General features: G+C 45.3%; 2 protein-coding genes across 3 annotated transcripts in view; one reads left to right on the top strand and one right to left on the bottom strand.

The window, feature by feature from the left end:
* The window catches only part of COL3A1 (collagen type III alpha 1 chain), a 116464-nt gene extending 96666 nt beyond the window's left edge, over positions 1 to 19798 (top strand). For both annotated transcript variants that reach the window (XM_088466946.1, XM_088466945.1), the window contains 14 exons: positions 1608 to 1661; positions 4402 to 4563; positions 4806 to 4913; positions 6382 to 6489; positions 8799 to 8852; positions 8947 to 9054; positions 10601 to 10654; positions 10829 to 10936; positions 11930 to 11983; positions 12082 to 12189; positions 14045 to 14330; positions 16573 to 16760; positions 18061 to 18303; positions 18882 to 19798. In XM_088466946.1, the coding sequence (XP_088323072.1) occupies positions 1608 to 1661; positions 4402 to 4563; positions 4806 to 4913; positions 6382 to 6489; positions 8799 to 8852; positions 8947 to 9054; positions 10601 to 10654; positions 10829 to 10936; positions 11930 to 11983; positions 12082 to 12189; positions 14045 to 14330; positions 16573 to 16760; positions 18061 to 18303; positions 18882 to 19028 (1782 nt within the window). In that variant the 3' untranslated portion in view covers positions 19029 to 19798. The remainder of the gene's footprint in view (positions 1 to 1607; positions 1662 to 4401; positions 4564 to 4805; positions 4914 to 6381; positions 6490 to 8798; positions 8853 to 8946; positions 9055 to 10600; positions 10655 to 10828; positions 10937 to 11929; positions 11984 to 12081; positions 12190 to 14044; positions 14331 to 16572; positions 16761 to 18060; positions 18304 to 18881) is intronic.
* Positions 19799 to 52696: 32898 nt separating this feature from the next.
* COL5A2 (collagen type V alpha 2 chain) lies at positions 52697 to 263251 on the bottom strand. The gene is made up of 54 exons (XM_088466944.1): positions 262998 to 263251; positions 144929 to 145147; positions 143607 to 143620; positions 142773 to 142805; positions 141329 to 141361; positions 138545 to 138598; positions 134509 to 134607; positions 128801 to 128881; positions 124066 to 124110; positions 123130 to 123183; positions 121862 to 121915; positions 115215 to 115268; positions 114439 to 114492; positions 113665 to 113718; positions 113220 to 113264; positions 111262 to 111315; positions 110886 to 110930; positions 110665 to 110718; positions 101887 to 101985; positions 101564 to 101608; positions 101372 to 101470; positions 99488 to 99541; positions 99249 to 99356; positions 97667 to 97720; positions 96941 to 97039; positions 94333 to 94386; positions 91083 to 91181; positions 90944 to 90997; positions 90796 to 90849; positions 90654 to 90707; positions 88710 to 88763; positions 86546 to 86590; positions 84832 to 84930; positions 81473 to 81580; positions 81320 to 81373; positions 80214 to 80267; positions 80084 to 80137; positions 77984 to 78037; positions 74766 to 74873; positions 71303 to 71356; positions 71154 to 71207; positions 69302 to 69463; positions 68739 to 68846; positions 65999 to 66106; positions 65351 to 65404; positions 63231 to 63338; positions 62760 to 62813; positions 62563 to 62670; positions 62182 to 62235; positions 61598 to 61705; positions 61204 to 61492; positions 56302 to 56492; positions 55666 to 55905; positions 52697 to 54860 (listed from the first exon to the last, which is right to left on the bottom strand). The coding sequence occupies exons 1-54, from the start codon at positions 263083 to 263085 to the stop codon at positions 54714 to 54716; spliced, it is 4476 nt and encodes a 1491-aa protein (XP_088323070.1). The 5' UTR covers positions 263086 to 263251; the 3' UTR covers positions 52697 to 54713.
* Positions 263252 to 288358: the final 25107 nt, after the last annotated feature.

Raw genomic sequence — 288358 nt, 5'->3', positions numbered from 1 at the left:
GATATGTGTATAGAAAAAACAGTTGCATTTCCTAGGACTGCGCATGCAGGGGGTCAGTGCATCAAGAGCCTCTTTACTTACAGTAAATGAGGTGGACATTGCAATATCCTTTAGATTAAGTTTATTAGCGCTGCAGACCGAAGACCCCGTTTTTCTCAATAATGACTGCTACCTAGCCACATGTACCAAATGCTAAAAAGCTACGCTTTGCGCAGTTTCACCCGATTTCAGATGGCGGTAACTGCTCTGTGCTTATGGAGGCGTTGTCGCAGGAGAGGGATCTTGAAATCCCCCTCCTGCAGCCTCCATGTTGTAGCAAGCACTGTCTCTGCACTATCACTTTGATACATAGTAGTTATATATAAGTATAATGACACTAATGCACCTGTTTATATGGTCTGATAAACGTCACAGCACTACTGTATGCACATAGACTGCAAAATGAGTCAGACTGAGGCAGGGTTGCCTACCCTCCCGATTTGGGCGGGAGCCTCCCGATAATCGGGTGCAGCTCCCGCCCCCCCAGAAAGGCAGGCAAGCCTCCCGGCGGCCGCCCATCCCCCCGACATCCCCCGCAATTTACTCCTAACCCCCGCTGCGAGGGCAGCCAGTGACGCGATTCGCGTCATTTTGGCCCCGCCCCCTGCCTCACAATGCCTGTATTATCGGCATTGTGTAGCGGGGCGGGGCCAAAATGACGCGATCGCGTGACCCGCCCCTGTGACACCTACAAACGTCAGGCACCCGTCCGGACACGCCCCCTTTTTCGGACACGCCCCCCGCTGCCCTGCCGATCTGGCTGCTCCCTCCCGGAAGGAGCAGCCAGAAAGTCGGCAACTATGGACTGAGGTGCAGTAAGACAGCAGGTATTTGGGGGGAATATGAAGGTAATTAATTTGGTTTTATTGTAGAAGATTAGGGTCTATTTACTAAGCAGTGTTAGGAGACAGAGTGAAAAGTGATAAGGTGCCAGCCAATCAGCTCCCAACTGTCATTTTTCAAACACAGCCTGTGAGCTGATTGGCTGGCACCTTATCAAATAAGTAAATAGACCCCTAAGGGGCATATGTATCAAAGCTTGATGTGAGATAAAATTGTGAGATATCTATATCACCAACCAATCAGCTTCTAACTTCTAATTTTGCAGGCTGTGTTTAAGAAATGATAGTTAGAAGCTGATCGGTTGGTGATATATATTTCACAATTTTATCTCACGTCAAGCTTTGATACATATGCCCTTATGCCTGCTCTTTTTCAATGATGATTAAAGGGACAAGAATGTTCTTTTACAGTGTTCACTACCGTATAAACATTTCTTAGTCTGTATAAAGCAATGAGAGAGCTTCTGTTTCAGTTACGGCTGCCGCCAGCAGAACGGTTACATGTCCTTGGACGCACACTGTATATGCGCGGCACAATTACATATAAATTAGAACGAGGACGCCAATCCTGCCAGAAACTGTAAACTATTGTGCGTATATTTAATCAGTGCATTCTGATGAAAGACCCAACTGCTCTGTAGGGAAACAAGTTGAGAGGGTTCTCCATAAAGGAGATATATATTGCTTAACCTGCGGTGTGTACTAATACACTGTAATGTTTCCTAGGGTGGAGCTGGATTTCCTGGAGGTCGTGGTTTACCCGGTCCCCCAGGATCCAATGTAAGTACTCCTATACACACGACCTTGCTTTGTTAAATGTTTGTGATTTAACTGTTTTTTCACCATAATAATAAAGGTGCTAATGATTTAATTGGTTAAAATGCATTCTGTTCCCATGCTAAGACGTACTGTGTTTCTAATACTGGGGTAAATGCAGGATTATACAAGGGGTTTTCCAAATGTTTAATTTTACAGTAAGTGTGGTCAGCCCAGGAATAGGGCATAATTGGTACATAACATGCTACAGTCTGCCTTGTGCATAGCGCAGTGTATGTAATTCACATATGCCTATTTATGATGGGTGCAGGATGTGCAATGCACATGGGCCCCTGTACAGGGCGTATGTAGGTCTCCCTCTGTGATATCACTCGCAGTTCCCCTAAGCCGCAGCCTGATTTCCAGAAAATGCAGACTACGGAGCTGCTAGGGACAATCTGAGTAACCTCGGGGTTCTTCATATGGGTGATGGTCTCGCACCCGATCCGATGCAGCTCTCGGATCTGAAATGCGGTCAGGAGGCGTGTATTTACACCAGACGCCTTCTGCTGCGGTAGCATATTAGTTGTACGGTATAGCACAGCGGCTTCCCATGCAATACTGTGCCGCTCTGAGGGATGGGAACGCCTCCGTCTGGCAGCCACGCCCCCGGCACGCCCACCAAAGGGGGCGTACTGTCACTCAACTTCGACAGCACGCCCCCTTTGGTGCGAGACCCATAACGACGGCTACCCCGTCGTTATTCGGGTCTCGCGCATGCGCACGACGGAGCTCCCTCCGTTGTGCGCATGCACACTAGGGCACCATCGACCCGCTTGCGAGCGCTCAGCGCTCGCAAGCGGGTCTGAATCAGGCCCTGAATCAGCCCTAAATCTGGGTACACACTAGACCATTTTTTTAAACGATTTGTCGTTTTCTGACAGATCGGAACAAATCATTCAACTCTTCCAGTATGAGCGTTTCCGCAGCATCGTCCGTCGCATCTTCAGATATGCCGTACATGCTGTTCAATCTGAGGATCTGACTGACGATCCCATGCATTTGGATGCGGCGTGGGTGGGAATGACATATGGCGCAGTCGTTCACCAGATCGTGTGGTGTGTGCGGACACAGGTTGTCTAGTGTGTACCCAGCTTTAGTCCCCAGGGAGACATGCTAACATGGCAAACATGCAAACTGCATTCTTTCCAGATCTCCTAGTTGGTGCAGAGATGTATTCATTTGCTGACACATTTTAAAAGATCCCTGCCACTGGAAACCCCCCCGTGCGTTTGCATGTGAAATATTAGTGCTAAATTAGTTAACATTACCAAAACACAGAAAAGTCACTCTCACTTGGGGGGCGATGTACTAACGGCAAAAGGCAATCCAAACTTACCAAAAACATAGATTATAAGTGAAAAATAAGGTTAAAATACTTGCATCCAATGACAGGCATTTACAGTAAGGGGGCAGCACTGTGATCTTATGTGGCATCATAATGCTAAATCATTGGTGTGTAACTGCAGGGACATAGGGCCTGATTCAGAGCTGAACGCTCTGACCAGAGCGCTCGCTCTGAATCAGGGCCCTCCTACCTGTTTTAGGAGCGTCCTCATGGACGCTCGCATAGCTGTGGGTTACCACCCACAGCTTATGCGAGCGTCCATGATGATGGTCGCGATGGTCAAGACCATCGCGACCATCGGGCTTGCGACGGAGACCCTGCGGTAGGGTCTCGCTGCCGCAAGCCCTGGAGTGATTTTGGCTCTATCAGAGCCAAAATCACTCCCACTGACATCACTAGTGATGTCAGTGGGGCCGGACCCGGACGGTAGGCGTTCCCATGGGAAAGCCTCCGTCTGGCAGCCACGCCCCCGGCACGCCCACCAAAGGGGGCGTGCTGTCAATCAACATCGACAGCACGCCCTCTTTGGTGCGAGACCCGTAGCGACGGAGAGCCCGACGCTCTCCGGGTCTCGCGCATGTGCACGACGGAGCTCCCTCCGTCGTGCGCATGCGCAGTGGGGCAACATCGACCCGTTTGCGAGCGTCCTTTGCTCGCGAACGGGTCTGAATGACCCCCATACTGTAGAAGAGTAATAAGGGCGGGATGTATCGAGCAATGCATTTTCAATGCGATACATCCCGTCACTTAACGCATGCTTAGCTGCGTTTATTAAAACTGTATGAGTGAAGCCGTCAGCCAGCGCATGCGCGAGCCGCGGGGGACAGTGTGAGGGACCCTATCAGGTACATGCTCCTAAAAATGTCACTTTCCAGAGCTTGAAATACATAAGGGGAATCAGGGGCGTTTCTAGAGAGGAGGGGGCCCGTGTGCAGTCTCCGACACGGGCCCCCTCCTCTCTGTCCGGCGGCCGGCAGCGCACTGAGCTGTGCGTGGACAGCGCTGCGGTTATAGACTCTGGGCACTAGAGTGCGCCCAGAGTCTACAGAGTATGCGCAGGCAAGCGGGAAAATGCCTGCGGGGCCATTATCCCTGTACTGCGCATTTTCAAATGACGGGAAAATGGCCGCGGTGGCCATTTTCCAGATGTTCCTACAGCGCCGGACCCCCACGCCGACGTGAGACTCTGGAGAGGTAAGTAATACTATGGGTGCAGGGTGTGCGGAACAGGGCCCTCTGCACCCATTATAGATAAGCCCCTGAGGGGAATGCAGTCAAACCTCCGAAAATGGCAATATCTTGGTCCTGGGTATGAAACAATGTAATCAATATCACTTTGTGTTTTCTAAATGACAGGGAAATGCAGGTCCTGCAGGACCCCCCGGTGGCCCAGGAAAAGTTGGTCCTCCCGGCCCATCTGGTAGTGCTGGTGCTCCTGGTAATGCTGGTTCTGCAGGTCCAAAGGGTGAACCAGGTCTGCAAGGACCAAGCGGTCTACCTGGGACTCGAGGAGAATCGGTTAGTAATCCTAGAATAATGCTATATGTTGTGAGATAATATATTGTTTGCACTGTAAAGTCTGTGGTTGCAGAAATATATAAATAGCGCCTGGTCCACCAACAATTGATTGAGTTATAAATCATTAAAGTACAAAGTAAATTGAGACGTCATCATACATTTGTTTGCCTGTTTATGATAATACATCTACAGAAGGATCCCAATTTAAATTTGTTATATGCTTTTTTACATTTATGTTACAGGGTGCTCCAGGTCCTTCTGGCCTTGGTGGAGTTCCTGGCACTCGTGGTATTGTAGGCCTACCGGGTACTCCAGGCCCTGCAGGAGCTCGGGGCCCTCCAGGCGTAGCGGTAAGGCATCTTAAGCCTCCTATAATCATCTAACGCTTATAAAATAGTCATTGGTATGACATAACGTAAGTTCCCTTTTGTTTGGCTGTTTAATTAGTTTTCATTTAGCATTTTGTTTATAAACTATAAATCTCTATTCTCTAACATATGATGATATACTGTATGTGCGATATATTTGAATTTGTGCTCAGGACATTCCACCCATTAAGTCTAGAGTATAACCGTAAACTCACTAAGGGCTGATGCCGGTATGTTTAACCCTTTTAATTCAACACTTGAATATAACCTCTTACTTACCTAATAAATAAAACAGACCGCAACAGTAGTTGGATTCAAATTGGATCAAATTTATTTGATATAATTATTAATGATGTTACTGAAGGCTAGTAAGGTGGACGGACAACAAGAACGGGCAACATAAAACTTTCAAACATCCATGCATTCCAAAATCAGCCATTGGTGTACAACTCCAGTGGCAAACGCAGGATTTCTAAAGGGGGGTTTCCAAATGCTTGATTTTAGAATGAGTGTGGCCAGTCCATGAAGAGGGCAGAATTAGTACTTAACCAGCTTTAATATACGTCATACAATGTGTATTGTGTGTCATAAATCCAGCATACACAGGACCAGCGATCACAATAAGCCATTAGATGCGGCAGTAGGGCCATCCTTCCTGAGCTGAATGTTTTTATATTAGATATGGGCACCATTCCAGACCATTGGAGCAAGTCCGGGAGCCTGGAGGAGCAGAAGAAGAACCTATCACTTCCCTGGACATATATGTACATATTGGGCTCTAGAGCGGTGCATCCCTAACAGTGCATGTTTTCCAGATCTCCTAGTTGGTACACAGGTTATTTTTTACTGGCTGATACATGTTAAAAGATCCACAGGTGGTGCTCATTTTTTCATTTGTGATACTGAGAAGAACATTCAACACTAGTAAAACTATTATTTTACTATTTCTATTGTGGTCATGTGTGTTCTGGAGAGGGGGGTTTCCAGGCAGACGGAAACTCCCCCTGCGTTTGCCTATGAACTCCCCAAATCAGACACACCCGGGCAGGTTGTGCCAAATGCCCTGATGGGGCATAATCAATATAACTACACTGGTAAAAGAGAGCGCACCCACTAAAGGAATTAACTATCAACTCAACTCAACCGTTCTTATTGCCACCGCATAGAGATAAAAAACACCCAGCGAAAATGAGGTGAGGGAGGGAGACCAAAAATGGATTCCGGACGCTCATAACAGTCACATAAACACGCCTACCTAACTGTGATAGGTCGTTACCCCCCCATTCCCATATATCAGCTAGCTAATACAAATCTCTTAAGGTGTCCATACACCAACAGCCTCGTGATTTAATCTTGCTCAGACATAATCGTTCCTATGCATCAATTATGAGACTGTAGCTAAATGTTTTGTGCACAGATTGCAACAATTTATGTTGTTCCTGTTTTTAAGGGTAATAATGGTGAAAAGGGAGGACCTGGGCCTTCTGGCGAGCGCGGCAATGCAGGTCCACCGGGTCGCGATGGGACTAATGGAGCCGCTGGAGAGAATGGGCGAGATGTAAGTAAAGTAAAGATATGTCCGCTTGCTTCTTTGCCGCTTGTGCAACAAATTGTTCCACGTATGGCGTGTCACATGCCCGCACGCGGGTATACGTGCTGCATTCACACCCACGACCCATAGGATTGCATGGTGAGACGCACACGCAGCCGCTGCAAATCGCAAGACGCACGTTTGCAGAGCGAGCGGCAAGGACACATCTGTCATATGAAGCAACCGTCTCACCTCTTACGGCGTAATGGTTATTATTTTATTTTAAATTATTATTGTTATTATTATTAATATCATTAGTTTGTATTGTGCCAGCAAATTCCGTAGTGCTTTATATTTGGGAATCGTAGGGTGAAAATCCGGTTGGGGGAGGATAGTAAGGAGGGAATTGCAGTAATCACTGTGGGAGCTGGTTGTATGGATGAAAGTTTTTTGTTGTTTTTTTTTTTTGCAATATTTTGTGTGAAATAATAGGTTCATTTTAAGTTGACGCATTTGCGAAGTCTCCACCTAATCTTAAATAATTGTGCTTAAATTGTATAGAAATTATTCATTGCTGCTTAGTTAATATAACCAAAAATAAAGAAAAAGAAAAAGTAAATAAAATTACGTGCCTTTCTCAATTTATCTCACTCACAATAACACCAACAAAGTTTAAATGAGTAACACTCTACATGCAAAATCCTCAGTGAAAATGGTATACTGTAGGAAATAAAGGTTTCACCCCCTGTGCTGAGAAGCTCATGATATTAATCTGAACTTGGCGGTAAGATCCTAGCCAAAAGCAAACCGCTCATCTCTACTCCTAATACAGGGTGACAATTGGAGCGGGTTTACTCATGAATATATATTTCTGTTGGACTATCTTAACTACTTGAGAGTTAGGCATTAGGGGAAGGGTTAGCTGCTGAGGGGAGGGTTAGGCTGTGAGGAGGGGCGGTTTAGGGTTAGCTGATGAGGGGAGGATTAGAGTTAGGCTGTGAGGAGGGGCGGTTTAGGGTTAGCTGATGAGGGGATGGTTAATGTTAGGCTGTGAGGAGGGGCAGTTTAGGGTCCGCTGCTGTGGGGAGGGTTAGGGTTAGGCTGTGAGGAGGGGCGGTTTAGCTGATGAGGGGAGGATTAGAGTTAGGCTGTGAGGAGGGGCGGTTTAGGGTTAGCTGATGAGGGAGGGTTAGGCTGAGAGGAGGGGCGGTTTAGGGTTAGCTGATGAGAGAGGGTTAGGCTGTGAGGAGGGGCGGTTTAGGGTTAGCTGATGAGGGAGGGTTAGGCTGCGAGGAGGGGCGGTTTAGGGTTCGCTGCTGGGGGGAGGGTTAGAGTTAGGCTGAGAGGAGGGGCAGTTTAGGGTTAGCTGAAGAGGGAGGGTTAGGCTGCGAGGAGGGGCGGTTTAGGGTTAGCTGATGAAGGGAGGGTTAGTGTTAGGCTGTGAGGAGGGGCAGTTTACAGTTAGCTGATGAGGGAGGGTTAGGCTGCGAGGAGGGGTGGTTTAGGGTTAGTTGATGAGGGAGGGTTAGGCAGCGAGGAGGGGCGGTTTAGGATTAGCTGATGAGGGAGGGTTAGGCTGAGAGGAGGGGCGGTTTAGGGTTCGCTGCTGGGGGGAGGGTTAGAGTTAGGCTGAGAGGAGGGGCAGTTTAGGGTCCGCTGCTGAGGGGAGGATTAGAGTTAGGCTGTGAGGAGGGGCGGTTTAGTGTTAGCTGATGAGGGAGGGTTAGGCTGCGAGGAGGGGCGGTTTAGGGTTCGCTGCTGGGGGGAGGGTTAGGGATTGGCTGCGAGGGGGGGGCGGTTTAAGGTTATGCTGATGGGGGAGGGTTAGGGTTAGTCTACGAGGGGGGGAGCAGTTTAGGGTTAGCTCCTGGTGAGAGGGTTAAGGTTGGGCTGCGGGGGGAGGGTTAGGATACTTATATCTGTCGGGATTCTGACTGTCGGGATGCCGCTGTCTGTATTCTGACCGCCGACATCCCGACCACCAGGATCCTGTACCCAACCTGAAGAGGGTGCCCTTAAATTTCCACAGAGTCTCACAGTTTTAAATAGGAAATTATTAAACAAGGGCTAAGTTTTCGCAATTTATTGGTATACGGTCACACAGTGTTTATTTTTTTCTGGAAAATTTAAAAACATTCACCCTGCAAAGCCTATAAAGAAACCAGGGGAGAACATATAAACTCTGCAGATAGGGTCCTGGTGGTCAGTATCAAACACATTCATGTCCCCAGTGCTGTGAGGCAGCAAAGCTAACAAGAAATCTAAATAAACTAAAATATTTGTCCGTTATCATCATGGACCTTTTAAGATTAACTGAAATCCATCCTTTAATTCAGGGAAATCCTGGCAGTGACGGTCAGCCTGGACGTGACGGATCTTCCGGAGCTAAGGTAAGAATCCAGCTCTGTAACAACAAAAACCTTTATTACCGTATTCATTATTTGTGCTTGGTATATTTATGAGTAACTTTGGCTTTTAATACAGGGTGATCGCGGAGAAAATGGCAGTCCTGGCAATCCTGGTCATCAAGGGCACCCTGGTGCTCCGGGCCCAGCTGGTGCTGCTGGCAAATCAGGGGATAGAGGAGAGAATGTAAGTTGTAGCTATACGCGACAATGCTGACCGTGAATAAACCTGTACCGTCATGGTGACAGTAATCTCAGTACGTAACAAATGTTTCCATCTAATAATTTGAGCGCCATTCCCCGTAGTGTGAGTTTCAGATAGGCAGCGTACCTTAATGGTAAAAATAACAGCGATATGCGAAAATGTGCTCAAAGACCTTCTCTCGTAATTGGAACATTGACCGATTCTACTCGCTCAGGGGGAATTGTATCAAGCTTTGGAGAAGATAAATTGGAGAAGTTGCCCAAAGCAACCGATCAGCTTCTATCATTTACAGTGAGAAGCTGACTGATTGGTTGGGTTTGGTCAACTGCTCCATCTTATCTCTCTCCAAAGGCTTACAACAACAGGAAATGGTTAATAATCCTCTGTATGCAAGAAAACAAACATGCAGCCTCCCTTAACACTAAAAGAAGAGTAACATCCAACTCCAATAAACGTAGATACCAAAAAAATTGCGTTAAAGGTTGGCGCTTGATTGTAACAAATAATGAGATCCAATAAACCTAAAATTACCCACTATATGGATGGGAAAATAACAATTGGTTTATTGCATAGAATTAGAAACACATACAAGGGATAATAATGAAAACAACAAAAAATGGTTAAAATTATCAAGAGTGGAGTTCCATAGGTCAACTTCCTCACCAGAATCCGGTGCTGCGGTGGGCTGGTGCTAAAAGTTAGCATGAGATCCCGGGCTCAAAGTTTGGGCACCACCGCAGATCGCTTTATCCAAGTCCAAGGTAAGTTGGGTAGATTGGACTCCCTCCGATTCACATGTAGACCTTATTGCTACGCAATTTAGGTTTATTGGATCTCATTATTTGTTACAATCAAGCGCCAACCTTTAACACAATTTGTTGGTATCTCTCCAAGGCTTGATACCTCTCCCCTTCAGTATCACAAATTACAATCTGTGGGATGTTACAGTGTCAATCTTGTAGCTCTGATCTATCAGATGCAGGGAAATGTCCGGTATGGAACGGAAACCTTTGTGTCTTCATCGGTTAGCTGTGGTTCCATTCTGATAAGTTGTGGCGATCTCATGGCATGGCTCATTCCATGTGTTCTAACACTGCTCCCGATGGAACTTTCTTCATGGCTCATGGCTTATTTTGGGCCTGATTTAAAGTTGCCGAGAAGACCATTTGTGCCATTTACAGTAATAATTTTTTACACAATCAGGCACTTTGTAGCCGTGAACATACGTGGACCTGGTCTTTAAAAGGCACTTTCACATGGCATCTGCACGCAGTAGGACGTAGCATTCATTAGAAGATGTCCCCGTGATTATTTAAAAAATTCAGTCCAATGAGCTGCAGCTACGCAATGATTTTACGCATTACATGATATGAAACTGCCTTTTCATCAGGGTTCTTAAGGACTGAAATGATACAGTAAATAATTGTACGTTACATCAAGACAGGTAGCCAAAAATGTTATGACTTAATTTAATCGCCTGCTAAGTGTTTATTAATTTTATATTATCCTATATATTATGTCTATGTAGGGTCCTTCTGGTCCTGCTGGTCCTGCCGGTCCTGCTGGTGCTCGTGGTGCTCCTGTAAGTTTTTTTTTAAGCATTTCTTTAATAAAATAAATATACTATAGCATCTGTGTCTGTATAACATTACATATAACATTAAATATAACATTACATATAAAATTTACTGTAAAAAGGGATAAGATATTATTTCTATTACTTTACTTGTACATTTTTAAAAAAAAAAATTCTTAGGGTGTCCAAGGCACACGTGGTGACAAGGGTGAAGCCGGTGAACGTGGTACCAATGGAATTAAGGGTCATCGTGGTTTCCCTGGCAACCCTGGCCTGCCAGGTCCTTCTGTAAGTGTACTGTATACAAAATAAAACCATTGTGTTTTTTTTTAACCATGACTACCTTGATAGAAGGAGTAACTTTAATTACGATAAAAGAAAAGCCTAACATAAGTGAACATAAAATAAATATAAAATTGCACAGTTTTATACTGGAAATACACTAATTACTGTACGTGTTTGCTAAGTTATATATATAATTAAATGTTATCCTGCTGTTACAAGTTTAAGAAGCCCATTATTTTTGAGCACAGTCTAAATGCACATTAGGAAAACTTGCAGGACCTTTAAGACTCCAGCAGAGTCACCTGATGAAACTGTAGTCCTTCCATAAGATCCAGAATAAATGAGATCAGGTGTATATGCCATGTCCCCTATGTGATCCCAGGATGACCCATGCAATCCTCAAAGAGATCTGGTACCTTTATGGTATGTGGGCTTGAAGCAAAGTATCCAGTATTCAAAATCCCTCCGTCCTAACGCGTTTCAGCGCTATCAGCGCCTTTATTGAAGGTTAAATGTAAGCTATGAAGACTAACTTTAATTACACCCACTTCTAAAGTTGTCTCACCCCAGAAAAAATACCCAGTATCACGTTCTCAGCCGAGTTTATCTAATGTATAGTCGTTCCAACATATGATGATCTAACACAATATAAGAAAAAATTTAAAAAAGATGATGACAATAAAAGACTATAGACTATTACATGTACTGTATTATAGTACGTGTTTATTACATTATGACCATCTCTCAATAGGTTTTAAATGACACTCAGTTTCCCTCCATTGTATGATTTTTTTTGTAATAGAGAATTTGTCAAAAAGTTCCTTGAAAGCCGAAAATATATAACTTAATTAAAAAGATATAACTTGATATTTTACTACAGCATTTAATTCAGCTATCGCTATAGAAGAGATGTTGTATTTTTTTTTAATAAACCCATTTTTGTATGTGATTAGATTGACTGGGCTGCATTAATTGAAACATTGCACTTCATCTTAGGGCTCTAGTGGAGAGCAAGGTTCTTCTGGGCTCCCTGGTCCTCAAGGTCCTAGGGTGAGTATACTATTGTACTAAGCAAAGTGTTTGTTGCAAATGTTTTCTTATGCCTGATTAAGAGTAAGGGGTGAGCAATTAATATATTACTATATTAGGGTCCACCAGGCAGCAATGGTTCACCAGGTAAAGATGGCACTAGCGGATACCCAGGACCACTTGGCCCTCCAGGACCCCGTGGCACCAGAGGAGAAAATGGCCCAGAGGTAAGAATAACATTTTTAGTATGACTAATAGTTTTGTGGTTTCGTTTGTGAAAATGGCATGAATTCGGTCTTAATTGTAGGTATATTAATGATGGATGACGGGTGTGCAGTGCACATGGGTCCAGGAGCCCCCGCACAGCACACCCTAAATACAAAATAACTGTACAAATTCAATTCAGATAAGTACAAACGTCTTCCCCTTTAAAAAATCAAATACGACTATTCTTAAGTGCCGCTGTGTGACTGCAAATATCAATTACTGTAAAGCAAATAGATGAATATGACTTCATATAATAGAGGAGGGATTGAGACACAATCGTCTCCATCGTCAGTTTGTATTTTATCCAGGGGTCAAGCGCCCTACAGAGATCCACTTTCTGACAGACAGATACGCATCTATGTCAAGGTCTAGCTCAGCCACATTTACCTGAACACGGCCTTACTGTATTCTGCCTGCCCATTCCCGTCCCCTTTTTCAGTTCTCTAACCGTAGTAAGTCATAAGCATTAAATGCGATCGAGGCTTTAGACGGGCACAGTTCTTTTTGTGACAAAATTCTTATTTTACAAAAGAAAACAACAATAATAACTCTGCATGAGCCCCAATAGCTGCGTACACATGACAATTAAGTTTCTATAGAATTTTTCATATATTGTTATACTAATTAAATTTAAGTACAAAATGACTAGATGTAGAAATGATATATTTACCTGTTTATGGGAATCGGTATGTATTGCCGGCAGACTAAATACCGACGTTGGAAGCTTGAACCGTCAGGATCCCGACTGGGGCTGGATAGTAACCCTCCCTTCTCCCCCTCCTAACCCTAACCCTCCTTTAGTGGTGCCTAACCCTAACCTCCCCACGGTGGTGCCTAACCCTAACCTCCCCCAGTGATGCCTAAGCCTAACCTCCCCTTCCCGCACCCTAAACCTAACCCACCCAGGGGGTGCCTAACTCTAACCTCCCCCCCAAGTGGCGCCTAACACTAACTCCCCCTTCCTCTACCCTAACCCTACCCCCCTTCCCCTAGCCTAACCTTAGCCTTCCCCTGAACCCTCTCCTAACCCTAGCCTTCCCCTGTCCCCCTCCCACCCCTAACCCTCCTTTAGTGGTGCCTAACCCTAACCTACCCCTGGTGGTGCCTAACCTTAACCTGCCCGGTGATTACTCACCCTAACCCCCCCTTCCTGCACCCTAAACCTAACCCTTCTGGGGTGGTGCCAGGGGCGTATCTATATAATGGGTGCAGGGTGTGCGGGGCACACAGGTCCCTAGGTCCAGGGGGGCCCCGGACTGCACACCCTGCACCCATAGCATACTTACCTCTCCGGAGTCCCACGTCGGAGCGGGGGTCCGGCGCTCTAAAAGCGACTGGAAAATAGCTGCCGTGGCCATTTACCCATCATTTGCGCATGCGCAGTACAGGGAAAATGGCTGCCATGGCCATTTTCCCGGGACCTGTGCATACTCTATAGGCTCTGGGCGCACTCTAGTGCCCAGAGTCTATAACGCCAACGCTGGCCGCGCACAGCTCAGTGTGCTGCCGGATGCCGGACGGAGAGGAGGGGGCCCGTGTCGGAGACTGCACACAATCCCCTTCCTCTCTAGAAACGACCCCGGGGTGGTGCCTAACCCTATCCTCCCCCCAGCTTCGGTATTTAGACGCCTATCTTTAGTACAGAGTCAGGCTTCCAGCATCGGGATTCCGACATCCGCCATTCTGGACGCCGGTAAATAAACTGCATCCCTGTTTATGTTTCATTTCCGATCGTATTAGAAACTAGTTACAAATGCAAATCTATCTAGTTGCTTAATGATATTATTACTAATTGGGCCTTTTTACATACTGTAGGGAGCAAATGGGCAGCCCGGACCTCCAGGACAACCTGGTCCCCCTGGCCCACCCGGTCCTTGTTGTGGTGACGGGGGGTCACAATATGGGGGCACTGGTGACAAAGGACAGCATGATTCATATTTCCGTGATGAAGCAGCTGAGAAAACTACTACTTCTGAGATCATGTCTTCACTGAAATCAATCAATAGCCAAATAGAGAACATAATCAGCCCGGACGGCACGAGAAAGAACCCAGCGCGTAACTGCCGTGACCTCCAGTTTTGTCGCCCAGAGTTAAAGAGTGGTAAGTACAGCGTCACCAAAGAGACAACGGCGCCTCATTATTTGTCATCTGGTTTTAGTTTTATAATTCACCGGTAATGATCACATGGTCCTTGAGGTTTTAGGACTAACATTATGCTTTGACTGTATTGCCATGGTAATTCTGTATCATTCTTCCTAAGGCGTTAGGGGACATTTCTCATATAGATGGCTACTGGCTCACTACATGGGAGATGTATCAGGCCTTGGGGAGGAGATGTATCAGGCCTTGGGGAGGAGATGTATCAGGTCTTGGGGAGGAGATGTATCAGGCCTCTGAGAGAGAGGCAGTGGAGAAGTTGCCCAAAGGGGTGTAGTAGGTAATACCGCCAGCCACATGGCCTAATACTAACCCCCCTCTAAGTGCCTAAACCTAACCCCCCCATCCCCGCAGCCTAAACCTAAGTCTTCCTGGGGGGGTGCCTAACCCTAACCTCCCCTCGGGGGTGCCTAATTCTAACCCCCCTTCCCCTACTTCCCCTAGCCTAACCCCAAACCTCCCGGGGGGGTGCCTAACCCTAACATTCCCCTCGGGGGTCCCTGACCCTAACCCCCCTTCCCCTACTTCCCCTAGCCTAACCCTAACCTTCCCGGGGGGGTGCCTAACCCTAAGTCCCCCCCCTGGGAGCCCTGACACCTAACCCTCCCCCTCCCCACGTGGCTGTCCGCACCCGGCGCCCTGCTTATCTTTGTACGGTATGCCAGGCGTCGTTCTCCCAGCGTAGGTCTAATGACAGGCGCTGGTCTTCAACGCCTGTCATTAGTACTTTGCTGGGATTAGACAGGAAGGCGGCGGTCGCCATTTAAACCGTCGGCTTCCTGACTACATTCCGCCCAAAGCAACCAATCGGCTTCTAACTGCCATTTTTAAATACTATGCTAGATAAAATAGGCTGATTAATTGCTTTGGCAACTTCTCCACTTTATCTCTCTCCAAGGTTTGATACATCTCCCCCATTATGTGTTACATGCCCATTTGTTAACTTGAGCCTTTCAATAATAAATGTACTCTCTTGTGTATAACGGTCAGTCAGTGGACATTGGGTCCTTATCTAGTAAACAAATAAATGCAGGTAAGAATCATTTAATTCATGTAATACAGGGTCTGATTCAGAGCCGGACGCTATTTGCGGACGGTCGTTCTGAAAAAGGGGCTGGCTATTTAAATGAAGTGCTCGCTCTTTGCGGTCTGTTGACGCCTCTAAGTCTGAACGAGCGAACAAAACCTGCGGCCGCTATTTTGAGAAAAACGCCCCCTGGCCGCTCGCATCATACGTCATCTCCGGTATTTATTAGATTAATCGAATACATCGAAGGGCATATGAACTGCTCGCTATTCTTGTGGTAGCATTTTCTTACCGCGATCATGCGAGCAGTTCTGGCTAAAAGACAACCAAGTGACGTGGTCGATGATGCTGCTTTGTTAATTATGCACTCCCATTAAACGCCCGTTTTGACCGTTTGGCACGCCTGCGTTCGGATTTCCACTCCCCCGTTTTCAAGCACCTTCCCCTGTTACCACCCACAAACGCCTCATCCTGTCACTCAAATTAGCAGGCATTCGCTATTTTGCGAGCACGTGAATTTCGACCGCACTGACTGGTTCACGCATGCGTATTACAACCCGTATGCATGCGCAGTTGTGCGAACATCGCTCGGAACGAACGAGCGGCCGCTAACAAGCGGCTCTGAATCAGGCCCACAGTACATTAAAGGCTCACGCTAACTGCCTTGAGCTAAGGTATAAACTGACATAGAGGGCCTAATGTAAGTTAGTGGGATTTGGGAAAACTTGATTTTCTTGGCAATTTTGCTACAGGATTTAAAGTGACAAATTTCCATTAAAAAAAAAAAAAAAGCTGCTTTAAATCCTGCTGCAAAATCGACGGAATATCTTCGCTTTGCCAAATCGCACCCTATTGCAATTGGCCCCGAGTTTGGGCATCAAATGTCCTGAACTGCGGACAGAAGACTTGGTGCCATGCCGGTGGGGAGGTGAGCTCTACCAAACTGGAGAGATTAGTTGTTACTACTAGCTGCACCAATGAGTAGAACACATACTGAAGCACTCAGTGTTTGCTTTCATTGCTTAAACTCTGCTACAAAATGAGAAGACCTGATTGGTTGCCCATTGCACCTATCTGTTATAGGAGTCACAGCATCTTTCGCTAGTTCTTAAAATATACAATTATGAAGTTTTTTTGCTTGTATGTTTTTGTGTGTAGGAGAATATTGGATCGATCCAAACCAAGGTTGCAAAATGGATGCCATTAAAGTGTTTTGTAACATGGAGACCGGAGAAACTTGTATAAGTGCCAACCCCAGTACAGTCCCACCAAGGAAGTGGCATACCAGCTCTGGAAGTGACAAGAAACATGTTTGGTTTGGCGACTCTATGAATGGTGGTTTCCAGGTAAGACGTTTCCCTATCAGCCTTTGCTAACCAAGACACTTTTATGACCTCTAACATGTTTAAAGGGCATTTTTAAAAATACAGTCAACATATTACATTCTAGTAACCTATCTTGATACAGTGTAAACCAAATGCTGACTGACTGCAGGGCCATACTGTATATAAAGGGAATGCAAAATATTGATGCAATATTACCAGCTACACTTTTATTTAACATTCCAGTATTTACTTAAGTTTATCCTTAGATATTAGTTTATAATATACTTGTGTTAATTAGTCAGGAAGCCGACAGCCGAAATCCCGACCGCCGGCTTCCCAACTGTCTACTCCCGGCAAGGTACAAATGACAGACGTCGACATCACGACGCCTGTCATTAGACCTACGGCGGGAGCCCAACACCCGGCTTATCAATCGAAGGTAAGCCGGGCGTGGACAGACGCGGGGGGAGGGTTAGGTTAGGGACTTAGGGTTAGGCACCCCCCCTGGAGGTTAGGGTTAGGCTAGGGGAAGAGGGGTTATGGTTAGGCACCCCCAGGGGGAGGTTAGGGTTAGGCACCCCCCCCCCCCGGGAGACTTAGGGTTAGGCTGCGGGAAAGGGGGGGTTAGGTTTAGGCACTTAGAGGGGGGTTAGGGTTAGACACTTGGGGGGAGGGTTAGGGTTAGGCACCCCTGCGGGAGGGTTAGGGTTAGGGGATAAAAATAGGTTAGTTAAAACTTCCCTTTCTAGCTTCGGTATCTTCAGCCCTGCCAGGCTTCTGCTGTCAGGATTACAACCATGCGGCTGGCGGGAAATCGTTCTGATCCCATCTAGTAATATTGGAAGGGATGAGGTCAAATTCCCGACTGCAGGGATTCCGGCGGTCGGGATGCTGACGCCAGAATTCCGACACTTATCAGAATCCTGGTGCCGGCATCCTGACCACCAGAATCCCCAAGGTAAGTACTGAGGTTAGGGGGAGGGTTAGAGTTAGGTTTAGGGGTTAGAGTAAGGCACTAGTGGGAGGGTAAGGGTTACGCACTAAGGTGGGAGGGTTAGGTTTAGGCACTAGTGAGAGAGGTTAGGTTCAGGCACCGGGGAGGGAGAGTTAGGGGTAGGGTTATGGGTTAGGATAGGTATACTTACCTGGATGTGTCGGCATTCTAACCTGGTCAGGATGCTACGGTCAGCATCCCATACCCTTCCCATTAAACAGCATTTCCTATAATCAAAAATGCTTTTCAACAGTCATGCAGGCAAACATCAAAGTGAACTCTTGCAGTTAATGTGCTGAGATAACATGTACCATGTCTAATTTCCAGTTCAGTTACGGAGATCCAGAACTCCCAGAAGATATTTCTGATGTTCAGATGGCGTTCCTCAGAATCCTGTCCAGCCGGGGCTATCAGAACATCACCTACCACTGCAAGAACAGTGTTGCGTACATGGACGGAGAGAATGGAAACGTGAAGAAGGCTGTAAAATTTATGAGCTCCACCGAAAGTGAGCTCAAGGCGGAAGGAAATAGCAAATTTACGTACACTGTATTGGAAGATGGATGCTCGGTAAGTGTGTCCTAAAACCTCACGATTTTTTATTTTGTTCATAAATAATGTATGAAATATGTCTATTTAGTGTAGCGGCTAGCCCATTCTCATGAAGGGCCTCTCCAGCCTGAAATCATTTCCAGCTGATTTCCCCCGATTACGCTGAACAAATTTTTAACAGTCCAGCCATTGTAGCAATATACAGAGCTCAGCTCCAAGCTCATAACAACATGGAGTCAGTGTGATAGGCTTGCAGACAAGACCCTCACCTCTACATCACAACTGTGGCTTCTTGGGCACTTTAAATTACGATGCACAGTTGAAATAATTATAGACCGTTATGAACACTTTTTGATATTTTTTTTGTTTTTGTGCTTGTATTAAGATCTTACAGGCATTTGTGAGGTGACATGAATGATCTATGCCTCTCCTACGATCAACTTTAGGGGTGCCTCTAGTTTGAATGTTTTAGATATTCGGCAAAGCATTAAAAGGAAAAAGAACATTTTCATTGTTTAGCTTCATATAACAAATGTCGTTCAAGTTTTTTTTTATTTCTTTTTTAATTGATTTTTTTCATATTGCCCTGTTTACAGAAACACACAGGCGAATGGGGCCGAACAGTATTTGAGTATAGAACACGCAAGACGATGAGGTTACCTATTGTGGATATCGCACCTATGGATGTCGGTGGACCGGACCAAGAATTTGGTGTTGAAGTGGGACCTGTATGCTTTTTGTAAATGTAGGATATTGCTTCATTTTAAACCACAGCAAATGATCTTCACTCCGTATCCTGCCCCTATGGTAATTTTGTCAGCAAAATAAACTGTGTTCCAGTAATTTATTTTCCAAACAATGTGGAAAAAAAAAAAAGGGATAATTGGATGGAGAGGGGTGTATTTTATTTTTGCAATAACACAAAACTAAATGCTTTTGCTCTATTTTTTGTACAAATTGTTTTTTTTTTTTTGTATTTTCAAAACATCCGAATGGTGCTATATGAAAAAGGTAAACAAATCAGCATTGAAACCCCTTTGTAACGTATCTCCCACATTTTTTGGCCAATGTCCAAAGCACTAATCATTCTGTCCGTTAAACTCCACCCATCGTTCTAACCAAGATGAAGTTCCCACATACAGAAAGAACTTCCATGTCTAAACTACTTCATCATGGCGGAATATGGGGAGAGTTTGATGAGACAGTAGATGAAGGCGCGTCATCTATATACAGCTAATATTTGGCTTCCAAAGTAAAAAATTGCCGATCACGATTTGTATTTTGTATAGAATGTATTTTCAAAAAATTGTTCAATCAAAGACATTTACGGTTGCTAGGGGCTTTCTATAATTTCCTGTCATTGCTGGCCAAGACCACTAATTTAGAAGAGAAGATTAACGATCGGACATCATGGTGCTAAATGCTAATGTGTTTCCATTCTAATACTGTGTGCCAAAGTAGTACTGATGAGTATGAATGAAAGGGAATAAATAAAAAATTGTTTCACAACAAAAGAAAAATGTTTGTCTTTTATACGCAGCTGTGGCTTCCATTCGCCTTGATGGCGCGTGCCGTTACTAGCCATTATCAGATATAGAAGCAGTAACTAAAATACACTTGACAGGCATTATCCATCTTTCTAAACTTTTTGATATGGTTGTTGAGTAGATGGACAAGTAATGAAAATAAAAATGTGCGGAATTCATTAGTTCTTGAATAAAGTATTTTATTTTCTTACGGTAAGAAAGTTTTTGTAGAAAAATTTTAGTGTGATTAAATTTTACACATATGTCACATATACATTACAAAAAAACTTACCTTGCAGCAGATCTAATCGGGACAGGACTTAGCACAGTGGTTCCCAAACTTTTTTGAATCACGGCGCCCTAGAGTATCAGCATTGTTTTCACGACACCCCTCAGTTTGTTATTCAGATATTCAGAAAAAAATTTAGTGAAGTAGTAAAGTGAAGTAAACTGTGCTTACCTGTCATCCCTAGGCTCAGTTATGTGATGGGGACAGGTTTGTGCTTTCTGTTTGCCCACATATTTACATTACATTGACCATAAATAATTTGATTTGGTGCTGGACCACCAACCTGAGGCACCCCTGCAAGTGTCCCGAGGCAACCCAGGGTGTCTCAGCGCACAGTTTGGGAACCACTGACCTAGCAGGCTGGCCTCATGTTTTTAAGCCCCGCCCCCTCACAGCAAATTGCTGCGATTCACGTGTCAATCGGGAGGGGGCGGGGCCAAATTACAAAATTCTAATGAAATTGTGTCATATTGGCTCCACCTCCTCCATATTGACCTGCGAATCACGCAAAATTTGCCGTGAGGGGATGGGCTTAAGAACATGGTGTCTGCACTCCAGTCTGTCAGGGGGGTTTCTGGGTAATCAGAAACCCCCCCTGCATGCGCTACTGCAGAGGTAGTGCACTGCCGATCTCAGATGTAGTGGAGCGATTTTTTCTTTGCTACAGCGCAGGTGTCTAAGTCGTACCCCTCATGCGTTTTGATTGTGTCCATGCATAGTTACAGTTCTAATTTCAGGTGAAAGCAGGGAGAAGTTTAGTGAAATTGTAGTGGGTGTTCCCTGGCGGGGACAGGGAGGTGCCTTAGTGCTCACAGTGAGATGGTCCGTCTTATGGGCGTGTTATGGGAGCGTAGCGGGAATGTGAAAGTGGCTGCATACACAGACGCTCAACCATTCACATAGAAAGCCATACAGGGATGGAGAAACTGGACCTGCCATAGGAGTGGTGCAAGTTTCTATGGTGTGACGATGGTGGCATCTAGGGACACACCAATCATTATTACTGCATGTACGGGCGTTGACAACGGGCATCTCAGTCCTTGCACATTTGGACGCATGAACATACACAAGGGAAGGACATTGTAGCGCCAGTTGCATAAAGTTGCAGATGAGGTGAAGGCCGGTAGTGTACTGTTCATTGAACGTATTGATGACAATTTACAGGTTTCAGTTTTGCTAAGAATACTATACTTTACTTTTCTCAATTGATAACAGCGCATCTGCTGGAGCATTGCACAGTTCTCCTGCTCTTTCTGTAAAGAGCACTTATCACATGTGTAGAATGTTTTTTAACTTCCAACCACAAGGGCAGGGACGTCATTAGAGAGAGGGGACCTGTGTGCATCCTCCGTGAGGGGCCCCCTCCTCTCACCCCGGCGGCCGGCAGCCGACTGACGCTGCTGGCCAGCCACCGCAGATTCAATAGACTCTGGGAACTAGAGTGTGCCCAGAGTCTACTGCGCATGAGCAGATGGCAAGGGAAATGGTTTCCGGCGTTTTGAGCAGCGCTGGGAGACCCAATGGGGGACCTTGGAGAGGTAAGTTTTAGGTAATATGGGTGCAGGGTGTGCACCCATTATAGATACTCCCCTGCACAAGGGGTAACTTTGTGTTCTCTGCGCCTTACAGCTAATAGATTTTGCATAGTGTATTGTGTGGGCCACAGAGGTCATAATTGCCTTATCTTAACCAGTCAGTTATTAGTATTACTCGTAACTTGGCTCTTCCTTTTCTGTGAAACAGAAAAAGCAAAGAGAACTAAATGCGTCGGGTTTTCATGTTCATCACAAATCACATATAAGGCATTATAAGAACCATATGTTGTTTACCCCTCATGTAGTTGACTCTTCTGGGTAGGATGTCTGGTAGTTCACCAATGACCAGTATTTCCGCTGTTGATTATAGTCACTTGAGAATCCACTGATGCGTTTCGTTGTGTCAGTAAGATTTTTTTACGTTCTCCCACAGGACTTTCACAAGTTTATTATCAAATTCATATATGCAGGAGCTAGCATTTAGTTGTTGATTTTTATCTGTGTGCTTTATTGTCATATTGTAGTCTTCCTTTACATATTTGAGTTGCCTCTGGAACCCTCCTTAACCACTACCTCTCCAGTTCCATATTTTGGCACTCAACACTAACCTAAATATTCAGACTGATACCTGACAATTCTTTTATAGTAAGAACATTTTAGTTTTTCCTCTAAAAGGTGCAAACAGGCACTTTAACTTCAATGCTTCTTCATCATAGTTTTACCCCTCTGTTAGTATCAGCTGCATGTAAAAATGAATGTAGGGGCAACGCCAATGTGTGCCAAATATCTGTGACATAAGGAGAACTAGGGGGTTCCCAACTTAACCCAAAGGGAACAGAATTGAAAACAGGAGAGTATCTCCGGAGCTGAGAAAGCACTTTATAGTTTATAGATAAGTTATACAACTATCATTATTAATTAAATTATACAGTATACAATTATCTTAAATACTGTACTATATACATAATTTAATTATAGAATTCAAATATACTGTATATTACAATTATACAATAATTAACCCTATACAATCAACCCTGTTTGTAAAAGTAAAAATCTCCTGTTACCTACCCAAAACTCCAATTACTAAACCTTGAAGTGAAACTTGACTTTACTACCAATGTCTATTTAAGTACGGCTAGTTGTTAGGGAGAAGCATTTGTTTCATGGTAAGCAGTTTTGGGAGCATTCAGAGAGGACAACGGGGTGGGCCTGGATTTACAGTAAGTCCATTTGTGCCACATAAAAGTGTACTTACTACTTGCACCCATATTTTGATTTCATTGGGGGCCTATTCATCAACCAATAAATGGCCCGGTAACCATGCGGAAATGCTAGTTTCCGCATTTTTAAGTTACCGGGCCATTCATCATGAGGGCTCCGATAGGACCCCCCGGTAATCAACAAACTCCGAAAACTGAAAGTTTTCAGAGTTTGCTGCCTAGAACATGCACCATCTTGCATATCCAATAAGTTAATGGCAGTCAGGAGCTGGTTGGTTGGTACTTTATCTCACTCCACATTATCTCTCTTCAAGGATTACTAAATCTCCCCTTCAGAATGATTTTGAAGGCTGCATTTTTTTAGATGGATATAGTCCCAGACATCTTTACATTGGACACTAAATTCAAAGTACTATAAGTTGCATACAGTATATCGTACGAAAAACTGTCGCCATGACAATATGAGTGTACAGCTGCATTTTTGCAATTTTACCTTTAACTCTATATCTCCAGATTTTGCCTAAAAACCAGTCCAAGCATGGATAGAGGAACAAGGCATTTTAATGACTGCTTAGACATTGTATAAAATATCTAGGATTTACACAGAAAAGACAGATTTTAAATATAATCACTCTTTCCTGGAGTAGGACATTCCCCAATTGAGGGTTTATGGGGCATATTCAATTGGGTGCGTGAATTGCAAAAATCCAGCACCTGCATGGTTTATACTGTAGGTTTGGTATTTTTGCAATTCAATTAGGTTCAATTAGGTTTTATCTTTTTTGACTGTCAGGAGGTTTTTTTTCACGCAACCCCAGAGCAAGTGTGATTTTTAGGAAAAATCACTGGGACTTGCTCTGGGACCCTGGAGATGGCACCCCTCCCCCCCTTGGACTAATTAAGCAATTGGAAGTTTCCAATTACTCACCTGCTGCATCCAGCGTTGTGAGCCGGCTCTTCTGCAGCAGGGTGAGTACAGTATGTCAGTGTGTGTGGTGAGTGAGACTGTGTGTGACCCCCTGTGTATGTGTGGCCCCCGGAATGGGCGCTGCGAGAACTACATCTTCCAGCAGTCCTTACCCCTCCCACCAGCCCCTAGAGCCTTCCAGGAGCCCCCGGGACTCCCAGCAGCCCCCTCTCCAGTAAGAAGATAGAGGGGAAGCCACCAGGAGCCCCACAGACCACCAGAGACCCCCGGGCAGGTAAGTAAAAAATACCTTCTTTTTTTTTTTCTTTTACGCGGCGCGGGGTTTTCAGAGCTGAAAACTCTGCGACCAATATTTTTTTTAACTGGATACCGTGGGTATCAGAAGTGCGCATACCCGCGGTATTCCAAAATTGGGCCCGAGGGCCGTGAGATTTTTTACCTCGCTAAACCTCGCACACAATTGAATATGAACTTCAAGGAAGGGGGTTGGAGCTGAGCAATTGATCAATGAAGATCAACTCTGAAAGCACTCCTATGAGAAGGGTCATGAGCTGCGACAGCGATCTCAGGGCCTGATTCACCAAGGATCGCAACTGCGATTACGCACGGCCAATTGTTGCTTTCTGCCAATGCGTATGCATCGCATTGCGCATTTGCCGATCGGGATTGCGATCGCAGTGACTGCATAGACCCATTGCAGAGTGATTGACAGGATTGTCTGTATTAGGAGGGTGTGACTGTTTTTTTTAATTAAAGCTTAATTTATTGAATGAAGTGATGTCCCTCATGAGGAGTGTTTCTATGCTATTAAACACTATGCTAGAGGTGAATGAACCAGAACAAGATGACATGTATAAGCAGTTCTCTACTAATCTCCCTGGACTGGAGGATGACGAGCCTTCTCTTTCTCAACTCTTCCTATGAGATGTGGAAGAAGATCTTGGGAATATGGATCATTAATGTCAGCCAGGATTAGCACCGTCATGCACTGTGGCACGCAACCTAATGTGCCACATGTCTTCACCAGAGAATCCGGCAAAGGAGTTTGAGCTCTGCTGCAATGCAACCTGCAGTTTATGACTATCTGCCCCAGCTCCAGATATGATTGGAAGGGATGTGCAGGAGGCACCTAGAAATCGAGGTACAATTATGGCAGTTAAATCTGAGTCATCAGGAACTGTCCAAGGAGTGGGTACTTAGGGCCTGATTCATTAAGGATCGCTATTGCGATCGCAGGTGCGATTACGCACGCAGCCCCGCTGCGAAAATATGCTAATGTTTACAATCGCTATGCCATCGCAGCCCATCATAAGGACACCCACTTACTCCTATCCGTAAAACCTTGCAAGACTGCGGAAATTACCATTACCAATTACTGAGTACCATCAGAGCCTCACACACACTTGCACAAGGTCAGACCTTACTCGGAAATTGGTAACCTTCCGGTACGCAGTGAGAGCTCAAGCTGCGTATTTCATTGCAGTGGCTAATTTATGCACGCCCCTGTAACTGCGTTGAACTTGAAATGCACTGACACGCCTGCTTTTTGTGTCAACACCCCCAAATGCTCACTTCCTGTCAATCATTCTGCGATGGGTCAGCGTGGTCCCTGCGATCGCTATGCGTGTGTGCCGTACGCAACAATCGGCCCTCTGTGTGCAGAATCGCAGTTGCAATCCTTGCTGAATCAGGCCCTTAATCACTCAAACGGACAACTGGAGCTGGATCAATAAGGTTTCTTTATTACTGTAGCACACCGATGGTATGTACTAACACAGCGAGGCACAACTCCTCAACTGACAAAAAGTAACTGCACCTACCTTCTAGTTATAAAAGTCTTCAGTCTGTTTATGTGATAGATACTTAGCCATCTGCCTCAACTGTCCATGGCTACCACATAATTAACTTTACCCAAACATTCAATTACTGTATGTGGCATCCCCCAGGAGGATTGTAGCTAGTGCTTGCATGCAGGGACTAGAACAATCGTTTTTAGGCCAATAGTCAGCTCTTACACGTGAGCCCGACAATCGCCATGCCGTCTTTGCCAGTCTTGAACCCCTAGCATGTTATCACAAGCCAATCGCACCACCTGCTGCAGTCTTTCTCAACAAATACTCCAGCATGGAAACTTCAGCTTCCTAAAATGTCTCCTCCCAGCATTTCTCAACAAAGTAAGTGGTCCCAATCCCTCCATCTGTGGAAGGAAGAAATTCTGGTGAAGTCCTGCAGCACTTTGCAAACAACAGCTGTTGCAGTGACTTTTCCCAATCTTCCAAGTCACTGTATGTCTGCAGCAATCTCTTTTTTTTAGTTCCATTAAATCGCTCTAGCAGTCCGTGGTATGATGGTATGCTATGGTGTGGTATAAACTGGACTTACCCTACCTCCCCCTGAAACTGGGTGCTTTGGTCAGATACAACGGTCTCTGGAAATAGTACATGGCTAAAAATTACCATGAGTGCCTGTGTGACATTTTTGGCTTCTGTGGATACCAGTGCAACAGCCTCTGCATACCTAGTCTTGTAGTCCATCAGAGTATGAACCTCTTCCCACTACTGCTTGGATTTATTCAGTGGAGCAAATGTCGACCCTTTGGAAAGGCTTTATTGATTCCTAATAGACGCTAGTCGCTATTTAGTGCTGCAAATTCGCTTAAGAAAGAATTGCTTTCCAGTCCAATCGTGTGGTTCCAAAGCACAAAAAGTTACTTATGTAATGAAAAAGTAACATGGTGAAAGATTTAACAATTAGAGTAAAAAGCAATCAATAATAGTACAAGCCGATACATACTCATGCGCACTGGTCCCAGTATACAGTCATCAATCCAGAAGTCTGTGATCATCAAAGAGGATGTCTGTACACTGGAGTCGGGTCACTACTTATATACCTTACAGAGTTCTACATTGACAAAGGAACTAGTTTACAAGTTTCCATTGGTTCTTGCTTCTGGATTATCTGGTCATTGGTTGATTCATACGGTGTCATCAGGGGCATGTCTCAGTTCTCCAACGGTCTCTTTGTGTAGTTTCCCGCCGAACAACTGGTTAATACTAGCTACAACACTGCATATAGATACTAACATTCAATGCAATAACTCCCTATCATTCATTACTAAAGTACACAAGATGCGACTCCTTTGCCGATAGGAACGGGAGTCTGCAAATAAACAGGGATTTAGTATGATACCAAGCATTACATGTCCACTAAGCTCTAAACCTTAGATCTCATTTAAGTACATATTACATCATAATTATTAGTCAATAATACCTTTAAGAACACTGGTTAGTAACTATTGTGAATGGGAACCATCTTGCACATATGCATCCGCATATGTGCGTGTGTGTGTTGAAATAACAACTATATACAAATGAGCATCCATGTGTGAGTGTTGTGTGTACGCATATGAGCATCCATGTATGTAAGTATATATACATTTATATGTGTGTGCGTTATGTGCATCAGTGTATGTGTGTGTTGGTCATATGCAGTTTAGTGCATCAGATTGTGCGACGCAAAGGAGCGTCGTGGAAATGCATCATCAGACCATCGACGACCAGATTGCCAGACAATAATTGTGTGCGATCATAACCAATTATTTGACTTCGACAGCTTATTGATGACAGATGTTGGCTGAAGGGGAACACGATCAGGAGGACACCCAAGACGTTGACACATCCCGTAGAATGTTAGGAAATGTTTGACTTCCTGGTTGATTCTTATACAAAAAAATGTTTGCGGCAGCTGGGCATGAGTCTTGCATACTTAAGTTCTAAGTGCTACTGCGCTGTTGTGTGCTAACTATAACAATTTGGTACTGCAGTATACCATCAAGGGGCCACTAACTGACTTCTGGTGAGCTATGTCTTAGATATGTCCATCCCTATCAGTCTTGAACTCACGCAAACCAATCCTCAGTGGAATGGTCCTTGGTCCTTTCAACAGCACTTCTCATCCTGCTAATGATGGGTCCATCTGTTGGTTTTTTCCCTAAAGACTGCTCTGCCTGCTTTTCCTATGTCTAAGTCAGTATTGGGCAGTTCTGTCAACTGTCACTTCCTGGACACAATTCACAGGTCATGAAAGCTGTTTCCTGCTGAGCTCCTGGGATGATGACCAAGGGCTAGAGGATTCAGAGGTCAGCCGAAGGTGGTTTCTGTGGGACCCTACCCCCACAAAATAACTGGCTAGTCCCTGGCTTAAGATATTCACCAGTAGCATAGGGGTGGGCAACTCCTCTAGCACCCCTACTTCAACTTCCCCCTCCCTGCATCTCCAATCTTGATGATCCACTGTTCAGCAAAAACTTGGGTTTAACACACCAATGCTATGTACAAGACCCTTCTCCTCAACTGACAACATAAATGACCACATGTACAGTACAACCTAGACATTTAAATGTGTCGACCCAGACAGAACTTTGGGTGGGCAGCTAACTGTGGATACTCTCGTGTTTACAATACAGCACAATTATTTACAAACTACTAGCAACACCTGGTTAATTTAAACCAATAATACCACACTAAGGGGTCTATTTACTAAGCAGTATTCCAAAATTGGGCCCGAGGGCCGTGATATTTTTTACCTCGCTAAACCTCGCGCACAATTGAATATGCCGCTATAAGTAGTACAGCTTTAGTGAACTTCAAGGAAGGAGGTTGAAGCTGAGCAATGGATCAATGAAGATCAACTCTGAAAGCACTCCTATGAGAAGGGTCATGAGCTGCGACAGCGATCTCAGGGCCTGATTCACCAAGGATCACAATTGCGATTATGCACGGCCGATTGTTGCTTTCTGCCAATGCGTATCCTTCTTTTGCGCATTTGCCGATCGGGACTGCGATCGCAGTGACTACATAGACCCATCGCAGAGTGATTGACAGGATTGTCTGTATTAGGAGGGTGTGACTGTTTTTTTTAATTAAAGCTTAATTTATTGAATGAAATGATGTCACTCATGAGGAGTGTTTCTATGCTATTAAACACTATGCTAGAGGTGAATGAACCAGAACAAGATGACATGTATAAGCAGTTCTCTACTAATCTCCCTGGACTGGAGGATGACGAGCCTTCTCTTTCTCAACTCTTCCTATGAGATGTGGAAGAAGATCTTGGGAATATGGATCATTAATGTCAGCCAGGATTAGCACCGGCATGCACTGTGGCACGCAACCTAATGTGCCACATGTCTTCACCAGAAAATCCGGCAAAGGAGTTTGAGCTCTGCTGCAATGCAACCTGCAGTTTGTTACTGTCAGCCCCGGCTCCAGATATGACTGGAAGGGATGTGCAGGAGGAACCTAGAAATCGAGGTATAATTCTGGCAGTTAAATCTGAGTCATCAGGAACTATCCAAGGAGTGGGTACTTAGGGCCTGATTCATTACGGATCGCTATTGCGATAGCAGCTGCGATTAGGCACGCAGACCCGCTGCGAAAATATGCTAATGTTTACAATCGCCCAGACAGAACTTTGGGTGGGCAGCTAACTGTGGATACTCTCTTGTTTACACTACAGCACAATTATTTACAAACTACTAGCAACACCTGGTTAATTTAAACTAGGGGTGAGCGGGTTCGGATTTCTGAAATCCGAACCCCCCGAGCCCCCCCGATCCGAGGCCAATCCGTGTCAGGCTCGACTTTTCCCGCCTGACTCGGATCTGAAATCGAGGCAAAACATCATCATCCCGCCTTCCGGGTTTTGCGGGTTTTGGACCCTATATAAGGTACCCGCGTCGGCGCCATTTTCTCACTCGGCTGTGGACAGTGAAGAGGGAGGGTGAGAGTTAGGGCTGGCTGGGCTGTGTAGTGTAGTGTAGCGCAGTGTAGTGTTGTGCTGTGCTGTGTTGCGCTGTGCTGCTGTTGTCCATAGGGGCTGTGTCCACTACTTCAAAGTCCATAGGGGCTGGCTGGACTGTGTTGTGCAGTCAGTTGTCCATAGGGGCTGTGTCCACTCCAAAGTCCTGTGCAGTGTCCCAGTCCTAAAGGGGTGCTGTAGTGTTGTCCAGGGGGTGCTCTGTCCATCAGGGATGCTCCCCCCAAGTGCTAAAAAAAAAATATTTTTTCTGTGTTTGTGAATTGTGTGCACTGTGGCTGCACGTGCATCAACAAAGGAGCAGCGCCAAGCGTGCGCCTGTGTCCCGTAAGTAAAAGGCCGGCTGGCTTGTCCATTAAAGGGTGCTGTAACCCCCAAAGGGCACTCCAAACAAAATAAAAAAATATATTTTTTTGTGTTTGTGAATTGTGTGCGCAGTAGCCGCACGTGCATCAACAAAGTAGTGCCAAGCGTGCGCCTGTGTCCCATAAATAAAGGGCCAGCTGGATTGACCGCTAAAGGGTGCTGTAACCCCCAAAGGGCACTCCAAACAAAATTAAAAAATATATTTTTTTGTGTTTGTGAATTGTGTGCGCAGTAGCCGCACGTGCATCAACAAAGTAGTGCCAAGCGTGCGCCTGTGTCCCATAAATAAAGGGCCGGCTGGATTGACCGTTAAAGGGTGCTGTAACCCCCTATGGGCACTCCAAACAAAATAAAAAAATATTTTATGTGTTTGTGAATTGTGTGGGCTGTAGCTGCACGTGCATCAACAAAGGAGCAGCGCCAAGCGTGCACCTGTGTCCCATAAGTAAAGGACCGGCTGGCTCATTTCTTAAAGGGTGGTGTAACCCACAAAGCGCACTAGTCTCCAACAAAAATAAAAAAATATTTTCTGGGTTTGTGTGCGCCTTAGCCGCACGTATATATCAATATAACATAAATGGAGGACCAAACTTTCTCCGATAAAAATAAAAAAGGGAAAGATCAAGAACCACTTCCTCCTAGTGCTGAAGCTGCTGCCACTAGTCATGACATAGACGATAACATGCCATCAACGTCGTCTGCCAAGGCCGATGCCCAATGTCATAGTAGAGGGCACATACAATCCCAAATGACAAAGTTCAGGAAAATGACCTTGAAAAAAACATTTAAATCATCTGAAGAGAAACGTAAACTTGCCAATATGCCATTTACAATACGGAGTGGCAAGGAATGGCTAAGGTCTTTCCCTATGTTCATGACTAGTGGTGCAGCTTCACATGACGATGGAAGCCCTCCTCCCACTAAAAAAATCAAACGAGTTAAGCTGGCAAAAGCACAGCGAAGAACTGTGCGTTCTAAGAAGATATCACAAATCCCCAAGGAGAATCCAAGTGTGGTGGTGGTTGCGATGCCTGACCTTCCCAGCACTGGACGGGAAGAGGTAGCTCTTTCCACCATTTGCACGCCCCCTGCAAGTGCTGAAAGGAGCACCCACAGTGCACTTGCTGATATGCAAATTGAAGATGTCACTGTTGAAGTACAACAGGATGAGGATACTGGTGTAGCTGGCGCTGAGGAGGAAGTTGGCGAGGAGGATTCTGATGATGATGTGGTTTGTTTAAATCAGGCTCCGGGGGAGACAGTTGTTGTCCGTGAGATGAAAAAGCCCATCACGGTCATGCCTGGGCAGAAGACCAAACATTCCACCTCTTTGGTCTGGCAATATTTCTATCCAAATCCGGACAACAACTGTCTTGCCATATGTACCATATGTAAAGGTGAAATAAGTAGGGGTAGGGACGTTAACCACCTAGGAACATCCTCCCTTATACGGCACCTGCAGCGCGTTCATAAAAAGTTACTGTCAAGTTCAGAAACTTTGGCTAAGACCGTAAGCAGTCCAGGGACACCTAAATCCTGTTGTCCTGTTGTATCCAAGTGCCTACAAACCACACCGTCAACTCCCTCCTCGTCAATTTCCTCCTTAGTCAGGATCGGAAGTAGTCATGCAGGCCATGTCACTGGCATGACTGACTCTCCTATCCGGGATTCCTCCGGAGGATCCTGCATTGCTACGCCTCCTCCTGCCACTGCTGCTGTTGCTGCTGCTGGGAGTCGTTCATCATCCCAGAGAGGAAGTAGGAACACCACTACTTTTACTAAACAATTGACCCTCCAACAGTCCTTAGCGAGGAGGATGAAGTACGACAGCAGTCATCCTGAAGCAAAATGTATAACTGAGGCCTTGACTGCTATGTTGGTGTTAGACGTGCGTCAGGTATCCGCCATTAGTGCAGTGGGATTTAGACAATTGATGGAGGTAGTGTGTCCCCAGTTCCAAATCCCGTCTAGATTCCACTTCACTAGGCTGGCGATACCGAGACTGTACAGAAACATCAGAAAAAGTGTCCTCAGTGTCCTGAAAAATGCCGTTGTACCCAACGTCCACTTAACCACAGACATGTGGACAAGTGGACCAGGGCAGACTAAGGACTATATGACTGTGACAGCCCACTGGGTAGATGTATCACCTTACGCAGCAACAGCAGCAGCGTCACCAGTAGCAGCATCTCAGAAACGCCAGCTCGTTCCAAGGCAGGCTACGCTGTGTATCACCGGTTTCAGTAAGAGGCACACCGCTGACAACCTCTTAGAGAAACTGAGGGAAATCATCGCCCAGTGGCTTACCCCACTTAGACTCTCCTGGGGATTTGTGATATCTGACAACGCCACCAATATTGTGTGGGCATTACATCTGGGCAAATTCCAGCACGTCCCATGTTTTGCTCACACAATAAACTTGGTGGTGCAGAATTTTCTGAAAAGCGACAGGGGCGTGCAGGAGACGCTTTGGGTGGCCCGAAAATTTTCTGCCCACTTTCGCCATTCAGCGACTGCGTGCCGAAGACTGAAGCGCCAGCAAACACTCTTGAACCTGCCCCGCCATCACCTGAAGCAAGAGGTTGTGACGCAGTGGAACTCAACCCTCTATATGCTTCAGAGGATGGAGGAGCAACAAAAGGCCATTCAAGCCTATACATCCACCTATGACATAGGCAATGGAGGGGGTATGCACATGACTCAAGCACAGTGGAGAATGATTTCTGTGTTGTGCAAGGTTCTCCAGCCCTTCGAACTTGCCACACGTGAAGTCAGTTCAGACACTGCCAGCTTGAGTCAGGTCATTCCCTTCATCAGGCTTTTGCAGAAGCAGCTGGAGAAAGTGAAGGAGGAGCTAAGATGGAGCGATTCCGCTCGGCATGTGGGACTTGTGGATGAAGCCCTTCATTCGATTTGCCAGGATTCCAGGGTGGTCAATCTGTTGAAATCAGACCACTACATTTTGGCCACTGTGCTCGATCCTAGGTTTAAAGCCTATGTGGTGTCTCTCTTTCCGGCCGACACAAGCCTGCAGTGGTGCAAAGACCTGCTGGTGAAAACACTGTCAGCTGAAGCGGAACGTGACACGTCAACAGCTCCTTCTTCATTTTCTCCCACAACTGGGGCTGCCAGGAAAAAACTTAGGTATCCTAAGCAACCCGCTGGCGGTGATGCAGGGCAGACAGGACCAAGTTTGGACATCTGGTCCGGACTGAAGGACCTGGCAACAATTTCTGACATGTCTACTGTCACTGCATATGATACTGTCACCATTGACAGAATGGTGGAGGATTACATCGGTGACAGCATCCAAGTAGGCATGTCAGACAGTCCGTACCTGTACTGGCAGGAAAAAGAGGCAATTTGGAGGCCCCTGTACAAACTGGCTCTATTTTACCTGAGTTGCCCCCCCCTCCAGTGTGTACTCCGAAAGAGTGTTTAGTGCAGCCGGGAACCTTGTCAGCGAAAGGCGTAGGAGGTTGCTTCCACAAAATGTGGAGAAGATGATGTTCATAAAAATGAAATATCAACTCTCCAGGAGACCAGCCTCCAGAACGTACAGAGGGACCTGTGGTGGTGGATTCCAGCGGGGACGAGTTAATACTCTGTGAGGATGAGGATGTACACAACACTGAAGAGGGTGAGGAATCGGTGGATGAGGAGGATGAGGATGACATCTTGCCTCCGTAGAGCCAGTTTGTGCAGGGACAGATTAATTGCCAGCTTGTTTTGTGGGGGCCCAAACGAACCAATCATTTCAGCCACAGTTGTGTGGCAGACCCTGGCGCTGAAATGTTTGGTTTGTTAAAGTGTGCATGTCCTGTTTATACAACATAAGGGTGGGTGGGAGGGCCCAAGGACAATTCCATCTTGCACCTCTTTTTTTTCTTTGCATTATGTACAGTTTGGGGCCTAGTTTTTCAAACTGCCATCCTGTCTGCCACTGCAGTGTCACTCCTAGATCGGTCACGTGTTTGTGCCGCCCACTCGTGTCGCTTAGCGTAGTCATCCAGCTACCTCGGTGCAACCTTTTGGACATAAAAACACTATTGTGAGGTGTGAGGTGTTCAGAATAGACTGGAAATTATTGGAAATTAAGGTTATTGAGTTTAATAATAGCATAGGAGCAGAAAAACCCACAAATTCTGTGATTTTAGCTGTTTTTATGCTTTTTTTAAAAAAAATACAGATCCAAAATACAAAACCCAGAACCCAAAACACAGAAGGGTGGTTTTGGCAAAACCAATCCAGATCCAAAACACGAAGAAAGATCCAGATCCAAAACCAAAACACAAAACACGAAAAGTGGCCGGTGCACACCCCTAATTTAAACCAATAATACCACACTAAGGGCCTGATTCAGACCCGGTCGCTAAGCTGCGCTCGCTTGCTCTGAACGATGGTCGCACAACTGCGCATGCGTATTCTTCCGCTCGTAGTACACAGCCTGGCCGCTACTTTGAGTGACAGATAGTGACGTTTGTGGGTGGTAACAGGGGAAAGTGCTTGTGAACGGGGGAGTGGATTTGCTAACGCAGGCGTGCCTGACCGTCAGAACGGAGTTTAATGGGTGTGCATAATTAGCAAAGTAGCGTCATTGAACATGTCACTTGGTTGGTTTTTCCCTAAACTGCTCGCAGTGCTTGCGGGAGGGTAGGGTCTATCTCAAGCGCTGCGAGCAGCTCCGATGGCTCCCGATGTTCCTGATTAATTCTACATTTCCCGGAGATGACGTGTGTAGAGAGTGGCAAGAGGGCGTCTTTAAACACTTGCAAGTGCAATATGCTGTCGCTCGCTTAAACATAGAGGCGTCCTTACACCGCAAAGAGCGAGGGCATGATTTGCATAGATGGCCCCTTTTTGACAGCGAGCGGACGCAAATAGCGAATGGGTCTGAATCAGGCCCTAAATCTTTGTTGTCATGTTATTGTTACTAAATAACTCAACTATACAACAGGTCACCTCTGGTCTCTTTACACAAGGTCAGGGGCACAAGCAAGAATCAGAAAAGCCGGAGAGCATCTCACAGGAGCATCCACACAGAATAACAAAGGGAATGCTGTAGAGAATGAACCCGAATACTCTGACACAGGGTGATTCTGAGTCGGACGGTGTACTGTTTGCAGGGTGCACACAGGGCACTTTAATTGTGCGCTCTCACTATTATTCATGTGTCTGTGCACCTGCACGCCATGCTAATGCCCTTTACCTGCCTGCGGTATGCTTATCCCATCCACTTTGTATAACAGAGAGATTGTCTGCCAGCGCTTATATCGTCATTAGTATCTGATACTGCACCATGCCATGCTAGGTGCACTTTGTATGTCTGACCTGGGCAGACTGAGCGCTGCTTCTGCTGATGTCAGTGATTTATATATGCCGCATTGCAAACACCCATGGAGTGCCCATAACACTCCTGGGAAATTCCTATGTTTATAGGGTTGATGGTGTGCCCTTAAGCTAATCCTGCTTACATGCCCACTTTACAGAACTGACATTCATACAGTGGCGTAACTAAGGGGGTTCGAGCAGGGCGTGTGCCCTGGGCTCCATAGTACCGGCTGCGCAGAGGGCGCTGCCGGCCACGGTACCGGTCCGTCCTAGTTAGCCAGTGTAGTGCTGACCGCAGTGAGTGCGGTCAGCATTTCACATTATACACAGGATCGGCGCTAGGCTTCCCTACGCCCAGCGCCTGTCCTGTGCTGCACAACCGAGCCCCTTCCCTCTCCCTGAGCACTTACCCAATAGCACCAGGCAGAGGGTGGTGGTGGGCTCAGGCTGGTGCATTTACACACACATCGCCACCAGCGTGGCGGCATTGCGTGTGTGAAACTGCAGCCAATGAGAGTCAGACAGACTCTCATTGACTGCTGCGCCCACTGCAAGAGCCGGGCTGGAGCTCACTCATGAGCTCCACCTTCCGGCTCCTGCAGTGGGTAATGGGAGAGACGTCATGACGTCTCTCCCATAATGCAGAGCTCACCAGCCCGGGAGGACTGACATGCGGCGGGAGCGTGGATTCAGGTAAGTGTATTTTTTTTCTTACTTGTATTCATCTGCACTAATCGGAGGGGGGGGGACTACTACTACTAGGGGCACTGCATCTGGAGGGGGGATCTCTACTGGGGGCACTACTGGGGGGGGGACTACTACTTGGGGCACTGTATCGGGAGGGGGGACCTCTACTGGGGGCACTACTGGGGGGGACTACTACTGGGGGCACTGTATCGGGAGGGGGGACCTCTACTGGGGGCACTACTGGGGGGGCGGACTACTACTGGGGGCACTGCATCGGGAGGGGGGATCTCTAATGGGGACTACTACTGGGGGGACTACTAATGGGGTGACTATATAAGGGGCTTACTACTAGGGGCACTGCACTGGGGGGACCACTACTGGGGGGCACTACATTGGGAGGACCTGGACCACTACAGGGGGCACTGTATAAGGGGCACTGGATAGGTGGGATCACTACTGGGGGCCTGCATAAGGGGGACCACTACATAGGGGGGACTACTACTGGGGGAACTATATAAAAGGTACCACTACTGGTGTTGACACACCCCATTTTTAAGTGACAATTCCCCTTTTGACCATGCCCATTTTTTGGTGCACGCACATAGGGTGGGGGGGGCTCCATTTTTAAATTTGTCCTGGACTTCAAATACCCTAGTTACGCCACTGCATTCACAGACAGTATGCTTTTAGAAGGCGCAGTTGGTGCCTGCGCAGGTTGTTCATTCAGTACTTATGTGCATGTGCACAAGGTGAAAATTGCCGCTGTCCATGGTCCCTGCATGCACCCTCCGACTCAGAATCATCCCCCCCCCCAACACACACACAATGCTGTGCACAGCACTGGTTTATATTGAGCAGGAATTTTGAAAGGGGCGAAAAAATTATGTCAGTGTGATGTCAGTGGTCACCTGACTGCAGATTATGGGGCCTGTGAGCCTGCCATTAAGGAGATGGGGGGCCACCAAGTTTGAGATCCGTCCAGCTGTCAGCAGGCCAATACCCACTACTTTTTGGGGTGCTTTATGTGCAGACTCAAAGCACCACAGCACTAATTGGACACTTGCTATCGATGGTTGTACTGAATCATACTGTGATGTCGCCATTATCGGTCATAAGCGAGGACCTGATATACAGCACCTTACGAATAACATTGTATTGTATACTTTTTTAACTGGTGACGTATTGATTTCTTTGGACTCTCCATGCAGGCACCACGGCAATTCGTTTTAAGACAAGAGCAACCCGGATGTTCCTTAAAACTAATTGCTGCCAGTACTCACAAATAACGGGCTATTACATTTGCCCTGCGGAGTGAGAGGCTGGTGAATGGGAAATAGCAGCAGTTGTCTGGGTTGGGCATTGGGCATTCTAGCGTGTGTAAGAGCAGCAGCAGGACCTGATTAGCAAAAAGTGCCCATGATCTGGGCGTTCCCTTGGGATGTTTTATTTTCCTTTTTTTTTATTTTGTAACAAACTAGCACATTTTCCTTCATACTGTACGTAAATCATGATCTGATGTTTTGCTTTCAGATTGTCAAACACTGGGCCTGATTCACACCCGCTCGCGAGCGCTGTGCGCTCGCATGCGGGTCGATGCGCAGACCCGGATAGCGATGGGCACTCCGTCGCTCCGGGTCTAGTACCAAAGGGGGCGTGCTGTCGATGTTGAGTGACAGCACGCCCCCTTTGGTGGGCGGACCAGGGGTGTTTCTGCCCAAACGGAGGCGTTCCCATGTGAACTCCTCCGTTTGGGGGCGGCCCCACTGACATCACGAGTGATGCCAGTGGGAGAGATTTCGGCTCTGTTAGAGCCGAAATCTCTCTGGGGCTTGCGGCCACGAGACCCTACCACAAGGGTCTCGTCGCAAGCCCGATGGTCGCGATGTTCTTGACCATCGCGACCATCTTCCTGGCCGCTCGCTATAGCTGTGGGTGGTCACCCACAGCTATGCGAGCGGCCAGGAGGCCGTTAAAAAAAAAAGCGTCCGGCTCTGAATCAGGGCCACTGTTTGGATTGGGGGCATCCTTTCTTCCCACCTGACCAGTTGCGAGGGATGCGTGTGGTACCTCATACCCTCGGAGTACCACTTATGCTAAAATAACTGTGTATATTTCAAATGTTTAGGTATGACTACATATGTACCGAATTGTATATTTCTCTGTATTTAAATTGGTCCAGCTACTGTTATGGTTGTAATTGATATTTAATGCTATTGGCTGTACTTCTCTCTTAAAGAGGATGATGGTGTCACCCTGCTAGACCAGACTGATTAAAAGTCCTGGGGCACAGGACAACATACCTCCCAACATGACCCTCTCCAGGAGGGACACAATGCTCTGGTCCTGGACTTCCCTGGTAAGAGGCGGGGCTGCAGTTCAAAATTCAAATAGGGGAGTCACACCAACTGTCATTTCACACACTGCCAACATCACTGGCTGGGACTCACTGGCAGTTGGTGTGACTCCCCTATTTGAATATTGTACTGTACTGCAGCCCCACCCCTGGAGCTGCCACCAATCATAAATTACCAGGGAAGTCCAGGACCAGAGCATTGTGTCCCTCCTGGAGAGGGTCATGTTGGGAGGTATAGGACAAGGACTCTCCCACTGGACTTTAGAGGGGAGCCCAGCATGCCCTTGAGTGACCTGTAAACTGCCTTTCAGTAGCCTTGCAGAAGTGTAATAAGGAGCAGGCACTGAGACAGTTGGAGGAGTCAGGAGAGGTAACAGTCAGTGAGCGGATCTGCGCTGCAGAGGTTACCTGGGTGTGTTCCTCCCAGCTGTCAGTGAGGGAGACAGTAGCGCGGTGACACCGGGCCGGTAGCCGCTGTGTAAGGGAGGCCATATATGATTGACAGCAGCTGGAGTTGGACCCGGCACTCTGAGGAAAGGAGAGAGCGCTGTGGTTACCTTGCGGACAGGCACCTGCTTCAGGACACCCAGATCAAGCGGCAGAGTGAGGTTGAAGACCCCTGGCGTACAGCATAGTGTCCATCAGCATTGATACAACATTTATCTGGAAACCAGAAAGACAAGTTCCTGAGTGCAGCACCTCCACAGTAAGTGCTGGACCTTATTACTGACTTACATGCAGTATATATTCAGGCAGACTCGCCGACATTTAGCTCCCTCCTTCCGGGAGGGAGCTGTCAGGCTTACACTGCTGGGGGTGTGACGCGGTGAAAGGGGGCGGGGCCCGGGACGGTGACGCGTCGTTGGGGGCGGAGTATGGAGGCGTGACAGCGTGATTGCATCATCGTGGCTCCACCCCCTCTTCACAATGTCGTTATTAACTGCATTGTGCAACCAGGGGCGGAGCCACGACGACGAGATTCAGCGCAAATCGCGTCACCGGCCCCCCGCTGCCGGGGATTATACTTACAACCAAGGAGGGGTGCGGACACGTCGCCGGGGGCCGGGAGACTTGCCTGCCTTTCCGGGGGGCCAGGAGCAGCACCCGATTTTTGGGAGGATCCCGGCCAAGTCGGGAGGGTAGGCAAGTATGTATTTAGGTAAAAGGGAGATTGAGTTAGAAATATATTTAGAGTGTACATTATACTGTGGTTCTCTGTTATATCGGTGCTTTATTCTTGTTTTTGAAAATTTGATGTGTAAAACTATATTTAGGGGTCTAGTTACTAAGCAGTGTTAGGAGTAGGGGTGTGCACCGGCCACTTTTCGTGTTTTGTGTTTTGGTTTTGGATCTGGATCTTTCTTCGTGTTTTGGATCTGGATTGGTTTTGCCAAAACCACCCTTCCGTGTTTTGGGTTCTGGGTTTTGTGTTTTGGATCTGTATTTTTTTGAAAAAAAGCATAAAAACAGCTAAAATCACAGAATTTGTAGGTTTTTCTGCTCCTATGCTATTATTAACCTCAATAACCTTAATTTCCACTCATTTCCAGTCTATTCTGAACACCTCACACCTCACAATAGTGTTTTTATGTCCAAAAGGTTGCACCGAGGTAGCTGGATGACTATGCTAAGCGACACGAGTGGGCGGCACAAACACGTGACCCATCTAGGAGTGACACTGCAGTGGCAGACAGGATGGCAGTTAGAAAAACTAGGCCCCAAACTGTACATAATGCAAAGAAAAAAAGAGGTGCAAGATGGAATTGTCCTTGGGCCCTCCCACCCACCCTTATGTTGTATAAACAGGACATGCACACTTTAACAAATCAATCATTTCAGCGCCAGGGTCTGCCACACAACTGTGGCTGAAATGATTGGTTCGTTTGGGCCCCCACAAAACAAGCTGGCAATTAATGTGTCCCTGCACAAACTGGCTCTACGGAGGCAAGATGTCATCCTCATCCTCCTCATCCACCGATTCCTCACCCTCTTCAGTGTGTACATCCTCATCCTCACAAAGTATTAACTCGTCCCCACTTGAATCCACCACCACAGGTCCCTCTGTACGTTCTGGAGGCTGGTCTCCCTGGAAGAGCTGATAATTCATTTTGATGAACATCATCTTCTCCACATTCTGTGGAAGCAACCTCCTACGCCTTTCGCTGACAAGGTTCCCGGCTGCACTAAACACTCTTTCGGAGTACACACTGGAGGGGGGGCAACTCAGGTAAAATAGAGCCAGTTTGTACAGGGGCCTCCAAATTGCCTCTTTTTCCTGCCAGTACAGGTATGGACTGTCTGACATGCCTACTTGGATGCTGTCACCGATGTAATCCTCCACCATTCTGTCAATGGTGACAGTATCATATGCAGTGACAGTAGACATGTCAGAAATTGTTGCCAGGTCCTTCAGTCCGGACCAGATGTCCAAACTTGGTCCTGCCTGCCCTGCATCACCGCCAGCGGGTTGCTTAGGATACCTAAGTTTTTTCCTGGCAGCCCCAGTTGCGGGAGAAAATGAAGAAGGAGCCGTTGACGTGTCACGTTCCGCTTCAGCTGACAGTGTGTTCACCAGCAGGTCTTTGCACCTCTGCAGGCTTGTGTCGGCCGGAAAGAGAGACACCACATAGGCTTTAAACCTAGGATCGAGCACGGTGGCCAAAATGTAGTGGTCTGATTTCAACAGATTGACCACCCTGGAATCCTGGCAAAGCGAATGAAGGGCTTCATCCACAAGTCCCACATGCCGAGCGGAATCGCTCCGTCTTAGCTCCTCCTTCACTTTCTCCAGCTGCTTCTGCAAAAGCCTGATGAGGGGAATGACCTGACTCAAGCTGGCAGTGTCTGAACTGACTTCACGTGTGGCAAGTTCGAAGGGCTGAAGAACCTTGCACAACACGGAAATCATTCTCCACTGCGCTTGAGTCAGGTACATACCCCCTCCTTTGCCTATGTCATAGGTGGATGTATAGGCTTGTATGGCCTTTTGCTGCTCCTCCATCCTCTGAAGCATATAGAGGGTTGAGTTCCACCGCGTCACAACCTCTTGCTTCAGGTGATGGCGGGGCAGGTTCAAGAGTGTTTGCTGGCGCTCCAGTCTTCGGCACGCAGTCGCTGAATGGCGAAAGTGGCCAGAAATTTTTCGGGCCACCCAAAGCGTCTCCTGCACGCCCCTGTCGCTTTTCAGAAAATTCTGCACCACCAAGTTTATTGTGTGAGCAAAACATGGGACGTGCTGGAATTTGCCCAGATGTAATGCCCGCACAATATTGGTGGCGTTGTCAGATATCACAAATCCCCAGGAGAGTCTAAGTGGGGTAAGCCACTGGGCGATGATTTCCCTCAGTTTCTCTAAGAGGTTGTCGGCGGTGTGCCTCTTACTGAAACCGGTGATACACAGCGTAGCCTGCCTTGTAACGAGCTGGCGTTTCTGAGATGCTGCTACTGGTGACGCTGCTGCTGTTGCTGCGTAAGGTGATACATCTACCCAGTGGGCTGTCACAGTCATATAGTCCTTAGTCTGCCCTGTTCCACTTGTCCACATGTCCGTGGTTAAGTGGACATTGTGTACAACGGCATTTTTCAGGACACTGAGGACACTTTTTCTGACGTTTCTGTACAGTCTCGGTATCGCCTGCCTAGTGAAGTGGAATCTAGACGGGATTTGGAACCGGGGACACACTACCTCCATCAATTGTCTAAATCCCACTGCACTAATGGCGGATACCGGACGCACGTCTAACACCAACATAGCAGTCAAGGCCTCAGTTATACGTTTTGCTTCAGGATGACTGCTGTCGTACTTCATCCTCCTCGCTAAGGACTGTTGGAGGGTCAATTGTTTAGTAAAAGTAGTGGTGTTCCTACTTCCTCTCTGGGATGATGAACGACTCCCAGCAGCAGCAACAGCAGCAGCAGCGGCAGCAGTAGGCGTAGCAATGCAGGATCCTCCAGAGGAATCCCGGATAGGAGAGTCAGTCATGCCAGTGACATGGCCTGCAGGACTACTTCCGATCCTGACTAAGGAGGAAATTGACGAGGAGGGAGTTGACGGTGTGGTTTGCAGGCGCTTGGATACAACAGGACAACGGGATTTAGGTGTCCCTGGACTGCTTACGGTCTTAGCCAAAGTTTCTGAACTTGACAGTAACTTTTTATGAACGCGCTGCAGGTGCCGTATAAGGGAGGATGTTCCTAGGTGGTTGACGTCCCTACCCCTACTTATTTCACCTTTACATATGGTACATATGGCAAGACAGTTGTTGTCCGGATTTGGATAGAAATATTGCCAGACCAAAGAGGTGGAATGTTTGGTCTTCTGCCCAGGCATGACCGTGATGGGCTTTTTCATCCCACGGACAACAACTGTCTCCCCCGGAGCCTGATTTAAACAAACCACATCACCATCAGAATCCTCCTCGCCAACTTCCTCCTCAGCGCCAGCTACACCAGTATCCTCATCCTGTTGTACTTCAACAGTGACATCTTCAATTTGCATATCAGCAAGTGGACTGTGGGTGCTCCTTTCAGCACTTGCAGGGGGCGTGCAAATGGTGGAAAGAGCCACCTCTTCCCGTCCAGTGCTGGGAAGGTCAGGCATCGCAACCACCACCACACTTGGACTCTCCTTGGGGATTTGTGATATCTTCTTAGAAAGCACAGTTCTTCGCTGTGCTTTTGCCAGCTTAACTCTTTTGATTTTTTTAGTGGGAGGAGGGCTTCCATCGTCATGTGAAGCTGAACCACTAGTCATGAACATACTAGGGATCGACCTTAGCCGTTCCTTGCCACTCCGTGTCGTAAATGGCATATTGGCAAGTTTACGTTTCTCTTCAGCTGATTTAAATGTCTTTTTCAAGGTCATTTTCCTGAACTTTGCCATTTGGGATTGTATGTGCCCTCTACTATGACATTGGGCATCGGCCTTGGCAGACGACGTTGATGGCATGTTATCGTCTATGTCATGACTAGTGGCAGCAGCTTCAGCACTAGGAGGAAGTGGTTCTTGATCTTTCTCTATTTTATTTTTATCGGAGAAAGTTTGGTCCTCCATTTATGTTATATCGATTTGATATATACGTGCGGCTAAACCCAGAAAATAATTTTTTTTTTGGTTTGGACTGGAGTGTACTTTGGGGGTTACAGCACCCTTTAACGGTCAAGCCAGCCGGCCCTTTACTTATGACACAGGCGCACGCTTGGCACTACTTTGTTGATGCACGTGCGGCTACTGCGCACACAATTCACAAACACAGAAAATAATTTTTTTTTAGGTTTGGACTGGAGTGTACTTTCGGGGGTTACAGCACCCTTAACGGTCAAGCCAGCCGGCCCTTTACTTATGACACAGGCGCACGCTTGGCACTACTTTGTTGATGCACGTGCGGCTACTGCGCACACAATTCACAAACACAGAAAATAATTTTTTTTTAGGTTTGGACTGGAGTGTACTTTCGGGGGTTACAGCACCCTTAACGGTCAAGCCAGCCGGCCCTTTACTTATGACACAGGCGCACGCTTGGCACTACTTTGTTGATGCACGTGCGGCTACTGCGCACACAATTCACAAACACAGAAAATAATTTTTTTTTGGTTTGGACTGGAGTGTACTTTCGGGGGTTACAGCACCCTTTAACGGTCAAGCCAGCCGGCCCTTTACTTATGACACAGGCGCACGCTTGGCACTACTTTGTTGATGCACGTGCGGCTACTGCGCACACAATTCACAAACACAGAAAATAATTTTTTTTTGGTTTGGACTGGAGTGTACTTTCGGGGGTTACAGCACCCTTTAACGGTCAAGCCAGCCGGCCCTTTACTTATGACACAGGCGCACGCTTGGCACTACTTTGTTGATGCACGTGCGGCTACTGCGCACACAATTCACAAACACAGAAAATAATTTTTTTTTAGGTTTGGACTGGAGTGTACTTTCGGGGGTTACAGCACCCTTAACGGTCAAGCCAGCCGGCCCTTTACTTATGACACAGGCGCACGCTTGGCACTACTTTGTTGATGCACGTGCGGCTACTGCGCACACAATTCACAAACACAGAAAATAATTTTTTTTTAGGTTTGGACTGGAGTGTACTTTCGGGGGTTACAGCACCCTTAACGGTCAAGCCAGCCGGCCCTTTACTTATGACACAGGCGCACGCTTGGCACTACTTTGTTGATGCACGTGCGGCTACTGCGCACACAATTCACAAACACAGAAAATAATTTTTTTTTAGGTTTGGACTGGAGTGTACTTTCGGGGGTTACAGCACCCTTAACGGTCAAGCCAGCCGGCCCTTTACTTATGACACAGGCGCACGCTTGGCACTACTTTGTTGATGCACGTGCGGCTACTGCGCACACAATTCACAAACACAGAAAATAATTTTTTTTTAGGTTTGGACTGGAGTGTACTTTCGGGGGTTACAGCACCCTTAACGGTCAAGCCAGCCGGCCCTTTACTTATGACACAGGCGCACGCTTGGCACTACTTTGTTGATGCACGTGCGGCTACTGCGCACACAATTCACAAACACAGAAAATAATTTTTTTTTTGGTTTGGACTGGAGTGTACTTTCGGGGGTTACAGCACCCTTAACGGTCAAGCCAGCCGGCCCTTTACTTATGACACAGGCGCACGCTTGGCACTACTTTGTTGATGCACGTGCGGCTACTGCGCACACAATTCACAAACACAGAAAATAATTTTTTTTTAGGTTTGGACTGGAGTGTACTTTCGGGGGTTACAGCACCCTTAACGGTCAAGCCAGCCGGCCCTTTACTTATGACACAGGCGCACGCTTGGCACTACTTTGTTGATGCACGTGCGGCTACTGCGCACACAATTCACAAACACAGAAAATAATTTTTTTTTGGTTTGGACTGGAGTGTACTTTCGGGGGTTACAGCACCCTTTAACGGTCAAGCCAGCCGGCCCTTTACTTATGACACAGGCGCACGCTTGGCACTACTTTGTTGATGCACGTGCGGCTACTGCGCACACAATTCACAAACACAGAAAATAATTTTTTTTTGGTTTGGACTGGAGTGTACTTTCGGGGGTTACAGCACCCTTTAACGGTCAAGCCAGCCGGCCCTTTACTTATGACACAGGCGCACGCTTGGCACTACTTTGTTGATGCACGTGCGGCTACTGCGCACACAATTCACAAACACAGAAAATAATTTTTTTTTAGGTTTGGACTGGAGTGTACTTTCGGGGGTTACAGCACCCTTAACGGTCAAGCCAGCCGGCCCTTTACTTATGACACAGGCGCACGCTTGGCACTACTTTGTTGATGCACGTGCGGCTACTGCGCACACAATTCACAAACACAGAAAATAATTTTTTTTTAGGTTTGGACTGGAGTGTACTTTCGGGGGTTACAGCACCCTTAACGGTCAAGCCAGCCGGCCCTTTACTTATGACACAGGCGCACGCTTGGCACTACTTTGTTGATGCACGTGCGGCTACTGCGCACACAATTCACAAACACAGAAAATAATTTTTTTTTGGTTTGGACTGGAGTGTACTTTCGGGGGTTACAGCACCCTTTAACGGTCAAGCCAGCCGGCCCTTTACTTATGACACAGGCGCACGCTTGGCACTACTTTGTTGATGCACGTGCGGCTACTGCGCACACAATTCACAAACACAGAAAATATATTATTTTTTTAACACTTGGGGGGAGCACCCCTGATGGACAGAGCACCCCCTGGACAACACTACAGCACCCCTTTAGGACTGGGACACTGCACAGGACTTTGGAGTGGACACAGCCCCTATGGAGAACTGACTGCACAACACAGTCCAGCCAGCCCCTATGGACTTTGAAGTAGTGGACACAGCCCCTATTAACAACAGCAGCACAGCACAACACAGCCAGCCCCTATGGACTTTGAAGTAGTGGACAACAGCAGCACTACACTACACTACACTACACAGCACTAACTCCCACCCTCCCTCTTCACTGTCCACAGCCGAGTGAGAAAATGGCGCCGACGCGGGTACCTTATATAGGATCCAAAACCCGCGAGACTCGGAAGGCGGGATGATGACGTTTTGTCTCGATTTCAGATCCGAGTCAGGCGGGAAAAGTCGAGCCTGACTCGGATCGGACTCGGATCGGGGGGGCTCGGGGGGGTTCGGATTTCAGAAATCCGAACCCGCTCACCCCTAGTTAGGAGACAGAGTGAAAAGGGATAAGGTACCAGCCAATCAGTTCCTAACTGCCATCTCACAGGCTGTGTTTGAAATATGACAGTTGGGAGCTGATTGGTTGGCACCTTATCACTTTTCACTCTGGCCCTGATTCAGAGCCGCTCACTCTGAATCAGGGCCGGTCTTTTTTTTTTTTTAGAACGGCCTCCTGGCCGCTAGCATAGCTGTGGGTGACCACCCACAGCTATAGCGAGCGGCCAGGAAGATGGTCGCAATGGTCAAGACCATCGCAACTATCAGGCTTGCGACGAGACCCTTGTGTACGAGACCCGGAGCGACGGTTTGCCCGTCGCTATCCGGGTCTCGTACATGCTCACGACGGAGCCGGCTCCGTCGTGCGCATGCGCTCTGGACCACCATCGACCCGGTTGCGAGCGCTCAGCGCTTGCGACCGGGTCTGAATCAGGTCCTCTGTCTCCTAACACTGCTTAGTAAATAGACCCCTTAATGTGTACAGTTTGGCATTGTTCCTCATAAATATGCATGTTTATTGAAATAAAAAATCAATATCCACAGACTCCCTAAGTTTGCTGTTTGTCTAGATGCAAGGAACATTCAGTGTTCCAATGTAATAAAATATACATTTTATTGGATATGTGATCACTTGGTAATGAAAACTGGTAACATTACAGATTGTTATGACATTGTCGGATCTGCATTAGTCTGTAATAAAGAGTAACTGTAACTTAAAGTTGTAGCTTCCTAAGTCTGCTCCAATCTCCTTACCTCTCTGATCAACCAAGAAGAAAGCCTGTTCAAGCCTGGTAAGAATAGACAATATAACTTCTCAGTTTTACCATGTCGGGTATCACATGGGCCCAGGTGTAAAAATATTCTTTGCACTGCCAATAGTTCTGCGCCTGCACCTGACATTATTTGTAGTACTGACATTGTCCAGGTCTATAGACCGATAGACTACACCTTGGACCTGATTCAGACCCGCTCGCTAGGATGCGTTCGCTTGTAGCTGGCCGATTTTCGCATTCTACGCATGCATACGCATCGCAGTGCGTGAACCAGTGCGAGAGATCGGGAAACGTTTGCTCGTTACACATAGACAGCCCAGCAGAGTGAGTGACAGGACAAGCCGTTTGTGGGTGGTGACAGGGGCGGGCCACTAGAAACGGGGTAGTTGAGATGCGAACGCATGCAGAGGAGTGCATAATTAAGAGGAAGCGTCATAGTACACGTCACCTGTTGTATTTCACATTGAAGTGCTCGCAGTGCTTGCGGTAGGGTATAGTCAACCTCAAGCACTGCCTTCGCTTCCGATGGTACCCGATGTAACGATGGTTACATACACTTCCTGGAGATGACTTGCGCAAGTGGGCGTCTTAAGACAGGCTGGTGGGCGTCTACATACACAAAGCGATCGCACGCCAAGATATAGTGGGCGTGCTTATGCCTTGCCGTGTGATCGCCTGCCATGCCGTCACTTAGCTGAATTTGCATATGATGGGGGCGAGCGTACACATCTCCCCCATTCACCAATTTATTTCCTACAAATCACTTGGGAAAGGTCCTCTTTGTTCCATGAAAGCATCACACACACTTGGCCAACAGTAATGAAAAAATCACTCCCGTTCACTCTCACAGGAACGAATGGGACCACTCTGATTGGTCAGAGCACAGCAGCTTCTACACCTCAGACCAATCAGAGCTTTCTCATTCATTCCCAATGCATTTCCCACAAGTGACTCAAATTCACACTATTCTCTGTTTTAGCATAATGTGATGCGACTTGCAGTGCGCCAGGGAAAAGTGTAAAGAAATAATCAAAAATACTCAGCAATAAAAATTCCATTACTACTAAAAGCAGTGCTCCACACACCTTTCCCCGATCACCTAATTCCTGTTGGCACCCAGCACATCCAACAGCCAAATAATCGACCGTGAAATGACTGTCAATTGTGAATATATGCAATGCGCATATATGGCACTGCAAATACAGTATATACATATTCAGGGCTGCGAGAGGGGGGGAGCAATTACTGTACTAATTGTTGGAGAGGCCCGGGTACTCCACCGTCCTCCCCTCCCTCTTACCTGTCAGCAGCAGCCTCAGTGTCTGCAGTCTGTGTGGGGCGGAGCGATCACACTGAGGGCCTGATTCAGAGCCGCTCGTAAGCGGCCGCTCGCTCGCTCCGAGCGATGTTCGCACATCTGCGCATGCGTATGGGTTGTAATACGCATGCGCGAACCAGTCAGTGCGGCCGGAATTCGTGTGCTCGCAAAATAGCGAATGCCTGCTAATTTTAGTGACAGGATGAGGCGTTTGTGGGTGGTAACAGGAGAAGGTGCTTGAAAACGGGGAGTGGTGACCCGAACGCAGGCGTGCTTAAAGGTCAAAACGGGCGTTTTAAGGGTGTGCATAATTAACAAAGAAGCGTCATTGACCACGTCACTTGGTTGTCTTTTAGCCTGAACTGCTCGCATGATTGCGGTAGGAAAATGCTATCACAAGTATAGCGAGCAGTTCAGACGCCGTTCGATGTACTCGATTAATCTAATAAATAGAGATGACGTATGGTGCGAGCGGCCAGGGGGCGTTTTTTTCAAAATAGCGACCGCATGTTTTGTTCGCTCGTTCAGACATAGAGGCGTCAACAGACCGCAAAGAGCGAGCGCTTAATTTAAATATCCGGCCCCTTTATCAGAACGACCGTCCGCAAATAGCGTCCGGCTCTGAATCAGACCCTGAACCCGAATTTGCCCCTGTTCAGAGCAAGCAAAGCACTTTCTTTCATAGATTTACCTCTAAGCAGGACATTGGCCTAATAGCGGGACTGAAAAGTACAGTGGTCCGGTCTAACTCTCTACGGCCTTGTACATATTTTGCAGCTTTCGTGGTGGGGGGGGTTACGTTGTTATGTGCGCAAAGTGTTTTTACATTATCTTCCATCCAACTCACACTGTGCTGGAGACAGCAGCATCATACAGTGCAATACTAAGCATAAATATGAAGGTATTACTGAGGATAGCAGTCAGTATGCAGGTGCAGTATTCAGGCGTCTTAAGACAGGCTGGTGGGCGTCTGCACACACAAATTGATTGCACGCCAAGACATAGTGGGCGTGCTTATGGCTTGAGGTGCGATCGCCTGCCTTGTGTGTGTTCCCGAATTTGCATATGCTGGGAGCGAGCGTACACTTCTAGCGACCGGGTCTGAATCAGACACTTAGACTTTGTCTTCTGCATGTCTTGAGTTTCACTGAATTAAATATTTTGAAATTCCTCATCTCATCTCATTCTCCACTGGTTGCTGCCCCATCGGTGATCAGCAGCTTCTGCTGGTGGGTGGACTCCTGGGGCCTGCTGCTGAACTGCTGCTGATTCTTTCCCTGTCTCTTTGGTGCTGCCACATTGCATAGGCCTTCTGACCACCGTGGCAATCTTGGGTGCTGGTCTCTGCTCCTGCAGCAGCTACTGGGATTGCTGTTTCTCCTGCCTAACATCATGACACTGGTCCTGCTAGCTTATTCTAGACCTATTGGAAGATATAAGGTTCTCTACTTAATTGTACTAAATTGTCCCTGGTGCTTCTCTTACAGTCCTGGTCTCCTGTTCTACCATCTGGAGTTTTATTTTATTACTTATGCTTACCTCCTGCTCCTCTGCTGTCTTTACCTCTGGATCCTACAGATTACTTGCTGTATCCTCCAAGGTTCTCTTTATTTGTTGTGTAGGTTGATAGTCATGGTTATGCCTGAATAAAACAGTTTACTCACTCTACCCGAGAGTCTGCTTCTGCTGGCTGTGATGGAGTGCCCAGGAGTTTCATGTACTTCGCGGTTCCCTCCTGCTGAGCCTGCACCTTATACGAGCACCATGGAACAACTCCTTCAAGTCATTACCAATTCGGAAAAAAGACTGACAGACCAGGTGGTGTTGATAACATATTGACCTGTCTGCAGCCTGGTTTGGATTGCGGACTTCGGGATGGGGTGACCTTTCTTGACTGACTTAAATGCAATACAGTTTTTCAGTTTGTTATTTGTCTAATTTTTATATTCGGTTGGGATAATTTTGCTATTACCTTTGGGAGTCTCTTCAATTCCCCTTTAATCCTGAGCTGGGCCATGACCTTAGGATACATGGGTATAGTTGCCCTCATTTTCTTGTGTTGGGTGGTAAGGTAGTATGGTGTAGTTAGAGGGCGGATTTGTTTGGGGATCCAGGTATCTCATAGTTGGAGGTATAGTATACGGGTGAGGGGGAGCTGGGGGGAAGTTGTCTATTTTTATGTGTTGCTCTCCATGTTCTAGAGGTTCTGGCTAGTGAGTACTGTTAGTTTTAAACTGTTTTTATACTTGTTTGCTACGTGCCTGCCTTATGTAGGCAGGTTGGCATAGGAGAAACGTGGTCTGGTGTTGAGTGCTGGGGTATCTCTTATTTACTGTAGGCTGTGTATATTTTCTTTGGAGCATTGTGATTGTCCTCCTTGCAGATCTGAGTTCAAATTTGTTATACTGACACCATCTATTCTCCGGGTTTGTGTTGCATGGGCCTGTAAGGCGCCTTCGGGTACTAGCTTGACTACTTTTATGCTGTATGGGGCTTTATGTATTGTGATAGCTCTTACTTGCCTGTCTCTGTTTCTTTGCATAGTAGTTACCCCAGTCTCTTCTCACCTTAACTTTCCTTCTGTTGTGGTACCTGTCAGTTATGTTGGATATTGAGTCCCTGATTACAACTGAGCCACTCATTTTCGTGTTATGTTTTACAGAATATGCTGGGATTTTGTTGGGTTTATCACATTTACTGTCCTCTTTTTATTCTACTATCTTCATATGTGCTGGTGAGATATATATAAATCTACACTATGTAGACAAAAGTGATTGGACACTAACAGTAAATAGATCAATGAGATTTTATTGACTTCAGTACTTTGTAGGTCCACCATGTGCAATGATTACTGCAGACGCCCCTCTTGCCAATCACGTTCCTGAACAACAGCAGTCGGTATGTTTTACCATTCCACCTTATATACAGTGACCAACTGTGACACTGAAGAAGGTTGAGTTGGCCTAGAATGCACCCGTAGCTCCAATTTGTCCCAGAGGTTCTCAATGGGGTTAAGATCGAAGCTGGCCAATCCATCCAGGTTACCGAATTTTCTGAGTAACAGTCCACTGCTGCCCTAGAAACATGAAAGGTGGTATTGTCATCCTGATAAAAACATTTGTTGTTTCCATAGAACTGCAACAATCCAGGGAGCACATAGTTATCAAGAACGGTATACATTCAGGAAGCCGGCGGACGGAATGCCGACTGCCGGCTTCCAGACACTGTTATGCCGACTAGGGACGAATGACAGGCGTCTAAATCTAGACACCTGTCATTTGACCAATGTTGGGAGACCGGTGCCTGGCATCCCGATCGAGAGGATGCCGGGCGCCGCAGCGGACAGCCGCAGGGGGGGGGAGGGTTAGGTTTAGGGCTCCCGGGGGGACTTAGGGTTAGGCACCCCCCAGGGGACTTAGGTTTAGGCGGCGGGGAAGGGGGGGTTAGGTTTTAGGCACTTAGAGGGGGGATTAGGGTTAGGCACTGGGGGGGAAGGTTAGGGTTAGGCACCCTAAAGGAGGGTTAGGGTTAGGGGTAGATTAGGTTAGTCAATTCTTACCTAGGGACAATCGAAATTTCTTCCTCTGTCGGCCAGGTGCTGTCGGGATTTGAACTGCCGGCAAGGGGTCCAGCGATAATTCATACAATTTCCATCAAGAACAACTCTATACTTCTCAGAGTTAATGTGACCATGGTATTATAACTAGTGGACCCATGCTAAACCAGCTGACACTGGGGGTGTCCAATCACTTTTTTCTACATCGTGTATACAGTGTCCCTTACACATGTTTAATACCATACCTATGCTACTCTGCTGAGCTTGGTATTTCATTTTTAGAATAGTAATTCATGTCAAGTTAAAGATGCATCCACATATGGGGACACAGGCTCCCCTTCCCCCAGCATAGTCCGCCCCAGCTGATACATGACTTCACGATGTTACTTATAGGCTTCATGCGCTGTGCCACCGATTCATAAATTATACCCATTGAATGAATCAAAAAATCTGAAAAACATTCAATGCCTCCTTGTTTACATACTTTACCCACATCTGAGCCAATAAAGTTGACACGAAACTATCACTGCAGTTTAATAAATTGTGGAATTTATATAGATTAATGAATTCCACATTCAGCAACAAACGAGAAGCAGGTAATTAATTAAAAGCTTTGCAAAGATACATAGTGAGCACTAAGTAAGTCACTCTGGTTTCCATTTCACCGTTTCACATTGCCAGTAGCATGTTGATGTTACTGTCCATTGTATCCTATCCGGAAGCAACAATGAAAGACAGAATTTCAATATTTGTTATAATTTTTCTCGGTGTCGGCATTAAAAGCGCACTAAACTTTACTCTTAAGAAATAATTATATTTACGGGGAGCTGTCAACTTTTATTTATTCATGATTTTACAAAAGGAAGTTTTAGCACCATCAAACACGTATAAGGACTCTCCTCATTCTCTGAAAAACAATGAAAGCATAGCACCTTTTCATAGCTAACAAGAAATAGAAGTATTGTATATGCATATCAGCATCTAGAGATGAGGTAGCTTATGCTAAGAAATGTTAGAGCCTTCTGTACCTGACATCTTGTGGGTAAAAGATGAAAACATTGTTAATATAATCTGTACATAACAATTTGTTTGCCTGTAGCAATGTACCTCTTCAATACTTAAAAGTTATCTCTGTGAGAAATGCTACCGGTATAAAGTAGGAGAGACAGGTGGAAGGTGTTTCTCATAGTGGCCAATTAGATACTAGCTATCACTTATCTAGTACACTCTGTAAAATGATAGCTAAAAGTCGATTGGTTGTATGGCCAACTTCCCCACCTGTACTCTTTAGAAGGTTTGATAAATTTGCCCCTTAGTAGAGATTTAAAACAACAGATACGTTGTAGTTAGATCTTGTTAATAAATATTTCCTTTGTTCACTCTTTGCAGTAAAGCAAAGATCACACTCCAATATCATTTCCTTATGTGAACCACACAACAAACAGACCATCAGCTGACAATGAAGACAAATGACAAATCCACCAAGCTTTGTTACAATGTACTGTTTTGTATGAACATGTTTTAACTGAAATAACAGTTTACCCTGGAATCAACTGCTTTTGTTAGAGCATCTCATTAGATCCATGGTGCAAATTTTTTAATTTTTTTATTTCAATTTGCACAACCACTAATGACGAAACTGTAATAACAAAAATAGTTTACCTGTACATAATGTTGCTTTTCAGTTGACTGTGTTAGTCCAATTAACTGTGGTCAACAAACCATATATCTAATAAAGCCACTTTGGGAACATTCTACATGGGAATTAAATAGTTTCTAAATGAGGAATTGTAGCATGTTTGATAATGTTGGCTTGTAAACTGGTTTGTTGCCAGCTAAATGTTTCTACTGGGGCTCAAATGTACACAATATTTTGGCGGTTTTAACAAGTGATGTATTTCACTTTTAGCTATCCATATCCCATTTGCTCATCAGAAAGTGGTTCAACCTTTAACTAAACCCCATTACTGACATTCCAATTTCAAATAATTCCTTAATGTTAAAAAAAACACATAGTAATAAGCTTATGTTACAATGTAAAACCACAAGTCAACATGGCAGAAATAAAAAAGCTTGATGAATTGATCCCAAAAACATGATAAAGGCAGTGGTTCATCAAAGAGAAAAACATGAGCAGAGGGTGTCATATCTAGCTATAAAACAAATTAAATCTGCAAATGAGCTTATACCCATAAAACCATTGGGCACAATGAAAGACATGTTATTCTTCTCCACGCATTTCGCATTAAGAAACTGAAAAACTCTGTCATGATGGGTGAATTTACTGCAGATAAGAAAAAACAAATAAAAAAAATATCGGTCCACTTATGGTATTTATATTTCTGGTCTTAAAATTGCTAAAAAATTAAAAATTTTATGTAAAATAAATACTTTCGCAGAAGGCCAGGTACTTGATGTTACAAAATAGAAAATAATGGAAAACTGTATGTACAGTGCTGGTGCATTGCCAGCTATAGTTTTCAAGAGTCCCAGGATAACCTCAGTCAGTTTAAGTTCCTAGGTTGCTACGTTGATGGTTTACAAAAAGCAAACTGGCCCAATGTCTACTCCAAACTCTTGGTTTGCACTACCAATGTCCACAGGGGCAATATCAATAATGGGTAAGCGTTTCACATTCTGGGTCCTGTATTCAAAGACCGTCTTCCCTACATTTCCGCTGCGTTTCTGGAAATGTAAAAAAAAAACCCACAAAACTTTGTTAGTTCATCATTTGCTCTATTAATACATAAAAAAGGACACATATATTTAAGCCACTTCTACCATTATTATTTTAAATTGTGGATTCTCTTTATTTTTAAATGTGTACACTAAATTTCATTGACTGTCAGCGACCCTCTAATGCCAAGGACATTTAGGAGGCCTTTCAAACAATAGTAGAGTATAAAACATAGTTCTGTTTAAAGCTGACCAAACAAGAGACAATTTGGTCATTCTTCATTGTGTCCAAACACAATGGCTGGAATGATGCCTGGCTTGGGCAGATATGTAGAGGGTTGAACTTCACGAGCCCAATCGTTATGCAGTCAGGGTGATTGAGGGACGTGGGGCTCAAGCCGCATGATTGTCTGATGGCCACAACCACATGAAAATTGCCACTGGCTGGAGTCATGGTGATATACATGGAACTAGCCAAACAAACCCACATTATTTATGACACCTATTTCTAGCACAAAGCTTTTAGGTTTGCTCAGACCACTCCATATCCCAGATCCCTTGAAAGCTTTTTAACAGGTGGTAGTACAATAGACACTCCAGACTTGAAATGAAGGCTATCCCAAGATAACTATGCAATGACTATGAAACCCATTGACCATTTGCCTGTTATGTACTGTATATTATGTATTATTTTTGCAGTATGTGTTATAAAAAAATAAATAATGAAAGGGGGGTCCATACAAATGGACTGTCTGGCCAAACCAGTTCCCATGATTTATAAAGAAGGGTGACTTGGACTTTTCTGTGCACTTACCGAACAACTGTCTTCCAAAACCGTGTATCTGAATCGGCTGTTCCCTTCTGCCCTAATATCAAGATCGTTAGCGCCTTTGAGGATAACGGCTTTCTTTAGATTTTGAGTTTTCTCATCCAGGTACCCCACCGCGTTTTTACAATAGTAGGTAATATTCTGTGAAGCCTCTTTCGAGAGAAGACGCAGGAAGGTCATCTGAGTGACAGCGGTGTTTGGCGAGTCGCTTTCTCCGTAGACAAACTACAAAGAAACAACAAAACAGATTAAAGAAAAGTGAAGCTCTATAGTGATTTAGGTCATAGGAGTTTATCCGTAAAGCTAATAAAATGCATTTTTTTTTTTGTTTCAAGCGCTTAGTAGCAAAAGAACAGTGCACTTATAACAGGTGAATATTGCCTTGTAACCATGAAGAGTGACTTGTAAACCTGCTGTGCCTTCACACTGTTTATTTATCAGGGAGAGAAAAGTACGAAAGTCGTTATCCTTGGCACAGCCTTTAAGCTGCGCCATCCATCTCTCGCCATATGGTTTAAAAAGGCTAAAAGTGGAAGTGTTACTACAATAAAAAACCTGAGACCATTTGAACGTATTTCTGATAAACTGGACAATATTTTATGACTTTACAAAATGACGTACCTGAGACCCTTTGTTCATGTCAACGCCGTACCATATGGGTTTGAAATTATCTCCACCTTTACCAGACCACCAAGTTTTAATAGGTATCTTAGAGGGATTTGCAGATATACAGCTCTCTCCAGTCTCCATATTACAGTAAACCTTTATGGCATCCTCTGAACAGCCTTGGTTGGGATCTATCCAATACTCTCCTGCGAATACATACAGTGGTATAAAAGGCAGCGAGGTGAATTTGTTAAAACAGCTTATGTTTTAATTACAACATTTTTATTAACCGACACTACCGATCAAAAGTTTTAGCACACCCCATAATTTCTCAGTGCGTGGGGATTATTTACTAAACTGCGGCTTATAAAATCCGCCTTCGCTTCCTGGTGTGTTTAAGACCAAAATTGTGAATTAAAATGCATTTGATACCAAAACATACCATGTTTTGCTATTTCCCCTTTTAAATTTTGGGCTCAAACATTATTATTATTATTATTATTGTTTATTTATATGGCACCACAAGTGTTCCGCAGTGCCTTACACAGTACATAAACAAAAAATGACAAGTGACTTACTGTACAGTACATTACAATACAATGCAGGACAAGGATATGGATAATATACATTGCTACATTGGTGACCATAACACCCAAATAAGCAGTACAGCATAAGCACCCAAGTGCTAGGTGCCCTAGTGGGGAGTAAGAAGTAGATGAAAATAAAGTAAGGAGAAGCACAAGAGGGTGGAGGGCCCTGCTCACAAGAGCTAACATTCTAAAGGGGAGGGGCAAACAAACAGGCGTGACACAGATGGGGTAGACAGAGAGGAAGGAGCATGAAGGCTTTGATGAAGTAGTGGGTCTTGAGAGCCCATTTGAAGATTAGTAGCAAGGTGGAGAGTCAGATGTGGAGTGAGAGAGAGTTGCAAAGGTGGGGAGCAGCACGGGAAAAATCTTGGAGGTGGGAGTGGGAAGAAGTAATCAGTTGGCATGAGAGGCGGCGTGTATTTGTTGAATGAAGAGGGCAGACAGGAGAGTGAAGGGAGATGAGGTCAGAGATGTAAATTGGAGAGGATTGGGTCAGGGCATTGTAAGCGAGTGTGAAAACCTTGAATTGGGTTCTGAAGGGGAAGGGGAGCCAGTGGAGGGCTTGTAGGAGAGGGGAGGCAGATGTAGAGCACTCGGAAAGAAAGATGAGCCGAGCGGCAGCATTGAAGACAGACTGGAGAGGAGAGAGATGGGATTTAGGGAGGCCAAATAGGAGGAGGTTACAGTAATCCAATCTGAAGATGACCAGTGAGTGTATTAGGGTCTTAGTAGCATCCTGGGTGAAAAAGGGTCTGTTCCTGGAAAATATTTTTGAGATGGAAATGACAGGACTGTGAGAGGTGCTGAATGTGTGGTTTGTAGGAGAAGGAGGAGTCCAGGGTAACTCCAAGACAGCGCACTATGGGGCTAGAGGAGATAGTTATTCCATCAATTGATAAAAAAGTAGTGGGAAGTGAGGTTATGTTGGGGGGTGGGAAAATTATCAGCTCAGTCATAGACATCCAGGAAGAGACAGCAGAGACAGTTGCAGATACGAGTGAGGAAAGAGGGGGCTGAGAAGAGTAAATAATCCCCTGTGACACCAATTGTCAAACATGGAGCATGATGGTCTGGGGGCTCTTTTACAGGATCCCAAGTAGGAGACTTGCACAGAGTGACTGGAACTATGAACCAAAAGGGAAACCTCTGCATTTTGTAGCACCATGCAATACCCTCTGGTCTGCACCTAATTGGTCAAGGGTTAATTCTACAAGACAATGACCCAAAACAACCTCCAGGCTACATCAGAGCTACCTTCTATAAAGAGAACAAGACTGTAGCCTTCAATTCATGGAATGGCCGCAGTCTCCAGACTTACAACCAATCCAGTTGGTTTGGGATGAAATTGACAGAAGGGTGAAAGCGAAGCATCCTTCACATGCACACCCACACACACATCCCTACAGAGGGCGCTGAATTTGCATCATCGTGGGCTGCCGCCTGCTTTACAATGCCCGTAAGTTTGAAATTGTGAAGTGTGGACAGGGCCACGAATATGCTATCACACGGTCATGCCCCCGCTCTGCCCAAAATCCTTCATCAAGTCTCCGCCACGCACCCTTTGTGCCACGTTATTTACCCCCCTTGTGCCGACTTGGCTGCCCCCTTCTGGTGGGGGTTGCCCCCTTCTGGTGGGGGTGGGCAGAATGTTGGCAAGCATGCAACACTGTTTAGGAACAATATTAATTTCCCTAGTAGAGAGAATGTGTTCGGCAGTTATATCTTTCAAAGGGGCAAATTTAAGGTGTCAAAAATATAGATTAAATTTTGTTAAACAAAATGATTCTATGATTTCTTTCTCATCTCCTGTTGTTTATTTGTTCTATGCTTTAATTTCAGAGCACAATGAGAAATTAAACTGCATAAATTCAATAAAAACTGGAAAAATAGGAGGTGTTATAAAACTTTTGACTGGTAGGGTATTATCAACATATTTACGGCATATTCAATAACTTTATTAACTATGAGCTATTTTTGTGTTTCTTGAGGTTAATGCTTATCACTACTATTTATCAGCTATTAACAGCTTTCTTTTATTGGCTGGTGTAATCGTGAAAGGTCATAATGGTGTTTTTCATAAACGTTGGGTTTTTGTTCTTGCTGATTAGAAGCCTTGTGGTGGTTTCTTGGCTGGTCAGCTGCAGCCCCTAAAAGGCGAAACATTTTTATTAAAGTTATTTATTCTAGCTTTTATTTAGATCAAGATTGGTTGTTATGTTGCAGGGGTGTATCTAGGGATCCAAGTGCCCCTGGCAATGTAATGGACTGATCCCCCCCATGCAGTGCCCCCAGTAGTAATCCCCCAGAAGTAAATCCCCCATCCTATGCAGCATTGCCCCCAGTAGTAGTCCCCCCTATATTGCCACCAGTAGTAGTCCCCCCATACAGTGGCCCCAGTAGAGGCCACCCCCCATAACTTTACCCCAGTAGTGGCCTCCCCTGTACAGTGCCCCCAGTCGCGGGCACCCCCCCATAAAGTGCCCCCCCCCTCTGCAGTGCCAGTCTTACGCACACACAGAAAAAAAAATACAACTTACCTGCTCCTGCACGGGAGAAACGTCATGACGTCTCTCCCATCACATGCTGTGGGGGGAGCCGGAAGATGGAGCTCATTAGTGAGCTCCAGCCGGCTCCCTCCTCGGACGACGCAGCAGCAAATGAGAGTCTGTCTGACTCTCATTGGCAGTTGTGTGTTTGTAAGCTGTGTAGGGCAGACCGCTCTCACTGCGGTCTGCCCTACACTTGTGGGGCCGGGGGACTTGTCCACCCCTTGGCTGCTGGTGGCACTGCTGGACGGCACGCTCCCCTTTGGTCGGCACCCCTGGCGATTGCCATCCTGGCCAATGGGTAGATACGCCCCTGTTATGTTGTTTGCTCTCTTGTTTGACATAAAAAATTTTTTTTCAAAAACTTGTCATTATTGCATCAATTCTCTATAGTATTGGATTTATTAACCGGAAAGTTCCTGCAACCTATATATGTGATACTGTAAGAACTCTTCTCACCATTAAATATACTGCACAGTACAGATAAGTGACATTTTCAAAACTGTTCAGCAGAATGTTAACCTAATTCCGTGGAATTTTGCTGGTCTCTCTGGCGGAAAATAGATATAGGTATTCCAGACAAAAAAATCCGAGCTTCAAAAGCAGAATGAACCTACGTCATATTAATAACATGGAAAAGGCCACAAAGTATTTTATCTTTAACACCAATTGTTTATTAGACTTCATCATGGGGAAACTCTGAAATCTAATTAACCACTCGTGTTAAAGACAAAAATGCGTTGGAATCTTTTTTGTGTTACTAATACTAAGACCATCAATATCGTTAGAGTTTTTGACCTGCACTTGGATACAATTGGCAACATTTGATAGATAGGGCTGAATAAGTTAAATAGCAGTCTCTATGAGACTTTGTTGGTTCTTTTCTTTAACCAGAGTAATTTTGTTTTATGGTCACTGATAAGTAAATTTTGTATTTGATACTGAATATGTTGGAGATCAAAGATCAACCAAACATTAGTTACTGACAAAAAATGTATTATCTATAAGGATAATACCATAACAGTATGGAGAACACTGAAAACCCGTCAAGGTCTGCGCAAGTACAAGTGACTGAGGGCTTAATTCAGAGGCGGCCGTGCGGTCGCCACCTCGATGTTTGTCCAGTGCGCATGCGCACGAGGAAGCCGGCTACCTCGTGCACATGCGTGAGACCCGCTACGAACGACAGCGCCGGTCGTAGCGGGTCTCTTTCCAAAGGGGGCGAGCTGTCGATGTTGATTGACAGCTCGCCCCGTTTGGAAGGCGGGCCGGGGGGGTGGCAGCCCAAACGGAGGCGTTCCCATGGGAACGCCTACCGTTTGGGGGAGGCCCCACTGACATCACTAGTGATGTCAGTGGAGAGCTTCTGGCTCAGACAGAGCCAGAAGCTCTCCGGGGCTTACGACAAGTGAGACCCTACCCTAGGGTCTCGTCTTAAGCCCCGATGGTCGCGATGGTCTATGACCATCGCGACCATCACCCGAGCGGTCGTTAGAGCTGTGGGTGTTAACCCACAGCCTAACGACCGAAACAGAGGCGGCCGGTCAGGATGCAAGCGGCCGCCCAGTTTCTGAGCGACCGCTTGCATCCTCCGACCGCCTCTGAATGAGGGCCTGAATTCTCTAAATTGAGTGATATACGAAAGTTGTAGCTGCTGCAAACTTGGATATTTTGGCCTATAAGTGGAGTAACTCGAATTGTGTCAGATCTATGTGGTTCTTACATGTGCTTATTGTTACAGATTACCAGCGATGGTTCACTATACTGCTCTTCTTACTCACCACTCTTCTTTGTAGGGTGACACAGTTTTAGATCATCGCATGTTCGTGCTGGGTTCTTTTTGGAGCCATCGGGTCTACGCATTGTTTCAATTTGGCTGCTTAATGATTTTAAGGTAGCCTGGACCCCTGGGTCGTTCTTTTTTCCATCACCAGCAGCTTCATCTTCTGTGAACTCTGGAAGTGTGTCCGGCATAGTATCGTCGTAGCCACCTAATAAATCATCTATGGCAGCTGTGAGTAGTCCTGGGGGACCGGGTGGGCCTGGTGGGCCAGAATCACCGGGAGGGCCCTGAACAAAATGGAAACAAATGTTGTCAGCTTTCGATTTAGCTTGACATGGTCTGAGCCTATTTAACTTATATAGCATTGTGTATTTAATGAATGCGATCACTACCTCTGGTCCAGCTTCTCCAACAGTTCCTCGAACACCAGGGGGTCCAATTGGTCCAGACGGTCCTATATTACCATCTTTTCCTGGTGGTCCAACTGGACCAGGTGGGCCCTATATAAATAAAAGAAGTAAAGGTTGTAATTACTGTATTTTCAAATGTTTTATTTGCAGTAATTAATTTGGCGTAAGTCATTGCAAAGATGTATTAGTCTATTAATAAAGTTGTGTTCTAATTCCAAAAACATTCTCTAAACTTCTGGGGTAGAAACATGAATTTTTGGACCATATGTTTATACTAATGTGTATAAATATTCTGTTCCATTTTTCATTCTTATGTAAAATACGTAAAACATTTTTCATAGGTGGGGCCACATAGAAATTTGTTTAGCATATGTTTAAATGAAGCAGAGGAGTCACAAAAAGCCTTGAAAGGCTGGAATATGGGCTAAAAGTTATCTTGTAAATTATATACATTATAATGCCAAAAACGATATTCCTGGGATTTCTAGAACATGTTGTGGGGCTCTTACTCGGATGAAAGCAAGAAAAGTGACAATTACAAAGAAGATGAGATAAAAAGGTCTTACTCTGGGGCCGAAAGGTCCGGGAAGTCCAGTGGCACCCTGTTCACCGATTGGACCCTATAGTAAAATTGTGGACAACAGAATCACCAGAAAATATTTTGATTCCAAATGCTGAGATTACAGAAATAAATGGACATGGGTAAAAATTATTTATTTAGACTATAAAACTATATGGATAGAGTCAACTAAAAAAAAAACACTGTAAAATTAAAATTAATGTAGTGATATCCACGTTATTATACTACTCATACTGTGAAATAAGGCTACTAGAAATCAATGAAGAATTCCGTGACCACATAGAAGCACAAGGCCATAGCTAGATGAAGAACTCCTAGTTGACTTCTATTTCCTCATATTTATTTTTTTAAACCACCTAATACTTACAGGAGGACCTGGGAGACCTTGTAAACCAGTGAAACCTCTGTGTCCCTTTTGTCCTCTGTCTCCGCGTTCACCACTGTCTCCTTTATCACCACGAGGACCTTGTGGACCCTATTCAATGACATCACAATTAAAACCTTGCTTTATGCAGGATACATTTACTAATATATTTCATGCAAAAAGTTGAGAATGAGCATTACTTGAAAGCCTCGTTTCCCAGCTCTTCCTGAAGGACCCATAGGACCACGGGAACCCTAAAATAATAAGTAAAGATATTAAGTGAACCATTTATATTATTACCTATAAAATAATCTGCTAAAATCTGTCTCGTCTTCGACAAGCATGCGTCACCTGTTCAATGGCTCCCTCTTCTACTGGACATGAAGTTGTGGATATATTTCTTTTATTATATGATTACCAAAATATCTACAGTTCTTTTAAAAAAGTAAAAAGCTCATAGAAAAATATTAATATTTTTATGTTATATACAGTATACATATACATATAAAATACTACGCATACAAAACGTGGATATTTGATGAGATTACAAAGTAACAACCTCACTAAACATAGACACCTAACCACTTCCATAATTGTACGATGAAAACAATCTAAACCAATGTCTTTATTCTTCTTTAAATCGATAATAGGAGTAATATAAAATGACTTACTGGTTCACCTCTTGGTCCAGCTTCTCCTGGAGCACCTATAGGCCCTGGGGTTCCTGGAGAACCTTGAGCCCCAGCAAGACCCTCAGGTCCGGGATCTCCACGATCTCCCTGGAATATTGTGCACGAAAATCATGAATTCAAAATCCCACAAAAACACCTCTGACATTGCTATTGAGTAAATAGAAACATAGACACATAGAAACATAGAATTTGACGGCAGATAAGATCCACTTGGCCCATCTAGTCTGCCCCATTTTTAAACATATTATTACATCAACCCTTATTGATCCTTACTTCTTCTGAAGGATATCCTTATGTCTATCCCATGCGTGTTTAATTTGCTCTACTGTCTTAGCCTCTACCACCTCTGATGGAGGCTATTCCACTTGTCCACTATCCTTTCTGTGAAGCAATTTTTCCTCGAATTTCCCCTGAACCTACCACCCTCCAGTTTTAGAACATGTCCTCTTGTTCTAATACTTCTTTTTCTTTGAAGAATGTCTCCTTCCTTTACCTTGTTAAAACCCTTAATATATTTGAATGTTTCGATCATGTCCCCCCTTTCCCTTCTCTGCTCCAAACTATACATATTAAGATCTTTTAGTCTTTCCTGGTACATTATCTGGTGTAGACCTTGCACCATTTTAGTTGCCCGATGATTACGCTGTAGACTACAAAACCTCTATAGCATTTAAAACTCAGGTAATGGGATCAAGTCTAATACTTTCTATCTTCTGAATAAGCTGTTTAGATAAAGATTCTTTTTTTATTCTTTTTCTTTTTCCGAATACACGTTTTTCCTGGGAGAACACCCACTTATATCATTAAACAGTATAATAATGATGTAATGAGTGTTACCCCATTGGTATTTATTAAGATATTTTAATGTGTAGAAAACAACCTCTTTTTTGCAAACGCACAGTGTTATGTCATTTGGAGCTTTTGTAGTGAGCGTATGTATCCTCACAGTATTTGATGTTTTATGGCAATTATAGTCTTAGGAAACGGATAGATTAACAATTAAAAATACATTTATAGATGCTCTAATTTGGCTCTGTACTAAATTTGACATTTTGGGGCTAATCCTTCTGAGTTAGGAGCAAAGCAAATTAACCAAGTAACTTTGCACCTGAACAAACCATGTAGCAATGCAAGGGGGGCAGATACATTTATTATGTTTGCATGTGGAGTAAACACTGGCTGCTTTTGCATGTAGCCCACAAATGCTGGGCAGCTTTATTTTTACACTGCCATTTAGATTTCAGTATGGACATATATAAATCTCTGCACATTTTACATTTTCCCCCCCTGATGTGCAGCATGATTTTACCATCATTTCAGAAGCAGCCCCTTTATGTGTAAAGGCCCCCATACACCTACCGCCGGATCCTGCGATGGGATCGGAAACGCCGATCCGCCAGTCGGAAATGCTGACCGACGGCCAACGATATACTCCTATCCATCGGAGGATCGGTGATATTATACATGTTAAATTTCACAGATTTGCAAATCACAATCATATTTTGATCGTGATCAGCAAATCTGTAAAATCCAACATGTTGGATTTCACCGATCCTGAGATGCCGGGTTGCAGGATCGCAACATCAGAGTGATCCGTCGGTAGTGTATGGGCCTCTTAACTGTAGTGTATGGGCCTCTTAACTGTGATTTGGCACACGTCAATTAGCTCGTTAACTCAATGTTCCGATTTTATTTGTCTATCTATAGAACAAAGTCTTACAATGCCTCCATTACTTACATACAGTATACACTCAGCTCTAAACTCAATTTGTACAAATTGTATTTAAAATTCATAATTCAATGTTACTCTTTAGCACAGCAGACATGTCGGGAAATAGGATGATTTAGATGAACTTGATTAGATTGATAGCGATAAACCAAATTAGTGAGGAAACCTAAACGACATTAGATCTATTAGATTTTCAACGGGGGTACCAAATAATCTGGACGTACAACATCGGAAGCTGGTAATTATGGGACGTATAGTCATTGTGAACACTTCACAGTAGAGTACTTGTGGAGTCAATGCATAAAGGTAGCCTCCAATTATCGCAACTTAGAATTAAAATATTTACGGCGCAAATAAAATATATACATACACGTTTTCCTAGAGCCCCATCGCGCCCAGGAGATCCATCATTACCAGGAGTTCCCTAGAGTAAAAAACAAGTTGTAATTAGCACATTAGTCACAAGAATATACCTAATACTAAGATCCATACTAATGACTCTTAGTCTATGATATAAGAACCAATGGCCTGCTGACCATAAGCATAGCGACTTAATTTGGCAGCTATTTATTGCGCCTAGATGTTACACCACCCAAATATCAGTGTTCATGCCTACTCTCCATTACCCAGGATTGTAAACAGATTCATGCAGCTTAATATATGTCAACCTATTCATACATAATTCTCATGTATTTATATATCACAGATTTGGTTAAACCCACATTTATTAAGCACGTTAATGTGAAAAATAATAAGTAGAAATAATTATAAATATATCAAAACATAGCAAAGTACAGAAAAACACATTTCCCAGTGCAACAGTAAAGTGAATGAAAGGGACAATTAAATACAAATTAGTTGGGTCGTTTAAAGGTAACAGAGAGCTTTAAATGTGGAAGGTAATCTTACTAATAATAAAGGAGACAATTCCTACGTAACCATTGTTACTCATCATCCATGCCAGGAAGATACCAGCCCAGCGGTAATGAACATAACACAACACAAAGAGTGACTGTACCTCAGCCCCAGGCTCTCCAACGGGCCCATTAGCACCAGGAAGACCGATTGGACCTGATGGACCTTTATCTCCAGTAGAGCCTGTAGGTCCTATTTTTCCTGGGGATCCCTAAGGAGCAAAACCATCAACATTAGCAGACACTGACAATATGATCTGGAGGCTAAAATATATTTATATTTATTAGTTTCACCTGATTTGCTATCCTGTTAGTTAGCAGTAACTCCATGAAGTATTTGCCCTGGGGTATTTTCGTGCACATCAGGATTTTTTTACCTTTTCTGCCAATTAAAGTCTTTGCCAATTTCCGCCAGCCCTTGGGTATTGTATCATAATCTCGTGTTAGCCACACTTGGCACCGTCATCACCTCCCTGCCTCTGAGCATAACTCACACTACTCCATTTACGGACTTTAATATGTAATCACATTTGTACCAGTCTCTTCCTCATCTTAGGATAACACTAATCAAGTCTCATTCTTGGCAAACATCACATCGGACGTTTTAACGCCATGAGAAATTGGGGATGAGTTTCACAGCTCACTTATCTCGCCTCATCTATTATTCGTGTGTAAAACTGGGTACACACTTGTACAATCTGTATTCAGTCCGACCCCTGGCCTACCAGTTGGTCAGACATACTGTAGTGTACGCCGGCCTCTGCTTTCATCCAATCCTGGTCGTCTGGTCGGGTCTAAAGGTTTTTAAACTTGCTTCAAAATCAGGAGACCCGACCGCCGATCAGCCGAACAATACAGGTGTGTACGCTGCTGTGACTTCTTTGTCCAATTCTCCTCCTGATTCCTCCCTAAAGCAGCACCATCTTTGTGGGTGGGCTGAAAGCACCATACAGATCTGTATGATCTCTGCAGACTTTGTCATGTATTAAATAGAATATAAGGTTAATAGAAAAAAAATTAGTGGGGCCCCTTTAAAATCAGTAACCAGCCTCGAACCTCTGAGCCTGGGCTGATACTGGAAACTAGGGGGAAAAAATGGCCTGGGATTCCCCTATTTTGCAAAAACCAGCACCAGGCTGAATCAGCGAAGGGGATAATGCAAAAGCAGGGAGATACATAGCATGGAATCCCTTAGAAAGTCAGAACACCCACCGCCCCAATAAAAAAAAAAAAGATGGGGTCCCCACACCAGAGGGACACCAAGCCCTGTGCTGAAAATATAGGGCTCTTCCCCTGGTGGCGGTAGGTGCAGGGTAATGGTAACAAAAGAGTTATTAATACTGTTCTTTACAGGCAGCCTTACAAGCCCCAGCATGCCTGCTCTATCACGATAACGCTTGTAGAACCGCAAGTGCCAGCATGTCCGGACATTAAAGGCCTGTTGGCACTTGTAGTCTGCCTGTAAAATAAAATATTAAAATAGAGACAGGACACAGACACGGACTGTTTTAGTACTTCATTGAAAAAACACCCCCCAGACAGCCCTTGTTTTCCAATTTAATAATCAGAAAATCCTTGGATTAGGTCCTCTTCAGCCCATGTAGGCATCCACAGGTTCTTGGCTAACAAAAAAACAGACCCAGTGCTGCAATGCTCTTGCCCTCTAGAGGGCTGGAAAAAAATGACAGGTCACCTATGTAAATGAATGGGGAAGCGCTGATTGGCTCAGAGCGTGGAAGCTGCCACACGCTCGCTCCTAGTTACGTCCCTGCTTTAGATAAACTGAGAAAGGGAGAGAGATGACTCTCAGTAGTGGTCTGGAGATTAAATCAGTACAGTGAGCCGGCTGGGTGTCGCTATATGGTGGGTAAGACGGTAGTGGCCGCAGTAACCATAGGTCGTGAGGTCAAAAAGACTGACTTTGTAACAAGAGCCTCGGGGCACATACTGCATGATGGTGGCTTCTTTAGCATGTAATTAGCACATGAACGTCTCCATTCGCACTATAAGCCACATATAATACTCAAGAAAAGAAACCAGAGGGGGGTTTTGTCACTTCCAGGGCTCGGCAATGAGGCGTTTAGCTGCCGCCAGGACATGTGTGGCCTACCATTTTCATCTGTGTTTTTAGTGGTCTTAAGTATAAAGATAGGGAAAATTCCACTATTGCAGTCTGCAGAAATACTCTATTTCCAGGTGAATGAGCACAAGCAGAGATCTTTAGTGGCATTGCTGGTGCCATCCTGTGTTTTGCACACATGTAGACATAGAAAGTAACGGTAAGTGTTTTCCTAATACCTACCCTAACCCCGACCCTGACCCTAACCCTAACCCTCCCTCCCCGGTGCCTAACCCTAACCTCCCCCTCTTTTGCCTAAGCCTAACCTCCCCCTCCCCGGTGCCTAAACCTACCCTCCCCCCTAGTGTCTAAACCTAACCTCCCCCTCCCCGTACCCTAATCCTAACACTCCCTCCCCGGTACATAACTCTAACCCTCCCCCCAGTGCATAACACTAACTCCGCACCTAAAACTATCCTCCCCCTAACACCCTGGTACTTACCTTCGGGATGCCGACGGTCGGGATACTGGTGCTGGGATCCCGACCTGTCGGGAATTTAGCGCCGGTATTTAGACCGTCGGCATCCCGCACACCGGGATGCCGACTACATCCCGTTTTGGATAGCCAATAAGATAAATCCCAACCATTCTGAACTAGTGCTAATTGGGCGAAGAGAATCGAGTCAAAACCGAACTGCTCATCTTTAATACATAGATTCTTTTTTTGTAAATGATACAACCCATGCTTTCTACATTTTATTCATATCTCATATTAAGACACTTACAGCTGGGCCTGGGAGTCCTGGCATGCCTCTCTCGCCCCTCTGACCGGGCATGCCAACGTTGCCTCTTTGACCAGTTGTTCCAGATGGGCCAGGCGGGCCATCGGGACCCTGTACAATATTAATATAAAATATGTTTGTTTACATTCACCATTCACAGAAACTCACCACAATGATTAATACGCTGCAAGTGTTTCATATTGTGTGATGTTGTGTTGGTGTCACAAAACTGTACTGTAGCTTAAAAAAAACAAAACATAAAAAGAAACACCTGTCGGCTTTATCACATATAATGACCGCATTACAATCAGGTCAGCTGTAATAATCACAAAATCATTGGATCAGGTCCTGCTGTAAATAAATTCCACACTTATCATTTTGCGCTAACTTATAGATATAGCTATTAAAGGTAAAATGTTTTTGTTTGTTTTGTCATCCTTTGTGTAATTAATGTTAAGAAACCTTTGGATCAGCTCAGGGTAAACATTAGTAAATAAGTAGCCCCCTATACTCTGACATCATGTTAAGGTGGCATAAAGGGTTTTGAAAAACATTCCCCATCTCACCGGCTGCCCATCGTCTCCAGCATCGCCTTTGTCACCCGGGCTTCCAGTGGGACCAGCAGCTCCTCGGTCTCCGATTCTACCATGTGCACCGGGCTCACCACGAAGACCTGGCGGACCGTCCTTGCCTGGTTCACCGATAGCGCCAGCAGGACCTACAGCACCCTATTGGAAGGGAAAAGAGATATATGACTGTAGGAAGGGCACTACTGGGCTCATATCATGGCGAGGAGATGTCACAAACCTTCTTAAGAAGAAAGTGGAGGTGTGGCCCATTGTATCCAATCAGATTTTAGCTATTATTTTATAGACCATAGTAGATAAATGAGAGTGAGAATCTGATTGGTTGTGATGGGCAAAGACTCCACTTGTCAGGTTTAGAAGGTTTGATAAATCTCCACCCTTATACTGTACCATTGTAACCAGCCATATTACACAATAGTTAACCAGCAGCACAGACGGGCAGCACAGACGGTGTAATGGTTAGCGTTACTGCCTCACAGCACTGAGGTCATGGGTTCAATTCCCACTATGGCCCTAACTGTGTGGAGTTTGTATATTCTTGCTGTGCTTGCGTGGGTTTCCTCCTGGTACTCTGGTTTCCTCCCACACGCCAAAAATATACTGGTAGGTTAATTGGCTCCCCACAAAATGTTTTTTTACCATAGTGTGTATGTGCGTTTGCATGTCATAGGGAATATAGATTGTAAGCTCCACTGGGGCAGGGACAGATATGAATGGTAAGATATTCTCTGTAAAGTGCTGCAAAATATGTGTGCGCTATATAAATACCTGGTAATAAATAATAAATAGATAATAATTAACCCTGTGATGTTCTTCTATGCCATTATTCCTCTTCTGCACAAGAAACTAGATATTGATATGGAATATATTTTTATTGCTTTGTGTTAAGTGAGCATTGTGTTGGAAGAACGTTGGTGCACTTGTACAGTGTGCCGGTGACAGGGGCTCCTGGGTCTATGGCTGCACCTTTGTAGCAAGGATCATATGCAAATTCATACTCTGCTACTCTCTCCTTTCACCCCTTTCCCGGGTTCAGTGTATGTTACCATATGAACTGTATAATGTCAGTGTTTGTCTCCATTCGCCAGTTACAGAACAACCACCTTAGTTTAGTTATTTACAGATGATGGTGATACAACATACAATGTTTAAAGAATCATTACATCTATATAACAATAGAGATCAGTAAGTGTGTTATATTATAACATACTCCTAGCATTGAGGGCACAGTGATTATCTTTGGACAAACATCTGATTATTTGTGGATACAATTTCACTGTTGCTGTCCCATTAGTGGAAGCTGCCACTGATATCACTGTAGCAATTTCATATTCACTGTTACTGTCTCCATAATGGAAGCTACAGCTGAGATCACTGTAACATTTAATCTTCACTGCCACCGTCTTACATATTAATGGAAGCTGTTTCTGATATCACAGCAGCGTGTAATCTTCATCATCAATGGTTTATAGCTTTTCTGGTGCAGTAGAAATTAAGCAGCTGCGTTATCATTAGCTGAATGTGTTGATACAACCTATGGATTTGCTAATGTGTAAATGGATAAATATATAGTCAACAATCGATTTTTATTAAGTATTGTAGCGTTGATTAAAGGATATTTAAAATGCAAAACACTTAACAGAAATCCAGTACATTGCCTTTTTATTTAATATTATAAAAATAGTCTAAAATGATGACCTTATAAAAGTCTTATATATATATATATATATATATATATATATACACTGTAGAATAAAATTATTAACAAAACTGAAAATTGTAATAGCATATTTAAAGTTCAGAGCAACAGACTTATTAAGGGTTTACTTACAGCGGAACCAGGAGGTCCAACTCTGCCGGCAGAACCGGGGAAGCCTGTTGCTCCCTGAAAAACAATTTTGATAGAATAATAATTAGCATTGGTGTGAATATTCCAGCTCACCGTAAGAAATCAACCAATAAATGAAGGTATGTACTTACAGGGGGGCCTTGTGTTCCTCTGCCGCCTTTAAGTCCGTTCACACCATTAGGTCCCTAAATCAACAATTTTACACAATAGCAAAATGTAGTTAATGTTTATAGAGGAATACATTAATCTGGAAAGACATTACAATATTTGCACCCAAAACTTTGTGTCCTACAGCTGATGTTATTGCTTAATGGAAGTCTTTATCCAACCAGATTTTCACCTCTTTATAAGGGGATCAGTATGATTTACCGCCGGTCAAATCCCGACAGCGGAAGCCCGGCAGTGAGATTCCGAGAGGTAAGTATTTCTTTCTATTTACTAACCTAACCTTCCCCCTAACCCTAACCCTCCCTCTGGGGTGCCTAACCCAAACTCCCCCCCAAGTGAATAAACCTAACCCCCCCTCCCCCTTCCCCGCAGCCTAATGCTAAGTCTCCCGGGGGGTGCCTAACCCTAACCTCGCCCCGGGGGTGCCTAACCCTAACCCCCCCCCCTTCCCATAGCCTAACCCTAACCTCCCGGGGGGGTGCCTCACCCTAAGTCCCCCTTGGGAGCCCCTAACCTAACCCTCCCCCTTACCTTCGATCGGTAAGCCGTGTGCTGGACTCCCGGCATAGATCTAACGACAGGCGTCGGGATTTTGACGCCGGTCATTAGACAATTGCCGGGATTAAACAGTCGGGATGCCGACGGTCGGCACTTAGACCTTCGGCATCCCGACTGCATCCCCTGTATATGTTTATTTGGCTCTGTTGTCAAGAGTATATATTAGACTAAGGCACAGATTTATCAACAAGTGATATTCTTTTTGTCACTCGTTATTAATCTTAAATGGTGCTCCAACCAATCAGCTCTTAACTGTCATTTTTCAAACACATGGCAGTTAGAAGCTGATTGGTTGGAGAACCATTTAAGGTTAGTAATGAGTGACAACAAGAATATCACTCGTCACTAAATCTGGGCTTTAGAGTGAATTAGTTTTTGTCATGATATCCCACAATGCGATATGTAAAAATGCAACATTTTGAGATTACAGTCAAATTCTTACTTTGGTGACAATATAGCACAATGACAATAAGTAGAGTTATTAATTATTATTAACTTTTACTTATTTTGCCACATACAAAAGTGACAGCAACACATTGAATAAATAAATAATTTAAGGTAATGGACGAGGGAGCTGAAGGGGGGTGGGGAGGCTAGTGATTATCCGGGCCTGGCTTCATCTGGGGGTCCTGGATGACGTGGAATGGGGATACGTTCAATATACCAACAGCCGGGATTCTGGTGTTCCCAATGCCGTAGCCAGAGTCCTGACACTTATCGGAATACCAGCGCGGGCATCCCGACCTCCGTGATCTCAGAGGTCAGTAGCCGGGTTAGGGGGAGGGTTAGACTAAGGGTTAGGCACTAGGGGGAGTGTTAAGTTTAGGCACCGGGGAAGGGGAGGTTAGGGTTAGGCACCAGGGAGGGAAGTTAGGGTAGGGTTAAGGGTTAGGTTAGGCAGAGCCGTAACTAGAATTTTTGGTGCCCTGTGCCAGAAAGAGCATTGGCGCCCCCTCATTTTTCAAAGGGACATAATGCACCCAAAAAAGGGGAATGGCCTCATGGGGAAGGGCCAGGGAAGAGATAGAGGAGGCCAGGAGATGCTGGGGATAAAATAAGAGGAAGCTACAAGTGAGAATGATTATAAACAGAAATTTGACAGGCCCAAACAGTGCCCCTGATCTGTGGTGCCCTGTGCGTTGGCACCGGCCGCACTACCCTAGCCACGGCCCTGAGGTTAGGTATAATCACCTCTCCTCGTCGGGATTCTAACCTGGAACGGGATGCCAGTGTCAGGATTCTGACCGCCGGGATCCCGAGTGCCGGCATCCCGTACCCTACCCCATGGAATGTACCCTTCTAGGTGCATGCTACCTCAAAACATAATATTTTCAGTCAAACTTTTAACAAGTGGGTGTGGCCACAACCAGGGGCGTTTCTAGAGAGGATGGGGCTCGTGTGCAGTCTCCGACACGGGCCCCCTCCTCTCCGCCCGGCGGCCGACACGCACTGAGCTGTGCGCGGCCAGTGCCGGAGTTATAGACTCTGGGCACTAGAGTGTGGCCAGAGTCTATAATGTATGCACAGGTCACCGGGAAAATGGCCGTGGTGGCCATTTTCCCTGTACTGCGCATGCGCAAACGACGGGACAATGGCCGCCGCGGCCATTTTCCAGTCGTTTTACAGCGCCGGACCCCTGCGCCGACGTGGGACTTTGGAGGGGCAAATAATATTATGGGTGCAGAGTGTGCGGTGCGGGGCCTCCCTGGACCCAGGGGCCTGTGTTCCCCACTCACCCTGCACCCATTATAGATACGCTCCTGGCCACACTCCTACGTTTGGCCACGTCTCTAGCACCCGGGCCCTCCGTATATATCCTTGCAACCTTATCATCTGATTCACATTCTATACAAATTATTGTACAGTATGTATTGGGAGTTAGTGGTCAAGCAATGTATAACCTTTCTTTTTCTTGTTGAGCTTGATGTTAAAAGGTAATCACTATTTTTCTTTGCTCACTGTACCATATTGATAAGCGCTACCCTATTGTATGTGCCTATATTCCATCCCCATTACATCTCTCCTCATTCCATGACATGAATTACACTACTGTACATCTGGCTAAGTTACACAAACCGGACCCTTTAAACTTGGTTTAATGTCACTTAAGGAATTTCTCTGAGCACAAGTTCTAGAGTCTCTAGTATACTTTGAATGGGCTTTTGCTGCAATTTCGATGCGAATAAGACCCAACATTGAAATAAACAGATGGTATGCTACGCCTCTCCGATGGTCTCTGGGTTTCTTGTGCCATATGGCATATAGACTCAAGGGGTATATTTACTTAAGTGAGAATTTTTTAGAAGTGAAGATGTTTCCCATAGCAACCAATCAGATTCTGCTTAACATTTATCTAGCACCTTCTAGAAGATATGGGTTACATCTCCATATATAAATTCTCACTTTAGTAAATATTCCCCTAGGTGCATGTGGACACATCTCTATAGATTAAAAAAAAAAAAGAAAAGAAAAACTAACCCAATAAAAGTATGATTTCTCCATTTTGCATATGGTTTCTATAGACTTTAAATGTATTATAATAGGCCACATATGTGAGCTAATATGAATCAAATGTCAGATTTAATTAATCTCGTTGTCCTGAGGAATGTCTATTCTTTTGCAAGTTATTCTGGTGCATTTCATGACAGTTTTCAATTTGCTGATTATTACTAGTAGGCAAAATGAATTGCTAATTTTTATTACATATAGCAACTTTAAACGTGCTGAGAATAGCAAAATCGCAATCTATGCCGTCTAAGGATTAATTGCACGTTGCGTTCAGTACAGCGAGTAGACCAGCAGCACTTTAGAATTCACAGGAAATGCTAAGAAACTATTTGAACCATTTACGGACTGTCTAATACTTACATGTGGACCAGGAGATCCAGAAAGACCTTGTGGACCAGGAGATCCAGCATCACCCTTTTGACCAGGCTCCCCAGGTTCTCCTTTCACACCAGGTTGTCCATCAGGTCCCTACAAAAAAAAATGCATGTCCTTTTTGATTCCTATTTACAATTTACTAATGACACACACACCATAACATATAATAAATAAGCGCTCTGCGAGAATGCATCCAGGAGGCATAAATAGGACATGACTTTGGTGCTAATTATTTACACTTCCTGGCCACTTACTGTAATGTGCATGAGTTATGTACTAAGTTTTCTTTTGTGTACTCACAGTGAAGCCACACCTTCTGTTATATTCCTGGCCTGGCTGCTCTTGCTACTTGCATGGGGAGAGAGCTGCATTTGTGCCAATGCACAACTGACTGTATCCCAAATTGTGATGTCAAATCTACATACGTACAATAAACAGCAGGATTCCCAGGATCCAGGTACAAGGTGAAGTGATGTTTTCATTTGAAATCCATATGGTTGTAAGTCCAATGGCGTTACCTCACTCTTGCTGATGCATTTGGAAATTACTTCCAGCTTTTATAAATAAGTAACTCGAAAAGATGTCAGTAAGAGTGAGGCAGCGCCATTGGATCTTCAACCAGTGTTAATTTTGACAAGGATTTAAAATTTAGTTATAGTCTTAGTCACTTATTTAAAATTGTAGTTGGTTTAAAGTCACATTTTAGTCTTTCTTTTTTGCTTTGTTTTAGTCAAGTTTTAGTCAGTGACCTCAGTTTTCATTTTAGGCTAATTTTAGTCAATGTTTTAGTCATCATTTTTGTGAACAGTTTAATGATCCTGTAATGGATTTTACTGAAGAACTTTCCTCTAAGATTCCATTGAGAACTTGAAGTCAGCAAACCTGTAACTATGTCTGGGCTGAGTAGAGTGAGAATGTATTATACAAATGGATGCCTTAAGTTTGTTAGAACCAGTGTTTGTTTTGAAAAGGATTTTAAATTTAATTTTAGGGGTCTATTCAGCAACAGTGACAATGTTGCCCAGAATATTATCGGGCTACATTGTCACGATTTTATATGATTATTAAAACAGATGTCAGCTATTCAGCATTTTTTAGTGCAGGGACAGTGGTTGCGGTAACACGCTCTCCCTGCTATGTTACAGAAGGCATTGTTATCGGTTTCCGAAGACAATACCTTCTGTTTCTGCTACTGGGCATGCTCAGACATGCGCTCGGGAACAGTCTACGTCCCTGCTTTGAGGTGACCGCCGACGGGTAAATCCAAATACAGCCTGTCCAAATTGACTGACATATGTACACAGGCTATACTGTATATACATTTTAAATATAATCGCACATAAATATAAATGTATACAGGCTAATATAAAGCCTGTGTACACATGTCAATCAATTTAGGCAGGTTTGACATGCTCTAGAGTGACACCTGTCAGCGGTCACCGCAAAGCAGGAACGGAGACTGGGCGGATTTACAAGATGCTGCAGGGACTTATGGGAAAATTTCCATCCAGTTTTTCTTGAAATTTAATGTATTTTCTTCATATAACGCCATTCTATAAAGTAAATATTTTTTGAGTAATTTAACGCTTTTTGCTTTGCTGAACAGCAAAAAGCGTTAAAGCACTGTAGAGATCAATGGCTGATCCCTCCCGGGCTGGTACTCTGCCAGATGGGAATTAATGGAGAAGATAATTGCGTTATCTTCTCCATTATCCCATTGCTGAATAGTGGATTTAGGCCCTCATTCAGAGCCGTACGCTCTGAGCAGAGCGCACGCTCTGAATGAGGGCCGGGCTCCATTTTCATGTAGCGTCCTCCTGGACGCTCATATAGCTGTGGGTCACCACCCACAGGCTATACGAGCGTGCTTTGTGATGGCCGCGATGGTCGAGACCATCGCGACCATCGAAATTGCGAGCCGGAGCCTGCGGTTGAGGTTTTCAACCGCAAGCTCCGGAGTGATTTTGGCTCTATCAGAGCCAAAATCACTCCCACTGACATCACTAGTGATGTCAGTGGGCCGGCTTCTGACGGGAGGCGTTCCCGTGGAAACGCCCCCGTCAGGGAGGCACGCCCCCGGCACGCCCACCAAAGGGGGCGTGCTGTCAATCAACATTGACAGCACGCCCCCTTTGATCGGACACAACGAGCGAAGGACTTTCCTTCGCTCATCGCGTCTGGCGCATGCGCACGACGGAGCTCCCTCCGTCGTGCGCATGCTCAGTGCCTAACATCGACCCACTTGCGAGCGGACAGCCGCTCGCGAGTGGGTCTGAATCAGGCCCTTACATATCAAATGCGGCAATGATAGACCCCTTAGTCTTAGTCGCTTATTTAAAATTGGACACAGATTTTGTCGTAATTTTCGTTATTAAAATTTTATTTTTGTTATTGTTACAGTGTAGTCCTAAAAAAAAAACGTACTCAACGATTACTTGTAGTCAAAGGTTTCGTCGACAAAATTAACACTGCCTTCACCCAGATGGATTACAACCGGAAACAGGTCTTCACTTTGCCCTTGGATCCTGGGAATCCCACTGTTTATTGTAATAAGCCTGATTTTGCAGGTCTGACTGGTACGGGCCTTAATGGTTGCATCCATTATTGTTATATTCTTTGAACATGTTATTCTTTGTAACCATTAAATAACTTTTTCTAAATATCATACAATACATCGCTATTGTGATATTATATCATATTTGATATTTTGGAAAACCTGGAGTGAATTACTACTGGCGATTTAAGGGAGAAGGAAACTGAAGATTGAAAGATACTGTGATATGTCTACATCTATCTCTTATACTAGTAAGGGTACAGTATCTAGGGAACATCTATTGTGGCTGTCATCTTATTATTCCAGTATTTTATTGAAAGAAGCACAAACGTCATCTATTTTGTGAACACGGTGGTGAATGATATTCTTTTGTATTACACTATATTTTTTTATATTTACACGTCGTGAATTTGGATTCAATTTGACCTTTTTGGGATCAATGCATGGTATGGATAGTTTTTTTTTTTTTTCAAAAGAACATAAATATTCTACATTTTAGCATTATATGTTTGTACCTAGACACAAATTACATCTAACAGCTAACCACTGTGCCACTGTGCTGCACCCATAACCATGCTGCAGAAATAGTGTAGAATAATTGTAAAGCACAATACTATAACGCATACAGTAACAGTAACTGAATACATACTGGTGGGCCAGCAAATCCAACAGGACCTGTAGGGCCATTTTCACCGCGAGAACCCTGCAAAACACAAAATTGACAGAAATAATAATAACACCAGACAAAAAAATAAATAATTAGATATTTTAACAGCAGCTATTTGATATTTGATTTACATTTATTTTTTACTAATTGGCCTATTGGCTCACTTGGGGTCAATTAGGCAAATCCGTCTGCATTAATGGATTAAAACACAACTACAACAGACAGTGGGCCTGAATAAAGCTGGTCGATGGTCCCCAACTGCGCATGCGCCGCCTCCGGCGTGCGCATGAGCGAGACCCATGCTGCGACGGCAGCTCCATCGCAACGGGTCTCGCTACAAGGGGTGGCGGCTGTCGATGTTGATTGACAGCTAGCCCCGTTTTGTAGGCGGGGAGGGGGGGTGGCTGCACAAACGCAGGTGTTCCCTTAGGAACGCCTACTGACAGCACTAGTGATGTCAGTAGTGGACTTCCTGCTCTATTAGAGCAGGAAGTCCACTCGTGCTTGCGAGAGCTGAGACTCTACCAAAGGGTCTCCTCGCAAGCCCGATGGTCGCGATAATCGCGACCATCGCCAGGCCGCTCGCAAAAACTGTGGGCGGTCACCCACAGTTTAGCGGGTGCCCTGGAGGCCGAAAAAAAAAAATCCCCGACCTGATTCAGAGCGAGCGAGCGGGTCTGAATAAGGCCCAATATTCAATAATGATGTGCAAAGGCTGGATGAAAACACTTTTCTAATTGTGTCTCCTCTACAACTGTGAATATCTGGAGCAAGATGAGGGAGTGAGGTAATAATTTATAACTGTTTTATGTTAATCTTTGTCTGGCTCTGAGTACACCCTGTGGCACTTAACAATTAACAGATAATAATAATAATAATAATAATAATAATAATAATAATAATAATAATAATGCCTCATTTTCATGCATGGGACAGTGTCTGTCAAGCCCTAGAGAGTGGAAGGGGAGGTGTAATCAAACCTTTGAGAGAGATAAAGTAAGAGAAGTTACCCAAAGCAACCAATCAGCTTCTTCCTGTCATTTCAAAGACTGTGCTAGATAAATAGCAGAAGCTGATTGGTTGCTTTGGGCAACTTCTCCACTGTAAATCTCTCCAAGTCTTGATACATCTCCCCGCAAGCACGAAGGGGATTATGTTAGCTCTTTTGCCACTCAGTTTACATGGTCAACCATATTCAGTTGGTGAGGCCACCCACACTGGCGCATCTATAATTGGTGAAAGGTGTGCGGTGCACGCGGGCCCTTGAGTCAAAGGTAAACAGACAGACTCTTCGATTGGACCGGGCTACCAGCGGCACCATGTTTTCAGCGATGCCTTAGAAATGATGGTGCCGGGTGGCACAGAAAACAGCAGAGACTTTGGCACTGTACTTACAGTCCTTGCTGTCTACTGCACCAGCGCTACATTGATGAAGACATGGCCGGAAAGATGGTGCCGCTGGCAGCAAGGTCACCTGGTGGGGGGGGGCAGGCACATTGAAGTAGCCACAGAGGGGTCCAGCAGAAAATAAATGCAATGTTCCCCCTTTATTCTTTATAAATACTCCTGGACTCCCAGTGCCTTTATTGGTTTTGCACCACTTAGGCAAAGGGATGGCAGGGACAGTAGTGGTTTACTAGTAACAATCACCAACAACCACCCCGGGCTAAAGTGGAAATAGCGAGCGATTGCCTTGGAGCGACGTCCTGGTCACTGAGCCACTAATATTCTTTCCCCTATTAACCGGGCAGAGATTGAGTAAAAATTGTGAAGGTTGATTAATGTTGATTAATGAGTCAATAAACAGAATGATAAGAAAATACGACTCTTTTCATGAATGTGTCAGATGTGTGAATTCCCCCCCAAAATAGGTTATTTTATAGAGATATTGCAAAAAGTATTCAATAGTAGCATAGAAGCTCCAGTTACTTTTACAGTTTTACCTTTAGAAAAATTACGTGCGGAAGCCGCCAAGACCCGTGGCGTTGGCTTCCGAGCGCTGACTTTACACACGTAAGGATAACATCTTGGCTTATCAGTTATTCACATTAATAAAACTGATCTTTTAAATATGTTACTTACGGGGCTACCGCGTGATCCAAACGGACCCATCACACCTCTTGGACCAGGTTCACCCTAGAAGAGATTGCGGTGTCAGGTTTGGGGATGAAAACGTTGCATACGGTAAATCTTGGTGCAATCCCTTACTGACCTTTTCACCTGCTGGACCTGCAGAACCAGCTGGACCGAGTGGCCCCGGAAGACCCTACAGGAATAAAAATTGCAGACCACATTTATTTAGTGTATGAAACCCAATTATAATTGCCGACATGAATTTATTAAAGCACACGCTTTTTTCATTTGTCTAACATCACTAGACAAAGAAAAGCTAATTATTAATGTTCACCTACAGTGGGGTTAGTAACCTTCTGTCTGTGCAAATAGAGCAGAAATTATCATTTGTCATATGAGCTGGCCTCACAACCATGCTGTAAAATCAAAGGGAAAGTATCCAGGGTGTCTCCCTCACAAGCTGACTGCGGCTGTGTGGGACCTAACGCTCTTCAGGAAGGTCAGTCTGGCAGTGAGTCAGCTTCGCTATGATATACTGCCAGACTCATGAGAAAGAATAAGGAGAGCAGGAATGAAGTGTATAAGAGAAAGGTTTGCTGCAGGAGTGGTTGGTGTTGTCACATAAGTGATGGGGACCAAACATGTTACCAGGGTGGGAAATGGCTCGCTCCTTATGTGAGGTACCAGACCCACAATGTCGGATTGGCTTTCCCTGTTTTGGTGGCTCACCTTCGCTTTATGACGGAGATTTTTAACAATGCTGAGAGGTATAGAATGTTTGATGAGTGGCATAAGTCTCCAGCGAGGTCAGTCTGGCAGTGAATCGGAATGAATGAACTTGTTGCCAAGCTCCTGAGAAAGACTGAGTAGGGCAGGTACTGTATAAATTGTGCAAGAGAACGTGTTGCGCCAGAGTAGGGGTGTGTGTGACACCTGAGATCAATGGGGAAAATGCTTTACTACAAAGGTGGGGAGCAATGGGGTGCTACATAGGAGATGGAGACGTGTTACTACAGAGGTGAGGGGGGGGCAAAGGGTTACTACAGAGATCGGGGAGACCAAATGGATGACCTCGTTATGTGACGTGACAACAAGACCCACTACTTAGTATGACCTTCCCTTCCGGCTTTTAGTGGCACCTCTGCCCCCCGCTTTGACACAGGTCAAAGTGCAAAAAATAATTTTATAAAATTTTTTATTAGTTATTATTATACTGGAGATTGTTCTCCTCTTTGTCCAACTTACTCTTGCGCCATCATTGCCAGCTGTACCTTCTGAGCCTTTTTCTCCCATACCTCCCTGTAATGAAGAACGATTAATATTAGTCCCCCTCCAAAAAAAAGCAAAGAAAAAATCCCACAAAAGGAAAAACAAAAAGGAAACACAGTAGGTACTTACTCTGTCCCCTTTCGGACCTGATGTGCCAGCTATTCCTCTCTCTCCGGGCATGCCTTGTAGACCAGGTGGCCCCACGTCACCGGGAGTACCCGATGGACCGGGACTTCCCTAGAATAATAAGTATGTGTGATTAAATATATATACTAAATAAGATAACATTCATTTGTAATGGACAGTAGGTGATAAAAGCTTGAAAATATTAATAACAAATATATGTAAATATATAGAATAATAAAGGTCACTAAGACAATAGTCACACTCATTACTATGAGTACAGCAACTGGATTTAAATATTTTTGGGAGCAGAGATGCAACTTTTGATAGTAACAGTGAATTAGATTTTAGATGTATGGTCTACATTAAAAAGTTTATTACATGTTTTAAATTGGGGAAAATTGGAACTACTGTATGTATGATCCCTTCAACTGTAACCCATCTATTTTGACACTGAATACATATAACAGTAGAAACTACAAAATATACATTTAATCCTGGACAGCCTGAGGACATAGGACCTCATTCAGAGGCGATCGCAAGAAGCGATCGCTCTCTCTGAATGAGGGCGGCCGCTTCTGGTTTTTTGGTGCGGCCTCCTGGTCGCAAGCTAAGCTGTGGGTTACCACCCACAGCTTAGCTAGCGACCAGGGTGATGGTCGCGATGGTGATCACCATCGCGACCATCGGGGCTTGTGACCAGACCCTAAGGTTGGGTCTGGGCACTCGCAAGCCCCAGGGAGCTTCCTGCTCTGATCGACCAGGAAGCTCCCCACTGACATCACTGATGATGTCAGTGCGGCCGCCCACAAAACGGTAGGCGTTTTGGAAACGACACCCCGGCCCGCCTACAAAAAGGGGCAAGCTGTCGATCAACATCGACAGCCGCCCCTTTTGTAGTGAGCTCCGGAGCGAGAGAGTTTTTCTCTCGCTCCGAGGTTTGCGCACGCGCAGTGCAGCCGCTGCGCTTGCGCAGGGCCACCCATCGACCCGGTTGCGAGCACATCAGTGTTTGCAACCGGGTCTGAATGATCCCCATAATGTTTACATATGTGAAACAATAAAAATGCACACGCATCACCTGACCAAGTCTTACGAGCACATATATATATCGCCAATTCCCCTCCCCCCCATTTTAGGGCTATTGAGCAGGACATATCTAGATGGCACAAATACTACCTCTCTTGGATAGGACGCATAAATGCAATCAAGATGAATGTCCCCACTAAACTGTTATACCTCTTCCAAACCCTTCTGGTCGCAGTTCCTGCCCATGTGCTTGCCTCCCTACAAGCCTCCTTTGGCAAATGTATCTGGAATTCTCGGTAGCTGCGCCTAGGTAGGGAAATTCTCCTCCAGAGACCCTCCAACGGGGGCTTGGGCCTGCCGTCCATCTCATAATACTACCAGGCCACTCATCTTAGTCAATTGGTGGCTTGGCACTCTCCCAAGGGTACTTGGCGCTGGGTGGACTTAGACAGTGAGCTTAGCGGGGTGGACACAATATCATACCAACCTTGGCTTCTTCGTAGGCACAGATCCTCTCCTATACTATCCATCCTCCCGGTCACCCTTACTCTGTCTGGGATTCCCTTGCCACAAAGTTCAACCTTTTTACTTATCCCTCCCCCCAAACACCTCAATGGCATCACCCCTCATTTCTTCCGGGCCAATCCTCGCGTATGGCCTCTATCTGGACCACAGCTTCAATTACTCGTTATTTCAGGTGGATTCATCCCTTTTTTCTTCTACTCCCCCCAGTGTTCCCACCCCAATGGGGTGTGAATGTATTTATTGCCCTTTGGATAGAGGTACTATTTCCGAATTGTATCACTCCATTTTTTAGCCCAGTTCGCACATCCCTGGCAGCCCACGAACTATCCTGGGAAGAAGACCTTGGTTCCCCCTTAGGGGAGTAAACCTGGGAGGAAGTTCGGTCTGACATGGGAAAATGCTCCACCAGCATTGCTATTAAAGAGAACATGTATAAGGTGTACTTACGTTAGTACTTAGTCCTGGACCATCTCCACCAACTGTTCCCCAGTGTCTCACAGTTATGTTGGCGCCAATGTGGTCAGGAGGGCAGCTTGTTCCACATTTGGTGGACCTGACCGCATATACCACCCTTCTGGACTATGGTTAGATCGCTTATAACTTCAATAGTGCCTGCTCCCCCCCCCATATCTCCAGCCTCGCTTCTCTTGTGTGCCCCAGTCTGCCAGTTATCTAAGCAAGCCAACAAATTTATTCTGCAAATCTCTTATGCGGCTAAATACCAGATCGCTAGAGCTTGGAAACAATCCTCTCCACCCTCTTGCCAGAAACTAATAGACCAGCTTAGCGGGATGCAGCAAAGGTATATTCCCTGAAAATGCGGGTTTGACTGCATATCTCATATGCACCAAGCCCCAGAATGCGATGCACTCCAGGGCCTGGTTGCGGTGGTCAATGCCTTGTCCAGATTGGAGTTGCCCTATAGAAGCCTAAGGGCTTCTATTGGGAGAGTGCTGTGAGAGAGATCAAATTAGATCCCTCCCAGCACACACCCCCCCAGCGCAGCACAGAAGGACACCAGAGGGGATTCTGGGTCATAGACCCGGGAAGTCCCTCCATCGCAAAGTGCCACTCTTACCAAGAGAGCAGCCCTTTGCGTTGTTTGTCATGCATACAGGCATTACTAACGCCAGCATACATGCATGCGATGGGTGGCGGAATGCATCGCATCCTACCCAGCATATGGTATGTGTCTAAGATGGAATATATAAGCAGCCTCCAATACAACACAGTGGATAAGTTTCACGCAGTCTGGAGGCCTTGGTATGACCTTCATAATACATCTCTCCCTGGTTTGGATTAGCTACTTAGCTTCTACTCCTGGTCTTCCTTTCCTTTACATATACCCATGCTCAGCTTCCCCCTTTTTTCTATCTTCTCTCTGCTCCCCCACCTGCCCACCCCTATCTTTTTCTCTCAGTACAACTTTATCGCCTGTGCTTTCTCTCACATATTGCTTACGTAATCTAGATTGATTTCTACGGCACCTGTACAGTTTCCTGTGTTTTTGTTGCCTACATTGCCACTGATGTTTATGCAGACACACTTGTAATTCTACTTGTTAACTTTTCAATAAAAACTTTGTGATTCAAAAATGCACACACATTTGTAATACGGTCCCAACACTTCTCGATTCAATATAGTGTGACAGTTCTTAAAACAGTAGGATTTAAATTCTAGTATGTAGATGAAGGGACCACAGTTGTGATGAGATTTAATTCTATGAAAATTTGGTATTTTCATGTTCAATTCACCCCCAATTTCACTTTGATATACAGTATCACGTTAACTCACGAATGACGTTAACTCACCTTAGGTCCATCAGGTCCGTGCCCACCAGCCATGCCCTTCTCACCCGCAAGTCCTGAAGCTCCAGGCTCGCCTCTTTCACCCGGATTACCACGTTCTCCCTATAGTGATAGAACGCTCCTATTAATACACAACTAAGATAGATAGATAGATAGATAGATAGATAGATAGATAGACATGAGATAGATAGATAGATAGATAGATAGATAGATAGATAGATAGATAGATAGATAGATATGAGATAGATAGATAGATAGACAGACATGAGATAGATAGATAGATAGATAGATAGATATGAGATAGAAAGATAGATAGATAGAAAGATAGATAGATAGATAGATAGATAGATAGATAGATAGATAGATAGACATGAGATAGATAGATAGATAGATAGATATGAGATAGATAGAGAGATAGATAGATAGATAGATAGATAGATAGATAGATAGATAGACAGATAGATAGACATGAGATAGATAGATAGATAGATAGATATGAGATAGTTAGATAGATAGATAGATAGATATGAGATAGATAGATAGATAGATAGATAGATAGATAGATAGATAGATATGAGATAGATAGATAGATAGATAGATAGACAGACATGAGATAGATAGATAGATAGAAAGATAGGAGATAGATAGATAGGAGATAGATAGATAGATAGATAGATAGACAGACATGAGATAGATAGATAGATAGATAGATATGAGATAGATAGATAGATAGATAGATAGATAGATATGAGATAGATAGATAGATAGATATGAGTTAGATAGATAGATAGATATGAGATAGATATGAGATAGATATATAGATAGATAGATAGATAGATAGATAGATAGATAGATAGATAGATAGATAGATAGATAGATAGATAGATAGATATGAGATAGATAGAGATAGATAGATAGATAGATAGATAGATAGATAGATAGATAGATAGATAGATAGATAGATAGATAGATAGATAGATAGATAGATAGATATGAGATAGATAGATAGATAGATAGATAGATAGATAGATATGAGATAGATAGATAGATAGATAGATAGATAGATAGATAGATATGAGATAGATAGATAGATAGATAGATAGATAGATAGATAGATAGATAGATATTCATTCCTAACACCACAGATAATCAAAATGTATAGTGTTGTTGATTATACAAATAAGCGAAGTCCACATTTAAAAAGAGTGTGGAGGTGTACACACACACACATACATGTATAATGGTCAGTTATCACTTTTTAGAAGGGAGTCACATAAATAATTATATAATGGAGTATACTGGCAGTGAGGTGTCTGAAAGAGATCCTGCAACACAATGCAGAAATGTTTGCCTGAAAATAATAAGTGCTAGTGCACGGGCAGCATCCAAACATACTGTACAGCTATATACTTCAATAGAAATAATATCAATAAATCAATCATTTCAAATGTATTCTATACATAGCAATTGTAGCGGACAATATATACTGTTCCTGATATGCAAATAGAGACAGTGATATGAGGGCTGAATAATGTATAAGTGAAACAAAGACTAACACGTCAGCAAAGCAGGAGAAACATCTATTACACCTAGGATCCAAAGAGTAAAAATAACACATAACAGGTAGACACAAAGGGAATCAGACCAAGGAAAACTTCAGCACCTATATAAATAAATAATAATATAAATAAAGGAATATATATGAAGCAATACATACTCTTGGACCGAGTGGACCTGCAGCTCCAGAATCTCCAGGTACTCCCTATTTCATCAGATTAAAGGTTGGTCATTAGTACATTCCACTTAATTTCTTGCATAATTACATACATTACATTCTCACAGGACATTGCCTAGATATGTCCATAAGCAGGGCCCTCCAGCTCTCTGCTGGGCACATGACATAGTCCCTCTGCTACAGAGCATAATGTACCACCACTGCCTGTACTATTATTAATCTTTATGCTACTTGTGTTACTACTGTATACACAAAGCTGTCTTGTGTTATTATTTTATCTATTACCACTATTAGGGGTATTCAATATGGAGCGAAAACTCAGTTTTTGCGATGTTTTCGCACCGATTATGTCATTTTCGCAGGTTCGAAAAGTCTTTGAAAAAAAACGGGGATAACTTTTCACCACTGAATAGGTGGCGAAAAAAAGTGCAGAATTGGGGATTAGGGGTGCAGGCTTAAAAAAACTTGTCTGCACCCCTGGGATTGACATTTTAAAAGTAACTGTGTCAAAAAAAGTAAAAAAAAAAAATAGGGACACCCCAAAAAATTTATTAAATTTAAGTGTGCCCCAAATTTGATGGAACCACTTAAAAAAATGAAAAAAATAACCTAAGTGCTCTTCTACAACACTTCTTCAATGTCGGGAAAAAAACACCTGCTGCGGCTATTTAAATCCCCGACTTTCATTTGCAGGCTAAAACGGGGGTACCCATAGTGATCCCCCATGTTTTTACAGTTTTAGGGGGGTCCTACAATTTATTCCAGATAAATTTCATTTTTTTTTCACAGATCCCACTTCGCAGGTTCCCGTTTTCGTAGGTTTTATATTGAATACGGGGATAAAGCGGGCGCGTGCCCGATACTTTATCCCAGGAAAATCTCTGATGTGGAGCGAAAAGTCCAACACGGACTTTTCACTCCCATATTGAATACCCCTCTAAATCTCGTAATTCCAAATTCTGCCCTGTTCTACATTCTACTGGTGTTTGGTGCAACATATAGGAGTTAAAGGGTTACTCCGGCGAAAAAAATAAATACAATAATCACTTTGGGTGGAACTTACTAAGATAAGAGCACATCTCTGTGATTTGCTGAGTGCCCTGATGGCTGACAGGCACAGTACTACAGTCATCTATTTTATTATAGTGGACCTTTATCAAACGACAGTATCAGCGCTGTTGTCAGTGTCACTCTGCTATGTATTCACTATTCAAACGTATAGGGAGCTGACAGAGGAGGCAAAACTGCTGCCCGGCTGATCGGAGAGGGCCTGAGGAAAGTTACAGCAAAACTATTTAAGAATTTTTTTTTCAAAATTTTGGGTGGACCACTAGTGCTCACATAGGAAAGTTCTAGGCAGCCGACGGACAGTAACTTTTTCCAGCTGTTTTACTACTGAGTAACACAAAATAATGAGCCAATAACTCAGCAACATACTCTAACATAGGGCCTGATTCAGAGCCGTTCGCTATTTGTGGTCGTTCGTTCAAAAACAAGGGGTGGCTATTCAAATGATCCGTTCGCAAATTGCAGTCTGTTCCCACCTCTAAGTCTGAACGAGCGAGCAAAACATACGCTCGTTTATTTGATAAAAACGCCCCCTGGCCGCACGCACCATACGTCATGTCCGCTATTTATTAGATTAATCGAGTACATCGTACAGAGTATGAACTGCTCGCTATTCTTGTGGTTGGTGTTTTCAACCGCTATTTTGCGAGCAGTTCTGAGTTAAAAAAAACCAAGTGACGTGGTAAATGACGCTGCTGTATTAATTATGCACTCCCTTAAAACGCCCGTTTTTACCTTTAAGCAGGCCTGCGTTCGGATCTCCACTCCCCGTTTTCAAGCACCTTCCCCTGTTACCACCCACATACGCCTCATTCTGTCACTCAAAATAGCAGGCCCTCGCTATATTGCGTACCAACGATTTTCGGCCGCACTGACTGGTTCGCGCATGCGTACTAAAAACCGTACGCATGCGCAGATGTGCAAACATCGCTCGGAACGAGCGTACTGCCGCTAGCGAGTGGCTCTGAATGAGGGCCATAGTTCTAGCTGGGTCTAGCTGCTGCAGTATAAGACGCTATCATTTGTTTTAAGTATAAGCTAATTATCAATAGACATAATACTTGTACATATGGCTTACCTCATCGCCTGGTTTCCCAGTTTCTCCAGGAGGTCCTGGTGGACCTGGCAATCCCTGTAATAAGCAGTAATATTAGTAATAACCATTGTATTGATTCTCCACATTGCATTTTTATTGAGTGCTACAGTAAACTGATTTATTATTGTAAAAATACAATCTTATTTGAAACATACCTTAAATATATCAAATTACATATAAAAAAATGTGTATGATAAGTTAAACCGATTCCTGTGTTCCAATTTCTCAGGCAAATATTTGATATTTGATGGTGGCATTATGAGATTAGACCCAACATCAATCACATCATATTCTATCTAACTGTTGTGCTTGTTGCCTGAGTATATTTTGTTTCTTTCCCCCCATCTCTCTCTCTCTCTCTCCCACCCCCTCTCCCTCCCCTTTCTCTCCCTCTCTATCCCACTCTCCCTCCCCCTCTCCCCCTCTCTATCCCACTCTCCCTCTCTATCACTCTCCCTCCCCTTCTCTCCCTCTCTATCCCACTCTCCCTCTCTATTACTCTCTCCCTCTCTATCACTCTCCCTCCCCCTTTCTCCCTCTCTATCCCACTCTCCCTCTCTATTACTCTCTCCCTCTCTATCACTCTCCCTCCCCCTCTCTCCCTCTCTATCACTCTCCCTCCCCTCTCTCCCACTCTCTCTTTCTCTCCCTCCCCTCTCTCTCACTCTCTATCCCACTCTCCCTCTCTTTCTCTCCCCCACTCTATCTCTCCCTCTCTCTCCCACTGTCCTTCCCCCTCTCCTTCTCCCTCCCCCTTTCCCTCCCCTCTCTCTCACTCTCTCTCTTTCCATCCCCTCTCTCTCACTCTCTATCCCACTCTCCCTCTCTATCATTCTCTCTCCCACTCTGTCTCTCCCTCTTTCTCCCACTGTCCCTCCCCCTCTCCTTCTCCCTCCCCCTTTCCCACCTCCCTCTCTCTCCCACTCTCCCTCCTACTCTCTCTCGCCCCTCTCTATCCCACTCTCTCCCACTGTCCTTCCCCCTCTCCTTCTCCATCCCCCTTTCCCTCCCCCTCTCTCTCCCACTCTCTCTGCCTTTCTGTCTTTACCACCGCCTCTTTTTTCTAATCCTCCCTCTCTCCCCCTCTTACCCAATCTCTCTCTTTCCACTTAACTTCCGACTTCTCTTTCTCCCTGTGACACACGTCCTCATGTTTCTCTTTTTCTCTTCCCCACTTGCAGTCTCTTTCGCTACTTTGACTCTCTCCTCACCCCTCCTCTGTCTTGCACATTTCCCCCCCATGCCCTCCTGCACCACTGTTTCAAATACGATTTTGACAGTAATTGCCATCTGTATTGTGAAAAAAGAGACGCAATGCTGCCATAGGGGCTGACGTGATTGTGGTTGTGAGCTGCCCACAACTAATAATGAGTTGGTGCCCATCGCAGTCACAGTAGGGGTCACTGTTTACTCATTTGAGGCTATAAAACCCATCGGTCAGTACTTTATACTACTAGGCTGCTTCTATTTATAAGTCTGAATTCAACTTCAGGGGCTAGTGTGAAATATAAAGATGTGTGCTGACCCCTGTGTTTTGGTTTGTATCTGTAATTTAATTATCTTCGTGTTTTGGTTTTGCAAAACCACCCTCAAGTGTTTTGGTTTCGGATATGGAATTTTTGATTAAAAAAAAGTGGCACATTTTTTTTATTTTTTTTTAAAACAGCTAAAATCATGAAATTTTTTGCAATCCAAAACCCAAAATTCAGATTTTAAATCCGAATTCCGAACAGCGACTCAGATTTTTCGGTTCTCATCGGGAGATTAGAACTGTGACTTGAATTTTCCCGGATTTATGACATTTCGGGTGGATTTGGATTTCTGTTGAACCGAACCGCACATCTCTAGTTAAATATAGATCAAAGTAGCATAAGTACTGAATAGCATTGTAGATGAATGATATTGTAACACAACAATACAGCATACCTGGAATCCTGTAGGCCCTGGTGGTCCCATTTCTCCTCTTTCACCAGCAAGTCCCTAAAAGATTAAAAACATTTAAAAAGTGTCTGTAATAATAACTCATCATGTCTAATGATGGATATCTACTGCTTTATGTTTTACTTACTGGGGGACCAGTTGGACCGGAGGGACCGACTTCGCCATCTTTTCCTGGAGCACCCTGATGGAGACAAGTAAATAATATCACTAATAGAGAAGATCTGTGCGCCTACCAGTAGCGCTGCCAGAATTAAGAATGGAACACGGGAACCTACTCTCTGTCCAGAGACTCCTGCACTGCCCTGCTCGCCAGGCTTTCCGTGGTCGCCCTGTTAATGAGACATTGATTAGATTTTAAAAACTCTAAAAATAAAAATAACTGTGAATTCTGATAAATAAAATCGGTGGACATACAAAGTTGCCTTTTGGCCCAGCAGGCCCCATCGTCCCAGTTTCCCCGCGAATTCCAATTGGACCAGGTGGGCCAGTACGCCCATCTTCTCCAGGGGCTCCCTGCAACATGAAAACAAGAACAACTTAGGCCTCCAGATGTTTCCTTTGTAGGTAGGTCACATTGTAAAAGATTCACTACGCATCTTGTATATAAAAAATAAATAAATAAAGCGTACAACGGGAATAGGAATTATTAAGTTGAAATGATTTGACAACACAAAGCTGATATTGAAGATTAAGGTGACATAGGGTTGCTCAGAGGTCCGATGGTGCGACTGACATTCGTAGAATGGCACGTCTTTGTATGCAAGTGGCAGATCTGAGAAGTCAGCGGTGCGTGTCAGTGTACAAAAGATGGTGGCTGCGTCATTTGCATATTTTCTCAGATCCGCTGCATACAAAGACGCAGCAGCGACCCAATTAATGTCCGCCTCTGAAACAGGACCAGTGTACGCTAACTGGAATATATAGTGTAGAGTCTGTCTTTGCAGTTATCCATACGATACGAGTAATATCAGAGTCCATTCTCAGAGATTGGCAGATCTATTAAGTGGTGAGGCGGACAGGTAAAGAACAGTGAGATTTTTTTTAAAAAGGATCAGATGGTTTACGTAATGTCATAATTATCCTGATTAGGGGCTTTCTCTCAAAGAAATGAAGGTTTGGGGATGGCCAGGCTGACAACATGATGAACAGTGCTCCAGAGTTACAGCACAGAGCGGAAGAAGGCAGGATAAAGGGTGCAGGTCATTGATAGACCAAAGGGCAATTCTATCACCCTAATCGCTAACAAAAATGAGTCACATTCAAAATGTTGAAAAAATATAGTGATATGTAATTTTTTTTTTAGGTTTTTTTTTTTTTAATCAAAGCAGTTTTGGGTGAGTGCATCGTTGTATGTTTAAGTGTTTTACTAAATGTTTTAGTAGTATAGAGAAGGAAGAACAAGTTTTTGAAGTGAAACCAGCAGAGCACATGAATGCGACAAATTTAGAGCGTTAAAAAACTCCTAGAAGGAAGTGTAAATCTGCGTATCATCAAAAAACAGACCGTCATGAAATCCAGATCCTTGTACAGTATATATGTCTCCACCTTCCTTTCCAAGTAATTTGCCTACAGTATCGTGGATTCCCTGCTCTACTGAGCTGAACAGGACGAACTGAGTCCTCCTGCATTCAGAGCGCCTCCTGGCTTCCAGCCACAGAGAATGGGGGGTGGGAACCCATAAAATCTTACATGGGGTGATGTACACAATTATTGGCTTAAATGTAATAGCCTGTGAGTTGCGGACACCAGTGGATTTTGGTGTTTTATCCATAAGATTTAAAGAGACAATAATTTAGAAGGTAAAACCAACTGGTTTTTGCATTTTAAATTATTGCCACTCTAAATCTAGTGGCTAAATCCCACTGGTGACTGCAACTCACAGGCGATTACATTTGGGCCATAGAGGGACAATGCCACCAATGCTTTGGGATTGACTCACACTAGTGAAAAAGGCACAAGTACAGCGCAGACCATTTCAAAAAGAATTGTGGTCCGATTGTCCACTACACATTAATGAATGATGGGACTGACCAGATTTGAAATAATATTTTTAGATGATATTGCAAGGAACACCCCTAAATCAAACCTTCAATTACCACCCTCTCACCACTCGCTGCCAGACATGATGGAGGACTCCTACGCTTACAGGGTGATGATGAAGCTACAGAAGAGCTTCAGAGATATTTCCAAACTGCACAAACCCCAGTGGGTACCGGTCAAAGGAGGGGAAGTCATGCACAATGCAATGAGATATTCAAAAGCAGTCTTGACTCCCATTCGTCTCAAGAAGGATACATCTATAGATAGTCAGTTATTGAAGTTTGTTTGTAAGTTTCCATAAAAACATGTATTTTGAGAAATAAATGTCCAGTGATTGGATGAATATAGCCAGCAGTATTGGTGTTATTTTCGGGTATGCGGGTTTCTGTGGTTGCTGTCTCTAGGTATTAGATGGTTTAGAGAAGTGAAAGGACGAAACCACCCAACAAAGTCAGTGAGCTCTCTATGATCTATGTCACTGGTCTCCAACGTTAATTGAGGTGTGAGCTACTTTAGAAATATGAAACCTCCTGTAGAGCTACTAAAATTGTAGAAAAAAAAAATCTGGCTAATAACCGAACAATCGAAGGTAATTTAATGAAAATTAGAAAAATGTTTAATAGAAAATAACAATGCATTTAATGATTACAGTGATATTGTTGTAGTTTGTAAATACAATGTAAGCTCAGGCGCATTTCACTGTTAATTACCGGCTCCAAGGAGGTACGTGCAGTAGAGGAGTAAAAGATATAGGCAGGGCTGCCGTGTGATTTTCCGGTAGGGCTAGGCGGGAGTCACTCGCTCCCACGTAGCGTAGACGCCATGGGTGGAACCACGGGGAAGCACGTCAGGTGATTGCTGTAGAGGCTGCGGCAAACACCTGACGCGCTTCCCTGTGGCTCCACCCTTGGCGTCAATGTCACAGAGGAGCACACATCAGAGGTCACTTCCTCCTAATTGTCTCAGCAGTACTGCAGCTAGGGGAGCTACCAAAATTAAGGCGGCGAGCTACCGGTAGCTCGTGAGCTACAGGATGGAGACCACTAATCTATGATTTGCTGATTAACACATCCAATGATACCGGACTGTCGGTATAGTTCTATGGCTATTTCTGTCCTTATTCTTTTAAACATCTTTAAATCTACTCATTCACCTCACCATGGCATATCACTCATCTCACATTTTAATATTGCTACTCAGATCTCCAACGCTTCATCATCAAACTATGGGGTCTATGGACTAAGCCTCGGAGAAAGATAAAGTGGATGGAGATAAAGTACTAACCAATCAGCTCCTAACTGTCACACAGCCTGTAACATGACAGTTAGGAGCTGATTGGTTGGTAATTTATCTCCATGCCCTTTATCTCTCTCCAAGGTTTACTACATAGACCTCTATATGACACATCTCCACATATAACCAATGCCTTTTCTCTATGTACAGTAGCTGGAGAGCGTTAGTCTGGGGATACAAGTTCAAAGACTAAAACATTACAGCAATGACAGAAGAATTTCCGTACTCATTACCTTATAACAACTATTCATTTATTATTCTGTAAATGTAGAGGCTAATATACAGATATTTATACTGTATTATCTAATATTGTATTAAAAATTAAACTCACCAACGGTCCTGGCTTTCCTTCTGGACCTGCAACTCCAAGATTTCCAGTCAAACCCTGGGAAACGATGAACGATACAATTATACACTAGTAATGTCATGTGTCTTTACATACTGGATTTACAATCTGGACAGCACAGCTCCCGTTGGGAATATATTGCAGAAATGGAGCTGCAACAATAATGCATGTTTCTCATTATCACAGTGAGAAAGACTTCAATGCTCAAGAGGGTTAATGTGATCTGGATGCGCTGCTCTGTAATGTCAGCCAGCCCCAGCCATAGCAGTTATCACTGCTCTGTAATGTTGGCCAGCCCCAGCCATAGCAGTTATCGCTGCTCTGTAATGTAGGCCAGCCCCAGCCATGGCAGTTATCGCTGCTCTGTAATGTTGGCCAGCCATAGCAGTTATCGCTGCCCTGTAATGTCGGCCAGCCCCAGCCATAGCAGTTATCGCTGCTCTGTAATGTCGGCCAGCCCCAGCCATAGCAGTTATCGCTGCTCTGTAATGTCGGCCAGCCCCAGCCATAGCAGTTATCGCTGCTCTGTAATGTCAGCCAGCCCCAGCCATAGCAGTTATCGCTGCTCTGTAATGTCGGCCAGCCCCAGCCATAGCAGTTATCGCTGCCCTGTAATGTCGGCCAGCCCCAGCCATAGCAGTTATCGCTGCTCTGTAATGTTGGCCAGCCCCAGCCATAGCAGTTATCGCTGCTCTGTAATGTCGGCCAGCCCCAGCCATAGCAGTTATCGCTGCTCTGTAATGTCAGCCAGCCCCAGCCATAGCAGTTATCGCTGCTCTGTAATGTCGGCCAGCCCCAGCCATAGCAGTTATCGCTGCCCTGTAATGTCGGCCAGCCCCAGCCATAGCAGTTATCGCTGCCCTGTAATGTCGGCCAGCCCCAGCCATAGCAGTTATCGCTGCTCTGTAATGTTGGCCAGCCCCAGCCATAGCAGTTATCGCTGCTCTGTAATGTCGGCCAGCCCCAGCCATAGCAGTTATCGCTTCTCTGTAATGTCGGCCAGCCCCAGCCATAGCAGTTATCGCTGCTCTGTAATGTCAGCCAGCCCCAGCCATAGCAGTTATCGCTGCTCTGTACTTCACCTACACGCACATCCATAATGTTTAGCAAGACTGCGAAAAAACATCGAAACAATCGAGTACCATCGAATGCCTCACGCACAGTTAAGGCAGGTCAGACCTTACTCAGGAATTGCTTACTTCAGTGCACGCTATGGCAGCTCGAGCTGCGTAGTACCATGCAGTGGCTAATTTATGCACGTCCCTGCAACAGTGTCCGAGCGCATTGACGCTCCTGCGTTCGGCCAACCACCCCCGTCACCACCCCCAAACGGCACTTCCTGTGAATCACTAAGTAATGGGTCTGCATAGCCTTTGCGATCGCATTGACTGGGTCGCACACGTGCACTGCGATGCATACACATGCGCAGGGTCGGTGCAAGGTTTCTAGGCACCTTAGGCAAAACTTCACACAGCCGCCCCTTCTTTCCCCAGTGCATGTGCTTTAGTCGCACGCACCCCACAAACATAAAACAGTTAGTATGTGCCACACATCCCTTCTGCCAATCTAGGATTCCAGGGGCGTATTTATAATGGGTGCAGGGTGTGCAGTACACACGGGGGATCCACACCGTATACCCTGCACCCATCTAGTCTTATATTTACCTGTCCGTAGTCTCCAGCGCTAGGTCAACAAAAAAAAAATCACTGGGAAAATGGCGGCGGCAGCTGTGTGCGCAATAGCGACTGAATCAGGCCCTATGTCATTTGGATGATTAATAAAGATGATTAATCTGGGATTATTTGAAACGTACTATGGACAGTGAGGGATAAAAGTAACATGAATACTGGGTCATAGGGACTAAACCCAGGAGAGCACTAGGACAGATCTTGTCCTATACATTCCTATGAACCCTACAGTCACTTGGGCCAAGCTGTTGAGCATAGTATTTTGCATTGGGGGGGTTTTATATTGGAGGGAGGAAGCATGACCACACCTCCTAGATTTGACCATGCCCCCCTAGTACCCGAGCCCCAAGGATGTCTCAACATAGGGCAGCACAGACGGTGTAATGGTTAGCATTACTGCCTCACAGCACTGAGGTTGTGGGTTCGATTCACACCACGGCCCTAACTGTGCGGAGTTTGTATATTCTCCCTGTGCTTGCGTGGGTTTCCTCCGGGTGCTCTGGTTTCCTCCCACACTCCAAAAATATACTGGTAGGTTAATTGGCTCCCAACACAAATTAACCCTAGTGTGTATGTGTGTGAGCATGTGGTAGGGAATATAGAGTGTAAGCTCCACTGGGGCAGGGACTGATGTGAAACATCGAGCTCCATGTAAGCTCCACTGGGGCAGGGACGGATGTGAATGGCCGAATATTCTCTGTAAAGCGCTGCGGAATATGTGTGGGCTATATAATTAACTAGTAATAATAATAGCCCTGAATACAACATGACATACTGTATTGTAACTATATACTGTAACAACATAATTACATCTGAATAAAATGAACATGTTCTAACAACACAACTAGAACACACAACCCCTGGGATTTTCTCCAGTGATCTGCATTGTACAGGGGGTCACTTACTCTGGCGCCAGGCAGGCCAGGCTCTCCAAGACGACCTGGATCCCCTGCAGCTCCTTTAGGACCCGAAACTCCTGCAATTCCTCGTTCACCTTGTGCTCCCTACAATGGGTTTCATCACATTTTCAGGAGAGAAATGGAAACAGCAGAAAAAGGAGGCGTTACTAGGTTACCACAGGTACACCAAATTAATGTAATAAACAGATATTTTCCAATAACTAACTTTGTAGCTAATTTTCTTGCAATAACACAAGCACTTTTTTATTTATGTTAATGTAATTGCGTAACTGTAGTACTTTATAGTATCTTGCAGATATTACTGTTGTAATTGCCTGGGAGCAAGTATCAAACATGTTTTAGATCTGTGCTAGACCTGATGTAACCTTTGCAGATGAAAGCTGAGTCCCACAGTTACTATACTACTGTCCTGACATAGGGCAATCCTCATCTATGGGCTCCCGTCTTTTATTGCAATCAATGCACTTTTTTTCTTCTTAAAACGTAGATCTGGATAAAGATCCAATTTCCCGGGAGATAAAACCGCCACGCCCATTGGCGCATGAAGAGCTTTCTCGCAAAAAATGTGACCCAGGAGCCCTGGGAAGCCTGAATTCTAGGAAACATAAATGAGGTCTGTGCATGGACGTTCCTGCCCGATGGGAGAACTAGACTGGGATGACCCTAATGTCACACTAAAGATTTATGGCCGGTCAGTGGCAGCGACATTACCTTAGGTCCAGATAATCCATCTGATCCAGGGAAGCCACGATTACCCGGGGCACCCTAAAGACAATATAACAGGAATATTTGATAAAAGAGATGAAAAGCGTGGTTATACTAAACCATAGGTCCTGTTATCAATCATCTCATTAAACTGAACATGTGTATGTAGTAATGGTCATGTGGATTTTAAAGGGAAACTTTGAAATTACTTGAAAATGTTTCTGTGCTTAATTTGTATTCCAAATATATGGTGCAAGGTCATCTCAATGCTGGGCGCCCTGTATACTGTGCAGATTATTTGTACACTTCTTGCCAAGGCCTCTGTAACCAGTTCATTTAAAGAGCACTCACTATACTTGCTATATGAGGGGTCACTCACTATACTTGCTATGGGAGTGGTCACTTACTATACTTGCTATATGAGGGGTCACTCACTATATGTGCTATGGGAGGGGTCACTCACTATACTTGCTATGGGAAGAGTCTCTATACTTTCTATATGAGGGATCACTCACTATACTTGCTATGGGAGGGGTCACTCACTATATGTGTTATAGGAGGGGTCACTCACTATATTTGCTATGGGAGGGGTCACTCACTATACTTGCCATATGAGGGGTCACTCACTATACTTGCTATGGGCGTGGTCACTCACTATATGTGCTATGGGAGGGGTTACTCACTATACTTGCTGTAGGAGGGGTCACTCACTATACTTGCTGTAGGAGGGGTCACTCACTATATGTGCTATGGGAGGGGTTACTCACTATACTTGCTGTAGGAGGGGTCACTCACTATACTTGCTGTAGGAGGGGTCACTCACTATATGTGCTATGGGAGGGGTTACTCACTATACTTGCTGTAGGAGGGGTCACTCACTATACTTGCTGTAGGAGGGGTCACTCACTATACTTGTTGTGGGAGGGGTCACTTACTATGGAAGTGGTCAGTCACTATACTTGCTATGGGAGGGGTCACTCACTATACTTTGTGTGGGAGTGGTCAGTCACTATACTTGCTGAGGGAGGGGTCATTCACCATTCGTGCTATCAGAGTGATTCACCTAAAGGCTCAGTTGCTAAGGGGGTAAATGTGACAGATGGATAAGTTTGCACAACAAGAGGAGCCCTGGATGGAAATGATGGAGTTTGTAAATTGCGATAAAAGAAAAGTGACTGCACATATAAAAGGATACATACGTATATAAATCCCATATGAAATAGCTCCACATTTGTGCCTACTGTATGTTTGTATTTACATAGATGTACTTAGGATAAACCATGTTTCGCTAGGTTAATATATTGTCATTTCAATTCCCCCCCCAAAAAAAGTCAAATGTTTATTTAAAACACCATTGTATGAGCCTCTACCAGCCGCCTGAGTCATTGTATGCGATATGAATCCCAGCTTGTGCTATGGGAAAAGTTTCTCCACCAGTGTGTAACTTATAGCGTATAATAACATGATTCCGGTTATATCAGTATAATAGACTAATAATAAAACTTTTATTATAAGAATTAATACATTAAAATGAATAAACATACCAATATATACTGTGTACTAGATGTCATGCATATGGTTTCCATACCCTTTCCCCAACTGGTCCTGGTGGGCCTATGGATCCTGGGTCTCCACGGAGCCCTCTTTTACCTTCTTCTCCCAGGGGGCCGATTGCACCTTGTGGCCCATGTGGACCCTGTTTGGATGACATTTTATTGTTACTAAGCTGCGATCAATCATCGGGATATTAATGTACTAAATATTACAACTGTCAGCATCAGTAACTGGTTTATACAGTTGCTTGAATAAAATGACACATTTACTTACGGGTTCACCTTTGGGACCTGCTTCACCTTTGAACCCACCGACACCTGGGTCACCCTTGAAATGAATGGAAGAAAAAAAAAATCTCTTTATATAAACGTTTCATTAAATAGATCGTATTAGATTACATGTTGTAATAGCTTTAATATGAAATCTTAATGTTGCAGAGAAAAACAGTGTGGAAACTAAGGAGCTCATTCAGAGTCGGTCGTGAGCGCTGAGCGCTCACAAACGACTCGATGTTGCCCCACAGCGCATGCGCATGACGGAGCAGGCTCCGTCGTACGCATGCGCGAGGCCCGGCTAACGACGGGCGCTCCGTCATTAGGGGTCTCGTAGCAGACGGGGCGAGCTGTCATTCAACATCGATTTGCTGGTCGGGCCGGGAGGCGTACCCGGCCAAACGGAGGTGTTCCAGTCGGAACGCTTGCCGTTTGGGGGCGGCCCCACTGACATCATTGCTGATGTCGGTGGGGAACTTCCTGCTCAAACAGAGCAGGAAGCTCCCTGGGGCTTACGAGTCCCCAGAACCTACCCTAGGGTCTGGTCGTAAGCCCCGATGGTCGCGATGGTCTTGACCATCGCGACCATCACCCATGTCGGTCGTTAGAGCTGTGGGTGTTAACCCACAGCTTAACGATCGACAAGGAGGCAGCCGTTCAGGATGCAAGCGGCCGCCTTGATTCAGAGCGACTGCTTGCATCTAACGACCGCCTCTGAATGAGGCCCTAAGAGCCCAGACAAGGATAATAAGTTGGGCTCACATAAAATACTAATATATAATCCTACTTCATAATACAAATGGAAGACACAGAGATGTGATGTGCTACTGGTAGATGACACCGAGTTTGCTGGGATTAGACTGTTCCTACTGGAGACCCTCGTGAAGTTTTATTAAATTGAACAGATCCCATCATTTGAGATCTTAGTTCTCATATTTAACATGACCTAAATCAGATTAGTCATTAATACCGTATGTTACTGGCATGCAGAGAGAAAGGTTACCCGGCTAGGCCTCATTTATGTCTAGAAGAGCACCTCACCTGGGTCATCTAATGCTTCTGAAACTCATGTATCAAATATGATCCAAATGGCATTATAGGGTTAAGAGCTGAATTAAACAAGACACTACAGGCAAAGTTTAAATACACTTGCCCGAACATACTGTAGCTACTGTTATTATCCCCAGGGTCATCCATGCAAAGTCTACATACTGTACTGTAGTCATTTCAGGTTGAGGGACTGAGTTGTATAAAGTGGAACTGTGGAACACATTCACTATACACCCCCATGTACAGTATGAAGGAGGGATATCTGCGATACCTGCTGCGATCCCTCCATAACCGCTGGCAGGTTTCTATGTGGGATGCAATGCTGCCAAAGTTACCAACTTCCGGAATGCAAAACATTCCGGAGATGGTCCCCTGCCGCTAACGTCATCCGACATCGCATAATTAGCCAGCAGAGGGTTGCGCTAGAACCCTCCCTAGCAATGGCGGTCGTGCATGTTTAGTCTGCAGGTCTGCGCGTGCGCAGTAGCCCCGGGCAGCCCTCCGGGCACATCGCATACACGAGCTCCTTTCAGAGCCCCTGTCCCTGCGGGTGCCATATAACACATTCCAGCGCTATGGTCGCATCTTGCAACGCGATCATGGGCGGTAATATCATGCTCAGATCGCATTGCAAACGCGATCATTAGAAATGAACCCTGATTTCATCTAAAGGCTAGCAGGTGGGCATCAATCTAACCAACTCCTGAGAGTACATGTACTACATATACTTCAGTCAGTCACTTCCTATCTACACAACAAGTTACTTACTGCTCCGTAGGCGGTTCCGCAATTTGCAGCCCTGTGTTTAATATATAACATATAATAATAGACTCACCGCTGAGCCTCGTATGCCAGGTGCTCCAGTACTTCCTTGAGGTCCTGGGGATCCAGCTGGTCCTATAAGCCCAGGTGGACCAGCAACACCGGGCCCCCCCTGGAATCAGAAGCATCAGATTAGAATTTGACGCAATTCCAATAAGTTTTTCAGCAGATAAACATACATTAAGAGTTGTAGTTAATGACTTACGGTTGGTCCTTTAGTGCCACCACTGCCGTCCGTTCCTGGCGTACCCTGTGAGCAGATGTAACAGTTATACACCTATTCTATAGTAGACGCTTCACCTGAGTCCATGTAGATGAGATTTCCAAATAAGGAGACTTTAACCAATAATATAAAACGGAGGCCAGATGATTAATTCAGGTTACAGTCTCCTTCTATTGCTGTAATACTCAGCAGCTGATGATAAATTCATCTGTGTACACACTGTAATGCATCTCGATGTTTTATGGTACAGATCACAGCATAAGAAGTTAGAGGTGCACCCCTAGACGAACGACACAAAGACTTACCTGAAGACCTTGTGAACCAGAAAACCCCTGAGATCCAGTCTCTCCTCTTGGCCCTTGAGGACCTTCAGGACCACGTGCACCTGTTGGTCCAGCTTCGCCCTTAAGTAAAAAAAAAAATAATAATAAAAGACAGAAAAGGCTTGGATTCTGGCATTATATAATATGCTCGCCAGTTTATCACGAGGGCTCACTTACTTTACATTTTATTATAACATGTCTAAATTGCAAATATTGCTTCTTACGTTTGTGAGCAAAATCTAAAATTATAGTATTGCAAAAAGACGAAAAATGTGTCTAATACATAAAGTGAATATAATACAGTATTTTGAGACATATCTTTCTGATAACAGGTAATTGCAGGAAATTAGAATTAGTAACAGTCGTGATCACAGCAAAGTAGGGGCTTATTTTATAAAAGGTCAAAAGACAAATTCAACCAACCGCTCAGCACACAATTGCGTGATATGAATATGAGTAGATAAAGCTACTAATACACACGTTGTAAAAGCAAAATAAATGCACATAAAAGGAAAACTTCCTCTTCAGTAATTACTATTATTAACTGCTCTCCTACTAGTTGATTGCCGCATACCCATTACAATACAAGAACATGGGCCCCTTTAGAGCTCACTAGAGGGGTTATGTCATCATTTCTGGATTTAACAAACAACGGATATCTAAGATCTTTAGATTGCACGCGCCTTCCGCACACAATAGAAGCCTCTGGATAGATAGATAAATATGAGATAAATAGATATATAGATAGATAGATAGATAGATAGATAGATAGATAGATAGATAGATAAATAAATAGATAGATAGATAGATAGATATGAGATAGATAGATAGATAGATAGATATGAGATAGATAGATGGATAGATATGAGATAGATAGAATGATAGATAGATAGATAGATAAATAGATCTGCTTATTGCCCACCTCGGAACATACTGGGCACTAAGACTAGAGTCTGCAGGACCTCTAACCTGTTGTGCACAGCACATGTGACTGCAGCCATCTTAGTCTTACCCTTGTGCTGTGTAGAGTGACATGGTGGGAGACAGAAGTCTCCTGCATAGCTCCATGTGAGATATCTGATTATATACCTGAATAAAGCTGTTCCAGCATCCTGCACCACTACCTGCAAGTAGCATACAGTCACCGGCTGGCGAGCAGTATAGGACCCCATTCTGCTGACGCTTCACTCCATTACCAGTGTACATGTAACAGTGAGTACGGCTGTACCTGTTATCTTTCAATAAACCAACACCACTGCTTTAGTAACTGGGCTGTTCATAGTCTGAGTCATCCGCTGGTGGGTGCTTCTATAACTCTGCAATATCAACACCTGCACACTCATCATTTCCAACATGCCCTAGCAGTCTAACTTCTGGAGTTACGTGAACATTTTAGTAGAGTAGGCATGTACTGTATGTTGTTGAGACATCTAAGGAATAATTTACATCCACTGTAAGTAGAAATATTTTAGGCACTTCTTCTTCTGTAGTTATGTATTATTAATTTTAATTTCCTTACACAGTAGTGCTAGTTTAAAAAATTAGGGGTTATTAACCAATAAGCAAGGACGCAGAGAAGGAGGGGGTATGAAGTACCCAGGAGTGGCCTCTATAGGGGGCATGGTCATGATGTAATCACAACAGCCCGTGATACACGCCATAGGAATTTACACCCAGATGGGGCAAGCTGCGCCCCCTCCATTGACATGCCCCCCAGTACCCATGCCCACCTGAATTCTCGATTGGCCCTGCAGGCCATGGGTAGCCACCTGAAGCATTGGCTGCCCTGCTGTGTGCAGTTTTGTATCATTGTAATATTCTGTAATGCTATTATACTGTTTGAACATAACTATGAAAACTTTCATTTTCTATAAACAGGCATGAAACACATATTGCTCCTTGGGCCAAATCTGCAGTGTTTCAGATCTCAACTGACCCAACCTCGGCCAAGTCCCATACAGTGTGTGCATATGAGGAATAACTGTATTTTGCCAGCAATTAAAATAAAAATTGATTTTTAATCCTGGCTGACATGCACAAGTAAGCAAAGCTGTAATAGCGTGATGAAACACGGGGCAGCCTGCCACCTACCGCCATTGTGCCTATGTGGCCATTAGAAATTATGCCAATTGCACAAACACTATATAATATACTGCCTTGATCTTTCAGTGTTTAGCTGTATTTTGGCGCAGGGTTAAGTAACTAAACGGTGACCTCAGGCTGCTACGCATGAGAGTATTCCATCCTTAAACACAACAATATGAGTAACAGAAAACATTGTGCTGTCAGATGGTTTCACCGAAGGGACCAAAAAACAGAAATGTTCAAAGTCAACCATTATAGGAAAAGGCAGCCAGCTGCTAAAGACAACATTAATTAAACGGAATGTTTTATGTAAATCATGGAAGGCAAGGCGGGATTAAGCCTTCGGGGGGCTCAGGACACTTAAGACAGAGGGGCTCACTCCCACTACTCCAGCCCTTTCCTCTTTCATCACTGCCCCCACTCGTCATCCAGCCTGCCTCCTCTTGTTGTCCGCCCCACCCCCACCCATTATCCAACCTCCCCCCACTTGTCTGACTTAAAAAAATGCACGAGACTGCACCGTGCAACAGTGTACTCAGGCCAGGAGGGAGCTGAGAAAGGAGGGCCTGGGGCACTGTGCCAATTTTACCCACACCCCATTAATCCATGTTTCATACAAGGTATCAGTGAAATGCTCATAAACGTGCGTGACACAACCAGCGGCGGCTCCAGGGGAGGGGTTGCAGCGCAGACCAAAATTCAAATAGAGGAACCACACCAACTGTCAGTGAGTCCCAGCCGGCAATATTTGGCATTGTCTGGGTTGGCAGTTGGTGTGGCAGCTGGGGTGGCAGTTGGTGTGGCTCCCCTATTTGAATTTTGGACTGCGCTGCAGCCCCTCCCCTGGAGCCGACACTGGACACAACTGAACCATGCAAATCAAATTAACAAAGGTTTTACAAATAAATACAAACCAACTGGGAAGTGGGAAGGAACAAAAACAAATAAGCACTTACAGCTGATACAAACAATATGTAAGTTAATTTCATACAGTATAACTATTGTGAATGTAAATTGTACACAGATTGGAGCAGTTTACATTCTGCAGAACACTGATTACCAAACTGGGCTTGTTGGTAGGTGAGAGGTCTTGAGACACACATAGAAACATGGAAAGCCACCTGACATAGGCGCATACATTGTCCAGCACTTCTAACAAATTTCATAGGATTCGGCACATGGACCCAAACAGGGCAACTACATGTCATACGTGATGAAACGGGCTGCGACCCACAAAACAGGTCATTGCGTTAAAACGTGGAATACTATTTATGAAGTGTTATGCGTTATTTTGGAATAATAAATATTTATTATTAACACAAAGATAAGCTCTTATTATCCCTAAGAAGAACATATATTCTTCCCGGTCCTAAACCTAGGAATAACCACATTACTGCCTTGATACATACAAGCTAAGGGTCTCATTCAGACCCGGTCGATGGTCCCCACAGAGCATGCGCACGACGGAGCTAGCAATGTCGTGCGCATGCGCAAGGCCCGGCTAGCGACGGGCGCTCCGTTGCTAGGGGTCTCGTAGCAGATGGGGCGAGCTGTCGATGTTGAGTGACAGCTCACCCCGTTTTCGGGGGCGGGCCGGGGCGTGCCCGGCCAAACGAAGGCGTTCCAGTCAGAACGCTTGCCATTTGGGGGCGGCCCCACTGACATCATTGATGATGTCAGTGGGGAACTTCCTGCTCAAACAAAGCAGGAAGTTCCCTGGGGCTTACGAGAGCCCAGACCCAACCTTAGGATCTGGTCGTAAGCCCCGATGGTCGCGATGGTGATGACCATCCCGACCATCACCCTGATCGTAAGTTAAGTTGTGGGTGGTAACCCACAGCTTAGCTTGCGAACTGGAGGCAGCACTTCAAAACAAGAAGTGCCCGCCCTCATTCAGAGTGAGCGATCACTTCTTGCGATCGACTCAGAATGAGGGCCTAAGTTTTCGGAGATCCTGAGTATAGCAGAGACATGTGTGCTCAGTTGCTATCACATGCAGGCCAGGACACAATCACATAGACCTCTGGGAAAACCATATTATTTGCGAGCAGACAAGGGCAGGTGTAAATACTGTTTGATGATGACAATGATGAAGGTTGTCAGCACAAACAAGTGCTTGTAATTTTCCATTTTATGTGTCCACTGCAAATGCTGATTGGAGTTTTCTTAATTGCTTGGGCATATATTATGCTGTTGTATAGGCCAGGCACTTCCTTCTGCCTAGGGCACCAGGTCCTTAGGTTTGTCGCATTGAATGTACATAATGCCTAGGCAAGGCCTCAAACGAATTAAAATAAAGTGTCTGTTGCTTACTGCCACAATTTTTTTTTGCATTTGTTCCAAAATCTAACATTTAGAACCAACCCCCCTTTCCTCCCGAGTCCCACTAGAAATCCTGCATTTGCCACTGAGCAGCAGTGGAGTCTGGATAGCATTCTGCATCTGAACTGCAGTCTTTCCAGCCAGACAGGAGGAGGTATGTGTTTTTATTTTTATGTAATGAAAGTATGATAAGGGGCTGTAGAAGTGGCATTTAGGATGAAACCTTGTGCTGGCCCTGCTTTTATGTGCGTGTTTAAATAAACTTTTCTCGTACTCAAAATTGGGAACTTTTTCTGGTGTATTAGAGAAGTATTAAAAGATTGAGGGACATATTCATGATGTTAATTATCGGGTTCCGAACGGACCCCGATAATTAACATTCTAACTCGCCAGGGATTCCGGAGCAATTCAGCATTGCTCTGGCGCGGTGACAGCTGATGCGAAATCAGCTGTCCCCACGAGCGGCTTCACTGCTCCTTTTCAGAGCAGTGAATCTCTTCGGGAGTGTGCATGTGTCACCTACAGGTCACACATGCGCATGAGTGCCCTGACGTCTGGCAGAAGGAGCCGGACAGGGGTGGAGGGATCCGAAAGGATCCCTCTTCGCAACCTGGACCTTCTTCCTATAAGGGAGGAGCAAGTTGCGATCCTTCAGATGGCGAATGCTCCTGCAGTGAAGTGCCGAAAATATTTGTGATATCTCCCGCATTACCTTCTTGATGAATGCCCTGAACACTTAATTTTTACAATTGCAGGTGAAAATGAACATTTTCATCCTCTTTTGTAAAAATTAAGCGATGATTAATAGGCCCATTACTGTTTCTATAATACATAACTTTGTAATCAAATGGCTATAAATAAGGGTGTAAATGTCTGTGACATGTCTAGGACAAACCAGGCAAATATTCTGCCAATGCAACCTCCACATATCTGACAATAGTTACAGCTCTGCAATTACTGTATATGCAATTGCAGTTTATTTAATGAAAGTAAATTGGCGTTTTGGTGTCCAATTGTAATCATCTCTACATCACGATTAAATCTCAAAAGACATATTGTGAACCATTGAGATAATTACTAATGCTATCTGCTTTATTCAATACTTAATGATTGCCCTCATTATTAGTGCATTGTGGTTACTTACATTTTGATTGGCCTTACTTATGGCGGTTTTACTTTTTTACCATTTCTTTTGACCAAACCAAAGCAGTTCCGCCATTTGTAAACCACGAATGGACATCACGGTTGGTAGTAAGTCCAGCGGTTCACAGGTCAAGTTTAGCAGTAAACTCTCACACTATCACATTGGTCAAATTGTATTTTCAAAATGGGAAAACATCTGGATGAGAGCTTAAATCATGAGGGTTTTATGAGTCTGAAAAACAGACGAGTTTGCTTGTTCTCGGACTCTATTGGCCGGGTTTAAAAAGTGTGAGAGTTTTCTCTCACATTTTCTGAACTCTCACTCTATTACAGAATGTTGTAATATTGTTTTCTGTGTCTGATGCATATCTCATTTGTACTGAAGATTAGGGATGTGCATTTATCGGTTAACAAACATTAATGACTTGATGGTGTTGGGAATAGTTTTACCATGGATGGGAAGGGGACCACCAATGGCAAACATCTGCGCAGAGGAGGTCTGATGGTGGATATCGGACACAGTCAGCACATGTGTGGACGTTATCTGCGCATGCGAAGGAGTGAACCTTTGCTGTTTAAATCCTCAATGGTTTGCCACCGATGGTTAGAAAACATTGACCATCAATGGTAGAACTGTCAATGGACAACCTAACATAAGGTACGAGGGCAGGTCTTATCCTACAGAAATAAGCATATTTATGGGGAGTATCAGTAGAGACACTGGCCTTCATGTGATGGCTGTCTATATGAGGACCTAATGATCTGGGACTATTGCCTTCAGCCATGCACTGGTTGCAAAGGACTTGCAGTCAATGCATCTCAAGAAGATCTACAGTACTTAAAATATGACCATCAATTATTCCTTAATATAGTGCCTCCATATCAGCTTACAACTTTGTTATTGACCTTACTGATCTCTATTTTCATTTTAAGTGCAAAAAAAGTTCCCTGGAGTATAATTAAATGTATCAATTATAACTGCACATCTGAACAGATAAAACCTATTCAATGATTATCTAAGCCTTTTCTCACATAGCGTTTATCAAAAGCCAATAAATATCCAAGTACATATCTGTGAATGTCATTAAGGGATTATATTAAAGTAATTTGCGTTGTGCATTTTCGTGGACAGTTAGTAAACAAGTAAGAGGTTCACAAAACATGAGATAGGAAACAAAGAAGATGTCAGTGATTGCTATAACCATCAAGGTCTCTTAAACAAAATATCGGATCTAAAAGTCCAAAAAGGATTCCCAGAAGCATCATCCCCCTGAAACACGTAGGAGCCAGCCCACTCAGGGGGCCAAATGTTTCCCATTCCAGTTGTTTAAAAAGCTGTTGGGAATTTTTGGAAAGCCGAAGGATGCATGAGAAACTGATTACACACTCTCACATGTAATGAAAACTCGCATTGTTCCGAAGAGTCTGCAGTTCATTATCTTGCGGCAAATAAACCACAGGCTGTTGCCAATTGTAAAATTTATCAGTCGCAGCTGTCTCCATCGCAGTGAGTGTGTAACACCTGCAGACATAAATTAATTAGCTTTCCATGACTCCCCAGGTGCTCTGTGCCAAACCTCTGCAGCACCAACAAATCACTAGGGTGGATAGACTACAATTTATTATAACAGTGCATAGCAAAGTCAATGTATGCCATAAGGTCATCCAAGTTATATGCTGTGTCCCCAAACTAAGGAACTGCACAAAGTCAATCAATGTATCCTTGTGGTTTTAGAGTCCATTAACTCGCTCCACGGGGAGCAGGGAGCACAGTACTGAAAAGGGAGGGGCTCATATGTGCATCCATCTATCACTGTGTTGCAGTATATAATGATGAACCAAAGTTACACTTGACTGTCAGCTCTTCATCACCTAATGTAAGCAGACGAGCATGACAGCAGGGTGTATTCCCATGGTGAAGATGCATGTATTTGCCATAACGGTAGTTATTGCCATTAGTGAAACTGCAGTGAACACTAAAGGTGCATACATACACAATGATTTTTTGAACGATTATCGATAACGATATCGTTTATCGTTCAATCGTTGAAAAAATTGTTCACTTTCTGAGTTAAAACGATGAACGATTATCATTCATGCGCGTTCACGTTTGTAGTTTGTAGTTCAGTCAGACTGACCAACTCAACGATTTTCAGTAAGGGAATATGCAAAAATCGTTTGTAGTTCAAAAAAATCGTTCATTACATTTAGTAAATGGACGATTTTAGTAAAGGATTTTCGTTCATTTTTCCCTTGAAAAAATTAACGAAATTCGTTTACTAAAATCGTTCATTTACTAAATCGTTGTGAGTGTATGCAGCTTAATAGTTTAATATAGACTTCATGATCTTACACTTTCTGATAGAGTTTAAGGACACAATTAATGATATTTTGCATGAATATATTTTTTTACAATGTCTGACCAATTGATTAATATAATACTAATTAAATACTGCAGAAATAATTCTACAAATCTCAGTCCAGCAAAGCAGAACCAGTGTGAGGACTTCTGCAGTACTAGCAACGTTTGGGCGTCAGGTTGTTCTTAATTGATAATTGCAGTTATGGAGGCGGGAATTCTGGCTCACGTCGTACCCACCATGCTTGCCTAGGCCTTATTACTCTGTAAATACTGTACCTGGCATGTTTGTAATAGGTTTTCTACTAAAGTATGCTGGGTATATAATTCCAAATCCCTTTTCCTCACCTTTCCACTCTTTTGTAGTATAGAAATAATAGTACATAATATACGTTTCAGGATCATTTGCTCAGAATGTTTGGGACTTATACAAGTTGATCCCTCAGCTTGAAACATTTAGCGAAAAATTAAATAAACTGATTTAGAAATGTTTTCCTATCTGTTACAGTGTTTTATTGTATGTCTACTGACTGTAATAAGAGGTAATTGTTGTTCTTTTTGTTTTCAACATATGTGTCTGTATCACCAAGCAACAGCAGTTTACTTTTTTTCTTTGTTTCTGATAACTGGGTCACTAAATAAAAGATTCCGTGTTTATTTATGCAGATTGGAAAATATATTCATATATATTAAGTGCTAGGTGTGATTCTCCAGGTAGTTATAACCCCACAAAGCTTAGGGATATGCATAGTAAATCTGGACTAAATCGCCCTATATTCTGTCTACCATGGCTAGTGAGAGAGACATGATGAAGATTAAATAAACCTAAACAGCAAAAAGCAATGTGTTACCTTTGTGCCAGGGACACCAGGAAAGCCGGACGCACCACTTATCCCGATGGGACCCTGTCAGATAAAACAGTAAATTCCGTGAACGTACTGTAACACAGTAAGGCGACGTTTCTAATCTCTTATCAAACTAGAGAGTTACTTTTCTTTCAATTGTTAAAAATAAAATATAGCCAATGAAAACTCAATGGAAATGAATTAGAGAACAAATTACGGTAACCTACTATTGGCCCAGCCAGTCCGACAAGTCCGTTGGCGCCTCTTGCACCCTGAAAGACATCAAACAGGAATGTATTGTGAACATCTTAAATATAGAACGTGATAAATAACTGTCAGCTCCCCAATAGTATCCTGTACCTGTGAAATGTTGCAGGTAAATATTGCTCTACATATTTTGTACCATTTATTTACATCAATATAATAAATACTAAAAGGTGCACATTTCTTTAACCTTTTAGTCTACTAATAGGTGACTATTGCTGGAGTCTTCTGTACTGTATAAACTATTCTGTGTTGTTGTTTTTTATACTTTTATTTTAACATTAATTTACAACCTTAATTTTCTGTATACCACAATCCTAAGGATTAAACTTTACTTACAGGTGTTCCCTGAGGTCCAATACGTCCCCTCTCACCGGGCAATCCTCTTGGTCCCTTTATAGTTGAAAAAACAATAGTGAGTTAGAAGAATTGTCCGGTTTAACTCATAGCACCCACCGGTGGCCACGGTCAGTCGGACATTCTGCCCTTGCCGTGGGGCAGGTACGATGTCCGATGGTGTGACCAATAGTTTGCTGATAGAGCGTCTTAGTATGCACATCGGTGGTTTCACGCCACAGCCGGTAGGCGTCTCAATAGGACATCCCCCGGCAGTGGCAACAATAGACGCAGTCAGTACTAATAGCGCCCACCTCTGGATCCCCCCCACAGTGATTTATGATTCAGGGAATGAGTCATACTGGATCCTGAAGACCCCATTTAGTTTGGTTATCTGAAGGCCAGAAGCACAAAGCAGGATGGGGTAATCAGCCAACCATCTGCTCTGATCTCTTTACTAGTTGTGATCATTAATATTAATGGGAAGCTCCTTTACACATACAGTAACAGGGCGATTCCGTTAAGTGCAAATTGCCTTGCACTCATTATAATACAGCTAAAGTGTCAATTCACAGAGTAACGCAATAAGCATTGCGCCTTGAATAGGGCTCAGTATCGCTCATTTTTGCTGCCACCTTCCAGAGATGCAAGCAAAAATAATAATGGATCAGGCTCAGGGACAAATACATTATTATTCTCAAAACTGCAATATTCAGTTTATATCGCTCTTTAGTAAGGGTCCTGCTCAAGAGCATTTATAATGTAGAATGAGACATTGAGATAAAATGGGACTCAATGTGTCGATGGCAGGAGGGCCAAGTAGAGGGAGTGATCTAGGAGAAGTCACGTAGGTGGTGTGGGGTAGGCGGCAGTAATGAAGACATGGGAATTGAAAGAGATTTTGAAAGATTAGAGGTTCATAGAAAATCTGGTTGGATGAGAGAGATCGATCATAAACTGAAGAGCAGTGTGAGAGATGTCTTGTAGATGGGAATGAAAGGTGTAGATTAGAGCGGAGGATAGACACAGGTCAGAGGAGAAGCAGACAGGTCCTATGGAGTTGGAGTTGAAATTGAATGATAAAACATTGGTACCATCAATTTTTTTTTTTATTCCAATTGTCAATGTTACTGCCATCGATAGTGAACTTGCAATGTTTCCTCACCATCAATGTATTTTTTTCTGATGGGTTCTATTCATATTGGGTCAGGTGTCCTGCCACCCCCTCTTACCCTTATCCTCCGACTGTGGGCTTACTGTTTGCTGTAGCATTTACCGTAACACTGTACCAATCAGCACTCGCTGTGTCCAGTGTAGGGGCGTGGCTAGGTGGGCACACTTTCTCTCCTGCAGCCGGGAGCTGACTCAGCTCCCCACAAAATCCTATGTTTTACAGTGCAGAAATCTATGTTTCATTTCTGATGGTTAAAGCGCTATTGATGTCTTGATTACAAATTGTAAAACATTGAAACCATCAATGTTTACCATTTGAATCCCATCTTTAGTATGGAGGGTTTCGAGAGGGGTTTGTAAGGGAAGGAGAGTAGCTTGAATTGAGTTCTAGAGGGGGATGGATAGCCAGTGATGCGATTTGTAGAATGGCGAGGCTTATGGGGAGTGACGGAAGAGGAAAATGAGCCACAATGCTGCACTAATGAAGGATTGTGGTGGGGAAAAAGCGGGTGTCATGACACGCCATAATTAATATAATTGAATTCCTTTTTTTGCAGTTGGCAAATTTTTACGTTATGGTAAATTAGCTAATTTGCATTTAACTAATTCTCTGTGATGGCTAGTTACTTTGCAGACATAAGGATATAGAATATAATACACATGATTGAGTGTTTCTCTACGGAATAAATGTTGACCTTTACTCTTTATGACTAATGTATGTTATTATTTAAAGCAAATATGATGTCATCACTTTATATTACATCTCACATATTACAAACGAAACTTACCGAAGGGCCATTAAGTCCCATTGGACCAGTAGGACCGGATTCACCCTACAAACACAAATTGAAGACAGAGATAATAATCAAACAAACTCAAATTAGTCAGATATTCCTGAAAGGTTATTATTTGTTTTGTTATTGAGGTCTGTAATAATAGTGACATTTCTAAGTTACGGGAGACTAATGCTAGAATATTGGGAAAATCCATTAGGAGCCAGGAGACACCGACTCCCAGTTTTACAAATGTATTTTCAATTTCAATATAATTCAAATATTTTAATTTTACTAATTTTATAATTTCAAGACCAGTTTCAATATGATACTGTACTAATTTCTCTTTGACGTCCTCACCAATGAGGCCAACAATCCATGGATTGTGTGAGGTTTGCTTTAAAGCTGGTCAACTATAAATGCAGTTTATTCCTGCCTATCATGTATCTGATCGTATCACCTTTGACCCAGCAGCTCCGAACTCTCCTTTTGGTCCGTCTAGTCCTTTGTGACCCTAAAAGACAAAGAGAAAGTCATCAATATCATCAACTATAGACAATCATGCAATAATTCCAAATATTATACAAATTGGTCATATTCATATTAGCGTAATATTATGCTATTATGGATTTAAACCGTGATCAAAGAGTTGTTACTGTTTACTTAAAACTTTATTTTCTTGCATTGGTGGCTTTTTATGTAACAACTTAGAATTTAAATTGGGCTACAGCGTCAGCTTCCCCAAGTTATCCATCCATGGGAACTGTGGTGTCAAAAGTGCGGTCAGTTGTCCCCCATTATCGTTATAATTTTAGATCAATGCTTTTGCTTTGTCTGTGAGAAGAATGCTCATTCCATGCTGTATTATACAGAGGTTTTTATTCTACAGGGGCACAGAGAGGGTGGGGGAGTAGGTACAAAGCATCCTGGCCTGGGACGGTGATTATGCCATCACTGGTGAGGGCCCACCATGGGGGTTTAAACCAAAACGGTGCTTAGCTGTGCTCCCTCCAGGTCCACTGCCTGGAGGGAGTGGTGTGGTTGAGGTAGGATGGGTTTTGCCATATTCTGTTGACAACATTTGCAAAAGTTCACAGTCAGATGAGGAAATGGGCAAATGTCTCTCATAACAATTCTAAAACGTTTTGTGAAGTGCGTCACAGCTGCACCTCATGAGACACCTGATCAGTAGTTTTAGACATAGGATCCAAGCAAATCAGCAACACTTTCTTACTCTGTGTCCTTTGAGTCCTGGAAGTCCGGGAGCACCAGGAAACCCTCTGGCTCCCTAAGAAGGAGATAGGATAAAAGAATTAACTCCCCATTTAATATGACAAAAATAATGCCTAAGTCCAACTAAATACAGTAAGTGAGAAAACATGCATGCATACAATCGGCCACACCAGTGGTGTGCAGGCACTACAGGACCCAAGGGAAAGGGTCCTGTAGTGCCCTCAATTCAAGCTTCACAGTGCATGTATGTACAAGACCGATGTGTGATCAGAAGAGGCCCTAATCTGTTCTTCTATAAGCAGAGCAGGGACTTAGGAGAATGGAGTGTCATCATCAGACCCTACCCTAAATTTTGCTATGGGGTCCAGCATTACTGTTTTTCGCCCCCGATGCACACTTGGCCCAGTTGCTAGTGATGTTTGCCAGTATGGCAATTTGTGTTGCCCCAGAGTGGGCTGTGCATAATTAATTGGATTATTATCAGGAAGACTGTGGATAGAAGCTGATATCAATGTGTGAGCCTGTGTCTACTCATCTCCTGAATGCAGTAGTTCTGTACTATTGGCCTGAGCTGGACATCATCCAATCTTGACTCCCACTTGCATATCCAAATAGAACAGGGATCCTCAGCAGCTCTGGCTCGTATGTGGCCAGTTTTCATAAATTATTAAATACCAGAATTTTTTTTTTAAATTGTAATAATCAGTTTTATATTTCACATGCTAAAGTAGACGAAACATATAAAACAAAAAAAACACACATTAATCCGTTACTTACTGCAGATCCTGAGAAACCCGGTTCTCCAGTTTGTCCTGATTTTCCTGCTTCACCCTTGAAAGATAGAAAATGATCAAATGAGAAAACAGAAAGTGCAGCATGGCAAAGCACATCCCTGGTGATATATAATAGAACAATTTCATGTAATAAGTTATAGAAACAAAATATCATAGTTTTGTTTTCTAGAGAATTGGATTTTCCAGAGTAAATTCCATATTGATTCATTAGTAAAATGTTCTGTTGGGGCAGAGTGTTTGAAATCAAACATTTCTGCCTTGCAGGAAACCCATTACATAATGAATAATGTCTGAAGTCATAAAAAAACCACAGGATAAGCCATATTATTTATATTACACACAGTATTATCACACAGGGTATGCCATATTATTTATATTACACAGGGTAAGCCATATTATTTGTATCACACAGGGTAAGCCATATTATTTATATTACACAGGGTAACTCATATTATTTATATCACACAGGGTAAGCCATATTATTTATATTACATAGGGTAAGCCATATTATTTATATTACACAGGGTAAGTCATATTATTTATATCACACAGGGTAACTCATATTATTTATATCACACAGGGTAAGTCGTATTATTTATATTACACAGGGTAAGCCATATTATTTATATTACACAGGGTAAGTCATATTATTTATACTACACAGGGTAAGCCATATTATTTATATCACACAGGGTAAGTCATATTATTTATATTACACAGGGTAAGTAATATTATTTATATTACACAAGGTAAGCCATATTATTTATATTACACAGGGTATGCCATATTTATATTACACAGGGTAAGCCATATTATTTATATCACACAGGGTATGCCATATTTATATTACACAGGGTAAGTCATATTATTTATATTACAAAGGGTAAGCCATATTATTATATTTCACAGGGTAAGCCATATTATTTATATCACACATGGTAAGCCATATTATTTATATTACAAAGGGTAAGCCATATTTATATTACACAGGGTAAGCCATATTATTTATATCACACAAGGTAAGCCATATTATTTATATTATACAAGGTAAGCCATATTATTTATATTACACAGGGTAAGCCATATTTATATTTTACAAGGTAAGCCATAATAATTATATTACACAGGGTAAGCCATAATATTTATATTACACTGGGTAAGCCACATTATTTATATTACACAGGGTATGCCAAATTTATATTACACAGGGTAAGCCATATTATTTATATTACACAGGGTAAGTCATAGTATTTATATTACACAGGGTAAGTCATATTATTTATATTACACAGGGTATGCCAAATTTATATTACACAGGGTAAGCCATATTATTTATATTACACAGGGTAAGTCATAGTATTTATATTACACAGGGTAAGTCATATTATTTAAATTACACAGGGTAAGCCATAATATTTATATCACACAGGGTAAGCCATATTATTTATATTACACAGGGTAAGCCATATTATTTATATCACACAGGTTAAGTCATATTATTTATATTACACAGGGTAAGCCATATTATTTATATTACACAGGGTAAGTCATATTATTTATATCACACAGGGTAACTCATATTATTTATATCACACAGGGTAAGTCATATTATTTATTTTACAGAGGGTAAGCCATATTATTTATATTACACAGGGTAAGCCATATTATTTATATTACACAGGTTAAGTCATATTATTTATATTACACAGTTTAAGCCATATTATTTATATTACACAGGGTAAGCCATATTATTTATATTACACAGGGTAAGCCATAATATTTATATTACATAGTGTAAGCCATATTATTTATATTACACAGGGTAAGCCATATTATTTATATTACAGTATGAGAACATTAAGACTGTCATCTTTCCTAAGTGTGTGTGATATGCTTAGGAATTGATGCCTGAGCTTGGACTCATTTTCCTAAAAATAAACGAATGTTAACAAATAATTGTCTCCATTCATTATGTCGACACTGAACATGTCAACACTGTATTTTCCATGTCTGTCTATCCTTAAGCCTAACGCTAATCCTAACCCATAAGGCTATTGAAAATGTCAACATTTCCTAAAAAATAATAATAAAAAAATTAAATAATCAGCATGACCCCACTTGGTTGCAGCTTTTTTTTTTCAGGGGACTGCACGCTCATTCATTCCCTTAAAAAAATTCCACAATGAGCAACCAACCCTTCAGTAGCCATATTAGAAGGGTTATGTGTAGTATCTACGGCTTACTCATTTACCTGAACACTCCACGGCTGTACTTCCTGCATTTACCCTGCCCCTCCCTTCTATGCTCCACTTTTCTAAGTGTAAGCTATCCGAATCGGCATATGAATCCAGACATACATGTTATTCGGAAATGCACATTTTACACTGAAAATCTGCATCAGACCCTTAGGGGTCTATTTGTTAAACCAAGCACTTACAAACGGACAATTTTGGGGATTTAAATCATTGGGTTATTTTTATAACCAATACACAGGGTGTTCTTTGCTTTGGGGATGCACACCCTGCTATTTCCATGCCACAAGAACACCTGAAATTAAATTTAAGTCAGGCAAAGTCAATTGAGATTCAATTATTTGAAATGGTACAATACCGTACGGTAGCCCAACAATGACAATTGTCCTGTGCACCCCTAGGAAGGGGATCACATTACAGCGTTAGAGGTAAGTGGTTTGATCAGACACAGCAGAAAGTAAACAACGTGAAGTTGAGATTCTCATCCATTAAAGTGTAGACTTCTCGCTAATTGCGACCTTATTAAACAAAGGAAGATGTTGTACAGCTATAGGCTCCTCCTGTATATGCCAACAAACTCGCATCAATTTAGGATTAGGAAAAGGTGGCAGAGGGACAAGGGATACTGCAATAAGTTTGCAACTCCCAGGAACAGAAAAGATGGCTACAAGAGTAACTGGCAGCCATTATAGCCTTCTATCACTCCTGCTCCATTCCCAGGCTTCCTGCCTCACAGACGGCTATGCAGAACAAATACTTCACACTTGAAGAGAGAGGTGATAAAACACCCAAACCAGCCTCAGCCCCTTGTCCTGGTGGATTCCATCCCAGCTCCCTACTGCAAAAATATGTAAGGACCTCTTAGCTCATGTTCCACTTTCTCTTACATGGAGCCATGTTTGACCAAGACACACGCCATCCAGAAAGCAGCCAAACACCCATCTTCCTGCACTAGCTGCTGCCCCATGCCTATTTGTAATATGGATTTGAAATTGGTAATAAACATTTAGGGGATTAGGCTTGGTGGCATAACGACCTCCTTAATTGATCCAGATACGTTGTATCCACGGCCCTGAGGCCTTAATACAAGACACTTGATAAAAATAAATAATCATTTGCAAATTGTCAAAGAACCCTCCTAGTCCTAGACCTGAATACTAAGAAGGCAATGGACAGTGTGACGTGGAGCTTAGACTATATGGGACTTAGGACCTGATTCAGACCCACTCGCTAAGGCGCAATCGCTCGCACTGAGCAATTTTCGCCCATCTGCGCATGCATATAATTCGCAGTGCACGTGCGCAAGCCATTCGTTGCGATCTGATTTTGGTAGCTCATAAGATACTATCAGGTCGCTACTTTGAGTGACAGATAGTGCCGTTTGTGGGTGGTAACAGGGGAAGGTGGTTGTGAACGGGGGAGTGGATGTGCGGACGCAGGCGTGTCTGGCTGCCAAAGCGCAGTTTAAAGGGCGTGCATAATTAGCAAAGTAGCGAGGGAAGTGGCATAACCAATAATGAATAAAATGTTTATAGTCTTAATAGACTAATTGGGGGTGTGCCAGTTCTGTAATAATCCCAATCGGGATCCGCTGTTGTACAGTCCTAGATCCACCTAACTCACCCTATCTGCCTTGGTGCTAGCGTTGGTTTCAAAATGTTGAAATTAAATTGATAATGGACACAAAGGAAAATATTTGTATATATAAAAATTGATGATGAATATAAAAACATATGTAAAAGATAAGGATTTTGTTATTTCATTATAAAAACGCTTTTAATTCTATATCGATGTTGAGTCCATGTGGTTCCAGTGTGTTAAGATTATAAATAAATAAATAGGTTACAGAGACACCTTTCCCCATTCTTCACAAAGGACCCGTTGAGGTCCGAAACGCGCAGGAAAGTCGGAGGAAGTGCCCAGAGAACTAGTCAGCAACCACCGCAACCAGTCCACCAAATATCCCCCAGCGTCCCATGTCATCAAGCGGCACCAGCCCGGCGTGTCACGTGGTCGCGGCTCAGACGGGAGTCTGTAGCTGAAACCAATGCTAGCACCAAGGCAGATAGGATGAGTTAGGTGGAACTAGGACTGTACAACAGCGGATCCCGATTGGGATTATTACAGAACTGGCACACCCCCAATTAGTCTATTAAAACTATAAACATTTTATTCATTATTGGTTATGCCATTTCCCTCTTTACCCCTTCTCCACTGTTCTCTTCTCCCATTCCCATTTCTCACCTTTTATTTGTTTACTTGTGCTTTTTCATTTATTTAAATTTTGTTTATTATTTATTATTTTTTATTTATTAATTTTATCCATTTTACACCGAGTTTTATCATTTACAACGAGTGATAAAACTCCTTGCGTATGATAAATGGTGCTCCAGCCCATCAGCTCCCAACTGTCATCTTTCAAACAGATGACAGTTGGGAACTGATTGGCTGGAGCACCATTTATGGAGGCTTTGTGAGGGGCCCATAGTGTACTCTTCAAGCCAAACACCTGACTCTTAGAACCATCCATCCGTAATGCTTTCATCTGGATGACCACCATCCAATGACTCTGTTATCTTGCCCATTTTAACCTTTTTCAAATACGGCTTTTCCTTTGACACCCAGAGTTGTCTTGTTATCATACTAAATGACACCCTGCTATTTAATGTGTATTATACGAGGAAGCAGCCAACTCAGGACATGTACGGTGTCTGCACCTCATACTACATACTCTGCCTGCGCCTTATTCCCGGGGACATCTCTACTGTGCATGTGCAAATCACCAGGAAAATGGCCGCCTCGCCATTTTCCAGGAGATATTTGCTGCTGTGCAGCACCGGGACACCATCAGACACAGGACTCCGGAGACTACGGAGAGATAAGTGTTACTTTGTACGGGTGGAAGGTGTGCGGTGTGGACCCAGAGGCCCATGTGCACCACACACCCTGCACCCATTATAGATATACCATTGTACCTGGGCCATCTGCTTCTTTTTTATCCTGGTTAGTCCAGGTTGCTTTTCTCTCTTTAGACAGTGTTGGGTATCTATGTATGATATCTCCAGTTTCTTGACAACCTAACACATGGAATAGTCATCATTTCTTAAAACAACAGCAGACCAGGGCAGGACTGGTCATCCGGTGCTTCTTGCAAATGCCAGAAGGGCCAGTGGCCTAATGGTCTGATCCAGTCTAAAAGCCTGACCGAGAAGTTTGGCTTCTGGGCGTTCTGCTTGGCTGAGATACTGAGACATGGGGGCGTGCCGTGAGGCCTGATCCCAGTGAAGCCATGCCCCTTTTGCGCGAGCATGTCTACAGCAGGTGCAGAGTGGGGTGTGCCTGGACTGATTTAGAGCCCCAGTTCATCCCTGCAGACTGATGTGTTTCTTTGGAAAGCTGATTTTTTTATGCCCATTTTAAACCCAGAATTTTTTGGAGAGAAAAATCCAAACTCGGCGTGCAAATTCGAACCTATCCGAGCCTGCACATCCCTAATAAAATCTGATATATATATCTATAAGATGGAAAACATCACAAACATGCTGAATAACACGTCAGACATTTGAGAACATGCAGAATCCTTGGCTCATCCATCATAACACTGACAATATCGTTTACAGCATAGTCCCCTACATTCTATGCCCTTCAACTCTTCCATGGATTATGTTTCTCATTACATCTTATCTCTGTGGGGCTCTTGCCCAGTGTGCTTTCTGTTTATCATTAACTTTGACACTACTAGTATGACCTGCCTATTCAGTTTGTTGGCATCTGGTTCTATATTTGCTCTAACATTTGCTTTGAAACTAATACTAATCAGTTGGATTATTATTATTGGAAATTAATGTTATTGATGTAAATGATACTATAGGAAAATTACATGATTTTGGCTATATTTTTACCAATTTTGTAAAGAAAACCAAAAAACTTGAGGGTGGTCTTACCAAAACCATAACCAATATCTGTAAAAGTAGGTTTAGCGGTCATTTAAGGCTACTATCATTACAAATGAAATTAAGTCTACATAAAATGATAAAGATGTAGCCCAAAGCCGCCTACTAGTGCTGAAACACAAATGAGGTGACAGGGATATTGGCTGCTATTAGATCAGACTAATTGTGTATATAAACTCATTTATTTTGTTTTGTCTTCCCCAAAATCTTTCCCAGAATCAGCCACTGGGCAACATTCGGACAATTACAGAGATGTTAAAGTTGCGACTTTTCTAACAATAACAACTCAATGACTGCGTAAAGGTAAAACTTCAAGTGATCTATAAATTGTCCTATAAATAAAGTACTGTATCATCCAATATTTTGGAGCAATTTAAGTTCATTGAAACAAAATGATTAATTAATTTCATAAAAAAATAACTTACATCTTCACCGGCTTTTCCTGCCGGTCCCTCGGGGCCACGTGGACCACCAGGACCCTGAACACCAAAACAAAAATAAATATGAGTTGTCACTGTTCTAACAAAAAGATGATACAATACCCCAATAATGCATCCTGCCGATGCTGCTTCTGATGTACTAAAATAACACTTTAGTTGACAATTTTGATAAAAACTTACAAAGACTCTTAGGGGCAGATTCAATGAGGGCTTTTAGCTCCAGGCTTTAACGCCCAGAGCTATTCAATTACAAGCCAATTTCCGAGCATGGTAAGCCTGCGGCTAACACACGTTATTCCATAGATTTCGTGTTAAGTGTCTGGAGCTATGGGGTTACCCTGCACTTTAAGCCCCAGAAGGTCCACTCAACTTATATTTTTCCTCACAGCTCCTGAAGCTGCGAGGAAAAATCTGCTTTAAGCGCACCCCCTGCTGCTTACTGTGCAGTCATAATTAAATAACTTGGGGCAGAGCTGTAGCCGTGTGGTAAACTCCTTGGCTAATTGAATCTGCCCCTTAAGTCTTTTTTCATTTCATAAAAAAAAAGTCTACCTGCTGCATTTTACATACATACGTATACTATATGTCACAGCATGAAAAACCTTAACGCATTATTCCGTCACTGCCATGGGGGAACACTCGCGACCTTGATGGTGCACAGCAATATGTTTCTTCCGTGATCATGTAGTAATTTTCTACTTGCAACTCTTTGGTCACTTCTGAATGTACAATTAATTTACCATAATGTTGTGCTGAGATGGGCCTCACGCGTTTCACTAACATGTGCACCCAACAGGTTTTATTGGAGGCAACTTCATGACTGTCACAACTAATGACTGCTAAGAGTTCAATTCAGCTATAGTATTATGTGAGGAGGTTATTGTTAGAATTGTTGTGTTCTTCTAATTTTTATGCACCCCTACCAGGTATTTACTAAAGACATCCACATTCTCTAATGTTCTTCTGTATTGTGTGGATTTATATTTGTACAGCAGGTCCAGCTTGATGTCTTATTGGGGGCATTGATTTATCTCTTATATATAGAAATAAAGAATTTGTAAAGTATAAAAAATGTATTTGTAGCTATATGTATTTGTAGCCTATTTAGAAACACATCAAATATTCCTGTACCGGTTTCTTGTTCCTGTCTTTATTTCTTAAAAACAAATGAACAAAGTCTGTTTTACTGTGGGGTATTTCCACACTTATACGGAGGAATCCTGCCTTTGTCTTTGGTTATTTTCATTACTTACCATAGATCCCGGCTCTCCTAGCTCTCCGGGGGAACCAGAGGGACCCATACCACCCTAGAAGGAAAAGAAAGAGAAGAAAAGCTCTATCATTTGTTTTACAGTCCAATATTATACATCGGGACATTCCACCATTTCTTATTTATTTATTAAGAATTGTTTATATAGTTTATATTTAGTCATTCACATCAGTGTCTGCCCTAATGGAGCTTACAGTCTATATTCAAATACCACATACACACACATACAGTATACACTAGGGATACTTTTTGTTGTCAGAAGACAATTAAGCAACCAGTATGTTTTTGGATTGTTGGAGGATACCTAAGTACCTTCACACAAACAGTGTGAATAGATAGCATAGATAGGGCTTTGGTGGGAATCAAACCCAAGACCTCAGGTCTGGACGGCAACAAACTAACCATTCCGCCACCCTGATGCCCAGGGGGGAACTGATAGATGCAGGGGGGAATTCCAATTAGTGCGGTTATCTTGCACCCTCAAGTTAGTGTGGCTATATGCTGCACTTATGGTACCTCTGGACTCAGGAATTTTGTTCGTAGCCCTTTAGGGCTGCAAACAAGATGTGAGTTTGGCGCCAGTCTAAGCCGCGAGGGGGGAGAGTGCCGGCATTTATACACCGTTGCAATGACAACTTGCTGGTGTGAGATAATCACGCTTAGTTGTCTGTGCTATAACTCCATAGTACCATTGTCTACCATGTAACTTCAAGTATCACATAATCTTGGAGCAATATTGTATAGACCACAGCTTTTTATGAAGTGGTTAAAATGTAGCCATAAAATAACTATTCTATTGCTATAGCATTATGCTAGCACATATAAAGCAGTATAAATGCAGTATAAAATGTTTATCGTTACGTCTCTTGGTTTTTCTCTTTACCAACATTTCTATTCATAATCTTATATGACCACTTACCGGGTTGCCGGGCAGACCTTGCGGACCTCTTGGCCCAACTTGTCCCTGAAAAACATTATTAAGAGCCACAATTTAAAATGCCCATAAACATTCACTGACAAATATTCTAAATTATTTTTGAGGTTTTAAGGGGGTTTTCTGCCCTCAGCAAAATATACATTGCTCAGGGAACATCAATGATCACCCAATAACCAAGCCAAAAAAAGTGGTCTGACCATAACAACTAAAAAGTTCTATTTCGCCATTTTCTATTGATATAGAAAACGATTGTTTTGCTGGGGTTACATCGGCATTTTGCAGAGTTGCTTGTGTCGATGTGTAATATTGGTCTTTTTAAACTGTTCTCAGAATAAGAGTGAAAGGGAGCAGCTGGCTTTCACATCACATAGCTTCCTACGTATACTGCAAGGAGGTCACGCTACATATCAGAGATGGACATGCACTCTATTCTGTAACGTGTGGTCTCTATCTATACTCCCCAGGCTCTGGCCTGAAGGGAAAACATTCTTAGGCTGCATTTAATAAAATGAATTTAATTGAAAGATTTAATTGTGTAACTATTTAGGTTACTAGATTAGTTCTGGATTGTCACTATGGTTTGTGGAGGCCTGACTGCCATGTTGGGAGATCTGAGTGGCATGTTGGGAGATCTGAGTGGCATGTTGGGAGGTTTGACTGGCATGTTGGGAGGTCTGACTGGCATGTTTGAAGATCTGACTGGAATGTTGGAAGGTCTGACTGGCATGTTGTGAGGTTTGACTGGTGTGTTGGGAGGTCTGAGTGGCATGTTGGGAGTTCTGACTGGCATGTTGGGAGGTCTGAGTGGCATGTTGTGAGGTTTGACTGGTATGTTGGGAAGTCTGAGTGTCATGTTGGGAGGTTTGACTGGCATGTTGGGAGGTCTGACTGGCATGTTTGAAGATCTGACTGGAATGTTGGAAGGTCTGACTGGCATGTTGTGAGGTTTGACTGGTGTGTTGGGAGGTCTGAGTGGCATGTTGGGAGTTCTGACTGGCATGTTGGGAGGTCTGAGTGGCATGTTGTGAGGTTTGACTGGTATGTTGGGAAGTCTGAGTGTCATGTTGGGAGGTTTGACTGGCATGTTGGTAGGTCTGACTGGCATGTTGTGAGGTTTGACTGGCATGTTGGGAGGTCTGTGTGGCATGTTAGAAGATCTGAGTGGCATGTTGGGAGGTCTAACTGGCATGTTAGAAGATCTTAGTGGCATGTTGGGAGGTGTAAGTGACATGTTGGGAGGTTTGACTGGCATGTTGGGAGGTCTGCGTGGCATGTTAGAAGATCTGAGTGGCATGTTGGGAGGTCTGACTATCATGTTAGAAGATCTGAGTGGCATGTTGGGAGGTCTGAGTGGCATGTTGGGAAGTCTGACTGGCATGTTGGGAGGTCCAAGTGGCATGTTCGGAGGTCCGAGTGGCATGTTGGGAGGTTTTACTGGCATGTTGGGAGGTCTGCGTGGCATGTTAGAAGATCTGAGTGGCATGTTGGGAGGTCGGAGCGGCATGTTGGGAGGTCTGTGTGGCATGTTAGAAGATCTGAGTGGCATGTTGGGAGGTCTGAGTGGCATGTTAGAAGATCTGACTGGCATGTTGGGAGGTCTGGGTGGCATGTTAGAAGATCTGACTGGTATGTTGGAAGGTCTGGGTGGCATGTTAGAAGGTCTGACTGGTATGTTGGAAGATCTGGGTGGCATGTTGGGAGGTCTGAGTGGCATGTTAGAAGATCTGACTGGCATGTTGGGAGGTCTGAGTGGCATGTTAGAAGATCTGACTGGCATGTTGGGAGGTCTGGGTGGCATGTTAGAAGGTCTGACTGGCATGTTAGAAGGTCTGACTGGCATGTTGGGAGGTCTGAGGTTTCAGAATAAATAATGTTTCATTAATGTTCTGGAGTAAGCTGTGTAGAAATGGGGCACCTATGATAAAGTTGAAGACTTCCATGTACCACTGTCCTCACAAGGTAACTGTAGCGTACCATAGGGGAGATTTATCAAATCTTGAAGTGGAGGGAGATAAAGTACCAACTATTTGGCTCTGTCATATTATTTCAAACAACCTATAAAACGACAGTTAAGAGCTGATTGGTTGGTGCTTTTTATCCAAGCTTTGATAACCCCATGTTCCCTACAATGGCTGTCAGTGCTCATGTTTCTAAATGTACCTCTTACTGTACTTTGCCTCGTTGCCTGTGTGTAGTGTCTGATCCTATTGTTCCCCATCCACCCCTAGTCACAATCACTCTGCAGCCTTCTCAGGAGGTGCCAGGAGAGAAACACTAACATCTTCCTGGTGCCTGGACAGCCCCTCCCAAAATCCCCCATTCCTAGGACCGCTTGGCTTTTCTCTAGCAGGGGAGGTGCGTAAATAGCTGCGGTTATAAAGGGCCTCTGTACCAGGGGGAGGGAGTGTGAGATTGTTCCTGTGTTGTCTGAGTAGGGGTGGGTCGCTTATTGCCCCCGAGTCTAGAGGCTACAGGTAAAGTCCCATCACAATGGCCTGCCTTTGGAATCTCCGCTGTAGCAGACTTGGAGCTGAGGTTCAGCCTTACATTGGGCAGCATAGAGAGTGCTGGATCGTACATGAGACAGCAAAAGCTCAGGCTGGTGTGCCAGGAAATTGGCTCAGCTTATCGGAGTGTCTCTGCCAGCAGTATGTTCACCAGCTGCCAGCTGTTGCGGAGTGCTGGCAGGCGAACGGGGAACGCGCACAGACATTGTATCCCATGGTGGGGCCACAAAATGGACAATGCTTGCTGCCTGATTACTGGATGAGTTGATTGGAGTAGCTGTGCCACACTGACAGAGGCATTTTACTAATAAAGTCCCCAAGAAAACATTGCACCTGATCTGTATTTCCCCTGAGTTGTGCATATGTGACATTTATATCAGTATAATGTTTATGAGATCAGTTGTGATTACTGCCATACAGTCATTTATTCACTTTGCCATCTCGGCTGAAATATTTACTGTGCACTGGTCCTGCCTTGTTACTAAATGCACATATCGGAGACGTACAGAAAATGGGCATGGGTGGGCATGAACAGCACATAATGCATATTTTTATACTGAAGTTTGCAATAATCTTACAGTATAAAGCTGGGATTCTTGTCCCGTCCACACAGGTTTGCAACTAATTTCTATTGTTTAGTTCTACCTTTTATAAACCTTCAGCTAAGAGCTTATTACTGCCAGAACACCCTGCTGAAAAGCAACGAGAAGATCCTGTTTTCCCCTCTATCTACAGTACGTTGTCTGTCGATATGAGAAGCTTATGTGTCCAGCTGTAGTTCCTTGTACTACAAAGCACCAAAATTAATCCAAGTTTGTGAATTGGCTCTGAGTTCATTCTATCATCTCCGCCAGAGGAATTTTCTGGAGAAAAACTCTCCCTACATTTGATCAGGCTACAAATCTTGCCAAACACATTTACTGACCGTCGTTTCCCTCATCTCTTCACTTTCAGGCTCCACATTTAGGGGGTCATTCAGACCCGGTCGTTAGCGCCGATGCGCTCGGACCGGGTCGATGGCCCCCCACAGAGCATGCGCATGACGGCGCCGGTGCTGTCGTGCGCATGCGTGAGACCCGCTACGACCGACAGCGCCGGTCGTAGCGGGTCTTGATCCAAAAGGGGCGAGCTGTCGATGTTGATTGACAGCTCGCCCCGTTTGGAAGGCGGGCCGGGGGGGTGGCAGCCCAAACGGAGGCGTTCCCATAGGAACGCCTACCCTTTGGGGGCGGCCCCACTGACATCACTAGTGATGTCAGTGGAGAGCTTCCGGCTCAGACAGAGCCGAAAGCTCTCCGGGGCTTACGACAAGGGAAACCCTACCCTAGGGTCTCGTCGTAAGCCCCAATGGTCGCGATGGTCTTGACCATCGTGACCATCACTTTAGGCGGTCGTAAGGCTGTGGGTGTTAATCCTCAGCCTTACCACCGCAAAGGAGGACGTATTGAAAATTCAAGAGGTCCTCCCCTCATTCAGACCGACCGCACGCTCTGTGCGGCCGGCTCTGAATGAGGTCCCTTGTCTCTATAGTTTTTGCCGTAAAATGTGTGATCAAAATGACGTGCCAACCCCTTACACCCCACGTGCCATGTTTTCTGCTTTCTGGTATAAAAGAATACTGCGCTTATATCTTTTATGCAGAAATGACTATGGTTATTATGTATTTTTGAACTTCGGATTGGAGTACGCAGAGACCTGTTAGGACACATCAGTTAAAGCGAAATGATCACCAAAATCTCATTTTAAAATTCTTGAGTAACATATAATCCAGTTCAATTCAAGTACTTGACTTAAAACAGAATAATTATGTTTTTGGTATTTTGCTCATCTACTTTGATGTGTCAGCACTAAAGATGCACATTCAACAACTGCTATTACATGGAAATCAGTCATTTATCACTTGTTTTATAATAATTTTAACCTATCTTTGGTGCACTAAACTAAAAAACTTAATAAATACGTTTATTTTGCCATCTGCCTTTTTTTCCCAATATAATAAATTGTCATTTCAATCATGCCACGTCCACTTTTTTGGCACGCACAACTAGGGTAGGGCTACCTTTTTCATCTTACCCTGGGCTCCAAATACCCTAGTTACGCCATTGGCTGGCACTCATCTGGGCACTGCCTGGCTGAGAGTCTAAACTAACTAACAGCCCATGACAATATACAGCTGCATGGGCACCGAGCATCAAACACATTGATCTTACCACGGAACCGGGCATCAATCCCACTTGTGATCCAAGCCCAGATTTCTCATCAAAGCCGCCCTGCATCTGAGACGAAAACGGCTACAGCAAAAGGAAACAAAGTATCGTTGTATAAATGTTATTATGAATCACCAGAGTAATAGATACATTATATAGATACATTATATAGATGCATTATATAGATACATTATATAGATACATTATATAGATACGTTATATAGATGCATTATATAGATACATTATATACAGTAGATACATAATGATGATGAGTATAAGATATCACAGAAGTTGGTGATAGTGTTTGTGTTGCAGCGAGCCATGCTGGTGTTTGTGGAAGGCCAATGTTGTCAGGTATCTCTCCCCCTTATATCGGAAACCTTATCCAAACTGCATTCATTGTAGTGTAGTGCAGTAAGGACTCGTAGCCAGCTTCCCATGCTATAATTAGTACATACAGTATATAGCATGGGGCAGATACTTCTACTAAGGGCTCCAGAAACCAGAGTCTGCTCTACACGGGACCTAAATGTTCTACAGTAGCAGTACAACGGCAGTGTCGGACTGGGACATGAAGGGCCCACCAGGGGAATGCAGTGATAGGGGCCCATAGTTAGGGGTGTGGCCAGCCATAGCCATTAGAGAGTGCATAGTTGGGGCCCCTTTAAATATATATATATATTTATTTATATATATATATATATATACATATATATATTAGGGGTGAGCGGGTTCGGATTTCTGAAATCCGAACCCCCCCGAGCCCCCCCGATCCGAGTCCGATCCGAATCAGGCTCGACTTTTCCCGCCTGACTCGGATCTGAAATCGAGGCAAAACGTCATCATCCCGCCTTCCGAGTCTCGCGGGTTTTGGATCCTATATAAGGTACCCACGTCGGCGCCATTTTCTCACTCGGCTGTGGACAGTGAAGAGGGAGGGTGGGAGTTAGGGCTGTGTAGTGTAGTGTAGTGTAGTGCTGCTGTTGTCCACTACTTCAAAGTCCATAGGGGCTGGCTGTGTTGTGCTGTGCTGCTGTTGTTAATAGGGGCTGTGTCCACTACTTCAAAGTCCATAGGGGCTGGCTGGACTGTGTTGTGCAGTCAGTTCTCCATAGGGGCCACTCCAAAGTCCTGTGCAGTGTCCCAGTCCTAAAGGAGTGCTGCAGTGTTGTCCAGGGGGTGCTCTGTCCATCAGGGGTGCTCCCCCCAAGTGCTAAAAAAATAATATATTTTCTGTGTTTGTGAATTGTGTGCGCAGTAGCCGCACGTGCATCAACAAAGTAGTGCCAAGCGTGCGCCTGTGTCATAAGTAAAGGGCCGGCTGGCTTGACCGTTAAGGGTGCTGTAACCCCCGAAAGTACACTCCAGTCCAAACCAAAAAAAAAATTATTTTCTGTGTTTGTGAATTGTGTGCGCAGTAGCCGCACGTGCATCAACAAAGTAGTGCCAAGCGTGCGCCTGTGTCATAAGTAAAGGGCCGGCTGGCTTGACCGTTAAGGGTGCTGTAACCCCCGAAAGTACACTCCAGTCCAAACCAAAAAAAAAAATATTTTCTGTGTTTGTGAATTGTGTGCGCAGTAGCCGCACGTGCATCAACAAAGTAGTGCCAAGCGTGCGCCTGTGTCATAAGTAAAGGGCCGGCTGGCTTGACCGTTAAAGGGTGCTGTAACCCCCGAAAGTACACTCCAGTCCAAACCAAAAAAAAATTATTTTCTGTGTTTGTGAATTGTGTGCGCAGTAGCCGCACGTGCATCAACAAAGTAGTGCCAAGCGTGCACCTGTGTCATAAGTAAAGGGCCGGCTGGCTTGACCGTTAAGGGTGCTGTAACCCCCGAAAGTACACTCCAGTCCAAACCAAAAAAAAAATTATTTTCTGTGTTTGTGAATTGTGTGCACTGTGGCTGCACGTGCATCAACAAAGGAGCAGCGCCAAGCATGCGCCTGTGTCCCATAAGTAAAGAGCCGGCTGGCTCATTTCTTAAAGGGTGGTGTAACCCACAAAGTGCACTACTCTCCAGCAAAAATAAAATAATATTTTCTGTGCTTGTGTGCGCTTTAGCCGCACGTATATATATCAATATAACATAAATGGAGGACCAAACTTTCTCCGATAAAAATAAAATAGGGAAAGATCAAGAACCACTTCCTCCTAGTGCTGTTGCTGCTGCTGGGAGTTGTTCATCATCCCAGAGAGGAAGTAGGAACATCACTACTTTTACTAAACAATTGACCCTCCAACAGTCCCTAGCGATGAGGATGAAGTACGACAGCAGTCATCCTGAAGCAAAACGTATAACTGAGGCCTTGACTGCTATGTTGGTGTTAGACGTGCGTCCGGTATCCGACATTAGTGCAGTGGGATTTAGACAATTGATGGAGGTAGTGTGTCCTCGGTTCCAAATCCCGTCTAGATTCCACCTGCATCCTCAAAGCAGCAGCGACAAGCGTGCGTCTGTCTGTTAAAGGGTGGTGACACCCTCAAAGTGTGCTACACAAACAATTAAAATATTGTTCTTTTTTTTTCGGTCTTTGTGAAATGTGTGGGCTGTAGCCGCACCTGCATCCTTAAAGCAGCAGCGACAAGCGTGCGTCTGTCTGTTAAAGGGTGGTGTAACTCTCAAAGTGCTCCAAAAAATACAAAACTATTTTTTTAATGTGTTTGTGACTTGTGTGCGATGTAGCCGCACCTGCATCCTTAAAGCAGCAGCGACAAGCGTGCATCTGTCTGTTAAAGGGTGGTGACACCCTCAAAGTGTGCTACACAAACAATAAAAATATTCTTCTTTTTTCTGTCTATGTGAATTGTGTGGGCTGTAGCCGCACCTGCATCCTTAAAGCAGCAGCGACAAGCGTGCGTCTGTCTGTTAAAGGGTGGTGACACCCTCAAAGTGTTCTACACAAACAATTAAAATATTGTTCTTTTTTTTTCGGTCTTTGTGAAATGTGTGGGCTGTAGCCGCACCTGCATCCTTAAAGCAGCAGCGACAAGCATGCGTCTGTCTGTTAAAGGGTGGTGTAACTCTCAAAGTGTTCCAAAAAATAAAAAACTATTTTTTTAATGTGTTTGTGACTTGTGTGCGATGTAGCCACACTTGCATCCTCAAAGCAGCAGCGACAAGCGTGCGTCTGTCTGTTAAAGGGTGGTGACACCCTCAAAGTGTGCTACACAAACAATTAAAATATTGTTCTTTTTTTTTCTGTCTATGTGAATTGTGTGGGCTGTAGCCGCACCTGCATCCTTAAAGCAGCAGCGACAAGCGTGCGTCTGTCTGTTAAAGGGTGGTGACACCTCAAAGTGTTCTACACAAACAATTAAAATATTGTTCTTTTTTTTTTGGTCTTTGTGAAATGTGTGGGCTGTAGCCGCACCTGCATCCTTAAAGCAGCAGCGACAAGCGTGCGTCTGTCTGTTAAAGGGTGGTGACACCTCAAAGTGTTCTACACAAACAATTAAAATATTCTTCTTCTTTTTTCTGTCTTTGTGAATTGTGTGGGCTGTAGCCGCACTTGCATCCTCAAAGCAGCAGCGACAAGCGTGCGTCTGTCTGTTAAAGGGTGGTGTAACCCTCAAAGTGTGCTCCACAAACAATAAAAATATTCTTTTTTTTTTCTGTCTTTGTGAATTGTGTGGGCTGTAGCCGCACTTGAATCCTCAAAGCAGCAGCGACAAGCGTGCGTCTGTCTGTTAAAGGATTACATCGGTGACAGCATCCAAGTAGGCATGTCAGACAGTCCGTACCTGTACTGGCAGGAAAAAGAAGCAATTTGGAGGTCCCTGTACAAACTGGCTCTATTTTACCTGAGTTGCCCCCCCTCCAGTGTGTACTCCGAAAGAGTGTTTAGTGCAGCCGGGAACCTTGTCAGCGAAAGGCGTAGGAGGTTGCTTCCACAAAATGTGGAGAAGATGATGTTCATAAAATGAATTATCAACTCTTCCAGGGAGACCAGCCTCCAGAACGTACAGAGGGACCTGTGGTTCCAGCAGGGACGAATTAATACTCTGTGAGGATGAGGATGTACACACTGAAGAGGGTGAGGAATCGGTGGATGAGGAGGATGAGGATGACATCTTGCCTCCGTAGAGCCAGTTTGTGCAGGGACAGATAAATTGCCAGCTTGTTTTGTGGGGGCCCAAACGAACCAATCATTTCAGCCACAGTTGTGTGGCAGACCCTGGCGCTGAAATGATTGGTTTGTTAAAGTGTGCATGTCCTGTTTATACAACATAAGGGTGGGTGGGAGGGCCCAAGGACAATTCCATCTTGCACCTCTTTTTTTTCTTTGCATTATGTACAGTTTGGGGCCTAGTTTTTCAATGCCATCCTGTCTGCCACTGCAGTTTCACGCCTAGATGGGTCACGTGTTTGTGCCGCCCACTTGTGTCGCTTAGCATAGTCATCCAGCTACCTCGGTGCAACCTTTTGGACATAAAAACACTATTGTGAGGTGTGAGGTATTCAGAATAGACTGGAAATGAGTGGAAATTAAGGTTATTGAGGTTAATAATAGCATAGGAGCAGAAAAACCTACAAATTCTGTGATTTTAGCTGTTTTTATGCTTTTTTTCAAAAAAATACAGATCCAAAACACAAAACCCAGAACCCAAAACACGCAAGGGTGGTTTTGGCAAAACCAATCCAGATCCAAAACACGAAGAAAGATCCAGATCCAAAACCAAAACACAAAACACGAAAAGTGGCCGGTGCACACCCCTAATATATATATATATATATATACACACATATATAGGTCCACGACGATCTGGCACTCACTGGTACTTCAAATAGCTGTAGCGGTCCCCTGGTAAATTATGCTAGTGCATGCATGATAATGTATCAGATTAATAACTGCAATGGATTGTAGAAAATACACCTGATTTCTTGAAGAGGCAGTGGGGCCCACCGGGGGTTTCCCCTGTACCCCTGTAGGCCAGTCCGTCCCTGTACAACGGTGCCTGCTGTGTGCACAAGACATTGGTCCTGATATTTATCAGTAATGCACAGTACAACTTCCCTTTGTCAGTGCCCAGTACAGTAGCATTTCTCTTCCTTGCTCCGTAGAATTCATCTTCTCGGCTCTGCATCCTGTGTTTATGTCTCACTATGGGGGAGATTTATCAATCCTTCTAAAGAGAACAAGTGGAGATGCCCATAGCAGCCCAACCCGATTGTATCACTTATCTAGTGCATTCTATAATATGATAGCTTGAACCTGATTGGCTGATATGAGCACTCCAATCCACTGCACTTGTCCTCTTTAGAAGCTTTATATTGCACACATGGACACCTCTAACAATAGCGGTTCCATTGTTTTTTGCATTCATGGGCTCCATTTATTTGTTTAAAACAGTTCTTTCAGACAGTGCATATATGACAGATGTACTGTATATCCACTGTCAGGGCCTAATGTAACAGGCAGCAGGTTTTTGAAAGCGCCAAGATTTGGCGAATTAGGTGTCACATTTAAAGCAGCTATCGTTATTTTGGCAAACGCAGGTTGGTTTCGCCTGATTAAACGTTGCCGGTTGAAATCTGACCGCTAACTTGTGCGAAATCTCAGCCCTTTCGAATATTACATCTGGCCCTGTTTGTACTTTGATCATGAAACTCTAAAAAAACCAAGTATATGTTCTAGATGTCCCTGCATGTTGAAAGAGAGAAAGGTGTCCTCTAACTTTAGTGACATTATACAGTATATTATCCTTCCCTTACATTACTTCCAGACACGGAAGGATGACCAGGTGGTCCGGGATCACCAGGCTGGCCAGGAATACCGGGTTCTCCATCTATTCCAGCAGGACCCCGAGAGCCCTACGGGTAAAAAAAAAAAAAGGCCAATATTAAAAGAATGCATCTGTAATCTATGGTGACTACACAACTCATTGAAATAATAATCTATGGTTAATCAATATATTATCCATTATATTTCCTGTATTACTCAGTAACATAGAAATATTGACAATCTGTACCACAGGTATCAATAGTGTGGTTCATCCAGTCTCCACAAAGATGATCTCGGTGCTATTGAAAGTCTGTATAGAACACACTTGGATTTACCTGCTGGAGTATAATGTGATGCACCTAATGGCCACAGACATGAAGAGTGTAGTCACTTTATAACATGACCAACAACAAAACAACAGGATAAAATACAGTATAACTACTTATGTTCTATTGCTAAATGTAATATATTTGTTATATGCATATATTAACTATATATCCCCTTTGGACATCCATGTAAACAAATTGTGAAGATGTTTTAAGTGGGCACATTTTTTGCTTACTAAATTATGCTCAACAGAGGAAAAGTGTATGTAATAAAATTGTGTGATCAGCGCAAATGCACTTTCATCTATAGCAACCAATCACATATCACCTCTCATCAGCCATTAACAAATGAAACTAAAGACTGATTGGCTGACATGGAATGCGTTATCTGACCCTATTTGAAATGGCCATTGAAATTAGACTCCTATAGATAAACATATGACAAAATAATCTCACATCTGTACAAATCCAATAGAGGTTTTGCTATCTTATTAGAAAGTGCTATCTCCTGAAATGCTCTGTGTTGCTGTGAACATTCCGCTGATCTGTTTTGCGATAGACTAGTGACACATAGACACAGTCTGACCCGGATGAAACACACTTTTAATAGCATAAAACATCTTCACTGTAGCGAATGAAATAGGTCTCAATCAAAAAAATTACTCAAATATTTGTTCAAATTTGGAAATTTTTATTATTTTAAAGTTCATTATTAAACGGACAAAAAAATATTTGTTTTTCTTTTTTAAAGTTTTAGTTCTGATAAAAAAAAAATCTAAATGTGAAATGAATTTCCCAATTTGTGTAATAAACATACTTAAAACATTTTGATCACTGCGTTACATTTTTTAACAAAGTATTTCTGCCTGGAGCCCGTCCAGGGACCCATAGTCATCATTGTCTGATTCTATGCAGCAGTACTGACATCCAGTGTTTACTACAAGCAAATACAAATGGATAAAGGACACATTGTACAATTACTGCTCTACATTTACATGTATGTCTCAATTCCTACCCCGCGGACTCAAAAATCAAGACTGTAACCCTTCTCCAAAATCTCTATATTCCATAAACCTTAAATAGGGGGGAATTCAATTAGGTACGGGACGTACAGTGCCACAGGCATGAAGCTCCAGGTTTAAGAGTGCGAGGTTAATCAATTACTGCTACTCAGGAGGGTGCTAACAAAATTCTGGGCCTGATTCAGAGCCGGACGCTCTGAATGAGCGCCCGCTCTGAATCAGGGCGTTTTTTTTTTTTTTAAATGGTGCTGTTACCACCCACAGCTTATGCGAGCGTCCATGATGATGGTCGCAATGGTCAAGACCATCGCGACCATCGGGTTTGCGACGAGACCCTTGCGGTAGGGTCTCATTGCCGCAAGCCCAAGAGTGCTTTTGGCTCTATCAGAGCCAAAAGCACTCCCACTGACATCACTTGTGATGTCAGTGGGGCCGGCCCCAGATGGTAGGCGTTCCCATGGGAACTCCTCCGTCTGGGCAGACACGCCCCCGGCCCGCCCACCAAAGGGGGCGTGCTGTCACTCAACATCGACAGCACGCCCCCTTTGTAGTGAGACCCGAAGCGACGGCTTCCCCGTCGCTATCCGGGTCTCGCGCATGCGCACGACGGAGCCGGCTCCGTCGTGCGCATGCGCACTGGGCCACCATCGACCTGCTTGCAAGCGAATAGCGCTCGCGAGCGGGTCTGAATCAGGCCCTCTGTTCTAAGTGCACCCTGGGGGCTTATCGTGGGCTACTGTGTACGGTTATTGCATAGCTTACGGCACTTAGGGCTCTATTTAAAAAGGAAAGTGAAAAGTGTCATTAAAACATTGCTGCTGCTTTGGCTTTCCTTTTTATCTCTATTCAAATGTTTTTGTGAAGTCAGGACAGACCTAGCCGCAAAGGTCTGTGCCAGTCAGGAGGTAAAGGTGCCCAGTGTGGTCTTTCGCAGAGGTGAAGGCGAAAGATGGCATGTGCCCTGTGCGCAGTATGGGAGAACGTAGGTAAAGAACGTCCTCTCCCTGCTTATATCCCCTGTGGGCGCAGATAATGCCATCCTGAGTTGGCATCATGTTGTAGAGGGAATCTTTGCTTCTCTCATTTTATTAAATGTAGTCTGTCATCACCCCCCACTGAAACCCAAGGGGGCTGCGGCACCGTCATTAGAGAACAGAAAAGGCGGGGAAAACAGGGATTTATCCGCACTTTTCTTTATTCTAAATAGTGAGAAATGAAATTAAAGGGTTTCTGCAGCAAAATTACTGTAGAAAAGCCTTAATGGCATTTACTAAATAGACCCCATAACCTGGAACCTTATAGTGCGTTAACCATGGGGCTTACCGCAGGATATAATTGAATAGCTCTGGCCACTTAACCCGTGAACTAAAAGCAAGCGGCAAGTCCCGCGGATAATTGAGTTTCCCCTTAGGGGTAAATCCAATCAGGTGAGAGTTTGCAAAAACAAGTTAGTTTTATGAAACACGCAAACATCGCACGAAAGCGCACGCCCGAGAAATACGAGATCCTATTAGAAATGCCTATTTGCGCAGGTGTGTGCAATTTTTCTACAAAATACAACCTGGGAAAACTGCATGAAAAAGCGACAACTTCATTTGCAGTAATATAGTAGGGAGTTAGTGGGTATAACGAAAGTAGTGGAGGTTTTTAAACAGTGTCAAATGGCTGATTTATGCATTTTTTAATAAGAATTTTTTTTTTTTTTTTTAAAAGCAAACTTATTTTGTCTGATCTCAAATGAATTAAATGAAAAATGCAAAAAAAAAAAGTAGAAAAATAATTTGAGGCCACTTAAGTAAAAATACTCTAATTAAATTTGGGGTTCCCAAACTAACGAAAAAGTAAATTTTTGGGTAATTTGAGGCCATTTTTACTTAATGGGCCAATGAAGCTCATTCAAAAAATTTCCAAATGCCTAATCAGTCATTAATTGTCCAAGGGGTTATGCACTTTGAAACTTTGGTAAGGTTATGGGTCTCCCTCATGTTATTAGTAATACCTCTTTTCCACCAAAAAGCCAGGTCCGACCAGGGTTTTTGAACATGGTTCCAACCCTGGTCAGACCCAGGTCAGACCCATTTACACTGCACCTTCGATCTGGGTTACTCCCAGGTCAGCCCTGTTCACACTGAACTCAGGTCTGCCCTGCTAAACCTGTGAGGTCATAAAAAGTGGGAGGTGAGTGCTCCACAACCACCAATCAGCTCATTTTAGGCATGACCCAGGTCAGATAACCCGGGTTGCACCGTTTACACTGCACCATTACCTGGGTCCATCCTGGGTCCAACCCTGGTAGCTACCTGGGTTGGATTGCTGGGTCACTTGACCTGGGTTATTTTTCAGTGTATAAGGGACCCTTTTACACTGAGCTGCGACCAGGGTAGACCCAGCAAAAACCCAGGTTTTTGCTCTGGTGTAAAAGGGGTATAATATTTGTACATTACAATTATATATATGAATAACACATTCTATCAAAATTGACATCAAAAGTGACATTGAAACTATTTATAATCTCAAAATAATAATATTTCAGTAACTTATTCTAGATCTAATTTGGTATGCTTAGAACTATTCTGCTAATTTGTTAAATTAACCCAGCGAGTTTCGATTGTTTCACTTGATTATAAAATAATATCTTTTAATAAACGGGTGTTTTAATGCATTATATGTTAACTCACAGGCTTCCCTTTGGGACCTCTATCTCCTCTAGGTCCTTGTGTGCCCGGAGGTCCCTGTTAAAAATAAAACAACATTGCAATGAGACAGATTTATAATGCACAAGCTGTAATCTGAGGTAAGACTCCTGCTGAAAGAACGATTGATGATAGAGAATACGTGTATTAGGAAATAATTCGGGTGGCTCTTACGACCAGCAGTATTTGGGCTAATAGTGTTGCTCTGGTTACAGACTGATTCCCCAGAGTCCTTAGTGTGAACATCTTTTTTGCAAATTACCAAGTGAGTCAGTGTTTGCTGGGTCTGGGCGAGGTAGGAATGACCTCCAATGGCCAAAGCATGCAAACAGCAATCAGATGTGCTCTCCTGGTGGCCTTTGGATTATTACTATGTTGCATATGCAATATCCTGCATCCGGTAGACGTGAGTATAGTATGTATACATCTGTTACTGATGGGGCTCACCAGTATGTACTAAACAAGACTAATAGGAATGAACAGTAAGTGCTAATACATTAGTTACAAACGTCAAATAAAAATTAACAGGGTATAAAGAAATAAGTATTGGTAGTAATATTTGTGTTTGCAGTAACATTGTTGCTGGGAAATAAAATTAAATTAGATTAAAATGTTTTGCTAATCATAGTATTTATACTTATCTTTTTCAATTTTTTTGATGTTTGTAACTGAATTATTATCTTTGTTTCTTCATTTGAAGTTTTCTGAACCATATTATCTCATCCACATCTCATTATGATTACAATGTGCTCCCAATAAGATTAATTGAACAAATATTTTTTTTTTTTTGAAAATGCGACAACAGTAACAACACAAGGTAAACACACATAAAAGAGCAAATACTGTCATTACGGCCTCATTGGATACAAATGTCTTTATTTCGCAGTCACTTATACGTAGTTTACTCACTTTAGAAATGCATCTTTGCGTCATTAGGTGGGAGTGAGTTTGGCCATGTTTTAGACCCTTGGCTTCACCGGCAAGCTTTAGGCTGCTCTTATTCTTCCATGTTTAGTGTCTATCTAGTTTCTTGCTTAGTGTGTCTTTATAAACATATTATGCCTATTATTTTTGTTATTTTAAGTTTTTCGTTTTTAAGCTAGTTGGTTAGTTTGTAGTATTTTCATTTCTTATATTGTCTTCTTTGTATTCTGTTATCTGTTCAACTATTGACTTGCATGCTGCCTGTTTCTTTGCCTGTGTTATATTGGTGTATCTATCTATCTATCTATCTATCTATCTATCTATCTATCATATCTATCATATCTATCTATCTCTCACATCTATCTATCTCATATATCTATCTCATATCTATCTATGTCATATCTATCTATCTATCTATCTATCTATCTATCTATCTATCTATCTATCTATCTATCTATCTATCTCATATCTATCTATCTATCTCATATCAACTATCTATCTAATATCTATCTATCTCATATATATCTCATAGCTATCTATCTATCTATTTATCTATCTATCTCATATCTATCTATCTATCTATCTATCTATCTATCTATCTCATATCAACTATCTATCTAATATCTATATATCTCATATATCTCATAGCTATCTATCTATCTCATATCTATCTATCTATCTATCTATCTATCTATCTATCTATCTCATATCTAGCTATCTATCTCATATATATCTCATATCTATCTATCTATCTATTTATCTATCTATCTCATATCTAGCTAGCTATCTCATATATATCTCATATCTATCTATCTCATATCTATCTATCTATCTATCTATCTATCTCATATCTAGCTATCTATCTCATATCTAGCTATCTATCTCATATATATCTCATATCTATCTATCTCATATCTATCTATCTATCTCATATCTATCTATCTATCTATCTATCTATCTATCTATCTATCTATCTATCTCATATCTAGCTATCTATCTCATATCTATCTATCTATCTATCTCATATCTATCCATCTATCTATCTCATATCTAGCTATCTATCTCATATCTAGCTATCTATCTAGCTATCTCATATCTAGCTATCTATCTCATATATATCTCATATCTATCTATCTATCTATCTATCTCATATCTAGCTATCTATCTCATATCTATCTATCTATCTATCTCATATATATCTCATATCTATCTATCTATCTATTTATCTATCTATCTCATATCTATCTATCTCATATCTATCTATCTATCTCATATCAACTATCTATCTAATATCTATCTATCTCATATATCTCATAGCTATCTATCTATCTATCTATCTATCTATCTCATATCTATCTATCTATCTATCTATCTATCTATCTATCTATCTCATATCTAGCTATCTATCTCATATCTATCTATCTATCTATCTATCTCATATCTATCTATCTATCTATCTCATATCTATCTATCCCATATCTATCTATCTCATATCTATCTAGCGATCTATCTATATATATATTATATATATATATATATATATATGTATGTATACAGTATGTATACATTTTACCATTGTGGTCTGTATACAGATCGAGTAATGCCATCTAATTATTGCTACCTATGTGTTACTATACATTGCCAGTAAATATACTCCAGTGACTCAATCATATACAGTAGAACCATTTCCGGGGATAAGCCTTAAAATCTGAAGTGTTTCTTAAAATGAAGGCCAGATGGCCCGTGCCATAACAATGTACATTACAGGAACGTCTTGTCCTGACTGTTTCCCCCATAAATGTTGGACACAGATTTGTAATATGAAAACGTCATAAAGAAACTTACAGCAGGTCCTGGACGTCCTCGGATACCAGACACCTAGAAGGAAACAATACAATGTTTTTATTATGTGCTCCATTTATGTATTAAGCACTCACCACTCTTACTGCATAATCCCTACTTTCTGATGTCATGTGTGTCATTGGTTTGTGATAGGTTTGTGATTATTTTGGTACATGTAGGCTGCCGGCTGTACTGTTTCATTGTGTTTCATTAAACCCCACGAACTCTACATAATGTCATTAAGAAATTACATTTCCAGAATATACTACCTCTGCACAATGTTATGATTAAAGTACAAATGTAGATGTTGTATACTCCTGGGGGAGGTTTTGTTGTTGGGGTGTCGAGTCGGAGTGACCACGGGTGCCATGTTACTGAAGAGCAAGGATGGACTGACCCACAGGTGTACAGGTAAAATCCCTGTTGGGTCCCACTGTCTAAGGGCCCCATCCCCTCCTCTAGGTTTCAGCAACTGGGTGGAGCAGGATCATGGATGAACTTGGGTGCTTGGTTTGTTTCTATGGAAACCACACAAAAATCAGCCCTCCTGACAATCAAAGTGGGGGGCCTTGACACACCCCTCCTTTATAAAGGGGCCCAATTCTATGCCTGTCCTCTCTAATGGTTGTCCAAGTCCCACTGTGGTTGCTTGCCACACACCCCTTAAGCTTGGATCCCTACAATTGCATTCCCTGGTGGGTCTGTCATGCCCCAGTCAGACAGTGCTAAAAAAAAGATAATATTTGCACTTTCCTAGAACCTGCACTGGCCTAGCCCATAAACTGCTGACAAGCTGTCCTGAGGAGGGCAATGGCTGGCACTTCTGCTTTTATCTACTGAACCCAATCTGGGTCTCTAGGAAAGAGCAGTACAACCGGGAACATCCCACCAAGGGTTTCCCAGCTTATGTCATGGGGTCTATCCATGATATGAACATTTCTCTCCATTATGTGCAATGCAAAGTGATGTACATAGTGCTACTCTACACAACAGTGTCTATACTTCCTCCTGCTGCCTCTATCACAGGGTCAGCTGGCACTACAAGAATTTTACTATTGGGGTCTCCGCAATGAGGTCCCAGATGAAATAATCAGAGAGCTCCACACCTGGTATCCCAGGGCTAGTGGGAGGCATCTGATGTTGAGAAGATATCATGTGACCGATGACCATGGCTCCCCCCACCAATCACATGAGCTGCTCTCCATCAGTGATCTGGTCATTTGGACTTTCCCACAACTGGTTGCTGCCAAAGCCCATTTAATAATAGGGTGTATCACCTCTGTTTTCGATATTAATCCAACAAAATGAAAAAAAAAAAAAGATTTGTTGTGTATTTTTGAATTTTTTTAATTATTATGGATATTATAAAGATTATTGTATAATTGTTGATGTGTTCTGTACAACTAGTCTAACAGTGAACAAGGAACAAAACCACAGCAGAACTTACGGCAGGTACATCTCCAGGTTCTCCTTTTTGACCCTAAGGAATAGAATATATTTTTTTGTAAAAAATTCTTATAAATAAAAGCATTCCTAGAATTAGGAAGAATATTGTAACAGACACTGCTAGACCCCTGAGGTAAGTACACATTGGTATCCTTATACGCTAGATAGTGTATGCAATACAGTATTGATATTTAACACTATAGATGGTCTACACAGTATAGGCTGTAGAGACGAGAGTCTAAAATACTAAATGTTGGGGAATTTGTATTACTGTCTACATATACTGTATGTTGTGGCTGTAGCTCTAGTAAAACCATATTATATACTACCGATCAGTGGCAAGTTTATACCGATCAGTGGCAAGTCTAGAGGTGCGGCTGCAGTATAGTCTGAAATTCAAATAGGGGAGCCACACCAACTGCCACCACCAAACGCTGCCAAACATCGCCAGCGAGGACTCACTGGCAGTTGGAGTGGCTCACCTATTTGAATTTCTGGTCATTTAGGGGGGTTTCTGGGCAACTGGAAACCCATTCTGCGTTTGCCTATGCACTTGTCGTACTTTGAGGATTGGAGCTTGGGAGGAAGGCGGAGCGGGAGGGGGACAGGATGAGCAGCAGTCAGAGCTGAGGGGAGGGAGAGGGGGACGGTACAGACTGAGGTGACCCAGGTCCCTTTACTAGTACTATATTTTAATAAAACTCAATAACAATAATAACGTATAAAACTAATTTCAGGAACTCTGCATTAAGTGACATAAAAGTGGAGCAAATTGTGGATGAAAGGTAAAGTTATATATGAAGTTTACATAGATTGTAATTGTGTTGTCACTCACCTTTATCCCTCTACCTGCAAGTGCAAAGGAAAATCACATAATTAGTATAATCATTTGTAATTATCTGTAATAATCTGGTATTTGATTGTACAAAGCAATGAAATATGCTGCATCTAAATAAATAACAGATAACAAAGCAATTAATACACTACACTAGTTGCATGAGATGAGTAAAGAACAGAACCTTAATTATTATTATTATTATGTAATGTATTTTTCCCAGTCCAATATGCTAAAACATTATTAGCGAGTGCTCGCTCTGAATCAGGGGAGATTTTAAAAATAAAAAATCCGCCTCCTGGCCGCTCGCTAAGCTGTGGGTGACCACCCACAGCTTGTGCGGGCGGCCTGGCGATGATCACGATTATTGCGACCATCGGGCTTGCGACGAGACCTTTGTGGTGGGGTCTCATCCACCGCAAACCCAGTGAACTTCCTGCTCTAATAGAGCAGGAAGCTCACTACTGACATCACGAATGATGTCAGTAGGGCCCGCCTCTGGGCCTGATTCAGAGCCGGACGTAATTAGCGCTCGCTCGTCCAGAAAATAGGGGTGGCTATTCAAATCAACCGTTCGCTCTTTGCGGTCTGTTTACGCCTCTAGGTCTGAACGAGCGAACAAAACTTGCGGTCGTTTTTTGAAAAAATACGCCCCCTGGCCGCTCGCATCCTACGTCATGTCCGCTATTTATTAGATTAATCGAGTACATCGACCAGGGTATGAACTGCTCGCTATTCTTGTGGTTGGTTTTTGCTACCACAATTTTGCGAGCAGTTCTGGCTATAAAATAACCCAGTGACGTGGTCAATGACGCTGCTGTTTTAATTATGCACACCCATAAAACGCCCGTTTTGACCTTTAAGCACGCCTGCGTTCGGATCTCCACTCCCCGTTTTCAAGCACCTTCCCCCGTTACCACCCACATACGCCTACTCCTGTCACTCAAATTATCAGGCATTCGCTATTTTGCGAGCACATGAATTTCGACCGCAATGACTGGTTCGCGCATGCGTATAACGATCCGTATGCATGCGCAGTTGGGCAAACATAGCTCAGAGCAAACGAGCGCCCGCTTACGAGCGGCTCTGAATCAGGCCCTCTGTTTGTGCAGCCACCCCCCCGACCCGCCTGCAAAACGGGGCGTGCTGTCAGTCAGCATCGGCAGCCGCCCCGTTTTGCTGCGAGCCCTGAGCGAGTGAAGTTCTCACTCGCTCCGGGGCTCGTGCACGCCGCGCGTGCGCACTGCCCGACCATCGAATCAGGCCCTTAATCCGCCCGTCATAAAATACCTCCAGATGGGACCAGGGGGAAGACTTCTCACCTGGGTTATTTGGGCGACCTCCGGATGAGTCTCGGCACTCCGGGCAACATTCCCCCGGCACATTCACAGGGTTCTCACAGGTTAGGACAGGGCACTCGATTTCATCACAGAGAATGGCGCCGTTATCACAGACACAGAGCTGGCACAGGGATGGCTTCCAAACATCTTGGTTCATGTAGGTGTTATCTCCTTGTTTGCAGGCAATGTCCCCTGTATCTTCTGCAAGACATTAAGAGACAGGTGGTTATTATTATTATTATTATTATTATCTTTTATTTTTAAGGTGCCACGTAGTTTCTGCCGCACAGTACAGGGAAAATGCATTAACAGAGAAACTGACACATGAATGATACAGTAACTGTAAGTTGACATATCTGTGGAACAATACAGTGTACCAGGGGCATAAACACAGGAGACAATGGAAGGTGGTCGCCTCCGGGTGCCAGCCCTGACCTCCTCCATTGTTCCAGGTTCTGCTTTATGTGTCCCAGAGAAGAAATATACAGGGTGCCGCGGTCCTCCCTCTCCCAGGAACCCCACCCTGGAGTCTGGTCTCTAGGGACAGATCTCCAGCAAGGAAACCGTTCCAGTGTAGATAAATGAGGCAGGGGAGAGGCTGCAGTGCATGGCCCCTCTCTCCTTTGTCGGTTCTTCCCCTCACACATGGGTGACTTGCTGCTTCTGCTGTTGCTGTGGGAGCAGCAAATAGTACAGTATGAATTGAAGACCCTGATCAGCAACAGGGAGTGTTTGTGTGCAGGGGTGTTGGTAGTTAATTAGGGGAGGAGTGTGTGCCAGGTACTACTGGGGTGTTGGCAGGGAGAGTGTGTGGGTGCTGCAGGGGTGTTGGCAGGGAAAGCAGGGGGAGAGGCTGTGTTTCTGGGAGCTGCTGAGGTGTTGGCAGTGAATGCAGGGGAGGAGAGTCTGTGTCTGGGTGCTGCTGGAGTGTTGGCAGTGAAAGCAGGTGGGAGAGGTTGTGTTTGTGAGTGCTGCTGAGGAGTTGGCAGTGAATTCAGGAAGAGGAGAGTCTGTGTTTCTGGGTGCTGCTGGGGTGTTGTCAGTGAATGCAGGGGGAAAAGAGTATGTGTCTGGGTGCTGCTGGGGTGTTGGAAAGTGAATACATTTGGAGGAGACTGTGTGACTGGGTGCTGCCGGGGTGTTGGAAATGCATGCAGGGGTAGGAGAGTGTGTGACTGGGTGCTGCTGGGGTGTTGGAACCGAATGCAGTGGGAGGGGAGCATGTGACTAGGTGCTGCTGGGGTGTTGGTAATGTGGTTTAGGGGGGGAGTGTGTAAGTGCTGCTGGGACTGGGGTGTTGGTAGTGAATGCAGGGGGAAGAGAGTGTGTGTCTGGGCGCTGCTGGGGTGTTGGAAAGTGAATACATTGGGAGAAGACTGTGTGACTGGGTCCTTCTGGGGTGTTGGAAGTGAATGCAGGGGAAGGAGAGTGTGTGACTAGGTGCTGCTGGGGTCTGGCAGTGAAAGCAGGGAGGAGAGACTGTGTTTCAGGGTGCTGCTGGGGTGTTGGCAGTGAATGCAGGGGGAAGAGAGCATGTGACTAGGTGCTGCTGGGGTGTTGGTAATGAATGTGGTTTAGGAGGAGTGTGTGTAAGTGCTGCTGGGACTGGGGTGTTGGTAGTGAATGCGATTGGAGAAGAAGCACCAACAATTATCTTGCCTCCGGCCTTCTGCTATGAACTTACGCCCTTGTACAGTAATAAAGCAGCCATAATCTAGGCAATATGTGGACAAGGGTGAGGGTTGGGTACTCCACAGTATCTTGACAGGCAAGTGGAGGTGATTTACAGGAAGGGGAAGGCATTCAGTACTCAATAAGGCTGTACCCAGTGAGGGCCGAGCATACAGAGTCAGAATCGATGAGAGACAGGCTGGGCTTGAGTGCTGAGGGAGCCTGGTTTGCCCGAAGCGGGTGTGGCTATGCCCCCTCACTGTATACATTACTATGGTGCGCACCACATTAGAGGGCACGATCATAGCATCACAGGGGGGCCATGGTTATGCCTTCCCTGCACTCCCGGGACCTGGCAATCTGTACTGAATTTCCCACAGCATGGTAGAAAAGGGTTAAGACCAGGAGAATGCAGAATGACTGTATGACTGTATATCCTCAGTAATCAATCTCTAAGGAAATCACAACCAAGTGTCCCCTCCTTTGCATGACATCATACCCCAATAACCCATTACATCATACCACATTATATTATACACCAATACCCTATTGCATCATATGCTATGACATCATACACCAATACCCCATTATGTCATACACCAATACCCCATTCCATTGGTTACTTTTTGCTTTCTACAAAATGTTTGTATCATCACAATATTTTCCTGCTTACTGTACTTCCAGCCCTTACTGGGGAACATGAGGCTCATTATGCCATTTATAGGGACAGACTTCCAAATCTGGTATTGCTGCTCTTTGCACAGTTACACATTCCCCCTTTAGTAACATTGAGCTTAGTCATTGTTATTCCATAACTTTATGCAAGAATATAAATACAATGAAATATGCTAATAATAATAATAAATACAGTAAATAGCAATAGTAGTGCAAACATTATAATGTTAATCGCTTTTGTTTGAGCATTTGGCGTAAATGAGCGCTTCCTGGGGAAGTAATCCGTGTCATAGGAACATCTGGTCCCCAGAGTCAACGGCCTCAAGAAAACCTTGTGAGAAAACGCACTTTACAGCTGTGGCCGGCGTTCCGTGTGTGACTTACTGCATTACTGAGCCCTCCAGATGTCTGGCATCATGTGACCGTTACCAGCTGAAATGGGTTATTTCCATCCACACCGCTATCAGATTGCACATGGACGCTTGTAACCTCTCCGCCGCTATTGTGTATAAATGTATGTATAGGGATTTTATCCAGTACCTCATTCAGGGATGGATGTCAACGTAAGTTGCTCCCCCCCCAAAAAAAAACTTATTCCAAGTGATTTATTACCCATGCGCGCCTTTTTTCGCAGTGTGCGTCCCAGACCCTGGCAACTTGCTGCGTTTTACACTCACATGCAAAAAGGAAGCCAGGACTGGGGTCTTTGTGTCCAACTAATGGTGAGTGTCGAAGACGGCCACCTGAAATACGCAAATGCGCCTGTTTGGCAGGACAGGACTTGCGGGTGCTCCACCACTGGTGCGAATTGCGCGCTGATGATGATGACGGGTAAGGACAGTGTCTGATTTGCCAAAGATGTCTAGGACACACCCACCTATAGTAATAGCAGGATGACTGTGTACTGAACAGCTGTTTCTAAACAATAAAAAATGTTTCCCACCGTGTTCGGGAGGGGAAGGCTGCTGATATGTTTATTATGTATTAATAATTGCAGCAATGTCACGATTATTAATGCTCCGTATTGTGATCAACTTTTTACATTTAGAAAATGTCCCTATCTATGTACTACAGTAACTGTAACTCACAGGGACAGTGGTAGCAATAACTGTACATCCTACGGCCAATGGAGGAGAGTTAGGTTTAGGGTTAGTTGTTAGGGTTAGGCACTAGGGGAAGGGTCACGGTTAGGCTGCGGGGGCGAAGGTTAGGGTTACGCTGCGGGAGGGTTAGGGTTAGGCTGTGGGGGAGAGGCTTAAGGTAAGTCTGCAAGAGGGGTGGGTTACAGTTAAGCTGGGTAAACACTTTTTTAATTGCAGGCTGATCGGGTAAAACTGTCCCCAATGTAACCCCCGTCAGCCGCATACACGCTGTGCAGACATAGCACAGTGGACATCATTCAGAGGCGCTCGCAAAAAGAGCGAGCGCTCGCTCTGAATCAGGGCGGCCGCTTTTTTTTTTTAAACCAACCTCCTGGCCGCTCGCTAAGCTGTGGGTGACCACCCACAGTTTTTGCGAGCGGCCAGGTGATGGTCCCGATTGTGGTAGGGTAGACCCCATTGTGGTAGGGTCTCGTCTGCCGCAACCCCAGTGAGCTTCCTGCTCTAATAGAGCAGGAAGTTCACTACTGACCTCACGCATGATGTCAGTAGGGCCGCTCACAAATAGCAGGCGTTCCTTCGGGAACGCCTCCATTTAACCAGCCACCCCCCCTCCCCTCCTACAAAACGGGGCGAGCTGTCGATCAACATCAACAGCCGCTCCGTTTGTAGCGAGCCACGTGCGTGGCGTGCGCAGTGCCCCACCATCGACCAGCTTGCTAGCGCATAGCGCTTGCGAGCGGGTCTGAATGAGGTCCAGTGTGTACGGGCTTCTATGGGATCGGGAGGTCGAACCGATAAATATTAAACAGTACATTCGGAAGATGCGACCTCCCGATCCCGAACGTTACAGCAGCGTTAAAAGCCATTTACCGGCTAACGCTCCTGCATCGGGACAGCGTACACACCTATACCATCAGACGGCCGTTCTCTCGATATTGGATGAACGGCCCGATGATTGTATAGGTGTGAACCCAGCTTTAGGCTGCGGGAAAGATGGGTTAGGGGGAGGGTTAGGGGTTAGGATTAGGCTGCATGCATTCAGGCGACGGGATGCCACTATCGGTATTCTGACCGCCGGCATCCGATCGTCCCGGATCCTGTACCCAAACCCTTTGCAGGGACGACTTCTTGTGGAACCCATATCCCTGCAAGACCTTTTTAGTACATTTCGCCCAAATGATCATTTCCTAGTTTTTAGGGTTAAAATGTTGCTCATAATAAATATGCCCCATAAATACCTTTAGTATTTACTTAGTTACGAAGATAATAAGATAATAATACACAGAAAGAAGCAGAATCATTTCCCAAGGCCAGACAATTAATTCAGAAGAAAACTGAGCTGTAGTCATATGAATACATGTGATCCCTATACATGGGGTAATAAATAATTTGTCTAAATTATAAAGATACTGTTGGGGAGATGTATCAAAAACTTGGACAGAGATAAAGGGGGTCATTCAGACCCGTTCGCGAGCAAAGGACGCTCGCAAGCGGGTCGATGTTGCCCCACTGCGCATGCGCACGACGGAGGGAGCTCCGTCGTGCGCATGCGCGAGACCTGGACTGCAACAGCCAAGCTGTCGCTCCGGGTCTCGCACCAAAGGGGGCGTGCTGTCGATGTTGATTGACAGCACGCCCCCTTTGGTGGGCGTGCCAGGGGCGTGGCGGCCAGACGGAGGCTTTCCCATGGGAACGCCTACCGTCTGAAGCCGGCCCCACTGACATCACTAGTGATGTCAGTGGGAGTGATTTTGCCTCTGATAGAGCCAAAATCACTCCAGGGCTTGCGGCAGCGAGACCCTACCGCAGGGTCTCCGTCGCCAGCCCGATGGTCGCGATGGTCTTGACCATGGCGACCATCATCATGGACGCTCGCTATAGCTGTGGGTGGTCACCCACAGCTATACGAGCGTCCAGGAGGACGCTCCATTTTCATGGAGGAGGGCCCTGATTCAGAGCGAGCGCTCTGGTCAGAGTGTCCGGCTCTGAATCAGGCCCAAAGTACCAACCAATCAGCTCCTGCCATGTTACAGGCTGTGTTTAAAAAAAATTACAGAAGCTGGTTGGAATTCTGATTGGTTGGAGTTTTATCTCCATGTGATCTCTCTCCAAGGTTTGATACATCTCCCCTGTATGAGAAGTCATTGGAGAGATACAGAGCATAAGGTCATGAGATTGTAATGTGGAGGAATGATAGTAAAGTTTTATCTCCCCGTTCCATTACAGGTACTGTAGCTAAAGCTTCTCCATAATAACATGGGTTACCTGAGCCTGCAGTAATGTGAGCTGAGCCCACCAAGTCACACAATGCATGCTTACAGAGCCATGGCAGTCACTGCAGAGAAGGTGAAGAGATGTTGATGGACATATAGTTATAGTATAAGCACAGCAGTTATTCCATGTATGCAGCTCAGCTCAGGAATGTGCAGACTTTGCCTTTTATTAATGTCAAATAGAAATGTCACAAGCTCTTTAGCTTCAAACACGTTCAGTGGCGCCATCAGGTGGGTACAAGGAGTAAAAGGTTCAAATAAACCAGTGGGCCCTACTTTGCTGATGATTCTGAGACAGATGGAAAGGAATCTGCAGCCCCGGCGGTTCCTGAGACAGATGGAAAAGGAATCAGCAGCCCCGGCAGTTCCTGAGACAGATGGAAAAGGAATCACCAGCCCCGGCGGTTCCTGAGACCGCTGGAAAGGAATCACCAGCCCCGGAGGTTCCTGGGACAGATGGAAAGGAATCACCAGCCCCGGCGGGTCCTTTGACAGATGGAAAGGAATCATTATCCCTGGTGGACCCTGAGACAGATGGAAAGGAATCACCAGCCCCGGCGGTTCCTGAGACAGATGGAAAGGAATCACCAGCCCCGGCGGTTCCTGAGACAGATGGAAAGGAATCACCAGCCCCGGCGGTTCCTGAGACAGATGGAAAGGAATCACAAGCCCTGGCAGTTCCTGAGACAGATGGAAAGGAATCACCAGCTCTGGCAGTTCCTGAGACAGATGGAAAGGAATCACCAGCCCTGGCGGTTCCTGAGACAGATGGAAAGGAAACACCAGCCCCGGCGGTTCCTGAGACAGATGGAAAGGAATCACCAGCCCCGGCGGTTTCTGAGACAGATGGAAAGGAATCACCAGCCCCGGCGGTTCCTCAGACAGATGGAAAGGAATCACCAGCCCCGGCAGTTCCTGAGACAGATGGAAAGGAATCAGCAGCCCTGGCGATCCCTTAGAAAGATGGAAAGGAATCACCAGCCCTGGCTGTTCCTGAGATAGATGGAAAGGAATCACCAGCCCTGGAGGTCCCTGAGCAGAAGGAAAGTAATCATCAGCCCTGACGGTCCCTTAGACGGATGGAAAGAAATCACCAGCCCTGGTGGTCACTGAGACAAATGGAAAGGAATCACCAGCCCTGGCAGTCCCTTAGACAGACAGAAATGAATCGCCAGCCCTGGTGATCTCTGAGACAAATGGAAAGGTAACACCAGCCCTGGTGGTCCCTTAGACAGACGGAAAGGAATCGCCAGCCTCGGTGGTCTCTGAGACAGATGGAAAGGAATCACCAGCCCTGGCGATCCCATAGATAGATGGAAAGGAATCACTTTCCAGAGCTTAGTACATCTCCCCCAAAGTACCAACCAATCAGCTCCTAACAGTCATGTTACAAGCTGAGTTTGAAAAATGACAGGAGCTGATTGGTTGGTACTTTATCTCCATCCACTTTATCTCATTACAAGGCTTAGTACATAAACCCCTTAATGGGGTAATTTGCCATTGCAGTCATGCTGGGGCAGTGCGTCCCACAGGTTTCTATCTTAGTAATAACATTGTCCCATTAACAGTTGTTCGCAGTTTGCTTGTATCAATGGCAAAGGAGGTCTTTGTACTGCGTTGTGTGTGTTCTGTGTATTGTACTGTACTACGTTGTGTGAGTTCTGTGTATGTATTGTACTGTACTGTGTTATGTGTATGTATTGTACTGTACTGCGCTGTGTGTGTTCTGTGTATTGTACTGTACTGCATTGTGTGTGTTCTGTGTATGTATTGTACTGTACTGTGCTATGTGTGTTCTGTGTATGTATTGTACTGTACTGCGTTGTGTGTGCTGTATATGTATTGTACTGTACTGCGCTGTGTGTGCTCTGTGTATTGTACAGTACTGCGCTGTGTGTGTTCTGTGTATGTATTGTACTGTACTGCGCTGTGTGTGCTCTGTGTATTGTACTGTACTGCGCTGTGTGTGTTCTGTGTATTGTACTGTACTGCATTGTGTGTGTTCTGTGTATGTATTGTACTGTACTGCGTTGTGTGTGTTCTGTGTATTGTACTGTACTGCGCTGTGTGTGTTCTGTGTATTGTACTGTACTGTGCTGTGTGTGTTCTGTGTATTGTACTGTACTGCGCTGTGTGTGTTCTGTGTATTGTACTGTACTGCGTTGTGTGTGTTCTGTGTGTGTGTTCTGTGTATGTATTGTACTGTACTGCTATCAGGCCGCGAATGCGCACAGTTCAGGCTGCCAGGGAAAGATCCCAACATTCCTCTCTAGCGTTACTGTAGCCTACAGACTACAGTGGCTAAAGCCATCTGAGGATGGAGTAGGATATCATTGTTAGGCACTGAAGGCCTAAGCTTTTTGGAGCTGGATAAATTGGTGCAGACCGCAATCCTCATTGAGAATTATCAGCTCTTAGTAAATTGCATCAATACTAAAAAATGCTACGAAAACAAGAACTTCCTCAGGACTTTGGATCGATAATAGACTGTACGTGCGCAGTACGGGAAGGGAACTGTTAATGGGGCAAAGACACTGCCAGTTCAGCCTCTTAATGGAAGCGGTGCCCCGCCATGACTGTAATGGTAAATTGCCCCATTAATTCATCAGTTATTGCTGACAATAGTGGTGATATCAGATGTTTATTAACGGAGCAAAAATGCGGCCAATAATAAATAGATCTCTGTGGGGGAGATGTACCAAACCTGGGAGAGAGATAAAGTGGAGATAAAGTACCAAGCAATCAGCTCCTAACTGTCATTTTACAGGCTGCATCTGAAAAATGACAGCTTGGAGCTGATTGGTTGGTAATTTATCTCCACCCCCTTTATCTCTCTTCAAGGTTTAGTACATCTCCCCCTATGTTTTTTTTTAACCAATAATAATACTTCATAATTGTCATATGTAATTTGATCATTTAAGCCCTCCCTCCTCCAAGACTTTGCCCGTGCTGCTCCCCAACTCTGGAACTCTCTCCCTCTCCCCATCAGACTCTCCACCTCTCTACAATCCTTCATACGGGCTCTCAAGAACCACCATCAAAGCCTTCCAGCTCCCATCCTAACTTGCTGCTCCTTCCTCCCTGTCTACCCCACCTGTGTCACGCCTGTTTGTCTGCCCCTCCACTTTTAGACTATAAGCTTTTATGAGCAGGGCCCTCTACCCTCTTGAGCGTCTCCTTATTTTACTTTCATCTACTTCTTAATCTGGCCACACACTAGACCAATTTACATCCAACCAGCCAACTAGTTGATTGGTTGGAATGAAAACCTGGTAAGGCATAAAAGCAAATGACAATCAGCAATTTGCTCCCAAATGCCGGAAAGTGGACAAAAACTGTTGTTTGAACAAATTGTTTAGATCAAACATTTAACAAACTTGTCTGACGTCATTTTCATCTGTTTTCTGGCATTTAGGCGCAAATTGCTGATCGTCAGTTACTCCCATACGTTACCAGATTTTCATTCCAACCAATCAACTAGTTGGATGGTTGGACTCAAAATCTTTACGTGTGTACCCAGCTTTACTCCCCACTAGGGCACCTAACACTTGGTTGTTTATGCTCTGCTGCTTATGTGGGTGTTATGGTCACTAATGTAGCAATGTATATTATCTACGTGATTTGTCCTGCATTGTATTCTATTGTACTGTAAGTCACCAGTCACCTGTTTATGTACTGTGTAAGGCGTTGCAGAACACTTGTGGCACCATATAAATAAATTATAATAATAATAATAATAATATAATCAAATCAAAGCCTTTTCCAGGCTGAATTTTTCCTTCTTCTTCCATTGCTGCCATGCACATCAATATCAATGGTTACAATGCTCTCACATAACAGAATTAACCTTACAAAACATTATTTTCAACCCTTCTACCATTCAGGCTCGACCCAACAGTCACTATGCATGTCATATGAAATCCGGGTGCGCTTTCCGTGGAGATCAGTAGTCCCTAATGGTGATTACATTAATGCAGCTCAGCTGGATCCAAAGAAATAAACAATATATATATATATATATATATATATATAATGATGTATACAATGTGCACACTGCTAGTTTCCACCAACAGATAAAAATAATGTTTTTTTTTTCTATTTTTGTCTGATCCTAAAGAAGAAAATAGATATTGTGCCACAAGTGTACATTCATGAGCGATACGGAAAGTGTGAATGTGAACATGTGAACGTTACGGAAGTAAAGTTTTTACAAACTTCTATACTTACTAAGTATAAAGTAAATATGTTTCAGCTTATAATGTTATTTGTCTTAATGTATTGTCATAACTAATGCTTGTTTTATTGCCTACTTTTTGTTACCTGAGGAGATAGTGAGCTTACTGAATTTACCTGCAGCCCAACTGATAGCCACAAGGTGGCAGTATAGAGCCACTAGCTTGGAAACATACTACAGTATTTATGTATGTATGGATATATGTTTACGTAATTATATATATGTGTGTGCGCATGTATGTATATATGTATATATACTGTATGTGCGTGTATATATATGTATGGGCGTATATATATATATATATATATACATACATACACACACATTATATATATACAGTATATATATATATGAAGTCTGGTCAACGTCCCCTTTCTATAGTTATTGTTGGAGCAGATGAGGGAAATGGAGCTGCAGAGCAGCATCACGTCAGGAGGAATATATACAGTATATATATATATATATATATATATATAAATATATATATATATACATACACATACATACATATAGTATGAGTGAGTGCAATATATTTTTGCAAGTAACATTAAATCAATATGATTGCTGGGTTTATAATATAATTATTACAATAAAGATGCTATCAGTGTATTTATTTTATGGAAAGTCACTATTATTTTTAAGTGTTTTTTAGATCTATAAATATATAAATCAATATTATTTGTATGTTGATAGTACAACTAGAAATTTTACACATTACAATAGTCTGCACCATATTTTCAGTCACATTATAGAAGGAGTTTATTATTATACACATGGTAGTTTAATCCATTTATTAAGCACTTAACTGACAATTGTTTTTAAAAATAAATAAAAAAATGTAATTTAACAAAAAACATACCTAGTGGGTGTCTTGCACTCTTCTGTTTCCCAGGACATGACTCATCCCTCTCTTCCCCGCAGGACCGAAGATGATCCTCCCCATTAACTGTTAACCTTCATTACCTTATTGCAGAGCGGAGCGTGGGGCAGGGGGTATCTTTGTGCGCGGTGGGGCACTACGTTCCCCTCCTCACCCTTTTATTTTTAGCGCAATTTTTCAGGAGTTCCGTTCGCACGAGGGCGATCTGGAATGACAGCTCTAACCCATGAGATGCGATCTGGTCAGGTGACGCACTCCTGGCTGCAGTCGCATCTCACGAGTTAGTGCCCAGCAAGTCGTTAACGTCCTGGTTGAACGTGTCAGCATTTAAAACCTGTCGTCCTAAATGCATGCTGACATATCGGTTAGTACCTACTGACCATGCTGACATACTGACTGTAGCCAAGTTGACCGGACGGAGATGCGCCCAGTTACATTGCGGCTGATTGCGCCACAAACGTGTGCACGCATTGCGCCGTGCGATTCCCCTGTGCCTGCTTACGCTACGGTACGCTATGGCGCAGACTGTGATCGCACCATGCATTCCTATGGAGGCGCGATTGCGTGCGCAGTGCACGAATCCGCTCGCGGACCTCGTGTCTCGGTTTATACGCGGCAAGGATATATCTGGGCATATCTGTACCTAATAGTAGTAATTGTATCCTTGGACGACAACATTAGGGTGTTATTATTTTAAAAGGATTGTTTGGATATTTTATATCTAATAATGAAAATGATCACGGTCATAAATATAAGTGAATTTAGATAAATAATAGAAGGCGAAGAAAGAAAAGGAAAGGTTATTGTATGTTCATTGTAATTAGTAATGCTATACAATTATCTGTCAGATATCTGTCCAATCTGGCTGGTTGGAATGAAAACCTGGTAATGCATGGGAGTCAATGACAGTCGTCCATTTGTTCACAAACACTGGCAAACAGACAAAAATGGACGTTCAGCCAAATTGGTTAAATAAAACAAATTTAACCAATTTGAACAATCAATTTTCTCTGTTTTTCAGTGTTTAAAACCATATGATCGATTGTCATTGGCTCCCATACATTACCAGGTTTTCATTCCAACCAGCCAGATTGGACAGATATCTGACAGATAATTGTGTAGTGTATGACCAGCATAAGGAGTGTAAGAGGATTTTTTTGTGGCTGACTCTCCAAATAAATTTGCTATCTTAAAGGGCCAGTGTCAATAGATGACTTATCCCTCAATGGGCGGAATTCAATTGATTTCGCGGCCAGCATCTCCCGTCTAAAGTGACAGGAGATCGCGGGCCGCTATTCAATTGTGCCTGCTTTTCACGCTGATCGCGCCCATAGAGGTCAAGTTTAGCCGCGTAAAGCAGCTAAACCCGACCAAAGTGCTGGGCGCGAACGCGAAAAGTGATGTTTGGGTGCCCAAACATGTCACTTTTCTCACATTTCAGCTCTCATCCCCCAGGGGCTGCGAGCTGAAATGTAGCGCTTGGCAGCTGATCACGCCCGACAGGAGCAAGAATAGAATAGCTCCGTCGGGCGCGATAGGGGCTGGAAGGAATTGAATTCTGCCCAATTAGTGAAATACAGTACCATATTGTTTTCCCTAGATATCTTTTATATCTTGAAGTATAAGTTATAGTCTTAAGATCTTCTTAAAGTAGCATTCCATTATGTTATCAAACAAATAAGATTGTGTCATCATTGCAGGTTATTTTTTTATGACGTGAGTTTAATAATGGTACTCTGTACGACTGTAAGTTGTATCACTTAGGCACTCCTTGTTAACCCCTGAAGAAGTCACTGATATGATGAAACGCGTTGGGTGATACAGGTGACAGATTTCTGCACACAGTGCATAAAATTGGTTCCCTGTTGGCGTATAACATCTCGGGCAATTGCACATGTTCAGTATTGTACTAAAGCATTTTACGTAAGAGCATATAAGATTGTTCTAAGAATTACATGAAATATTTGGTATATTATCCAGTGATTGCCTGTCGCCTTGTTTCTTGGGTGCAAGGCGATACTTACAGGAATTAAAGTCCCACCAAGCTCGCAAATAGACATTATGCAAGAAGGATCGAAGCTGTAAAAAGATGGCGCCTACAGTGGAAAAGCTATGCAGGTAAGTAATCAATTCAAGTTACAGAAATGTACAGATAATACTTATTGAAACATTATTAATAATCTATTGAAGTTACTATACGACTACCACAAACAAGGACAATTTTCAATATTAGCGCAGGATAAAGGTCTATTTATTTATATATATTTACAAAGGTTCTGTGGCTGATTAAAACTAGAGATGAGAGCTGACCCCAGTGTTTTGCCTTTAGATCTAGATTTATTTCGTGTTTTGGTTTTGAATCTGAATTTTAAAAAAAATTATAAAAAGTTTTTAAAAACAGCTAAAATCATGTAATTTTTGCAATCCAAAATCTGATATTTTGGATTTAAAATCAAAATTTTGATCAGAAATGCGATTCGGATTTATCCGGATCTCCTCAGGAGATTAGAACTGCTACTTGGATCTGTCCGGATTCAGGAAATTCGGGTGGATTGGGATTTCTGGAGAAGGAAGCGCACATCTCTAACTAAAAGCAGGGGAATTCCAGGCCTGAAATTAGCCAGCCACAGAGCCTGTGTACTTCACATGTGTCCCAGATTAAAGCGATATTATGGTAAGCCTATATATATTCTTGTGGGCTTTCCCCCCCTTAATACAGAGTTGGTGGATAACTCCATCTGCGTTATAATTTATGTCTTCTGACTTTGTTCCAAGACATTGACATAAAATCTAGGTTTCAGGGGAGAATTTTCCCCCCCACATGTGTCCAATCAGTGTCCTAGCGGGGAGCAAAAGAAGCTGTAGAGTTGTAGCTCACATTTCAAAGCCATTAACTCTTAATAGTCAGGAATTCTTTATTTTCCTTACTGTACAGTGACAGCGCTGCTCAAAATGACCTCACGTTCCTGTATCATAGGACCTGATTCAGCAAGAATCGCAATTGCAAAGATACACTCATACAGCTTTGCAACTGCGATCCTTTCAATAATGCAAATGCAGCAGGAGGTGTATGACACCCCCTGTATGACACCCCATGAATGACACCCCCTGTATGACACCCCCTGTTGCATTTGTAATCCCAGCACTGCGACGTAGGTATCGCGACCATCAGTAGTCGATGGAATAGCCACTCCCGGATCCAGATCCTGGGCTAGCCACTGGCACGGCGGCCGACCCCACCCTGCCCCTTAAATGCCTCTGCCCGTCCATCAGGCAGAGGCATTCAAGGGTTTGCGTGTGACTATGCGGGATCCATTCTGCACATTCGCAGAATGGGTCCTGCGCACTGGCACACCTGCGTTTCACCCACCACCCCCTCAATACCACCCATAAACTGTACATCCTGGCAATCACTCTGCATTTTGTCTGCGTAGTCGCTGCAATCGCAGTTTCGATCACAGTGGCCGGCTCACACTCTGCGACGCATGCACAGTACGCAACAATCGGCCGATGGCGTGTGTATTAGCAATTGCGATCCAAGCCCACAGTTTCTGCAAGTACCATGGTAGACATAATGCTATCTAGTGAGCACCAATCACAGACTATGCACAGTCCTCCGGTTTTAACTTACCTGGTATTTAAAATAATCTAGTAAAATTGTACAGAGTGTCAGCATCTACTTCTTACATCCAACCATGTGCTACAGTATATCTCAGCCGGGTTTATGTGAGCTTAGAACATTGCATGTCTTCCATGATCTCTCATTCTAGATTTCTGAAAGCTGAAAATAAATGCTCGTCTTTAAACTGGGGTGAGCCTGAGTAACGTGGATGGTTATAATATAACGAGCCAGAATTACAGGGCACATGGGAGAAATCTGTCTTCTCATCACACGGATATTGTTGAGGAAAAACTTTCCCCATGTAACATTGTGAGGAGCCCTGGGCTTTGCCTGGAAACTAGCGACTTTGCAAATATGGCATTAGGTACAGTATGCATGGGGTAGTTTTGGGGGCACAGATGATGACATGGGTGGGTCGGCACTTTATACATGCGCAGCTCATGCGTACAAAGTTTGGCTCATGGGCTGGGATATAATTACTGTACAACTACAAGGGGTGAAAAAGGGAAATCATTTATCAGCAATTTGCCATCTGCCCTTATAGGCTCATTCATGTCTGAGTGATAGGAATGCTGAAGCCATAGTCTATTGCTGTAGCTGTAATAATCCTGGTGCGCTTAGCACTACAGATAAGGCTTGGAATTTGGCAAACGTCCAGAGTGAAATAACTACCCCGAGGTCTCCCAGGGATCATCCAGGAGTCACTATCTCAGTACAATACTAAGCAGCAATGAGACATCAATCATATTTGTTATTAAACTGAGTTTCCATTTGCTACAATACCATGATTTTATGAGGTTTTGTTGCAGGACATTTGCCATTAAGTAAATATGAAATAAGAGCACCGCAGACAATTTTCTATACTTGGACGATTGTCAATATAAATTCATCCATTACTGTTATTAATATTATATGGTAATGAGAAATAAAACATTGATCAGAGCGAGCCCTGAACATTGCAGTGACCTCAGAATCTATGGCAAAACATACAGGACTGACCGCGCACTTGGTTTGTGGGGCGTAATTTGCGTGATTTCGCATATTCTCCATAAATGAGCAGACACAAGTATAATAAACATACAGGAGGCAATTCGATAAGCCATGGGACTTCCCACGCACTTTTAGCTCACGGGTTCAGAGCCCAGAACTATTCATTTAGAAGACTGCGAACAGAGGGCCTGATTCAGACCCGGTCGCGAGCGCTCTGCGCTCGCAACTGGGTCGATGGTTGCCCAGAGCGCATGCGCACGATGGAGCCGGCTCCGTCATGCGCATGTGCGAGACCCAGATAGCGACGGGCACTCCGTCGCTCCGGGTCTCGCAACAAAGGGGGCGTGCTGTCGATGTTGAGTGACAGCAAGCCCCCTTTGGTGGGCGGGCCGGGGGAGTGGCTGCCCAAACGGAGGTGTTCGCATGTGAACGCCTCCGTTTGGGGGCGGCCCCACTGACATCACGAGTGATGTCAGTGGGAGAGATTCCGGCTCTGTTAGAGCCGAAATCTCTCTGGGGCTTGCGGCCATGAGACCCTACCACAAGACCATCGCGACCATCTTCCTGGCTGCTCCCTATAGCTGTGGGTGGTCACCCACAGCTATGCGAGCGGCCAGGAGGCACCTTCGGGGCTTACCGCGCCTGGTAACTGCATAGCTCCGGTCACTTAGGGGCCCATTTATCAAAGTATATTTGAGATATAGGACCTCATTCAGAGCCGGTCGCACAGAGCGTGCGGTTGGTCTGAATGAGGGGAGGACGTCTTGAATTTTCAAGATGTCCTCCTTTGCGGTGGTAAGGCTGTGGGTTAACACCCACAGCCTTACGACCGCCTAAGCTGATGGTCGCGATGGTCTTGACCATCGGGGCATACGACGAGACCCTAGGGTAGGGACTCCCTTGTCGTAAGCCCCGAAGAGCTTTCGGCTCTGTCTAAGCTGAAAGCTCTCCACTGACATCACTAATGGTGTCAGTGGGGCCGCCCCCAAACAGTAGGCGTTCCCATGGGAACACCCCCGTTTGGGCTGCCACCCCCCCGGCCCGCCTTCCAAACGGGGCGAGCTGTCAATCAACATCGACAGCTCGCCCCCTTTGGATCGAGACCCGCTACGATTGGTGCTGTCGGTCGTAGCGGGTCTCACGCATGCGCACGACGGCGCTGGCGTGCGCATGCTCTGTGGGGGGCCATCGACCCGGTCCGAGAGCATCGGCGCTAACGACCGGGTCTGAATGACCCCCATAATCCCCGAAAACATCAGTTTTCAGGGGTTTACCTCAAATAATAAGTATCCCCCGGATGTATTAAGGAGGGACCACCTGCTTTGATCCCTCCATTCCCCATGGCAGCCGCCTCCCCCATGGGTTTCTATGGGGGGATGCGATGCTGCCAAATTTACCCCGCAGCTAACGCCAATTGAAGATGACGTTAGACGCTGTAGCCTATGGGCTACACCGCGCATAATTAGCCGAACCCTCTTCAGTTATGGCGGCTGCGCATGTGCAATCTGCTTACCCCCTGCACTGGCCGGCAGCTCTCCGGAGACTTCGTGGGTATGGGCTCCTTTCGGAGCCTATGTCCCGGATGATACATCTGGCCGATAGGATCGTATTTTGCAATGTGATCATGGGCGTTACTGTCATGCCCTAATCGCGTTGCTAAAGCGATCGTTCATAAATGGGGGCCTTAACACGGAATCTGTGCCGTACCGTGCATTAGCCGTGGGGCTTACCGCAGAATTTAATTGAATAGCTCCGGGCACTTAACCCAGGAGCTAAGAGCCCACGGTAAATCCCACGGCTAATTGAATTCCCCCCATAGTCGTACACATTTCTGCCGCATTTACGCTTATGACAGAGGATGTAAAAATGCTGTGATACGCGATGTTTCCATGCATACAAAGTTGACGTAAGTTCTGCGGCCCATGCAGAATTGGACGTAAGAGAAAATACGCCTGTTTGGAGATTTACCTTTCGCGCCTAATATAGGGCAGGTGACAGTTCTCACTGATGACGCTGACTAGTAATAAACAGAGCCGATCGCTTTGCAATATGAGTACAGCGTCTGCATACCGACAAATATACAGATTGCGTCTATGCACGCTTCCTTGGCGCAACATATGAATTACTTCAGGTTCTGCTTCATGTCCCCTGTTATCTCCATCAGCGCTATGACTTTGAGTTATGGTGCCCACTGCCTGGCGCCATCATGCTGGGAGGGGCGCCAGCAACCATAACAACAGCGCTGCCCGGAACATCCTTAGGGTGCTATGTGCTGCTGTTATGGCTGCAGCAAGCCGTTTGGAGTGTCCAGAGAACGCACTGCAGCTACAGGGACCGTGGGTGAGTGATGGAGCTGCCTACAGAATTCTGCGCTCTGGGCGGTGGCACCATTTGCCCATAGCTAGTTACGGCTCTGATCTCCATCATCCTGTATACAATACTATGGCCAACCCAACATTGACATGCCCATAATACGTGGTACAATAATGCCACCGTACAACTCCATTATGCCCCATTATAGCCTCATATTACCACCATATAGCCAACATACCGTACAGCCTAATAACTGACAATATAACACTGCAAAGCTCCATTATACTACAGCAAATCCTCATAATGCTGCCACTGTGATGCCAAACTACACACAATCATTCAATTGCAATATATCAGATAATAAATAGGAACAATGGAAAATGCAGTCAGATAACAATTATCATCCTGTGGGGCAGAGGAATGGGATTGAAATGCCGGTGGCGGCTGCCCGATAGGATGAAGATCCCGAGAGAAGCAGGTAAGTATCCTAACCTCCCCTGCCCCCCCCCCTCCCCAACCCTAACACTCCCTTAGTGGTGCCTAACCCTAATCTCCCACGGTGATGTAGTCAGGAAGCCGAAGGTCTAGATCCCGGCCTCCGGCTTCCCAACTTACTAGTCCCGGCGTGGTACTAATGACAGGCATCGAAATCCAGACACCTGTCATTAGACCTACGCCGGGAGCCCGACATCTGGCTTACCGATAGAAGGTAAGCCGGACGCCAGGTGCAGACAGCCGCGGGGGAGGGGGTAGGTTAGGGGGCTCTCGGGGAGGACTTAGGGTTAGGCACCCTCCCGGGAGGTTAGGGTTAGGCTAGGGGAAGGGAAAGTTAGGGTTAGGCACCCCCCGGGGAGATTTAGGGTTATGCTGCGAGGAAGGGAGGGTTAGGTTTAGGCACTTGGGGGGGAGGTTATGGTTAGGCACTTGGGGGGGAGGTTATGGTTAGGAACCCCTAAGGGAGGGTTAAGGTTAGGGGGTAGAATAGGGTTAGTTAATACTTACCTTTTGACATTTTGACATTAGGGATCTTCAACCCTGCCGGGCTTCTGCTGTCGGGATTTAAAGCGCCAGCCATACCTACTACACCCCTCCCACGGTGGTGCCTAACCCTATCCCCCCTTACCGCTCCCTAAACCTAACCTTTCCGGGGGGGTGCCTAACCCTAACCTCTCCCTGGGGGTGCCTAACCCTACCCCCTAGGGGAGCCTAATACTAGCCTCCCACCCAAAACCTAACACTAACCCCGCTAACTGCCTTAAACCTAACCCTCCCTCCCCCCAGCGGCTAACAGGACGCGCAGCCCGTACTTACCTTGTTCGGGCACATGTCCTCCAGGATTCCGGCCAGGATTATGATAGGCATTCATATTTCGATGCCTATCATGAATCCTTTGCCGGCATTCAGCAGTCGGGATTGTGACCGGTGGCCTTGCGGTCACCGGTCACATAACTAAATCCCAGAGCAGATGTACTAAGCTCTGGAAAGAGATAGTGATTAACCGCCAGCCACTAAGCTCCTCACATGTCATGTTACAGGCTGTTTTTGAAAAACGACAGTTAGGAACTGAGTGGCTGGTCATTTATCACTCTCCACTTTATCACTTTTCAGAGCTTAGTACATCTGGCCCACAGTGTGTGAGGTCATCGTCTGCTGCACTGACCGGCACAGGTGACGCAGGAGCCACCTGGGTCTCATCCAGTTTGGAAACCCATCTATGCGGCCACATTGAGCACTGATCCTGACAGTCAGGACAGGCAGCAGGATCGGCTCATCACTGATCCTTCCATCATGTTATTAAATGAGCCCCAGAAAGTACAGTGTTGTCCAAAAGCCTCCAAAACCATCTCGCAAGATGTTGATATTTTATCCTACACTGAGTTACACTGCGTGAGAATCTGGATAGGAAATGTACATCTTTAGTATAATAGGATGCTGCTACATGTTCCAGAACTCAGATAATCTGTAGCGTAATGCCTCATTGGGAACCATTCTAAGTGGCTTTTATTTGGTGAACCTTAGATTTCGGAGTTTTGCTCTCACTGACGACTGTCTGTTCTCTTCCAATGAAGCATGTGACAGAATGATTGGGGATTTTATTCTCAAACACCTGAAGACCCCAAGGGTATATCCACTTGTGAAGGAAGAGAAGTCCCCATTTGCAAGATGGGCAAGATTTTAAAATGGGCAGCTGGCGCATATAACCCAGGCACATATACTACTGTTCCCTCCTGGTGTAACCCAGGCACATATACTACTGTTCTCTCCTGGTGTAACCCAGGCACATATACTACTGCTCTCTCCTGGTTTAACCCAGGCACATATACTACTGTTCTCTCCTGGTGTAACCCAGGCACATATACTACTGTTCTCTCCTGGTGTAACCCAGGCACATATACTACTGTTCTCTCCTGGTGTAACCCAGGCACATACACTACTGTTCTCTCCTGGTGTAACCCAGGCACATACACTACTGTTCTCTCCTGGTGTAACCCAGGCACATACACTACTGTTCTCTCCTGGTGTAACCCAGGCACATATACTACTTTTCTCTCCTGGTGTAACCCAGGCACATACACTACTGTTATCTCCTGGTGTAACCCAGGCACATATACTACTGTTCTCTCCTGGTGTAACCCAGGCACATATACTACTGTTCTCTCCTGGTGTAACCCAGGCACATACACTACTGTTCTCTCCTGGTGTAACCCAGGCACATATACTACTGTTCTCTCCTGGTGTAACCCAGGCGCATATACTACTGTTCTCTCCTGGTGTAACCCAGGCACATATACTACTGTTCTCTCCTGGTGTAACCCAGGCGCATATACTACTGTTCTCTCCTGGTGTAACCCAGGCACATATACTACTGTTCTCTCCTGGTGTAACCCAGGCACATATATTACTGTTCTCTCCTGGTGTAACCCAGGCCCATATACTACTGTTCTCTCCTGGTGTAACCCAGGCACATATACTACTGTCCTCTCCCGGCATAAACCTGAAACATACGATCTTATGCATCCAACTCAGCATATTGTGCATAATGCATATTTTTTCTGGTACATTATATGCCTGCATTTTTATGCAAAACAAACATAAGTCTTCATTTGCTCCAAAAAAGAACTCATCATCTCTGCACACAAAAATAACAATATAAAGATGGACTTGGTGCATGTGCCTCGTGCGGTGGTGTACAGCCGCCTTCCCAATACTGTGATAATCCTATTATAACATCAGTGGTTTTTGTGTGTAGTAATAGAACACTTGATTTATTGAGCTGGGCACCACTTACCTCATCATTGCCTTCCTTACCTATCCCTGAGATACATGGGGGGGGGGTAGGGGGGGGGTCTATTGTAATGGGAAGCCCATTCCAGCACAGAATGCAGGTACGTTATACTCTTGTGAGGTGACTTTTTATTTAATAGTAAAGCAACAGTTATTTAAGAAAAGCAGGTTACAGTATATGATTTATAAGCTGATATTAGATCCTTACATTGGATTAGCGATAGACAGAGCTTATATGACTTTATTGTGGCTGTTCTAGCACTGGGTCATAGTTTCCCACCTTCAGACAACCTTATTTATATCCAGCAATATCTGGTAGAGCAGGTGCTTTGTGTTTGTAGCTTCCTTCTGCGGAGTTGTTGCCTTTGTTACTGTTAGATAAGATACAGTTGTTGCTGTTGGATACAGTTAGACAAAGTGTCACTGAACTGTGTCAAATCTAAGGGCAGCAGCAATAAATATCTATGACTAGATGATATAAATGCTTTGATGAACAGCACAGAGAAAGACATAATAAATAAAAACATTGGCCCTCATTCAGAGCCGTACGCTCTGAGCAGAGCGCACGCTCTGAATGAGGGCCGCCCTCCATGAAAATGGAGCGTCCTCCTGGACGCTCGTATAGCTGTGGGTCACCACCCACAGGCTATACGAGCGTGCATTTTGATGGCCGCGATGGTCGTGACCATCGCGACCATCGAATCTGCGTGCCGGAGCCTGCAGTTGAGGTTTTCAACCGCAAGCTCCGGAGTGATTTTGGCTCTATCAGAGCCAAAATCACTCCCACTGACATCACTAGTGATGTCAGTGGGCCGGCTTCTGACGGAAGGCATTCCCGTGGGAACGCCCCCGTCAGGGCGGCACGCCCCCGGCACGCCCACCAAAGGGGGCGTGCTGTCAATCAACATCGACAGCACGCCCCCTTTGATCAGACACAACGAACGAAGGACTTTCCTTCGCTCGTCGCGTCTGGCGCATGCGCACAACGGAGCTCCCTCCGTCGTGCGCATGCTCAGTCCAGAACATCGACCCACTTGCGAGCGGACAGCCGCTCGCGAGTGGGTCTGAATCAGGCCCATTATCCGGATGATGTTGTATGTGCGAAGTGCGAACCAGTTATTTATATATCAACATAAATGTATATAGCGCCAGCATGGTCTGATACGCTTTATAATTGGAAATACAGTAATCAATGAAGACTACTAATAACAGACAGTAAGGTGAGAGGGCCCTGCTCGTAGGCTAACAATCTATAGAGAAATAGGGATGCACTTTCTGGTGGACTCTTTTTTTCATATGTATTCCTCTTACTCCTCAGAATGTCCTTGTGGTGTCACTATAGTCCCTTTTTTTATGCAGAATCGAGAGCTGATTTACGTAACATTGCATAGTCGGTATTACTGGGGTTCAGTGGAAGTTTTGCTCCAATGCTTGTGTATGAGCCCCACAGTGTTCATTTTCAAATGACATATTCCAAAAAAAAAAGAGCGATCTCTCCCTGATTGGTTGAAGTCTGAAAAGCTTAGATTTTGGTTGTGATATAATATTTCTGTAAAGATCATCACTTATCATGGCAATAAAAACAAAAAAACCTCCTAAATATCACCGCAGCAGCTGAGGGATACTGAGTCATAGCGTATCTGGCCATATGTGGCGCAGTTTGCTGGCTCACACGTGCGCGATGGAACTTGAAGCCCTGACATGTAATTTCAGCTCCACTCCACTAAATAAAAAAAATATATATAATTTTGCTAGTATTCCAATTTGAAAACTAAAAAGCTTTTAAATAAATAAAGCATTTGCTCATTGAATATACCCTAAATTGGTGATAGCGTAACAAGGATTGTGTTGGTACTGGTATCGCGTTGGTTAAATAAGATTCCCCATGAGCTCAATGTCCTCACAGGCAAGAGCTACCATGGATAATAGCACGGTGCCAGGGGCATAGCCAGAATTTCTTGGGTCCCATAGCACCATGTTGAAGGGGGCCTCATCCTCATACTTATAGCTAGACACCTCTCTTTGCAGGAGTAATTCATTTTATGAGCGACAGTAGTGCGTCCAATTCACATTATGCTACACAGTGCCCCTAATTCACTTTATGCCATAGTGTCTCCATAACATATGCAACATTGTAGTGCCCCCAGTTCATACTATACCACATTGTAGTGCCCACAGTTCATACTATGCCACATTGTAGCGCCCCCAGTTCATACATTACCACATTTTAGTGCCCACAGTTCATACTATGCCACATTGTAATGCCCCACTTAATTCTATGCCACATTGTAGGGCCCACAGTTCATACTATACCACATTGTAATGCCCCAGTTCATACTATTCCACATTGTAGTGCCCCCAGTTCATACTATACCATATTGTTGTGCCCTCAATTCATACTATACCACATTGTAGTACCCACAGTTCATACTATGCCACATTGCAGTGACCCAACTTTATTCTGCCACATTGTAGTGCCCCCAGTTCATACTATACCAGATTGCAGTACCCCTAGTTCATACTATGCCACATTGTAGTGCCCCCAGTTCATATTATGCCACTCTGTAGTGCACACAGTTAATACAGTGCAAAATTGCAGTGCCTTCCAATTCATATTATGTAACATTAGTGTCCAGTTCAGATTATGCCACATTACAGTGCCCCCTTGCCATTATAACATCCACTACACACAGTGGTGAAACTTCATCCCAGGTGCCCGGAGGCAAGATAAATGTTGGTGCCCCCCCAAATTAAAATGTACCAACCCCCCAGCACCTATGCCAGCCCCAGCTACCACCCCCCCTATTGAGTTCTCCCAGTAGTGGTCCCCTTGTGCAGTGTCCCCCAGTAATGGTCCCCCTATGCAGTACCTCCAGTACTGGTCCCCCTTTGCAGTGACCCAGTAGTAAGGGCCCCTGTAGTGCCCCCAGTAGTAAGCCCCCTGTAGTGCTCCCAGCAGTAAGCTCCCTGTAGTAAGCTCCCAGTAGTAAACTCCCTGTAGTGCCCACAGTAGTAAGCTCCCAGTAATGCCCCCTGTAGAAAGCCCCCAGTAATGCCCCCAGTAGTGCTCCCAGTAATGCCCCCTGTAGTAAGCCCCCAGTAATGCCCCCTGTAGTGAGCCCCCAATAATGCCACCTGTAGTGAGCACCCCCCCCCCCCCGCGCGCGAGCGCACACTCATACAAAAAATAATAATTACCTGAAACACCGCTCCAGTGCGGGGCTGCCTTTCGTCCCCGGCGCCCACTCCTCGGAACTATGGGATTGACGTCATGACGCCATAGTGCATTGCGGGACCTGGAAGCGGAGCTACCGCCGGGGGGAAAGAAGCGGCCGGGCGCCCGCTGGTAATACGCTCAGCGGACGCCCCCCGTATTGACGCCACTGGAGGTGGAGCGCCGATCAGCGGCGCTCCATCTCCATAGCAGTGCCCGGAACAGCCCGAGGGACAATGGAGCCAGGTGCCCCTTTAAGGGCTGGAGCCCGGCGGCAACTGACTCCATTGTCTCCGGGAGTTTCACCACTGACTACACATGTCACTCACTGAAAATGGAATGTCACTCCATTCAAGCCAGGCAACAGGCCAGATCCAATTGTTTAGCAGGCACTTCTGGGAACTTTGTAGACCAGTATATGCCCTGGTCCGGAGCCCTCTAAACCTCTGGTCCGCATAGCAATGGCACCCCCTGCAGCCACTATAGCTACACAGGGCACTAGCACAGGGCAATATTCAGCAAACACACTTTAGCAGGAGACGGGGCTTCTTTTGCTTTATAATAGAGCCCGTATAAACAAATACACTTATTATGCTATATAAGCATGTACGTCGGTTCAAGATCTCATAGTTGAAAGATCTGAAATTTGTTTTGCTATGTAAGCGAATACTGTAATATGGGTTTCAATGTAATGTCATTATTACGGCTATTTAGTCACAGGAGGTTATATAAATTATCTTTCGTTTTACTGGAGAGTTAGCAGTAAGGAAACATCTGTTCATAATAATAAACGAGGATAAACTTCTCTGCATGCAGTAAAGCAGGTCCATGTGTTTTACTACATATAGAAAACATTGAAAAGATATCATACAAAGGGGGAGATATACCAAACCTTGGAAAGAGATAAAGTAAAGATATTGCTCCTAGCAACCAATTTGCTTCTACAGTAACTGTTAAATCACAGCTAGAAGCCGATTGGTTGCTATTGGTAATTTCTCTTTATCTCTCCCTCCAAAATTTGACACATCTCCCCTTAAGAGACTTTTTGTGTCCAAGTGGAGCAATAAAGCATAAAGATGTATTGCTCCCCATGCCATGATTCCTATGCTAGCCCCAATGGACAGCAATGACACACAAGAGCACAGGGGAATGAAGGTTACTGCGAGAAGACTGTGGGGGAGAGGTATCAAATTTCTGAGAGAGATCAAGTACCAGCCAATCAGCTCCTAACTGTCATTTTACAAACACAGCCTGTAACATGGCAGGAGCTGATCGGTTGGCACTTTATCTTTCTCCACTTTATCTGTCTCCAAGGTTTGCTACATCTCCCCCTGTGTCTGCATAGCTTTCCCACGGTCTCCTCCGTGTAGCGTATATTATTATTGCCGGCTGTGTGGACAGCATAGGAGGCTCAGCATAGAGATGAATGGACGTCATCTCTGTAGTAAGTCTCCCACAATATGTTACCAGCCAGCACTTACTGCTCCTTTGTCTCCAGGGTTTTTAACCACTTGAACAAACAACGGCACAATTAGCTGCTAGTGATATCTAGAAACAGTTGCTAATATTTACTCAGCTGCGAGGAATGACACAACTACAACCCCTGTTATTACTTCTGTCTATCTCATTCCTTTGTCAGGAATATAAAAGGGAATTATACAACTTCAGCTGGCAGTACCATCGGCGGTGCACCACATAGCGCAGTATAGCTGATCTGATAAGTTATAATATCATAGTGCGGAGGAGGAGGAGGAAGGAGCCGGTAGCTGAGCCTCGCTGTGCCAGGACCACCCGGCTATACAAAAAAAAAAAATACTTATGTTCCCAAACTGACAGCTGGGTGTTCCCATTACAGATGGCAGGAAATACAATCTTATTAGGTATGAGTAAAAGAACTGAGGGCTCTATTTTAAAATATTGTGAAGTTTATATATAATTTCATATTGTGACAATAACAAATGATTTTAGCATGGAATTTGACAAATGCCCACTGCCGGGAATTGGTCTCCGATAAGAGCAGAGTAAGGCCGGGTACACACTACAAAGACATCAGCAGGATTTGTTGTTTTCAGGCAAATTGGAACGACAGAGCATATAGTGCAGAGTGTATGCACAATTGCGTACTCCCACGGGTGGTACACAATATATTTTTGTTGGCCGTGCTGTGCGGTCTTTCAGAGGATATCATGTACGAATGGTGCAGTTTAATGAAGGATGGAACGAGATATACTGTAGATAGTTCCGTCGTTCATTAAATTATTACCCAGTGTGTACGGGCAATCACGGGATGAAGGGAATTCATCCCGACCATCGCTCCGATTCCCCGTCGCTGTAGTGTGTAGTATTGCGCGGGTGCCAGTACAGACCGAAGGACTGTTACGATACAGAAGACCAGTAGTGGGCAGCCTATGACGTTCCAACTGCTGCGGAACAACATATCCCAGCATGTCCTGCCCCAGTTTTCGCATGCCCTAACAGCAAAACTGTGGCAGGGAATGCTGGGATGTGTAGTTCCATAGCATCTCAACTGCCGCTGTTTGCCTACCCCTGCAATAGCCCATAGGTTACAATCAGTGGATGCTCCAGAGGTGGGGCGGCAGCGCAGTCCAAAATTCAAATAGGGGAACCAACCACACCAACTGCCAGTGACTCCTGGCCGGAGATGTTTGGCAGCGTTTGGAACGGCAGTTGGTGTGACTCCCGTATTTGAATTTTGGACTGCACTGCAGAACCCACCTCTGGAGCCGCCAGATAAAGTACTAAGCAATCAGCTCCTGGTCACTTTACATACTGTGTTTGACCCCTATATTTCTATTTAGTGAGAGGCATCAGTACAAAAGCATAACGCAGCGTAAGCAGAATCTTATTACAGCGCTTTTCCGAAGCTCGCAGTGTGGCTGGTTACACCACCTTTCTCATTGCAGATTGCAGACTTGTAACCAGTGCATAGCAGCACTTCCCCCCAAAAGCTGAAATGTATATTCAAATGTGAATTGAACATACCAATATCTCAACACCATAAAGTGTTGTCACCTAGCATGGACCCAGTCCTGGATTCCTAATATTAACATTCCTGGCACCTCTCCAGGCATACTTATTACTGAGACACGAAGTACAAGGGGGCCTATTCATGATGTTACGATACACAAGCGGGAGCATTCGCCATCTGAAGGTGGCGAATGCTACCGCAATTAAGCCATACTTGCCGACATTTCGGCAGGGGAATCCGGGAGGGGCTGGCAGGTCCGTCCAGCAGGGAGGATGCCCCCCGCCCCTTCTTTATAATGCCAATATTACTGGCATTATAAGGCAGGGGGCTAATCACACCGCCGCACCACCCACTTTTGCGGCTGGGGTTAGTGGGGTGCCGGCATCCATTCCGGGGGACTTGCCTAGTCTTGCGGGGTGTCGGGAGCGGCACCCGATTTTCGGGAGGCTCCCGACAGTCCCGGGAGAGTAGGCAAGTATGAATTAAGCTCTGAAAATATTGTATTTTCGGAGCTTGATGAATTCTGTCCCCATACTACTGGGGACAGTGGGCCATTCCGCAAGTCAAAGGTAAGCAGGAGATATCTGTGATACTAGTATGGGGACAGCGGGCCATTCCACAAGAGGAAGGTAAGCAGGAGATATCTGTGATACTAGTGTATGGGGACAGCAGGCCATTCCACAAGAGGAAGGTAAGTAGGAGATATCTGTGATACTAGTGTATGAGGACAGTGGGCCATTCTGCAAGAGGAAGGTAAGTAGGAGATATCTGTGATACTAGTGTATGAGGACAGTGGGCCATTCTGCAAGAGGAAGGTAAGCAGGAGATATCTGTGATACTAGTGTATGGGGACAGCGGCCATTCTGCAAGAGGAAGGTAAGCAGGAGATATCTGTGATACTAGTGTATGGGGACAGCGGGCCATTCCACAAGAGGAAGGTAAGCAGGAGATATCTGTGATACTAGTGTATGGGGACAGCGGCCATTCCACAAGAGGAAGGTAAGTAGGAGATATCTGTGATACTAGTGTATGGGGACAGCGGCCATTCTGCAAGAGGAAGGTAAGCAGGAGATATCTGTGATACTAGTGTATGGGGACAGCGGCCATTCTGCAAGAGGAAGGTAAGCAGGAGATATCTGTGATACTAGTGTATGGGGACAGCGGGCCATTCCACAAGAGGAAGGTAAGCAGGAGATATCTGTGATACTAGTGTATGGGGACAGCGGCCATTCCACAAGAGGAAGGTAAGTAGGAGATATCTGTGATACTAGTGTATGGGGACAGCGGCCATTCTGCAAGAGGAAGGTAAGTAGGAGATATCTGTGATACTAGTGTATGGGGACAGCGGCCATTCTGCAAGAGAAAGGTAAGTAGGAGATATCTGTGATACTAGTGTATGGGGACAGCAGGCCATTCCACAAGAGGAAGGTAAGTAGGAGATATCTGTGATACTAGTGTATGAGGACAGTGGGCCATTCTGCAAGAGGAAGGTAAGTAGGAGATATCTGTGATACTAGTGTATGAGGACAGTGGGCCATTCTGCAAGAGGAAGGTAAGCAGGAGATATCTGTGATACTAGTGTATGGGGACAGCGGCCATTCTGCAAGAGGAAGGTAAGCAGGAGATATCTGTGATACTAGTGTATGGGGACAGCGGCCATTCCACAAGAGGAAGGTAAGTAGGAGATATCTGTGATACTAGTGTATGGGGACAGCGGCCATTCTGCAAGAGGAAGGTAAGTAGGAGATATCTGTGATACTAGTGTATGGGGACAGCGGCCATTCTGCAAGAGAAAGGTAAGTAGGAGATATCTGTGATACTAGTGTATGGGGACAGCGGCCATTCTGCAAGAGGAAGGTAAGCAGGAGATATCTGTGATACTAGTGTATGGGGACAGCGGGCCATTCCACAAGAGGAAGGTAAGTAGGAGATATCTGTGATACTAGTGTATGGGGACAGCGGCCATTCTGCAAGAGAAAGGTAAGTAGGAGATATCTGTGATACTAGTGTATGGGGACAGCGGGTCATTCTGCAAGAGGAAGGTAAGTAGGAGATATCTGTGATACTAGTGTATGGGGACAGCGGGTCATTCCGGGAGAGAAAGGTAAGTAGGAGATATCTGTGATACTAGTGTATGGGGACAGCGGGCCATTCTGCAAGAGAAAGGTAAGTAGGAGATATCTGTGATACTAGTGTATGGGGACAGCGGGCCATTCTGCAAGAGGAAGGTAAGTAGGAGATATCTGTGATACTAGTGTATGGGGACAGCGGGTCATTCTGCAAGAGAAAGGTAAGTAGGAGATATCTATGATACTAGTGTATGGGGACAACGGGCCATTCTGCAAGAGGAAGGTAAGTAGGAGATATCTGTGATACTAGTGTATGGGGACAGCGGGCCATTCTGCAAGAGGAAGGTAAGTAGGAGATATCTGTGACACTAGTGTATGTGGACAGCGGGTCATTCTGCAAGAGGAAGGTAAGTAGGAGATATCTGTGATACTAGTGTATGGGGACAGCGGCCATTCTGCAAGAGGAAGGTAAGCAGGAGATATCTGTGATACTAGTGTATGGGGACAGCGGGCCATTCCACAAGAGGAAGGTAAGTAGGAGATATCTGTGATACTAGTGTATGGGGACAGCGGCCATTCTGCAAGAGAAAGGTAAGTAGGAGATATCTGTGATACTAGTGTATGGGGACAGCGGCCATTCTGCAAGAGAAAGGTAAGTAGGAGATATCTGTGATACTAGTGTATGGGGACAGCGGCCATTCTGCAAGAGGAAGGTAAGCAGGAGATATCTGTGATACTAGTGTATGGGGACAGCGGGCCATTCCACAAGAGGAAGGTAAGTAGGAGATATCTGTGATACTAGTGTATGGGGACAGCGGCCATTCTGCAAGAGAAAGGTAAGTAGGAGATATCTGTGATACTAGTGTATGGGGACAGCGGGTCATTCTGCAAGAGGAAGGTAAGTAGGAGATATCTGTGATACTAGTGTATGGGGACAGCGGGTCATTCCGGGAGAGAAAGGTAAGTAGGAGATATCTGTGATACTAGTGTATGGGGACAGCGGGCCATTCTGCAAGAGAAAGGTAAGTAGGAGATATCTGTGATACTAGTGTATGGGGACAGCGGGCCATTCTGCAAGAGGAAGGTAAGTAGGAGATATCTGTGATACTAGTGTATGGGGACAGCGGGTCATTCTGTAAGAGAAAGGTAAGTAGGAGATATCTGTGATACTAGTGTATGGGGACAACGGGCCATTCTGCAAGAGGAAGGTAAGTAGGAGATATCTGTGATACTAGTGTATGGGGACAGCGGGCCATTCTGCAAGAGGAAGGTAAGTAGGAGATATCTGTGACACTAGTGTATGTGGACAGCGGGTCATTCTGCAAGAGGAAGGTAAGTAGGAGATATCTGTGATACTAGTGTATGGGGACAGCAGGCCATTCTGCAAGAGGAAGGTAAGTAGCAGATATCTGTGATACTAGTATATGGGGACAGCGGGCCATTTCGGGAGAGGAAGGTAAGTAGGAGATATCTGTGATACTAGTGTATGGGGACAGCGGGCCATTCTGCAAGAGGAAGGTAAGCAGGAGATATCTGTGATACTAGTTTATGGGGTCATTCTGCAAGAGGAAGGTAAGTAAGAGATACCTGTGATACTAGTGTATGGGGACAGCGGCCATTCTGCAAGAGGAAGGTAAGTAGGAGATATCTGTTATACTAGTGTATGGGGACAGCGGCCATTCTGCAAGAGAAAGGTAAGTAGGAGATATCTGTGATACTAATGTATGGGGACAGCGGGCCATTCTGCAAGAGGAAGGTAAGTAGGAGATATCTGTGATACTAGTGTATGGGGACAGCGGGCCATTCTGCAAGAGGAAGGTAAGCAGGAGATATCTGTGATACTAGTGTATGGGGTCATTCTGCAAGAGGAAGGTAAGTAAGAGATACCTGTGATACTAGTGTATGGGGACAGCGGCCATTCTGCAAGAGGAAGGTAAGTAGGAGATATCTGTTATACTAGTGTATGGGGACAGCGGCCATTCTGCAAGAGAAAGGTAAGTAGGAGATATCTGTGATACTAGTGTATGGGGACAGCGGGTCATTCTGCAAGAGAAAGGTAAGTAGGAGATATCTGTGATACTAGTGTATGGGGACAGCGGGCCATTCTGCAAGAGGAAGGTAAGTAGGAGATATCTGTGATACTAGTGTATGGGGACAGTGGATCATTCCGGGAGAGAAAGGTAAGTAGGAGATATCTGTGATACTAGTGTTTGGGGACAGCGGGCCATTCTGCAAGAGAAAGGTAAGTAGGAGATATCTGTGATACTAGTGTATGGGGACAGCGGGCCATTCTGCAAGAGGAAGGTAAGTAGGAGATATCTGTGATACTAGTGTATGGGGACAGCGGGTCATTCTGCAAGAGAAAGGTAAGTAGGAGATATCTGTGATACTAGTGTATGGGGACAGCGGGCCATTCTGCAAGAGAAAGGTAAGTAGGAGATATCTGTGATACTAGTGTATGGGGACAGCGGGCCATTCTGCAAGAGGAAGGTAAGTAGGAGATATCTGTGATACTAGTGTATGGGGACAGCGGGCCATTCTGCAAGAGGAAGGTAAGTAGGAGATATCTGTGACACTAGTGTATGTGGACAGCGGGTCATTCTGCAAGAGGAAGGTAAGTAGGAGATATCTGTGATACTAGTGTATGGGGACAGCAGGCCATTCTGCAAGAGGAAGGTAAGTAGGAGATATCTGTGATACTAGTATATGGGGACAGCGGGCCATTTCGGGAGAGGAAGGTAAGTAGGAGATATCTGTGATACTAGTGTATGGGGACAGCGGGCCATTCTGCAAGAGGAAGGTAAGCAGGAGATATCTGTGATACTAGTGTATGGGGTCATTCTGCAAGAGGAAGGTAAGTAAGAGATACCTGTGATACTAGTGTATGGGGACAGCGGCCATTCTGCAAGAGGAAGGTAAGTAGGAGATATCTGTTATACTAGTGTATGGGGACAGCGGCCATTCTGCAAGAGAAAGGTAAGTAGGAGATATCTCTGATACTAGTGTATGGGGACAGCGGGTCATTCTGCAAGAGAAAGGTAAGTAGGAGATATCTGTGATACTAGTATATGGGGACAGCGGGCCATTCTGCAAGAGGAAGGTAAGTAGGAGATATCTGTGATACTAGTGTATGGGGACAGCGGATCATTCCGGGAGAGAAAGGTAAGTAGGAGATATCTGTGATACTAGTGTTTGGGGACAGCGGGCCATTCTGCAAGAGAAAGGTAAGTAGGAGATATCTGTGATACTAGTGTATGGGGACAGCGGGCCATTCTGCAAGAGGAAGGTAAGTAGGAGATATCTGTGATACTAGTGTATGGGGACAGCGGGTCATTCTGCAAGAGAATGGTAAGTAGGAGATATCTGTGATACTAGTGTATGGGGACAGCGGGCCATTCTGCAAGAGAAAGGTAAGTAGGAGATATCTGTGATACTAGTGTATGGGGACAGAGGGCCATTCTGCAAGAGGAAGGTAAGTAGGAGATATCTGTGATACTAGTGTATGGGGACAGCGGGCCATTCTGCAAGAGGAAGGTAAGTAGGAGATATCTGTGACACTAGTGTATGTGGACAGCGGGTCATTCTGCAAGAGGAAGGTAAGTAGGAGATATCTGTGATACTAGTGTATGGGGACAGCAGGCCATTCTGCAAGAGGAAGGTAAGTAGGAGATATCTGTGATGCTAGTATATGGGGACAGCGGGCCATTCCACAAGAGGAAGGTAAGTAGGAGATATCTGTGATACTAGTGTTTGGGGACAGCGGGCCATTCTGCAAGAGAAAGGTAAGTAGGAGATATCTGTGATACTAGTGTATGGGGACAGCGGGCCATTCTGCTAGAGGAAGGTAAGTAGGAGATATCTGTGATACTAGTGTATGGGGACAGCGGATCATTCCGGGAGAGAAAGGTAAGTAGGAGATATCTGTGATACTAGTGTTTGGGGACAGCGGGCCATTCTGCAAGAGAAAGGTAAGTAGGAGATATCTGTGATACTAGTGTATGGGGACAGCGGGCCATTCTGCAAGAGGAAGGTAAGTAGGAGATATCTGTGATACTAGTGTATGGGGACAGCGGGTCATTCTGCAAGAGAATGGTAAGTAGGAGATATCTGTGATACTAGTGTATGGGGACAGCGGGCCATTCTGCAAGAGAAAGGTAAGTAGGAGATATCTGTGATACTAGTGTATGGGGACAGCGGGCCATTCTGCAAGAGGAAGGTAAGTAGGAGATATCTGTGATACTAGTGTATGGGGACAGCGGGCCATTCTGCAAGAGGAAGGTAAGTAGGAGATATCTGTGACACTAGTGTATGTGGACAGCGGGTCATTCTGCAAGAGGAAGGTAAGTAGGAGATATCTGTGATACTAGTGTATGGGGACAGCAGGCCATTCTGCAAGAGGAAGGTAAGTAGGAGATATCTGTGATGCTAGTATATGTGGACAGCGGGCCATTCCACAAGAGGAAGGTAAGTAGGAGATATCTGTGATACTAGTGTATGGGGACAGCAGCCATTCTGCAAGAGGAAGGTAAGTAGGAGATATCTGTGATACTAGTGTATGGGGACAGCGGCCATTCTGCAAGAGAAAGGTAAGTAGGAGATATCTGTGATACTAGTGTATGGGGACAGCGGGTCATTCTGCAAGAGGAAGGTAAGTAGGAGATATCTGTGATACTAGTGTATGGGGACAGCGGGTCATTCCGGGAGGGAAAGGTAAGTAGGAGATATCTGTGATACTAGTGTATGGGGACAGCGGGCCATTCTGCAAGAGGAAGGTAAGTAGGAGATATCTGTGATACTAGTGTATGTGGACAGCGGGTCATTCTGCAAGAGAAAGGTAAGTAGGAGATATCTGTGATACTAGTATATGGGGACAGCGGGCCATTTCGGGAGAGGAAGGTAAGTAGGAGATATCTGTGATACTAGTGTATGGGGACAGCGGGCCATTCTGCAAGAGGAAGGTAAGCAGGAGATATCTGTGATACTAGTGTATGGGGTCATTCTGCAAGAGGAAGATAAGTAAGAGATACCTGTGATACTAGTGTATGGGGACAGCGGCCATTCTGCAAGAGGAAGGTAAGTAGGAGATATCTGTTATACTAGTGTATGGGGACAGCGGCCATTCTGCAAGAGAATGGTAAGTAGGAGATATCTGTGATACTAGTGTATGGGGACAGCGGGTCATTCTGCAAGAGAAAGGTAAGTAGGAGATATCTGTGATACTAGGGTATGGGGACAACGGTCCATTCTCCAAGAGGAAGGTAAGTAGGAGATATCTGTGATACTAGTGTATGTGGACAGCGGGTCATTCTGCAAGAGAAAGGTAAGTAGGAGATATCTGTGATACTAGTGTATGGGGACAACGGGCCATTCTGCAAGAGGAAGGTAAGTAGGAGATACCTGTGATACTAGTGTATGGGGACAGCGGCCATTCTGCAAGAGGAAGGTAAGTAGGAGATATCTGTTTTACTAGTGTATGGGGACAGCGGCCATTCTGCAAGAGAAATGTAAGAAGGAGATATCTGTGATACTAGTGTATGGGGACAGCGGGCCATTCTGCAAGAGGAAGGTAAGTAGGAGATATCTGTGATACTAGTGTATGGGGACAGCGGGCCATTCTGCAAGAGGAAGGTAAGTAGGAGATATCTGTGATACTAGTGTATGGGGACAGCGGATCATTCCGGGAGAGAAAGGTAAGTAGGAGATATCTGTGATACTAGTGTTTGGGGACAGCGGGCCATTCTGCAAGAGAAAGGTAAGTAGGAGATATCTGTGATACTAGTGTATGGGGACAGCGGGCCATTCTGCAAGAGGAAGGTAAGTAGGAGATATCTGTGATACTAGTGTATGGGGACAGCGGGTCATTCTGCAAGAGAATGGTAAGTAGGAGATATCTGTGATACTAGTGTATGGGGACAGCGGGCCATTCTGCAAGAGAAAGGTAAGTAGGAGATATCTGTGATACTAGTGTATGGGGACAGCGGGCCATTCTGCAAGAGGAAGGTAAGTAGGAGATATCTGTGATACTAGTGTATGGGGACAGCGGGCCATTCTGCAAGAGGAAGGTAAGTAGGAGATATCTGTGACACTAGTGTATGTGGACAGCGGGTCATTCTGCAAGAGGAAGGTAAGTAGGAGATATCTGTGATACTAGTGTATGGGGACAGCAGGCCATTCTGCAAGAGGAAGGTAAGTAGGAGATATCTGTGATGCTAGTATATGGGGACAGCGGGCCATTCCACAAGAGGAAGGTAAGTAGGAGATATCTGTGATACTAGTGTATGGGGACAGCAGCCATTCTGCAAGAGGAAGGTAAGTAGGAGATATCTGTGATACTAGTGTATGGGGACAGCGGCCATTCTGCAAGAGAAAGGTAAGTAGGAGATATCTGTGATACTAGTGTATGGGGACAGCGGGTCATTCTGCAAGAGGAAGGTAAGTAGGAGATATCTGTGATACTAGTGTATGGGGACAGCGGGTCATTCCGGGAGGGAAAGGTAAGTAGGAGATATCTGTGATACTAGTGTATGGGGACAGCGGGCCATTCTGCAAGAGGAAGGTAAGTAGGAGATATCTGTGATACTAGTGTATGTGGACAGCGGGTCATTCTGCAAGAGAAAGGTAAGTAGGAGATATCTGTGATACTAGTATATGGGGACAGCGGGCCATTTCGGGAGAGGAAGGTAAGTAGGAGATATCTGTGATACTAGTGTATGGGGACAGCGGGCCATTCTGCAAGAGGAAGGTAAGCAGGAGATATCTGTGATACTAGTGTATGGGGTCATTCTGCAAGAGGAAGATAAGTAAGAGATACCTGTGATACTAGTGTATGGGGACAGCGGCCATTCTGCAAGAGGAAGGTAAGTAGGAGATATCTGTTATACTAGTGTATGGGGACAGCGGCCATTCTGCAAGAGAATGGTAAGTAGGAGATATCTGTGATACTAGTGTATGGGGACAGCGGGTCATTCTGCAAGAGAAAGGTAAGAAGGAGATATCTGTGATACTAGTGTATGGGGACAGCGGTCCATTCTGCAAGAGGAAGGTAAGTAGGAGATATCTGTGATACTAGTGTATGTGGACAGCGGGTCATTCTGCAAGAGAAAGGTAAGTAGGAGATATCTGTGATACTAGTGTATGGGGACAACGGGCCATTCTGCAAGAGGAAGGTAAGTAGGAGATATCTGTGATACTAGTGTATGGGGACAGCGGCCATTCTGCAAGAGAATGGTAAGTAGGAGATATCTGTGATACTAGTGTATGGGGACAGCGGGCCATTCTGCAAGAGGAAGGTAAGTAGGAGATATCTGTGATACTAGTGTATGTGGACAGCGGGTCATTCTGCAAGAGAAAGGTAAGTAGGAGATATCTGTGATACTAGTGTATGGGGACAACGGGCCATTCTGCAAGAGGAAGGTAAGTAGGAGATATCTGTGATACTAGTGTATGGGGACAGCGGGCCATTCTGCAAGAGGAAGGTAAGTAGGAGATATCTGTGACACTAGTGTATGTGGCCAGCGGGTCATTCTGCAAGAGGAAGGTAAGTAGGAGATATCTGTGATACTAGTGTATGGGGACAGCAGGCCATTCTGCAAGAGGAAGGTAAGTAGGAGATATCTGTGATACTAGTATATGGGGACAGCGGGCCATTTCGGGAGAGGAAGGTAAGTAGGAGATATCTGTGATACTAGTGTATGGGGACAGCGGGCCATTCTGCAAGAGGAAGGTAAGCAGGAGATATCTGTGATACTAGTGTATGGGGTCATTCTGCAAGAGGAAGATAAGTAAGAGATACCTGTGATACTAGTGTATGGGGACAGCGGCCATTCTGCAAGAGGAAGGTAAGTAGGAGATATCTGTTATTCTAGTGTATGGGGACAGCGGCCATTCTGCAAGAGAATGGTAAGTAGGAGATATCTGTGATACTAGTGTATGGGGACAGCGGGTCATTCTGCAAGAGAAAGGTAAGTAGGAGATATCTGTGATACTAGTGTATGGGGACAGCGGGCCATTCTGCAAGAGGAAGGTAAGTAGGAGATATCTGTGATACTAGTGTATGTGGACAGCGGGTCATTCTGCAAGAGAAAGGTAAGTAGGAGATATCTGTGATACTAGTGTATGGGGACAACGGGCCATTCTGCAAGAGGAAGGTAAGTAGGAGATATCTGTGATACTAGTGTATGGGGACAGCGGCCATTCTGCAAGAGAATGGTAAGTATGAGATATCTGTGATACTAGTGTATGGGGACAGCGGGTCATTCTGCAAGAGAAAGGTAAGTAGGAGATATCTGTGATACTAGTGTATGGGGACAGCGGGCCATTCTGCAAGAGGAAGGTAAGTAGGAGATATCTGTGATACTAGTGTATGTGGACAGCGGGTCATTCTGCAAGAGAAAGGTAAGTAGGAGATATCTGTGATACTAGTGTATGGGGACAACGGGCCATTCTGCAAGAGGAAGGTAAGTAGGAGATATCTGTGATACTAGTGTATGGGGACAGCGGGCCATTCTGCAAGAGGAAGGTAAGTAAGAGATATCTGTGACACTAGTGTATGTGGCCAGCGGGTCATTCTGCAAGAGGAAGGTAAGTAGGAGATATCTGTGATACTAGTGTATGGGGACAGCAGGCCATTCTGCAAGAGGAAGGTAAGTAGGAGATATCTGTGATACTAGTATATGGGGACAGCGGGCCATTTCGGGAGAGGAAGGTAAGTAGGAGATATCTGTGATACTAGTGTATGGGGACAGCGGGCCAATCTGCAAGAGGAAGGTAAGCAGGAGATATCTGTGATACTAGAGTATGGGGTCATTCTGCAAGAGGAAGATAAGTAAGAGATATCTGTGATACTAGTGTATGGGGACAGCGGCCATTCTGCAAGAGAATGGTAAGTAGGAGATATCTGTGATACTAGTGTATGGGGACAGCGGGTCATTCTGCAAGAGAAAGGTAAGTAGGAGATATCTGTGATACTAGTGTATGGGGACAGCGGGCCATTCTGCAAGAGGAAGGTAAGTAGGAGATATCTGTGATACTAGTGTATGGGGACAGCGGATCATTCCGGGAGAGAAAGGTAAGTAGGAGATATCTGTGATACTAGTGTATGGGGACAGCGGGCCATTCTGCAAGAGGAAGGTAAGTAGGAGATATCTGTGACACTAGTGTATGTGGACAGCGGGTCATTCTGCAAGAGGAAGGTAAGTAGGAGATATCTGTGATACTAGTGTATGGGGACAGCAGGCCATTCTGCAAGAGGAAGGTAAGTAGGAGATATCTGTGATGCTAGTATATGGGGACAGCGGGCCATTCCACAAGAGGAAGGTAAGTAGGAGATATCTGTGATACTAGTGTATGGGGACAGCAGCCATTCTGCAAGAGGAAGGTAAGTAGGAGATATCTGTGATACTAGTGTATGGGGACAGCGGCCATTCTGCAAGAGAAAGGTAAGTAGGAGATATCTGTGATACTAGTGTATGGGGACAGCGGGTCATTCTGCAAGAGGAAGGTAAGTAGGAGATATCTGTGATACTAGTGTATGGGGACAGCGGGTCATTCCGGGAGGGAAAGGTAAGTAGGAGATATCTGTGATACTAGTGTATGGGGACAGCGGGCCATTCTGCAAGAGGAAGGTAAGTAGGAGATATCTGTGATACTAGTGTATGTGGACAGCGGGTCATTCTGCAAGAGAAAGGTAAGTAGGAGATATCTGTGATACTAGTATATGGGGACAGCGGGCCATTTCGGGAGAGGAAGGTAAGTAGGAGATATCTGTGATACTAGTGTATGGGGACAGCGGGCCATTCTGCAAGAGGAAGGTAAGCAGGAGATATCTGTGATACTAGTGTATGGGGTCATTCTGCAAGAGGAAGATAAGTAAGAGATACCTGTGATACTAGTGTATGGGGACAGCGGCCATTCTGCAAGAGGAAGGTAAGTAGGAGATATCTGTTATACTAGTGTATGGGGACAGCGGCCATTCTGCAAGAGAATGGTAAGTAGGAGATATCTGTGATACTAGTGTATGGGGACAGCGGGTCATTCTGCAAGAGAAAGGTAAGTAGGAGATATCTGTGATACTAGTGTATGGGGACAGCGGTCCATTCTGCAAGAGGAAGGTAAGTAGGAGATATCTGTGATACTAGTGTATGTGGACAGCGGGTCATTCTGCAAGAGAAAGGTAAGTAGGAGATATCTGTGATACTAGTGTATGGGGACAACGGGCCATTCTGCAAGAGGAAGGTAAGTAGGAGATATCTGTGATACTAGTGTATGGGGACAGCGGCCATTCTGCAAGAGAATGGTAAGTAGGAGATATCTGTGATACTAGTGTATGGGGACAGCGGGCCATTCTGCAAGAGGAAGGTAAGTAGGAGATATCTGTGATACTAGTGTATGTGGACAGCGGGTCATTCTGCAAGAGAAAGGTAAGTAGGAGATATCTGTGATACTAGTGTATGGGGACAACGGGCCATTCTGCAAGAGGAAGGTAAGTAGGAGATATCTGTGATACTAGTGTATGGGGACAGCGGGCCATTCTGCAAGAGGAAGGTAAGTAGGAGATATCTGTGACACTAGTGTATGTGGCCAGCGGGTCATTCTGCAAGAGGAAGGTAAGTAGGAGATATCTGTGATACTAGTGTATGGGGACAGCAGGCCATTCTGCAAGAGGAAGGTAAGTAGGAGATATCTGTGATACTAGTATATGGGGACAGCGGGCCATTTCGGGAGAGGAAGGTAAGTAGGAGATATCTGTGATACTAGTGTATGGGGACAGCGGGCCATTCTGCAAGAGGAAGGTAAGCAGGAGATATCTGTGATACTAGTGTATGGGGTCATTCTGCAAGAGGAAGATAAGTAAGAGATACCTGTGATACTAGTGTATGGGGACAGCGGCCATTCTGCAAGAGGAAGGTAAGTAGGAGATATCTGTTATTCTAGTGTATGGGGACAGCGGCCATTCTGCAAGAGAATGGTAAGTAGGAGATATCTGTGATACTAGTGTATGGGGACAGCGGGTCATTCTGCAAGAGAAAGGTAAGTAGGAGATATCTGTGATACTAGTGTATGGGGACAGCGGGCCATTCTGCAAGAGGAAGGTAAGTAGGAGATATCTGTGATACTAGTGTATGTGGACAGCGGGTCATTCTGCAAGAGAAAGGTAAGTAGGAGATATCTGTGATACTAGTGTATGGGGACAACGGGCCATTCTGCAAGAGGAAGGTAAGTAGGAGATATCTGTGATACTAGTGTATGGGGACAGCGGCCATTCTGCAAGAGAATGGTAAGTATGAGATATCTGTGATACTAGTGTATGGGGACAGCGGGTCATTCTGCAAGAGAAAGGTAAGTAGGAGATATCTGTGATACTAGTGTATGGGGACAGCGGGCCATTCTGCAAGAGGAAGGTAAGTAGGAGATATCTGTGATACTAGTGTATGTGGACAGCGGGTCATTCTGCAAGAGAAAGGTAAGTAGGAGATATCTGTGATACTAGTGTATGGGGACAACGGGCCATTCTGCAAGAGGAAGGTAAGTAGGAGATATCTGTGATACTAGTGTATGGGGACAGCGGGCCATTCTGCAAGAGGAAGGTAAGTAAGAGATATCTGTGACACTAGTGTATGTGGCCTGCGGGTCATTCTGCAAGAGGAAGGTAAGTAGGAGATATCTGTGATACTAGTGTATGGGGACAGCAGGCCATTCTGCAAGAGGAAGGTAAGTAGGAGATATCTGTGATACTAGTATATGGGGACAGCGGGCCATTTCGGGAGAGGAAGGTAAGTAGGAGATATCTGTGATACTAGTGTATGGGGACAGCGGGCCATTCTGCAAGAGGAAGGTAAGCAGGAGATATCTGTGATACTAGAGTATGGGGTCATTCTGCAAGAGGAAGATAAGTAAGAGATATCTGTTATACTAGTGTATGGGGACAGCGGCCATTCTGCAAGAGAATGGTAAGTAGGAGATATCTGTGATACTAGTGTATGGGGACAGCGGGTCATTCTGCAAGAGAAAGGTAAGTAGGAGATATCTGTGATACTAGTGTATGGGGACAGCGGGCCATTCTGCAAGAGGAAGGTAAGTAGGAGATATCTGTGATACTAGTGTATGGGGACAGCGGATCATTCCGGGAGAGAAAGGTAAGTAGGAGATATCTGTGATACTAGTGTATGGGGACAGCGGGCCATTCTGCAAGAGAAAGGTAAGTAGGAGATATCTGTGATACTAGTGTATGGGGACAGCGGGCCATTCTGCAAGAGGAAGGTAAGTAGGAGATATCTGTGATACTAGTGTATGGGGACAGCGGGTCATTCTGCAAGAGAAAGGTAAGTAGGAGATATCTGTGATACTAGTGTATGGGGACAGCGGGCCATTCTGCAAGAGAAAGGTAAGTAGGAGATATCTGTGATACTAGTGTATGGGGACAGCGGGCCATTCTGCAAGAGGAAGGTAAGTAGGAGATATCTGTGACACTAGTGTATGTGGACAGCGGGTCATTCTGCAAGAGGAAGGTAAGTAGGAGATAGATATCTGTGATACTAGTGTATGGGGACAGCAGGCCATTCTGCAAGAGAAAGGTAAGTAGGAGATATCTGTGATACTAGTATATGGGGACAGCGGGCCATTCCGGGAGAGGAAGGTAAGTAGGAGATATCTGTGATACTAGTGTATGGGGACAGCGGGCCATTCTGCAAGAGGAAGGTAAGCAGGAGATATCTGTGATACTAGTGTATGGGGTCATTCTGCAAGAGGAAGGTAAGTAAGAGATACCTGTGATACTAGTGTATGGGGACAGCGGGCCATTCTGCAAGAGGAAGGTAAGTAGGAGATATCTGTGATACTAGTGTATGGGGACAGCGGCCATTCTGCAAGAGGAAGGTAAGTAGGAGATATCTGTGATACTAGTGTATGGGGACAGCGGCCATTCTGCAAGAGGAAGGTAAGTAGGAGATATCTGTGATACTAGTGTATGTGGACAGCGGGTCATTCTGCAAGAGAAAGGTAAGTAGGAGATATCTGTGATACTAGTGTATGGGGACAACGTGCCATTCTGCAAGAGGAAGGTAAGTAGGAGATATCTGTGATACTAGTGTATGGGGACAGCGGGCCATTCTGCAAGAGGAAGGTAAGTAGGAGATATCTGTGACACTAGTGTATGTGGCCAGCGGGTCATTCTGCAAGAGGAAGGTAAGTAGGAGATATCTGTGATACTAGTGTATGGGGACAGCAGGCCATTCTGCAAGAGGAAGGTAAGTAGGAGATATCTGTGATACTAGTATATGGGGACAGCGGGCCATTTCGGGAGAGGAAGGTAAGTAGGAGATATCTGTGATACTAGTGTATGGGGACAGCGGGCCATTCTGCAAGAGGAAGGTAAGCAGGAGATATCTGTGATACTAGTGTATGGGGTCATTCTGCAAGAGGAAGATAAGTAAGAGATACCTGTGATACTAGTGTATGGGGACAGCGGCCATTCTGCAAGAGGAAGGTAAGTAGGAGATATCTGTTATACTAGTGTATGGGGACAGCGGCCATTCTGCAAGAGAATGGTAAGTAGGAGATATCTGTGATACTAGTGTATGGGGACAGCGGGTCATTCTGCAAGAGAAAGGTAAGTAGGAGATATCTGTGATACTAGTGTATGGGGACAGCGGGCCATTCTGCAAGAGGAAGGTAAGTAGGAGATATCTGTGATACTAGTGTATGTGGACAGCGGGTCATTCTGCAAGAGAAAGGTAAGTAGGAGGTATCTGTGATACTAGTGTATGGGGACAACGGGCCATTCTGCAAGAGGAAGGTAAGTAGGAGATATCTGTGATACTAGTGTATGGGGACAGCGGCCATTCTGCAAGAGAATGGTAAGTAGGAGATATCTGTGATACTAGTGTATGGGGACATCGGGTCATTCTGCAAGAGAAAGGTAAGTAGGAGATATCTGTGATACTAGTGTATGGGGACAGCGGGCCATTCTGCAAGAGGAAGGTAAGTAGGAGATATCTGTGATACTAGTGTATGTGGACAGCGGGTCATTCTGCAAGAGAAAGGTAAGTAGGAGATATCTGTGATACTAGTGTATGGGGACAACGGGCCATTCTGCAAGAGGAAGGTAAGTAGGAGATATCTGTGATACTAGTGTATGGGGACAGCGGGCCATTCTGCAAGAGGAAGGTAAGTAAGAGATATCTGTGACACTAGTGTATGTGGCCAGCGGGTCATTCTGCAAGAGGAAGGTAAGTAGGAGATATCTGTGATACTAGTGTATGGGGACAGCAGGCCATTCTGCAAGAGGAAGGTAAGTAGGAGATATCTTTGATACTAGTATATGGGGACAGCGGGCCATTTCGGGAGAGGAAGGTAAGTAGGAGATATCTGTGATACTAGTGTATGGGGACAGCGGGCCATTCTGCAAGAGGAAGGTAAGTAGGAGATATCTGTGATACTAGTGTATGTGGACAGCGGGTCATTCTGCAAGAGAAAGGTAAGTAGGAGATATCTGTGATACTAGTGTATGGGGACAACGGGCCATTCTGCAAGAGGAAGGTAAGTAGGAGATATCTGTGACACTAGTGTATGTGGACAGCGGGTCATTCTGCAAGAGGAAGGTAAGTAGGAGATAGATATCTGTGATACTAGTGTATGGGGACAGCAGGCCATTCTGCAAGAGAAAGGTAAGTAGGAGATATCTGTGATACTAGTATATGGGGACAGCGGGCCATTCCGGGAGAGGAAGGTAAGTAGGAGATATCTGTGATACTAGTGTATGGGGACAGCGGGCCATTCTGCAAGAGGAAGGTAAGCAGGAGATATCTGTGATACTAGTGTATGGGGTCATTCTGCAAGAGGAAGGTAAGTAAGAGATACCTGTGATACTAGTGTATGGGGACAGCGGGCCATTCTGCAAGAGGAAGGTAAGTAGGAGATATCTGTGATACTAGTGTATGGGGACAGCGGCCATTCTGCAAGAGGAAGGTAAGTAGGAGATATCTGTGATACTAGTGTATGGGGACAGCGGCCATTCTGCAAGAGGAAGGTAAGTAGCAGATATCTGTGATGAATGGCCTGAAAACTTATTTTTTACAATTGCAGGTGAAAATTTTAATTTTCACCTCCTTTTGTAAAATTAAGTGATGATGAATAGGCCCCGTGATGTCTGTGCGCTAAAAAGTGATTTCTGAATGGAGGCTAGCAATGTGATGTTCTGCCGCTTTGGGAGGACAAGAGAGGGGCTGTTACTGAGATGTCTATCGCGTGCTGGGACAGGTCATTGCAGCAGGACGCTCTCAGCTATGCAGCCAAGTCTGAACTAGCTGGGAGACAAAGAGTGAGAGCAACATTCCTGCACCGTTCTCACTTCTCCTCCTGTATCAATACATAATGACTCCATTGTCTGCCTAGAATTAGATGATCAGTACAAGAGTAATAACTAAAGGAAGCTGAATTAAAGCTGAATTTTAAAATATCAGGGAACCTCCATTAGTAAAATACATACTTTGTTATTTTATTCCAGGAACCTATATGCACTCACCAGACAAGTAACGGGTACAGCGCAAAATGCTGACATTCAGAATGTCAACACCAGAATGTTGACATGGTCTGAATATTGATATACAGAATATCGACATCAACGATAAAGCAACATGTGATATGGTCATAATGTCGAAATGGTTTTAATGTGGAGACAATGTGCATGTTGGCATGCCGACATAACGTTTTGTGCTATTAGAGCCCTACCCGTAACCTATCTGTAACCCTTAACATAACTCTAACCACAGCTTAACCCTAACCACGGGTTGGGTATGTAATCCCGGCGGCTGCATAGACGCCAGAAGACCGAAGAGTCAGAATCCCGACATCTAAGGTAAGTACCCTATCCCTACTCCCTACTCCTCTCCCCCACTAACCCTAACCCCTTGGGGGTGCCTAAACCTAACACCCTCTGTCTGCACCCTAAACCTAACACTTCCAGGGGGGTGCATAACCCAAACCCCCCCTTCCCCTAACCTAACCCTCCCCGTGGGGTACCTAACCCTAAATCCCGCCAGGGGTGCCTTCCCCCCACCCCCGCTGCTAACGCTGTCAGAGCTTACCTTCATTTGGGAAGCCGTCTGTCGGGATTCTATCATCAGGCTAAAGATAGACGCCTGTCTTTAGTCCTATGTCAGGATTTTGACGCTGGGATTCCTTCAGATGGCTTCCCGGGTGTCGGTATTATAACTACATCCCCTTAACCACAGCCTACCCCTAACGCTAACCCTGAACCGGAATCTGTATGTAATGCCGGTGGCTGAATAGTCGCCGGTTCAAATACCGGCAGTGAAAGCCCAAACGCTGAAGATCCCGACTAGGGCTTGTAAGTAGCCCAACCCTCCCCTATCCCCCCCTCTAACTCTAACCCTCCCTTAGTGGTGCCTATCCCAAATCTCCCCGGGGGGGGTGCCTAACCCTAACCTCCCCCCCCACCCGATGGTGCCTATCCCTAACTCCCCCTTCCAGCACCCTAAACCTAACCCTCCTGGGGGAGGTGCTTAACCCTATCCACCCCCCAGGGGTGCCTAACCCTGACCCCACTTCCCGAACCGTAAACCAAACCCTCCCTTGAGGGAGCCTAACCCTAAGTCCCCCCGGGGGTGGCTAATCATAACCCCCCATCCCCAGCTAAGCGCGCATACTTAGCGCCGCCCAGACATTCTGGCTTCTGACGGTCGTGATGCCGACGCCTGTACACTGATGTCCATTATGCTGTCAGCATTATGCCGGTGGTGGGATTCCGGCATCGGTATTTCGACTGTCTGCCGTCTGCCAGCATATCAACTGCATCCCCCTAAACCTAACGTTAAACCTATAATGTCGACATTCACAATGTCCATGTGGAAGTTACCGGCATTATAAAGCAGGGGGAGGGGTTACGGTGACACGATTCAGCGTGAATCGCGTCATCGCCCACCCCACAACTGCCCCACTTTCACCTGTGGGTGCGGGGGTCGGCGGCCATTCCGGGGGGACTTGCCTACTCTTGCGGGGTGCCAGAGACAGCACCCGATTTTCGGGAGGTTCAGGGCAGTCCCGGGAGAGTACGCCAGTATGTGATTAAGGATCTGTCGGCTTACTTCCAACAGATATTCTCAGCGACCGCAGAGTTGCGCAGGACATGGGCGGTGCATCCGTGAAAGCACGCGGCGGACTTGAGACGCTGCTAGTGGACATTTCAATACAAGTGCATATTTTCGCACAACTGCAGCTTACAAAGACGCAGCGGTGACGGGATTTGTGTCCTTTTCTAAATCAGGCCCATAGTGACTACTTAGTATAGTGTTCTTCCTGGTTTCCTGCGCAGACTGTGGTCCTGATTCAGAGGAGCTCGCTATTTGTGAGCGCTCGCTCTAAATCAGGGCGGATTTAAAAAAAAAAATCTGCCTCCAGGCCGCTCGCATAGCTGTGGGTGACCACCCACAGCTTGTGCAGGCGGCCTGGCGATGGTCGTGATTAACGCGACCATCGGGATTGTGACGAGACCCTTGTGGTAGGGTCTCGTCCACCGCAAGCCCCAGTGAACTTCCTGCTCTAACAGAGCAGGAAGTTCACTACTGTCATCATGAGTGATGTCAGTAGGGCCGCCCACAAAAAACGTCAGGCGTTCCTTCGGGAACGCCTCTGTTTGTGCAGCCACCCCCCCGACCCGCCTACAAAACAGGGCGAGCTGTCGATCAACCGCCCCGTTTTGCTGCGAGGTCCGAGCGAGTGAAGTTCTCATTCCCTCCAGGGCTCGTGCACGCGCAGTGCGCATGCCGTGCGTGTGGACTGCCCGACCATCGACCCGCGGGTCTGAATTAGGCCCTTTGAACTTTGAACACTAGGACAACAAATCTCAAACTCTAACACATTAATGATCACTGCTTATATTAACACGATTGTTAAAACACGAGAAAATGGAGCCATGGAGGCTGGAACAGGCAGCGTTCCGTAACTCACTTGAACCTTTTAAGAATATATTGAATGTGAACATGGAACTCAAACCGGAAACCTCTGCGTACATTCATAATGATGCCACGAAGACGCTTGGAAGACTCAAACCAGACTCATCTCAACTTGAATTGTTAAAGTCTCTTTAGAGAGTTATTTCGGCTGTAAGTTTTGCATAGACGACAGCACTGTATGAAATGGCTGCACATTGTACACATATGTAGCCTGCACTACAGACAAAGGCAATCTATTTTATTTCCTTTCGCAGTGAGACCCCCCCAGGGTGTATGCAAATAGATGGGCCGTAATGCGTTGTATGCGCACAGCACAATCGGGCAATTACGACCTATTATGTTTTACAGCCTCGGATTCATAAATATGTCAAGTAAATTCTGGCCTTAAGCGGTTATTAACCTCTGTGCAAACCTGAACGAGCTGCTTTTCAGTCACGGATATTGTACAAGGAGAGAGCGGAGCCATTTGTGTCTAGGATCCTCACACATGGGATCGGGAGGGTGAAAGGTCCATTGGAATTGCTTCATGCGGTACTGTAGTATAGTGTCCAACACATCTATGGCTTCCATAGATAAAATATGCTTATTACCATTTAGTTATAGCAGCAGCCTTGATATTGTATATAGGGGTCTGTTAGGCACTGACCAGGTTGCATATTGGGCTATCCTGGGCCGGCTCGGTGATCCACCTACAGTATGTCATTATTATTTGTTATTTATTTTAACACAACAAATAGGTAGCTGGGCCATATCAATGTACAACTGACTGTGGGCCTGATTCAGACCCGTTCGCTATCTGCGTACGCTCGCTAGATGCGTATGCAAATTTGTCAAAGTGACGCCACGGGAAGCAATCCCTCGCCAGAGCATAAGCACGCCCACCATGTCTTAGCGAGCGGCCACTTTGTATATGCGTATGCCCAGTCGCACAGGCAGAGCCGCCCACCAGCAACACGTCATCTCCAGGAAGTGTATTAAAACATTGGTACATCGAGCACCATCGGATGTGAACGCAGCGCTTGTGGTAGCTTTACTCTACCGCAAGCACTGCGAGGACATCAGTGTAAAAAAAAGGCGAGTGACATGTACTATGACGCTGCCTGTTAATTATGCATGCCTCTAAAACGGCGTTGAAACACTCAGGCACGCCTGCGTTCGCATCTCCAACCCCCCGTTATTAGTGTCCTGCCCCTGTTACCACCCACAAATGGCCTCTCCTGTCACTCATTACCCTGGGCTACCTTTGCTGGGCGAGCGAGAGGGTTGCGATTGCAGTGTGTAGTTCGCGCACGCGTAGAACGAAGCGTGCGCATACGCAGAACATCGGGCCGCTTGCAAACAGCGCGAGTAAGTGGCTCTGAATCAGGTCCAGTATACGGCCTATTGCCGGTGAGAGACAGCATGTAGCCTGCATACGCAGAAGGACACGTGCATCGCGGTTGGTGCTGGGAGGATCCCACTAGATCCCATTCAGGGAGAAGTATGGAAAGAAGCCCATAGGCCTCTATTGGGTAAAGATGGCGTTACTCACCAGGTCCAAGCTCCGGAATATCGCATTACAGAGCTTGCTATATGGAAATGCGGCCGAAACTCTCAAAAACTGGTGTTTTCAGAGTCTTGACTGCATTTCACCCTTTAGTACATCCCGACCTTACATTGTTTCAATCTTTGGATTTTATGTTTTTTTACTGTAACGTTTTATGAGAGGTCTTTTCATGTAATAAATATGTTTATTTAACACCGGCTGATTTTCTGGAGGTTTACCAGCACAGTTATATGGGGGGGGGGTTTATATTACATTTTCTCTAAGCCTGTACCGAAGCATAGCACAAAACGAAGCATATTGGGCCTGATTCAGAGTCGCTCGTAAGCGGCCGCTCGTTCGTTCCGAGCGATGTTCGCACATCTGCGCATGCGTACGGATTGTAATACACATGCGCGAACCAGTCAGTGCGGCCGAAAATCGTGTGCTCGCTAAATAGCGAATGCCTGCTATTTTGAGTGACAGGAGGAGGCGTATGTGGGTGGTAACAGGGGAAGGTGCTTGAAAACGGGGAGTGGAGATCAGAACGCAGGCGTGCTTAAAGGTCAAAACGGGCGTTTTATGGGTGTGCATAATTAATAAAGCAGCGTCATTGACCACGTCAGTTGGGTGTCTTATAGCCAGAACTGCTCGCATGATGCGGTAGGAAAATCCAACCACAAGAATAGCGAGCAGTTCATACGCCTTTCGATGTACTCGATTAATCTAATAAATAGCGGACATGACGTATGATGCGAGCGGCCAGGGGGGCGTTTTTTCAAAATTACGTCCGCATGTTTTGTTCGCTCGTTCAGACATAGAGGCGTGAACAGACCGCAAAGAGCAAACGGTTTGTTTAAATAGCCAGCCCCTTTTTCTGAACGAGCGAGCGCAAATAGCGTCCGGCTCTGAATCAGACCCTCAGGACATTCCATCCTAACATGCTTTAATATCTATAGAAGCTCTCAGCTAGTAACGTGTTCAGACATTGTGACACGGACTGGAAGCCATTGTATGATTTAAGCAGAACTGTTTATAGGCTTTTTTCTCCTTGAATATCTGCTCTGTTTAACGTAAGACATCCACAAGTCTAAAGCTGTATGGGAAGTATAAAGAAGGCAATTCAACTCCCTGCTGCCACATAACAATGTGTGATTTAGGGGAGAATTCCATATCTGAGCTGTGGGGAACACAATAGAGAGCTCTGTATGCAGAACGTAGACACATTCTTAATGAACTATTCAATCCATTATACTGCAAGTGCTCTGACGATGGGATGTTCTCTTCCCCTGGTGTCTACTTTCCTGTCACATTGGCCAAATACTAAAGATACAGATGTGTCCTCCTTATACAATGAGGCCCTCATTCAGCCGTGCACGCTGATTGGCAGTCTGCTGCCGTTTGTGGGCGGGGAGGGGGCGGCGATGGCCTCAGTGTCCCGAAACGGAGGCGTGTCCACGCCGTTGAGGGGAAGGGAAGAAGCCAGGCTCTCCGTTATTCCTCTCATCTGCGGCGGCCATCTGCATGACCCAATGGGTCTCCTTGGCCAGCCGATGTTCTGCAGATTATCCGATGCTGCGTTGTGCCTCCTGCTGCATTACCATATCTGCACAGACAGAATTGCGAAGCTCCTTGCGAGCAGCTTTGCAATTTCATCCATCCGAAGCTGAATCAAGCCGAGTGTCTTTACGCCAAACAGTGCAAGATGCCTGGCGGAACCATTCTGTGAGATGGCGTTATCCAGGGTTTCCCCCAGTTCCCTGACTCCTGCTCGGCTCTCACAGGCAGAGCAGAACCGGGAGCCACCCATGTGATCAGCTGTGTGGCCTTAGTAGACTACAAGCTGATCACTGCAAAAAAAAAAAAAAAAGTTTAAAAACACTTATCTGCATCCAGGGACCGGTGGTCGGAGTTCCGGTGATGTCCTCTGGGGCTCCGGTCAGCTGGTCACAGTGTAGGACCTGGGAGACCAGCTGACTGGATCCCCAGAGGACATCACCGGACCATCGATCACAGAGGTAAGTATAAGCTGAGCAGGGGGTTGGGGTCGTGTGGGTGGGGGCTGCAGGGGGGAGTTTGTGGTATCCGGCAGCAGAACATGTGCAGCCACATTCTCCCTGTATGTTTTCTGAGAGTGTGCAGCCGGGATTCACAGGGACAGAGCTATATCACAGGCTCTGTCCCTGCATGCTGATGGTAGTACATCCATGTGATATTCGCAATGCAAATTTAGCCGGAAATATCACACTACAGCCGCATTTTAAAGGCGTATTGTAGTAAATAGGGCCCATAGTCAGGAAACACTGTTACAGTCCTCAGCAGCTGGAGTCCTGTAATCAGTGAGACTATGATGTGATATAGTATATAAACAGCAAGAGGAGGAACCTGCTCCTTCCTAACATTATTGAGGGCATGCCGCCAGATGGAATCGGTATGTAATGCTGGCTGTCGGGATGCCTCCTGGCAAAATACCGACAGTAGCATCCCAATGGTTGGTATACTTACCCTCCCCCTTCTCCCCCTAACCCTAATCCTTTTTTCTTGTAGCCTACCCTTACCCTCCCCACCCCACACCCTAACCCTCCCCTTTAGTGCCTAAACCTAAGACTCCCCCTTTTGTGCCTAATCCTAACTAGGGGTGAGCGGGTTCGGATTTCTGAAATCCGAACCCCCCCGAGCCCCCCCGATCCGAGTCCGATCCGAGTCAGGCTCGACTTTTCCCGCCTGACTCGGATTCTGAAATCGAGGCAAAACGTCATCTTCCCGCCTTCCGAGTCTCGCGGGTTTTGGATCCTATATAAGGTACCCACGTCGGCGCCATTTTCTCACTCGGCTGTGGACAGTGAAGAGGGAGGGTGGGAGTTAGGGCTGTGTAGTGTAGTGTAGTGTAGTGCTGCTGTTGTCCACTACTTCAAAGTCCATAGGGGCTGGCTGTGTTGTGCTGTGCTGCTGTTGTTAATAGGGGCTGTGTCCACTACTTCAAAGTCCATAGGGGCTGGCTGGACTGTGTTGTGCAGTCAGTTCTCCATAGGGGCTGTGTCCACTCCAAAGTCCTGTGCAGTGTCCCAGTCCTAAAGAGGTGCTGTAGTGTTGTCCAGGGGGTGCTCTGTCCATCAGGGGTGCTCCCCCCAAGTGCTAAAAATATAATATATTTTCTGTGTTTGTGAATTGTGTGCGCAGTAGCCGCACGTGCATCAACAAAGTAGTGCCAAGCGTGCGCCTGTGTCATAAGTAAAGGGCCGGCTGGCTTGACCGTTAAAGGGTGCTGTAACCCCCGAAAGTACACTCCAGTCCAAACCAAAAAAAAATTATTTTCTGTGTTTGTGAATTGTGTGCGCAGTAGCCGCACGTGCATCAACAAAGTAGTGCCAAGCGTGCGCCTGTGTCATAAGTAAAGGGCCGGCTGGCTTGACCGTTAAAGGGTGCTGTAACCCCCGAAAGTACACTCCAGTCCAAACCAAAAAAAAATTATTTTCTGTGTTTGTGAATTGTGTGCGCAGTAGCCGCACGTGCATCAACAAAGTAGTGCCAAGCGTGCGCCTGTGTCATAAGTAAAGGGCCGGCTGGCATGACCGTTAAGGGTGCTGTAACCCCCGAAAGTACACTCCAGTCCAAACCAAAAAAAAAATTATTTTCTGTGTTTGTGAATTGTGTGCGCAGTAGCCGCACGTGCATCAACAAAGTAGTGCCAAGCGTGCGCCTGTGTCATAAGTAAAGGGCCGGCTGGCTTGACCGTTAAGGGTGCTGTAACCCCCGAAAGTACACTCCAGTCCAAACCAAAAAAAAAATTATTTTCTGTGTTTGTGAATTGTGTGCGCAGTAGCCGCACGTGCATCAACACAGTAGTGCCAAGCGTGCGCCTGTGTCATAAGTAAAGGGCCGGCTGGCTTGACCGTTAAGGGTGCTGTAACCCCCGAAAGTACACTCCAGTCCAAACCAAAAAAAAAATTATTTTCTGTGTTTGTGAATTGTGTGCGCAGTAGCCGCACGTGCATCAACAAAGTAGTGCCAAGCGTGCGCCTGTGTCATAAGTAAAGGGCCGGCTGGCTTGACCGTTAAGGGTGCTGTAACCCCCGAAAGTACACTCCAGTCCAAACCAAAAAAAAAATTATTTTCTGTGTTTGTGAATTGTGTGCGCAGTAGCTGCACGTGCATCAACAAAGTAGTGCCAAGCGTGCGCCTGTGTCATAAGTAAAGGGCCGGCTGGCTTGACCGTTAAGGGTGCTGTAACCCCCGAAAGTACACTCCAGTCCAAACCAAAAAAAATTATTTTCTGTGTTTGTGAATTGTGTGCGCAGTAGCCGCACGTGCATCAACAAAGTAGTGCCAAGCGTGCGCCTGTGTCATAAGTAAAGGGCCGGCTGGCTTGACCGTTAAGGGTGCTGTAACCCCCGAAAGTACACTCCAGTCCAAACCAAAAAAAAAATTATTTTCTGTGTTTGTGAATTGTGTGCGCAGTAGCCGCACGTGCATCAACAAAGTAGTGCCACGCGTGCACCTCTGTCATAAGTAAAGGGCCGGCTGGCTTGACCGTTAAGGGTGCTGTAACCCCCGAAAGTACACTCCAGTCCAAACCAAAAAAAAAATTATTTTCTGTGTTTGTGAATTGTGTGCGCAGTAGCCGCACGTGCATCAACAAAGTAGTGCCAAGCGTGCGCCTGTGTCATAAGTAAAGGGCCGGCTGGCTTGACCGTTAAAGGGTGCTGTAACCCCCAAAGTACACTCCAGTCCAAACCAAAAAAAAAATTATTTTCTGTGTTTGTGAATTGGGTGCGCAGTAGCCGCACGTGCATCAACAAAGTAGTGCCAAGCGTGCGCCTGTGTCATAAGTAAAGGGCCGGCTGGCTTGACCGTTAAAGGGTGCTGTAACCCCCGAAAGTACACTCCAGTCCAAACCAAAAAAAAATTATTTTCTGTGTTTGTGAATTGTGTGCGCAGTAGCCGCACGTGCATCAACAAAGTAGTGCCAAGCGTGCGCCTGTGTCATAAGTAAAGGGCCGGCTGGCTTGACCGTTAAGGGTGCTGTAACCCCCGAAAGTATACTCCAGTCCAAACCAAAAAAAAATTATTTTCTGTGTTTGTGAATTGTGTGCGCAGTAGCCGCACGTGCATCAACAAAGTAGTGCCAAGCGTGCGCCTGTGTCATAAGTAAAGGGCCGGCTGGCTTGACCGTTAAAGGGTGCTGTAACCCCCAAAGTACACTCCAGTCCAAACCAAAAAAAAAATTATTTTCTGTGTTTGTGAATTGTGTGCGCAGTAGCCGCACGTGCATCAACAAAGTAGTGCCAAGCGTGCGCCTGTGTCATAAGTAAAGGGCCGGCTGGCTTGACCGTTAAAGGGTGCTGTAACCCCCGAAAGTACACTCCAGTCCAAACCAAAAAAAAATTATTTTCTGTGTTTGTGAATTGTGTGCGCAGTAGCCGCACGTGCATCAACAAAGTAGTGCCAAGCGTGCGCCTGTGTCATAAGTAAAGGGCCGGCTGGCTTGACCGTTAAGGGTGCTGTAACCCCCGAAAGTACACTCCAGTCCAAACCAAAAAAAAAATTATTTTCTGTGTTTGTGAATTGTGTGCGCAGTAGCCGCACGTGCATCAACAAAGTAGTGCCAAGCGTGCGCCTGTGTCATAAGTAAAGGGCCGGCTGGCTTGACCGTTAAAGGGTGCTGTAACCCCCGAAAGTACACTCCAGTCCAAACCCAAAAAAAATTATTTTCTGTGTTTGTGAATTGTGTGCGCAGTAGCCGCACGTGCATCAACAAAGTAGTGCCAAGCGTGCGCCTGTGTCATAAGTAAAGGGCCGGCTGGCTTGACCGTTAAAGGGTGCTGTAACCCACAAAGTACACTCCAGTCCAAACCCCCAAAAAAATTATTTTCTGTGTTTAGCCGCACGTATATATCAAATCGATATAACATAAATGGAGGACCAAACTTTCTCCGATAAAAATAAAATAGAGAAAGATCAAGAACCACTTCCTCCTAGTGCTGAAGCTGCTGCCACTAGTCATGACATAGACGATAACATGCCATCAACGTCGTCTGCCAAGGCCGATGCCCAATGTCATAGTAGAGGGCACATACAATCCCAAATGGCAAAGTTCAGGAAAATGACCTTGAAAAAGACATTTAAATCAGCTGAAGAGAAACGTAAACTTGCCAATATGCCATTTACGACACGGAGTGGCAAGGAACGGCTAAGGTCGATCCCTAGTATGTTCATGACTAGTGGTTCAGCTTCACATGACGATGGAAGCCCTCCTCCCACTAAAAAAATCAAAAGAGCTAAGCTGGCAAAAGCACAGCGAAGAACTGTGCTTTCTAAGAAGATATCACAAATCCCCAAGGAGAGTCCAAGTGTGGTGGTGGTTGCGATGCCTGACCTTCCCAGCACTGGACGGGAAGAGGTGGCTCTTTCCACCATTTGCACGCCCCCTGCAAGTGCTGAAAGGAGCACCCACAGTCCACTTGCTGATATGCAAATTGAAGATGTCACTGTTGAAGTACAACAGGATGAGGATACTGGTGTAGCTGGCGCTGAGGAGGAAGTTGGCGAGGAGGATTCTGATGGTGATGTGGTTTGTTTAAATCAGGCTCCGGGGGAGACAGTTGTTGTCCGTGGGATGAAAAAGCCCATCACGGTCATGCCTGGGCAGAAGACCAAACATTCCACCTCTTTGGTCTGGCAATATTTCTATCCAAATCCGGACAACAACTGTCTTGCCATATGTACCATATGTAAAGGTGAAATAAGTAGGGGTAGGGACGTCAACCACCTAGGAACATCCTCCCTTATACGGCACCTGCAGCGCGTTCATAAAAAGTTACTGTCAAGTTCAGAAACTTTGGCTAAGACCGTAAGCAGTCCAGGGACACCTAAATCCCGTTGTCCTGTTGTATCCAAGCGCCTGCAAACCACACCGTCAACTCCCTCCTCGTCAATTTCCTCCTTAGTTAGGATCGGAAGTAGTCCTGCAGGCCATGTCACTGGCATGACTGACTCTCCTATCCGGGATTCCTCCGGAGGATCCTGCATTGCTACGCCTACTGCTGCCGCTGCTGCTGTTGCTGCTGCTGGGAGTCGTTCATCATCCCAGAGAGGAAGTAGGAACACCACTACTTTTACTAAACAATTGACCCTCCAACAGTCCTTAGCGAGGAGGATGAAGTACGACAGCAGTCATCCTGAAGCAAAACGTATAACTGAGGCCTTGACTGCTATGTTGGTGTTAGACGTGCGTCCGGTATCCGCCATTAGTGCAGTGGGATTTAGACAATTGATGGAGGTAGTGTGTCCCCGGTTCCAAATCCCGTCTAGATTCCACTTCACTAGGCAGGCGATACCGAGACTGTACAGAAACGTCAGAAAAAGTGTCCTCAGTGTCCTGAAAAATGCCGTTGTACACAATGTCCACTTAACCACGGACATGTGGACAAGTGGAACAGGGCAGACTAAGGACTATATGACTGTGACAGCCCACTGGGTAGATGTATCACCTTACGCAGCAACAGCAGCAGCGTCACCAGTAGCAGCATCTCAGAAATGCCAGCTCGTTACAAGGCAGGCTACGCTGTGTATCACCGGTTTCAGTAAGAGGCACACCGCCGACAACCTCTTAGAGAAACTGAGGGAAATCATCGCCCAGTGGCTTACCCCACTTAGACTCTCCTGGGGATTTGTGATATCTGACAACGCCACCAATATTGTGCGGGCATTACATCTGGGCAAATTCCAGCACGTCCCATGTTTTGCTCACACAATAAACTTGGTGGTGCAGAATTTTCTGAAAAACGACAGGGGCGTGCAGGAGACGCTTTGGGTGGCCCGAAAAATTTCTGGCCACTTTCGCCATTCAGCGACTGCGTGCCGAAGACTGGAGCGCCAGCAAACACTCTTGAACCTGCCCCGCCATCACCTGAAGCAAGAGGTTGTGACGCGGTGGAACTCAACCCTCTATATGCTTCAGAGGATGGAGGAGCAGCAAAAGGCCATACAAGCCTATACATCCACCTATGACATAGGCAAAGGAGGGGGTATGCACCTGACTCAAGCGCAGTGGAGAATGATTTCCGTGTTGTGCAAGGTTCTCCAGCCCTTCGAACTTGCCACACGTGAAGTCAGTTCAGACACTGCCAGCTTGAGTCAGGTCATTCCCCTCATCAGGCTTTTGCAGAAGCAGCTGGAGAAAGTGAAGGAGGAGCTAAGACGGAGCGATTCCGCTCGGCATGTGGGACTTGTGGATGAAGCCCTTCATTCGCTTTGCCAGGATTCCAGGGTGGTCAATCTGTTGAAATCAGACCACTACGTTTTGGCCACCGTGCTCGATCCTAGGTTTAAAGCCTATGTGGTGTCTCTCTTTCCGGCCGACACAAGCCTGCAGAGGTGCAAAGACCTGCTGGTGAACACACTGTCAGCTGAAGCGGAACGTGACACGTCAACGGCTCCTTCTTCATTTTCTCCTGCAACTGGGGCTGCCAGGAAAAAACTTAGGTATCCTAAGCAACCCGCTGGCGGTGATGCAGGGCAGGCAGGACCAAGTTTGGACATCTGGTCCGGACTGAAGGACCTGGCAACAATTTCTGACATGTCTACTGTCACTGCATATGATACTGTCACCATTGACAGAATGGTGGAGGATTACATCGGTGACAGCATCCAAGTAGGCATGGCAGACAGTCCATACCTGTACTGGCAGGAAAAAGAGGCAATTTGGAGGCCCCTGTACAAACTGGCTCTATTTTACCTGAGTTGCCCCCCCTCCAGTGTGTACTCCGAAAGAGTGTTTAGTGCAGCCGGGAACCTTGTCAGCGAAAGGCGTAGGAGGTTGCTTCCACAGAATGTGGAGAAGATGATGTTCATCAAAATGAATTATCAGCTCTTCCAGGGAGACCAGCCTCCAGAAGGTACAGAGGGACCTGTGGTGGTGGATTCAAGTGGGGACGAGTTAATACTTTGTGAGGATGAGGATGTACACACTGAAGAGGGTGAGGAATCGGTGGATGAGGAGGATGAGGATGACATCTTGCCTCCATAGAGCCAGTTTGTGCAGGGACACATTAATTGCCAGCTTGTTTTGTGGGGGCCCAAACGAACCAATCATTTCAGCCACAGTTGTGTGGCAGACCCTGGCGCTGAAATGATTGGTTTGTTAAAGTGTGCATGTCCTGTTTATACAACATAAGGGTGGGTGGGAGGGCCCAAGGACAATTCCATCTTGCACCTCTTTTTTTTCTTTGCATTATGTACAGTTTGGGGCCTAGTTTTTCAAACTGCCATCCTGTCTGCCACTGCAGTTTCACGCCTAGATGGGTCACGTGTTTGTGCCGCCCACGTCGTGTCGCTTAGCATAGTCATCCAGCTACCTCGGTGCAACGTTTTGGACATAAAAACACTATTGTGAGGTGTGAGGTGTTCAGAATAGACTGGAAATGAGTGGAAATTAAGGTTATTGAGGTTAATAATAGCATAGGAGCAGAAAAACCTACAAATTCTGTGATTTTAGCTGTTTTTATGCTTTTTTTTAAAAAAATACAGATCCAAAACACAAAACCCAGAACCCAAAACACGGAAGGGTGGTTTTGGCAAAACCAATCCAGATCCAAAACACGAAGAAAGATCCAGATCCAAAACCAAAACACAAAACACGAAAAGTGGCCGGTGCACACCCCTAATCCTAACCCTCCCCCCTTAGTGCCTAACACTAATCACCCTGCCCATGCCTAACCATAACCACCACCCCAAAACCTAACCCTAACCCCGCTACGCTGCCTAAAACCCAACACTCGTAACTAACAGCTAAGATGCCCCGGACTTACCTCGTTCGGGCTGGCGTCCTTCTGGATTCCTGCGTCGGAATTAAGATAGGCGTCGGTATTCCGACGCCTATCTTACTTCCCGTGTCGGGTTTCCCCAGTCGGGATTCATGTCGCCCTCCGGTCTGATAACTACATCCCCCTGAGATAGTTATTCTTAAGTGGAGACATCTTTTGTGTCCTAATAACTACGAGCAGGGAACGTAAAGAGGGCGCCGGCTGTGCCGCGCTGACGCTCTAAAAGGTGATGAATCTTGTGGGGCAAAGGGGCACATAGGGAATATGATCAGAGAACTTAAGCAGTATCGTTACTGACAGTGATGTACTGTACAACGCAATCCATTATGTTTTTATACAGAAACAACATTTAGGAAGTGCAGCCCAGTTAAAAAGATACAACCCAGCTAATTACCCCTCTGTAAATACTCTGACACATGTGTTCTTCATTGAGATCTCATCCTCTATAGACAGTGGGGGGGGGGGGGTGAGATTATATTACTTTGCCTTTAGCCCTCCCAGGGGAGCAGTTTCTGTTATCTTGGCCTAAGGGCCTGATTCAGAGCCGGACGCTATTTGCGGTCGTTCGTTCAGAAAAAAGGGGTCGCTATTCAAATGAACCGTTCGCTCTTTGCGGTCTGTTGACGCCTCTATGTCTGAACAAGCGAACAAAACTTGCGGTCGTAATTTTGAAATAAATGCCCCCTGGCTGCTCGCATCGTATGTCATGTCTGCTATTTATTAGATTAATCGAGTACATCGAACGGCGTCTGAACTGCTCGCTATTCTTGTGGTTGGTTTTTCCTACCGCAATCTTGCAAGCAGTTCTGACTTAAAAAAAAACAAGTGACGTGGTCAATGACGCTGCTGTATTAATTATGCACACCCTTAAAACGCCCGTTTTGACCTTTAGGCACGCCTGCGTTCTGATCTCCACTCCCCGTTTTCAAGCACCTTCCCCTGTTACCACCCACATACGCTTCCTCCTGTCACTGAAAATAGCAGGCATTCGCTATTTAGCGAACAAACGATTTTCGGCTGCACTGACTGGTTCGCGCATGCGTATTACGATCCGTACGCATGCGCAGTTGTGCAAACATTGCTCGGAACGAATGAGCGGCCGCTTACGAGCGGCTCTGAATCAGGCCCTAAATACGGCAGAACCATCACATCACAGCGCAGTCAGGGGGAGGCAGCAGCGTCATCGTGCTGCTCAGGGTAACAGGTGAGAGAATCCTGTATGAGTGATATAACGGGTACCAGCAGCATCTCTGTACTGTAGGCAGCTTTCTGTAACTCTGAACAGAGGAAGGGGGCACTTATATTTCACGCCAACGCTATATAATTGTTACTATTAACTGTAAGGATGAGAACAATTGTTTTCTCTTCTCTTTCAAGATAAGAGGGGCAGCTGCCAAGATGTCCTCAGGGTAGGAGGGGGAAAGATATAGGACCTCATTTAGACCCGGTCACAAGCACTGAGCGCTCGCAACCGGGTCGATGTTTAGGCCCTGCCCACGCGCAGCGGCCGCACTGCGCGTGCACAAACCCCGGAGCGAGAGAGAAATTCTCTCGCTCCGGAGCTCACTACAAAAGGGGCGGCTGTCGATGGTGATCAACAGCTCGCCCTGTTTTGTAGGGGGGCCGGGGGGTGGCTACACAAACGGAGGCGTTCCTGATGAAACGCCTGCCATTTTGTGGGCGGCCGCACTGACATCAGCAGTGATGTCAGTGGGGAGTTTCCTGCTCGATTAGAGCAGGAAGCTCCCTGGGGTTTCCGGTTGCCAAGACCCAACCTTAGGGTCTCGTTGCAAGCCCCGATGGTCGCGATGGTCTTGACCATCGCGACCATCACCCTGGTCGGTCGCTAAAGCTGTGGGTGATAACCCACAGCTTAGCTAGCGACCAGGAGGCCGCACTTGAAAAGTGAAGCGGCCGCCCTCATTCAGAACGAGCGCTCGCTTCTTGCGGCCGCCTCTGAATGAGGGCCATAATTCCTGACACCGTACGGTACATGGCAAGAAGACTCTTCCCTGATCCAATTAGCCCCACAATGCAGTCAAGTAGTTCTAGCTAAAGATATTATGTATCAATCAGTCAGTGGGGAAGCCGCCCTCTGTAGCTCCCAATTGGCTTGTATCTAGCACTTTATACAATGAGCTACCATTTCTCAGCTACAAAGTTGTTTGGTTGCTATCGGCACTTTCTCCACTGGTTCGCGTCACGCTTTTCACTGCTTAATACATCAACCCCACAATGGCCCTCATTCAGAGGCGGTCGGAGGATGCAAGCAGTCGGTCAGAAACTGGGCGGCTGCTTGCATCCTGACCGGCCGCCTCTGTTTCTGTCGTTAGGCTGTGGGTTTACACCCACAGCTCTAACGACCGCTAGGGTGATGGTCGCGATGGTCTATGACCATCGCGACCATCACCCTAGCGGTCGTTAGAGCCATCGGGGCTTACGACGAGACCCTAGGGTAGGGTCTCACTTGTCGTAAGCCCCGGAGAGCTTCTGGCTCTGTCAGAGCCGGAAGTTCTCCCCTGACATCACTAGTGATGTCAGTGGGGCCTCCCCCAAACGGCAGGCGTTCCCATGGGAATGCCTCCGTTTGGGCTGCCACCCCCCCAGCCCGCCTTCCAAACGGGGCGAGCTGTCAATCAACATCGACAGCTCGCCCCCTTTGGAAAGAGACCCGCTACGACTGGCGCTGTCGGTCGTAGCAGGTCTCACGCATGCGCACGAAGGAGCCGGCTCCCTCGTGCGCATACGCACTGGACAAACATCGAGGCGGCCGTGCGGTCGTAGACCGTACGGCCGCCTCTGAATGAAGCCCAATGTCTTTAAGGAAAAGCAACCAATACACTTTCTATATGCAGTGAATGGACTGGCCATCACCACTCTTACTGGCAGAGATTGCCATGGTCTGACTTACTGGCAGAGATTGCCATGGTCTGACTTACCGTCAGTAAATCATATGTCTTCTATAAGCATGGTCATCTAAATCATTGTACTGACCTCGTAAACATTTATACATTTATCACATTTTTCCCATTGTAAACCCAATCTAATTCCAATTTGCATACATTTTTTTTTTTTTTACAATGTAGCCAATATAGTTATGAGACCGCAACACTGGAATCCCAGCAAGGGATTTAACATAGCCGCCCAAATACCGACGCCTATGTTAATCCCGATGCCGGAACGCCTAGAGGATGCCAAACCGATCGTCCTCTGCTGGGCGTAAGTATACACACGTAGCCAGGGATGGGGAGGGTTAGACTTAGGGACCCCAGGGAGGACTTAGGGTTAGGCATCCCCCCCGGGGAAAGTTAGGGTTAGGCTAGGGGAAGGGGGGCTTAGGTTTAGGCACTAAGGGGGAGGTTAGGGTTAGGCACTGGGGTGGGGGGAGGTTAGGGTTAGGCACTCCTAAGGAAGGGTTAGGATTAGGGGGGGGGGACTAGGAATAGTATACTTACCTGCGCTGTCTGCATTTTCACCCATCGGGCAGCAAGTGTCAGGATTTAAACTGTGGGACTCACGTCCGCCGGTCATTCATACTGATTCCGTAACCCCTCTATAGTTTGTTATTAATGTATCCCACTAAAACCGTTTCGTGTGTTGTTTTTTATTTTTAGATTGTTGGGAATAACTGCTCTCATATTCCAGATGTTGTCACATTAATCACCTTGTGTCTGATGCCGAGAACTACGCTAGTGCTACCGCCGCTGAGAATTTGTACGCAGCACTGCTGAATTAGGCACTGATTGAGACCCGCTCACTGCCGGAAGCAGCTCGCAGGTCTGAAGGGCGTTTTGTTTTTCTTTTTTTTTGTCCGGCCCTCTGGCCGCTGGTCACCCACAGCTTTTGCGAGCGGCTAGGTGATGGTCGCGATGGTTGCGACCATCGGGCTTGCGACGAGACCCTTGTGGTAGGGTCTCGTCTGCTGCAAGCCCCAGTGAGCTTCCTGCTCTAATAGAGCAGGAAGCTCACTACTGACATCTGACGAGTGATGTCAGTAGGCCCGCCCCCAAACGGCAGGCGTTCCTTTGGGAACGCCTCCGTTTGGCAAGCCACACCCCCCGACCCGCCTACAAAATGGGGCGAGCTGTCGTTCAACATCGACAGCTGCCCCGTTTGCTAGGGACCCCCGGAGTGAGCGAATTTCTCACTCGCTTCGGGGCTCGCGCATGCGCACTGTCCGGCCTTCGACACGCTTGCGAGCGGGTCTGAATCAGGCCCTTAGGCCTACGGTACGATATCTATAAACGAAATGAACGATAATATCGTTCAACCATATATCGTTAATTTTTTTATGCAGTAAATGACCAACGGTGCGCGTTCCCCCATGAACGATAACGAAATCTATGATCGTACGTACATGCAGGCCAACTTGCATGATATTGTCAACTTTGCCTGTTCAGAGATGTGGCAGGATGACTTCACCGAGAGATATCTTTCAAGTTGTTGGGGGTACAGATCGTACAGAGGGCCTGATTCAGAGCCGCTCGTAAGCGGCCGCTTGTTCGCTCTGAGCGATGTTCGCACAACTGCACATGCGTATGGGTCGTAATGCGCATACGCAAACCAGTCACTGCGGTCGGAAATCGTGCATTCGCAAAACAGCGAGGGGCTGCTAATTTGATTGACAGGATGTACCGTTTGTGGGTGGTAACAGGGGAAGGTCCTTGAAAACGGGAGAGTGGAGATCCGAACGCAGGCGTGCCAAATGGTCAAAACGGGCGTTTAATGGGTGTGCATAATTAGTAAAGGAGCGTCATCGACCATGTCACTTGGTTGTCTTTTAGCCTGAACTGCTCGCAGTGATAGCGGTAAGAAAAACCTACCACAAGCACTGCGAGCAGTCCAGATGCCTTTTCGATGTACCCGATTAATCTAATAAATACCGGAGATGACGTGTGTTGCGAACGGCAAAGGGGCATCTTTACAAAATAGCGAGCGCATTTTTCGTTCACTCGCTCAGACATAGAGGCGTCAACAAACCGCAAAGAGCGAGCACTCAATTTAAATAGCCGGTCCCTTTTTTGGAACGACCGTCCGCAAATAGCGTCCGGCTCTGAATCAGTCCCGGTGTGTACTGTAATCAGCTTCACTTTACATAAAGATTATCACGGGGATCTTCCCTAATTTGCATTGAGACCAAAGGAGTCCTGAGTCACAGGTTACGAACCTCTTGCTTACCGCCACATGCGGCTAGTGGAAATGTCATTTACAGTAATTATTTGAATGTGACAGTAGACAGATTTTAGTATCTCAGAAATCAGTGGTTAAAAAGAAATCTACCCAAAGCTCCGACATAATAAGGACAAAGCTGCAGCGTTTTCATGTTGCAACAAGATCCTCATCGTACAGCCCTGGAAGCAGACTCTGGTGCTGGGATGTAGGCGAGGCTCAGTAGTGTTCTTTCCACTGGAAAATGAAATGAATAAAGTTGATGACTATAGAGCGAATTTATTGGTAAAATTATGCGCCTGTAGGAAATGAAAACAGACACCAGCAAAAATGTTACTAACAGAGGCCAAGAAGAAAGAGCTCAAATATATACTTTCATAACTCTCTCATTCCTTGCCTGCGGGAAAATGATTTGTTACGTGTATATGGCCTACGGACCTAGCCGTATACTGCTGCACATCAAAAGGGGCATTAGCACGCGTGTGACATGAATGAGAAACTAGATTTCTGATTAATTTCTATGTTCATGACCTGCTGTATGGTCCAAATCCATATATGCAGGTTGTGAGTGCAGCACTTAAGGGTCCTTCTTAGAACATATTTGCCTAATCTCCCGAAATGGTCGGGAGGCTCCCAAAAATGGTGTGGCGGTGAAACGCGTCATCGTAGCTCATCCAACCGCTATACAGTGCCTGTTCTCTCGCCAATGTATAGTGATGGACGGGGACACAATGACGCTATCGCCCTCTCTTCACCACCCACTTTCCCGGCCACCACGCCCCCTCTCTACCGACCTGGCTGTACCCTCCTGAAGGAGAGGGCAGCAAAGACAGTAAGTATGTCTTAGACTGACTATTTAGCCCTTTCATTTTCAGATTGGTCACCTACTGTAAGAGGAGACACTGGGCCTGATTCAGAGGCGCTCGCAAAAAGGCGCTGTTTTTTTAGTCGCAGCCTCCTGGCCACTCGCATAGCTGTGGGTGACCACCCAAAGCTATTGCGAGCGGCCAGGATGAAGGTCGCGATGGTCAAGACCATCGAGCTTGCGACGAGACCCTTGTGGTAGGGTCTCGTGGCCGCAAGCTCCAGAGAGCTTCTGGCTCTAATAGAGCCGGAAGCTATCTCACTGACATCACTGGTGATGTCAGTGGGGCCGCCAACAAACGGCAGGCGTTCGCTCGGGAACGCCTCCGTTTGTGAAGCCACCCCACAGCCACACCTATAAAATGGGGCGAGCTGTCAATCAACATCGACAGCCACCCCTTTTGTAGTGAGTCACGGAGCGAGTACTTTTTACGCACGCTATGCGCTTGCGTGCGGGTCTGAATCAGGCCCACTGTCTATAAACCTCTATGTCCCTGAGAGGGAGAAAGGGGGAGAAATTGGTTTTATGTCAGAACTTTAAATACAATGTCTGGTTATGTAGGTATTATGTCGAAATTTTAATATGATAGTGATGTCGACATTGTGAAGGTTAACAGTCACAATATTGACAGTCCATGTCAGTGTTAGGGTTAGGGATGGGCTGCGGTTAGAGTTAGGGCATATAAAACTGTAAAAACGATATGTCAACATGCCGGTTGTGCATGACGACAATCCCAATGTCAACAGTAAGACCAGGTCGGCATTCTGGTGTCAACATTCTATATACCACACCCAAATAATGTCATCAGCCCATATTGTATGTTAATAACATAAATAAAATAACATGCTGCAGCGCTGTCAGTGGCGATTATAAAATGCTAAATGAAATAAGTTGCCCTCGTTTATATAGAACAAAGGGACAATTGGGGTTAGGCAGATCTACGGGACACATACAGCTAGGAAGCACCCACCTGTCACGCTAGGCATGCTGAAATGTGGGGAGGGGGGTGTAAATGAATAAAGGAAGTCCCTCAGCTACTGTTATTTTGTGTAAACAGAATAGATTATGATTACAAAAGTCTCATAGGTAAAAGTTAATTTTCACTATTCTACAGAGCATTATGCAGCTTTATCACTAGGCTACAGAGCACTACTCCTCAGCTGTATCACTAGGCTAGAGAGCACTACTCAGCTGTATCACTAGGCTACAGAGCACTACTCAGCTGTATCACTAGGCTAGAGAGCACTAGTCAGCTGTATCACTAGGCTACAGAGCACTACGCAGCTGTATCACTAGCCTACAGAGCACTACTCAGCTGTATCACTAGGCTACAGAGCACTACTCAGCTGTATCACTAGGCTACAGAGCACTACTCAACTGTATCACTAGGCTACAGAGAACTACTCAGCTGTATCACTAGGCTACAGAACACTACTCAGCTGTATCACTAGGCTACAGAACACTACGCAGCTGTATCACTAGCCTACAGAGCACTACTCAACTGTATCACTATGCTACAGAGAACTACTCAGCTGTATCACTAGGCTACAGAACACTACTCAGCTGTATCACTAGGCTACAGAACACTACTCAACTGTATCACTAGGCTACAGAGCACTACTCAGCTGTATCACTATGCTACAGAGAACTACTCAGCTGTATCACTAGGCTACAGAACACTACTCAGCTGTATCACTATGCTACAGAGCACTACTCTGCTGTATCACCTGGCTACAGAGCACTACTCTGCTGTATCACCTGGCTACAGAGCACTACTCAGCTGTATCACTACGCTACAGAACACTACTCAACTGTATCACTAGGCTACAGAGCACTACTCAACTGTATCACTACGCTACAGAACACTACTCAACTGTATCACTAGGCTACAGAACACTACTCAACTGTATCACTAGGCTACAGAGCACTACTCAGCTGTATCAATAGGCTACAGAACACTACTCAGCTGTATCACTACGCTACAGAACACTACTCAGCTGTATCACTAGGCTACAGAACACTACTCAGCTGTATCACTACGCTACAGAGCACTACTCAGCTGTATCACTAGACTACAGAGCACTACTCAGCTGTATCACTAGGCTACAGAACACAATGCAGCTGTATCACTAGGCTACAGAGCACTACTCAGCTGTGTTTTCACTATGCTACAGAGCAGTACGAAGCTGTGTTATCGCTATGTTACAGATAAAAAACTTGATGGAATAGATCAACAGTTAACATATTAAGGGGGAGATTTATCAAAACTTGGATAGAGATAAAGGGCCTGATTCCTAGCCGCTCGCTAGATGCGATCGCTCGCACGATCTGTATGCAAATTGCGTAGGCAGTGCCCAGTATTTCTTAGTCAGCGATCACACAGTGTATGCAGACACCCACCAGCCTGTTTTAAGACGCCCACTTGTGCACGTCATGTACAGGAAGTGTATGCAACCATCGGTACATCGGATGCTATGGCAGCGCTTGAGGTTGACCACACCCTGCCGCAAGCACTGCGATCACTTCAGTGTAAAAACAGGTGACGTGCACTATGATGCTGTGTTATAATCATGCACACCTCTAACACGCCGCTGAGATGCTCAGGCATGCCTGCGTTTGCACCTCCACTCCCCCTTTTATAAAGGCCAGCCCCTGTTACCACTTACAAATGGCTTCTCCTGTCACTCACTCTGCTGGGCTGTCTATGCGCAGTGAGCGAATGCATTGTGAACTTTCGCTAAGGTATACACACAATGCATACACACTGCATACCATCGGCAGCAGTGAGAGTATGCATCTTAGCGAGCAGGAGTCTGATTCAGATTTGGGAATAGAGGGCTTCATTTAGATGCGGCCGTACGGTCTACGACCGCATGGCCACCTCGATGTTTGTCCAGTGTGCATGCGCACGAGGGAGCCGTCTCCTTCGTGCACATGCGTGAGACCCGCTACGACCGACAGCGCCAGTCATAGCAGGTCTCTTTCCAAAGGGGGGCGAGCTGTCGATGTTGATTGACAGCTCGCCCCGTTTGTTAGGCGGGCCGGGGGGGTGGCAGCCCAAACGGAGACGTTCCCATGGGAACGCCTGCCGTTTGGGGGAGGCCCCACTGACATCACTAGTGATGTCAGTGGAGAGCTTCCGGCTCTGACAGAGCCAGAAGCTCTCCGGGGCTTACGACAAGTGAGACCCTACCCTAGGGTCTCGTCATAAGCCCCGATGGTCGCGATGGTCTATGACCATCGCGACCATCACCCTAGCGGTCGTTAGAGCTGTGGGTGTAAACCCACAGTCTAACGACGGAAACAGAGGCGGCCGGTCAGGATGCAAGCGGCCGCACAGTTTCTGAGCGACCGCTTGCATCCTCCGACCGCCTCTGAATGAGGGCCAGAGTGAGATCTCTCTCTCAACTGTGAACCTGAACAAACCATATTGCAATGCAAGGGGTGTAAATGCATACATTTTTTTACATGTGGGGTAAATACTGGCTGATTTTGCAGTTAGCCCACAAATACTGCCCAGCTTTATTATTACTGTACAATTTAGATGTCAGTTTGGACACCTCCCTCCCAAATCTAAATCTCTCTGCACATTTTTATCTGCCCCACCTGCAGTGCAGCATGGTATCACCAAGCTGATCAGTTGAGAGAGATATCTCACTCTGGGCCTGATTCAGAGCCAATCGCTCTGACAGAGCACTCGCTCTGAAGCCGAAATCTCTCCCACTGACATCACGAGTGATGTCAGTGGGGCCGCCCCCGTTTGGGCAGCCACCCCCACGGCCCGCCCACCAAAGGGGGTGAGCTGTCACTCAACATCAGCAGCTCACCCCCTTTGGTGCGAGACCCAGAGTGACGGATTGCCCGTCGTTAGCCGGGTCTCGCGCATGCACACGACGGAGCCAGCTGTGGGCCACCATCGACCCGGTTGCGAGCGCTCAGCACCCACTATTCCCAACTCTGAATCAGGCCCTTAGTCCCAACCAAACAGCTCTTAGCTGCCATTTTTCAAACACCTGTAAAGTGACAGTTAGGAGCTGACTGGTTGGCACTTTATCTATCTGCAGACTTTGATAAATCTCCCTCTATGGGGCATATTTATCATAAAATAAAAAAGACAAAAAAAGTACATAGTGTAATACAATTAAATTCAGTATTAACCAGGTGTTAAAGGAAGTTGCAATGTAAAGGAAAGTCTTGCCTTGAAAAGACGTGTTTCCCATCGAAACACCTTGGCTGTGTGGTGACTGGCTCTCCACTTCAAACAGGTATAAATGATGAACGCTGGACGTTAACCCGGGCTCCATCTTTGCCTGCAATATCTGTACAATACCTTTAACATCCACTATAACTGTTTGGTCTTTATAATTATGACCATTTTGGTCTATTAAATACTGCTTGTTTTTACGTACTACACTATTTTTTTAGGACCCTGCCGCAGTAATGATGCAGAGTCCTGAACCTGGAACTAAACCAATCGCATTAGTGATCACTTTAATTCAAACTCATTGCAGGGATGGGCACCTATCTGAGCCCCTTTCCATGCATGTGTTTAATGATACATTGGGACAATACTTAATAATTTATTGCTGCGATTAGCGACAATTCCTAAGAATTAATAAGTGGACCCATAACTGTTACTTGAGAGGCTATACTGGTAAGTGGCATTGAAACCTAAGCTTTCCCAGTATAGTTTTGATTTATTGTGCAAAAATACAATTTTCTCTTTTCTTCCTGTTAAGTTTTCATTTTATATATCATGGTCACAGCAAAGCTTAACCTACTTTCTTTTCATGTGATGCTTGACCTAAGAAGCATATTCTACAACAGGTTGTAGACCTAGGGATGGCAATTGTCCAGTGAAATCTGCAAAGTACAATTAAATGAGTAACTCAGCGCTATACTTCAAAGGGTGTTAAATACTACAAGGGAAAAGAAAACAAAAAGGCTGGCAGCTCAGATCTGAAAATATCAGTGGCTAATTTAAATACTGATAACTATCAGCTGTGGAAATTTAAGTTTGATATGCTGATATCCAGAAATAACTTGTGGAAGGTTATTACTACAGACAGACCAAAGATTAATAATCAGAAATGGGATAAGAAAGTAAGCCAGGTGGTGAGCAACCATAAACTTATTAGCTGTAGATGACCATTTCATTCATACATAATATGAAAGGGCAAGTGAGATGCATTACAGTAGCTGCATAAAAGATCCAGTTTAAAGAGTAAGCTTCATCTACTGAGGACACACAAAAAAATAGATTTGGCAGGAGAATATAAATAAAATGCTAAAGACATCAGGAGCTAAATTGTAACCTCATGGTAGCCATACTTCTGTGCATTTACCTGACACACACTGCACTGTTCTGTAGTGGAATTAACACTAGAAAAATGGGTTTATAGATGAATACAAGTGTAGAAAGTGACTCATACAGTACATGACAACATAGAATGTAACACCTGACCAGCCCTTAAATCTGCGGATATCATGACCCACAATAATGAAATTATGCTATGTTTAGATTAAAGGAGAGAAAAATTACAAAAGAGTCCAGTCAGAAATGTAAAGCCACACTCACTAATGCACAAATCAGTATAATTCTGCCTTTAAAGAAACAGAAGGTTTTCTGCCCATTGCAGTTGCTTAGATGCAGGAGCAATAAATCATATATTGAGTTACAGAAAGATCTTGATCTACATCACAAAGTGATAATCTAACATATCTTGCAGGTGGAAGTAGTATTTAAAGGAATTTGGTATGATCTAGTCATGTGGTTTAATGGTAACTAGTAAAGGATGTGTTGTATGTCCCTAGTTTGGAGGGTGGACCCTCGCCTGTAAGATAAATACAAAACTCACTATCAAATTCCAAGATGTCAGTGTATCATCCTGAGAGTGACTCACAAAATATCACCCACCATCAGTTGTCCAACACTTATCAGGTGACACAAGAACAATAATTCCTAAAATAAGAAAGAGCAGATCATCAAGTTCCCCTGATCTCATACAGAGGGACGTACTTGGCTAATGAAGTCAACACCAGGAAACAACAGATACATAGGGGCTTTTATAGACATCTATTCAAGATATACAGTACAGTCACTTATCTAATGAAGAACAAAGACAAATTATAGCATTCAACCCAATAAATAGCTATAGAAAGCTGTTAATAAATAAAATAATTAATCTGCTGAATTTACATTTAATTTTTGGTAAAACTGGATCTCTCCTTTACAATACATGACTAGTAAGAAGTTAAGAACAGCCAATCATAGCGCCTCAGATGCATTTATCAAAGCCAGAAAGCACAATTATAGTCAGTATAAGTAGAATCCACATCTTGGAAATCCCACAGCACAGATGCTAAAGGACAAGACATTATATACAGAGAGAAATAATGGAATCAGGGCCTGATTCAGACTTGGGAATAGAGGGTCCGATTCAGAGCCGGACGCTATTTGCGCTCGCTCGTTCAGAAAAAGGGGCTGGATATTTAAATTGACCGTTCGCTCTTTGCGGTCTGTTGACACCTCTATGTCTGAACGAGCGAACAAAACATGCGGTCGTTATTTTGAAAAAACGCCCCCTGGCCGCTCGCATCATACGTCATGTCCGCTATTTATGAGATTAATCGAGTACATCGAACGGCGTATGAACTGCTCGCTATTCTTGTGGTTGGTTTTTCCTACCGCAATCATGCGAGCAGTTCTGGCTAATAGACAACCAAGTGACGTGGTCGATGACGCTGCTTTGTTAATTATGCACACCCTTAAAATGCCCGTTTTGACCTTTTGGCACGCCTGTGTTCGGATCTCCACTCCCAGTTTTCAAGCACCTTCCCGTTACCACCCACAAACGCCTCATCCTGTCACTCAAATTAGCAGGCATTTGCTATTTTGCGAGCACACGATTTTCGGTCGCACTGACTGGTTCGCGCATGCGTATTACAACCCGTACACATGCACAGATGTGCGAACATCGCTCGGAACGAACGAGCGGCCGCTTACGAGCGGCTCTGAATGAAGCCCAGAGAGCGATACCTCTCTCAACTGATGATCTTGGTGAAACCATGCTGCACTGCAGGGGGGGGCAAGATTTAAAATGTGGAGAGAGATTTAGATTTGGGAGGAGTGTTTCCAAACTGACATCTAAATTAATTAGTAATAATAAAGCTGTGCAGTATTTGTGCAGTATTTGTGGGCTACATGCAAAATCAGCTAGTATTATTTACCCTACATGCAAAAAAAATGTATTTACACCCCTTGCATTGCAATATGATTTGTTCAGGTTCACAGTTGAGAGAGATATCTCACTCTATTCCCAAGTCTGAATCAGGCCCCCAATCCATACGTGCCTACTTTTGAAAAGCATTTCAGGGAGACTGTGAAAGCAGCACCTATGAGCATGGCGGTAAAGTGGGCGTGTACTGCTACATCTGAGAGGTATATCATAAAATTGATTTATATCCAAATGTAAATGAGCCCCAAAGCAGTTAGTAAGATCTACTTATAGATGAAAACACACTGATACTTTTCAGAAAATACATGTAGCCATAGGGATCATTGTGTCTTATAAGAATGCAGGAATATTATACTAATGATCCCATTTGAATGTATATAGCTCTGTTTTTTTCCTATAAAACAGCTTCATAATCTGGGCAAGGTGCAATTAGAGAGATTACTAGGCTCTTCAGGGAGTCAGGGAGATTGCTGCTATTTCAGGTAGTCTCCCTGACAATGAGGGAGAGTTGGCAAGTATGAATCAATCTGTACACAAAGAAAAGAATAATAAAATTCTATCTGAAAGGTAACATGAGATTCATGGATGGGCAGATTGTGAGTTACCACGCAAAAACTCCCACTGAAATCGTCTCTCTCTGCATCTATAATTGTTCTGCATCCCCCAGAGGTAACCATTGGGAAGCATGCACAGTGCGACTCGGACACATGCGCAGACTGAAAACATTGGTCGTTTGCATGCAGCATCGACGCCATCAGTCCCTGTGTTTCATCCAATGTTTGCTAAGGAACCTGTAGTAAACCAGTCACCTTGCCTAATAATAACAGCAGTAGATATATATAAAAATATTACTGATTATTGCTGACTAATCACAGAATGTGCATTTTACATTTTCCAATACAACTAAAAACAGCAGAGTTCAGAGCAGAAGGATGAGTGTACTGTACATGTGTATCACAGCTACAGGTATTCTTCTAAGAACCAAGCAGATAAACAAGAGACAAACCAAAAGGTATTCCACAATGCAGCACAACATCTGGGATAGTGTCACAAACTATCCAAAAAATAAACTATTAGAGGATATTCAGATTATAGCGTTTCACCATTTGGTGTTTCTTTAGGGCCTATTCATGATGTTAATGATCTGGGTCGCCGCGGCTACCGGAGCAATTCATCATTGCTCTGGCTTGGTGACAGCTGATGCAATATCAGCTGTCCCCGCTTGCAGAGCAGTGATGGGACTGCACATGCGCGACCTACAGGTCACGCATGTGCACAAGAGCCCCAACATCTGGTGGAAGGAGCCAGACAGGGGTGGAAGGATCCAAAAGGATCCCTCATCGCTCAGCAGGTTGCGAACCCAGAGCAGGCAGATGAAGATGGCGAATGCTCCTGAAGTCAAGCTCCGAAAATATAATATTTTCGAAAGCTTAATGAATTCTGTCCCTATACTAATGTATGGGGACAGCGGGCCATTCTGCAAGAGGAAGGTAAGTAGGAGATATCTGTGACACTAGTGTATGGGGACAGCGGGCCATTCTGCAAGAGGAAGGTAAGTAGGAGATATCTGTGACACTAGTGTATGGGGACAGCAGGCCATTCCGCCATAGGAAGGTAAGCAGGAGATATCTGTGATACTAGTGTATGGGGACAGCGGGCCATTCTACCAGAGGCAGGTAAGTAGGAGATATCTGTGATACTAGTGTATGGGGACAGCGGGCCATTCTGCCAGAGGAAGGTAAGTAGGAGATATCTGTGATACTAGTGTATGGGGACAGCGGGCCATTCTACCAGAGGCAGGTAAGTAGGAGATATCTGTGATACTAGTGTATGGGGACAGCGGGCCATTCTGCCAGATGAAGGTAAGTAGGAGATATCTGTGATACTAGTGTATGGGGACAGCAGGCCATTCTGCAAGAGGAAGGTAAGCAGGAGATATCTGTGATACTGGTGTATGGGGACAGCGGGCCATTCTGCAAGAGGAAGGTAAGCAGGAGATATCTGTGATACTAGTGTATGGGGACAGCGGGCCATTCTGCCAGATGAAGGTAAGTAGGAGATATCTGTGATACTAGTGTATGGGGACAGCAGCCATTCCGGGAGAGGAAGGTAAGTAGGAGATATCTGTGATACTAGTGTATGGGGACAGCGGGCCATTCTGCAAGAGGAAGGTAAGTAGGAGATATCTGTGATACTGGTGTATGGGGTCATTCTGCAAGAGAAAGGTAAGCAGGAGATATCTGTGATACTAGTGTATGGGGACAGCGGGCCATTCTGCAAGAGGAAGGTAAGTAGGAGATATCTGTGATACTAGTGTATGGGGACAGCGGGCCATTCTGCAAGAGGAAGGTAAGTAGGAGATATCTGTGATACTGGTGTATGGGGTCATTCTGCAAGAGAAAGGTAAGCAGGAGATATCTGTGATACTAGTGTATGGGGACAGCGGGCCATTCCGCAAGAGGAAGGTAAGTAGGAGATATCTGTGATTATCTCCTGTTTTACCTTCTTGATGAATGGCACGATAACTTAACTTTTACATTTGCAGGAGAAAATGTGTACAGGTTGAGTCTCCCATATCCAAATATTCCGAAATACGGAATATTCCGAAATACGGAATATTTTTAGCATGACTGAGATAGTGAAAACTTTGATTTTTGATGGATCAATGTATACAAACTTTGTTTAAGGCACAAAATTATTAAAAATATAGTATAAAATGACCTATAGCCTGTATGTATAAGGTGTATATGACACATAAATGAATTACATGTATGTATACAAACTTTATTTGAGCCACAAAATTATTGAAAATATTGTATAAAATGACCTTCAGGCTGTGTGTATAAGGTGTATATAAATCAGAAATTGTTCTGTGTTTAGATTTGGGCCCTATTCCTAAGACATTTCATTATAATATGCAATTATTCCAAAATACGGAATATTCCGATATCCAAAATACTCCTGGTCCCAAGCGTTTTGGATATGGGAGACTCAACCTGTATTTTCATCTGCTTTTGTGAAAAGTAAGTGATGATGAATAGGCCTTATTATATTGTATCATTGGAAGTTTAAGATGGTTTTCAGTATGCTAGTGCAACACAGTTCACAGCATAATCAGCAGAGTACTATATATACATTCTTGACCACACTTACTCAATAAAAGGAGAAACTTGAGCCTTGTATCAATATTTTCAGTTCCAATGTTAGATTGCAGAAATCGATTTTGGATGTCTGGATCACATATGTTCCTCAAACAAGTGAATAACAAGGATCAGAGTGTAAAACCATTTTATTACGTCTTATATGAACGGGATAAAAGATAAAAGAATATTTCCCTGTTCTATGTCCTTAAAAAAGTAACTGATGTTGAAATGCTTCCGTAAGTACTCCTGGCATGGGACATAGAGACCCAGAGTCTCTATGAGATAAGCTTATATCCACTTCTAGTCCTCTAGGCAGTCTGGCACACCCCAGGCAGAGGCATTTTGTTTTATTAGTTATCCTGTTCAGATAAGATGTTTAGGTTGGGTCTGAGCTGAAGGGACAGAGATGAGTGTTTATGTATGACTCTCATCTTTTTTTTTTGTATTAGCAGTAAAATATGCCAGTGACATACTGGGTGAGGGGGGGTAGCTAGCCCAAGGTCAAAGTCACCAATTAGTATGGCACAGTGGTGGCATGCCGAATGCATGCAGTGAATTACAGTATGTGCAGCACTAAGCCAGGGATGCAGATCCCGAGCTGCAGTGGCTTAGCGTGTATCCCCCCACTCCAGACGTACCGGCACCTCGGCGGCAGTTCTGACCAGGTGGGCTCAGGCACAGAGGAGTGACCACTCCCCACTATCCATTAGGGGCAATGATAAATGTGTGCATGTACAGCTTGATTGGGCCAATGTTAAATTATGCTATCACTGTGCTTCTGGGCCCGGTGTCGACACGCATACTGCGCCTTGGCGGCTGTTATAGTTACTAGGATCCATAGTTGGTAACTCTCTGGGCCTGATTCAAAGACGTACGCTAATGCCACCGCGGCTGTAGCTTTGCAATAATATGAAAATGTAGCAGCCGCTGTGATTTGAACTGAGGCACCCATTGGCGGTTTTGCAAATCCCACTGACTGCGCAGAAAGATGCGGCATCGGTCGGAGATCAGTCGATAATCTGCCTTCTGAGTAACCCTATTATCTCACAGAAAGGCTACAGGAACTGAGACATTGGAGCCATTTTGACTGCACAGTCGCATATACAGAGACACTCCCCAAAAACAATATATACTCTCGTATACTCTCCTTCCCCTACCTCTAACCCTCCCTCTAGTGCCTAAACCTAACCTTCCCCCACAGTGCTTAACCCTAACCCTCCCTCGCAGTGCCTAAACCTAAGCCTCCCCCTAACCCCAATATTTACTGTCATGATGCCGGCGGTCGGGATACCAGTGCTGGGAGTCTGACTGGTGCCTGGATTCCGGCGTCGGAATTCTGAGCGCCGCCATTCTGACGGTCGGGATAATAACTACATCCCATTGTTACATTGTTTATTGTAATAATATAGACACATGACACGGTGTTACTGAAGTTTTAGACACATTTAGGGCCTCATTCAGAGGCGGTCGTAGGATGTAAGCAGTCGCTCAGAAACAGGGCGGCCGCTTGCAACCTGAACGGCTGCCTTCATGTCGGTCGTTAGGCTGTGGGTTAACACCCACAGCTCTAACGACCGCTAAGGGAGATGGTCGCGATGGTCAAGACCATTGCGACCATCGGGGCTTACGACGAGACCCTAGGGTAGGGTCTCGTCAACCTTAAGCCCCAGGGAGCTTCCTGCTGTGTTTCAGCAGGAAGCTCCCCACTGACATCGCTGATGATGTCAGTGCGGCCGCCCACAAAACGATAGGCGTTCGTAAAGGAACGCCTCCGTTTTGGAAACCACCCCCCCGGCCGCCTACCAAATGGGGCAGCTGTCGATCAACATCGACAGCCGCCCCTTTGGTAACAAGCTCCGGAGCGACAGAGTTTCTCTGTCGCTCCAGGGCTTGCGCACGCGCAGTGCGGCCACTGCACGTGCGCAGGCCAAACCATCGAGTCGGTTACGAGCGCATCGGTGCTCGCGACCAACTCTGAATGAGGTCCTTAGTCAGGAGCATTAAACCACACTGTAATGGGATTTGCAGAGCATGATGAGAGATGTTTATATGATGGTGGTGGTCTTTTGGTGGCTTTATGCTGGAATAACATTGGATGGCTGATGCACCCCGCTTAAGCTGCAGTAGCAATAACTGTCTGATGTGGGCGATCAGATGAGCTAATGAATATAAATATGGATTCCAGACACGAAGCTTATCAACTTTCTGATTAGGCAAAAAGCACAGTGTACTATGGGCCTTATTCAGGTTGGATCGCGTGGCTGCGTTCACACGCCGCTGGTCCATGTTTGCACTCTGCGCAAGCATATGCATCGCAGTGTGCGTGCGCAAACCGGTCACTGCGATCAGGAAGCGATTGCCGTGACCTCGTAGTCCAATCGCAGAGTGATTGACATGAAGTGACCGCTTGGGGGGTGGTCGGCGGAATGTAGGCGTGCCTGTGCTTTGAACGCCATTACAGAAGCGTGCATAATTAAGCCCCTGCGATTGTATACGCTGGCGGAGGTCTAGATGACGACAGAAAGTTTAGCATTTTGTGAGGTAGGGTCAGGTCAACCAAAACTGTGCGAATGGTTCCGATGTTACTCAATGTTACCGATGTTTTCGCTGACTTGCGGATGCATGTCATGGGAAGTGGACGGCTTTACAGTGATGGGCGTCTAGTTATAGTGCTGCGGTTGCCGTACGAATGCATTCATTAGCATATTTTCGCAGCGAGCGGGTGCGTACGAACGCAGCCGTGTGATCCGTGCTGAATCAGCCCCTATATTCTGTATATTCTCATTGCAGTATTGTAGCTAGAATCCAAAGGCATTATCCAAAACCCTTCACCTTCATTTAATGCCCAGCACCTAACTGTCCTGATTCAAGGGTCAAAAAAGAGGTGCATTTTTGGTCCGTCCTGGGTGGATAGGTTGCAGAATTACGGCAGCGGGTTGGGGTGGGGGGAGTTGTTCCAATTTGGAGTTTTTATATGTTGGGAGTTATATAATGTTTCACATAACTCCATAAAGTAGGGGAACATTTTGGCAGCTTTTAGTGCAAATATTTTATCTTCTAAGGTGATTAATGTTTCAGGTCTATATACATGACCGAAAGCCAAAATCAGTAGATCGGACATGTTGTACGGCTGCATTACACCTGTTCTCCTGCCCACATCCTTCCACCATTCCTGGGAAATGTGCTGACTCTACAAGGCACCTCTTTGTAATGAAAACACATCTACATCACAAAAACATATGTGGGCAATCCATGGTTGTGACATCACAACCGCACACCCCTTGTGTGGTTCCCGTCCCCCCCTCAATTCCACTTTGTTTAGTTACCGTAGAGACAGATGAGGTCGGTGTAATTAATGTCTCCGGTGAACATCTGATGCTGCTGCAAAGCGTACACTAAAAATAAGCATGACCACTAGCGCATGTGACACGCCAAATCAAATGCTTCATGTGCCACGTCCCGAGCAAATGAAGGATCTATCCAAGCAACTACTCATTTTCTTTGCATATAATACACAGTTTCCTGATATAGACACACATGGGGTTTTTTTGTGGTAAGTGCAAAAATAAAAAAATACCAAAAGCTTGAAGAAATACCACAGCAATCAGAATATCAGAACATTTGGGAGTCTACATTATTAGGGTGTTCTAGTATTATTACTTTACTTAGGGCATCCACAGGTGAGCATTATTACAGTTCAGCTAAGGCTTATAATTAACATTTTCAGTTAAATAGTTCAGGTTTAGCTTCGGCTTTTTTTCGATAAGAAAAGTTTAAAATGTCAGAAAAGTATCAAAACATAAAGCGTATAACTTATTCTTATTCAATTCTTATTGTGACAGTGCCCCATAACAATCTGCATTCTACTGTATAGATAGTTGATATTTGTATTATTACTAAATAGACCAATATGTGTAAACTTAAAAAAACAAGCTGTCCCCACAATCCCTAACATTCCTTCTTTAGTAACAGTGTTACTTACTGAAAACGTGCCGGCCTTCTGCGCATGGATTCAGTCATACACAAGGCATACATGCCTACCCTCCCGGTTTTCGCGGGAGGCTCCCGATTTTTCGGGTGACCCCCCGCACTCCCGGAAGGGTAGGCATTTCTCCCGCATTCTGCCCACTTCCTAGTGAAGTGGGCAGAATGAGGAGAATGCCCGCAGCGATCGCGGGTCTCCGTGTAGGGGGCGGGGCTTAAAACGTGATTCTACATGAATCACGTCATTTGGCCCCACCCCTATGCAAATTCTAGCCAATCACGGCAATTTTACCGCGAGGGGACGGGGCTTAATGACGTGAATCATCAGGCCCCGCCCCCATTGCCTCCCTCCTGCTTCTCTTACCCGGGCTTCTCCCGGGAAGAGATCTTCAAAGGTAGGCAACTCTGACACAAGGTTGCCAGACAGACTCGCAACGAGAAGGCGGCAGAGCGATCACTCTTCGCAACCCGAGGCCTCTATCCCATATAAAAGTGTGGGGTCCAGGAGCCCTACACCACCTGAAGATGCCATTGGTTCCTTCCTGCAGGGAAACTGAGAAAACTTTCAGTTCTTGTACTTTGCTGAATTCTAGGCGGCCCCACCGGGCCTCTAAAAACAAGTGGGCCAGTTACTTAAAACCATATGAGATTGTGAAAACAACACCTATGAGCGCGGCGGTAATGTGGGTGTGTACTGTAGCATCTGACTTACATCCAAATGTAACCGTTAGTAAAATCTACTTGTTGATGAAAACACACTGAAAACCAGTGCAGGGAAATGATCTAATGATCCCATTTGAATGTATATGTCTCTGTTTTTTTATTATATAACAGCTTTATAATGGTGGTAAGGGAGATTGCTAGACTCTTCAGGGAGTCAGGGGGATTTTGCTGACAATCAGGGAGAGTTGGCAAAAATGCTTAAAACATGCGTAAACTAGCTTTCCTACATGTATAACGGGCTCATCTAGAATGATGAATAAGCCTGTTAGGGGTCTATTCATCATTGCTAAAAAAAAATCGATGGAGGTAATTAGGTTTAGAACTTGCGTGAAGATCGACCTAATTACTGGAGGAATTCATCATTCCTCCTCTCCATAACTATCTATTCCGAAAAGCTGTCATTTTTGCGGAGCCGGAGGAGGGACCAGGGAGCGACGGAGGGAGCCGGAGGAGGACCTGCTCACGCTGAAAGCAGGTTAGTGTAACCCACTGTACGCCCCCTGAAGGTGGCGTATAATAGCACCATCAAATTTTGAAAATACATCATTTTCGGAATTTGATGAATAGCCTAATTTCCATATCCCCATACTAATGTATACTAATGTGCTAATGTATGGGGAGTGTGGAAATTAATGCAGATGGACTCAACCAGGAGGTATCAGTGATCAGCGATATCTCCTGTGTTAAGTGTGTTAGTGAATACTAAAAAAAACGGTAATTAAGGAAAATGTCCTTAAAACCGTTATTTTAGTGTTGATGAATAGGCACCAGTCTTTCAACAATGTGTAGAATACATGATTTACAATAATTCACCATTTCTTAGCAATTTCAGTATACATTACAAGGAAGCATTGTGTTGTTATCAAAGGAGCTGTTTTTGCTCACCAAAATAAATTAGAAAACTATTTCTACTGGTGATATAGGGCTCTATTTATTAACATTATTTTTACTAAAATAAAGTGAAAAAGGGTGTTTTCACACCCTTTTCACATTATTTTAGTTTCACCTGTAGTTATTACAGGGCAATTGGAGTAGAATTAGTAAAATTCTACTCCAACCCCCAGTATCACTTATTTTTAGTAAAGCAGATCGCATTTCCCATAATTGTAATGGGAAGTGTGATCCGACCATAGTTACTAAAAATAAATTGTAAAAAAATACCGGGGGAAGCCCTGTGATAATAACGCCACCTGGAGGTGGCGTTATCCAGGGTCTCCCCTGGTTACCGGGCTCCCACTCTGCTCTAACGGGGAGAGCAGAGGCGGGAGCCGGTACCAGTAATTAGCTATGTGGTCTAAACAGACCGGAAGCTGATTGCTGTAAAAAAAAGAAAAAAAAAATTAAACATTTTTTTTTACTTACCTGAATCCAGGGACCGGTGATCGGGCCTCCGGTGATGGCTCCTCTCCGGTCAGCTGGTCTCCCATAGTACACTGAGGCCCGGTCATCAGGTGATCGGGCCCCAGTGCAGTATGGGAGATCACCTGATCGGGAAGCCCGGAGAAGATCACCGGAGGCCAGGAGGATGCAGGTAAGTGTAATGAAGGGAGGGGAGGGGGGGTCGCAGGGGTCCGCGATTGTGGGGGGTGGGGCTTAGTGCCAGGGGGCGGGGCTTAGCGTCAGTGGGGGGGTAGTAGCGGTGGTCAAAAATACCGCGACTAGAGTGCGGATAGGATCCGCAGGGACAGAGCTATATCGCAAGCTCTGTCCCTGCAAGGGATTTATAGTAAATCCCTGTGATATTGCCTGAATTCGCAATGCGAATTCACTCGGTAATATCACACTACAATCTGCATTCAATATGCGGATTGTAGTAAATAGAGCCCATAGAGAACAATCCCTGACACCAGCTCTATATACTGTAGTACTTAGGCAGCATTTCACCTACAGTTGCTACTAGTCTGTTGTAGAGTAGGTGCAAAAGAACTAGCATAGACCCTTGATCTAGTAGACGGTAAAGGCACCGCCGCTGCGTGCTGCGCTAAAATATGCATAAGCCGCAGGAGGCTGGCATCTGTGATCTGATGCCTGCTTCTGCAGACGCAACAACGGGTCCGCTGCGCAAACTATGCCGGCCCTTCAGACAACTCAGAAATCCTCAGGTTACTCCGGATGTCTGGCTAAACAATGCTGCCTGGTCCAAGGACACAGCCACTAGCTTCAGCGCGCCAAGAAAACGGGACTTACGCTGCCCGGTTTTCTGTAGCGCCAGCGTTTACTTTCAACCATGCTACGGCTTTTGGGGCACTGCTATTGTTGTCGCAGAACCAGATCTGAAAGCATTGGAAAAGAACGTAAAACTCGAAACACTGTACAGCTCTGAATCAGGAACCAGTGACAGGATAAATAGGTCACGTAATCCGGCAAGGTGTAGATACAAATATTATATTGGGGGTTTTTTTGCTACCGAGCGGTAAGGGTCAATTTCTCCATTGGGATTTCCACTCAGTGCCAAATACCGTTGCAGGGCTCACGGCCACTACACATGTGATGCATGTTTGATGTATGTGAGAGCATCAGATCTCTCTCACCACACGAATAGGTAAGGAGGATGTATACTAATTTCCTACAGCCACTTACCATTATAACCCGGCTGAAGCCTTTCCCAGTTATCTGTATTCCATATGGTGCCTCCTGGATTCCAGGCACAGCTGCGGCCAGGAAGATGAAGAGAGTGGAGCCTGGAAACACTGCATGGAGCCAGCGATGTGTTCTCGTCACACCTGACGTGGAGGCGCCAGCCCCGGGCCACAAATCCATGGGAGCATATTTATTGTTTTCAGTATTTGATCTTTTATTGGGCTTATATTACACAATGCAATTATCCTTACATGCACATCGCAACTGGGTACTGCAGTAAGGTGGGGGGGTTTCATTGCAGATTCCCCCCCAATGCAGTGTCACTAACCTGTGTTTTTTTCTTCTGCAGAATCCTGTTTCTATCACTGGGGCTGATACTGAATTGGGCGCAGTCATATCTGTGACTTTATGCTAATGCCGCTACAAAGCCCTTCCCTGGCGTACATCCGTGTGTACAAATGTGCCTAGACTGAGACGCCCGCTGTCAGCGCCCTTAGATACTTACATTTCACTGTATGTGGATGGTTCTGTGTCTCTGTATTCAGCCATTATTAGCGACACACCTGCGACACTCCCATAAGGTGCAGTATCTCCGTGTGTCTGATTAGCCAACCACCATGTTACCTCCCGGTCACCACCCAAAAACGCCCCTTACACTTCTGCTACAGTGCGTCCAAATCCGCACTGACGAAAAACATCGCTCCACAGCGGCCGACTCAGAATGAGGCCCACTGTGCGCTATGGGAACAGGGAGTAGATATTACTAATGGAAACACCACTAAACCCAGTTTAGAAAAAAGGACTTAGGGGCCTATTCATCAAACGATAAATGGCCCGGTAACCATGCGGAAACGTTAGTTTCCACATATTTAAGTTACCGGGCCATTCATCATCAGGGGTCCGATAGGACCCTCTTGGTATTCAGCTAAACTCACCAGAGCAATGATGACGGTGTCACGTTTACCCCGCTGCGAGTTGGATACTTAAGTATTCCTCGCAGCGAGTTCAATACCTCATCATCGGAGGCCTTCGATGATGAATAGGCCCCATAGTAATATAATCAAGTATCATCTAATAGCATTTTAGTAAGCAAACAACCTAATCGGTTTCCTCTGCGCCTTACTGGCTTGCTCGCCAATATGGATGTCATGATAGTAACACACAGATTCTTCACTTTTTAAGGCTGCTGTCTGCACCCTGCACAATTTGCTAAATATTTCCAAACGTCTCTTAAAACTGTAATAAAAATAAACTGAACCCAGATTGTGGCGCATTAAGGAAGAGAAAGTAACTGGTAAGTAGTTTTACACCTGATGGATTCGTCATATTATATAGCGTCCTCCTCTCATTGCAATATCTGATACCTGGAACAGTAGCTTGGTAGGAATGAATAGAAGTGAATGGATCAAGAGTTTTGCAATTTGAACACAGGAGAACGTTTGCCAAGTCTATGTACTGAGCACGTGTGACTCAAATATATCCTGTCTAGACATTTACAAAGAAACAAAATGGCCATGTATTGTAGTGTGCCCAGCCTGCAAAATATATATTGAACCTCACCCAATGCCAAATAACGTATTAGTAGTATTTTCTTACCGGAAATGTTGCTTACAAATAATTAAGCACCGACTGCATCAGACTTGGACGCACTAGGTCATATATATATACATATATAAATATATATATATATATATATATATATATATATATATATTATATAGTGGCAGTATCACCAGAGATGGCGCTGGTGAGCAACAGATTCTGTTTGGGGCAGGAGAGATCCGCCCACATGGAGAAGAAAAGGATTCTGGGAAGAGGTGTAAGGGCTGCCGAGTGACCTCAGTCAAGGGAGGACTGAGGCAGAACAGTCAGACAGAGCTCATTGTGCCAGGAAGCAATACCAGGCCGGGAGGCCTGAGCCTAGACCTGTGAGATACAGGGAAGGCTATCCAACTCTGAGACTGAGCTATCGTACCTGCAAGGAAGCAGGCCAGACTGTGAGAGGCAGCAGCCAACAAGCTAAGGAAGCTATACCAGGCCAGGAGAGTTGTATGCGTTTGTGTCAGGAAATTACATTTTAAAAAAAAACGTATTTACACACATTTGTTTAATCAGAAGCATCACATGATCTGCCCTGGTCCATAAAACTGGATTTAGCACCAGGGTTATCTCAGGTGCATTAAGCGTAGCGCTGGGAAGGAATAGAGGTGTGGGTAGCAGTGTGTAGTAAGTATGACATTTATATAACCCTGGGCTCTATTTATAATCATTATTTTTACTAAATAAAGTGAAAAAGGGTGTTTTCACACCCTTTTCACATTATTTTAGTTTCACCTAAAGTTACTACAGGGCAATTGGAGTAGAATTCGTAAAATTCTACTCCAAGCCCTAAGTATCACTTATGTTTAGTAATCAGATCGCATTTCCCATAATTGTTATGGGAAATGCGATCTGTGTGCAAGTTACTAAAAATAAATTGTGAAAAAAATACCGGGGAAAGCCCTGTGATAATAACGCCACCTGGAGGTGGCGTTATCCAGGGTCTACCCCGGTTAGCAGACTCCTGCTCCGCTATAACGGTCAGAGCCCGGAGCCGGCCCCAGTGATCAGCCATGTGGTCTAAACAGACCACACGTTGATACACTGCAAAAAATTTTAAAAAATAGTTAAAAATAATTAACTTACCTGAGTCCAGGGACCGGAGTTCGGGGCTCCGGTGATGACCTCTCTCCGGTCAGCTGGTCTCCCATACTGCACTGCGGCCCGGTCATCAGGTGACCGGGTCCCAGTGCAGTATGGGATGTCAGCTGACCGGAGTCATGGAGGACATCACCAGAGCCCGGATTATGCAGGTAAGTGCAATTGAGGGAAGGGGGGTCCACGATTGCGGGGGCGGGGCTTTGCACCGGGGGGGTAGCAGCGTCGGCCGGTCAGAGCATGCGCGGGCACTTGTCACAGTATTTTTTGCAAAAATACCGTGATAAGGCTGCGGAGGGGATTCGCAGGGACAGAGCTTTTTCGCAAGCTCTGTCCCTGCAAGGAATTTTTAGTAATTCCCTGTGATATTGCCTGAATTCGCAATGCGAATTCAGTCGGTAATATCACACTACAATCTGCATTCCCAATGCTGATTGTAGTAAATAGAGCCCAGGGTTGCCGACATTCTGACACTCTTGCTGCAGCTGGGGGAGAGGCGGAGGGGGCTTGCCTGCTTTCTGGGGGGCAGGGAGCAGCACCTGATTTTGTGGAGTTTCCCGGCCGAATCGGGAAGGTAGGCAAGTATGTAATAATGTAGGTGTCATATACACAACATAGAATATTGTGTCCACAATGTTATTAATGAATGTAAAAGTCTTAAGGTGCCCATCTACTACTAGACATGAAAACGACTGTACGATTACGACATTGTAATCGTGCAGTCGTTTGTCAGTCTGTGATGAGCCTACACTGAGCGAGCAGTCGTTCAGTGCAGGCTCATCAATCATCTGCAACATGCTCAGCCTGACATTATCGTTACCAGCATGTTTGCACGATGATAGATGTCTAAATGACCAGCGGGCATGCGCATCGATGGTCGTTTTAGACATTTTTGCAAACAATTTGCAAATGATATGCATATGATTGAACGATTGTTATCGTTCAATCGCTCAACTTAATCGTCTAGTGGATGAGCACCTTTACTTATCATACAAAATCTAATTAAATCCAAACATAAATACAATATACAAACTACAAAATAAGTGAAGAGAAATGAAAAACAAACATCTTTTGATCTCTTATCTAAAGATAATACGTGATTTTTCTCCCTATAGTAGGCTAAATGGATATATCATTTAAGCCCATGTAAATAAATGTTGACAATTTTATATAATACATCAGCCGCACTAATGACTTACTGTACGTATCAGCCGCAGATTTTAATCCATAATCAGCCAATCAGAAGCAGTTGGATTGTTGCGCCGATCATCATTGCATCAGCCCTGCAGCACCCGGGAATGACAGCCCCTGATAGGTGCAGGACCATAACTAGGGGTGTGCAAGCTGTACAGGTGCACAGAGCACAGAGCCTTGTGGTCATTACCGCTGTTGCCCCACGGTCCCTGCATCTGGCTAGCAAGGTGCCTGGAACGACACCTGCAGCCAGAATCTCTGCAACAGTACCCTCTAGGACACTTCAGATGTTGCTGTCATTCCTGGTGATGGTAGCTCCACCCCGCATCATGACATCATGCATTTAAGGGGCGTGGCCGACCGAGGTTACAGCACTGGATAGGAGTATATCCTTCTGCATCCAAGTCAACCTCAGACGCAAATACCTGAACACAACCTGATTCTGTGCAGCCTACGGTTTCTCCCTCTAGCTTCACTCACTTTGCCTTTCTAGTATAAGGAGTAGCAAGTGCAAGTCATGACCAAATCTGCATACAGGCGAACCTGTATACTTGTTTGGCACACATGCAAATTTTATGCAAATAAAGCAGATGTACGTCCAACTATACGATATCCTCGCTGCGTGTAGAGGGGATGATGGCTGCATTTGTACAAGAGAAGTTTGTACAGCACAGAGCAGTCGGCACAGCAGTGCTTCCCATTTTATGGCGATAAATTATTGATCTAAAATAAAGTGGTGTAAAGGGGGAATTCAATCAAATGTATCACGCAAAATTGCCCTTCATAAATATTTCATGCAGGCCATAAGTTAGACTAAACCGAGAACTAGTTTAGGAGAAAAACTTGAAAGTTTATTTTCTTGAAAAGGTGTCGTACAAAGGTGTTTGGAGGTTTGACGTTCCCGTGACATATGAAGTTTTGCGCAATGCGTCACATGCAGAGGAATTCCTTTGTTTCTGGGGTCGTCTCCTGAGTTTGGAGATCCCTTCAAGCGCTTTGAATGGACCAATCAGGTGCAGCGGTATAAAACCAGGTTTGCAGTTTGTATCCGGTGCGCCTATATATTACCTCCTGTACATCTTATAATCATTGCTGATCATGTTCATTCTATAAAAATATTTATTAGTTAAAGGAAAAATACCTGAATTATGTGCAATAAATACAAAATCTGAAATATCTAGTGTACTCTCCCAATCCCCTTTATAAGCATATCCCACAATTGGGATTTTGTAGCAGGTTCCGATTTCACGAAACTGCCGGTATTTCAGCGAGACTGAGGCAAAATTTAAAGTGCCAATCAGTTATAAGGCTGGTTCAATTTAGAGGCAATTTTGCTGACATCCCTCCGGTTCCATGAAATCAGTCAGAGGCTATTACATAACCCCCAATATCTCTAACAGTCCATACAGGGAATGTGACGTCTTCCATGGTGTGGTCTGTGCTCTGTGCTCTTTGAAAAAGCCTCTGGTGTTAAGAGGTGAAACGCGTCAGAAACCCCAAATTATTGACCCCCTTGATGGTCATAGCATCCTGGATACCCACAGGTGTAATAGCAGTTATTGGACATTTACCGCTGTAAGTCCATGGATGTAATTTTCCCCGCTGGCATTACAAAGGTCGTGTGTCGATTACACTCACCAGCTTACTGCTGACCAGTACACGGGTATAACGGCAGTCACTGGAGCTTCTACCGCTGTTAGCGTATGGATGTCTTCTTCCACCCTGGTATTACAAAGATCCTGCAGTGATTAAACTTACCGGCTTGCTGCTGACAAGCTGAGAGGCGCACAGCGGGAGCTAATAGAGGACAGCACAGTTGTCACGAGACGATTGCGGTAGGACGAAACACCGCTGTTCAGACGGAGCATCCGTCAGGAGTATACACAAAAGCGTCTCACTTGTTTTAAGCCGGATTCTCAGCCAGACTGAATAAATTCAGCCAGGATGTTGGTTAATATCGTGGACATTACTTCACAATATAATAACGTGTATACACTGCTCAATATAACCATATAGGTCAATGTGGATGCAATGGAGTATGGCCATCTTCTTCAACATTGATAAAGACATAAATGTAATTGGGATGTTTAAATCAAATATTGCTGCTACAGTTTATAATGGATATTATATGAGCCTGACAGGAAACAAAGTATATTATATATATCTGATAACTATTGAGACTGTGTATTGTTTGTGTATATTTTATGTGATTAAATATATATTTTTATTTATTTATAGTTAGTTCCGACTGATAAATATTTTCTGGCATTTCTCAAATATTTTTAATTAGTGCAGTAATGATATATTGTTAATAGCTGTCTTTGAATTGTGATTTATATTGGAATTATATATACTTTTTTATCAGCACTATTTGTTTTATATACTGTTATTTATAAAATCTTTGTGAGAGTGACCTTGGGGATGCCAAAAGCAACAACATAGGAGAGGATCCCCTGCTCAGACCATCAACATAGGAGAGGATCCCCTGCTCAGACCATCAACATAGGAGAGGATCCCCTGCTCAGACCAACAACATAGGGGAGGATCCCGTGCTCAGACCAACAACATAGGGGAGGATCTCCTGCTCAGACCAACAACATAGGAGAGGATCCCCTGCTCAGACCATCAACATAGGAGAGGATCCCCTGCTCAGACCAACAACATAGGAGAGGATCCCCTGCTCAGACCAACAACATAGGGGAGGATCCCCTGCTCAGACCAACAACATAGGGGAGGATCTCCTGCTCAGACCAACAACATAGGAGAGGATCCCCTGCTCAGACCAACAACATAGGAGAGGATCCCCTGCTCAGACCAACAACATAGGAGAGGATCCCCTGCTCAGACCAACAACATAGGAGAGGATCCCCTGCTCAGACCAACAACAAAGGGGAGGATCCCCTGCTCAGACCAACAACATAGGAGAGGATCCCCTGCTCAGACCAACAACATAGGAGAGGAACCCCTGCTCAGACCAACAACATAGGGGAGGATCCCTTGCTCAGACCAACAACATAGGAGAGGATCCCCTGCTCAGACCAACAACATAGGGGAGGATCCCCTGCTCAGACCAACAACATAGGAGAGGATCCCCTGCTCAGACCAACAACATAGGAGAGGATCCCCTGCTCAGACCAACAACATAGGAGAGGATCCCCTGCTCAGACCAACAACATAGGGGAGGATCCCCTGCTCAGACCAACAACATAGGGGAGGATCCCCTGCTCAGACCAACAACATAGGGGAGGATTCCCTGCTCAGACCAACAACATAGGAGAGGATCCCCTGCTCAGACCAACAACATAGGAGAGGATCCCCTGCTCAGACCAACAACATAGGGGAGGATCCCCTGCTCAGACCAAAAACATAGGAGAGGATCCCCTGCTCAGACCAGCAACATAGGAGAGGATCCCCTGCTCAGACCAACAAAATAGAGGAGGATCCCCTGCTCAAACCAACAAAATAGGAGAGGATCCCCTGCTCAGACTAACAACATAGGAGAGGATTCCCTGCTCAGAGCATCAACATAGGAGAGGATCCCCTGCTCAGACCAACAACATAGGGGAGGATCCCCTGCTCAGACCAACAACATAGGAGAGGATCCCCTGCTCTGACCAACAACATAGAGGAGAATCCCCTGCTCAGACCAACAACATAGGAGAGGATCCCCTGCTCAGACCAACAACATAGGGGAGGATCCCCTTCTCTGACCAACACATAGGAGAGGATCCCCTGCTCATACCAACAACATAGGAGAGGATCCCTTGCTCAGTCCAACAATATAGGAGAGGATCCCCTGCTCAGACCAACACCATAGGAGAGGATCCCCTGCTCAGACCAACAACATAGGAGAGGATCCTCTGCTCCACCAACAACATGGGAGAGGAGCCCCAGCTCTGACCAACAACATAGGAGAGGATCCCCTGCTCAGACCAACAACATAGGAGAGGATCCCCTGCTCAGACCAACAATATAGGAGAGGATCCCCTGCTCAGACCAACGCTTAGGAGAGGATCCCCTGCTCAGACCAACGCATAGGAGAGGATCCCCTGCTCAGACCAACAACATAGGAGAGGATTCCCTGCTCAGACCAACAACATAGGGGAGGATCCCCTGCTCAGACCAACAACATAGGAGAGGATCCCCTGCTCAGACCAACAACATAGGGGAGGATCCCCTGCTCAGACCAACAACATAGGAGAGGATCCCCTGCTCAGACCAACAACATAGGAGAGGATTCCCTGCTCAGACCAACAACATAGGGGAGGATCCCCTGCTCAGACCAACAATATAGGAGAGGATCCCCTGCTCAGACCAACGCATAGGAGAGGATCCCCTGCTCAGACCAACACATAGGAGAGGATCCCCTGCTCAGACCAACAACATAGGAGAGGATCCCCTGCTCAGACCAACAACATAGGAGAGGATCCCCTGCTCAGACCAACAACATAGGAGAGGATCCCCTGCTCAGACCAACAACAAAGGGGAGGATCCCCTGCTCAGACCAACAACATAGGAGAGGATCCCCTGCTCAGACCAACAACATAGGAGAGGAACCCCTGCTCAGACCAACAACATAGGGGAGGATCCCTTGCTCAGACCAACAACATAGGAGAGGATCCCCTGCTCAGACCAACAACATAGGGGAGGATCCCCTGCTCAGATCAACAACATAGGAGAGGATCCCCTGCTCAGACCAACAACATAGGAGAGGATCCCCTGCTCAGACCAACAACATAGGAGAGGATCCCCTGCTCAGACCAACAACATAGGGGAGGATCCCCTGCTCAGACCAACAACATAGGGGAGGATCCCCTGCTCAGACCAACAACATAGGGGAGGATCCCCTGCTCAGACCAACAACATAGGAGAGGATCCCCTGCTCAGACCAACAACATAGGAGAGGATCCCCTGCTCAGACCAACAACATAGGGGAGGATCCCCTGCTCAGACCAAAAACATAGGAGAGGATCCCCTGCTCAGACCAGCAACATAGGAGAGGATCCCCTGCTCAGACCAACAAAATAGAGGAGGATCCCCTGCTCAAACCAACAACATAGGAGAGGATCCCCTGCTCAGACTAACAACATAGGAGAGGATTCCCTGCTCAGACCATCAACATAGGAGAGGATCCCCTGCTCAGACCAACAACATAGGGGAGGATCCCCTGCTCAGACCAACAACATAGGAGAGGATCCCCTGCTCTGACCAACAACATAGAGGAGAATCCCCTGCTCAGACCAACAACATAGGAGAGGATCCCCTGCTCAGACCAACAACATAGGGGAGGATCCCCTTCTCTGACCAACACATAGGAGAGGATCCCCTGCTCATACCAACAACATAGGAGAGGATCCCTTGCTCAGTCCAACAATATAGGAGAGGATCCCCTGCTCAGACCAACACCATAGGAGAGGATCCCCTGCTCAGACCAACAACATAGGAGAGGATCCTCTGCTCCGCCAACAACATGGGAGAGGAGCCCCAGCTCTGACCAACAACATAGGAGAGGATCCCCTGCTCAGACCAACAACATAGGAGAGGATCCCCTGCTCAGACCAACAATATAGGAGAGGATCCCCTGCTCAGACCAACGCTTAGGAGAGGATCCCCTGCTCAGACCAACGCATAGGAGAGGATCCCCTGCTCAGACCAACAACATAGGAGAGGATTCCCTGCTCAGACCAACAACATAGGGGAGGATCCCCTGCTCAGACCAACAACATAGGAGAGGATCCCCTGCTCAGACCAACAACATAGGGGAGGATCCCCTGCTCAGACCAACAACATAGGAGAGGATCCCCTGCTCAGACCAACAACATAGGAGAGGATTCCCTGCTCAGACCAACAACATAGGGGAGGATCCCCTGCTCAGACCAACGCATAGGAGAGGATCCCCTGCTCAGACCAACGCATAGGAGAGGATCCCCTGCTCAGACCAACAACATAGGAGAGGATTCCCTGCTCAGATCAACAACATAGGGGAGGATCCCCTGCTCAGATCAACAATATAGGGGAGGATCCCCTGCTCAGACCAACAATATAGGAGAGGATCCCTTGCTCAGACCAACACATAGTAGAGGATCCCCTGCTCAGACCAACAACATAGGAGAGGATTCCCTGCTCAGATCTACAACATAGGGGAGGATCCCCTGCTCAGATCAACAACATAGGGGAGGATCCCCTGCTCAGACCAACAACATAGGAGAGGATCCCCTGCTCAGACCAACAACATAGGAGAGGATCCCCTGCTCAGACCAACAACATAGGAGAGGATCCCCTGCTCAGACCATCAACATAGGAGAGGATCCCCTGCTCAGACCATCAACATAGGAGAGGATCCCCTGCTCAGACCAACAACATAGGAGAGGATCCCGTGCTCAGACCAACAACATAGGAGAGGATCCCCTGCTCAGACCAACAACATAGGAGAGGATCCCCTGCTCAGACCAACAACATAGGAGAGGATCTCCTGCTCAGACCAACAACATAGGGGATGATCCCCTGCTCAGACCAACAACATAGGAGAGGATCCCCTGCTCAGACCAACAACATAGGAGAGGATCCCCTGCTCAGACCAACAACATAGGAGAGGATCCCCTGCTCAGACCAAAAACATAGGGGAGGATCCCCTGCTCTGACCAACACATAGGAGAGGATCCCCTGCTCATACCAACAACATAGGAGAGGATCCCCTGCTCAGTCCAACAATATAGGAGAGGATCCCCTGCTCAGACCAACACCATAGGAGAGGATCCCCTGCTCAGACCAACAACATAGGAGAGGATCCTCTGCTCCGCCAACAACATGGGAGAGGAGCCCAAGCTCTGACCAACAACATAGGAGAGGATCCCCTGCTCAGACCAACAACATAGGAGAGGATCCCCTGCTCAGACCAACAATATAGGAGAGGATCCCCTGCTCAGACCAACGCATAGGAGAGGATCCCCTGCTCAGACCAACAACATAGGAGAGGATCCCCTGCTCAGACCAACAACATAGGAGAGGATTCCCTGCTCAGACCAACAACATAGGGGAGGATCCCCTGCTCAGACCAACAACATAGGAGAGGATCCCCTGCTCAGACCAACAACATAGGGGAGGATCCCCTGCTCAGACCAACAACATAGGAGAGGATCCCCTGCTCAGACCAACAACATAGGAGAGGATTCCCTGCTCAGACCAACAACATAGGGGAGGATCCCCTGCTCAGACCAACAATATAGGGGAGGATCCCCTGCTCAGACCAACGCATAGGAGAGGATCCCCTGCTCAGACCAACGCATAGGAGAGGATCCCCTGCTCAGACCAACAACATAGGAGAGGATTCCCTGCTCAGATCAACAACATAGGGGAGGATCCCCTGCTCAGATCAACAATATAGGAGAGGATCCCCTGCTCAGACCAACAATATAGGAGAGGATCCCCTGCTCAGACCAACACATAGGAGAGGATCCCCTGCTCAGACCAACAACATAGGAGAGGATTCCCTGCTCAGATCAACAACATAGGGGAGGATCCCCTGCTCAGATCAACAACATAGGAGAGGATCCCCTGCTCAGACCAACAACATAGGAGAGGATTCCCTGCTCAGACCAACAACATAGGAGAGGATCCCCTGCTCAGACCAATGAGAGAGAGATCATGTGACACGCTAGATTGCAGTCTGAGGAAAGTGCAGGTGAATTATTATTTATTTTACGTAATTCTACCTAGAACAGTATTTTGTTTAGTTTCAGTTGAAGTTTCCTTTGACAACACCTGTGAAACCTTTTTTAATTGTATTTACTTTTGTTGTAAAGTGTTATTAGCCCCAAACCTGTAACATTTTATTTCCTTGTATCTTTGGAGAAGATTTTGTGCTTTGAAATATGGTAACCACAACACCGATAAACTTAGTTCCATTTAAGTACATCTTTATACAGGTGATTGTGATAAGTTGTCACAATGTATAAAGAGTGTTCCAAACCCTAGGAACAATGTTACAGTAGCTATATCAGATTAAAATGTTGCTCTGTAGAAGAAAAAACGGTTCCTTTGTTTAAACACAATTGTATACACATTTAGGGGCACAGGAGGCACAGAGCAGGTGCCCAGCAATCAGCTGACTGAAGTCACAGAAAGCTCAACGGATCACCAGTCCCTGGCGGTTTTTTTTTTACTTTTCTTTTTTTTTTACTGTGATCAGCCTGTGGTCTATTTAGACATACAATGCTGATCACAGGTGCCGGCTCATGGCTCTGCTCATCATGTCAGAGCAGAGCTTGAGTAGGTGAAACAGGGGAAAGCCCTAATAATGTCATTTCCAGGTAGCGTTATTATCGCATGGCTTCCATATTTAAAAAAAAGGGCTTGGAAGATAAATTAGCAATTTCACCTCCAACTGCTCATTGAAACATTTAGGTGATAGCAAAATAATGTGAAAAGTGTGTGAAAAAAAAAATCAAATTTTTTAGTAGAAAAAAAGTTGATAATAATGACCCTCAGAACTTTGGCCCTCATTCAGAGCCGGACGCAATTAGCGCTCGCTTGTCCTGAAAATAGGGGTGGTTATTCAAATGAACCGTTCGCTGTTTGCGGTCTGTTCACGCCTCTAGGTCTGAACGAGCGAACAAAACTTGCAGTCGTTTTTTGGGAAACTACGCCCCCTGGCCGCTTGCATCCTACGTCATGTCCGCTATTTATTAGATTAATCGAGTACATCGAACAGGGTATGAACTGCTCGCTATTCTTGTGGTCGGTTTTGCTACCACAATTTTGCGAGCACTTCTGGCTATAAAATAACCCAGTGACGTGGTCAATGACGCTGCTGTTTTAATTATGCACACCCATAAAACGCCCGTTTTGACCTTTAAGCACGCCTGCGTTCTGATTTCCACTCCCCGTTTTCAAGCACCTTCCCCTGTTACCACCCACATACGCCTCTTTCTGTCACTCAAATTAGCAGGCATTCGCTATTTTGCGAGCACATGAATTTCAACCGCACTGACTGGTTTGCGCATGCGTATAACGATCCGTACGCATGCGCAGTTGGCCAAACATCGCTCGGAGCGAACGAGCTGCCGCTTACGAGTGGCTCTGAATCAGGCCCTTTGTTCACCAACTGGAGCAAAAATAGTAATTCACTAATATATGTCTGGATTAAGCAAAGGAGAGAGGGCCCGATTCAGAGCCGCTCGCTCTGACAAAGTTCTAGCTCTGAATCAGGGGCGGGCTTTCTTTTTTGGAGTGGCCTCCTGGCCGCTCGCATAGCTGTGGGTAACCACCCACAGCTATTGCGAGCGGCCATGATGATGGTCGCGATGGTCAAGACCATCGCGACCAACCGGCTTGAGACGAGACCCTTGTGGTAGGGTCTCATGGCCGCAAGCCCCAGAGAGCTTTCAGCTCCAACAGAGCCGGAAGCTCTCCACTGACATCACTTGTGATGTCAGTGGGGCCGCCCCAAATGGCAGGCGTTCTCATGGGAATGCTTCCATTTGGGTAGACACCCCCCGCGGCCCGCCCACCAAAGGGGGCGAGCTGTCACAAAACATCTACGAAGTGCCCGGCGCTAGCCGGGTCTCACACATGCGCACGACGGAGCCGGCTCCGTCGTACGCATGCGCTGTGGGCCACCATCGACCTGGATGCGAAAACTCAGCGCTTGCGACCGGGTCTGAATCAGACCCAGAATCCACCACTGTGGACAAGTAAAAAGAAAATCAAACGCAAAAATAGTCTGTTCACTATGATACACTGGTCACCTGGGAGTGTACTCCGTATAACACACTGGTCACCTGAGTGTGTTCTCTGTATAATACACTGGTCACCTGGGAGTGTACTCCGTATAACACACTGGTCACCTGAGTGTGTGCTCCGTATAACACACTGGTCACCTGAGTGTGTTCTCTGTATAATACACTGGTAACCTGCGAGTGTGCTCCGTATAACACACTGGTCACCTGAGTGTGTGCTTTGTATAATACACTCGTCACCTGGGAGTGTGCTCCGTATAATACACTGGTCACCTGAGAGTGTGCTCCATATAATACACTGGTCACCTGTGTCTGCTCTGTATACTACACTGGTTACCAGAGAGTGTGCTATGTATAACACACTGATCACCTGAGAGTGTGCTCCGTATAACACACTGGTCACCTGAGTGTGTGCTTTGTATAATACACTCGTCACCTGGGAGTGTGCTCCTTATAATACACTGGTCACCTGAGAGTGTGCTCCGTATAATACACTGGTTACCTGAGAGTGTGCTCTGTATAATACACTGGTCACCTGAGTGTGTGCTCTGTATAATACACAGGTCACCTGAGTGTGTTCTCTGTATAATACACTGGTCACCTGGGAGTGTGCTCCGTATAATACACTGGTCACCTGGGAGTGTGCTCCGTATAACACACTGGTCACCTGAGCGTGTGGTCCGTATTACACACTTGTCACGTGTGTGCTCCGTATAATACACTGGTCACCTGAGAGTGTGCTCCGTATAATACACTGGTCACCTGAGAGTGTGCTCCGTATAATACACTGGTCACCTGAGAGTGTGCTCCGTATAATACACTGGTCACCTGAGAGTGTGCTCCGTATAATACACTGGTCACCTGAGAGTGTGCTCCGTATAACACACTGGTCACCTGAGAGTGTGCTCCGTGTAACACACTGGTCACCTGAGTGTGTGCTCTGTATGAGACACTGGTCACCTGAGAGTGTGCTCTGTATAATACACTGGTCACCTGAGTGTGTGCTCCGTATAATACACTGGTCACCTGAGTGTGTGCTCCGTATAATACACTTGTCACCTGTGTGTGTTTCCGTATAATACACTGGTCACCTGAGTATGTTCTCCGTATAATACACTGGTCACCTGAGTGTGTGCTCCGTATAATACACTGGTCACCTGAGAGTGTGCTCCGTATAATACACTGGTCACATGAGTGTGGTCATTATAATACACTGGTCACCTGAGTGTGTGCTCCGTATAATACACTGGTCACCTGAGTGTGGTCATTATAATACACTGGTCACCTGAGTGTGTGCTCTGTATAATACACTGGTCACCTGAGAGTGTGCTCCGTATAATACACTGGTCACCTGAGAGTGTGCTCCGTATAATACAAGGGTCACCTGAGAGTGTGCTCCGTATAATACACTGGTCACCTGAGAGTGTGCTCCGTATAATACGCTGGTCACCTGAGAGTGTGCTCCGTATAATACGCTGGTCACCTGAGAGTGTGCTCCGTATAATACGCTGGTCACCTGAGAGTGTGCTCCTTATAATACGCTGGTCACCTGAGAGTGTGCTCCGTATGATACGCTGGTCACCTGAGAGTGTGCTCCGTATAATACGCATGTCACCAGAGTGTGTTCTCCGTATAATACACTGGTCACCTGAGTGTGTTCTCCGTATAATACACTGGTCACCTGAGTGTGTGCTCCGTATAATACATTGGTCACCTGAGAGTGTGCTCCGTATAATTCGCTGGTCACCTGAGTGTGTGCTCCTTATAATACGCTGGTCACCTGAGAGTGTGCTCTGTATGATACATTGATCACCTGAGAGTGTGCTCCGTATCATACACTGGTCACCTGAGAGTGTGCTCCGTATAATACGCTGGTCACCTGAGAGTGTGGTCCGTATAATACGCTGGTCACCTGAGTGTGTGCTCCGTATAATACGCTGGTCACCTGAGAGTGTGCTCTGTATGATACGCTGATCACCTGAGAGTGTGCTCCGTATAATACGCTGGTCACCTGAGTGTGTGCTCCGTATCATACACTGGTCACCTGAGAGTGTGCTCCGTATAATACACTGGTCACCTGAGTGTGTGCTCTGTATAATACACTGGTCACCTGAGTGTGTGCTTCGTATAATACACTGGTCACCTGAGAGTGTGCTCTGTATAATACACTGGTCACCTGAGTGTGTGCTCTGTATAATACACTGGTCACCTGAGTGTTTGCTCTGTATAATACACCTGAGAGTGTGCTCTGTATAATACACTGGTCACCTGAGAGTGCGCTCTGTATAATACACTGGTCACCTGAGAGTGTGCTCTGTATAATACACTGGTCACCTGAGAGTGTTCTCTGTATAATACACTGGTCACCTGAGAGAGTGCTCTGTATAATACACTGGTCACCTGAGAGAGTGCTCTGTATAATACACTGGTCACCTGAGAGTGTTCTCTGTATAATACACTGGTCACCTGAGTGTGTGCTCCGTATAATACACTGGTCACCTGAGTGTGTGCTCCGTATAATACACTGGTCACCTGAGATTGTGCTCTGTATAATACACTGGTCACCTGAGAGTGTGCTCTGTATAATACACTGGTCACCTGAGAGTATGCTCTGTATAATACACTGGTCACCTGAGAGTGTTCTCTGTATAATACACTGGTCACCTGAGAGAGTGCTCTGTATAATACACTGGTCACCTGAGAGTGTTCTCTGTATAATACACTGGTCACCTGAGAGTGTTCTCTGTATAATACACTGGTCACCTGAAAGTGTTCTCTGTATAATACACTGGTCACCTGAGAGTGTGCTCTGTATAATACACCTGAGAGTGTGCTCTGTATAATACACTGGTCACCTGAGAGTGTGCTCTGTATAATACACTGGTTACCTGAGAGTGTGCTCTGTATAATACACTGGTTATCTGAGAGTGTGCTCTGTATAATACACTGGTCACCTGAGAGTGTGCTCTGTATAATACACCTGAGAGTGTGCTCTGTATAATATACTGGTCACCTGAGAGTGTGCTCTGTATAATACACTGGTCACCTGGGAGTGTGCTCTGTATAATACACTGGTCACCTGAGAGTGTGCTCTGTATAATACACTGGTCACCTGAGAGTGTGCTCTGTATAAAACTCCTGAGAGTGTGCTCTGTATAATACACCTGAGAGTGTGCTCCGTAGAATACACCTGAGAGTGTGCTTTGTATAATACACCTGAGAGTGTGCTCCGTATAATACCCCTGAGAGTGTGCTCCGTATAATACCCCTGAGAGTGTGCTCCGTATAATACACCTGAGAGTGTGCTCTGTATTATACACCTGAGAGTGTGCTCTGTATAATACACCTGAGAGTGTGCTCTGTATAATACACCTGAAAGTGTGCTCTGTATAATATACCTGAGAGTGTGCTCTGTATAATACACCTGAGAGTGTGCTCTGTATAATACACCTGAGAGTGTGCTCTGTATAATACACCTGAGAGTGTGCTCTGTATAATACACCTGAGAGTGTGCTCTGTATAATACACCTGAGAGTGTGCTCTGTATAATACACTGAGAGTGTGCTCTGTATAATACACCTGCGAGTGTGCTCCTTATAATACACCTGAGAGTGTGCTCCGTATAATACACCTGAGAGTGTGCTCCGTATAATACACCTGAGAGTGTGCTCCGTATAATACACCTGAGAGTGTGCTCCGTATAATACACCTGAGAGTGTGCTCTGTATAATACACTGAGAGTGTGCTCTGTATAATACACCTGAGAGTGTGCTCTGTATAATACACCTGAGAGTGTTCTCTGTATAATACACCTGAGAGTGTGCTCTGTTTAATACACCTGAGAGTGTGCTACGTATAATACACCTGAGAGTGTGCTCTGTATAATACACCTGAGAGTGTGCTCTGTATAATACACTGAGGGTGTGCTCTGTATAATACACCTGAGAGTGTGCTCTGTATAATACACTGAGAGTGTGCTCTGTATAATACACCATTTTGCAGTCTATTTGTTATATAATCGCAGGATTGGGGAACATTTGTTCCTTGTTTCCTAATATGGCAATAGTAAGACAATCTACAGGCTGCTGTAGGCTAACGCCATCTAAGCTTTTCGCTGTTTAATAAGTCGACACTGCGCCACCGTAACCAACATTCCCATTTGTTCCTTCAGTGCCAGGCTCGCTGCTGGGAAAAGAGCCGGTCCCCATGCTCGGTATAAAGAGAATTAAACAATCTCCCAGCATTTTGTGACCTGTCTGTATTCATCAGTCAACTTGTACATTATCATTCTACTCTCATGTAATAATAACTGATTCTTTTTTATTCTCTATAACAGAAAAAAAAAAAAAAAACTCTTTGTAACATTTTTAAAGTAAACTAAGTTACGTTTCATTGTACATAATGCTATATCTTTTCTATGCTGATTTGGAAACTGGAATCATAAGGAAATCATTTTACCCTGAAGTGTAGCTGACCGTGAGCTTACTGGTGACATTGGTAATGCAATGCCTGCTGAGTCCTGCTAATGCATGGCACACATGTTCCGCCTATAGAGAAAATATCCCAGGAATCAATTATAGCTTCACTGGAATGGAATTTTATGGTGGGATAATGGTTTCCTGCTGCTGTTATAACGATCAGTCTGAGCTGTGCAAGACGGGGATAGAAACTTGCAGGAAACAAAAGTGGAAGGAGCAGGAGACCTGTCCTGCTAGATGGCGGATTTGCATTCCAGGACTCCTATATACAGTACTTAGCGGATCTACAGTACATTGCGGGACTTCTATGTAGTTGACGGATCTACATTATGAAACTCCTATATAGACTGTACATCGTGCGACTCCTATATAGTTGGCGGATCTACATTGTGTGACTCCTATATAGCTAAGAGCTAGTCCAGTACAAGGATGCAAATTTAAATCTGGACAACCCTTGTTGCAATGCGTACTGGGTTTTTTTGCATGCAGGGTATAGTAGAGGCCGCTCTTAAGCTGCATACACACACAACGATTTTTTTGAACGATTATCGTTAAACGATATCGTTTGAAAAAATCGTTCACTTTCTGAGGTAAACGATGAACGATTATCGTTCATGCGCGTTCACGTTTGTAGTTTGTAGTTCAGTCAGACTTGTCAACTAAGTGTGGGTACACACTAGACGATATGCTCCCTGAGCGATATCGTATAGTGTTGTCCCCGGCAGGCTGTGCTCAATGTCGTTCATGACATTGAGCACAGCCGCTGAACGATATCATTAACGATATCGTTCAGCGCCGGGCTCTCTCCCCCATTCCCTGACATGCAGCAACCTGACGAGATCGTCAGGTTGGCCTGCATGTCAGCCCAATGAACGATAATGACGAACGACCCGCGGGAACACGCGTCGTCGTTATCGTTCATCTTTTTGGGGTTAAAAATGGACGATAAAGTGGACGACTGAATGATAACGATATCGTTATCGTTCAGTCGTCCACTTTATCGCCCAGTGTGTACGCACCTTAAACGATTTTCATTAAGTTAATATGCAAAAATCGTTCATTACACTTTAAAAAATCTGACAGATAATCGTTCATAAAATCGTTCATAAAATCGTTGGTAACAAAATCGATGTGTGTGTATGCAGCTTTACATGTAGCTTAATATTTACCCTGCAATTTAATGTTGAGCAGGGAGCAGGGATATGTCCCAACCTCTTACATCTGTCTGTACATTGTAATCTCCTCTCCCCCTTCACAGACAGAAAACAATAGTTTTTCCACAGTTGTCTACATGTTCTGCTTTTCCATGACGTCCCCCGTTATCCCACACAAAAGGGCAGCTATAGAGCTGGATGGAAGCAGATTTTCTGGGTGCAGATTGCACTCTCCTACACTGCACATGAGCACAAAAAATCTGATGTGCTCATCAATGTGCAGATTCATAGGTGTTTTGTGCATAAGCTTCCTCACACTTGGGGCAGAGGGGGGAGTATCAAACCTTGGAGAGAGAGTCTACTGCGGCACCAGAGAGGAGGGGGCCCGATCGGAACCTGTACATGGGCCACTCTCTCTTAAAGTGCCTCTCCTCACACTAATATATTGGTCGATTTGTGTTTTGTTTTTTTTTCAAAATGTGAAAACATCTGGATGAGAGTTTAAACCATAAGAGTCTTTTGAGTCTGAAAAACAGGCGAGTTCCCGTGTTCTCGGAATCTACCACATCGGCCGAGTTTAAAAAGTGTGGAGCTGCCCACACTCATAGCAATTTTTTACCCGATCTGGCCGATTTCGACACATCGGAACAACAGATTGGGTAAAAAATGCCCAAATCGTGAGTCCCCACTCACGATGACGATGCGATGAGCGCCCCCGCAGGTCGCACATCACATCGTCAGATCTGCCGTGCTGTACGGCAGATCTGACAATCTAGGACACAATGCACTATAAAAAAGTCTGGCTGCAGGAGATCGGATGAAGATTGGACAGTATATCGTGTGCTGATCGTGTGCTGATCGTGTGCTGATCGTGTGCTGAGCTGCCGGGGAGAGTTTCAAGGGAAATTGGTCACATCGTCGGATCGTAAGTGTATCGGTATGTGTGTGGGCGCCTTGAGAGTTTACTCGTTTACTCCATTACATTTGGCCCTTTAATCTCTTCTCGGGGAAAAAGTCATATTTTGCACTAATAGGAGCTGGTAAGCTTTAAACAGCACTACAATAGTTTATTTCTCCCTTTGGCATTACAATATTTTGCCTTGGAGCCCACAACCGTCTAGTTACGTCACTGTGCAAGTTCTAAAGACGGCTCTGCTGCTGCAGAACCCCAATACTTAGGGATGTGCTAAAAGGATAAATTGCTGATAATCACTACTGAGTGGTCTTTCCCTCTGTAATGTTACCACACGTCAGTCACTAGCACATATGCTACATCGATTTCCTCCATGGAAATATTTCCACAGCTACAGACGACCCCCTGAGACAATGGGAAAGACATTAAGCTTCCAGCAGAAATAAATCTCTGAGGTTTATAACATAAGAGGGACAATATCTCATGGGAGAGAACCGCTGCCCATTACTAGATGAAGACAACACTAATTAAACCATACAGGTGTCTCACGCTGCTATACGTGTTTATGGAGGAAGGATACTGCAGGTGAGTAAGATGGCTGTCACAGGTCAGCGCTCACATGTGTGGTCCAGCGATGGGAGCGTAATCTGTGCCATGTGTGCGAGGGATTCCTGAAACAGATCTCACAGAAAGATGTTGTGTCCTGTTAATTATATGAACTCTCATTTGATCCTAATTATGCTCTCATGTTAATACTGGCTAGACACCCTGTACCCTACTTCGCTACCTATCTGCAAAACTCAGTTTTGTTTAAATTTTCCATGTTCCTTTCTCTGTGCTTGTCCCAAGTTATTTCCATTCCACGGTTGCCCAGCATATTCCCACTTGTAACATGACATTATTCCAAAACAAGCAGGCGTCAGCACATCTGGAATATGTCTCTCATCCTACTTTGTCACTGGAAAAATCATTTACTGTACCTGAAACCCCTTCAGCGATATAAGGGTGTATGGCCACAGCACACTGCTACTGGCACCAACTCTATTACATTGGCACATAGGGGTCAACCCTATTCCGTGTGAAGGGTGCGCTGTGGCATTGCAATGGGGTTAAAACACCAGCAACAGACCGGCACATCGCACCCTTTGCAGCCTGACTCGACCCTGAATTCGCCAAATTTTGCTGCAAGCAAAATTTGGCAAATCCGGGCTGCTGTAAAGTGCTGCCACTGCCGCCATGACTCGCAGTGGCAAGATCATCGCACGGAATAAGATTGACCCCATAGTATTTTCATTCCATAACAAAGCTATGGGCAACAGTAACTTACTTTGAAGTATAATTGAAACTGTGTTACTCCTCGCTGAAATGTATTTATTATTGCGAGACCTCCAGGACTACAGAGACTGAAGTCTCAGCTTCTAGATGGACTCTAGCACATAGGTCTCCTGACCTTAGTAATTCATACGTTCTCCTGGTCACTCATCTCAGTCACTTAACCCCATTTATTTCTCATTCTATCCTTCCCTCCGATCTCTGAGCCTGATTCAGACCCGGTCGCTCTGACAAAGCGCTCGCTCTGAATCAGGGCCGGGCTTTTTTTCATCTGGAGCGGCCTCTTGGCCGCTCGCATAGCTGTGAGTGACCACCCACAGCTATAGCGAGCGGCCATGATGATGGTCGCGATGGTCAAGAGTAGACCATCGCGACCATCGGGCTTGCGACGAGACCCTTGTGGTAGGGTCTCGTTCATCGCAGGCCCCAGAGAGCTTTCGGCTCTAACAGAGTGATGTCAGTGGGACCGCCGAGTGATGTCAGTGGGGCTGCCCCCAAACGGCAAGCGTTCCCTCGGGAACGCCTCCGTTTGGGCAGCCACCCTCCCGGCCCGCCCACCAAAGGGGGCGAGCTGTCACTCAACATCGACAGCTCGCCCCCTTTGGTGCGAGATCCGGAGCGACAGATTGCCCGTCGCTAGCTGGGTCTCGCGCATGCGCACCACGGAGCCGGCTCCGTCGTGCGCATGCGCTGTGGGCCACCATCAACCCGGTTGCGAGCGCTCAGTGCTCGCAACCGGATCTGAATCAGGCCTCTCTCATTCTTTCTGTCACTCTTTCCTCATCTCAGTCCTTTATGCTGTCAGTCCTGTCGCTCATGGGGATGTGATGAATAGCAGGGTGGGGGGCAGGAGAGGGATGGAGGAGTACGCCGGGTGACAGCTGTAGGGGGTGCGATTAGCTGAATTACACAAGATGATGATATGGGGATAGTGGAAGGCTGATGAATTACAGGGGAGGAGGCCCTTTACTTTATTATATGTGGGTGCTATTGATTTAATGTTGGTGGAAGGAGGCCCAGAGTGTCCCCTTGTCACCCAGCTTTCCTGAAGGTGAATAATATTCTGATCTACAAACCTCATGTCCTGAACGGCGCCATTTAAAACAACAACAAAAAACAAGAACGTATATTTCTTTGTCTTCCTATGTCTGTAAGTGAAGAAAACATCGTCTCACAAATATCACAGATGTGATGCTCTCAGCGCTGCCGGGGTGTATCTATCTAATGGGTGCAGGGTGTGCGGTGCACACGGGCCCCTGGAGGGGCCCATACTGCACACCCTGCACCCATTTATTCAATACTTACCTCTCCGGAGTCCCGCGTCGGTGGTAGCAGCGCTGTACAAATCACCAGCAAAATGGTGCTGCTGCCATTTTTCCCATGTTTTGCGCATGTGCAGTAGGGAAATCGCCATAAAAATGGCTGTCGCGTCATTTCCCTAGTGACATTTGCACAGCACTAGAGTCTACTAGTGCCCAGAGTCTACTGCTGCCCTCAGTGTGCTGCCAGCCACTGAGTAGAGAGGAGGGGGGCCCTGGACGTGGACTGCACACGGGACCCCTCCACTATTAATACGCCCCTACAGTGCTGTAACATGGTATTGTGCAGGTAACAATTTTCGGTTCTGCTCTTGGTGAAACACTCTCTAGCTCATTTCATACAGTATTTGTACACTATACAAAGTTTTACAGCAATCGAGCGGATCCTTCTTTTATTTAAACAGGACATTAATATGCTTCAATGGGGAAACCCCTGAACTTTCATTGGGACCCTCCTCCACCTGTAAGTGTAATTCATCCAACTGAGCTTTGGGTGGAGAGAGCTGTCGGTGGCCGCTAACTGAATTTGTCACATTCGCTCACTTCACGCACTTCCTATATACACATACTGTGCTGAGTGGGAGTCTGAGTTACCTGCCACCAGCCAAACAGCATTGGAGGTCTGCGTCTGTGGTCCAGTAACAGTGTAGTCCCTGGCCACGTGGGACATAGCCGCACCTCATTATACATACTGAGGTCCACTTTATATGCTATGCACCCCATAATACATTGCAGCAATAACTTACATTTTATATACAGCTGTTATCCTGCATTCTCTTAATGGCATTGGTTAAACGATCCGTTCAAATCTTAATGGTGCCATTTTCAGTTATAGCCAATCAGCCTCAGACGTAATGTTTGTGTGACTTCTCTACTGTAGCGGAAGAAAACTATTTACATCCAGCCTGAAGCAAACGTGATTCAGCAGGAGACCAGTTACTGTATGTATACACATGTGACAGGCTAATAAACAAGCGTGTAACTACCACAGTAGCCGGGGTGCATTATCATGACTTATTGCCTTAGAGGACAATGGGCATTCTTTTACTTTCATCAACCCCTGGGGTCCTGGTAATCCTCAGGTTCCGTGTGATTACCGCTAAATTAAGTAACAAGGCTATTTATTAAGCCTCTAATGTGAGACATATCACAGATATTTCCTGTGCTCCTCCAATTACACTCTCTGGCTTGCTACATAGACACCTGTTGACGCCTCTATGTCTGAGCGAGCGTTCGAAAAATGCGCTCGCTATTTTGTAAAGACGCCCCTTTGCCGTTCACATCACACGTCATCTCTGGTATTTATTAGATTAATCGGGAACATCGAAAGGCATCAGAACTGCTCGCAGTGGTTGTGGTAGGATTTTCTTAACGCTATCACTTTGAGCAGTTCAGGCTAAGAAATAACCAAGTGACGTGGTCGATGACGCTCTTTTACTAATTATGCACTCCCATTAAACATCCTTTTGACTGTTAAGCACGCCTGCGTTCGGATCTCCACTCCCCCGTTTCCAAGCACCTTCCCCTGTTACCACCCACAAACGGTACATAGTGTCAATCAAATTAGCAGCCCCTCGCTGTTTTACGAGCGCACAATTTCCGACCACAATGACTGGTTTGCGGCGCATGCGCATTACGTCCCATATGCATGCGCAGTTGTGCGAACATCGCTCAGAGCGAACGAGCGGACGCTTACGAGCGGCTCTGAATCAGGCCCTGAATCTAATAAATACAATGGATGTTTTTGCCACTGGTTTTCCTGTGTGTTTTCATGGTTTTCCTCTCATCAGAATGTCTGACACAGACTGAAGAAGAAAAAAAAAAACCCATTAAACTACATACAGTATATCCCATGTCAGCACTGGTTTGTTTTTGCATGTGATGTCGATGCTGAACGCAAGCAGCCGATGTTTTTCAGCCTGGCATGTGTCCGAGTCACACTGCGCCTGCGTCCCGATGGTTGTCGATGGGAGACGCAGAACAAATTTAGACGCAAGAACTGGGGATCTCATTTGGCGTTCCTAGGAGGTAATGGTGGTGGCTAAAAGATGCGGGCGTGTTGCGGTCAGCCACTGCATCTGAAGGTGCAGTTTCACTGACGCAGGCGGTTGTGTTCAGGTGAAGCCCTCCATAGGGATGGCTGGCACAATGTTTGATGGTGGGCGGCTGTTTGGATGCCATTGGCTGCAGTGCAACATTAGCATAAATACTCGGGACCTCATTCAGAGTCGGTCGTTGCGGCCGCACGGTCGTACGCCACCGATGTTCGCTAAACTGCGCATGCGTAAAATTCGCAATGCGCGTGCGCAAACTAGCTATTACGATCAGAAATTTCTCTCTCCTTCAACTTGGCCAGGTCGTTAGTTTGAGTGACAGGATGAGGCGTTTGTGGGTGGTAACAGGGGAAGGTGCTTGTGAACGGGGGAGTGGAGATCAGAACGCAGGCGTGCCTGACTATGCAAACGGCATTTTATGGGAGTGCATAATTAACAAAGTAGTGTCATGCAACACGTGACATGGGAGGTTTGTACACTGACATGATCGTAGTGCTTAAGAGAGGGTATGGTCAACCTTAAGCTCTACGAACAGCTCCGATGGTTCCCGATGGTCTCGATTAATCCTTATATGCCCGGAGATAACGTGTAATGGGAACTAGAAGGGGGCGTATTTTTAGTCTTACGGCCGCTTCCTCCCCTCGCTCGTCCAGCTAACTATCCCATCTTAACGACGCAAATTGCGAGCACTTCATTTGCATATCCGGCCCCTTTGACCTTACAACCGTGCAGCCGCAGCGACCGACTCTGAATGAGGTCCTCAGTTCCTCTGCGGCAAAAAGACGCAGTCTGCAGATGCCATAGCTCTGTGTGTGGTAGAAAAAGATAATGATCCCCTTTATTCCCAACTGCTGCAAAAACAGCCTGAAACTATCTACTTCTATTGTTAAAAAAGAGAGAAATAAAATAATGAAAATAAATATTAAATAAACACGTAAAAACTAGGGATGTGCGCCGACCCCCGTGTTTTGGATTTGGTTTTGGATCTGTATCTCCTTCAAGGTATTGGATCTGGATTTGGTTTTGCAAAACCACCCTCAAGTGTTTTGGTTTTGGATCTGGATTTTTTTAAATAAAAAATAGATAAAAAGTTTTAAAAACAGCTAAAATCATGTAATTAATGCAATCCAAAATCTGAAATTCGGATTTAAAATCCAAATTCTGAACCGCAAAAAAATCAGAACCACGACCTGGATTTACCCAGATCTCCTTAGGAGATAAGAACCGCGACTCAGATTTACCCGGATTCATGAAATTCGGGTGGATTCGGATTTCTGGAGAACCGAACCGTATATCTCTAGTAAAAAGCCAAATAGATATAAAAATTAAATCATTTAAAAAATGTTTTTCACATATGCCATCACACCCCCGCCTTCCAATTTTTTGTCACACACGTGCCCTCTGCACAGACGCTTTACCCCTCCCCCGCCCACCCTGCACAGCAGCGATAGCACAGGACCTCTACAAGAAAAAAAAATGTTTCTTATTAAAATAGTTTTTTTTTTCCTTAGCTAAATATAATTTCAAATATCTGCATTTTTGAATGTTTTGCATTTTTTATATATATATATATATATATATATATATATTTATTTTTTTTTCTGTTCATTGAAACTACAACTCTGTGCCCAAGTTATAGTATAACAAAAGGAAGTGTCACCCACTCTGATAACGCCCCTGGAATGCATCTATATAAAAGAAGATGTTTGGTTATTTATGGGACCTCTCACATCGCTTTGTCTGGTACGCCCCACTATCCCCATTGTGGCGTACCGGATGCTTTATTGATTTAATAACCCGCTCTTGTGCTGACTCCAAAATCAAGTGGAAATGATCTGGAGATAATTCATCACCAATCTGGATCAGGTTTTACAAGTCGCATCGCTTAACACATGTTTTAAAACGCTGCCAACATGCCCAATAGTGTCTGCAGACTTGGCACTCGTCTTGTCCATGAACACGATAATCAGAGTTATTACACAGATCAAAGATAATAAACTATTTGATCTTTGGCGTGATACGTATGTTAACATGGATAATGAATCACATGTGGATTGGGTAGCTGTATGTTTTAAGGGCAGGAGTGGAAGCTCACCCTTCATAATAAATAGCAGGCTTTGCATTTGTATGCAGTATCTGTCGCACTTTCAGGAGGAGCATCGGAACAACAGATGTTCATCAAAGACGCAAGATACCCAGTAATTTCCTGTGTTATCTTCCCATACGCTCTGCCTCTCCTAATGCAGGTAAATTAGAATGCAAAGGATATTGGTAACCTGTGAGCATGTGGAATATCGTACCCGACACGTCTGAAGATGAAATGGAAAACTCATACTTATTATTTCACAGATGTGGTATTCAGACTGTGATTCAGATTTCCATTAGTTCACCCCTGTGTCAGATTCCAATGTACACCATCTGTCCCCATGTTATACACGCACTTCAAAAAGCAGCCGTTCACATCGGAGCCCTACTTACACAGATTCAGACTGGAAAAGATGCACCAAGCCTTGGACAGTGATACAGCGGAGAGTGATAAAGTACCAACCAATCAGCTCCTAATTGTCATTTTTCAAACACAGCCTGCAAAGTGACAGTTAGGAGCTAATTTATTGGTACTTTATCTCCATTCCCTTATCTCTCTGCAAGGTGATGTACAAATGTCGCACACACCCATGGTCAGTTCTGTGGGCAATGCAGTTCTGCCACTACCAGTTATTTTAGATATGCGAATTAGATGCACATATTAGAACAAGCAGGTGGCTGTGGCTGAGTTGCACGGGACCAGGCCCGCAGAGAGGGGCTATTTGGCGCTACTGAAGTCACAGTAAAGAAAGACACATCATTAGCTTCATCATCAGTGTTGGGGACTCTGGGCCTGATTCAGACCCGGACGCTATTTGCGGCCGCTCGCTGGCTAAAAGGGGCCGGCTATTTAAATCATGTGCTCGCACTGCGTCGTGTAAAGCCGCCCACTAAGTAATAGCGAGCGGCCGCACTATGCTCTCGCACCTGTATAAAGACGCCCCTTTGCCACTCGCAAAACACACGTCATCTCCGGCAGTTGTAGGATTAATCAGGAATATCGAGATCCATCGGAGCTGCTCGCAGCGCTTGTGGTAGCCTTTTCCCACCACAACATTGCGAGCAATTCAGGGTAAAATACAACCCAGTCACGTGTGTAATGACGCTACTTTGCTAATTATGCACACCCATTAAACGCCGTTCTGACGGTTGGGCACGCCTGTGTCCGCACATCCACTCCTCCGTTCACAAGAACCTTCCTCTGTTACCACCCACAAACCGCAATGACTGGTTCGCGCACGTGCATTGCAACTCATACGCATGCGCAGATTGCGTAAAATCGCTCAATGCGAGCGAGCACAGCATAGCGTCCGGGTCTGAATCAGGCCCTCTGTGTATCATAATGTGAACTGGAGGATCTGTGTGGTACAATGTGAGCTGAGGGATCTGTGTGGTATAATGTGAGCTGAGGGATCTGTGTGGTATAATGTGAGCTGAGGGATCTGTGTGGTATAATGTGAGCTGAGGGATCTGTGTGGTATAATGTGAGCTGAGGGATCTGTGTGGTATAATGTGAGCTGAGGGATCTGTGTGGTATAATGTGAGCTGAGGGATCTGTGTGGTATAATGTGAGCTGAGGGATCTGTGTGGTATAATGTGAGCTGAAGGCATTACAGTGTGTTCAACACATATGCGGTGTAGGGACAATTTACAAATAATGGCCCTCATTCAGAGCCGCTCGTTAGCGGCAGTACGCTCGTTCCGAGCGATGTTTGCACATCTGCGCATGCGTACGCTTTTTAGTACGCATGCGCGAACCAGTCAGTGCGGCCGAAAATCGTTTGTACGCTATATAGCGAGTGCCTGCTATTTTGAGTGACAGAATGAGGCGTATGTGGGTGGTAACAGGGGAAGGTGCTTGAAAATGGGGAGTGGAGATCCGAACGCAGGCGTGCTTAAAGGTCAAAACGGGCGTTTTATGGGTGTGTATATTTAAAACAGCAGCGTCATTGATCACGTCACTGGGTTATTTTAGAGCCAGAACTGCTCGCAAATTTGTGGTAGCAAACACCAACCACAAGAATAGCGAGCAGTTCATACCCTTGTCGATGTACTCGATTAATCTAATAAATAGCGGACATGACGTAGGATGCGAGCGGCCAGGGGGCGTTTTTAACAAATAAACGAGCGTATGTTTTGCTCGTTCGTTCAGACTTAGAGGTGTGAACAGACTGCAATGTGCGTACGGATCATTTGAATAGCCACCCCTTGTTTTTAAACGAACGACCGCAAATAGCGAACGGCTCTGAATGAGGGCCAATGCTTTTTAACAACATTGCCAGTACAGTATATCATATCATTTTGACAATTTTATTGGTGGGACCACCACAAGTTAGATGCCCGGTGACCCCCTCAAACCTTCATGCTGAAATTGCCCCCAAAATAACCTTTGAAACTATTGCTGTTTCACAGGAATATTTGTCAATTGCATGGGCGTAATTACCATAGCTGCAAGGGGTCCGAGTATGGGGTCGGTAAGTATGAGCCTGACACTGAGTCGCACCCACTGCCAATGTTGGAGGCAGTGCAGCGATGTTTTTCTACTGCGCATGCATCTAAGTCGCACCATACACGTAATCGAGACACTTGTCGTTACAGTACGGTCTCTGTATTGTATGGGAAACGTATCGGGCATTCCTGGGAGGTGCCAGGGGGTGTGGCTATTCAGACGTACAGAGAGACTGCGCCTTACGGGAGTGTCATCGGTCACTGACAGCGGTTACCTACACAGCTTCATCTCTCACATTGGAGGCCATACTCAGATGGGCAGAGGGCTGGTGGAAGTTTTAATGGTGCGGCCGATAGTGGCATCTAAGGATGCCCCAAGTGATATTTGAGCGGCTTTTTCCAACCATAGCACAGGGACCATAGCGCATTCCTCCAGTCTCCGCGCCGTTCCCCTCATAATAAATGGCCACACTACAGTATATTAAAAAATGCGGCGAATGTCAGTTTCCATGGGGACTGGACACAAATCAACCTTAATAAATATACCCCTTAGACTAGTAATGCAGCAGGTTTTCTTCATACTTTAATTACCCCACTCCTTTGTTTTAGGGAGGGGGGTGCCAGACCCACATGGTTTCTAAATATCTTTTCAATCAAATAAATTCCATACTATATTCATGTTGGAAACACATTGAAATAGTTTCCAGGTTCACTTTGCTTCCTCCTACACGATATCACATGACAATCCCCAACAGGGGCGGGATGTACTAAAGGGAGAGTGCGGTAAAACACCCGTTTTTGAGGCTTTTACCGCATTTACATATGTACTAAGCCCCGTTCACCCTATTATCAGTGAGGAGGGTAACGCCAGAAAACCCTGACGTTACCTTATAGGAGCCTATGGGCTTCTTACCGCATCCGACGCTTCACCGCCGCCTCGCCACCCCGCAGTCGCCCAGCACTGGCCCTCATTCACCTGAGTGTCCTGGTCGCCAGCCCGCGCTCCTCCTGGGTCCTCCGCCCCCTCTGCTTAATCTTATTCCAGGTGCAGGGAGGAGGAGGAGCCCAGGTCACCAGCAGGAAGCTCCCAGGGCAGGAGGGGACGGGGTCCCACGGAGACCCCATCACCCGGCGTCGGCTGCTTAGCAAAGGGCAGCTCTTATCACAAAAGAGCTGTCCTTTGCGATACTAATCGCATATGTCAGTACATATGCGACTAGTAATTTCGCGGTGACTGGCGGGACCTTAGTACATCCCGCCCCAGGTCATACTGTATATACTGCACATTTGTAAAACTCCTGGGCAGTGAATACCTTTGTACAGTATCAAACCCAGACATTAAGGATACATGGTAGGAACTAAGTGCATCAAACATACAGGGGGTGCGATGTTTCAAAGGCGAAACTGCGGTAAACCCTCCGAAAATTTTAATTTTCTGAAGGATGCGTCATTTGCATATTATTGGGCAGCCGCTGTGGCATTAGTGTGTATCTCTGGATCGGGACCAATGTGTTTACTTCTCCACTGAACTATGGAATCAGATTTTTATTTTTCAAAGTGTAACGTAAATGAGTAAAGAGGTAACAATGTCAGTGTCTTACTTCTGTGCAATGAATCGTCTTTTCCCAGAGAGCCATAACCCAGCTCTGCTTCTGGAACATTCATTAAGCCATTGCGTCATCAGACAGGAAGCCAGCATTCTTATTGGCTGCATGTAACATGTGTAGCCTCTGGCCAGCATTACATGTCCCAGCATCCTCCATTACCAGCAACATTTTAACCCCACAAATGGTACAGAAAATACAGCTGCAACTACAGTGTGTCTGCAGGAGCAGATGTAACGCTGTTTCTCAGTGGTGGTGTGGTCCTGTAGATGGGTTTGGTTTTAAAGATCTACATTAAAAAGATAGATGTCTAGATAGACCCCAAATGGTAGACAGTCGTACTGTAGGTAGACAGGGACAAAAGGTCAACACACAAAAGATTGACATGGATGAAGATAGACAATTACAAAAAGTCGACAAGGTCAAAAGGTTGACTCAAAAATGGTTGACACATTTTTTTTTCGTACCCTAATCTTCACCCTAACCATCCCCTTGGTGCCTAATACAAACCCTCCCTCCAAGTGCCTAACCCTAACCATTGGACTAAGTGCCTAGCCCTAACCGTCCCTCCAAGTGCCTAACTCTAACCGGCCCTCCAAGTGCCTAACCCAAACCATTGGGGTAAGTGCCTAACCCTAACCATCCCCCCTACAGCCTTACCCTAACCCTCTGGAAAGTGCCTAACCCTAATCCTAAAAAACAAAACAAACAAAAATGCTTCAACCATTTTTGTGTTGATCCATTTCAATGTCGACCTTTTGGCCCTGTCAACCTTTTGTACCTGTCTATATTCATCCATGTTGATCGTTTTTGTGTCAACCTTTTGTACCTGTCGATATTTTGTCCTATTGACTGTCTACCATTTGCGGTCTATCTAGATATTGACGATCTTTTTATTGTAGATCTATTGACTGGAACCCCAACAGATTGTCAGCTTGCGAGCCGGGATCTCTTACCTCTTTGTCTTTTTTGCCCAGTTTAGTGTTATTAGCGCTGTATAATAAAATGTGATGAAATGAATAAATAATAGTGTGACGATACTTAGATAGACAAAAGAAGGAGCCCGTCGGGTGCACTCATATGACCAGTTCTGTGGGTGCTGTGCTTGCCCTTGAGCACCCTGAAATTGGTGCTGCACCCAGCCATGAGCTGGTGCACAGGAATGACACCGCAGGCTGCTTCCTATTGGCTGATGTAACAACAGCCATAGAAGAGCGAGTAAGTGATTTCCAGTGTAACTCCGGCCATGGCTGCTGTCATAGTAACTACTAGGAATCCGCCACAGCTGTTACCTCATTACAGCGCAGTTACGTGTTTCCTCTCAGTGTGACAGCAGCCAGACGAGGAGGAGCTGAGCCTGCAGGAGCGAGAGGACGACTCGAGTCCCAAGACCAATCAGAAAACCCACCAGGACCCATTTTATTACCCCACTTGTACAGTGACCTTAACGTAACAATGTCATAATTGTGTCTTTCTTGGAGTACTTCTGTTGGGAATTTGGACCTCATTCAGAGTCTCCCGCTAGATGCGATCGCTCGCCCCCAGCGTATGCAAATTTGTCAAAGTGACGCCACGGGAAGCGATCGCTCGCCAAGGCATAAGCAGGCCACCATGTCTTAGCGAGCAGCCAACGTGTGCCCAATCGCACAGGCAGAGCCGCCCACCACCACACTTCATCACCAGGAACTGTATTAAAACATTGGTACATCAAGGACCACCGGAAGACATCGCAGCGCTTGTGGTTGCCTTACCCTACCGCAAGCAATGCGAGGACTTCAGTGTAAAAAACAGGCATGTGACGTGCACTATGACGCTGCCTGTTAATTATGCACGCCTCTAAAATGGCGTTGAAACACTCAGGCACCTCTGCGTTCGCACCTCCACACCCCCCTTATTAGTGTCCTGCCCCTGTTACCACCCACAAACTCATTTCACTGGGCTGTCTTTGCTGGGCGAGCGAGTGGCCTGCGATCGCACAGAGTAGTGTTCGCGCATGCGCGTATGCAAACCATCGGGCCGCTTGCGAGCGCACAGCGCTAGCGAGAGTCTCTGAATGAGGTCCATTGTCATAAGAACTTACATATTCTGCTATCATCATCATCGTCACAATCATCAACACTTTGCTCCCTTGAGGCACCAAATACGCATACCGAGATTTACACCCACGTCTGGCTTTAATTCTAGTTTTCATTCTAGATAAAAGTTGCAATGCGATCAAAGAGCAATAGTCCATCTAGCAGCACTGCGTACTGGATACCGTATAGAGTATAGACGTAATAGAGTATAGACGTAATAGAGTATAGACGTAATAGAGTATAGACGTAATAGAGTATAGACGTAATAGAGTATAGACGTAAATTGTCCTGCTTTCTGCCTTTGAACTCTTCTAATATATTTGCTGTTAGGAAAGAACTTTGCTAACAATGGTTCAAGGTCCCAGAGGCCAAAATCCGAGACATCTCCCATAAATAATTGTAATGTTCAGGTCACCGGGGACCCCATGGTGAGGTCAGCTCGTCTATAGTGCCCTAAACCACACAAATGGTTGTAATATCCAAAGGCCCCTCCACGTCTGCGCTAAGTCTGATGTGTGCTGCAAAGCTCCAGCTCTGCCAGGAAGGAGTGAAGGGACTTAGGGGCCTTGGTGGAAAGTAATGAGATGACTCAGTTCAATGCATTGTGAATAATCACAGAAAATAAAATTAAATTGCCACTAGAGGTCTACCTAAACTTCCTCTACTCTAATGTGGGGTTTTTTATTTTTTTTATACAGGCTGAACATTTGCAAATCATTAGTTTTCCACATATGAGCTGAATTAATATAAAACATTACATTTAACTCACTGCGCTCTGCAGCTCAACAGAACGTATGAAAAAAGACATTTAAAGCCTGTATTATGTACTAAAAATTAGGTCACGGTTTATTTTATGGCAGGATGACTAACAGTCCCAGAATGGAGACAAAGTAAAATCTAAAGTCAAACCCATACACACATATTATGGCTGCTGAGTATAAAACTCAGTAAAGTGTTAGTATATTAAAACGTAAATTAAGGACATGTATAAATGAATATATTCCTGTCCTGTGTTGGCTACAGGTGATGAAATTAGTTTAGTGATCAGGAACATGCAATCAGTGACGTGGTCCATTTTGCTATCAAATATCCAATATCCATGGTCCTAACTCTCCAGCCAGCCAGGCTAATCACTGCATTGCTCTGCCAGCTCTTGTGGATTCCAGGCTACTGTACGTCACACATCCCCCCATTAGGTATCTCTGCTGTGAGCACATACATGAGACAATGGCAAACTGAGAACATCTTCCAAACACCCTAATACTGGTACAATATGTATAAAGCCACATACTGCAATAAAGCATTGAGTGCAAACTTTTGTTATATTGTCATCAAATGCAATTCAGGAGAGAGACATACATTATATATTATACACATTATAGGGGGGGTTCTAGAAATTCTCATGGTCTGATCGTTAGCATCATACTGTATGTGGGTGTCAGGGATGATGCCAAAATATCCGACCCCCACGGACCAGTGTTTCACCGACTTCCTGCTATTATTCCTTGTCTAACAAACAAATCTGTCAATTAAATGATGTAAATATGTAAATTAAGTGGACTGATTGTGCTAATGGTTTTCATATCCCAAATATTTGTATGCATTTAATGAATGCACATTGTGCTTTTTTTCTAATTAGAATCACGATAAAATATTGATTGTTCCCTTAAGATTGCTATTATTTAATATAGACTATGTGACACTATGTGAATTGTCTGTGAGTCAACCTGTTTGGGAGGTTCCCAAATCCCATCTAAGTGACTGATACATTTCATCAAGATATCAAGATGTATATCTGTCCAGCCAGTCATCTACACAGCCTTGTTATTGTACATTCATTAGTGAGCTAAAATGTGCTAAATGCACCAAGTGTGTAAACACACTCTCTGTGGAGTCAGTAAGTGTCCCAGCTCTATATCTGTGTTATGTTACACAGCAGCAGGAGAATCCCTGGGGGAGAACAAGGCTTCTGCGAACACTCAAATTCCACTGTCATTTTGCCTTAAAAAGTCTCTATATACACAATCAGACAGTGCAAAGAATAAAAACCAGGAGACGGCAAAAGTCCCATAAACTGAATGACAGGAAAGCAAAGACATTAACGAGAAGACTGTTGGATGTGAATTAGTAAGAGAAGAAATCAGAAATTAGTTGTAAAATAAGTTCTGAACAATGAACTAAAACTGCAGGATAAAAAGTATATGGAAAGTAATTTAAAAAAAGAGACAAGGGAATTCTTCTTCAACAAAGAAAAAGCCTGAAGACACAGTAAGGACTCCACCCTACTGTAGCTGGAGCTGGGAACTCCATAGAACTCTGCAGCTACAGGAGTAACCCTGTGCCCCACACATCCTTATTCATCAGTCCTTTCTCCCCTCTGCCAGGTGACTGGCAAAGTGCTGTGTCTGCTCACTATTGTGCACTATTGTGCACTTCTAGTGCTCCCATGAACAGCAACAAAACTACACAAAGTGTGAAACTCTTATAGAAGCCAAAGTCTGCTGCTGCAGAAAACAACACAACCAAAAAGCAACAAAAACTCTCCAAATTTGTCCCAATTTTCACTTAAATTCATATCACAAAAAAAACGTAAATGTTTGAGGGTTTTTCATTTTATTGCACTTACCGCCTTCTTCATATTGAGCCTGTGCAGCTAGAAATTGTCCTACAAAAAGTGTCAAAAGTATACAATTCCTCTTCTGTATTAAATTCATAATGTCTAATTATTAGACATGTGACTTTCCTTTTTTGTGGGGTGGGAAACAAAAAAAAAAAAGTTAGGCTCCTCTGAGCACCATTAAAGCCACCAGTAGATGTGTCTTTCCCCTCTGAGCTCCAAGACAAAGTCTGCAAACAAGACCTTTTTTGAAGTGTTGCAGCTTTAAATAGGAAGAATGCAGAATGCAAGCCTTTAGCTTTCCTGCCCCTTTCAGCCTGTGCAGGCTTATAGTCATCCAGCCCCTGCCAAGCGCAGTCTGATTAATGGTAAACAACCAATTCAAAACTACTTCTCTCTTCCTCCAACTTTTCTCTGTGGGTGCGTGGAAACGCTTCCTAGGACAGGAAAGTGGCCATAGCTACAAGTGCTAATTAAAGGATGTGACCCATGTATTATAATAATAACAGACTTTATTTTTCCTCTACTGCCCCAATGTGCAGTGCGCAGTTTCCAGCCTGGACTTTTTTAGGCAGCTTTGTTTTATCTATGACTTTACAATGACATAATTAAAGGGTCGGACCCTCTGGGTTTTACAGCGCGCAATTTAAAAAACTGTAGTGACAGTAGAAACAATGTCACTAAAAAAATAGTTTTTTGTTTTTCTGCATTTACCGCAGGGAAACACATTGGGGGAAACCTAAAGTGATTTCCAAATGCTAATAATAATACATAATAATAATAATAATAATAATAATAATAATAATAATAATAATTTTACCAGCAAGACAGTGAGAATGTGATTTAATACAATTAAAACTGTATAAACACTAATATATTATTAAAAGCAAACCCATTTTTCTTTAATCAGAACTATATAAAACAGAAGCATCACAGCGGTAAATGCTATTTTAGGCCCTTTTGCACCATCTTTATCTCCATATTTGCACAATCTCCATTAATCTGAGCGCAAAGATTATGTTGTTCTTCTCAGAAAACTGTATTTAGAAATTAGATTTGTTGTCGTTTTAACAACATACAGTAGAAAAGAGAATAAAGTTTTGAGGTATTTTATCGTGTATTTCAGAATTTGGAATAAGAGTATGTGGAACTAAGGACTCAACTAGCATTATCAATGTATATTGCTATTGTATAGTGCTATTTGGAGCCACTGGATGTTGCCACTGTATATATGTGCCTGGGTTACACCAGGAGAGAATAGCAGTGTGTGTGCCTGGGTTACACCAGGAGAGAACAGTAGTATATGCGCCTGAGTTACACCAGGAGAGAACAGTAGTATATGTGCCTGGGTTACACCAGGAGAGAACAGTAGTATATGCGCCTGGGTTACACCAGGAGAGAACAGTAGTATATGTGCCTGGGTTACACCAGGAGAGAACAGTAGTATATGTGCCTGGGTTACACCAGGAGAGAACAGTAGTATATGTGCCTGGGTTACACCAGGAGAGAACAGTAGTATATGTGCCTGGGTTACACCAGGAGAGAACAGTAGTATATGTGCCTGGGTTACACCAGGAGAGAACAGTAGTATATGCGCCTGAGTTACACCAGGAGAGAACAGCAGTGTGTGTGCCTGGGTTACACCAGGAGAGAACAGTAGTATATGTGCCTGGGTTACACCAGGAGAGAACAGTAGTATATGCGCCTGAGTTACACCAGGAGAGAACAGTAGTATATGTGCCTGGGTTACACCAGGAGAGAACAGTAGTATATGTGCCTGGGTTACACCAGGAGAGAACAGTAGTATATGCGCCTGGGTTACACCAGGAGAGAACAGTAGTATATGTGCCTGGGTTACACCAGGAGAGAACAGTAGTATATGTGCCTGGGTTACACCAGGAGAGAACAGTAGTATATGTGCCTGGGTTACACCAGGAGAGAGCAGTAGTATATGTGCCTGGGGTACACCAGGAGAGAGCAGTAGTATATGTGCCTGGGTTACACCAGGAAAGAGCAGTAGTATATGTGCCTGGGTTACACCAGGAGGGAACAGTAGTATATGTGCCTGGCTTACACCAGGAGAGAACAGTAGTATATGTGCCTGGGTTACACCAGGAGAGAACAGTAGTATAAGTGCCTGGGTTACACCAGGAGAGAACAGTAGTATATGTGCCTGGGTTACACCAGGAGAGAGCAGTAGTATATGTGCCTGGGCAAGAGAGAGAAGTAGTATATGTGCCTGGGTTACACCAGGAGAGAACAGTAGTGTGTGTGCCTGGGTTACACCATGAGAGAACAGTAGTGTGTGTGCCTGGGTTACACCAGGAGAGAACAGTAGTATATGCGCCTGAGTTACACCAGGAGAGAACAGTAGTATATGCGCCTGAGTTACACCAGGAGAGAACAGTAGTGTATGTGCCTGGGTCACACCAGGAGAGAACAGTAGTATATGTGCCTGGGTTACAACAGGAGAGAACAGTAGTATATGTGCCTGAGTTACACCAGGAGAGAACAGTAGTATATGTGCCTGGGTTACACCAGGAGAGAACAGTAGTATATGCGCCTGGGTTACACCAGGAGAGAACAGTAGTATATGCACCTGGGTTACACCAGGAGAGAACAGTAGTGTATGTGCCTGGGTTACACAGGAGAGAACAGTAGTGTATGTGCCTGGGTTACACCAGGAGAGAACAGTAGTATATGTGCCTGAGTTACACCAGGAGAGAACAGTAGTATATGTGCCTGAGTTACACCAGGAGAGAACAGTAGTATATGTGCCTGGGTTACACCAGGAGAGAACAGAAGTATATGCGCCTGGGTTACACCAGGAGAGAACAGTAGTATATGCGCCTGGGTTACACCAGGAGAGAACAGTAGTATATGCGCCTGAGTTACACCAGGAGAGAACAGTAGTATATGCGCCTGAGTTACACCAGGAGAGAAAAGTGGTGTATGTGCCTGGGTCACACCAGGAGAGAACAGTAGTATATGTTCCTGGGTTACAACAGGAGAGAACAGTAGTGTATGTGCCTGGGTTACACCAGGAGAGAACAGTAGTATATGCGCCTGGGTTACACCAGGAGAGAACAGTAGTATATGCATCTGAGTTACACCAGGAGAGAACAGTAGTATATGCGCCTGAGTTACACCAGGAGAGAACAGTAGTGTATGTGCCTGGGTCACACCAGGAGAGAACAGTAGTATATGTGCCTGGGTTACAACAGGAGAGAACAGCAGTGTATGTGCCTGGGTTACACCAGGAGAGAACAGCAGTATATGCGCCTGGGTTACACCAGGAGAGAACAGTAGTATATGCACCTGGGTTACACCAGGAGAGAACAGTAGTATATGCGCTTTGGTTACACCAGGAGAGAACAGTAGTATATGTACCTGAGTTACAGCAGGAGAGAGCAGTAGTATATGTGCCTGGGTTACACCAGGAGAGAACAGTAGTATATGTACCTGAGTTACACCAGGAGAGAGCAGTAGTATATGCGCCTGGGTTACACCAGGAGAGAACAGTAGTATATGCGCCTGGGTTACACCAGGAGAGAGCAGTAGTATATGCGCTTGGGTTACACCAGGAGAGAACAGTAGTATATGCGCCTGGGTTACACCAGGAGAGAACAGTAGTATATGCGCCTGGGTTACACCAGGAGAGAGCAGTAGTATATGCGCTTGGGTTACACCAGGAGAGAACAGTAGTATATGCGCCTGGGTTACACCAGGAGAGAGCAGTAGTATATGCGCCTGGGTTACACCAGGAGAGAACAGTAGTATATGCGCCTGGGTTACACCAGGAGAGAGCAGTAGTATATGTGCCTGGGTTACACCAGGAGAGAACAGTAGTATATGTGCCTGGGTTACACCAGGAGAGAGCAGTAGTATATGTGCCTGGGGTACACCAGGAGAGAGCAGTAGTATATGTGCCTGGGTTACACCAGGAAAGAGCAGTGGTATATGTGCCTGGGTTACACCAGGAGGGAACAGTAGTATATGTGCCTGGCTTACACCAGGAGAGAACAGTAGTATATGTGCCTGGGTTACACCAGGAGAGAACAGTAGTATAAGTGCCTGGGTTACACCAGGAGAGAACAGTAGTATATGTGCCTGGGTTACACCAGGAGAGAGCAGTAGTATATGTGCCTGGGCAAGAGAGAGAAGTAGTATATGTGCCTGGGTTACACCAGGAGAGAACAGAAGTGTATGTGTTTGGGTTACACCAAGAGAGAACAGTAGTGTGTGTGCCTGGGTAACACCATGAGAGAACAGTAGTGTGTGTGCCTGGGTTACACCAGGAGAGAACTGTAGTATATGCGCCGGAGTTACACCAGGAGAGAACAGTAGTATATGCGCCTGAGTTACACCAGGAGAGAACAGTAGTGTATGTGCCTGGGTCACACCAGGAGAGAACAGTAGTATATGTGCCTGGGTTACAACAGGAGACAACAGTAGTATATGTGCCTGAGTTACACCAGGAGAGAACAGTAGTATATGTGCCTGGGTTACACCAGGAGAGAACAGTAGTATATGCGCCTGGGTTACACCAGGAGAGAACAGTAGTATATGCGCCTGGGTTACACCAGGAGAGAACAGTAGTGTATGTGCCTGGGTTACACAGGAGAGAACAGTAGTGTATGTGCCTGGGTTACACCAGGAGAGAACAGTAGTATATGTGCCTGAGTTACACCAGGAGAGAACAGTAGTATATGTGCCTGAGTTACACCAGGAGAGAACAGTAGTATATGTGCCTGGGTTACACCAGGAGAGAACAGTAGTGTATGTGCCTGGGTTACACCAGGAGATAACAGCAGTATATGCGCCTGGGTTACACCAGGAGAGAACAGTAGTATATGCACCTGGGTTACACCAGGAGAGAACAGTAGTATATGCGCCTGGGTTACACCAGGAGAGAACAGTAGTATATGTACCTGAGTTACAGCAGGAGAGAGCAGTAGTATATGTGCCTGGGTTACACCAGGAGAGAACAGTAGTATATGTACCTGAGTTACACCAGGAGAGAGCAGTAGTATATGCTCCTGGGTTACACCAGGAGAGAACAGTAGTATATGCGCCTGGGTTACACCAGGAGAGAGCAGTAGTATATGCGCTTGGGTTACACCAGGAGAGAACAGTAGTATATGCGCCTGGGTTACACCAGGAGAGAACAGTAGTATATGCGCCTGGGTTACACCAGGAGAGAGCAGTAGTATATGCGCTTGGGTTACACCAGGAGAGAACAGTAGTATATGCGCCTGGGTTACACCAGGAGAGAGCAGTAGTATATGCGCCTGGGTTACACCAGGAGAGAACAGTAGTATATGCGCCTGGGTTACACCAGGAGAGAACAGTAGTATATGTGCCTGGGTTACACCAGGAGAGAGCAGTAGTATATGTGCCTGGCTTACACCAGGAGAGAACAGTAGTATATGTGCCTGGGTTACACCAGGAGAGAACAGTAGTATAAGTGCCTGGGTTACACCAGGAGAGAACAGTAGTATATGTGCCTGGGTTACACCAGGAGAGAGCAGTAGTATATGTGCCTGGGCAAGAGAGAGAAGTAGTATATGTGCTTGGGTTACACCAGGAGAGAACAGAAGTGTATGTGTTTGGGTTACACCAAGAGAGAAGTGTAGTGTATGTGCCTGGGTTACACCAGGAGAGAGTAGTAGTGTATGTGCCTGGGTTACACCAGGAGAGAGTAGTAGTGTATGTGCCGGGGTTACACCAGGAGAGAACAGTAGTGTGTGTGCCTGGGTAACACCATGAGAGAACAGTAGTGTGTGTGCCTGGGTTACACCAGGAGAGAACTGTAGTATATGCGCCGGAGTTACACCAGGAGAGAACAGTAGTATATGCGCCTGAGTTACACCAGGAGAGAACAGTAGTGTATGTGCCTGGGTCACACCAGGAGAGAACAGTAGTATATGTGCCTGGGTTACAACAGGAGAGAACAGTAGTATATGTGCCTGAGTTACACCAGGAGAGAACAGTAGTATATGTGCCTGGGTTACACCAGGAGAGAACAGTAGTATATGCGCCTGGGTTACACCAGGAGAGAACAGTAGTATATGCGCCTGGGTTACACCAGGAGAGAACAGTAGTGTATGTGCCTGGGTTACACAGGAGAGAACAGTAGTGTATGTGCCTGGGTTACACCAGGAGAGAACAGTAGTATATGTGCCTGAGTTACACCAGGAGAGAACAGTAGTATATGTGCCTGAGTTACACCAGGAGAGAACAGTAGTATATGCGCCTGGGTTACACCAGGAGAGAACAGTAGTATATGCGCCTGGGTTACACCAGGAGAGAACAGTAGTATATGCGCCTGGGTTACACCAGGAGAGAACAGTAGTATATGCGCCTGAGTTACACCAGGAGAGAACAGTAGTATATGTGCCTGAGTTACACCAGGAGAGAACAGTGGTGTATGTGCCTGGGTCACACCAGGAGAGAACAGTAGTATATGTGCCTGGGTTACAACAGGAGAGAACAGTAGTGTATGTGCCTGGGTTACACCAGGAGAGAACAGTAGTATATGCGCCTGGGTTACACCAGGAGAGAACAGTAGTATATGCATCTGAGTTACACCAGGAGAGAACAGTAGTATATGCGCCTGAGTTACACCAGGAGAGAACAGTAGTGTATGTGCCTGGGTCACACCAGGAGAGAACAGTAGTATATGTGCCTGGGTTACAACAGGAGAGAACAGCAGTGTATGTGCCTGGGTTACACCAGGAGAGAACAGCAGTATATGCGCCTGGGTTACACCAGGAGAGAACAGTAGTATATGCACCTGGGTTACACCAGGAGAGAACAGTAGTATATGCGCCTGGGTTACACCAAGAGAGAACAGTAGTATATGTACCTGAGTTACAGCAGGAGAGAGCAGTAGTATATGTGCCTGGGTTACACCAGGAGAGAACAGTAGTATATGTACCTGAGTTACACCAGGAGAGAGCAGTAGTATATGCGCCTGGGTTACACCAGGAGAGAACAGTAGTATATGCGCCTGGGTTACACCAGGAGAGAGCAGTAGTATATGCGCTTGGGTTACACCAGGAGAGAACAGTAGTATATGCGCCTGGGTTACACCAGGAGAGAACAGTAGTATATGCGCCTGGGTTACACCAGGAGAGAGCAGTAGTATATGCGCTTGGGTTACACCAGGAGAGAACAGTAGTATATGCGCCTGGGTTACACCAGGAGAGAGCAGTAGTATATGCGCCTGGGTTACACCAGGAGAGAACAGTAGTATATGCGCCTGGGTTACACCAGGAGAGAGCAGTAGTATATGTGCCTGGGTTACACCAGGAGAGAACAGTAGTATATGTGCCTGGGTTACAGCAGGAGAGAGCAGTAGTATATGTGCCTGGGGTACACCAGGAGAGAGCAGTAGTATATGTGCCTGGGTTACACCAGGAAAGAGCAGTGGTATATGTGCCTGGGTTACACCAGGAGGGAACAGTAGTATATGTGCCTGGCTTACACCAGGAGAGAACAGTAGTATATGTGCCTGGGTTACACCAGGAGAGAACAGTAGTATAAGTGCCTGGGTTACACCAGGAGAGAACTGTAGTATATGTGCCTGGGTTACACCAGGAGAGAGCAGTAGTATATGTGCCTGGGCAAGAGAGAGAAGTAGTATATGTGCCTGGGTTACACCAGGAGAGAACAGAAGTGTATGTGTTTGGGTTACACCAAGAGAGAAGTGTAGTGTATGTGCCTGGGTTACACCAGGAGAGAGTAGTAGTGTATGTGCCTGGGTTACACCAGGAGAGAGTAGTAGTGTATGTGCCGGGGTTACACCAGGAGAGAACAGTAGTGTGTGTGCCTGGGTAACACCATGAGAGAACAGTAGTGTGTGTGCCTGGGTTACACCAGGAGAGAACTGTAGTATATGCGCCGGAGTTACACCAGGAGAGAACAGTAGTATATGCGCCTGAGTTACACCAGGAGAGAACAGGAGTGTATGTGCCTGGGTTACACCAGGAGAGAACAGTAGTATATGTGCCTGGGCTATACCAGGAGAAAACAGTAGCATATGTGCCTGGGTCACACCAGGAGAGAACAGTAGTATATGTGCCTGGGTTACAACAGGAGAGAACAGTAGTGTATGTGCCTGGGTTACACCAGGAGAGAACAGTAGTATATGCGCCTGGGTTACACCAGGAGAGAACAGTAGTATATGCGCCTGGGTTACACCAGGAGAGAACAGTAGTATATGCGCCTGGGTTACACCAGGAGAGAACAGTAGTATATGTACCTGAGTTACAGCAGGAGAGAACAGTAGTATATGTGCCTGGCTTTTACCAGGAGAGAGCAGTAGTATATGCGCTTGGGTTACACCAGGAGAGAACAGTAGTATATGCGCCTGGGTTACACCAGGAGAGAACAGTAGTGTATGCGGCTGGGATACGCCAGGAGAGAACATTAGTGTATGCGCCTGGGTTACGCCAGGAGAGAACAGTAGTGTATGCGCCTGGGTTACACAGGAGAGAGCAGTAGTGTATGTGCCTGGGTTACACCAGGAGAGAGCATTAGTATATGTGCCTGGGTTACACCAGGAGAGAACAGTAGTATCAGTAGTATATGCGCCTGGGTTACACCAGGAGAGAACAGTAGTATATGTGCCTGGGTTACACCAGGAGAGAACAGTAGTATATGTGCCTGGGTTACACCAGGAGAGAACAGTAGTATATGTGCCTGGGTTACACCAGGAGAGAACAGTAGTATATGCGCCTGGGTTACGCCAGGAGAGAACAGTAGTATATGCGCCTGGGTTACACCAGGAGAGAACAGTAGTATATGCGCCTGGGTTACGCCAGGAAAGAACAGTAGTGTATGCGCCTGGGTTACACAGGAGAGAACAGTAGTATATATGCCTGGTTTACACCAGGAGAGAACAGTAGTGTATGTGCCTGGGTTATACCAGGAGAGAACAGTAGTATATGCGCCTAGATTACACCAGGAGAGAGCAGTAGTATATGCGCCTGGGTTACACCAGGAGAGAACAGTAGAATATGTACCTGGGTTACACCAGAAGAAAGCAGTAGTATATGCGCCTGGGTTACACCAGGAGAAAGCAGTAGTATATGCGCCTGGGTTACACCAGGAGAGAACAGTAGTATATGTGCCTGGGTTATACCAGGAGAGAGCAGTAGTATATGCCTGGGTTACACCAGGAGAGAACAGTAGTATATGCGCCTGGGTTACACCAGGTGAAAACAGTAGTATATGCACCTGGGTTACACCAGGAGAGAACAGTAGTATATGCGCCTGGGTTACACCACGAGAGAACAGTAGTATATGTGCCTGGGTTACACCAGGAGAGAGCAGTAGTATATGTGCCTGGGTTACACCAGGAGAGAACAGTAGTATATGTAGCTGTGTTACACCAGGAGAGAACAGTAGTATCTGTGCCTGGGTTACACCAGGAAAGAACAGTAGTATATGTGCCTGGGTTACACCAGGAGAGAACAGTAGTATATGCGCCTGGGTTACACCAGAAGAAAGCAGTAGTATATGCGCCTAGGTTACACCAGGAGAAAGCAGTAGCATATGGGCCTGGGTTACGCCAGGAGAGAAGAGTAGTATATGGGCCTGGGTTACGCCAGGAGAGAACAGTAGTGTATGCGCCTGGGTTACACAGGAGAGAACAGTAGTATATGTGCCTGGGTTACACCAGGAGAGAACAGTAAGAGAACACTAGTATATGCGCCTGGGATACACCAGGAGAGAACAGTAGTATATGCGCCTGGGTTACACCAGAAGAAAGCAGTAGTATATGCGCCTGGGTTACACCAGGAGAAAGCAGTTGTATATGCACCTGGGTTACACCAGGAGAGAACAGTAGTATATGCGCCTGAGTTACACCAGGAGAGAACAGGAGTGTATGTGCCTGGGTTACACCAGGAGAGAACAGTAGTATATGTGCCTGGGCTATACCAGGAGAAAACAGTAGCATATGTGCCTGGGTCACACCAGGAGAGAACAGTAGTATATGTGCCTGGGTTACAACAGGAGAGAACAGTAGTGTATGTGCCTGGGTTACACCAGGAGAGAACAGTAGTATATGCGCCTGGGTTACACCAGGAGAGAACAGTAGTATATGCGCCTGGGTTACACCAGGAGAGAACAGTAGTATATGCGCCTGGGTTACACCAGGAGAGAACAGTAGTATATGTACCTGAGTTACAGCAGGAGAGAACAGTAGTATATGTGCCTGGGTTTTACCAGGAGAGAGCAGTAGTATATGCGCTTGGGTTACACCAGGAGAGAACAGTAGTATATGCGCCTGGGTTACACCAGGAGAGAACAGTAGTGTATGCGGCTGGGATACGCCAGGAGAGAACATTAGTGTATGCGCCTGGGTTACGCCAGGAGAGAACAGTAGTGTATGCGCCTGGGTTACACAGGAGAGAGCAGTAGTGTATGTGCCTGGGTTACACCAGGAGAGAGCATTAGTATATGTGCCTGGGTTACACCAGGAGAGAACAGTAGTATCAGTAGTATATGCGCCTGGGTTACACCAGGAGAGAACAGTAGTATATGTGCCTGGGTTACACCAGGAGAGAACAGTAGTATATGTGCCTGGGTTACACCAGGAGAGAACAGTAGTATATGTGCCTGGGTTACACCAGGAGAGAACAGTAGTATATGCGCCTGGGTTACGCCAGGAGAGAACAGTAGTATATGCGCCTGGGTTACACCAGGAGAGAACAGTAGTATATGCGCCTGGGTTACGCCAGGAAAGAACAGTAGTGTATGCGCCTGGGTTACACAGGAGAGAACAGTAGTATATATGCCTGGTTTACACCAGGAGAGAACAGTAGTGTATGTGCCTGGGTTATACCAGGAGAGAACAGTAGTATATGCGCCTAGGTTACACCAGGAGAGAGCAGTAGTATATGCGCCTGGGTTACACCAGGAGAGAACAGTAGAATATGTACCTGGGTTACACCAGAAGAAAGCAGTAGTATATGCGCCTGGGTTACACCAGGAGAGAACAGTAGTGTATGTGCCTGGGTCACACCAGGAGAGAACAGTAGTATATGTGCCTGGGTTACAACAGGAGAGAACAGCAGTGTATGTGCCTGGGTTACACCAGGAGAGAACAGCAGTATATGCGCCTGGGTTACACCAGGAGAGAACAGTAGTATATGCACCTGGGTTACACCAGGAGAGAACAGTAGTATATGCGCTTTGGTTACACCAGGAGAGAACAGTAGTATATGTACCTGAGTTACAGCAGGAGAGAGCAGTAGTATATGTGCCTGGGTTACACCAGGAGAGAACAGTAGTATATGTACCTGAGTTACACCAGGAGAGAGCAGTAGTATATGCGCCTGGGTTACACCAGGAGAGAACAGTAGTATATGCGCCTGGGTTACACCAGGAGAGAGCAGTAGTATATGCGCTTGGGTTACACCAGGAGAGAACAGTAGTATATGCGCCTGGGTTACACCAGGAGAGAACAGTAGTATATGCGCCTGGGTTACACCAGGAGAGAGCAGTAGTATATGCGCTTGGGTTACACCAGGAGAGAACAGTAGTATATGCGCCTGGGTTACACCAGGAGAGAGCAGTAGTATATGCGCCTGGGTTACACCAGGAGAGAACAGTAGTATATGCGCCTGGGTTACACCAGGAGAGAGCAGTAGTATATGTGCCTGGGTTACACCAGGAGAGAACAGTAGTATATGTGCCTGGGTTACACCAGGAGAGAGCAGTAGTATATGTGCCTGGGGTACACCAGGAGAGAGCAGTAGTATATGTGCCTGGGTTACACCAGGAAAGAGCAGTGGTATATGTGCCTGGGTTACACCAGGAGGGAACAGTAGTATATGTGCCTGGCTTACACCAGGAGAGAACAGTAGTATATGTGCCTGGGTTACACCAGGAGAGAACAGTAGTATAAGTGCCTGGGTTACACCAGGAGAGAACAGTAGTATATGTGCCTGGGTTACACCAGGAGAGAGCAGTAGTATATGTGCCTGGGCAAGAGAGAGAAGTAGTATATGTGCCTGGGTTACACCAGGAGAGAACAGAAGTGTATGTGTTTGGGTTACACCAAGAGAGAACAGTAGTGTGTGTGCCTGGGTAACACCATGAGAGAACAGTAGTGTGTGTGCCTGGGTTACACCAGGAGAGAACTGTAGTATATGCGCCGGAGTTACACCAGGAGAGAACAGTAGTATATGCGCCTGAGTTACACCAGGAGAGAACAGTAGTGTATGTGCCTGGGTCACACCAGGAGAGAACAGTAGTATATGTGCCTGGGTTACAACAGGAGACAACAGTAGTATATGTGCCTGAGTTACACCAGGAGAGAACAGTAGTATATGTGCCTGGGTTACACCAGGAGAGAACAGTAGTATATGCGCCTGGGTTACACCAGGAGAGAACAGTAGTATATGCGCCTGGGTTACACCAGGAGAGAACAGTAGTGTATGTGCCTGGGTTACACAGGAGAGAACAGTAGTGTATGTGCCTGGGTTACACCAGGAGAGAACAGTAGTATATGTGCCTGAGTTACACCAGGAGAGAACAGTAGTATATGTGCCTGAGTTACACCAGGAGAGAACAGTAGTATATGTGCCTGGGTTACACCAGGAGAGAACAGTAGTGTATGTGCCTGGGTTACACCAGGAGATAACAGCAGTATATGCGCCTGGGTTACACCAGGAGAGAACAGTAGTATATGCACCTGGGTTACACCAGGAGAGAACAGTAGTATATGCGCCTGGGTTACACCAGGAGAGAACAGTAGTATATGTACCTGAGTTACAGCAGGAGAGAGCAGTAGTATATGTGCCTGGGTTACACCAGGAGAGAACAGTAGTATATGTACCTGAGTTACACCAGGAGAGAGCAGTAGTATATGCGCCTGGGTTACACCAGGAGAGAACAGTAGTATATGCGCCTGGGTTACACCAGGAGAGAGCAGTAGTATATGCGCTTGGGTTACACCAGGAGAGAACAGTAGTATATGCGCCTGGGTTACACCAGGAGAGAACAGTAGTATATGCGCCTGGGTTACACCAGGAGAGAGCAGTAGTATATGCGCTTGGGTTACACCAGGAGAGAACAGTAGTATATGCGCCTGGGTTACACCAGGAGAGAGCAGTAGTATATGCGCCTGGGTTACACCAGGAGAGAACAGTAGTATATGCGCCTGGGTTACACCAGGAGAGAACAGTAGTATATGTGCCTGGGTTACACCAGGAGAGAGCAGTAGTATATGTGCCTGGCTTACACCAGGAGAGAACAGTAGTATATGTGCCTGGGTTACACCAGGAGAGAACAGTAGTATAAGTGCCTGGGTTACACCAGGAGAGAACAGTAGTATATGTGCCTGGGTTACACCAGGAGAGAGCAGTAGTATATGTGCCTGGGCAAGAGAGAGAAGTAGTATATGTGCTTGGGTTACACCAGGAGAGAACAGAAGTGTATGTGTTTGGGTTACACCAAGAGAGAAGTGTAGTGTATGTGCCTGGGTTACACCAGGAGAGAGTAGTAGTGTATGTGCCTGGGTTACACCAGGAGAGAGTAGTAGTGTATGTGCCGGGGTTACACCAGGAGAGAACAGTAGTGTGTGTGCCTGGGTAACACCATGAGAGAACAGTAGTGTGTGTGCCTGGGTTACACCAGGAGAGAACTGTAGTATATGCGCCGGAGTTACACCAGGAGAGAACAGTAGTATATGCGCCTGAGTTACACCAGGAGAGAACAGTAGTGTATGTGCCTGGGTCACACCAGGAGAGAACAGTAGTATATGTGCCTGGGTTACAACAGGAGAGAACAGTAGTATATGTGCCTGAGTTACACCAGGAGAGAACAGTAGTATATGTGCCTGGGTTACACCAGGAGAGAACAGTAGTATATGCGCCTGGGTTACACCAGGAGAGAACAGTAGTATATGCGCCTGGGTTACACCAGGAGAGAACAGTAGTGTATGTGCCTGGGTTACACAGGAGAGAACAGTAGTGTATGTGCCTGGGTTACACCAGGAGAGAACAGTAGTATATGTGCCTGAGTTACACCAGGAGAGAACAGTAGTATATGTGCCTGAGTTACACCAGGAGAGAACAGTAGTATATGCGCCTGGGTTACACCAGGAGAGAACAGTAGTATATGCGCCTGGGTTACACCAGGAGAGAACAGTAGTATATGCGCCTGGGTTACACCAGGAGAGAACAGTAGTATATGCGCCTGAGTTACACCAGGAGAGAACAGTAGTATATGTGCCTGAGTTACACCAGGAGAGAACAGTGGTGTATGTGCCTGGGTCACACCAGGAGAGAACAGTAGTATATGTGCCTGGGTTACAACAGGAGAGAACAGTAGTGTATGTGCCTGGGTTACACCAGGAGAGAACAGTAGTATATGCGCCTGGGTTACACCAGGAGAGAACAGTAGTATATGCATCTGAGTTACACCAGGAGAGAACAGTAGTATATGCGCCTGAGTTACACCAGGAGAGAACAGTAGTGTATGTGCCTGGGTCACACCAGGAGAGAACAGTAGTATATGTGCCTGGGTTACAACAGGAGAGAACAGCAGTGTATGTGCCTGGGTTACACCAGGAGAGAACAGCAGTATATGCGCCTGGGTTACACCAGGAGAGAACAGTAGTATATGCACCTGGGTTACACCAGGAGAGAACAGTAGTATATGCGCCTGGGTTACACCAAGAGAGAACAGTAGTATATGTACCTGAGTTACAGCAGGAGAGAGCAGTAGTATATGTGCCTGGGTTACACCAGGAGAGAACAGTAGTATATGTACCTGAGTTACACCAGGAGAGAGCAGTAGTATATGCGCCTGGGTTACACCAGGAGAGAACAGTAGTATATGCGCCTGGGTTACACCAGGAGAGAGCAGTAGTATATGCGCTTGGGTTACACCAGGAGAGAACAGTAGTATATGCGCCTGGGTTACACCAGGAGAGAACAGTAGTATATGCGCCTGGGTTACACCAGGAGAGAGCAGTAGTATATGCGCTTGGGTTACACCAGGAGAGAACAGTAGTATATGCGCCTGGGTTACACCAGGAGAGAGCAGTAGTATATGCGCCTGGGTTACACCAGGAGAGAACAGTAGTATATGCGCCTGGGTTACACCAGGAGAGAGCAGTAGTATATGTGCCTGGGTTACACCAGGAGAGAACAGTAGTATATGTGCCTGGGTTACACCAGGAGAGAGCAGTAGTATATGTGCCTGGGGTACACCAGGAGAGAGCAGTAGTATATGTGCCTGGGTTACACCAGGAAAGAGCAGTGGTATATGTGCCTGGGTTACACCAGGAGGGAACAGTAGTATATGTGCCTGGCTTACACCAGGAGAGAACAGTAGTATATGTGCCTGGGTTACACCAGGAGAGAACAGTAGTATAAGTGCCTGGGTTACACCAGGAGAGAACTGTAGTATATGTGCCTGGGTTACACCAGGAGAGAGCAGTAGTATATGTGCCTGGGCAAGAGAGAGAAGTAGTATATGTGCCTGGGTTACACCAGGAGAGAACAGAAGTGTATGTGTTTGGGTTACACCAAGAGAGAAGTGTAGTGTATGTGCCTGGGTTACACCAGGAGAGAGTAGTAGTGTATGTGCCTGGGTTACACCAGGAGAGAGTAGTAGTGTATGTGCCGGGGTTACACCAGGAGAGAACAGTAGTGTGTGTGCCTGGGTAACACCATGAGAGAACAGTAGTGTGTGTGCCTGGGTTACACCAGGAGAGAACTGTAGTATATGCGCCGGAGTTACACCAGGAGAGAACAGTAGTATATGCGCCTGAGTTACACCAGGAGAGAACAGGAGTGTATGTGCCTGGGTTACACCAGGAGAGAACAGTAGTATATGTGCCTGGGCTATACCAGGAGAAAACAGTAGCATATGTGCCTGGGTCACACCAGGAGAGAACAGTAGTATATGTGCCTGGGTTACAACAGGAGAGAACAGTAGTGTATGTGCCTGGGTTACACCAGGAGAGAACAGTAGTATATGCGCCTGGGTTACACCAGGAGAGAACAGTAGTATATGCGCCTGGGTTACACCAGGAGAGAACAGTAGTATATGCGCCTGGGTTACACCAGGAGAGAACAGTAGTATATGTACCTGAGTTACAGCAGGAGAGAACAGTAGTATATGTGCCTGGGTTTTACCAGGAGAGAGCAGTAGTATATGCGCTTGGGTTACACCAGGAGAGAACAGTAGTATATGCGCCTGGGTTACACCAGGAGAGAACAGTAGTGTATGCGGCTGGGATACGCCAGGAGAGAACATTAGTGTATGCGCCTGGGTTACGCCAGGAGAGAACAGTAGTGTATGCGCCTGGGTTACACAGGAGAGAGCAGTAGTGTATGTGCCTGGGTTACACCAGGAGAGAGCATTAGTATATGTGCCTGGGTTACACCAGGAGAGAACAGTAGTATCAGTAGTATATGCGCCTGGGTTACACCAGGAGAGAACAGTAGTATATGTGCCTGGGTTACACCAGGAGAGAACAGTAGTATATGTGCCTGGGTTACACCAGGAGAGAACAGTAGTATATGTGCCTGGGTTACACCAGGAGAGAACAGTAGTATATGCGCCTGGGTTACGCCAGGAGAGAACAGTAGTATATGCGCCTGGGTTACACCAGGAGAGAACAGTAGTATATGCGCCTGGGTTACGCCAGGAAAGAACAGTAGTGTATGCGCCTGGGTTACACAGGAGAGAACAGTAGTATATATGCCTGGTTTACACCAGGAGAGAACAGTAGTGTATGTGCCTGGGTTATACCAGGAGAGAACAGTAGTATATGCGCCTAGGTTACACCAGGAGAGAGCAGTAGTATATGCGCCTGGGTTACACCAGGAGAGAACAGTAGAATATGTACCTGGGTTACACCAGAAGAAAGCAGTAGTATATGCGCCTGGGTTACACCAGGAGAAAGCAGTAGTATATGCGCCTGGGTTACACCAGGAGAGAACAGTAGTATATGTGCCTGGGTTATACCAGGAGAGAGCAGTAGTATATGCCTGGGTTACACCAGGAGAGAACAGTAGTATATGCGCCTGGGTTACACCAGGTGAAAACAGTAGTATATGCACCTGGGTTACACCAGGAGAGAACAGTAGTATATGCGCCTGGGTTACACCACGAGAGAACAGTAGTATATGTGCCTGGGTTACACCAGGAGAGAGCAGTAGTATATGTGCCTGGGTTACACCAGGAGAGAACAGTAGTATATGTAGCTGTGTTACACCAGGAGAGAACAGTAGTATCTGTGCCTGGGTTACACCAGGAAAGAACAGTAGTATATGTGCCTGGGTTACACCAGGAGAGAACAGTAGTATATGCGCCTGGGTTACACCAGAAGAAAGCAGTAGTATATGCGCCTAGGTTACACCAGGAGAAAGCAGTAGCATATGGGCCTGGGTTACGCCAGGAGAGAAGAGTAGTATATGGGCCTGGGTTACGCCAGGAGAGAACAGTAGTGTATGCGCCTGGGTTACACAGGAGAGAACAGTAGTATATGTGCCTGGGTTACACCAGGAGAGAACAGTAAGAGAACACTAGTATATGCGCCTGGGATACACCAGGAGAGAACAGTAGTATATGCGCCTGGGTTACACCAGAAGAAAGCAGTAGTATATGCGCCTGGGTTACACCAGGAGAAAGCAGTTGTATATGCACCTGGGTTACACCAGGAGAGAACAGTAGTATATGCGCCTGAGTTACACCAGGAGAGAACAGGAGTGTATGTGCCTGGGTTACACCAGGAGAGAACAGTAGTATATGTGCCTGGGCTATACCAGGAGAAAACAGTAGCATATGTGCCTGGGTCACACCAGGAGAGAACAGTAGTATATGTGCCTGGGTTACAACAGGAGAGAACAGTAGTGTATGTGCCTGGGTTACACCAGGAGAGAACAGTAGTATATGCGCCTGGGTTACACCAGGAGAGAACAGTAGTATATGCGCCTGGGTTACACCAGGAGAGAACAGTAGTATATGCGCCTGGGTTACACCAGGAGAGAACAGTAGTATATGTACCTGAGTTACAGCAGGAGAGAACAGTAGTATATGTGCCTGGGTTTTACCAGGAGAGAGCAGTAGTATATGCGCTTGGGTTACACCAGGAGAGAACAGTAGTATATGCGCCTGGGTTACACCAGGAGAGAACAGTAGTGTATGCGGCTGGGATACGCCAGGAGAGAACATTAGTGTATGCGCCTGGGTTACGCCAGGAGAGAACAGTAGTGTATGCGCCTGGGTTACACAGGAGAGAGCAGTAGTGTATGTGCCTGGGTTACACCAGGAGAGAGCATTAGTATATGTGCCTGGGTTACACCAGGAGAGAACAGTAGTATCAGTAGTATATGCGCCTGGGTTACACCAGGAGAGAACAGTAGTATATGTGCCTGGGTTACACCAGGAGAGAACAGTAGTATATGTGCCTGGGTTACACCAGGAGAGAACAGTAGTATATGTGCCTGGGTTACACCAGGAGAGAACAGTAGTATATGCGCCTGGGTTACGCCAGGAGAGAACAGTAGTATATGCGCCTGGGTTACACCAGGAGAGAACAGTAGTATATGCGCCTGGGTTACGCCAGGAAAGAACAGTAGTGTATGCGCCTGGGTTACACAGGAGAGAACAGTAGTATATATGCCTGGTTTACACCAGGAGAGAACAGTAGTGTATGTGCCTGGGTTATACCAGGAGAGAACAGTAGTATATGCGCCTAGGTTACACCAGGAGAGAGCAGTAGTATATGCGCCTGGGTTACACCAGGAGAGAACAGTAGAATATGTACCTGGGTTACACCAGAAGAAAGCAGTAGTATATGCGCCTGGGTTACACCAGGAGAAAGCAGTAGTATATGCGCCTGGGTTACACCAGGAGAGAACAGTAGTATATGTGCCTGGGTTATACCAGGAGAGAGCAGTAGTATATGCCTGGGTTACACCAGGAGAGAACAGTAGTATATGCGCCTGGGTTACACCAGGTGAAAACAGTAGTATATGCACCTGGGTTACACCAGGAGAGAACAGTAGTATATGCGCCTGGGTTACACCACGAGAGAACAGTAGTATATGTGCCTGGGTTACACCAGGAGAGAGCAGTAGTATATGTGCCTGGGTTACACCAGGAGAGAACAGTAGTATATGTAGCTGTGTTACACCAGGAGAGAACAGTAGTATCTGTGCCTGGGTTACACCAGGAAAGAACAGTAGTATATGTGCCTGGGTTACACCAGGAGAGAACAGTAGTATATGCGCCTGGGTTACACCAGAAGAAAGCAGTAGTATATGCGCCTAGGTTACACCAGGAGAAAGCAGTAGCATATGGGCCTGGGTTACGCCAGGAGAGAAGAGTAGTATATGGGCCTGGGTTACGCCAGGAGAGAACAGTAGTGTATGCGCCTGGGTTACACAGGAGAGAACAGTAGTATATGTGCCTGGGTTACACCAGGAGAGAACAGTAAGAGAACACTAGTATATGCGCCTGGGATACACCAGGAGAGAACAGTAGTATATGCGCCTGGGTTACACCAGAAGAAAGCAGTAGTATATGCGCCTGGGTTACACCAGGAGAAAGCAGTTGTATATGCACCTGGGTTACACCAGGAGAGAACAGTAGTATATGTGCCTGGGTTATCCCTGGAGAGAGCAGTAGTATATGCCTGGGTTACACCAGGAGAGAACAGTAGTATATGCGCCTGGGTTACACCAGGAGAAAACAGTAGTATATGCACCTGGGTTACACCAGGAGAGAACAGTAGTATATGCGCCTGGGTTACACCACGAGAGAACAGTAGTATATGTGCCTGGGTTACACCAGGAGAGAGCAGTAGTATATGTGCCTGGGTTACACCAGGAGAGAACAGTAGTATATTTGCCTGGGTTACACCAGGAGAGAACAGTAGTATCTGTGCCTGGGTTACACCAGGAGAGAACAGTAGTATATGTGCCTGGGTTATACCAGGAGAGAACAGTAGTATATGTGCCTGGGTTACACCAGGAGAGAACAGTAGTATATGCGCCTGGGTTACACCAGAAGAAAGCAGTAGTATATGCGACTAGGTTACACCAGGAGAAGGCAGTAGTATATGCGCCTGGGTTACACCAGGAGAGAACAGTAGTATATGTTCCTGGGTTATACCAGGAGAGAGCAGTAGTATATGCGCCTGGGTTACACCAGGAGAGAACAGTAGTATATGCGCCTGGGTTACACCAGGAGAGAACAGTAGTATATGCGCCTGGGTTACACCAGGAGAGAACAGTAGTATATGCGCCTGGGTTACACCAGGAGAGAACAGTAGTATATGTGCCTGGGTTACACCAGGAGAGAGCAATAGTATATGTGCCTGTCTTACACCAGGAGAGAACAGTAGTATATTTACCTGAGTTATAGCAGGAGAGAACAGTAGTGTATGCGCCTGGGTTACTCCAGGAGAGAACAGTAGTACAGCCATGGCCAAAAGTTTCGAGAATTACACAAGTATTGGCTTTCACAAAGTTTGCTGCTTTAGTGTTTTCAGACCTTTTTGTCAGATGTTACTATGGTATACTGATGTAAAATTAAAAGCATTTCATAAGTGTCAAAGGCTTTTATTGACAATTACATTAAGTTTATGCAAAGAGTCAATGTTTGCAGTGTTGAGCCTTCTTTTTCAAGACCTCTGCAATTCACCTCAATCAACTTCTGGGCCACATACTGACTGATGGCAGCCCATTCTTGCCTAATCAATGCTTGGAGTTTGTCAGAATTTGTGCGTTTTTGTTTGTCCACCCGCCTGTTGAGGATTTACCACAAGTTCTCAATGGTATTAAGGTCTGGGGAGTTTCCTGGCCATGGACCAAAACTGTTGATGTTTTGTTCCCCGAGCCACTTAGTTATCACTTTTGCCTTATGGCAAGGTGGAAGAGGCTGGAAGAGGCATTGTTCCTCACCAAACTGTTCTTGGATGGTTGGGAGAAGTTGCTCTTGGAGGATGTTTTGGTACCATTCTTTTTTCATGGCTACCATTATGATTGAGCCCCCTCCTTTGGCTGAGAAGCAATCCCACACATGAATGGTCTCAGGATGCTTTACTGTTGGCATGTCACAGGACCAGTGGTGGCTCCAGAGGTGGGGCTGCAGCACAGTCCAATATTTAAAGGGGAGCTACACCAACTGTCCTTTCAAACACTGCCAAACATTACTGGCAGTTGGTGCGGCTCCCCTATTTGAATTTTAAACTGCACTGCAGCCCCACCTCTGGAACCTCCACTGCACAGGACTGATGGTAACGCTCACCTTTCCTTCTCCGGAAAAGCGTTTTTCCAGATGCCCCAAACAATCTGAAACGGAATTCATCAGAGAAAATAACTTTACCCCAGTCCTCTGCAGTCCAATCCCTGTACCTTTTGCAGAATATCTGTCTGGAGAGAAGTGGCTTCTTTGCTGCTCTTCTTGACACCAGGCCATCCTCCAAAAGTCTTCCCATCACTGTGCGTAAAGATGCACTCACACTGCCTGCTGCCATTCCTGAGCAAGCTCTGCACTGGTGGTGCCCCGATCCCACAGCTGAATCAACTTTGGGAGACTATTGAACCTCTCTACTTGAAGTTCTTGATGATCCAATAAATGGTTGATTTAGGTGCAATCTTACTAGCAGCAATATCCTTGCCTGTGAAGCCCTTTCTGTGCAAACCAAATATGACTGCATGTGTTTCCTTGCAGGTAACCATGGTTAACAGAGGAAGAACAATGATTTCAAGCTCCACTAAACTTTTAATATATGTGCCTGGGTTACACCAGGAGAGAACAGTAGTATATGTGCCCGGGTTGCACCAGGAGAGAACAGTAGTATATGTGCCCGGGTTGCACCAGTTGAGAACAGTAGTATATATGCCTGGGTTACACCAGGAGAGAACAGTAGTAGATGCAACTAGTTTACTCCTGGAGAGAACAGTAGTATATGTGCCTGGGTTATACCAGAGTATATTTGCCTGGTTTACACTAGTAGAGAATAATAGTATATGTACCTTGGTTTCTACTGATGAGAACAGTGGTATTTGTGCCTGGGATACACCAGGAGAGCACAGTAGTATATATTATTCCAGGAGAGAGCAGATTGGGAAAAACTTCCACCACCCTCTCAAGGGGACTTCAGATGGCCCCATGATCGAGACCAACTGACAGTGTCCATCCTTCCTCTGTCTAGATCCATCATCTGCTTCACCACGAGCAAGACCTGACCCAAGACCTCTTCACAGGGAAGGACCTTTTCTCTTAGGGATACCGGGATACCTGGCATATGTGAAATCTAACTGCTAAAATTACTAAAACAATAGTGGTCAAATTAAACCTACCACATCCATTGAATGCCCCATAAACACACTCAGGGTAACTAATCACTGAAAGATGTGGTATGCGTATAGCCATTAACTCTTTTGGAAACATTTATATTAAAGGGACACCAAAGGAGAAAGTGGTCCATAGTCTACTCCTCCTCTAGACAAGTCTCACATGGACAAACATGATCATTGTCACCTAAGATGACCTCTAACATATAGCATTCCATGGAAAGAAAGCTGGACAATGTCCCTAGACTTTGGTGGTACACTCTGAGAATTAGGGGTAAATTTATCAAAGGTCGATTTGGCATCTTGAGGGATTTTCATTCGATTTATATTTGATTTTGCTTTTGGGTATTTACTAAAGGCCAAATCGAATTTAAAATCGAATTTCTAATCGAATTTTAGTCAAATCGGCCTCAAATCGAACATTGGTAAAACATTGGTACTTTTACATAGCCCAACACACAAAACCCTTATTTACTATCATTCGATATGAAATCGACAACAAAATCGAACTTCAAATCAAACTTCAAATCACCAAATGAATAGACCTGCTTCATGCTTTCGATTTGAGCATGAGCAGGTCGTTCTCACACAGATACATGCAGACATCAGTGAGATGCCTGCATGGATCTGACTGTAAAAAGTAAACAAACAGTTAAAAGTAATTTAAAAAAATGACGTGAGGTCCCCCCCAAAAACAGAACCAGCCCTGGACTTTGTTAACCCAGGTCTGGTTGACTAAGTACAGGGAAAAAATTGCGTAGGGTCTCCCTGTACTCAGTACAACCAGCACTGGGCAATGGGAACCAGGGCTGGTTCTGGAAATACAGGGAAAAATTTGCGTAGGGTCTCCCTGTAATTCACAGAACCAGCCCTGGACCCTTTCTAACGGGGGACTGATGTCACAGCCAGGGGAGCATCAGCCCTGACCGCTAGTCAGCCCAGGCCAGGGATCCCTGGGGAGTTGGAGACCCCTCCAATAAAGGGGTCTCCCTCTCCGGGGCACCCCTAGCCTGGGCTGATAGCCTGGGGCTATCCCCGCCACCCCTTGGCGGTGGGTAGCGGGTTGATTGTGTTAGTGTAGTGTAAAAATAGAGAAATAAAAACATTGTCTTTACAGTAGAACTGCAGGTCCCAGCAAGCCTCCCCCGCATTCTGGTACTTGGAGAACCACAAGTACCAGCATGCGGGGCATTAAGGGCCCACTGGGACCTGTAGTTCTCCTGTAAAGAAATGTTGAAAGAAACACACACACCTTACACAGTATAAGATTAATACATACATGCATATGCCACAATGAACTTGGGTGCATCTATTCTTACCAATCCCTTTCCAAAACCAAGGAAGCCAACCAGTTATACTGATATTCTTTCATCTAAGCCTTCAATGGGAAATTTCTCCACTATCTCCACACTCAGAGACCAAGACATCCAATTTCCTTCTCAGGTTATGATACTGTAGGTACTCTGTTCCTCAAGTTCTTCATAGCTACCAGACTATGTAAAAGACTCCAAGTTCTCTTTTTAATTTCCTCCCACCATGCGGATTTACTACAACCTGCCTCCAAAAGTGTTTTCTGAGATTGAAAGAAGTTCTCTGAAGGATTGTATAAATATAGGAGCTCAGAATACAAACACTATAAGCCCTGCCCTTGCTGAGGGGTTTCTGAAGCATACAAAGTAACAGACAAAAGACCATGATTGAAGAACTCTACTAGCTTCACCTCTGGAGGCAACATAGATGACTCCTTAACAAAAAACCTGTCAATCCAAGACCTACAACTACTGTACCAGTATAATATGCTAAATCTGTGAGGTCTGGAAAATGATGAACATGTACATCCAGCAGACCTGTCTCTCTAGTCATACTAACTAAAACAATGGAATCACAGCTCAGAGTTGTCCTTGAGCCTGCCCTGTCTTTTGTCTTAATTACAGTGTTACAGTGATTGGTCATGGTAAGCTTTCAACAAAACATCAGCTTTGAGTTTTGGAATCACAACGTGACTGATTTGTTGATGTGTCTTAGGATCCACATTATAACAAGCTAGCAGTTCATTCCTGATTGTCATTCTATATCATTGTCTCTAGACTTAAATCAGTTCAGAATTGGCCTCCTGTTACTTTGCTTTGGTCAATATTTTTCTGGCTGTCATCAACATTCTTAGTTGTCTTAGGAGAGGGCTTTCAGTCTGTATCTGTCTCCATTGTCTCCCTGGTTTACTCCGATCTAAATCATTGAGTCGGTCTCCAGTATTAAAGCATGCTACATGTATGGAGGCAGAGATGGAGTGAATGGTGTCTCCACTCTTTTCCACTTGCTATTGTCTTCCAATGTCTACTCTGCCATGGGCAGATGGGACAATACATCAGTATTTGAATTATGAAGAACTGGAAGTTAGCCAATCTGAGGCCCATCTCTGCTCCAATTTTCTTAACTGGGCTGTCTGTAGATATCTCAATGGATTATGAACCGTGAATACTTTAAAGGGTGTGGGTGCCAGAGAATCCTTACATTTCTTAGTCGTGGCCCACAATAGTGTCAGAAACTCCAGTTTAAAGGAACTATAGTTTTAATAATTTCTTTCAGGTTTTCAGGTGCCTTGGCTAGGATACTGTATGTGATGACTCATTCTTGAACTTGTGCCAGCACTTCCCTGAGCCCTCTGGTGCTGGCCTCAGTATACACGTGAAACAGCCTCTCATTGTCATTGTCTGGTATCCACAAATCTCCTATAATATCCCACAAAATAAAGGAATAAGGAGACATCTTAGACTGTTCTTCCTATAGACCAAATCCAAACTACTTGTACAGTATCTTCTCTGGGTCAGGAGTTATACCCTCTGAACTGATGATGTGACACATGTATTGGTTTCTGTGCTTTATGAGGTAGCATTTTTGATGGCTTCACCTTCAGGCCATATTTGGCAAGTTGCCTAATGACCTCTTCCCATGATCCTCACTGACTAATATAATGATGCCATATAGGTAAAGCAACACCATATTGAAGTTCTTGTGGCCAAGGCAACATTC

The sequence above is a fragment of the Taudactylus pleione genome, unplaced genomic scaffold (assembly GCF_031769625.1).
Source record: "Taudactylus pleione unplaced genomic scaffold, aTauple2 ptg000067l, whole genome shotgun sequence".
NCBI classification, from domain to species: domain Eukaryota; kingdom Metazoa; phylum Chordata; class Amphibia; order Anura; family Myobatrachidae; genus Taudactylus; species Taudactylus pleione.
The sequence above is the reverse complement of the archived record's forward strand: the minus strand, read 5'-3'. Positions and strand labels throughout refer to the sequence as shown.

Coding starts and splice junctions, on each gene's coding strand:
- COL5A2 (XM_088466944.1), bottom strand. CDS start 263,085: ATGAATTTAATACAGAAGAGGAATTGTATACTTTTGACACTTTTTGTA. Junction 121,916..123,129: donor TAGGAGAGCCGGGATCTATG/GTAAGTAATGAA, acceptor TTTGGTGTTCAG/GGTCCTGGTGGTCCACGTGG. Junction 101,986..110,664: donor CTGGTGTCCCTGGCACAAAG/GTAACACATTGC, acceptor TTTTTACTTAAG/GGCGAAGCTGGACCAACAGG.